Raw genomic sequence first — 288,358 nt, forward strand, 5'->3', positions numbered from 1 at the left:
AAGCAAGGATCAGACAGGGCTCTAGAGGGTTACAAGGTAGCCAGGAAGGAACTGAAGAATGGACTTAGGAGAGCTAGAAGGGGACATGAAAAAGTCTTGGCGGGTAGGATTAAGGAAAATCCCAAGGCATTCTACACTTATGTGAGGAACAAGAGGATGGCCAGAGTGAGGGTAGGGCCGAACAGGGATAGTGGAGGGAACTTGTGCTTGGAGTCGGAGGAGGTAGGGGAGGTCCTAAATGAATACTTTGCTTCAGTATTCACTAGTGAGAGGGACCTGGTCGTTTGTGAGGACAGCGTGGAACAGACTGATATACTTGAACAGGTTGAGGTTAAGAGGGAGGATGTGCTGGAAACTTTGAATGATATGAGAACAGATAAGTCCCCGGAGCCAGACGGGATATACCCAAGGATATTACGGGAAGCTAGGGGAGAGATTGCTGCGCCTTTGCCGATGATCTTTGCATCTTCACTGTCCATTGGAGTAGTACCAGATGATTGGAGGGTGGCAAATGTTGTTCCCTTGTTCAAGAAAGGGAATAGGGATAACCCTGGGAATTATAGACCAGTCAGTCTTACGTCAGTAGTGGGCAAATTATTGGAGAGGATTCTGAGAGACAGGATTTATGATTATTTGGAAAAGCATGGTTTGATTAGAGACAGTCAGCATGGCTTTGTGAGGGGCAGGTCATGCCTCACAAGCCTTATTGAATTCTTTGAAGATGTGACAAAACACATTGATGAAGGAAGAGCAGTGGATGTGGTGTATATGGATTTTAGCAAGGCGTTTGATAAGGTTCCCCATGGTAGGCTCATTCAGAAAGTAAGGAGGCATGGGATTCAGGGAAAGTTCGCTGTCTGGATACAGAATTGGCTGGCCCATCGAAGACAGAGGGTGGTAGTAGATGGAAAGTATTCAGCCTGGAGCTCGGTGACCAGTGGTGTTCCACAAGGATCTGTTCTGGGACCTCTGCTCTTTGTGATTTTTATAAATGACTTGGGTGAGGAAGTGGAAGGCTGGGATAGCAAGTTTGCCGATGACACGAAGGTTGCTGGAGTTGTGGATAGTGTGGAAGACTGTTGTAGGTTGCAACGGGACATTGACAGGATGCAGAGCTGGGCTGAGAAGTGGCAGATGGAGTTCAACCTGGAAAAGTGTGGTGATTCATTTTGGAAGGTCGAATTTGAATGCGGAATACAGGCTTAAAGACAGGATTCTTGGTAGTGTGGAGGAACAGAGGGATCTTGGGGTCCATGTCCATAGATTGCTCAAAGTTGCCACCCAAGTTGATAGGGTTGTTAAGAAGGCATATGGTGTGTTGGCTTTCATTAACAGGGAGATTGAGTTTAAGAGCCGCGAGGTTATGCTCCATCTCTATAAGGCCCTGGTTCGACCACATTTGGAATATTGTGTTCAGTTCTGGTTGCCTCATTATAGGAAGGATGTGGAAGCTTTAGAGAGGGTGCAGAGGAGATTTACCAGGATGCTGCCTGGACTGGAGGGCATGTCCTACGAAGAAAGATTGAGGGAGCTAGGGCTTTTCTCATTGGAGCGAAGAAGGATGAGAGGTGAATTGATAGAGGGGTACAAGATGATGAGAGGCATAGATAGAGTGGATAGCCAGAGACTTTGTCCCAGGGTGGAAAGGGCTATCACCAGGGGGCATAATTTTAAGGTGATTGGAGGAAGGTTTCGGGGAGATGTCAGAGGTAGGTTCTTTACACAGAGGGTGGTGGGTGCGTGGAATGCGCTGCCAGCGGTGGTAGGAGAAGCAGATACATTAGGGGCATTTAAGCGGATAGGTACATGGATGATAGTAGAATGAAGGGTATGTAGTTAGTTTGATCTTAGAGTAGGTTAAAGGTTCGGCACAACATCGTGGGCCGAAGGGCCTGTACTGTTCTATGTTCTATGATTGAGAAGGTTAATAAAGTTGGTCTTAACTCTCACAAAGAAGAGATTATCATCAGCAGCTCTGCAACTCATGGCTGCTGACCTAAAATTCCAGTAAGTTCAGGTAGAGACAATACTGCTAAAAGTAAAGGCTTGTTGCACATTGAAGGTTTAACATGATTTTAAAAAGATGTTGTCGAATGTCATTACTTCAAGATGTTTCGATGTGCTATCATTAATCTTCATCAATTATAGGACAGTAATATTACTGTTGATAATCCTGTGTTCTGGAATACATCCTGAAGTAGTCACATTTCAGCAACATTGAAGAAAATAAAGCTTTGTGGTAAGTAACAGTTGTGAGCTATGTAATATAAATGTAACCACTTATGTTGCATGGTATATCAGAATCAATCCATGCATTGGACCCACTTGTTACCTGTGTAACAATTTCTAATTCTCTGCAAATGATAAAGATCCATGTTGGCAAGTTTTCCAGGAATCTATTCAAACAACATTCTGTCTTTACATCGTGTTTGCATTGGGATCTCTCCAGGGAACCTTTCAATCGTGGGCTGAGTTCAGCCAGAGTCAGGTGTTTATACCGCTGATGGGGCAGTCAGACTTCAATTTAAAATGCAATTTTTGTCAGTTTCATTAACACCTGAATCTGCTTCCGAATTAAAGATAATTCCATTTTATCTGCATCCTGATAGAAAACACAGTCAGTTCTACAGGATTTGAAAGTTTAGCAGTGTTTACAGTTTCACTTCAGAATCTGTTAGAGTGCATGACAAAATGCAAAGGCTATTTTAAAACTCTTGCCTTTTATACGAACGTGGCCCCTGGTGACGGGTTGCGCAGGTGCACTGGAGGCAAGCTACTATATCTTTCTCAATGTGGAATTGTGTGTTGCTGATCAGGCATCACGGCCCATTAGACAGCAGTCAGATAATGTGTTCCAGTAAAAATATCCAAACTCCACGCTTCGAATGTGAAATAATTAAGCTTAATACATATACAGAGACTGGTCAAGGTTTGTATTTTCTGAGAAGTGGTAACCAGTGCCATGCTATATTCAGAGTGAAACATACGGTTTAACTCAATAATAGGGAACTAAAACGTCATCATTTTTATGCTTATACCCTTTATTCAAGAACGTCTCCCAAAATAGAACAGTGTGTGTGCACAGTTTTCTAAATACTTTCTACTGCTGTCTTGGTGAGCTCAATCTGTGCTCCTTCCGAACGTTCCTTGTCAGTAACATGTCTCAGTATTAAGGTATGAGAATTTCATTCTTGCAGATGTGTTTACAAATACAGATGTTTTTAAAGGAAACTTGCTATAGCACTGAATATCTTGCTTGACTGGTACAGAAATACCTCATTTGTTCCATTACACCTGCACTTTCATTTTAATGCCGTAGTTGTTGTGGATTAAAATGTCCACAGGATAACCAAAGTAAACAGACCTGCCCTGCTGAATGCTCACCAGAATGGACCAAGAGTTGGTTATTCCGTCTCTTGTACATCCTGATTTTTATTCTTTCAACAAATATTTTAATGAATAAATAGGCCAGCATTTATTGTCCATCCCTAATTCCGCTTGAGAAGGTGGTGGTGAGCTGCCTTCTTGAACCGCTGCAGTCTTTGGGGTGCGGGTACACCCACAGTGTTAGGAAGGGAATTCCAGGATTTTGACCCAGCGACAGTGAAGGAACAGCGATATAGTTCCAAGTCAGGGTGGTGTGTGGCTTCGAGGGGAATACCCTGAGAAGCTATTTTTGAAGGGCATAAAGAAATGTCAGGATGATACCGCCATTTCAAACCATACTCTAGCCAGCCAAAGGTTGATCTGAGATAACCAGAGCAAATATCCTTCTTAAATGCTTTCTCCTTTTATTCAACAACAGCTATTTCCCATTGGACTGTTAAAGTGATTTCCAAAGATGTGGAGCAGGAGACCAGGCTGCGCTTCACAGATTCCCATCATCAGAAGCTACCAAGTGTTCACTGGCCTGAGACAGACTCTTAAGTAGGTACAAAGCCTGAATCTCATAGGAGTAAAGAATGATACATTAATACATTAAGAATAAGAGGATAACTAAGGAAAGAGTAGGTCCCATAAAAGACCAAAATGTAACCTATGTGTAGAGGCGGAAGATGTGGGTATGATTCTTAATGAGGGGGATGGCGCAGACATTGTAGTTAAGGAGGAGAAGTTTAAAATCTTCTCTTCTTCTTTGGTCTCCTTATCTCGAGAGACAATGGGTAAGTGCCTGGAGGTGGTCAGTGGTTTGTGAAGCAGCGCCTGGAGTGGCTATAAAGGCCAATTCTAGAATGACAGGCTCTTCCACAGGTGCTGCAGATAAAATTGGTTGTCGGGGCTGTTGCACAGTTGGCTCTCCCCTTGCGCTTCTGTCTTTTTTCCTGCCAACTGCTAAGTCTCTTTGACTCGCCACACTTTAGCCCTGCCTTTATGGCTGCCCGCCAGCTCTGGCGAACGCTGGCAACTGACTCCCACGACTTGTGATCAATGTCACAGGACTTCATGACGTCTTTGCAGACGTCTTTAAAGCGGAGACATGGACGGCCGGTGGGTCTGATACCAGTGGCGAGCTCGCTGTACAATGTGTCTTTGGGGATCCTGCCATCTTCCATGCGACTCACATGGCCGAGCCATCTCAAGCACCGCTGACTCAGTAGTGTGTACAAGCTGGGGATGTTGGCCGCCTCGAGGACTTCTGTGTTGGAGATACAGTCCTGCCACCTGATGCCAAGGATTCTCCGGAGGCAGCGAAGATGGAATGAATTGAGACGTCGCTCTTGGCTGACATACGTTGTCCAGGCCTCGTTGCCATAGAGCAAGGTACTGAGGACACAGGCTTGATACACTTGGACTTTTGTGTTCTGTGTCAGTGCGCCATTTTCCCACACTCTCTTGGCCAGTCTGGACATAGCAGTGGAAGCCTTTCCCATACGCTTGTTGATTTCTGCATCGAGAGACAGGTTACTGGTGATAGTTGAGCCTTGGTAGGTGAACTCTTGAACCACTTCCAGAGTGTGGTCACCAATATTGATGGATGGAGCATTTCTGACGTCCTGTCTCATGATGTTCATTTTCTTGAGGCTGATGGTTCGGCCAAATTCGTTGCAGGCAGACGCAATGCTGTTGATGAGTCTCTGCAGACACTCTTCTGTGTGGGATGTTAATGCAGCATCACCAGCAAAGAGGAGTTCCCTGATGAGAACTTTCCGTACTTTGGTCTTCGCTCTTAGACGGGCAAGGTTGAACAACCTGCCACCAGATCTTGTGTGGAGGAAAATTCCTTCTTCTGAAGACTTGAACGCATGTGAAAGCAGCAGGGAGAAGAAAATCCCGAACAGTGTAGGTGCGAAAACACAGCCCTGTTTCACGCCACTCAGGATAGGAAAGGGGTCTGATGATGCGCCGCGATGCTGAATTGTGCCTTTCATATTGTCATGGAATGAGGTGATGATACTTAGTAGCTTTGGTGGACATCCGATCTTTTCTAGTAATCTGAAGAGACCACGTCTGCTGACGAGGTCAAAGGCTTTGGTGAGATCTATGAAAGCAACGTAGAGGGGCATCTGTTGTTCGCAGCATTTCTCCTGTACCTGACGAAGGGAGAACAGCATGTCAATGGTGGATCTCTCTGCTCGAAAGCCACACTGTGCCTCAGGGTAGACACGCTCAGCCAGCTTCTGGAGTCTGTTTAAAACAACTCGAGCGAAGACTTTCCCCACTATGCTGAGCAGGGAGATTCCACGGTAGTTGTTGCAGTCACTGCAGTCACCCTTGTTCTTATAGAGGGTGATGATATTGGCATCGCGCATGTCCTGTGGTACTGCTCCCTCATCCCAGCACAGGCAAAGCAGTTCGTAGAGTGCTGAATGTATAGCAGGCTTGGCACTCTTGATTATTTCAGGGGTAATGCTGTCCTTCCCAGGGGCTTTTCCACTGGCTAGAGAATCAATAGCATCACTGAGTTCCGATTTTGTTGGCTGTACGTCCAGCTCATCCATGACTGGCAGAGACTGGGCTGCATTGAGGGCGGTCTCAGTGACAACATTTTCCCTGGAGTATAGTTCTAGGTAGTGTTCCACCCAGCAGTCCATTTGCTTGCGTTGGTCAGTGATTGTGTCCCCTGATTTAGATTTGAGGGGGGCGATCTTCTTGATGGTTGGCCCAAAAGCTCTCTTAATGCCATCATACATTCCTCTGATGTTTCCGGTGTCTGAGGCCAGCTGAATAGGTGTTGCCAGTAGTCACTTGCGCAGCGCCTGGCTGTTCTTTGTGCAGTGCTTCTGGCTGCTTTTAGTGCCATGGATGTTAACTCACTGGGGGCTTTCTTGTAGTTCAGCAGTGCAATGTGCTTAGCGGCGATGACAGGTTCCAGCAACGTAGAGGGGCATCTGTTGTTCACGGCATTTCTCCTGTAGCTGGTGAAGGGAGAACAGCATGTCAATGGTGGATCTCTCTGCTCAAAAGCCACACTGTGCCTCAGGGTAGACACGCTCAGCCTGGAACCTGTTTAAAGTGACTCGAGCGAAGACTTTCTCCAAATATTGGATGTAATAACTGTAGGGAGAGAGGAATATTAAGGGAATTAGCATCCTTGAAATTGAATCTATCACCAGGGCCAGATGAAATGTACCCCAGGTTATTAAAAGAAGCCAGGGAGTAAATAGCGGAAGGTCTGACCATCATTTTCCAATCCTCACTGGATATAAGTTTGATGCCAGAGGATTGGAGGTCTGCTAATGTTGTACCTTTGTTTAAAAAGGGAGTGAGGGATACACTAAATAATTACAGGCCAGTCAGTCTAACCTTCGTTGTGGGAAAATTATTGGAATCAATTCTGAGAGACATGATGAACTGTCACTTAGAAAGGTATGGATTAATCAAGAATAGTCAGCATGGATTTGTTAAGGGAAGATCATGGCTGACTAACTTGATTGAATTTCTTGAGGAGGTAACAAGGAGGATTGATGGGGATAGTGCATTTGATGTTGTCTACATGGATTTTAGCAAAGGTTTTGACAAGGTCCCACATAGAGTCATTTACAGCACAGAAGGAGGCCATTCAGCCTATCGAGTCCATGCTGGCTCCTCACAGAGCAACCTGTCAGCCCCACTCTCCCGCTTGAACCCCGTAACCCTGCAAGTTTATTTCCTTCAAGTGCCCATCCAGTTTCCTTTTGAAACCATTGATTATCTCTGCTTCCACCACCCTCTTGGGCAGTGAGTTGCAGGTCATTACCATAGTTCAATAAGATTTTTGGACTGGCAGACTGGTTAAAAAAATAAAATCCCATGGGATCCGGGGGAATGTAGCAAGCTGGATTGCTACATTCAAAATTGGCTCAGTGGCAGGAAACAAAAGGTAATGGTTGACGTGTGTTTTTGCAACCGGAGGGCTGTTTCCAGTGGGGTTCCGCACGGCTCAATACTAGGTCCCCTGCTTTTTGTGGTATGTATTAATCATTTGGACTTAAATGCAGGGGGCATAATCAAGAAGTTTGCAGATGACACAAAAATTGGCCACATGGTTGATAGGGAGGAGGGAAGCTGTAGAATGCAGGAAGAGATCAATGAACTGGTCAGGTGGGCAGAAAAGATGGCAAATGGAATTCAATCCAGAGAAGTGTGAGGTGATGCATTTGGGAGGTAAAATAAGGCAAAGGAATACACAATAAATGGGAGGATACTGAGAGGTGTAGAGGAAGTGAAGGATCTTGGAGTGCATGTCCACAGAACCCTGAAGGTAGCAGGACAGGTCGATAAGGTGGTTAAGAAGGCATATAGAATCCTTTCTTTTATTAGTCAAGGCATAGAATATAAGCGCAGGGAGGTTATGCTGGAGCTAGATAAAACACTAGTTAGGCCACAGTTTGAGTACTGTGTGCAGTTCTGGTCACTTCATTACAGAAAGGATGTATTTGCACTGGAGAGAGTACAGAGGACATTTACAAGGAACTGGAAAATTGCAGCTATGAGGAAATGTTGGATAGGCTGGGGTTGTTCTCCTTGGAAGAGAGGAGGCTGAGGGGAGATTTAGTTCAGGTGTACAAGGTTGTGAAGGGCCTGGATAGAGTGGACGTGAAGGGCCTATTTCCCTTAGCAGAGGGGTCAGTGACTAGGGGGCATAGATTTAAAGTGATTGGTAAAAGGATTAGAGGGGAGATGAGGAAAACCTTTTTTCACCCAGATGGTGGTAGGGGTCTGGAACTCATTGCCTGAAAGCGTGGTGGAGGAAGAAACTCTCATTTAATTTAAAAGGTATTTGGATAGGCACGTAAAGTCCCGTAACATCTAGTGTTACAGATCAAGTGTTGGGCAATAGGATCAGGATGAGTGCCTCATTTTTTGACGCAGAAACGATGGGCAGTGTGGCCACCTTCTGTGCTGGAAATTTTGCTACATTTTCTAAATCTTCTAAAGATCTGAAACTGGGGAGCCTGCAGCAATGCGGAGAGGGAGCAGTATCAGTATGAGTATTTCTCCATAGGAAAGCCAGCACATACATGATGGGTCGAATGGCCCTCCTCTATGCTGTAATGATTCCATGATTCTTCTCTTCCCACGACTCGGTCAATGCTTCCAGCAAAGACCTCCCCCCCAACACCCCCCCCTGCGACTGCCGACAACTGAAACTAGTACTCCCCACCCCCCCGCCCCCGCCACACCATGCTGACTCTCTTACTCCCCCTCCCAAATCATGCTGACTCTCTTACTCCCCCCACACCATGCTGACACCCTTACTCCCCCCCCCCCACACCATGCTGACTCTCTTACTCCCCCTCCCACACCATGCTGACTCTCTTACTCCCCCCACACCATGATGACACTCTTACTCACCCCGCCACACCATGCTGACTCTCTTACTCCCCCTCCCACACCATGCTGACTCTCTTGCTCCCCCTCCCACACCTTGCTGACTCTCTTACTCCCCCCACACCATGCTGACTGTCTTACTCCCCCTCCCACACCATGCTGACTCTCTTACTCCCCCCACACCATGATGACACTCTTACTCCCCCCTGCCACACCATGCTGACTCTCTTACTCCCCCTCCCACACCATGCTGACTCTCTTACTCCCCCCACACCATGCTGACTCTCTTACTCCCCCTCCCACACCTTGCTGACTCTCTTACTCCCCCCACACCATGCTGACTCTCTTCCTCCCCACCTCCCCACCATGCTGACTCTCTTACTCCCCCCACACCATGCTGACTCTCTTACTCCCCCCACACCATGCTGACTCTCTTACTCCCCACCTCCCCACCATGCTGACTCTCTTACACCCCACCCCCCACACCATGCTGACTCTCTTACTCCCCACCTCCCCACCATGCTGACTCTCTTACACCCCACCTCCCCACCATGCTGACTCTCTTACACCCCCCACACCATGCTGACTCTCTTACTGCCCACCTCCCCACCATGCTGACTCTCTGACATCCCCCACACATGCTGACTCTCTTACACCCCACCTCCCCACCATGCTGACTCTCTTACACCCCCCACACCATGCTGACTCTCTTACTCCCCACCTCCCCACCATGCTGACTCTCTTACACCCCCCACACCATGCTGACTCTCTTACACCCCACCTCCCCACCATGCTGACTCTCTTACACCCCACCTCCCCACCATGCTGACTCTCTTACAGCCCCCATACCATGCTGACTCTCTTACACCCCACCTCCCCACCATGCTGACTCTCTTACACCTCCCACTCCATGCTGACTCTCTTACTCCCCACCTCCCCACCATGCTGACTCTCTTACACCCCCCACACCATGCTGACTCTCTTACTCCCCACCTCCCCACCATGCTGACTCTCTTACACCTCCCACTCCATGCTGACTCTCTTACTCCCCACCATGCTGACTCTCTTACACCCCCCACACTATGCTGACTCTCTTACTCCCCACCTCCCCACCATGCTGACTCTCTTACACCTCCCACACCATGCTGACTCTCTTACTGCCCACCTCCCCACCATGCTGACTCTCTTACACCCCCCACACCATGCTGACTCTCTTACTCCCCACCTCCCCACCATGCTGACTCTCTTGCACCTCCCACTCCATGCTGACTCTCTTACACCCCACCATGCTGACTCTCTTACACCCCCCACACCATGCTGACTCTCTTACACCCCACCTCCCTACCATGCTGACTCTCTTACACCTCCCACACCATGCTGACTCTCTTACACCCCACCTCCCCACCATGCTGACTCTCTTACACCCCCCACACCATGCTGACTCTCTTACACCCCACCTCCCCACCATGCTGACTCTCTTACACCCCCCACACCATGCTGACTCTCTTACTCCCCACCTCCCCATCATGCTGACTATCTTACACCCCCCACACCATGCTGACTCTCTTACACCCCACCTCCCCACCATGCTGACTCTCTTACAACCCCCACACCATGCTGACTCTCTTACACCCCACCTCCCCACCATGCTGACTCTCTTACACCCCCCATACCATGCTGACTCTCTTACTCCCCACCTCCCCACCATGCTGACTCTCTTACAACTCCCACTCCATGCTGACTCTCTTACTCCCCACCTCCCCACCATGCTGACTCTCTTACACCCCCCACACCATGCTGACTCTCTTACTGCCCACCTCCCCACCATGCTGACTCACTTACACCCCCAACACCATGCTGACTCTCTTACTCCCCACCTCCCCACCATGCTGACTCTCTTACAACTCCCACTCCATGCTGACTCTCTTACTCCCCACCATGCTGACTCTCTTACACCCCCCACACCATGCTGACTCTCTTACACCCCACCTCCCCACCATGCTGACTCTCTTACACCTCCCACACCATGCTGACTCTCTTACACCCCACCTCCCCACCATGCTGACTCTCTTACACCCCCACACCATCCTGACTCTCTTACTCCCCACCTCCCCATCATGCTGACTCTCTTACACCCCCCACACCATGCTGACTCTCTGACACCCCACTTCCCACCATGCTGACTCTCTTACAACCCCCACACCATGCTGACTCTCTTACACCCCACCTCCCCACCATGCTGACTCTCTTACAACCCCCATACCATGCTGACTCTCTTACTCCCCACCTCCCCACCATGCTGACTCTCTTACAACTCCCATACCATGCTGACTCTCTTACTCCCCACCTCCCCACCATGCTGACTCTCTTACACCTCTCACTCCATGCTGACTCTCTTACACCCCCACACCATGCTGACTCTCTTACACCCCCACACCATGCTAACTCTCTTACACCCCACCTCCCCACCATGCTGACTCTCTTACACCCCCACTCCATGCTGGCTCTCTTGCACACCCACAGCATGCTGACTCTCTTACCCCCCACCTCCCCACCATGCTGACTCTCTTACACCTCCCACTCCATGCTGACGCTCTTGCACCCCCACACCATGCTGACTCTCTTACTCCCCACCTCCCCACCATGCTGACTCTCTTACACCCCCACACCATGCTGAATCTCTTACACCCCCACTCCATGTTGACTCTCTTACTCCCCACCTCCCCACCATGCTGACTCTCTTACACCTCCCACTCCATGCTGACGCTCTTGCACCCCCACACCATGCTGACTCTCTTACTCCCCACATCCCCACCATGCTGACTCTCTTACACCTCCCACACCATGCTGACTCTCTTACACCCACACTCCATGCTGACTCTCTTACTCCCCAGCTCCCCACCATGCTGACTCTCTTACTCCCCACCTCCCCACCATGTTGACTCTCTCACACCCCCCACACCATGCTGACTCTCTTACTCCCCACCTCCCCACCATGTTGACTCTCTTACACCCCCCACACCACGCTGACTCTCTTACTCCCCACCTCCCACACCATGCTGACTCTCTTACACCCCCACACCATGCTGACTCTCTTGCACCCCCACAGCATGCTGACTCTCTTACTCCCCGCCTCCCACACCATGCTGACTCTCTTACTCCCCGCCTCCCACACCATGCTGACTCTCTTACACCCCCCACTCCATGCTGACTCTCTTACACCCCACTCCCACTCCATGCTGACTCTCTTACTCCCCGCCTCCCACACCATGCTGACTCTCTTACTCCCCCCCCCCACACTATGCTGACTCTCTTACATGCCCCACACCATGCAGACTCTCTTACACCCCCCACTCCGTGCTGACTATATTACTCCCCGCCTCCCACATCATGCTGACTCTCTTACTCCCCGCCTCCCACACCATGCTGACTCTCTTACTCCTCCCACTCCATGCTGACTCTCTTACACGCCACCTCCCACTCCATGCTGACTCTCTTACTCCCCGCCTCCCGCACCCATGCTGACTCTCTTACTCCCCCCCCACACTATGCTGACTCTCTTACTCCCCCCAGCACCATGCTGCATCTCTTACACCCGCCACTCCATGCTGACTCTCTTACTCCCCGCCTCCCACACCATGCTGACTCTCTTACTCCCCGCCTCCCACACCATGCTGACTCCCTTACTCCCCGCCTCCCACACCATGCTGACTCTCTTACTCCCTGCCTCCCACACCATGCTGACTCTCTTACACCCCCCACTCCATGCTGACTCTCTTACATCTCCCACACCATGCTGACTCTCTTACACCCCCACTCCATGCTGACTCTCTTACTCCCCGCCTCCCACACCATGCTGAGTCTCTTACTCCCCGCCTCCACACCATGCTGACTCTCTGACACCCCCCACTCCATGCTGGCTCTCTTGCACCCCCACTCCATGCTGACTCTCTTACTACCCACCTCCCCACCAAGCTGACTCTCTTACACCTCCCACTCCATGCTGATGCTCTTGCACCCCCACACCATGCTGACTCTCTTTCTCCCCACCTCCCCACCATGCTGACTCTCTTACACCCCCCACACCATGCTGACTCTCTTACACCTCCCACACCATGCTGACTCTCTTACACCCACACTCCATGCTGACTCTCTTACTCCCCAGCTCCCCACCATGCTGACTCTCTTACTCCCCACCTCCCCACCATGTTGACTCTCTTACACCCCCCACACCATGCTGACTCTCTTACTCCCCACCTCCCCACCATGTTGACTCTCTTACACCCCCCACACCATGCTGACTCTCTTACTCCCCACCTCCCACACCATGCTGACTCTCTTACACCCCCACACCATGCTGACTCTCTTGCACCCCCACACCATGCTGACTCTCTTACTCCCCGCCTCCCACAGCATGCTGACTCTCTTACTACCCGCCTCCCACACCTGGCTGACTCTCTTACACCCCCCACTCCATGCTGACTCTCTTGCACCCCACCTCCCACTCCATGCTGACTCTCTTACTCCCCGCCTCCCACACCATGCTGACTCTCTTACTCCCCCCCACACACTATGCTGACTCTCTTACATGCCCCACACCATGCAGACTCTCTTACACCCCCCACTCCGTGCTGACTATATTACTCTCCCCCACCCGCCCACACCATGCTGACTCTCTTACCCCCCCCCCCCCAACAGCACGATGCTGACTCTCTTACACCCCCCACTCCATGCTGACTCTCTTACTTTCCGCCTCCCACACCATGCTGACTCTCTTACTCCCCGCCTCCCACGCCAAGCTGACTCTCTTGCACCCCGCACTCCATGCTGACTCTCTTACATCTCCCACACCATGCTGACTCTCTTACACCCCCACTCCATGCTGACTCTCTTACTCCCCGCCTCCCACACCATGCTGACTCTCTTACTCCCCGCCTCCCACACCATGCTGACTCTCTTATTCCCCCCACTCCATGCTGACTCTCTTACACGCCACCTCCCACTCCATGCTGACTCTCTTACTCCCCGCCTCCCACACAATGCTGACTCTCTTACCGCCCCCCCCACTCTATGCTGACTCTCTTACTCCCCCCAGCACCATGCTGACTCTCTTACATCTCCCACACCATGCTGACTCTCTTACACCCCCACTCCATGCTGACTCTCTTACTCCCCGCCTCCCACACCATGCTGACTCTCTTACACCCCCCCACTCCATGCTGACTCTCTTACACCCCACCTCCCACTCCATGCTGACTGTCTTACTCCCCCCCCCACACTATGCTGACTCTCTTACTCCCCCCACACCATGCTGACTCTCTTACTCCCCCCACACCATGCTGACTCTCTTACTCCCCACCTCCCCACCATGCTGACTCTCTTACTCCCCCCACACCATGCTGACTCTCTTACTCCCCACCTCCCCACCATGCTGACTCTCTTACACCCCACCTCCCCACCATGCTGACTCTCTTTCAACCCCCCACACCATGCTGACTGTCTTACTGCCCAGCTCCCCACCATGCTGACTCTCTTACACCCCCCACACCATGCTGACTCTCTTACACCCCACCTCCCCACCATGCTGACTCTCTTACTCCCCCCACACCATGCTGACTCTCTTACACCCCCACACCATGCTGACTCTCTTACACCCCACCTCCCCACCATGCTGACGCTCTTACACCCCCCACTCCATGCTGGCTCTCTTACACCCCCACACCATGCTGACTCTCTTACTCCCCACCTCCCCACCATGCTGACTCTCTTACACACCCCACACCATGCTGACTCTCTTACTGCCCACCTCCCCACCATGCTGACTCTCTGACATCCCCCACACATGCTGACTCTCTTACACCCCACCTCCCCACCATGCTGACTCTCTTACACCCCCCACACCATGCTGACTCTCTTACTCCCCACCTCCCCACCATGCTGACTCTCTTACACCCCCCACACCATGCTGACTCTCTTACACCCCACCTCCCCACCATGCTGACTCTCTTACACCCCACCTCCCCACCATGCTGACTCTCTTACAGCCCCCATACCATGCTGACTCTCTTACTCCCCACCTCCCCACCATGCTGACTCTCTTACACCTCCCACTCCATGCTGACTCTCTTACTCCCCACCTCCCCACCATGCTGACTCTCTTACACCCCCCACACCATGCTGACTCTCTTACTCCCCACCTCCCCATCATGCTGACTCTCTTACACCCCCCACACCATGCTGACTCTCTGACACCCCACTTCCCACCATGCTGACTCTCTTACAACCCCCACACCATGCTGACTCTCTTACACCCCACCTCCCCACCATGCTGACTCTCTTACAACCCCCATACCATGCTGACTCTCTTACTCCCCACCTCCCCACCATGCTGACTCTCTTACAACTCCCACTCCATGCTGACTCTCTTACTCCCCACCTCCCCACCATGCTGACTCTCTTACACCCCCCACACCATGCTGACTCTCTTACTGCCCACCTCCCCACCATGCTGACTCACTTACACCCCCAACACCATGCTGACTCTCTTACTCCCCACCTCCCCACCATGCTGACTCTCTTACACCTCCCACTCCATGCTGACTCTCTTACTCCCCACCATGCAGACTCTCTTACACCCCCCACACCATGCTGACTCTCTTACACCCCACCTCCCCACCATGCTGACTCTCTTACACCCCTCACACCATGCTGACTCTCTTCCACCCGACCTCCCCACCATGCTGACTCTCTTACACCCCCCATACCATGCTGACTCTCTTACTCCCCACCTCCCCACCATGCTGACTCTCTTACACCTCTCACTCCATGCTGACTCTCTTACACCCCCACACCATGCTGACTCTCTTACACCCCCACACCATGCTAACTCTCTTACACCCCACCTCCCCACCATGCTGACTCTCTTACACCCCCCACTCCATGCTGGCTCTCTTGCACACCCACAGCATGCTGACTCTCTTACCCCCCACCTCCCCACCATGCTGACTCTCTTACACCTCCCACTCCATGCTGACGCTCTTGCACCCCCACACCATGCTGACTCTCTTACTCCCCACCTCCCCACCATGCTGACTCTCTTACACCCCCACACCATGCTGAATCTCTTACACCCCCACTCCATGTTGACTCTCTTACTCCCCACCTCCCCACCATGCTGACTCTCTTACACCTCCCACTCCATGCTGACGCTCTTGCACCCCCACACCATGCTGACTCTCTTACTCCCCACATCCCCACCATGCTGACTCTCTTACACCTCCCACACCATGCTGACTCTCTTACACCCACACTCCATGCTGACTCTCTTACTCCCCAGCTCCCCACCATGCTGACTCTCTTACTCCCCACCTCCCCACCATGTTGACTCTCTCACACCCCCCACACCATGCTGACTCTCTTACTCCCCACCTCCCCACCATGTTGACTCTCTTACACCCCCCACACCACGCTGACTCTCTTACTCCCCACCTCCCACACCATGCTGACTCTCTTACACCCCCACACCATGCTGACTCTCTTGCACCCCCACAGCATGCTGACTCTCTTACTCCCCGCCTCCCACACCATGCTGACTCTCTTACTCCCCGCCTCCCACACCATGCTGACTCTCTTACACCCCCCACTCCATGCTGACTCTCTTACACCCCACCTCCCACTCCATGCTGACTCTCTTACTCCCCGCCTCCCACACCATGCTGACTCTCTTACTCCCCCCCCCCACACTATGCTGACTCTCTTACATGCCCCACACCATGCAGACTCTCTTACACCCCCCACTCCGTGCTGACTATATTACTCCCCGCCTCCCACATCATGCTGACTCTCTTACTCCCCGCCTCCCACACCATGCTGACTCTCTTACTCCTCCCACTCCATGCTGACTCTCTTACACGCCACCTCCCACTCCATGCTGACTCTCTTACTCCCCGCCTCCCGCACCATGCTGACTCTCTTACTCCCCCCCCACACTATGCTGACTCTCTTACTCCCCCCAGCACCATGCTGCATCTCTTACACCCGCCACTCCATGCTGACTCTCTTACTCCCCGCCTCCCACACCATGCTGACTCTCTTACTCCCCGCCTCCCACACCATGCTGACTCCCTTACTCCCCGCCTCCCACACCATGCTGACTCTCTTACTCCCTGCCTCCCACACCATGCTGACTCTCTTACACCCCCCACTCCATGCTGACTCTCTTACATCTCCCACACCATGCTGACTCTCTTACACCCCCACTCCATGCTGACTCTCTTACTCCCCGCCTCCCACACCATGCTGAGTCTCTTACTCCCCGCCTCCCACACCATGCTGACTCTCTGACACCCCCCACTCCATGCTGGCTCTCTTGCACCCCCACTCCATGCTGACTCTCTTACTACCCACCTCCCCACCAAGCTGACTCTCTTACACCTCCCACTCCATGCTGATGCTCTTGCACCCCCACACCATGCTGACTCTCTTTCTCCCCACCTCCCCACCATGCTGACTCTCTTACACCCCCCACACCATGCTGACTCTCTTACACCTCCCACACCATGCTGACTCTCTTACACCCACACTCCATGCTGACTCTCTTACTCCCCAGCTCCCCACCATGCTGACTCTCTTACTCCCCACCTCCCCACCATGTTGACTCTCTTACACCCCCCACACCATGCTGACTCTCTTACTCCCCACCTCCCCACCATGTTGACTCTCTTACACCCCCCACACCATGCTGACTCTCTTACTCCCCACCTCCCACACCATGCTGACTCTCTTACACCCCCACACCATGCTGACTCTCTTGCACCCCCACACCATGCTGACTCTCTTACTCCCCGCCTCCCACAGCATGCTGACTCTCTTACTACCCGCCTCCCACACCTGGCTGACTCTCTTACACCCCCCACTCCATGCTGACTCTCTTGCACCCCACCTCCCACTCCATGCTGACTCTCTTACTCCCCGCCTCCCACACCATGCTGACTCTCTTACTCCCCCCCACACACTATGCTGACTCTCTTACATGCCCCACACCATGCAGACTCTCTTACACCCCCCACTCCGTGCTGACTATATTACTCTCCCCCACCCGCCCACACCATGCTGACTCTCTTACCCCCCCCCCCCCAACAGCACGATGCTGACTCTCTTACACCCCCCACTCCATGCTGACTCTCTTACTTTCCGCCTCCCACACCATGCTGACTCTCTTACTCCCCGCCTCCCACGCCAAGCTGACTCTCTTGCACCCCGCACTCCATGCTGACTCTCTTACATCTCCCACACCATGCTGACTCTCTTACACCCCCACTCCATGCTGACTCTCTTACTCCCCGCCTCCCACACCATGCTGACTCTCTTACTCCCCGCCTCCCACACCATGCTGACTCTCTTATTCCCCCCACTCCATGCTGACTCTCTTACACGCCACCTCCCACTCCATGCTGACTCTCTTACTCCCCGCCTCCCACACAATGCTGACTCTCTTACCGCCCCCCCCACTCTATGCTGACTCTCTTACTCCCCCCAGCACCATGCTGACTCTCTTACATCTCCCACACCATGCTGACTCTCTTACACCCCCACTCCATGCTGACTCTCTTACTCCCCGCCTCCCACACCATGCTGACTCTCTTACACCCCCCCACTCCATGCTGACTCTCTTACACCCCACCTCCCACTCCATGCTGACTGTCTTACTCCCCCCCCCACACTATGCTGACTCTCTTACTCCCCCCACACCATGCTGACTCTCTTACTCCCCCCACACCATGCTGACTCTCTTACTCCCCACCTCCCCACCATGCTGACTCTCTTACTCCCCCCACACCATGCTGACTCTCTTACTCCCCACCTCCCCACCATGCTGACTCTCTTACACCCCACCTCCCCACCATGCTGACTCTCTTTCAACCCCCCACACCATGCTGACTCTCTTACTGCCCAGCTCCCCACCATGCTGACTCTCTTACACCCCCCACACCATGCTGACTCTCTTACACCCCACCTCCCCACCATGCTGACTCTCTTACTCCCCCCACACCATGCTGACTCTCTTACACCCCCACACCATGCTGACTCTCTTACACCCCACCTCCCCACCATGCTGACGCTCTTACACCCCCCACTCCATGCTGGCTCTCTTACACCCCCACACCATGCTGACTCTCTTACTCCCCACCTCCCCACCATGCTGACTCTCTTACACACCCCACACCATGCTGACTCTCTTACTGCCCACCTCCCCACCATGCTGACTCTCTGACATCCCCCACACATGCTGACTCTCTTACACCCCACCTCCCCACCATGCTGACTCTCTTACACCCCCCACACCATGCTGACTCTCTTACTCCCCACCTCCCCACCATGCTGACTCTCTTACACCCCCCACACCATGCTGACTCTCTTACACCCCACCTCCCCACCATGCTGACTCTCTTACACCCCACCTCCCCACCATGCTGACTCTCTTACAGCCCCCATACCATGCTGACTCTCTTACTCCCCACCTCCCCACCATGCTGACTCTCTTACACCTCCCACTCCATGCTGACTCTCTTACTCCCCACCTCCCCACCATGCTGACTCTCTTACACCCCCCACACCATGCTGACTCTCTTACTCCCCACCTCCCCACCATGCTGACTCTCTTACACCTCCCACTCCATGCTGACTCTCTTACTCCCCACCATGCTGACTCTCTTACACCCCCCACACCATGCTGACTCTCTTACTCCCCACCTCCCCACCATGCTGACTCTCTTACACCTCCCACACCATGCAGACTCTCTTACTGCCCACCTCCCCACCATGCTGACTCTCTTACACCCCCCACACCATGCTGACTCTCTTACTCCCCACCTCCCCACCTCCCCACCATGCTGACTCTCTTACACCTCCCACTCCATGCTGACTCTCTTACTACCCACCTCCCCACCAAGCTGACTCTCTTACACCTCCCACTCCATGCTGATGCTCTTGCACCCCCACACCATGCTGACTCTCTTACTCCCCACCTCCCCACCATGCTGACTCTCTTACACCCCCCACACCATGCTGACTCTCTTACACCTCCCACACCATGCTGACTCTCTTACACCCACACTCCATGCTGACTCTCTTACTCCCCAGCTCCCCACCATGCTGACTCTCTTACTCCCCACCTCCCCACCATGTTGACTCTCTTACACCCCCCACACCATGCTGACTCTCTTACTCCCCACCTCCCCACCATGTTGACTCTCTTACACCCCCCACACCATGCTGACTCTCTTACTCCCCACCTCCCACACCATGCTGACTCTCTTACACCCCCACACCATGCTGACTCTCTTGCACCCCCACACCATGCTGACTCTCTTACTCCCCGCCTCCCACAGCATGCTGACTCTCTTACTTCCCGCCTCCCACACCTGGCTGACTCTCTTACACCCCCCACTCCATGCTGACTCTCTTGCACCCCACCTCCCACTCCATGCTGACTCTCTTACTCCCCGCCTCCCACACCATGCTGACTCTCTTACTCCCCCCCACACACTATGCTGACTCTCTTACACGCCCCACACCATGCAGACTCTCTTACACCCCCCACTCCGTGCTGACTATATTACTCTCCCCCACCCGCCCACACCATGCTGACTCTCTTACCCCCCCCCCAACAGCACGATGCTGACTCTCTTACACCCCCCACTCCATGCTGACTCTCTTACTTTCCGCCTCCCACACCATGCTGACTCTCTTACTCCCCGCCTCCCACGCCAAGCTGACTCTCTTGCACCCCGCACTCCATGCTGACTCTCTTACATCTCCCACACCATGCTGACTCTCTTACACCCCCCACTCCATGCTGACTCTCTTACTTTCCGCCTCCCACACCATGCTGACTCTCTTACTCCCCGCCTCCCACACCATGCTGACTCTCTTATTCCCCCCACTCCATGCTGACTCTCTTACACGCCACCTCCCACTCCATGCTGACTCTCTTACTCCCCGCCTCCCACACCATGCTGACTCTCTTACCGCCCCCCCCACTCTATGCTGACTCTCTTACTCCCCCCAGCACCATGCTGACTCTCTTACATCTCCCACACCATGCTGACTCTCTTACACCCCCACTCCATGCTGACTCTCTTACTCCCCGCCTCCCACACCATGCTGACTCTCTTACTCCCCGCCTCCCACACCATGCTGACTCTCTTACACCCCCCCACTCCATGCTGACTCTCTTACACCCCACCTCCCACTCCAAGCTGACTCTCTTACTCCCCACCTCCCACACCATGCTGACTGTCTTACTCCCCCCCCCACACTATGCTGACTCTCTTACTCCCCCCACACCATGCTGACTCTCTTACTCCCCCCACACCATGCTGACTCTCTTACTCCCCACCTCCCCACCATGCTGACTCTCTTACTCCCCCCACACCATGCTGACTCTCTTACTCCCCCCACACCATGCTGACTCTCTTACTCCCCACCTCCCCACCATGCTGACTCTCTTACTCCCCCCACACCATGCTGACTCTCTTACTCCCCACCTCCCCACCATGCTGACTCTCTTACACCCCACCTCCCCACCATGCTGACTCTCTTTCAACCCCCCACACCATGCTGACTCTCTTACTGCCCAGCTCCCCACCATGCTGACTCTCTTACACCCCTCACACCATGCTGACTCTCTTACACCCCACCTCCCCACCATGCTGACTCTCTTACTCCCCCCACACCATGCTGACTCTCTTACACCCCCACACCATGCTGACGCTCTTACACCCCCCACTCCATGCTGGCTCTCTTACACCCCCACACCATGCTGACTCTCTTACTCCCCACCTCCCCACCATGCTGACTCTCTTACACCTCCCACTCCATGCTGACGCCTTGCACCCCCACACCATGCTGACTCTCTTACACACCCCACACCATGCTGACTCTCTTACTGCCCACCTCCCCACCATGCTGACTCTCTGACATCCCCCACACATGCTGACTCTCTTACACCCCACCTCCCCACCATGGTGACTCTCTTACACCCCCCACACCATGCTGACTCTCTTACTCCCCACCTCCCCACCATGCTGACTCTCTTACACCCCCCACACCATGCTGACTCTCTTACACCCCACCTCCCCACCATGCTGACTCTCTTACACCCCACCTCCCCACCATGCTGACTCTCTTACAGCCCCCATACCATGCTGACTCTCTTACTCCCCACCTCCCCACCATGCTGACTCTCTTACACCTCCCACTCCATGCTGACACTCCCCACCTCCCCACCATGCTGACTCTCTTACACCCCCCACACCATGCTGACTCTCTTACTCCCCACCTCCCCACCATGCTGACTCTCTTACACCTCCCACTCCATGCTGACTCTCTTACTCCCCACCATGCTGACTCTCTTACACCCCCCACACCATGCTGACTCTCTTACTCCCCACCTCCCCACCATGCTGACTCTCTTACACCTCCCACACCATGCTGACTCTCTTACTGCCCACCTCCCCACCATGCTGACTCTCTTACACCCCCCACACCATGCTGACTCTCTTACTCCCCACCTCCCCACCATGCTGACTCTCTTACACCTCCCACTCCATGCTGACTCTCTTACACCCCACCATGCTGACTCTCTTACACCCCCCACACCATGCTGACTCTCTTACACCCCACCTCCCCACCATGCTGACTCTCTTACACCTCCCACACCATGCTGACTCTCTTACACCCCACCTCCCCACCATGCTGAGTCTCTTACACCCCCCACACCATGCTGACTCTCTTACACCCCACCTCCCCACCATGCTGACTCTCTTACACCCCCCACACCATGCTGACTCTCTTACTCCCCACCTCCCCATCATGCTGACTCTCTTACACCCCCCACACCATGCTGACTCTCTTACACCCCACCTCCCCACCATGCTGACTCTCTTACAACCCCCACACCATGCTGACTCTCTTACACCCCACCTCCCCACCATGCTGACTCTCTTACACCCCCCATACCATGCTGACTCTCTTACTCCCCACCTCCCCACCATGCTGACTCTCTTACAACTCCCACTCCATGCTGACTCTCTTACTCCCCACCTCCCCACCATGCTGACTCTCTTACACCCCCCACACCATGCTGACTCTCTTACTGCCCACCTCCCCACCATGCTGACTCACTTACACCCCCAACACCATGCTGACTCTCTTACTCCCCACCTCCCCACCATGCTGACTCTCTTACACCTCCCACTCCATGCTGACTCTCTTACTCCCCACCATGCTGACTCTCTTACACCCCTCACACCATGCTGACTCTCTTACACCCCACCTCCCCACCATGCTGACTCTCTTACACCTCCCACACCATGCTGACTCTCTTACACCCCACCTCCCCACCATGCTGACTCTCTTACACCCCCCACACCATGCTGACTCTCTTACTCCCCACCTCCCCATCATGCTGACTCTCTTACACCCCCCACACCATGCTGACTCTCTGACACCCCACTTCCCACCATGCTGACTCTCTTACAACCCCCACACCATGCTGACTCTCTTACACCCCACCTCCCCACCATGCTGACTCTCTTACACCCCCCATACCATGCTGACTCTCTTACTCCCCACCTCCCCACCATGCTGACTCTCTTACAACTCCCACTCCATGCTGACTCTCTTACTCCCCACCTCCCCACCATGCTGACTCTCTTACACCCCCCACACCATGCTGACTCTCTTACTGCCCACCTCCCCACCATGCTGACTCACTTACACCCCCAACACCATGCTGACTCTCTTACTCCCCACCTCCCCACCATGCTGACTCTCTTACACCTCCCACTCCATGCTGACTCTCTTACTCCCCACCATGCAGACTCTCTTACACCCCCCACACCATGCTGACTCTCTTACACCCCACCTCCCCACCATGCTGACTCTCTTACACCCCTCACACCATGCTGACTCTCTTCCACCCGACCTCCCCACCATGCTGACTCTCTTACACCCCCCATACCATGCTGACTCTCTTACTCCCCACCTCCCCACCATGCTGACTCTCTTACACCTCTCACTCCATGCTGACTCTCTTACACCCCCACACCATGCTGACGCTCTTACACCCCCCACTCCATGCTGGCTCTCTTACACCCCCACACCATGCTGACTCTCTTACTCCCCACCTCCCCACCATGCTGACTCTCTTACACCTCCCACTCCATGCTGACGCCTTGCACCCCCACACCATGCTGACTCTCTTACACACCCCACACCATGCTGACTCTCTTACTGCCCAGCTCCCCACCATGCTGACTCTCTTACACCCCCCACACCATGCTGACTCTCTTACACCCCACCTCCCCACCATGCTGACTCTCTTACTCCCCCCACACCATGCTGACTCTCTTACACCCCCACACCATGCTGACGCTCTTACACCCCCCACTCCATGCTGGCTCTCTTACACCCCCACACCATGCTGACTCTCTTACTCCCCACCTCCCCACCATGCTGACTCTCTTACACCTCCCACTCCATGCTGACGCCTTGCACCCCCACACCATGCTGACTCTCTTACACACCCCACACCATGCTGACTCTCTTACTGCCCACCTCCCCACCATGCTGACTCTCTGACATCCCCCACACATGCTGACTCTCTTACACCCCACCTCCCCACCATGGTGACTCTCTTACACCCCACCATGCTGACTCTCTTACACCCCCCACACCATGCTGACTCTCTTACACCCCACCTCCCTACCATGCTGACTCTCTTACACCTCCCACACCATGCTGACTCTCTTACACCCCACCTCCCCACCATGCTGACTCTCTTACACCCCCCACACCATGCTGACTCTCTTACACCCCACCTCCCCACCATGCTGACTCTCTTACACCCCCCACACCATGCTGACTCTCTTACTCCCCACCTCCCCATCATGCTGACTCTCTTACACCCCCCACACCATGCTGACTCTCTTACACCCCACCTCCCCACCATGCTGACTCTCTTACAACCCCCACACCATGCTGACTCTCTTACACCCCACCTCCCCACCATGCTGACTCTCTTACACCCCCCATACCATGCTGACTCTCTTACTCCCCACCTCCCCACCATGCTGACTCTCTTACAACTCCCACTCCATGCTGACTCTCTTACTCCCCACCTCCCCACCATGCTGACTCTCTTACACCCCCCACACCATGCTGACTCTCTTACTGCCCACCTCCCCACCATGCTGACTCACTTACACCCCCAACACCATGCTGACTCTCTTACTCCCCACCTCCCCACCATGCTGACTCTCTTACACCTCCCACTCCATGCTGACTCTCTTACTCCCCACCATGCTGACTCTCTTACACCCCCCACACCAGGCTGACTCTCTTACACCCCACCTCCCCACCATGCTGACTCTCTTACACCTCCCACACCATGCTGACTCTCTTACACCCCACCTCCCCACCATGCTGACTCTCTTACACCCCCCACACCATCCTGACTCTCTTACTCCCCACCTCCCCATCATGCTGACTCTCTTACACCCCCCACACCATGCTGACTCTCTGACACCCCACTTCCCACCATGCTGACTCTCTTACAACCCCCACACCATGCTGACTCTCTTACACCCCACCTCCCCACCATGCTGACTCTCTTACAACCCCCATACCATGCTGACTCTCTTACTCCCCACCTCCCCACCATGCTGACTCTCTTACAACTCCCACTCCATGCTGACTCTCTTACTCCCCACCTCCCCACCATGCTGACTCTCTTACACCCCCCACACCATGCTGACTCTCTTACTGCCCACCTCCCCACCATGCTGACTCACTTACACCCCCAACACCATGCTGACTCTCTTACTCCCCACCTCCCCACCATGCTGACTCTCTTACACCTCCCACTCCATGCTGACTCTCTTACTCCCCACCATGCAGACTCTCTTACACCCCCCACACCATGCTGACTCTCTTACACCCCACCTCCCCACCATGCTGACTCTCTTACACCCCTCACACCATGCTGACTCTCTTCCACCCGACCTCCCCACCATGCTGACTCTCTTACACCCCCCATACCATGCTGACTCTCTTACTCCCCACCTCCCCACCATGCTGACTCTCTTACACCTCTCACTCCATGCTGACTCTCTTACACCCCCACACCATGCTGACTCTCTTACACCCCCACACCATGCTAACTCTCTTACACCCCACCTCCCCACCATGCTGACTCTCTTACACCCCCACTCCATGCTGGCTCTCTTGCACACCCACAGCATGCTGACTCTCTTACCCCCCACCTCCCCACCATGCTGACTCTCTTACACCTCCCACTCCATGCTGACGCTCTTGCACCCCCACACCATGCTGACTCTCTTACTCCCCACCTCCCCACCATGCTGACTCTCTTACACCCCCACACCATGCTGAATCTCTTACACCCCCACTCCATGTTGACTCTCTTACTCCCCACCTCCCCACCATGCTGACTCTCTTACACCTCCCACTCCATGCTGACGCTCTTGCACCCCCACACCATGCTGACTCTCTTACTCCCCACATCCCCACCATGCTGACTCTCTTACACCTCCCACACCATGCTGACTCTCTTACACCCACACTCCATGCTGACTCTCTTACTCCCCAGCTCCCCACCATGCTGACTCTCTTACTCCCCACCTCCCCACCATGTTGACTCTCTCACACCCCCCACACCATGCTGACTCTCTTACTCCCCACCTCCCCACCATGTTGACTCTCTTACACCCCCCACACCACGCTGACTCTCTTACTCCCCACCTCCCACACCATGCTGACTCTCTTACACCCCCACACCATGCTGACTCTCTTGCACCCCCACAGCATGCTGACTCTCTTACTCCCCGCCTCCCACACCATGCTGACTCTCTTACTCCCCGCCTCCCACACCATGCTGACTCTCTTACACCCCCCACTCCATGCTGACTCTCTTACACCCCACCTCCCACTCCATGCTGACTCTCTTACTCCCCGCCTCCCACACCATGCTGACTCTCTTACTCCCCCCCCCCCACACTATGCTGACTCTCTTACATGCCCCACACCATGCAGACTCTCTTACACCCCCCACTCCGTGCTGACTATATTACTCCCCGCCTCCCACATCATGCTGACTCTCTTACTCCCCGCCTCCCACACCATGCTGACTCTCTTACTCCTCCCACTCCATGCTGACTCTCTTACACGCCACCTCCCACTCCATGCTGACTCTCTTACTCCCCGCCTCCCGCACCATGCTGACTCTCTTACTCCCCCCCCACACTATGCTGACTCTCTTACTCCCCCCAGCACCATGCTGCATCTCTTACACCCGCCACTCCATGCTGACTCTCTTACTCCCCGCCTCCCACACCATGCTGACTCTCTTACTCCCCGCCTCCCACACCATGCTGACTCCCTTACTCCCCGCCTCCCACACCATGCTGACTCTCTTACTCCCTGCCTCCCACACCATGCTGACTCTCTTACACCCCCCACTCCATGCTGACTCTCTTACATCTCCCACACCATGCTGACTCTCTTACACCCCCACTCCATGCTGACTCTCTTACTCCCCGCCTCCCACACCATGCTGAGTCTCTTACTCCCCGCCTCCCACACCATGCTGACTCTCTGACACCCCCCACTCCATGCTGGCTCTCTTGCACCCCCACTCCATGCTGACTCTCTTACTACCCACCTCCCCACCAAGCTGACTCTCTTACACCTCCCACTCCATGCTGATGCTCTTGCACCCCCACACCATGCTGACTCTCTTACTCCCCACCTCCCCACCATGCTGACTCTCTTACACCCCCCACACCATGCTGACTCTCTTACACCTCCCACACCATGCTGACTCTCTTACACCCACACTCCATGCTGACTCTCTTACTCCCCAGCTCCCCACCATGCTGACTCTCTTACTCCCCACCTCCCCACCATGTTGACTCTCTTACACCCCCCACACCATGCTGACTCTCTTACTCCCCACCTCCCCACCATGTTGACTCTCTTACACCCCCCACACCATGCTGACTCTCTTACTCCCCACCTCCCACACCATGCTGACTCTCTTACACCCCCACACCATGCTGACTCTCTTGCACCCCCACACCATGCTGACTCTCTTACTCCCCGCCTCCCACAGCATGCTGACTCTCTTACTACCCGCCTCCCACACCTGGCTGACTCTCTTACACCCCCCACTCCATGCTGACTCTCTTGCACCCCACCTCCCACTCCATGCTGACTCTCTTACTCCCCGCCTCCCACACCATGCTGACTCTCTTACTCCCCCCCACACACTATGCTGACTCTCTTACATGCCCCACACCATGCAGACTCTCTTACACCCCCCACTCCGTGCTGACTATATTACTCTCCCCCACCCGCCCACACCATGCTGACTCTCTTACCCCCCCCCCCCCAACAGCACGATGCTGACTCTCTTACACCCCCCACTCCATGCTGACTCTCTTACTTTCCGCCTCCCACACCATGCTGACTCTCTTACTCCCCGCCTCCCACGCCAAGCTGACTCTCTTGCACCCCGCACTCCATGCTGACTCTCTTACATCTCCCACACCATGCTGACTCTCTTACACCCCCACTCCATGCTGACTCTCTTACTCCCCGCCTCCCACACCATGCTGACTCTCTTACTCCCCGCCTCCCACACCATGCTGACTCTCTTATTCCCCCCACTCCATGCTGACTCTCTTACACGCCACCTCCCACTCCATGCTGACTCTCTTACTCCCCGCCTCCCACACAATGCTGACTCTCTTACCGCCCCCCCCACTCTATGCTGACTCTCTTACTCCCCCCAGCACCATGCTGACTCTCTTACATCTCCCACACCATGCTGACTCTCTTACACCCCCACTCCATGCTGACTCTCTTACTCCCCGCCTCCCACACCATGCTGACTCTCTTACAACCCCCCACTCCATGCTGACTCTCTTACACCCCACCTCCCACTCCATGCTGACTCTCTTACTCCCCACCTCCCACACCATGCTGACTGTCTTACTCCCCCCCCCACACTATGCTGACTCTCTTACTCCCCCCACACCATGCTGACTCTCTTACTCCCCCCACACCATGCTGACTCTCTTACTCCCCACCTCCCCACCATGCTGACTCTCTTACTCCCCCCACACCATGCTGACTCTCTTACTCCCCCCACACCATGCTGACTCTCTTACTCCCCACCTCCCCACCATGCTGACTCTCTTACTCCCCCCACACCATGCTGACTCTCTTACTCCCCACCTCCCCACCATGCTGACTCTCTTACACCCCACCTCGCCACCATGCTGACTCTCTTTCAACCCCCCACACCATGCTGACTCTCTTACTGCCCAGCTCCCCACCATGCTGACTCTCTTACACCCCCCACACCATGCTGACTCTCTTACACCCCACCTCCCCACCATGCTGACTCTCTTACTCCCCCCACACCATGCTGACTCTCTTACACCCCCACACCATGCTGACTCTCTTACACCCCACCTCCCCACCATGCTGACGCTCTTACACCCCCCACTCCATGCTGGCTCTCTTACACCCCCACACCATGCTGACTCTCTTACTCCCCACCTCCCCACCATGCTGACTCTCTTACACACCCCACACCATGCTGACTCTCTTACTGCCCACCTCCCCACCATGCTGACTCTCTGACATCCCCCACACATGCTGACTCTCTTACACCCCACCTCCCCACCATGCTGACTCTCTTACACCCCCCACACCATGCTGACTCTCTTACTCCCCACCTCCCCACCATGCTGACTCTCTTACACCCCCCACACCATGCTGACTCTCTTACACCCCACCTCCCCACCATGCTGACTCTCTTACACCCCACCTCCCCACCATGCTGACTCTCTTACAGCCCCCATACCATGCTGACTCTCTTACTCCCCACTTCCCCACCATGCTGACTCTCTTACACCTCCCACTCCATGCTGACTCTCTTACTCCCCACCTCCCCACCATGCTGACTCTCTTACACCCCCCACACCATGCTGACTCTCTTACTCCCCACCTCCCCACCATGCTGACTCTCTTACACCTCCCACTCCATGCTGACTCTCTTACTCCCCACCATGCTGACTCTCTTACACCCCCCACACCATGCTGACTCTCTTACTCCCCACCTCCCCACCATGCTGACTCTCTTACACCTCCCACACCATGCAGACTCTCTTACTGCCCACCTCCCCACCATGCTGACTCTCTTACACCCCCCACACCATGCTGACTCTCTTACTCCCCACCTCCCCACCATGCTGACTCTCTTACACCTCCCACTCCATGCTGACTCTCTTACTACCCACCTCCCCACCAAGCTGACTCTCTTACACCTCCCACTCCATGCTGATGCTCTTGCACCCCCACACCATGCTGACTCTCTTACACCCACACTCCATGCTGACTCTCTTACTCCCCACCTCCCCACCATGTTGACTCTCTTACACCCCCCACACCATGCTGACTCTCTTACTCCCCACCTCCCCACCATGTTGACTCTCTTACACCCCCCACACCATGCTGACTCTCTTACTCCCCACCTCCCACACCATGCTGACTCTCTTACACCCCCACACCATGCTGACTCTCTTGCACCCCCACACCATGCTGACTCTCTTACTCCCCGCCTCCCACAGCATGCTGACTCTCTTACTTCCCGCCTCCCACACCTGGCTGACTCTCTTACACCCCCCACTCCATGCTGACTCTCTTGCACCCCACCTCCCACTCCATGCTGACTCTCTTACTCCCCGCCTCCCACACCATGCTGACTCTCTTACTCCCCCCCACACACTATGCTGACTCTCTTACACGCCCCACACCATGCAGACTCTCTTACACCCCCCACTCCGTGCTGACTATATTACTCTCCCCCACCCGCCCACACCATGCTGACTCTCTTACCCCCCCCCCAACAGCACGATGCTGACTCTCTTACACCCCCCACTCCATGCTGACTCTCTTACTTTCCGCCTCCCACACCATGCTGACTCTCTTACTCCCCGCCTCCCACGCCAAGCTGACTCTCTTGCACCCCGCACTCCATGCTGACTCTCTTACATCTCCCACACCATGCTGACTCTCTTACACCCCCCACTCCATGCTGACTCTCTTACTTTCCGCCTCCCACACCATGCTGACTCTCTTACTCCCCGCCTCCCACACCATGCTGACTCTCTTATTCCCCCCACTCCATGCTGACTCTCTTACACGCCACCTCCCACTCCATGCTGACTCTCTTACTCCCCGCCTCCCACACCATGCTGACTCTCTTACCGCCCCCCCCACTCTATGCTGACTCTCTTACTCCCCCCAGCACCATGCTGACTCTCTTACATCTCCCACACCATGCTGACTCTCTTACACCCCCACTCCATGCTGACTCTCTTACTCCCCGCCTCCCACACCATGCTGACTCTCTTACTCCCCGCCTCCCACACCATGCTGACTCTCTTACACCCCCCCACTCCATGCTGACTCTCTTACACCCCACCTCCCACTCCAAGCTGACTCTCTTACTCCCCACCTCCCACACCATGCTGACTGTCTTACTCCCCCCCCCACACTATGCTGACTCTCTTACTCCCCCCACACCATGCTGACTCTCTTACTCCCCCCACACCATGCTGACTCTCTTACTCCCCACCTCCCCACCATGCTGACTCTCTTACTCCCCCCACACCATGCTGACTCTCTTACTCCCCCCACACCATGCTGACTCTCTTACTCCCCACCTCCCCACCATGCTGACTCTCTTACTCCCCCCACACCATGCTGACTCTCTTACTCCCCACCTCCCCACCATGCTGACTCTCTTACACCCCACCTCCCCACCATGCTGACTCTCTTTCAACCCCCCACACCATGCTGACTCTCTTACTGCCCAGCTCCCCACCATGCTGACTCTCTTACACCCCTCACACCATGCTGACTCTCTTACACCCCACCTCCCCACCATGCTGACTCTCTTACTCCCCCCACACCATGCTGACTCTCTTACACCCCCACACCATGCTGACGCTCTTACACCCCCCACTCCATGCTGGCTCTCTTACACCCCCACACCATGCTGACTCTCTTACTCCCCACCTCCCCACCATGCTGACTCTCTTACACCTCCCACTCCATGCTGACGCCTTGCACCCCCACACCATGCTGACTCTCTTACACACCCCACACCATGCTGACTCTCTTACTGCCCACCTCCCCACCATGCTGACTCTCTGACATCCCCCACACATGCTGACTCTCTTACACCCCACCTCCCCACCATGGTGACTCTCTTACACCCCCCACACCATGCTGACTCTCTTACTCCCCACCTCCCCACCATGCTGACTCTCTTACACCCCCCACACCATGCTGACTCTCTTACACCCCACCTCCCCACCATGCTGACTCTCTTACACCCCACCTCCCCACCATGCTGACTCTCTTACAGCCCCCATACCATGCTGACTCTCTTACTCCCCACCTCCCCACCATGCTGACTCTCTTACACCTCCCACTCCATGCTGACACTCCCCACCTCCCCACCATGCTGACTCTCTTACACCCCCCACACCATGCTGACTCTCTTACTCCCCACCTCCCCACCATGCTGACTCTCTTACACCTCCCACTCCATGCTGACTCTCTTACTCCCCACCATGCTGACTCTCTTACACCCCCCACACCATGCTGACTCTCTTACTCCCCACCTCCCCACCATGCTGACTCTCTTACACCTCCCACACCATGCTGACTCTCTTACTGCCCACCTCCCCACCATGCTGACTCTCTTACACTCCCCACACCATGCTGACTCTCTTACTCCCCACCTCCCCACCATGCTGACTCTCTTACACCTCCCACTCCATGCTGACTCTCTTACACCCCACCATGCTGACTCTCTTACACCCCCCACACCATGCTGACTCTCTTACACCCCACCTCCCCACCATGCTGACTCTCTTACACCTCCCACACCATGCTGACTCTCTTACACCCCACCTCCCCACCATGCTGAGTCTCTTACACCCCCCACACCATGCTGACTCTCTTACACCCCACCTCCCCACCATGCTGACTCTCTTACACCCCCCACACCATGCTGACTCTCTTACTCCCCACCTCCCCATCATGCTGACTCTCTTACACCCCCCACACCATGCTGACTCTCTTACACCCCACCTCCCCACCATGCTGACTCTCTTACAACCCCCACACCATGCTGACTCTCTTACACCCCACCTCCCCACCATGCTGACTCTCTTACACCCCCCATACCATGCTGACTCTCTTACTCCCCACCTCCCCACCATGCTGACTCTCTTACAACTCCCACTCCATGCTGACTCTCTTACTCCCCACCTCCCCACCATGCTGACTCTCTTACACCCCCCACACCATGCTGACTCTCTTACTGCCCACCTCCCCACCATGCTGACTCACTTACACCCCCAACACCATGCTGACTCTCTTACTCCCCACCTCCCCACCATGCTGACTCTCTTACACCTCCCACTCCATGCTGACTCTCTTACTCCCCACCATGCTGACTCTCTTACACCCCCCACACCATGCTGACTCTCTTACACCCCACCTCCCCACCATGCTGACTCTCTTACACCTCCCACACCATGCTGACTCTCTTACACCCCACCTCCCCACCATGCTGACTCTCTTACACCCCCCACACCATGCTGACTCTCTTACTCCCCACCTCCCCATCATGCTGACTCTCTTACACCCCCCACACCATGCTGACTCTCTGACACCCCACTTCCCACCATGCTGACTCTCTTACAACCCCCACACCATGCTGACTCTCTTACACCCCACCTCCCCACCATGCTGACTCTCTTACACCCCCCATACCATGCTGACTCTCTTACTCCCCACCTCCCCACCATGCTGACTCTCTGACACCCCCCACTCCATGCTGGCTCTCTTGCACCCCCACTCCATGCTGACTCTCTTACTACCCACCTCCCCACCAAGCTGACTCTCTTACACCTCCCACTCCATGCTGATGCTCTTGCACCCCCATACCATGCTGACTCTCTTACTCCCCGCCTCCCACAGCATGCTGACTCTCTTACTCCCCGCCTCCCACACCTGGCTGACTCTCTTACACCCCCCACTCCATGCTGACTCTCTTGCACCCCACCTCCCACTCCATGCTGACTCTCTTACTCCCCGCCTCCCGCACCATGCTGACTCTCTTACTCCCCCCCACACACTATGCTGACTCTCTTACACGCCCCACACCATGCAGACTCTCTTACACCCCCCACTCCGTGCTGACTATATTACTCTCCCCCACCCGCCCACACCATGCTGACTCTCTTACCCCCCCCCCCCAACAGCACGATGCTGACTCTCTTACACCCCCCACTCCATGCTGACTCTCTTACTTTCCGCCTCCCACACCATGCTGACTCTCTTACTCCCCGCCTCCCACGCCAAGCTGACTCTCTTACACCCCGCACTCCATGCTGACTCTCTTACATCTCCCACACCATGCTGACTCTCTTACACCCCCACTCCATGCTGACTCTCTTACTCCCCGCCTCCCACACCATGCTGACTCTCTTACTCCCCGCCTCCCACACCATGCTGACTCTCTTACTCCCCCCACTCCATGCTGACTCTCTTACACGCCACCTCCCACTCCATGCTGACTCTCTTACTCCCCGCCTCCCACACCATGCTGACTCTCTTACCGCCCCCCCCACTCTATGCTGACTCTCTTACTCCCCCCAGCACCATGCTGACTCTCTTACATCTCCCACACCATGCTGACTCTCTTACACCCCCACTCCATGCTGACTCTCTTACTCCCCGCCTCCCACACCATGCTGACTCTCTTACTCCCCGCCTCCCACACCATGCTGACTCTCTTACACCCCCCCACTCCATGCTGACTCTCTTACACCCCACCTCCCACTCCATGCTGACTCTCTTACTCCCCACCTCCCACACCATGCTGACTGTCTTACTCCCCCCCCCACACTATGCTGACTCTCTTACTCCCCGCACACCATGCTGACTCTCTTACTCGCCCCACACCATGCTGACTCTCTTACTCCCCACCTCCCCACCATGCTGACTCTCTTACTCCCCCCACACCATGCTGACTCTCTTACTCCCCCCACACCATGCTGACTCTCTTACTCCCCACCTCCCCACCATGCTGACTCTCTTACTCCCCCCACACCATGCTGACTCTCTTACTCCCCACCTCCCCACCATGCTGACTCTCTTACACCCCACCTCCCCACCATGCTGACTCTCTTTCAACCCCCCACACCATGCTGACTCTCTTACTGCCCAGCTCCCCACCATGCTGACTCTCTTACACCCCCCACACCATGCTGACTCTCTTACACCCCACCTCCCCACCATGCTGACTCTCTTACACCTCCCACTCCATGCTGACTCTCTTACACCCCCACACCATGCTGACTCTCTTACACCCCACCTCCCCACCATGCTGACGCTCTTACACCCCCCACTCCATGCTGGCTCTCTTACACCCCCACACCATGCTGACTCTCTTACTCCCCACCTCCCCACCATGCTGACTCTCTTACACCTCCCACTCCATGCTGACGCCTTGCACCCCCACACCATGCTGACTCTCTTACACCCCCACTCCATGCTGACTCTATTACTCCCCACCTCCCCACCATGCTGACTCTCTTACACCTCCCACACCATGCTGACTCTCTTACTCCCCGCCTCCCACACCATGCTGACTCTCTTACTCCCCGCCTCCCACACCATGCTGACTCCCTTACTCCCCGCCTCCCACACCATGCTGACTCTCTTACTCCCCGCCTCCCACACCATGCTGACTCTCTTACACCCCCCACTCCATGCTGACTCTCTTACATCTCCCACACAATGCTGACTCTCTTACACCCCCACTCCATGCTGACTCTCTTACTCCCCGCCTCCCACACCATGCTGACTCTCTTACTCCCCGCCTCCCATACCATGCTGACTCTCTTACACCCCCCCACTCCATGCTGACTCTCTTACACCCCACCTCCCACTCCATGCTGACTCTCTTACTCTCCACCTCCCACACCATGCTGACTCTCTTACTCCCCCCCCCCCACACTATGCTGACTCTCTTACTCCCCACCTCCCCACCATGCTGACTCTCTTACACCCCCACTCCATGCTGACTCTCTTACTCCCCACCTCCCCACCATGCTGACTCTCTTACACCTCCCACTCCTTGCTGACGCCTTGCACCCCCACACCATGCTGACTCTCTTACACACCCCACACCATGCTGACTCTCTTACTGCCCACCTCCCCACCAAGCTGACTCTCTGACATCCCCCACACATGCTGACTCTCTTACACCCCACCTCCCCACCATGCTGACTCTCTTACACCCCCCACACCATGCTGACTCTCTTACTCCCCACCTCCCCACCATGCTGACTCTCTTACACCCCCCACACCATGCTGACTCTCTTACACCCCACCTCCCCACCATGCTGACTCTCTTACACCCCACCTCCCCACCATGCTGACTCTCTTACAGCCCCCATACCATGCTGACTCTCTTACTCCCCACCTCCCCACCATGCTGACTCTCTTACACCTCCCACTCCATGCTGACTCTCTTACTCCCCACCATGCTGACTCTCTTACACCCCCCACACCATGCTGACTCTCTTACTCCCCACCTCCCCACCATGCTGACTCTCTTACACCTCCCACACCATGCTGACTCTCTTACTGCCCACCTCCCCACCATGCTGACTCTCTTACACCCCCCACACCATGCTGACTCTCTTACTCCCCACCTCCCCACCATGCTGACTCTCTTACACCTCCCACTCCATGCTGACTCTCTTACACCCCACCATGCTGACTCTCTTACACCCCCCACACCATGCTGACTCTCTTACACCCCACCTCCCCACCATGCTGACTCTCTTACACCTCCCACACCATGCTGACTCTCTTACACCCCACCTCCCCACCATGCTGACTCTCTTACACCCCCCACACCATGCTGACTCTCTTACACCCCACCTCCCCACCATGCTGACTCTCTTACACCCCCCACACCATGCTGACTCTCTTACTCCCCACCTCCCCATCATGCTGACTCTCTTACACCCCCCACACCATGCTGACTCTCTTACACCCCACCTCCCCACCATGCTGACTCTCTTACAACCCCCACACCATGCTGACTCTCTTACACCCCACCTCCCCACCATGCTGACTCTCTTACACCCCCCATACCATGCTGACTCTCTTACTCCCCACCTCCCCACCATGCTGACTCTCTTACAACTCCCACTCCATGCTGACTCTCTTACTCCCCACCTCCCCACCATGCTGACTCTCTTACACCCCCCACACCATGCTGACTCTCTTACTGCCCACCTCCCCACCATGCTGACTCACTTACACCCCCAACACCATGCTGACTCTCTTACTCCCCACCTCCCCACCATGCTGACTCTCTTACACCTCCCACTCCATGCTGACTCTCTTACTCCCCACCATGCTGACTCTCTTACACCCCCCACACCATGCTGACTCTCTTACACCCCACCTCCCCACCATGCTGACTCTCTTACACCTCCCACACCATGCTGACTCTCTTACACCCCACCTCCCCACCATGCTGACTCTCTTACACCCCCCACACCATGCTGACTCTCTTACTCCCCACCTCCCCATCATGCTGACTCTCTTACACCCCCCACACCATGCTGACTCTCTTACACCCCCCACACCATGCTGACTCTCTTACACCCCACCTCCCCACCATGCTGACTCTCTTACACCTCCCACTCCATGCTGACTCTCTTACACCCCCACACCATGCTGACTCTCTTACACCCCACCTCCCCACCATGCTGACGCTCTTACACCCCCCACTCCATGCTGGCTCTCTTACACCCCCACACCATGCTGACTCTCTTACTCCCCACCTCCCCACCATGCTGACTCTCTTACACCTCCCACTCCATGCTGACGCCTTGCACCCCCACACCATGCTGACTCTCTTACACCCCCACTCCATGCTGACTCTATTACTCCCCACCTCCCCACCATGCTGACTCTCTTACACCTCCCACACCATGCTGACTCTCTTACTCCCCGCCTCCCACACCATGCTGACTCTCTTACTCCCCGCCTCCCACACCATGCTGACTCCCTTACTCCCCGCCTCCCACACCATGCTGACTCTCTTACTCCCCGCCTCCCACACCATGCTGACTCTCTTACACCCCCCACTCCATGCTGACTCTCTTACATCTCCCACACAATGCTGACTCTCTTACACCCCCACTCCATGCTGACTCTCTTACTCCCCGCCTCCCACACCATGCTGACTCTCTTACTCCCCGCCTCCCATACCATGCTGACTCTCTTACACCCCCCCACTCCATGCTGACTCTCTTACACCCCACCTCCCACTCCATGCTGACTCTCTTACTCCCCGCCTCCCACACCATGCTGACTCTCTTACTCCCCCCCACACACTATGCTGACTCTCTTACACGCCCCACACCATGCAGACTCTCTTACACCCCCCACTCCGTGCTGACTATATTACTCTCCCCCACCCGCCCACACCATGCTGACTCTCTTACCCCCCCCCCCAACAGCACGATGCTGACTCTCTTACACCCCCCACTCCATGCTGACTCTCTTACTTTCCGCCTCCCACACCATGCTGACTCTCTTACTCCCCGCCTCCCACGCCAAGCTGACTCTCTTACACCCCGCACTCCATGCTGACTCTCTTACATCTCCCACACCATGCTGACTCTCTTACACCCCCACTCCATGCTGACTCTCTTACTCCCCGCCTCCCACACCATGCTGACTCTCTTACTCCCCGCCTCCCACACCATGCTGACTCTCTTACTCCCCCCACTCCATGCTGACTCTCTTACACGCCACCTCCCACTCCATGCTGACTCTCTTACTCCCCGCCTCCAACACCATGCTGACTCTCTTACCGCCCCCCCCACTCTATGCTGACTCTCTTACTCCCCCCAGCACCATGCTGACTCTCTTACATCTCCCACACCATGCTGACTCTCTTACACCCCCACTCCATGCTGACTCTCTTACTCCCCGCCTCCCACACCATGCTGACTCTCTTACTCCCCGCCTCCCACACCATGCTGACTCTCTTACACCCCCCCACTCCATGCTGACTCTCTTACACCCCACCTCCCACTCCATGCTGACTCTCTTACTCCCCACCTCCCACACCATGCTGACTGTCTTACTCCCCCCCCCACACTATGCTGACTCTCTTACTCCCCCCACACCATGCTGACTCTCTTACTCCCCCCACACCATGCTGACTCTCTTACTCCCCACCTCCCCACCATGCTGACTCTCTTACTCCCCCCACACCATGCTGACTCTCTTACTCCCCCCACACCATGCTGACTCTCTTACTCCCCACCTCCCCACCATGCTGACTCTCTTACTCCCCCCACACCATGCTGACTCTCTTACTCCCCACCTCCCCACCATGCTGACTCTCTTACACCCCACCTCCCCACCATGCTGACTCTCTTTCAACCCCCCACACCATGCTGACTCTCTTACTGCCCAGCTCCCCACCATGCTGACTCTCTTACACCCCCCACACCATGCTGACTCTCTTACACCCCACCTCCCCACCATGCTGACTCTCTTACACCTCCCACTCCATGCTGACTCTCTTACACCCCCACACCATGCTGACTCTCTTACACCCCACCTCCCCACCATGCTGACGCTCTTACACCCCCCACTCCATGCTGGCTCTCTTACACACCCACACCATGCTGACTCTCTTACTCCCCACCTCCCCACCATGCTGACTCTCTTACACCTCCCACTCCATGCTGACGCCTTGCACCCCCACACCATGCTGACTCTCTTACACCCCCACTCCATGCTGACTCTATTACTCCCCACCTCCCCACCATGCTGACTCTCTTACACCTCCCACACCATGCTGACTCTCTTACTCCCCGCCTCCCACACCATGCTGACTCTCTTACTCCCCGCCTCCCACACCATGCTGACTCCCTTACTCCCCGCCTCCCACACCATGCTGACTCTCTTACTCCCCGCCTCCCACACCATGCTGACTCTCTTACACCCCCCACTCCATGCTGACTCTCTTACATCTCCCACACAATGCTGACTCTCTTACACCCCCACTCCATGCTGACTCTCTTACTCCCCGCCTCCCACACCATGCTGACTCTCTTACTCCCCGCCTCCCATACCATGCTGACTCTCTTACACCCCCCCACTCCATGCTGACTCTCTTACACCCCACCTCCCACTCCATGCTGACTCTCTTCCTCCCCACCTCCCACACCATACTGACTCTCTTACTCCCCCCCCCCACACTATGCTGACTCTCTTACTCCCCACCTCCCCACCATGCTGACTCTCTTACACCCCCACTCCATGCTGACTCTCTTACTCCCCACCTCCCCACCATGCTGACTCTCTTACACCTCCCACTCCATGCTGACGCCTTGCACCCCCACACCATGCTGACTCTCTTACACACCCCACACCATGCTGACTCTCTTACTGCCCACCTCCCCACCATGCTGACTCTCTGACATCCCCCACACATGCTGACTCTCTTACACCCCACCTCCCCACCATGCTGACTCTCTTACACCCCCCACACCATGCTGACTCTCTTACTCCCCACCTCCCCACCATGCTGACTCTCTTACACCCCCCACACCATGCTGACTCTCTTACACCCCACCTCCCCACCATGCTGACTCTCTTACACCCCACCTCCCCACCATGCTGACTCTCTTACAGCCCCCATACCATGCTGACTCTCTTACTCCCCACCTCCCCACCATGCTGACTCTCTTACACCTCCCACTCCATGCTGACTCTCTTACTCCCCACCATGCTGACTCTCTTACACCCCCCACACCATGCTGACTCTCTTACTCCCCACCTCCCCACCATGCTGACTCTCTTACACCTCCCACACCATGCTGACTCTCTTACTGCCCACCTCCCCACCATGCTGACTCTCTTACACCCCCCACACCATGCTGACTCTCTTACTCCCCACCTCCCCACCATGCTGACTCTCTTACACCTCCCACTCCATGCTGACTCTCTTACACCCCACCATGCTGACTCTCTTACACCCCCCACACCATGCTGACTCTCTTACACCCCACCTCCCCACCATGCTGACTCTCTTACACCTCCCACACCATGCTGACTCTCTTACACCCCACCTCCCCACCATGCTGACTCTCTTACACCCCCCACACCATGCTGACTCTCTTACACCCCACCTCCCCACCATGCTGACTCTCTTACACCTCCCACTCCATGCTGACTCTCTTACACCCCCACACCATGCTGACTCTCTTACACCCCACCTCCCCACCATGCTGACGCTCTTACACCCCCCACTCCATGCTGGCTCTCTTACACACCCACACCATGCTGACTCTCTTACTCCCCACCTCCCCACCATGCTGACTCTCTTACACCTCCCACTCCATGCTGACGCCTTGCACCCCCACACCATGCTGACTCTCTTACACCCCCACTCCATGCTGACTCTATTACTCCCCACCTCCCCACCATGCTGACTCTCTTACACCTCCCACACCATGCTGACTCTCTTACTCCCCGCCTCCCACACCATGCTGACTCTCTTACTCCCCGCCTCCCACACCATGCTGACTCCCTTACTCCCCGCCTCCCGCACCATGCTGACTCTCTTACTCCCCGCCTCCCACACCATGCTGACTCTCTTACACCCCCCACTCCATGCTGACTCTCTTACATCTCCCACACAATGCTGACTCTCTTACACCCCCACTCCATGCTGACTCTCTTACTCCCCGCCTCCCACACCATGCTGACTCTCTTACTCCCCGCCTCCCATACCATGCTGACTCTCTTACACCCCCCCACTCCATGCTGACTCTCTTACACCCCACCTCCCACTCCATGCTGACTCTCTTACTCCCCACCTCCCACACCATGCTGACTCTCTTACTCCCCCCCCCCACACTATGCTGACTCTCTTACTCCCCACCTCCCCACCATGCTGACTCTCTTACACCCCCACTCCATGCTGACTCTCTTACTCCCCACCTCCCCACCATGCTGACTCTCTTACACCTCCCACTCCATGCTGACGCCTTGCACCCCCACACCATGCTGACTCTCTTACACACCCCACACCATGCTGACTCTCTTACTGCCCACCTCCCCACCATGCTGACTCTCTGACATCCCCCACACATGCTGACTCTCTTACACCCCACCTCCCCACCATGCTGACTCTCTTACACCCCCCACACCATGCTGACTCTCTTACTCCCCACCTCCCCACCATGCTGACTCTCTTACACCCCCCACACCATGCTGACTCTCTTACACCCCACCTCCCCACCATGCTGACTCTCTTACACCCCACCTCCCCACCATGCTGACTCTCTTACAGCCCCCATACCATGCTGACTCTCTTACTCCCCACCTCCCCACCATGCTGACTCTCTTACACCTCCCACTCCATGCTGACTCTCTTACTCCCCACCATGCTGACTCTCTTACACCCCCCACACCATGCTGACTCTCTTACTCCCCACCTCCCCACCATGCTGACTCTCTTACACCTCCCGCACCATGCTGACTCTCTTACTGCCCACCTCCCCACCATGCTGACTCTCTTACACCCCCCACACCATGCTGACTCTCTTACTCCCCACCTCCCCACCATGCTGACTCTCTTACACCTCCCACTCCATGCTGACTCTCTTACACCCCACCATGCTGACTCTCTTACACCCCCCACACCATGCTGACTCTCTTACACCCCACCTCCCCACCATGCTGACTCTCTTACACCTCCCACACCATGCTGACTCTCTTACACCCCACCTCCCCACCATGCTGACTCTCTTACACCCCCCACACCATGCTGACTCTCTTACACCCCACCTCCCCACCATGCTGACTCTCTTACACCCCCCACACCATGCTGACTCTCTTACTCCCCACCTCCCCATCATGCTGACTCTCTTACACCCCCCACACCATGCTGACTCTCTTACACCCCACCTCCCCACCATGCTGACTCTCTTACAACCCCCACACCATGCTGACTCTCTTACACCCCACCTCCCCACCATGCTGACTCTCTTACACCCCCCATACCATGCTGACTCTCTTACTCCCCACCTCCCCACCATGCTGACTCTCTTACAACTCCCACTCCATGCTGACTCTCTTACTCCCCACCTCCCCACCATGCTGACTCTCTTACACCCCCCACACCATGCTGACTCTCTTACTGCCCACCTCCCCACCATGCTGACTCACTTACACCCCCAACACCATGCTGACTCTCTTACTCCCCACCTCCCCACCATGCTGACTCTCTTACACCTCCCACTCCATGCTGACTCTCTTACTCCCCACCATGCTGACTCTCTTACACCCCCCACACCATGCTGACTCTCTTACACCCCACCTCCCCACCATGCTGACTCTCTTACACCTCCCACACCATGCTGACTCTCTTACAGCCCACCTCCCCACCATGCTGACTCTCTTACACCCCCCACACCATGCTGACTCTCTTACTCCCCACCTCCCCATCATGCTGACTCTCTTACACCCCCCACACCATGCTGACTCTCTTACACCCCCCACACCATGCTGACTCTCTTACACCCCACCTCCCCACCATGCTGACTCTCTTACACCTCCCACTCCATGCTGACTCTCTTACACCCCCACACCATGCTGACTCTCTTACACCCCACCTCCCCACCATGCTGACGCTCTTACACCCCCCACTCCATGCTGGCTCTCTTACACCCCCACACCATGCTGACTCTCTTACTCCCCACCTCCCCACCATGCTGACTCTCTTACACCTCCCACTCCATGCTGACGCCTTGCACCCCCACACCATGCTGACTCTCTTACACCCCCACTCCATGCTGACTCTATTACTCCCCACCTCCCCACCATGCTGACTCTCTTACACCTCCCACACCATGCTGACTCTCTTACTCCCCGCCTCCCACACCATGCTGACTCTCTTACTCCCCGCCTCCCACACCATGCTGACTCCCTTACTCCCCGCCTCCCACACCATGCTGACTCTCTTACTCCCCGCCTCCCACACCATGCTGACTCTCTTACACCCCCCACTCCATGCTGACTCTCTTACATCTCCCACACAATGCTGACTCTCTTACACCCCCACTCCATGCTGACTCTCTTACTCCCCGCCTCCCACACCATGCTGACTCTCTTACTCCCCGCCTCCCATACCATGCTGACTCTCTTACACCCCCCCACTCCATGCTGACTCTCTTACACCCCACCTCCCACTCCATGCTGACTCTCTTACTCCCCGCCTCCCACACCATGCTGACTCCCTTACTCCCCCCCACACACTATGCTGACTCTCTTACACGCCCCACACCATGCAGACTCTCTTACACCCCCCACTCCGTGCTGACTATATTACTCTCCCCCACCCGCCCACACCATGCTGACTCTCTTACCCCCCCCCCCAACAGCACGATGCTGACTCTCTTACACCCCCCACTCCATGCTGACTCTCTTACTTTCCGCCTCCCACACCATGCTGACTCTCTTACTCCCCGCCTCCCACGCCAAGCTGACTCTCTTACACCCCGCACTCCATGCTGACTCTCTTACATCTCCCACACCATGCTGACTCTCTTACACCCCCACTCCATGCTGACTCTCTTACTCCCCGCCTCCCACACCATGCTGACTCTCTTACTCCCCGCCTCCCACACCATGCTGACTCTCTTACTCCCCCCACTCCATGCTGACTCTCTTACACGCCACCTCCCACTCCATGCTGACTCTCTTACTCCCCGCCTCCCACACCATGCTGACTCTCTTACCGCCCCCCCCACTCTATGCTGACTCTCTTACTCCCCCCAGCACCATGCTGACTCTCTTACATCTCCCACACCATGCTGACTCTCTTACACCCCCACTCCATGCTGACTCTCTTACTCCCCGCCTCCCACACCATGCTGACTCTCTTACTCCCCGCCTCCCACACCATGCTGACTCTCTTACACCCCCCCACTCCATGCTGACTCTCTTACACCCCACCTCCCACTCCATGCTGACTCTCTTACTCCCCACCTCCCACACCATGCTGACTGTCTTACTCCCCCCCCCACACTATGCTGACTCTCTTACTCCCCCCACACCATGCTGACTCTCTTACTCCCCCCACACCATGCTGACTCTCTTACTCCCCACCTCCCCACCATGCTGACTCTCTTACTCCCCCCACACCATGCTGACTCTCTTACTCCCCCCACACCATGCTGACTCTCTTACTCCCCCCACACCATGCTGACTCTCTTACTCCCCACCTCCCCACCATGCTGACTCTCTTACTCCCCCCACACCATGCTGACTCTCTTACTCCCCACCTCCCCACCATGCTGACTCTCTTACACCCCACCTCCCCACCATGCTGACTCTCTTTCAACCCCCCACACCATGCTGACTCTCTTACTGCCCAGCTCCCCACCATGCTGACTCTCTTACACCCCCCACACCATGCTGACTCTCTTACACCCCACCTCCCCACCATGCTGACTCTCTTACACCTCCCACTCCATGCTGACTCTCTTACACCCCCACACCATGCTGACTCTCTTACACCCCACCTCCCCACCATGCTGACGCTCTTACACCCCCCACTCCATGCTGGCTCTCTTACACACCCACACCATGCTGACTCTCTTACTCCCCACCTCCCCACCATGCTGACTCTCTTACACCTCCCACTCCATGCTGACGCCTTGCACCCCCACACCATGCTGACTCTCTTACACCCCCACTCCATGCTGACTCTATTACTCCCCACCTCCCCACCATGCTGACTCTCTTACACCTCCCACACCATGCTGACTCTCTTACTCCCCGCCTCCCACACCATGCTGACACTCCCCGCCTCCCACACCATGCTGACTCCCTTACTCCCCGCCTCCCACACCATGCTGACTCTCTTACTCCCCGCCTCCCACACCATGCCGACTCTCTTACACCCCCCACTCCATGCTGACTCTCTTACATCTCCCACACAATGCTGACTCTCTTACACCCCCACTCCATGCTGACTCTCTTACTCCCCGCCTCCCACACCATGCTGACTCTCTTACTCCCCGCCTCCCATACCATGCTGACTCTCTTACACCCCCCCACTCCATGCTGACTCTCTTACACCCCACCTCCCACTCCATGCTGACTCTCTTACTCCCCACCTCCCACACCATACTGACTCTCTTACTCCCCCCCCCACACTATGCTGACTCTCTTACTCCCCACCTCCCCACCATGCTGACTCTCTTACACCCCCACTCCATGCTGACTCTCTTACTCCCCACCTCCCCACCATGCTGACTCTCTTACACCTCCCACTCCATGCTGACGCCTTGCACCCCCACACCATGCTGACTCTCTTACACACCCCACACCATGCTGACTCTCTTACTGCCCACCTCCCCACCATGCTGACTCTCTGACATCCCCCACACATGCTGACTCTCTTACACCCCACCTCCCCACCATGCTGACTCTCTTACACCCCCCACACCATGCTGACTCTCTTACTCCCCACCTCCCCACCATGCTGACTCTCTTACACCCCCCACACCATGCTGACTCTCTTACACCCCACCTCCCCACCATGCTGACTCTCTTACACCCCACCTCCCCACCATGCTGACTCTCTTACAGCCCCCATACCATGCTGACTCTCTTACTCCCCACCTCCCCACCATGCTGACTCTCTTACACCTCCCACTCCATGCTGACTCTCTTACTCCCCACCATGCTGACTCTCTTACACCCCCCACACCATGCTGACTCTCTTACTCCCCACCTCCCCACCATGCTGACTCTCTTACACCTCCCACACCATGCTGACTCTCTTACTGCCCACCTCCCCACCATGCTGACTCTCTTACACCCCCCACACCATGCTGACTCTCTTACTCCCCACCTCCCCACCATGCTGACTCTCTTACACCTCCCACTCCATGCTGACTCTCTTACACCCCACCATGCTGACTCTCTTACACCCCCCACACCATGCTGACTCTCTTACACCCCACCTCCCCACCATGCTGACTCTCTTACACCTCCCACACCATGCTGACTCTCTTACACCCCACCTCCCCACCATGCTGACTCTCTTACACCCCCCACACCATGCTGACTCTCTTACACCCCACCTCCCCACCATGCTGACTCTCTTACACCCCCCACACCATGCTGACTCTCTTACTCCCCACCTCCCCATCATGCTGACTCTCTTACACCCCCCACACCATGCTGACTCTCTCACACCCCACCTCCCCACCATGCTGACTCTCTTACAACCCCCACACCATGCTGACTCTCTTACACCCCACCTCCCCACCATGCTGACTCTCTTACACCCCCCATACCATGCTGACTCTCTTACTCCCCACCTCCCCACCATGCTGACTCTCTTACAACTCCCACTCCATGCTGACTCTCTTACTCCCCACCTCCCCACCATGCTGACTCTCTTACACCCCCCACACCATGCTGACTTTCTTACTGCCCACCTCCCCACCATGCTGACTCACTTACACCCCCAACACCATGCTGACTCTCTTACTCCCCACCTCCCCACCATGCTGACTCTCTTACACCTCCCACTCCATGCTGACTCTCTTACTCCCCACCATGCTGACTCTCTTACAACTCCCACTCCATGCTGACTCTCTTACTCCCCACCTCCCCACCATGCTGACTCTCTTACACCCCCCACACCATGCTGACTCTCTTACTGCCCACCTCCCCACCATGCTGACTCACTTACACCCCCAACACCATGCTGACTCTCTTACTCCCCACCTCCCCACCATGCTGACTCTCTTACACCTCCCACTCCATGCTGACTCTCTTACTCCCCACCATGCAGACTCTCTTACACCCCCCACACCATGCTGACTCTCTTACACCCCACCTCCCCACCATGCTGACTCTCTTACACCCCTCACACCATGCTGACTCTCTTCCACCCGACCTCCCCACCATGCTGACTCTCTTACACCCCCCACTCCATGCTGGCTCTCTTGCACACCCACACCATGCTGACTCTCTTCCACCCGACCTCCCCACCATGCTGACTCTCTTACACCTCCCACTCCATGCTGACTCTCTTGCACCCCCACACCATGCTGACTCTCTTACTCCCCACCTCCCCACCATGCTGACTCTCTTACACCCCCACACCATGCTGAATCTCTTACACCCCCACTCCATGCTGACTCTCTTACACCTCCCACTCCATGCTGACGCTCTTGCACCCCCACACCATGCTGACTCTCTTACTCCCCACCTCCCCACCTTGCTGACTCTCTTACACCTCCCACACCATGCTGACTCTCTTACACCCACACTCCATGCTGACTCTCTTACTCCCCAGCTCCCCACCATGCTGACTCTCTTACTCCCCACCTCCCCACCATGTTGACTCTCTCACACCCCCCACACCATGCTGACTCTCTTACTCCCCACCTCCCCACCATGTTGACTCTCTTACACCCCCCACACCACGCTGACTCTCTTACTCCCCACCTCCCACACCATGCTGACTCTCTTACACCCCCACACCATGCTGACTCTCTTGCACCCCCACACCATGCTGACTTTCTTACTCCCCGCCTCCCACACCATGCTGACTCTCTTACTCCCCGCCTCCCACACCATGCTGACTCTCTTACACCCCCCACTCCATGCTGACTCTCTTACACCCCACCTCCCACTCCATGCTGACTCTCTTACTCCCCGCCTCCCACACCATGCTGACTCTCTTACTCCCCCCCCCCCACACTATGCTGACTCTCTTACATGCCCCACACCATGCAGACTCTCTTACACCCCCCACTCCGTGCTGACTATATTACTCTCCCCCACCCGCCCACACCATGCTGACTCTCTTACCCCACCCCCCCTAGCACCATGCTGACTCTCTTACACCCCCCACTCCATGCTGACTCTCTTACTCCCCGCCTCCCACACCATGCTGACTCTCTGACTCCCCGCCTCCCACGCCATGCTGACTCTCTTACACCCCCCACTCCATGCTGACTCTCTTACATCTCCCACACCATGCTGACTCTCTTACACCCCCACTCCATGCTGACTCTCTTACTCCCCGCCTCCCACATCATGCTGACTCTCTTACTCCCCGCCTCCCACACCATGCTGACTCTCTTACTCCTCCCACTCCATGCTGACTCTCTTACTCCCCGCCTCCCGCACCATGCTGACTCTCTTACTCCCCCCCCCACACTATGCTGACTCTCTTACACCCCACCTCCCCACCATGCTGACTCTCTTACACCCCCCATACCATGCTGACTCTCTTACTCCCCACCTCCCCACCATGCTGACTCTCTTACAACTCCCACTCCATGCTGACTCTCTTACTCCCCACCTCCCCACCATGCTGACTCTCTTACACCCCCCACACCATGCTGACTTTCTTACTGCCCACCTCCCCACCATGCTGACTCACTTACACCCCCAACACCATGCTGACTCTCTTACTCCCCACCTCCCCACCATGCTGACTCTCTTACACCTCCCACTCCATGCTGACTCTCTTACTCCCCACCATGCTGACTCTCTTACACCCCCCACACCATGCTGACTCTCTTACACCCCACCTCCCCACCATGCTGACTCTCTTACACCTCCCACACCATGCTGACTCTCTTACACCCCACCTCCCCACCATGCTGACTCTCTTACACCCCCCACACCATGCTGACTCTCTTACTCCCCACCTCCCCATCATGCTGACTCTCTTACACCCCCCACACCATGCTGACTCTCTGACACCCCACTTCCCACCATGCTGACTCTCTTACAACCCCCACACCATGCTGACTCTCTTACACCCCACCTCCCCACCATGCTGACTCTCTTACACCCCCCATACCATGCTGACTCTCTTACTCCCCACCTCCCCACCATGCTGACTCTCTTACAACTCCCACTCCATGCTGACTCTCTTACTCCCCACCTCCCCACCATGCTGACTCTCTTACACCCCCCACACCATGCTGACTCTCTTACTGCCCACCTCCCCACCATGCTGACTCACTTACACCCCCAACACCATGCTGACTCTCTTACTCCCCACCTCCCCACCATGCTGACTCTCTTACACCTCCCACTCCATGCTGACTCTCTTACTCCCCACCATGCAGACTCTCTTACACCCCCCACACCATGCTGACTCTCTTACACCCCACCTCCCCACCATGCTGACTCTCTTACACCCCTCACACCATGCTGACTCTCTTCCACCCGACCTCCCCACCATGCTGACTCTCTTACACCCCCCACTCCATGCTGGCTCTCTTGCACACCCACACCATGCTGACTCTCTTCCACCCGACCTCCCCACCATGCTGACTCTCTTACACCTCCCACTCCATGCTGACTCTCTTGCACCCCCACACCATGCTGACTCTCTTACTCCCCACCTCCCCACCATGCTGACTCTCTTACACCCCCACACCATGCTGAATCTCTTACACCCCCACTCCATGCTGACTCTCTTACACCTCCCACTCCATGCTGACGCTCTTGCACCCCCACACCATGCTGACTCTCTTACTCCCCACCTCCCCACCATGCTGACTCTCTTACACCTCCCACACCATGCTGACTCTCTTACACCCACACTCCATGCTGACTCTCTTACTCCCCAGCTCCCCACCATGCTGACTCTCTTACTCCCCACCTCCCCACCATGTTGACTCTCTCACACCCCCCACACCATGCTGACTCTCTTACTCCCCACCTCCCCACCATGTTGACTCTCTTACACCCCCCACACCACGCTGACTCTCTTACTCCCCACCTCCCACACCATGCTGACTCTCTTACACCCCCACACCATGCTGACTCTCTTGCACCCCCACACCACGCTGACTCTCTTACTCCCCGCCTCCCACACCATGCTGACTCTCTTACACCCCACCTCCCACTCCATGCTGACTCTCTTACTCCCCGCCTCCCACACCATGCTGACTCTCTTAATCCCCCCCCCCCACACTATGCTGACTCTCTTACATGCCCCACACCATGCAGACTCTCTTACACCCCCCACTCCGTGCTGACTATATTACTCTCCCCCACCCGCCCACACCATGCTGACTCTCTTACCCCACCCCCCCTAGCACCATGCTGACTCTCTTACACCCCCCACTCCATGCTGACTCTCTTACTCCCCGCCTCCCACACCATGCTGACTCTCTGACTCCCCGCCTCCCACGCCATGCTGACTCTCTTACACCCCCCACTCCATGCTGACTCTCTTACATCTCCCACACCATGCTGACTCTCTTACACCCCCACTCCATGCTGACTCTCTTACTCCCCGCCTCCCACATCATGCTGACTCTCTTACTCCCCGCCTCCCACACCATGCTGACTCTCTTACTCCTCCCACTCCATGCTGACTCTCTTACTCCCCGCCTCCCGCACCATGCTGACTCTCTTACTCCCCCCCCCACACTATGCTGACTCTCTTACTCCCCCGAGCACCATGCTGACTCTCTTACACCCGCCACTCCATGCTGACTCTCTTACTCCCCGCCTCCCACACCATGCTGACTCTCTTACTCCCCGCCTCCCGCACCATGCTGACTCTCTTACTCCCCCCCCCACACTATGCTGACTCTCTTACTCCCCCCAGCACCATGCTGAATCTCTTACACCCCCACTCCATGCTGACTCTCTTACACCTCCCACTCCATGCTGACTCTCTTGCACCCCCACACCATGCTGACTCTCTTACTCCCCACCTCCCCACCATGCTGACTCTCTGACACCCCCCACTCCATGCTGGCTCTCTTGCACCCCCACTCCATGCTGACTCTCTTACTACCCACCTCCCCACCAAGCTCACTCTCTTACACCTCCCACTCCATGCTGATGCTCTTGCACCCCCACACCATGCTGACTCTCTTACTCCCCGCCTCCCACAGCATGCTGACTCTCTTACTCCCCGCCTCCCACACCTGGCTGACTCTCTTACACCCCCCACTCCATGCTGACTCTCTTGCACCCCACCTCCCACTCCATGCTGACTCTCTTACTCCCCGCCTCCCACACCATGCTGACTCTCTTACTCCCCCCCACACACTATGCTGACTCTCTTACACGCCCCACACCATGCAGACTCTCTTACACCCCCCACTCCGTGCTGACTATATTACTCTCCCCCACCCGCCCACACCATGCTGACTCTCTTACCCCCCCCCCAACAGCACGATGCTGACTCTCTTACACCCCCCACTCCATGCTGACTCTCTTACTTTCCGCCTCCCACACCATGCTGACTCTCTTACTCCCCGCCTCCCACGCCAAGCTGACTCTCTTACACCCCGCACTCCATGCTGACTCTCTTACATCTCCCACACCATGCTGACTCTCTTACACCCCCACTCCATGCTGACTCTCTTACTCCCCGCCTCCCACACCATGCTGACTCTCTTACTCCCCGCCTCCCACACCATGCTGACTCTCTAACTCCCCCCACTCCATGCTGACTCTCTTACACGCCACCTCCCACTCCATGCTGACTCTCTTACTCCCCGCCTCCCACACCATGCTGACTCTCTTACCGCCCCCCCCACTCTATGCTGACTCTCTTACTCCCCCGAGCACCATGCTGACTCTCTTACATCTCCCACACCATGCTGACTCTTACACCCCCACTCCATGCTGACTCTCTTACACCCCACCTCCCACTCCATGCTGACTCTCTTACTCCCCACCTCCCACACCATGCTGACTGTCTTACTCCCCCCCCCACACTATGCTGACTCTCTTACTCCCCCCACACCATGCTGACTCTCTTACTCCCCCCACACCATGCTGACTCTCTTACTCCCCACCTCCCCACCATGCTGACTCTCTTACTCCCCCCACACCATGCTGACTCTCTTACTCCCCCCACACCATGCTGACTCTCTTACTCCCCACCTCCCCACCATGCTGACTCTCTTACTTCCCCCACACCATGCTGACTCCCTTACTCCCCACCTCCCCACCATGCTGACTCTCTTACACCCCACCTCCCCACCATGCTGACTCTCTTTCAACCCCCCACAGCATGCTGACTCTCTTACACCCCACCTCCCCACCATGCTGACTCTCTTTCAACCCGCCACACCATGCTGACTCTCTTACTGCCCAGCTCCCCACCATGCTGACTCTCTTACACCCCCCACACCATGCTGACTCTCTTACACCCCACCTCCCCACCATGCTGACTCTCTTACACCTCCCACTCCATGCTGAATCTCTTACACCCCCACACCATGCTGACTCTCTTACACCCCACCTCCCCACCATGCTGACGCTCTTACACCCCCCACTCCATGCTGGCTCTCTTACACCCCCACACCATGCTGACTCTCTTACTCCTCACCTCCCCACCATGCTGACTCTCTTACACCTCCCACTCCATGCTGACGCCTTGCAACCCCACACCATGCTGACTCTCTTACACCCCCACTCCATGCTGACTCTCTTACTCCCCACCTCCCCACCATGCTGACTCTCTTACACCTCCCACACCATGCTGACTCTCTTACACCCCCACTCCATGCTGACTCTCTTACTCCCCACCTCCCCACCATGCTGACTCTCTTACTAGCCACCTCCCCACCATGTAGACTCTCTTACACCCCTGACACCATGCTGACTCCCTTACACCTCACCTCCCCACCATGCTGACTCTCTTACACCCCCCATACCATGCTGACTCTCTTACTCCCCACTTCCCCACCATGCTGACTCTCTTACACCTCCCACTCAATGCTGACTCTCTTACTCCCCACCTCCCCACCATGCTGACTCTCTTACACCTCCCACACCATGCTGACTCTCTTACTGCCCACCTCCCCACCATGCTGACTCTCTTACACCCCCCACACCATGCTGACTCTCTTACTCCCCACCTCCCCACCATGCTGACTCTCTTACACCTCCCACTCCATGCTGACTCTCTTACACCCCCCATACCATGCTGACTCTCTTACACCTCTCACTCCATGCTGACTCTCTTACACCCCCACACCATGCTGACTCTCTTACACCCCACCTCCCCACCATGCTGAGTCTCTTACACCCCCCACTCCATGCTGGCTCTCTTGCACACCCACACCATGCTGACTCTCTTACTCCCCACCTCCCCACCATGCTGACTCTCTTACACCTCCCACTCCATGCTGACGCACTTGCACCCCCACACCATGCTGACTCTCTTACTCCCCACCTCCCCACCATGCTGACTCTCTTACACCCCCCACACCATGCTGACTCTCTTACACCCCCACTCCATGCTGACTCTCTTCCTCCCCACCTCCCCACCATGCTGACTCTCTTACACCTCCCACTCCATGCTGACGCTCTTGCACCCCCACACCATGCTGACTCTCTTACTCCCCACCTCCCCACCATGCTGACTCTCTTACACCCCTCACACCATGCTGACTCTCTTCCACCCGACCTCCCCACCATGCTGACTCTCTTACACCCCCCATACCATGCTGACTCTCTTACTCCCCACCTCCCCACCATGCTGACTCTCTTACACCTCTCACTCCATGCTGACTCTCTTACACCCCCACACCATGCTGACTCTCTTACACCCCCACACCATGCTAACTCTCTTACACCCCACCTCCCCACCATGCTGACTCTCTTACACCCCCCACTCCATGCTGGCTCTCTTGCACCCCCACACCATGCTGACTCTCTTACTCCCCACCTCCCCACCATGCTGACTCTCTTACACCCCCACACCATGCTGAATCTCTTACACCCCCACTCCATGCTGACTCTCTTACTCCCCACCTCCCCACCATGCTGACTCTCTTACACCTCCCACTCCATGCTGACGCTCTTGCACCCCCACACCATGCTGACTCTCTTACTCCCCACCTCCCCACCATGCTGACTCTCTTACACCTCCCACACCATACTGACTCTCTTACACCCACACTCCATGCTGACTCTCTTCCTCCCCAGTTCCCCACCATGCTGACTCTCTTACTCCCCACCTCCCCACCATGTTGACTCTCTCACACCCCCCACACCATGCTGACTCTCTTACTCCCCACCTCCCCACCATGTTGACTCTCTTACACCCCCCACACCACGCTGACTCTCTTACTCCCCACCTCCCACACCATGCTGACTCTCTTACACCCCCACACCATGCTGACTCTCTTGCACCCCCACACCATGCTGACTCTCTTACTCCCCGCCTCCCACACCATGCTGACTCTCTTACTCCCCGCCTCCCACACCATGCTGACTCTCTTACACCCCCCACTCCATGCTGACTCTCTTACACCCCACCTCCCACTCCATGCTGACTCTCTTACTCCCCGCCTCCCACACCATGCTGACTCTCTTACTCCCCCCCCCCCACACTATGCTGACTCTCTTACATGCCCCACACCATGCAGACTCTCTTACACCCCCCACTCCGTGCTGACTATATTACTCTCCCCCACCCGCCCACACCATGCTGACTCTCTTACCCCACCCCCCCTAGCACCATGCTGACTCTCTTACACCCCCCACTCCATGCTGACTCTCTTACTCCCCGCCTCCCACACCATGCTGACTCCCTTACTCCCCACCTCCCCACCATGCTGACTCTCTTACACCCCACCTCCCCACCATGCTGACTCTCTTTCAACCCCCCACAGCATGCTGACTCTCTTACACCCCACCTCCCCACCATGCTGACTCTCTTTCAACCCCCCACACCATGCTGACTCTCTTACTGCCCAGCTCCCCACCATGCTGACTCTCTTACACCCCCCACACCATGCTGACTCTCTTACACCCCACCTCCCCACCATGCTGACTCTCTTACACCTCCCACTCCATGCTGAATCTCTTACACCCCCACACCATGCTGACTCTCTTACACCCCACCTCCCCACCATGCTGACGCTCTTACACCCCCCACTCCATGCTGGCTCTCTTACACCCCCACACCATGCTGACTCTCTTACTCCCCACCTCCCCACCATGCTGACTCTCTTACACCTCCCACTCCATGCTGACGCCTTGCAACCCCACACCATGCTGACTCTCTTACACCCCCACTCCATGCTGACTCTCTTACTCCCCACCTCCCCACCATGCTGACTCTCTTACACCTCCCACACCATGCTGACTCTCTTACACCCCCACTCCATGCTGACTCTCTTACTCCCCACCTCCCCACCATGCTGACTCTCTTACTAGCCACCTCCCCACCATGTAGACTCTCTTACACCCCCGACACCATGCTGACTCCCTTACACCTCACCTCCCCACCATGCTGACTCTCTTACACCCCCCATACCATGCTGACTCTCTTACTCCCCACTTCCCCACCATGCCGACTCTCTTACACCTCCCACTCAATGCTGACTCTCTTACTCCCCACCTCCCCACCATGCTGACTCTCTTACACCTCCCACACCATGCTGACTCTCTTACTGCCCACCTCCCCACCATGCTGACTCTCTTACACCCCCCACACCATGCTGACTCTCTTACTCCCCACCTCCCCACCATGCTGACTCTCTTACACCTCCCACTCCATGCTGACTCTCTTACTCCCCACCATGCTGACTCTCTTACACCCCCCACACCATGCTGACTCTCTTACTCCCCACCTCCCCACCATGCTGACTCTCTTACTAGCCACCTCCCCACCATGTAGACTCTCTTACACCCCCGACACCATGCTGACTCCCTTACACCTCACCTCCCCACCATGCTGACTCTCTTACACCCCCCATACCATGCTGACTCTCTTACTCCCCACTTCCCCACCATGCTGACTCTCTTACACCTCCCACTCAATGCTGACTCTCTTACTGCCCACCTCCCCACCATGCTGACTCTCTTACACCCCCCACACCATGCTGACTCTCTTACTCCCCACCTCCCCACCATGCTGACTCTCTTACACCCCTCACACCATGCTGACTCTCTTCCGCCCCACCTCCCCACCATGCTGACTCTCTTACACCCCCCATACCATGCTGACTCTCTTACACCTCTCACTCCATGCTGACTCTCTTACACCCCCACACCATGCTGACTCTCTTACACCCCACCTCCCCACCATGCTGACTCTCTTACACCCCCCACTCCATGCTGGCTCTCTTGCACACCCACACCATGCTGACTCTCTTACTCCCCACCTCCCCACCATGCTGACTCTCTTACACCTCCCACTCCATGCTGACGCACTTGCACCCCCACACCATGCTGACTCTCTTACTCCCCACCTCCCCACCATGCTGACTCTCTTACACCCCCCACACCATGCTGACTCTCTTACACCCCCACTCCATGCTGACTCTCTTCCTCCCCACCTCCCCACCATGCTGACTCTCTTACACCTCCCACTCCATGCCTTCGCTCTTGCACCCCCACACCATGCTGACTCTCTTACTCCCCACCTCCCCACCATGCTGACTCTCTTACACCCCTCACACCATGCTGACTCTCTTCCACCCGACCTCCCCACCATGCTGACTCTCTTACACCCCCCATACCATGCTGACTCTCTTACTCCCCACCTCCCCACCATGCTGACTCTCTTACACCTCTCACTCCATGCTGACTCTCTTGCACCCCCACACCATGCTGACTCTCTTACACCCCCACACCATGCTAACTCTCTTACACCCCACCTCCCCACCATGCTGACTCTCTTACACCCCCCACTCCATGCTGGCTCTCTTGCACCCCCACACCATGCTGACTCTCTTACTCCCCACCTCCCCACCATGCTGACTCTCTTACACCCCCACACCATGCTGAATCTCTTACACCCCCACTCCATGCTGACTCTCTTACTCCCCACCTCCCCACCATGCTGACTCTCTTACACCTCCCACTCCATGCTGACGCTCTTGCACCCCCACACCTTGCTGACTCTCTTACTCCCCACCTCCCCACCATGCTGACTCTCTTACACCTCCCACACCATACTGACTCTCTTACACCCACACTCCATGCTGACTCTCTTCCTCCCCAGTTCCCCACCATGCTGACTCTCTTACTCCCCACCTCCCCACCATGTTGACTCTCTCACACCCCCCACACCATGCTGACTCTCTTACTCCCCACCTCCCCACCATGTTGACTCTCTTACACCCCCCACACCACGCTGACTCTCTTACTTCCCACCTCCCACACCATGCTGACTCTCTTACACCCCCACACCATGCTGACTCTCTTGCACCCCCACACCATGCTGACTCTCTTACTCCCCGCCTCCCACACCATGCTGACTCTCTTACTCCCCGCCTCCCACACCATGCTGACTCTCTTACACCCCCCACTCCATGCTGACTCTCTTACACCCCACCTCCCACTCCATGCTGACTCTCTTACTCCCCGCCTCCCACACCATGCTGACTCTCTTACTCCCCCCCCCCCCCCACACTATGCTGACTCTCTTACATGCCCCACACCATGCAGACTCTCTTACACCCCCCACTCCGTGCTGACTATATTACTCTCCCCCACCCGCCCACACCATGCTGACTCTCTTACCCCACCCCCCCTAGCACCATGCTGACTCTCTTACACCCCCCACTCCATGCTGACTCTCTTACTCCCCGCCTCCCACACCATGCTGACTCTCTGACTCCCCGCCTCCCACGCCATGCTGACTCTCTTACACCCCCCACTCCATGCTGACTCTCTTACACCTCCCACTCCATGCTGACGCCTTGCAACCCCACACCATGCTGACTCTCTTACTCCCCACCTCCCCACCATGCTGACTCTCTTACACCTCCCACACCATGCTGACTCTCTTACACCCCCACTCCATGCTGACTCTCTTACTCCCCACCTCCCCACCATGCTGACTCTCTTACACCTCCCACACCATGCTGACTCTCTTACACCCCCACTCCATGCTGACTCTCTTACTCCCCACCTCCCCACCATGCTGACTCTCTTACTAGCCACCTCCCCACCATGTAGACTCTCTTACACCCCCGACACCATGCTGACTCCCTTACACCTCACCTCCCCACCATGCTGACTCTCTTACACCCCCCATACCATGCTGACTCTCTTACTCCCCACTTCCCCACCATGCTGACTCTCTTACACCTCCCACTCAATGCTGACTCTCTTACTCCCCACCTCCCCACCATGCTGACTCTCTTACACCTCCCACACCATGCTGACTCTCTTACTGCCCACCTCCCCACCATGCTGACTCTCTTACACCCCCCACACCATGCTGACTCTCTTACTCCCCACCTCCCCACCATGCTGACTCTCTTACTAGCCACCTCCCCACCATGTAGACTCTCTTACACCCCCGACACCATTCTGACTCCCTTACACCTCACCTCCCCACCATGCTGACTCTCTTACACCCCCCATACCATGCTGACTCTCTTACTCCCCACTTCCCCACCATGCTGACTCTCTTACACCTCCCACTCAATGCTGACTCTCTTACTGCCCACCTCCCCACCATGCTGACTCTCTTACACCCCCCACACCATGCTGACTCTCTTACTCCCCACCTCCCCACCATGCTGACTCTCTTACACCCCTCACACCATGCTGACTCTCTTCCGCCCCACCTCCCCACCATGCTGACTCTCTTACACCCCCACACCATGCTGACTCTCTTACACCCCACCTCCCCACCATGCTGACTCTCTTACACCCCCCACTCCATGCTGGCTCTCTTGCACACCCACACCATGCTGACTCTCTTACTCCCCACCTCCCCACCATGCTGACTCTCCTACACCCCCCACACCATGCTGACTCTCTTACACCCCCACTCCATGCTGACTCTCTTCCTCCCCACCTCCCCACCATGCTGACTCTCTTACACCTCCCACTCCATGCTGACGCTCTTGCACCCCCACACCATGCTGACTCTCTTACTCCCCACCTCCCCACCATGCTGACTCTCTTACTCCCCACCTCCCCACCATGCTGACTCTCCTACACCCCCCACACCATGCTGACTCTCTTACACCCCCACTCCATGCTGACTCTTCCACCCGACCTCCCCACCATGCTGACTCTCTTACACCCCCCATACCATGCTGACTCTCTTACTCCCCACCTCCCCACCATGCTGACTCTCTTACACCTCTCACTCCATGCTGACTCTCTTACACCCCCACACCATGCTGACTCTCTTACACCCCCACACCATGCTAACTCTCTTACACCCCACCTCCCCACCATGCTGACTCTCTTACACCCCCCACTCCATGCTGGCTCTCTTGCACACCCACAGCATGCTGACTCTCTTACCCCCCACCTCCCCACCATGCTGACTCTCTTACACCTCCCACTCCATGCTGACGCTCTTGCACCCCCACACCATGCTGACTCTCTTACTCCCCACCTCCCCACCATGCTGACTCTCTTACACCCCCACACCATGCTGAATCTCTTACACCCCCACTCCATGCTGACTCTCTTACTCCCCACCTCCCCACCATGCTGACTCTCTTACACCTCCCACTCCATGCTGACGCTCTTGCACCCCCACACCATGCTGACTCTCTTACTCCCCACCTCCCCACCATGCTGACTCTCTTACACCTCCCACACCATGCTGACTCTCTTACACCCACACTCCATGCTGACTCTCTTACTCCCCAGTTCCCCACCATGCTGACTCTCTTACTCCCCACCTCCCCACCATGTTGACTCTCTCACACCCCCCACACCATGCTGACTCTCTTACTCCCCACCTCCCCACCATGTTGACTCTCTTACACCCCCCACACCACGCTGACTCTCTTACTCCCCACCTCCCACACCATGCTGACTCTCTTACACCCCCACACCATGCTGACTCTCTTACACCCCCACACCATGCTGACTCTCTTACACCCCCACTCCATGCTGACTCTCTTACTCCCCGCCTCCCACACCATGCTGACTCTCTTACACCCCCACACCATGCTGACTCTCTTACACCCCCACACCATGCTGACTCTCTTACCCCACCCCCCCTAGCACCATGCTGACTCTCTTACACCCCCACTCCATGCTGACTCTCTTACTCCCCGCCTCCCACACCATGCTGACTCTCTTACTCCCCGCCTCCCACACCATGCTGACTCTCTTACACCCCCCACTCCATGCTGACTCTCTTACACCCCACCTCTCACTCCATGCTGACTCTCTTACTCCCCGCCTCCCACACCATGCTGACTCTCTTACTCCCCCCCCCCCCACACTATGCTGACTCTCTAACATGCCCCACACCTTGCAGACTCTCTTACTCCCCCCACTCCGTGCTGACTATATTACTCTCCCCCACCCGCCCACACCATGCTGACTCTCTTACCCCACCCCCCCTAGCACCATGCTGACTCTCTTACACCCCCCACTCCATGCTGACTCTCTTACTCCCCGCCTCCCACACCATGCTGACTCTCTGACTCCCCGCCTCCCACGCCATGCTGACTCTCTTACACCCCCCACTCCATGCTGACTCTCTTACATCTCCCACACCATGCTGACTCTCTTACACCCCCACTCCATGCTGACTCTCTTACTCCCCGCCTCCCACATCATGCTGACTCTCTTACTCCCCGCCTCCCACACCATGCTGACTCTCTTACTCCTCCCACTCCATGCTCACTCTCTTACACGCCACCTCCCACTCCATGCTGACTCTCTTACTCCCCGCCTCCCGCACCATGCTGACTCTCTTACTCCCCCCCCACACTATGCTGACTCTCTTACTCCCCCCAGCACCATGCTGACTCTCTTACACCCGCCACTCCATGCTGACTCTCTTACTCCCCGCCTCCCACACCATGCTGACTCTCTTACTCCCCGCCTCCCACACCATGCTGACTCCCTTACTCCCCGCCTCCCACACCATGCTGACTCTCTTACTCCCCGCCTCCCACACCATGCTGACTCTCTTGCACCCCCCACTCCATGCTGACTCTCTTACATCTCCCACACCATGCTGACTCTCTTACACCCCCACTCCATGCTGACTCTCTTACTCCCCGCCTCCCACACCATGCTGAGTCTCTTACTCCCCGCCTCCCACACCATGCTGACTCTCTTACAACCCCCCACTCCATGCTGACTCTCTTACACCCCACCTCCCACTCCATGCTGACTCTCTTACTCCCCGCCTCCCACACCATGCTGACTCTCTTACACCCCACCTCCCCACCATGCTGACTCTCTGACACCCCCCACTCCATGCTGGCTCTCTTGCACCCCCACTCCATGCTGACTGTATTACTACCCACCTCCCCACCAAGCTGACTCTCTTACACCTCCCACTCCATGCTGATGCTCTTGCACCCCCACACCATGCTGACTCTCTTACTCCCCACCTCCCCACCATGCTGACTCTCTTACACCCCCCACACCATGCTGACTCTCTTAAACCTCCCACACCATGCTGACTCTCTTACACCCACACTCCATGCTGACTCTCTTACTCCCCAGCTCCCCACCATGCTGACTCTCTTACTCCCCACCTACCCACCATGTTGACTCTCTTACACCCCCCACACCATGCTGACTCTCTTACTCCCCACCTCCCCACCATGTTGACTCTCTTACACCCCCCACACCATGCTGACTCTCTTACTCCCCACCTCCCACACCATGCTGACTCTCTTACACCCCCACACCATGCTGACTCTCTTGCACCCCCACACCATGCTGACTCTCTTACTCCCCGCCTCCCACAGCATGCTGACTCTCTTACTCCCCGCCTCCCACACCTGGCTGACTCTGTTACACCCCCCACTCCATGCTGACTCTCTTGCACCCCACCTCCCACTCCATGCTGACTCTCTTACTCCCCGCCTCCCACACCATGCTGACTCTCTTACTCCCCCCCACACACTATGCTGACTCTCTTACACGCCCCACACCATGCAGACTCTCTTACACCCCCCACTCCGTGCTGACTATATTACTCTCCCCCACCCGCCCACACCATGCTGACTCTCTTACCCCCCCCCCAACAGCACGATGCTGACTCTCTTACACCTCCCACACCATGCTGACTCTCTTACTCCCCGCCTCCCACGCCAAGCTGACTCTCTTACACCCCGCACTCCATGCTGACTCTCTTACATCTCCCACACCATGCTGACTCTCTTACACCCCCACTCCATGCTGACTCTCTTACTCCCCGCCTCCCACACCATGCTGACTCTCTTACTCCCCGCCTCCCACACCATGCTGACTCTCTTACTCCCCCCACTCCATGCTGACTCTCTTACACGCCACCTCCCACTCCATGCTGACTCTCTTACTCCCCGCCTCCCACACCATGCTGACTCTCTTACCGCCCCCCCCCACTCTATGCTGACTCTCTTACTCCCCCCAGCACCATGCTGATTCTCTTACATCTCCCACACCATGCTGACTCTCTTACACCCCCACTCCATGCTGACTCTCTTACTCCCCGCCTCCCACACCATGCTGACTCTCTTACTCCCCGCCTCCCACACCATGCTGACTCTCTTACACCCCCCCACTCCATGCTGACTCTCTTACACCCCACCTCCCACTCCATGCTGACTCTCTTACTCCCCACCTCCCACACCATGCTGACTGTCTTACTCCCCCCCCCCACACTATGCTGACTCTCTTACTCCCCCCACACCATGCTGACTCTCTTACTCCCCCCACTCCATGCTGACTCTCTTACTACCCACCTCCCCACCAAGCTGACTCTCTTACACCTCCCACTCCATGCTGATGCTCTTGCACCCCCACACCATGCTGACTCTCTTACTCCCCGCCTCCCACAGCATGCTGACTCTCTTACTCCCCGCCTCCCACACCTGGCTGACTCTCTTACACCCCCCACTCCATGCTGACTCTCTTGCACCCCACCTCCCACTCCATGCTGACTCTCTTACTCCCCGCCTCCCACACCATGCTGACTCTCTTACTCCCCCCCACACACAATGCTGACTCTCTTACACGCCCCACACCATGCAGACTCTCTTACACCCCCCACTCCGTGCTGACTATATTACTCTCCCCCACCCGCCCACACCATGCTGACTCTCTTACCCCCCCCCCCCAACAGCACGATGCTGACTCTCTTACACCCCCCACTCCATGCTGACTCTCTTACTTTCCGCCTCCCACACCATGCTGACTCTCTTACTCCCCGCCTCCCATGCCAAGCTGACTCTCTTACACCCCGCACTCCATGCTGACTCTCTTACATCTCCCACACCATGCTGACTCTCTTACACCCCCACTCCATGCTGACTCTCTTACTCCCCGCCTCCCACACCATGCTGACTCTCTTACTCCCCGCCTCCCACACCATGCTGACTCTCTTACTCCCCCCACTCCATGCTGACTCTCTTACACGCCACCTCCCACTCCATGCTGACTCTCTTACTCCCCGCCTCCCACACCATGCTGACTCTCTTACCGCACCCCCCCACTCTATGCTGACTCTCTTACTCCCCCCAGCACCATGCTGACACTCTTACATCTCCCACACCATGCTGACTCTCTTACACCCCCACTCCATGCTGACTCTCTTACTCCCCGCCTCCCACACCATGCTGACTCTCTTACTCCCCGCCTCCCACACCATGCTGACTCTCTTACACCCCCCCACTCCATGCTGACTCTCTTACACCCCACCTCCCACTCCATGCTGACTCTCTTACTCCCCACCTCCCACACCATGCTGACTGTCTTACTCCCCCCCCACACTATGCTGACTCTCTTACTCCCCCCACACCATGCTGACTCTCTTACTCCCCCCACACCATGCTGACTCTCTTACTCCCCACCTCCCCACCATGCTGACTCTCTTACTCCCCCCACACCATGCTGACTCTCTTACTCCCCCCACACCATGCTGACTCTCTTACTCCCCACCTCCCCACCATGCTGACTCTCTTACTCCCCCCACACCATGCTGACTCTCTTACTCCCCACCTCCCCACCATGCTGACTCTCCTACACCCCACCTCCCCACCATGCTGACTCTCTTTCAACCCCCCACACCATGCTGACTCTCTTACTGCCCAGCTCCCCACCATGCTGACTCTCTTACACCCCCCACACCATGCTGACTCTCTTACACCCCACCTCCCCACCATGCTGACTCTCTTACACCTCCCACTCCATGCTGACTCTCTTACACCCCCACACCATGCTGACTCTCTTACACCCCACCTCCCCACCATGCTGACGCTCTTACACCCCCCACTCCATGCTGGCTCTCTTACACCCCCACACCATGCTGACTCTCTTACTCCCCACCTCCCCACCATGCTGACTCTCTTACACCTCCCACTCCATGCTGACGCCTTGCACCCCCACACCATGCTGACTCTCTTACACCCCCACTCCATGCTGACTCTATTACTCCCCACCTCCCCACCATGCTGACTCTCTTACACCTCCCACACCATGCTGACTCTCTTACTCCCCGCCTCCCACACCATGCTGACTCTCTTACTCCCCGCCTCCCACACCATGCTGACTCCCTTACTCCCCGCCTCCCACACCATGCTGACTCTCTTACTCCCCGCCTCCCACACCATGCTGACTCTCTTACACCCCCCACTCCATGCTGACTCTCTTACATCTCCCACACAATGCTGACTCTCTTACACCCCCACTCCATGCTGACTCTCTTACTCCCCGCCTCCCACACCACGCTGACTCTCTTACTCCCCACCTCCCCACCATGTTGACTCTCTTACACCCCCCACACCACGCTGACTCTCTTACTCCCCGCCTCCCACATCATGCTGACTCTCTTACTCCCCGCCTCCCACACCATGCTGACTCTCTTACACCCCCCACTCCATGCTGACTCTCTTACACCCCACCTCCCACTCCATGCTGACTCTCTTACTCCCCGCCTCCCACACCATGCTGACTCTCTTACTCCCCCCCCCCCCACACTATGCTGACTCTCTTACATGCCCCACACCATGCAGACTCTCTTACACCCCCCACTCAGTGCTGACTATATTACTCTCCCCCACCCGCCCACACCATGCTGACTCTCTTACCCCACCCCCCCTAGCACCATGCTGACTCTCTTACACCCCCCACTCCATGCTGACTCTCTTACTCCCCGCCTCCCACACCATGCTGACTCTCTGACTCCCCGCCTCCCACGCCATGCTGACTCTCTTACACCCCCCACTCCATGCTGACTCTCTTACATCTCCCACACCATGCTGACTCTCTTACACCCCCACTCCATGCTGACTCTCTTACTCCCCGCCTCCCACATCATGCTGACTCTCTCACTCCCCGCCTCCCACACCATGCTGACTCTCTTACTCCTCCCACTCCATGCTGACTCTCTTACACGCCACCTCCCACTCCATGCTGACTCTCTTACTCCCCGCCTCCCGCACCATGCTGACTCTCTTACTCCCCCCCCACACTATGCTGACTCTCTTACTCCCCCCAGCACCATGCTGACTCTCTTACACCCGCCACTCCATGCTGACTCTCTTACTCCCCGCCTCCCACACCATGCTGACTCTCTTACTCCCCGCCTCCCACACCATGCTGACTCCCTTACTCCCCGCCTCCCACACCATGCTGACTCTCTTACTCCCCGCCTCCCACACCATGCTGACTCTCTTCCACCCCCCACTCCATGCTGACTCTCTTACATCTCCCACACCATGCTGACTCTCTTACACCCCCACTCCATGCTGACTCTCTTACTCCCCGCCTCCCACACCATGCTGAGTCTCTTACTCCCCGCCTCCCACACCATGCTGACTCTCTTACAACCCCCCACTCCATGCTGACTCTCTTACACCCCACCTCCCACTCCATGCTGACTCTCTTACTCCCCGCCTCCCACACCATGCTGACTCTCTTACACCCCACCTCCCCACCATGCTGACTCTCTGACACCCCCCACTCCATGCTGGCTCTCTTGCACCCCCACTCCATGCTGACTCTCTTACTACCCACCTCCCCACCAAGCTGACTCTCTTACACCTCCCACTCCATGCTGATGCTCTTGCACCCCCACACCATGCTGACTCTCTTACTCCCCACCTCCCCACCATGCTGACTCTCTTACACCCCCCACACCATGCTGACTCTCTTACACCTCCCACACCATGCTGACTCTCTTACACCCACACTCCATGCTGACTCTCTTACTCCCCAGCTCCCCACCATGCTGACTCTCTTACTCCCCACCTCCCCACCATGTTGACTCTCTTACACCCCCCACACCATGCTGACTCTCTTACTCCCCACCTCCCCACCATGTTGACTCTCTTACACCCCCCACACCATGCTGACTCTCTTACTCCCCACCTCCCACACCATGCTGACTCTCTTACACCCCCACACCATGCTGACTCTCTTGCACCCCCACACCATGCTGACTCTCTTACACCCCCACTCCATGCTGACTCTCTTACACCCCCACACCATGCTGACTCTCTTGCACCCCCACACCATGCTGACTCTCTTACTCCCCGCCTCCCACAGCATGCTGACTCTCTTACTCCCCGCCTCCCACACCTGGCTGACTCTCTTACACCCCCCACTCCATGCTGACTCTCTTGCACCCCACCTCCCACTCCATGCTGACTCTCTTACTCCCCGCCTCCCACACCATGCTGACTCTCTTACTCCCCCCCACACACTATGCTGACTCTCTTACACGCCCCACACCATGCAGACTCTCTTACACCCCCCACTCCGTGCTGACTATATTACTCTCCCCCACCCGCCCACACCATGCTGACTCTCTTACCCCCCCCCCAACAGCACGATGCTGACTCTCTTACACCCCCCACTCCATGCTGACTCTCTTACTTTCCGCCTCCCACACCATGCTGACTCTCTTACTCCCCGCCTCCCACGCCAAGCTGACTCTCTTACACCCCGCACTCCATGCTGACTCTCTTACATCTCCCACACCATGCTGACTCTCTTACACCCCCACTCCATGCTGACTCTCTTACTCCCCGCCTCCCACACCATGCTGACTCTCTTACTCCCCGCCTCCCACACCATGCTGACTCTCTTACTCCCCCCACTCCATGCTGACTCTCTTACACGCCACCTCCCACTCCATGCTGACTCTCTTACTCCCCGCCTCCCACACCATGCTGACTCTCTTACCGCCCCCCCCACTCTATGCTGACTCTCTTACTCCCCCCAGCACCATGCAGACTCTCTTACATCTCCCACACCATGCTGACTCTCTTACACCCCCACTCCATGCTGACTCTCTTACTCCCCGTCTCCCACACCATGCTGACTCTCTTACTCCCCGCCTCCCACACCATGCTGACTCTCTTACACCCCCCCACTCCATGCTGACTCTCTTACACCCCACCTCCCACTCCATGCTGACTCTCTTACTCCCCACCTCCCACACCATGCTGACTGTCTTACTCCCCCCCCCACACTATGCTGACTCTCTTACTCCCCCCACACCATGCTGACTCTCTTACTCCCCCCACACCATGCTGACTCTCTTACTCCCCACCTCCCAACCTTGCTGACTCTCTTACTCCCCCCACACCATGCTGACTCTCTTACTCCCCACCTCCCCACCATGCTGACTCTCTTACTCCCCCCACACCATGCTGACTCTCTTACTCCCCACCTCCCCACCATGCTCACTCTCTTACACCCCACCTCCCCACCATGCTGACTCTCTTTCAACCCCCCACACCATGCTGACTCTCTTACTGCCCAGCTCCCCACCATGCTGACTCTCTTACACCCCCCACACCATGCTGACTCTCTTACACCCCACCTCCCCACCATGCTGACTCTCTTACACCTCCCACTCCATGCTGACTCTCTTACACCCCCACACCATGCTGACTCTCTTACCCCCCACCTCCCCACCAGGCTGACTCTCTTACACCTCCCACTCCATGCTGACGCCTTGCACCCCCACACCATGCTGACTCTCTTACACCCCCACTCCATGCTGACTCTATTACTCCCCACCTCCCCACCATGCTGACTCTCTTACACCTCCCACACCATGCTGACTCTCTTACTCCCCGCCTCCCACACCATGCTGACTCTCTTACTCCCCGCCTCCCACACTATGCTGACTCCCTTACTCCCCGCCTCCCACACCATGCTGACTCTCTTACTCCCCGCCTCCCACACCATGCTGACTCTCTTACACCCCCCACTCCATGCTGACTCTCTTACATCTCCCACACAATGCTGACTCTCTTACACCCCCACTCCATGCTGACTCTCTTACTCCCCGCCTCCCACACCATGCTGACTCTCTTACTCCCCGCCTCCCATACCATGCTGACTCTCTTACACCCCCCCACTCCATGCTGACTCTCTTACACCCCACCTCCCACTCCATGCTGACTCTCTTACTCCCCCCCCCCACACTATGCTGACTCTCTTACTCCCCACCTCCCCACCATGCTGACTCTCTTACTCCCCCCACACCATGCTGACTCTCTTACTCCCCCCACACCATGCTGACTCTCTTACTCCCCACCTCCCCACCATGCTGACTCTCTTACACCCCACCTCCCCACCATGCTGACTCTCTTTCAACCCCCCACACCATGCTGACTCTCTTACTGCCCAGCTCCCCACCATGCTGACTCTCTTACACCCCCCACACCATGCTGACTCTCTTACACCCCACCTCCCCACCATGCTGACTCTCTTACACCTCGCACTCCGTGCTGAATCTCTTACACCCCCACACCATGCTGACTCTCTTACACCCCACCTCCCCACCATGCTGACGCTCTTACACCCCCCACTCCATGCTGGCTCTCTTACACCCCCACACCATGCTGACTCTCTTACTCCCCACCTCCCCACCATGCTGACTCTCTTCCACCTCCCACTCCATGCTGACGCCTTGCAACCCCACACCATGCTGACTCTCTTACACCCCCACTCCATGCTGACTCTCTTACTCCCCACCTCCCCACCATGCTGACTCTCTTACACCTCCCACAGCATGCTGACTCTCTTACACCCCCACTCCATGCTGACTCTCTTACTCCCCACCTCCCCACCATGCTGACTCTCTTACTAGCCACCTCCCCACCATGTAGACTCTCTTACACCCCCGACACCATGCTGACTCCCTTACACCTCACCTCCCCACCATGCTGACTCTCTTACACCCCCCATACCATGCTGACTCTCTTACTCCCCACTTCCCCACCATGCTGACTCTCTTACACCTCCCACTCAATGCTGACTCTCTTACTCCCCACCTCCCCACCATGCTGACTCTCTTACACCTCCCACACCATGCTGACTCTCTTACTGCCCACCTCCCCACCATGCTGACTCTCTTACACCCCCCACACCATGCTGACTCTCTTACTCCCCACCTCCCCACCATGCTGACTCTCTTACACCTCCCACTCCATGCTGACTCTCTTACTCCCCACCATGCTGACTCTCTTACACCCCCCACACCATGCTGACTCTCTTACACCCCACCTCCCCACCATGCTGACTCTCTTACACCCCTCACACCATGCTGACTCTCTTCCGCCCCACCTCCCCACCATGCTGACTCTCTTACACCCCCCATACCATGCTGACTCTCTTACACCTCTCACTCCATGCTGACTCTCTTACACCCCCACACCATGCTGACTCTCTTACACCCCACCTCCCCACCATGCTGACTCTCTTACACCCCCCACTCCATGCTGGCTCTCTTGCACACCCACACCATGCTGACTCTCTTACTCCCCACCTCCCCACCATGCTGACTCTCTTACACCTCCCACTCCATGCTGACGCACTTGCACCCCCACACCATGCTGACTCTCTTACTCCCCACCTCCCCACCATGCTGACTCTCTTACACCCCCCACACCATGCTGACTCTCTTACACCCCCACTCCATGCTGACTCTCTTCCTCCCCACCTCCCCACCATGCTGACTCTCTTACACCTCCCACTCCATGCTGACGCTCTTGCACCCCCACACCATGCTGACTCTCTTACTCCCCACCTCCCCACCATGCTGACTCTCTTACACCCCCACACCATGCTGACTCTCTTACACCCACACTCCATGCTGACTCTCTTACTCCCCAGCTCCCCACCATGCTGACTCTCTTACTCCCCTCCTCCCCACCATGTTGACTCTCTTACACCCCCCACACCATGCTGACTCTCTTACTCCCCACCTCCCACACCATGCTGACTCTCTTACACCCCCACACCATGCTGACTCTCTTCCAGCCCCAGTCCATGCTGACTCTCTTACTCCCCGCCTCCCACACCATGCTGACTCTCTTACTCCCCGCCTCCCACACCATGCTGACTCTCTTACACCCCCCACTCCATGCTGACTCTCTTACACCCCACCACCCACTCCATGCTGACTCTCTTACTCCCTGCCTCCCACACCATGCTGACTCTCTTACTCCCCTCCCCCACACACTATGCTGACTCTCTTACACGCCCCACACCATGCAGACTCTCTTACACCCCCACTCCGTGCTGACTATATTACTCTCCCCCACCCCCCCACACCATGCTGACTCTCTTACCCCCCCCCCACCAGCACCATGCTGACTCTCTTACACCCCCCACTCCATGCTGACTCTCTGACATCTCCCACACCATGCTGACTCTCTTACACCCCCACTCCATGCTGACTCTCTTACTCCCCGCCTCCCACACCATGCTGACTCTCTTACACGCCCCACACCATGCAGACTCTCTTACACCCCCCACTCCGTGCTGACTATATTACTCTCCCACACCCCCCCACACCATGCTGACTCACTTACCCCACCCCCCCCCCAGCACCATGCCGACTCTCTTACACCCCCCACTCCATGCTGACTCTCTTACTCCCCGCCTCCCACACCATACTGACTCTCTTACTCCCCGCCTCCCACGCCATGCTGACTCTCTTACACCCCCCACTCCATGCTGACTCTCCTTCATCTCCCACACCATGCTGACTCTCTTACAACCCCACTCCATGCTGACTCTCTTACTCCCCGCCTCCCACACCATGCTGACTCTCTTACTCCCCGCCTCCCACACCATGCTGACACTCTTACACCCCCCACTCCATGCTGACTCTCTTACACGCCACCTCCCACTCCATGCTGACTCTCTTACTCCCCGCCTCCCACACCATGCTGACTCTCTTACTCCCCCCCCCCCACACTATGCTGACTCTCTTACTCCCCCCAGCACCATGCTGACTCTCTTACACCCCCCACTCCATGCTGACTCTCTTACTCCCCGCCTCCCACACCATGCTGACTCTCTTACTCCCCGCCTCCCACACCATGCTGACTCCCTTACTCCCCGCCTCCCACACCATGCTGACTCTCTTACTCCCCGCCTCCCACACCATGCTGACTCTCTTACTCCCCACCTCCCCACCATGCTGACTCTCTTACACCTCCCACTCCATGCTGACTCTCTTACTCCCCACCATGCTGACTCTCTTACACCCCCCACACCATGCTGACTCTCTTACACCCCACCTCCCCACCATGCTGACTCTCTTACACCCCCCACTCCATGCTGGCTCTCTTGCACACCCACACCATGCTGACTCTCTTACTCCCCACCTCCCCACCATGCTGACTCTCTTACACCTCCCACTCCATGCTGACGCTCTTGCACCCCCACATCATGCTGACTCTCTTACTCCCCACCTCCCCACCATGCTGACTCTCTTACACCCCCACTCCATGCTGACTCTCTTACACCCGACCTCCCACTCCATGCTGACTCTGTTACTCCCTGCCTCCCACACCATGCTGACTCTCTTACTCCCCCCCCACACTCTGCTGACTCTCTTACACGCCCCACACCATGCAGACTCTCTTACACCCCCCACTCCGTGCTGACTATATTACTCTCCCCCACCCCCCCACACCATGCAGACTCTCTTACCCCTATCCCCAGCACCATGCTGACTCTCTTACAACCCCCACTCCATGCTGACTCTCTTACTCCCCCACTCCATGCTGACTCTCTTACTCCCCGCCTCCCACACCATGCTGACTCTCTTACTCCCCGCCTCCCACACCATGCTGACTCTCTTACTCCCCCCACTCCATGCTGACTCTCTTACACGCCACCTCCCACTCCATGCTGACTCTCTTACTCCCCGCCTCCCACACCATGCTGACTCTCTTACTCCCCCCCCTACACTATGCTGACTCTCTTACTCCCCCCAGCACCATGCTGACTCTCTTACACCCCCCACTCCATGCTGACTCTCTTACTCCCCGCCTCCCACACCATGCTGACTCTCTTGCTCCCCGCCTCCCACACCATGCTGACTCTCTTACTCCCCACCTCCCCACCATGCTGACTCTCTTACACCTCCCACTCCATGCTGACTCTCTTGCTCCCCACCATGCTGACTCTCTTATACCCCCCACACCATGCTGACTCTCTTACACCCCACCTCCCCACCATGCTGACTCTCTTACACCCCCCACTCCATGCTGGCTCTCTTGCACACCCACACCATGCTGACTCTCTTACTCCCCACCTCCCCACCATGCTGACTCTCTTACACCTCCCACTCCATGCTGACGCTCTTGCACCCCCACACCATGCTGACTCTCTTACTCCCCACCATGCTGACTCTCTTACACCCCCCACACCATGCTGACTCTCTTACACCCCCACTCCATGCTGACTCTCTTACTCCCCACCTCCCCACCATGCTGACTCTCTTACACCTCCCACTCCATGCTGACGCTCTTGCACCCCCACACCATGCTGACTCTCTTACTCCCCACCTCCCCACCATGCTGACTCTCTTACACCCCCACACCATGCTGACTCTCTTAGCCCACACTCCATGCTGACTCTCTTACTCCCCAGCTCCCCACCATGCTGACTCTCTTACTCCCCACCTCCCCACCATGTTGACTCTCTTACACCCCCCACACCATGCTGACTCTCTTACTCCCCACCTCCCCACCATGTTGACTCTCTTACACCCCCCACACCATGCTGACTCTCTTACTCCCCACCTCCCACACCATGCTGACTCTCTTACACCCCCACACCATGCTGACTCTCTTACAGCCCCAGTCCATGCTAACTCTCTTACTTCCCGCCTCCCACACCATGCTGACTCTCTTACTCCCCGCCTCCCACACCATGCTGACTCTCTTACACCCCCCACTCCATGCTGACTCTCTTGCACCCCACCTCCCACTCCATGCTGACTCTCTTACTCCCTGCCTCCCACACCATGCTGACTCTCTTACTCCCCCCCACACACTATGCTGACTCTCTTACACGCCCCACACCATGCAGACTCTCTTACACCCCCCACTCCGTGCTGACTATATTACTCTCCCACACCCCCCCACACCATGCTGACTCACTTACCCCACCCCCCCCCCAGCACCATGCCGACTCTCTTACACCCCCCACTCCATGCTGACTCTCTTACTCCCCGCCTCCCACACCATGCTGACTCTCTTACTCCCCGCCTCCCACGCCATGCTGACTCTCTTACACCCCCCACTCCATGCTGACTCTCCTTCATCTCCCACACCATGCTGACTCTCTTACAACCCCACTCCATGCTGACTCTCTTACACCCCCACTCCATGCTGACTCTATTACTCCCCACCTCCCCACCATGCTGACTCTCTTACACCTCCCACACCATGCTGACTCTCTTACTCCCCGCCTCCCACACCATGCTGACTCTCTTACTCCCCGCCTCCCACACCATGCTGACTCCCTTACTCCCCGCCTCCCACACCATGCTGACTCTCTTACTCCCCGCCTCCCACACCATGCTGACTCTCTTACACCCCCCACTCCATGCTGACTCTCTTACATCTCCCACACAATGCTGACTCTCTTACACCCCCACTCCATGCTGACTCTCTTACTCCCCGCCTCCCACACCATGCTGACTCTCTTACTCCCCGCCTCCCATACCATGCTGACTCTCTTACACCCCCCCACTCCATGCTGACTCTCTTACACCCCACCTCCCACTCCATGCTGACTCTCTTACTCCCCCCCCCCACACTATGCTGACTCTCTTACTCCCCACCTCCCCACCATGCTGACTCTCTTACTCCCCCCACACCATGCTGACTCTCTTACTCCCCCCACACCATGCTGACTCTCTTACTCCCCACCTCCCCACCATGCTGACTCTCTTACACCCCACCTCCCCACCATGCTGACTCTCTTTCAACCCCCCACACCATGCTGACTCTCTTACTGCCCAGCTCCCCACCATGCTGACTCTCTTACACCCCCCACACCATGCTGACTCTCTTACACCCCACCTCCCCACCATGCTGACTCTCTTACACCTCGCACTCCGTGCTGAATCTCTTACACCCCCACACCATGCTGACTCTCTTACACCCCACCTCCCCACCATGCTGACGCTCTTACACCCCCCACTCCATGCTGGCTCTCTTACACCCCCACACCATGCTGACTCTCTTACTCCCCACCTCCCCACCATGCTGACTCTCTTCCACCTCCCACTCCATGCTGACGCCTTGCAACCCCACACCATGCTGACTCTCTTACACCCCCACTCCATGCTGACTCTCTTACTCCCCACCTCCCCACCATGCTGACTCTCTTACACCTCCCACAGCATGCTGACTCTCTTACACCCCCACTCCATGCTGACTCTCTTACTCCCCACCTCCCCACCATGCTGACTCTCTTACTAGCCACCTCCCCACCATGTAGACTCTCTTACACCCCCGACACCATGCTGACTCCCTTACACCTCACCTCCCCACCATGCTGACTCTCTTACACCCCCCATACCATGCTGACTCTCTTACTCCCCACTTCCCCACCATGCTGACTCTCTTACACCTCCCACTCAATGCTGACTCTCTTACTCCCCACCTCCCCACCATGCTGACTCTCTTACACCTCCCACACCATGCTGACTCTCTTACTGCCCACCTCCCCACCATGCTGACTCTCTTACACCCCCCACACCATGCTGACTCTCTTACTCCCCACCTCCCCACCATGCTGACTCTCTTACACCTCCCACTCCATGCTGACTCTCTTACTCCCCACCATGCTGACTCTCTTACACCCCCCACACCATGCTGACTCTCTTACACCCCACCTCCCCACCATGCTGACTCTCTTACACCCCTCACACCATGCTGACTCTCTTCCGCCCCACCTCCCCACCATGCTGACTCTCTTACACCCCCCATACCATGCTGACTCTCTTACACCTCTCACTCCATGCTGACTCTCTTACACCCCCACACCATGCTGACTCTCTTACACCCCACCTCCCCACCATGCTGACTCTCTTACACCCCCCACTCCATGCTGGCTCTCTTGCACACCCACACCATGCTGACTCTCTTACTCCCCACCTCCCCACCATGCTGACTCTCTTACACCTCTCACTCCATGCTGACGCACTTGCACCCCCACACCATGCTGACTATCTTACTCCCCACCTCCCCACCATGCTGACTCTCTTACACCCCCCACACCATGCTGACTCTCTTACACCCCCACTCCATGCTGACTCTCTTCCTCCCCACCTCCCCACCATGCTGACTCTCTTACACCTCCCACTCCATGCTGACGCTCTTGCACCCCCACACCATGCTGACTCTCTTACTCCCCACCTCCCCACCATGCTGACTCTCTTACACCCCCACACCATGCTGACTCTCTTACACCCACACTCCATGCTGACTCTCTTACTCCCCAGCTCCCCACCATGCTGACTCTCTTACTCCCCTCCTCCCCACCATGTTGACTCTCTTACACCCCCCACACCATGCTGACTCTCTTACTCCCCACCTCCCACACCATGCTGACTCTCTTACACCCCCACACCATGCTGACTCTCTTCCAGCCCCAGTCCATGCTGACTCTCTTACTCCCCGCCTCCCACACCATGCTGACTCTCTTACTCCCCGCCTCCCACACCATGCTGACTCTCTTACACCCCCCACTCCATGCTGACTCTCTTACACCCCACCACCCACTCCATGCTGACTCTCTTACTCCCTGCCTCCCACACCATGCTGACTCTCTTACTCCCCTCCCCCACACACTATGCTGACTCTCTTACACGCCCCACACCATGCAGACTCTCTTACACCCCCACTCCGTGCTGACTATATTACTCTCCCCCACCCCCCCACACCATGCTGACTCTCTTACCCCCCCCCCACCAGCACCATGCTGACTCTCTTACACCCCCCACTCCATGCTGACTCTCTGACATCTCCCACACCATGCTGACTCTCTTACACCCCCACTCCATGCTGACTCTCTTACTCCCCGCCTCCCACACCATGCTGACTCTCTTACACGCCCCACACCATGCAGACTCTCTTACACCCCCCACTCCGTGCTGACTATATTACTCTCCCACACCCCCCCACACCATGCTGACTCACTTACCCCACCCCCCCCCAGCACCATGCCGACTCTCTTACACCCCCCACTCCATGCTGACTCTCTTACTCCCCGCCTCCCACACCATACTGACTCTCTTACTCCCCGCCTCCCACGCCATGCTGACTCTCTTACACCCCCCACTCCATGCTGACTCTCCTTCATCTCCCACACCATGCTGACTCTCTTACAACCCCACTCCATGCTGACTCTCTTACTCCCCGCCTCCCACACCATGCTGACTCTCTTACTCCCCGCCTCCCACACCATGCTGACACTCTTACACCCCCCACTCCATGCTGACTCTCTTACACGCCACCTCCCACTCCATGCTGACTCTCTTACTCCCCGCCTCCCACACCATGCTGACTCTCTTACTCCCCCCCCCCACACTATGCTGACTCTCTTACTCCCCCCAGCACCATGCTGACTCTCTTACACCCCCCACTCCATGCTGACTCTCTTACTCCCCGCCTCCCACACCATGCTGACTCTCTTACTCCCCGCCTCCCACACCATGCTGACTCCCTTACTCCCCGCCTCCCACACCATGCTGACTCTCTTACTCCCCGCCTCCCACACCATGCTGACTCTCTTACTCCCCACCTCCCCACCATGCTGACTCTCTTACACCTCCCACTCCATGCTGACTCTCTTACTCCCCACCATGCTGACTCTCTTACACCCCCCACACCATGCTGACTCTCTTACACCCCACCTCCCCACCATGCTGACTCTCTTACACCCCCCACTCCATGCTGGCTCTCTTGCACACCCACACCATGCTGACTCTCTTACTCCCCACCTCCCCACCATGCTGACTCTCTTACACCTCCCACTCCATGCTGACGCTCTTGCACCCCCACATCATGCTGACTCTCTTACTCCCCACCTCCCCACCATGCTGATTCTCTTACACCCCCACTCCATGCTGACTCTCTTACACCCGACCTCCCACTCCATGCTGACTCTGTTACTCCCTGCCTCCCACACCATGCTGACTCTCTTACTCCCCCCCCACACTATGCTGACTCTCTTACACGGCCCACACCATGCAGACTCTCTTACACCCCCCACTCCGTGCTGACTATATTACTCTCCCCCACCCCCCCACACCATGCTGACTCTCTTACCCCTATCCCCAGCACCATGCTGACTCTCTTACAACCCCCACTCCATGCTGACTCTCTTACTCCCCCACTCCATGCTGACTCTCTTACTCCCCGCCTCCCACACCATGCTGACTCTCTTACTCCCCGCCTCCCACACCATGCTGACTCTCTTACTCCCCCCACTCCATGCTGACTCTCTTACACGCCACCTCCCACTCCATGCTGACTCTCTTACTCCCCGCCTCCCACACCATGCTGACTCTCTTACTCCCCCCCCTACACTATGCTGACTCTCTTACTCCCCCCAGCACCATGCTGACTCTCTTACACCCCCCACTCCATGCTGACTCTCTTACTCCCCGCCTCCCACACCATGCTGACTCTCTTGCTCCCCGCCTCCCACACCATGCTGACTCTCTTACTCCCCACCTCCCCACCATGCTGACTCTCTTACACCTCCCACTCCATGCTGACTCTCTTGCTCCCCACCATGCTGACTCTCTTATACCCCCCACACCATGCTGACTCTCTTACACCCCACCTCCCCACCATGCTGACTCTCTTACACCCCCCACTCCATGCTGGCTCTCTTGCACACCCACACCATGCTGACTCTCTTACTCCCCACCTCCCCACCATGCTGACTCTCTTACACCTCCCACTCCATGCTGACGCTCTTGCACCCCCACACCATGCTGACTCTCTTACTCCCCACCATGCTGACTCTCTTACACCCCCCACACCATGCTGACTCTCTTACACCCCCACTCCATGCTGACTCTCTTACTCCCCACCTCCCCACCATGCTGACTCTCTTACACCTCCCACTCCATGCTGACGCTCTTGCACCCCCACACCATGCTGACTCTCTTACTCCCCACCTCCCCACCATGCTGACTCTCTTACACCCCCACACCATGCTGACTCTCTTAGCCCACACTCCATGCTGACTCTCTTACTCCCCAGCTCCCCACCATGCTGACTCTCTTACTCCCCACCTCCCCACCATGTTGACTCTCTTACACCCCCCACACCATGCTGACTCTCTTACTCCCCACCTCCCCACCATGTTGACTCTCTTACACCCCCCACACCATGCTGACTCTCTTACTCCCCACCTCCCACACCATGCTGACTCTCTTACACCCCCACACCATGCTGACTCTCTTACAGCCCCAGTCCATGCTAACTCTCTTACTTCCCGCCTCCCACACCATGCTGACTCTCTTACTCCCCGCCTCCCACACCATGCTGACTCTCTTACACCCCCCACTCCATGCTGACTCTCTTGCACCCCACCTCCCACTCCATGCTGACTCTCTTACTCCCTGCCTCCCACACCATGCTGACTCTCTTACTCCCCCCCACACACTATGCTGACTCTCTTACACGCCCCACACCATGCAGACTCTCTTACACCCCCCACTCCGTGCTGACTATATTACTCTCCCACACCCCCCCACACCATGCTGACTCACTTACCCCACCCCCCCCCAGCACCATGCCGACTCTCTTACACCCCCCACTCCATGCTGACTCTCTTACTCCCCGCCTCCCACACCATGCTGACTCTCTTACTCCCCGCCTCCCACGCCATGCTGACTCTCTTACACCCCCCACTCCATGCTGACTCTCCTTCATCTCCCACACCATGCTGACTCTCTTACAACCCCACTCCATGCTGACTCTCTTAGCCCACACTCCATGCTGACTCTCTTACTCCCCACCTCCCCACCATGCTGACTCTCTTACTTCCCACCTCCCACACCATGCCGACTCTCTTACACCCCCACACCATGCTCACTCTCTCACAGCCCCAGTCCATGCTGACTCTCTTACTCCCCGCCTCCCACACCATGCTGACTCTCTTCCTCCCCGCCTCCCACACCATGCTGACTCTCTTACACCCCCCACTCCATGCTGACTCTCTTACACCCGACCTCCCACTCCATGCTGACTCTGTTACTCCCTGCCTCCCACACCATGCTGACTCTCTTACTCCCCCCCCACACTATGCTGACTCTCTTACACGCCCCACACCATGCAGACTCTCTTACACCCCCCACTCCGTGCTGACTATATTACTCTCCCCCACCCCCCCACACCATGCTGACTCTCTTACCCCTATCCCCAGCACCATGCTGACTCTCTTACAACCCCCACTCCATGCTGACTCTCTTACTCCCCCACTCCATGCTGACTCTCTTACTCCCCGCCTCCCACACCATGCTGACTCTCTTACTCCCCGCCTCCCACACCATGCTGACTCTCTTACTCCCCCCACTCCATGCTGACTCTCTTACACGCCACCTCCCACTCCATGCTGACTCTCTTACTCCCCGCCTCCCACACCATGCTGACTCTCTTACTCCCCCCCCTACACTATGCTGACTCTCTTACTCCCCCCAGCACCATGCTGACTCTCTTACACCCCCCACTCCATGCTGACTCTCTTACTCCCCGCCTCCCACACCATGCTGACTCTCTTGCTCCCCGCCTCCCACACCATGCTGACTCTCTTACTCCCCACCTCCCCACCATGCTGACTCTCTTACACCTCCCACTCCATGCTGACTCTCTTGCTCCCCACCATGCTGACTCTCTTATACCCCCCACACCATGCTGACTCTCTTACACCCCACCTCCCCACCATGCTGACTCTCTTACACCCCCCACTCCATGCTGGCTCTCTTGCACACCAACACCATGCTGACTCTCTTACTCCCCACCTCCCCACCATGCTGACTCTCTTACACCTCCCACTCCATGCTGACGCTCTTGCACCCCCACACCATGCTGACTCTCTTACTCCCCACCATGCTGACTCTCTTACACCCCCCACACCATGCTGACTCTCTTACACCCCCACTCCATGCTGACTCTCTTACTCCCCACCTCCCCACCATGCTGACTCTCTTACACCTCCCACTCCATGCTGACGCTCTTGCACCCCCACACCATGCTGACTCTCTTACTCCCCACCTCCCCACCATGCTGACTCTCTTACACCCCCACACCATGCTGACTCTCTTAGCCCACACTCCATGCTGACTCTCTTACTCCCCAGCTCCCCACCATGCTGACTCTCTTACTCCCCACCTCCCCACCATGTTGACTCTCTTACACCCCCCACACCATGCTGACTCTCTTACTCCCCACCTCCCCACCATGTTGACTCTCTTACACCCCCCACACCATGCTGACTCTCTTACTCCCCACCTCCCACACCATGCTGACTCTCTTACACCCCCACACCATGCTGACTCTCTTACAGCCCCAGTCCATGCTAACTCTCTTACTTCCCGCCTCCCACACCATGCTGACTCTCTTACTCCCCGCCTCCCACACCATGCTGACTCTCTTACACCCCCCACTCCATGCTGACTCTCTTGCACCCCACCTCCCACTCCATGCTGACTCTCTTACTCCCTGCCTCCCACACCATGCTGACTCTCTTACTCCCCCCCACACACTATGCTGACTCTCTTACACGCCCCACACCATGCAGACTCTCTTACACCCCCCACTCCGTGCTGACTATATTACTCTCCCACACCCCCCCACACCATGCTGACTCACTTACCCCACCCCCCCCCCCAGCACCATGCCGACTCTCTTACACCCCCCACTCCATGCTGACTCTCTTACTCCCCGCCTCCCACACCATACTGACTCTCTTACTCCCCGCCTCCCACGCCATGCTGACTCTCTTACACCCCCCACTCCATGCTGACTCTCCTTCATCTCCCACACCATGCTGACTCTCTTACAACCCCACTCCATGCTGACTCTCTTACTCCCCGCCTCCCACACCATGCTGACTCTCTTACTCCCCGCCTCCCACACCATGCTGACACTCTTACACCCCCCACTCCATGCTGACTCTCTTACACGCCACCTCCCACTCCATGCTGACTCTCTTACTCCCCGCCTCCCACACCATGCTGACTCTCTTACTCCCCCCCCCCCCACACTATGCTGACTCTCTTACTCCCCCCAGCACCATGCTGACTCTCTTACACCCCCCACTCCATGCTGACTCTCTTACTCCCCGCCTCCCACACCATGCTGACTCTCTTACTCCCCGCCTCCCACACCATGCTGACTCCCTTACTCCCCGCCTCCCACACCATGCTGACTCTCTTACTCCCCGCCTCCCACACCATGCTGACTCTCTTACTCCCCACCTCCCCACCATGCTGACTCTCTTACACCTCCCACTCCATGCTGACTCTCTTACTCCCCACCATGCTGACTCTCTTACACCCCCCACACCATGCTGACTCTCTTACACCCCACCTCCCCACCATGCTGACTCTCTTACACCCCCCACTCCATGCTGGCTCTCTTGCACACCCACACCATGCTGACTCTCTTACTCCCCACCTCCCCACCATGCTGACTCTCTTACACCTCCCACTCCATGCTGACGCTCTTGCACCCCCACACCATGCTGACTCTCTTACTCCCCACCATGCTGACTCTCTTACACCCCCCACACCATGCTGACTCTCTTACACCCCCACTCCATGCTGACTCTCTTACTCCCCACCTCCCCACCATGCTGACTCTCTTACACCTCCCACTCCATGCTGACGCTCTTGCACCCCCACACCATGCTGACTCTCTTACTCCCCACCTCCCCACCATGCTGACTCTCTTACACCCCCACACCATGCTGACTCTCTTACTCCCCACCTCCCCACCATGCTGACTCTCTTACTCCCCACCTCCCCACCATGTTGACTCTCTTACACCCCCCACACCATGCTGACTCTCTTACTCCCCACCATCCCACCATGTTGACTCTCTTGCACCCCCCACACCATGCTGACTCTCTTGCAGCCCCAGTCCATGCTAACTCTCTTACTTCCCGCCTCCCACACCATGCTGACTCTCTTACTCCCCGCCTCCCACACCATGCTGACTCTCTTACACCCCCCACTCCATGCTGACTCTCTTGCACCCCACCTCCCACTCCATGCTGACTCTCTTACTCCCTGCCTCCCACACCATGCTGACTCTCTTACTCCCCCCCACACACTATGCTGACTCTCTTACACGCCCCACACCATGCAGACTCTCTTACACCCCCCACTCCGTGCTGACTATATTACTCTCCCACACCCCCCCACACCATGCTGACTCTCTTACCCCCCCCCCCCCCAGCACCATGCTGACTCTCTTACACCCCCCACTCCATGCTGACTCTCTTACTCCCCGCCTCCCACACCATGCTGACTCTCTTACTCCCCGCCTCCCACGCCATGCTGACTCTCTTACACCCCCCACTCCATGCTGACTCTCCTACATCTCCCACACCATGCTGTCTCTCTTACACCCCCACTCCATGCTGACTATATTACTCCCCCACACCCCCCCACACCATGCTGACTCTCTTACCCCCCCCCCAGCACCATGCTGACTCTCTTACACCCCCCACTCCATGCTGACTCTCTTACTCCCCGCCTCCCACACCATGCTGACTCTCTTACTCCCCGCCTCCCACACCATGCTGACTCTCTTACTCCCCCCACTCCATGCTGACTCTCTTACACGCCACCTCCCACTCCATGCTGACTCTCTTACTCCCCGCCTCCCACACCATGCTGACTCTCTTACTCCCCCCCCCACACTATGCTGACTCTCTTACTCCCCCCAGCACCATGCTGACTCTCTTACACCCCCCACACCATGCTGACTCTCTTACTCCCCGCCTCCCACACCATGCTGACTCTCTTACTCCCCACCTCCCACACCATGCTGACTCCCTTACTCCCCGCCTCCCACACCATGCTGACTCTCTTACTCCCCGTCTCCCACACCATGCTGACTCTCTTACTCCCCACCTCCCCACCATGCTGACTCTCTTCCACCTCCCACTCCATGCTGACTCTCTTACTCCCCACCATGCTGACTCTCTTACACCCCCCACACCATGCTGACTCTCTTACACCCCCCACTCCATGCTGGCTCTCTTGCACACCCACACCATGCTGACTCTCTTACTCCCCACCTCCCCACCATGCTGACTCTCTTACACCTCCCACTCCATGCTGACGCTCTTGCACCCCCACACCATGCTGACTCTCTTACTCCCCACCATGCTGACTCTCTCACACCCCCCACACCATGCTGACTCTCTTACACCCCCACTCCATGCTGACTCTCTTACTCCCCACCTCCCCACCATGCTGACTCTCTTACCCCTCCCACTCCATGCTGACGCTCTTGCACCCCCACACCATGCTGACTCTCTTACTCCCCACCCCCCACACCATGCTGACTCTCTTACTCCCACACTCCATGCTGACTCTCTTACTCCCCAGCTCCCCACCATGCTGACTCTCTTACTCCCCACCTCCCCACCATGTTGACTCTCTTACACCCCCCACACCATGCTGACTCTCTTACTCCCCACCTCCCCACCATGTTGACTCTCTTACACCCCCCACACCATGCTGACTCTCTTACTCCCCACCTCCCACACCATGCTGACTCTCTTACACACCCACACCATGCTGACTCTCTTACAGCCCCAGTCCATGCTAACTCTCTTACTCCCCGCCTCCCACACCATGCTGACTCTCTTACTCCCCGCCTCCCACAACATGCTGACTCTCTTACACCCCCCACTCCATGCTGACTCTCTTACACCCCACCTCCCACTCCATGCTGACTCTCTTACTCCCTGCCTCCCACACCATGCTGACTCTCTTACTCCCCCCCCCCACACTATGCTGACTCTCTTACACGCCCCACACCATGCAGACTCTCTTACACCCCCCACTCCGTGCTGACTATCTTACTCTCCCCCACCCCCCCACACCATGCTGACTCTCTTACCCCCCACCCCCCCAGCACCATGCTGACTCTCTTACACCCCCAACTCCCTGCTGACTCTCCTACATCTCGCACACCATGCTGACTCTCTTCCACCCCCACTCCTTGCTGACTCACTTACACACCACCTCCCACTCCATGCTGACTCTCTTACTCCCCGCCTCCCACACCATGCTGACTCTCTTACTCCCCCCCCACACTATGCTGACTCTCTTACTCCCCCCAGCACCATGCTGACTCTCTTACACCCCCCACTCCATGCTGACTGTCTTACTCCCCGCCTCCCACACCATGCTGACTCTCTTACTCCCCGCCTCCCACACCATGCTGACTCCCTTACTCCCTGCCTCCCACACGATGCTGACTCTCTTACTCCCCGCCTCCCACACCATGCTGACTCTCTTACACTCCCCACTCCATGCTGACTCTCTTACATCTCCCACACCATGCTGACTCTCTTGCACCCCCACTCCATGCTGACTCTCTTACTCCCCGCCTCCCACACCATGCTGCCTCTCTTACTCCCCGCCTCCCACACCATGCTGACTCTCTTACACCCCCCCCACTCCATGCTGACTCTCTTACACCCCACCTCCCACTCCATGCTGACTCTCTTACACCCCCCACACCATACTGACTCTCTTACTCCCCACCTCCCCACCATGCTGACTCTCTTACACCCCCCACACCATGCTGACTCTCTTACTCCCCACCTCCCACACCATGCTAACTCTCTTACACCCCCTCACCATGCTGACTCTCTTACACCCCCAGTCCATGCTGACTCTCTTACTCCCCGCCTCCCACAACCATGCTGACTCTCTTACTCCCCGCCTCCCACACCATGCTGACTCTCTTACACCCCCACTCCATACTGACTCTCTTACTCCCCGCCTCCCACACCATGCTGACTCTCTTACTCCCCACCTCCCCACCATGCTGACTCTCTTACTCCCCCCACACCATGCTCACTCTCTTACTCACTCCCCCAACACCATGCTGACTCTTTTACTCCCCCTCCCCAACATGCTGGCTCTCTTACACCTCCCACTCCATGCTGACGCTCGCACCCCCACACCATGCTGACTCTCTTACTCCCCCCACACCATGCTGACTCTCTTACACCCCCACTCCATGCTGACTCTCTTACTCCCCACCTCCCCACCATGCTGACTCTCTTACACCTCCCACTCCATGCTGACGCTCTTGTACCCCCACACCATGCTGACTCTCTTACTCCCCACCATGCTGACTCTCTTACACCCACACTCCATGCTGACTCTCTTACTCCCCAGCTCCCCACCATGCTGACTCTCTTACTCCCCACCTCCCCACCATGTTGACTCACTTACACCCCCCACACCATGCTGACTCTCTTTCTCCCCACCTCCCACACCATGCTGACTCTCTTACAGCCCCAGTCCATGCTGACTCTCTTACTCCCCGCCTCCCACACCATGCTGACTCTCTTACTCCCCGCCTCCCACACCATGCTGACTCTCTTACACCCCCCCCTCCATGCTGACTCTCTTACACCCCACCTCCCACTCCATGCTGACTCTCTTACTCCCTGCCTCCCACACCATGCTGACTCTCTTACTCCCCCCACACCATGCTGACATTCTTACTCCCCCCACACCATGCTGGCTCTCTTACTCCCCCCCCCCTCCCCCACACCATGCTGACTCTCTTACTTCCCCCACACCATGCTGACTCTCTTACTCCCCCCCCCCACCATGCTCACTCTCTTACTCCCCCCACACCATGCTGACATTCTTACTCCCCCCACACCATGCTGACTCTCTTACTCCCCCCCCCACACGATGCTGACTCTCTTACACGCCCCACACCATGCAGACTCTCTTACACCCCCCACTCCGTGCTGACTATATTACTCTCCCCCACCCCCCCACACCATGCTGACTCTCTTACCCCCCAACCCCCCAGCACCATGCTGACTCTCTTACACCCCCCACTCCATGCTGACTCTCTTACTCCCCGCCTCCCACACCATGCTGACTCTCTTACTCCCCGCCTCCCACGCCATGCTGACTCTCTTACACCCCCCACTCCATGCTGACTCTCCTACATCTCGCACACCATGCTGACTCTCTTCCACCCCCACTCCATGCTGACTCTCTTACACACCACCTCCCACTCCATGCTGACTCTCTTACTCCCCGCCTCCCACACCATGCTGACTCTCTTACTCCCCCCCCCACACTATGCTGACTCTCTTACTCCCCCCAGCACCATGCTGACTCTCTTACACCCCCCACTCCATGCTGACTGTCTTACTCCCCGCCTCCCACACCATGCTGACTCTCTTACTCCCCGCCTCCCACACCATGCTGACTCCCTTACTCCCTGCCTCCCACACCATGCTGACTCTCTTACTCCCCGCCTCCCACACCATGCTGACTCTCTTACACTCCCCACTCCATGCTGACTCTCTTACACCCCCACTCCATGCTGACTCTCTTACTCCCCGCCTCCCACACCATGCTGCCTCTCTTACTCCCCGCCTCCCACACCATGCTGACTCTCTTACACCCCCCCCCACTCCATGCTGACTCTCTTACACCCCACCTCCCACTCCATGCTGACTCTCTTACACCCCCCACACCATACTGACTCTCTTACTCCCCACCTCCCCACCATGCTGACTCTCTTACACCCCCCACACCATGCTGACTCTCTTACTCCCCACCTCCCACACCATGCTAACTCTCTTACACCCCCTCACCATGCTGACTCTCTTACACCCCCAGTCCATGCTGACTCTCTTACTCCCCGCCTCCCACACCATGCTGACTCTCTTAGTCCCCGCCTCCCACACCATGCTGACTCTCTTACACCCCCACTCCATACTGACTCTCTTACTCCCCGCCTCCCACACCATGCTGACTCTCTTACTCCCCACCTCCCCACCATGCTGACTCTCTTACTCCCCCCACACCATGCTCACTCTCTTACTCACTCCCCCAACACCATGCTGACTCTTTTACTCCCCCTCCCCACCATGCTGGCTCTCTTACACCTCCCACTCCATGCTGACGCTCTTGCACCCCCACACCATGCTGACTCTCTTACTCCCCACCTCCCCACCATGCTGACTCTCTTACACCCCCCACACCATGCTGACTCTCTTACACCCCCACTCCATGCTGACTCTCTTACTCCCCACCTCCCCACCATGCTGACTCTCTTACACCTCCCACTCCATGCTGACGCTCTTGTACCCCCACACCATGCTGACTCTCTTACTCCCCACCATGCTGACTCTCTTACACCCACACTCCATGCTGACTCTCTTACTCCCCAGCTCCCCACCATGCTGACTCTCTTACTCCCCACCTCCCCACCATGTTGACTCTCTTACACCCCCCACACCATGCTGACTCTCTTACTCCCCACCTCCCCACCATGTTGACTCACTTACACCCCCCACACCATGCTGACTCTCTTACTCCCCACCTCCCACACCATGCTGACTCTCTTACTCCCCCACACCATGCTGACTCTCTTACAGCCCCAGTCCATGCTGACTCTCTTACTCCCCGCCTCCCACACCATGCTGACTCTCTTACTCCCCGCCTCCCACACCATGCTGACTCTCTTACACCCCCCCCTCCATGCTGACTCTCTTACACCCCACCTCCCACTCCATGCTGACTCTCTTACTCCCTGCCTCCCACACCATGCTGACTCTCTTACTCCCCCCACACCATGCTGACATTCTTACTCCCCCCACACCATGCTGGCTCTCTTACTCCCCCCCCCTCCCCCACACCATGCTGACTCTCTTACTTCCCCCACACCATGCTGACTCTCTTACTCCCCCCCCACCATGCTCACTCTCTTACTCCCCCCACACCATGCTGACATTCTTACTCCCCCCACACCATGCTGACTCTCTTACTCCCCCTCCCCACACCATGCTGACTCTCTTACTCCCCCTCCCCACCATGCTGACACTCTTACTCCCCCCACACCATGCTGACTCTCTTACTCCCCCTCCCCACCATGCTGACATTCTTACTCCCCCCACACCATGCTGACACTCTTACTCCCCCTCCCCACCATGCTGACACTCTTACTCCCCCCACACCATGCTGACTCTCTTACTCCCCCTCCCCACCATGCTGACACTCTTACTCCCCCCACACCATGCTGACTCTCTTACGCCCCCCACCCCACCATGCTGACACTCTTACTCCCCCTCCCCACCATGCTGACTCTCTTACTCCCCCTACACCATGCTGAAACTCTTACACCCCCCACACCATGCTGACACTCTTCCTCCCCCCACACCATGCTGACTCACTTACACCCCCCCCAACACCATGCTGACACTCTTACTCCCCCCCACCATGCTGACACTCTTACTGCACCCCCCCACACCATGCTGACTCACTTACTCCCCCCCAACACCATGCTGACTCACTTACTCCCCCCAACACAATGCTGACTCTCTTACTCCCCCCGCACACCATGCTGACTCACTTACTCCCCCCCAACACCATGCTGACACTCTTACTCCCCCTCCTCGCCATGCTGACACTCTTACACCCCCCACACAATGCTGACACTCGTACACCTCCCACACCATGCTGACTCTCTTACTCCCCCTCCTCACCATGCTGACACTCTTGCACCCCCCACATCATGCTGACACTCTTACACCCCCCACACCATGCTGACTCTCTTACTCCCCCTTCCCACCATGCTGACACTCTTACACCCCCCACACCATGCTGACTCTCTTACTCCCCCTCCCCACCATGCTGACACTCTTACACCCCCCACACCATGCTGACACTCTTACTCCCCCCACACCATGCTGACTCACTTACACCCCCCCCCAACACCATGCTGACTCACTTACTCCCCCCCAACACCATGCTGAATCTATCACAACACCCCCACCCCAACACACCATGCTGACTCACTTACACCCCCCCCAACACCATGCTGACTCACTTACTCCCCCCCAGCACCATGCTGACTCACTTACTCCCCCCCAACACCATGCTGACCCTCTTACTCCCCCCCACGATGCCTACTCTCTTACTCCCCCCCACCATGCTGACACTCTTACTCCCCCCCAACACCATGCTGACACTCTTACTCCCCCCCACGATGCCTACTCTCTTACTCCCCCCCCCAACCGTGCTGACACTCGTACTCCCCCCCCCTCCACACCATGCTGACTCTCTTACTCCCCCCCACCATGCTGACACTCGTACTGCCCCCCCCAACACCATGCTGACTCTATTACAACCCCCCCAACATGCTGACACTCTTACTCCCCCCCACCATACTGACACTCTTACTCCCCCCCCACACCATGCTGACTTACTACCCCCCCCCACACCATGCTGACTCTCTTACTCCACCCCCCCCACGCCATGCTGACTCTCTTACTCCCCCCACACCATGCTGACTCTCTTACTCCCCCTCCCCCCCACACCATGCTGACTCTCTTACTCCCCCCCCCCACGCCATGCTGACTCTCACTCCCCCCACACCATGCTGACTCTCTTACTCCCCCTCCCCACCATTCTGAAACTCTTACTCCCCCCCCCCAACACCATGCTGACACTCTTACTCCCTCTCCCCACACCATGCTGACACTCTTACTCCCCCCACACCATGCTGACTCTCTTACTCCCCCTCCCCACCATGCTGACACTCTTACACCCCCCCACACCATGCTGACACTCTTACTCCCCCTCCCCACCATGCTGCCACTCTTACTTCCCCTCCCCACCATGCTGCCACTCTTACGCCCCCTCCCCACCATGCTGACACTCTTACTCCCCCCCCCCCACACCATGCTGACACTCTTACTCCCCCTCCCCACCATGCTTACACTCTTACTCCCCCCCCACACCATGCTGCCACTCTTACTCCCCCTCCCCACCATGCTGACACTCTTACTCCCCCTCCCCACCATGCTGACACTCTTACTCCCCCTCCCCACCATGCTGCCACTCTTACTTCCCCTCCCCACCATGCTGCCACTCTTACGCCCCCTCCCCACCATGCTGACACTCTTACTCCCCCCCCCCCACACCATGCTGACACTCTTACTCCCCCTCCCCACCATGCTTACACTCTTACTCCCCCTCCCCACCATGCTGACACTCTTACTCCCCCCCCACACCATGCTGCCACTCTTACTCCCCCCCCCACACCATGCTGACACTCTTACTCCCCCCCTCAATGCTGACTCTCTTACTCCCCCCCCCTCCATGCTGACTCTCTTACTCCCCCCCACACCATGCTGACTTTTTTACTCCCCCCCCCCACACCATGCTGACTTTCTTACTCCCCCCCCACACCATGCTGACTTTCTTACTCCCCCCCCAACACCATGCTGACTCTCTTACTCCCCTCCCACACCATGCTAACTCTCTTACTCCCCCACCCCCACACCATGCTGACTCTCTTACTCCCCCCCCCACACCATGCTAACTCTCTTACTCCACCCCCCCCGACACCATGCTGACACTCTTACTCCCCCTCCCCACCATGCTGACTCTCTTACTCCCCCCCACACCATGCTGACTCTCTTACTCCACCCCCCCCCACACCATGCTGACACTCTTACTCCCCCTCCCCACCATGCTGACTCTCTTACTCCCCCCCACACCATGCTGACTCTCTTACTCCCCCCCCCACACCATGCTGACTCTCTTACTCCCCCCCCCACACCATGCTGACTCTCTTACTCTCCCCCCCACACCATGCTGATTCTATCACACCCCCCCCCACACCATGCTGACTCTCTTACTCCCCCCCACACCATTCTGACTCTCTTACTCTCCCCCCCCACACCATGCTGATTCTATCACCCCCCCCCCCACACCATGCTGACTCCCTTACTCCCCCCCCACACCATGCTGACACTCTTACTCCACCCCCACACCATGCTGACACTCTTACTCCACCCCCCACGCCATGCTGACTCTCTTCCTCTCCCCCCCCACACCATGCTGACTCTCTTACTCCCCCCCACCACACCATGCTGACTCTCTTACTCCCCCACTCCCCACCATGCTGACTCTCTTACTCCCCCCCCCCCACACCATGCTGACTCTCTTTTCCCCCCCCCACCATGCTGACTCTCTTACACCCACTCCCCACACCATGCTGACTCTCTTACACCCACCGCCCAGACCATGATGACTCTCCTACGTCCCCCCCACTCCACGCTGACTCTCTCCACCCCCACCAACAGCATGCTGACTCTATTACCCACAGCACCCACCCCCCCCCCTCCACTTCCCCACACACACACCATGGGCTGGATCTTGTGCTGTGGTTGCAGAAAATTGCAGCCATCACGCATGGGCCCTGCACCACCACGATCTTGTGTCTGGCGGGCACTTTTCACATGCACGGTGGCCACCTGGAACAGTTCCTGCAGATTGGAGGATAGGTAATATAACCCCACTATTTAAAAAGGGAGGTCGAGAGAAAGCAGGGAATTATAGACCAGTTAGCCTGACGTCGGTACTGGGGAAAAGTCTGGAGTCCATTATCAAAGATTTATAGCAGAGCACTTGGAGAACAGTGGTAGAATCGGGCAGAGTCAGCATGGATTTACGAAAGGGAAATCATGCTTAACAAATCTACTAGAATTCTTCGAGGATGTAACTAGTAGAGTTGATGAGGGGGATCCAGTGGATGTGGTTTATTTGGACTTTCAGAAGGCTTTCGACTAAGTCCCACATAAGAGATTAGCGTGTAAAATTAAAGTGCATGGGATTGGGGGTAGTGTATTGCGATGGATAAAAAAATTGGTTGGCGGACAGGAAACAAAGTGTCGGGATAAATGGGTCTTTTTCCGAATGGCAGGCAGTGACTAGTGGGGTACTGCAGGGATCGGTGCTAAGACCCCAGCTATTCACAATATACATTAATGATTTAGATGAGGGAACCAAATGTAATATCTCCAAATTTGCAGATGACACAAAACTGGGTGGGAGGGTGAGTTGTGACGAGGATTCAGCGAGGCTTCAGGATGATTTGGACAAGTTGAGTGAGTTGGGCTAATGCATGGCAGATGCAGTATAATGTGGATAAATATGAGGTTATCCACTTTGGTAGCAAAAACAGGAAGGCAGATTATTATCTGAACGGCTATAAACTGAGAGAGGGAAAATGCAGCGAGACCTGGGTGTTCTCGTACACCAGTCGCTGAAGGTAAGCATGCAGGTGCAACAGGCGGTAAAAAAGGCAAATGGTATGTTGGCCTTCATAGCGAGAGGATTTGAGTATAGAAGCAGGGATGTCTTGCTGCAATTAAACAGGACTTTGGTGAGGCCACACCTGGAATATTGTGTGCAATTTTGGTCTCCTTATCTGAGGAAGGATGTTCTTGCTATAGAGGGAGTGCAGCGAAGGTTTACCAGACTGATTCCTGGGATGGTGGGACTGATGTATGAGGAGAGATTGAGTCAGTTAGGATTATATTCGCTGGAGTTCAGAAGAGTGAGGGGGGATCTCATAGAAACCGATAAAATTTTAACAGGACTTGACAGGGTAGATGCAGGCAGGTTGTTCCCGATGGTGAGGGAGTCCAGAACCAGGGGTCATAGTCTAAGGATATGGGGTAAATCTTTCAGGACTGAGATGAGGAGAAATTTCTTCATCCAGAGAGTGGTGAGCCTGTGGAATTCGCTACCACAGAAAGCAGCTGAGGCCAAAACATTGAATGTTTTCAAGAAGGAGCTAGATATAGCTCTTGGGTCTAAAGAATTCAAAGGGTATGGGGCGAAAACGGGAACAGACTACTGAGTTGGATGATCAGCCATGATCATAATGAATGTCGGAGCAGGCTCGAAGGGCCAAATGGCCTACTCCTGCTCCTATTTTCGATGTTTCTATGTTTCCCCAATCATGTGGCGGGAAGGGAGGAGGCAGATCCCACAAGTTATTCATGAAACAACAAACTTTTACAACCTGAACTCTGAACATCTCTTACCCTGTACTTTCCGATCTATCTTCTCTTGAGAGTGCATGTGAGAGTGAATGTGTGCATGAGTGGCATTGCAACCATTTTCGGGGAATGAGTATTGTTTAATAAATATTGAATCTGCTGTTTCAAACCCACAAGGAAACCTGTAACTGTCTGTTTATTTGGCAAATAAAACACAAGGGGTTAAAACACTAGTAACAAACTTGCTGTGGTCATTTGGGAGGTGAACAGTGGAAATCATCCAGGCCATCACCCACCTGGTCATAACAGTTAGAAAAGGCTAATGTGTTGACTAGACACCCAAAATGAAGAATGTTAACGTGAAAGATTGATAGTTGGTGGGAATGTGTGAGCCTTTTGATTTGTCTTATCTGAAATTGTTTTCTACTGCCGTTGTGGGGGATGTAACTGGTCATCCAACTGGTGAGCTGCATGGGATATAGAAGCCCACAATTGCCCTCCAATGGCTATAGGAGTTTCCAAGCTGCCACAAATTATCTACTTGGACTACTTACCGTTAGCAAACACTTGAGCAAGGATCTTAAAAAGGACAGACCAGCTTACCTTAGCAGGTGAACATTGTAATGATGCTTCAAACTGCTCATGAGCAATGCCATGGGATCAGCTAGTTTCTATCATGACTGTCACATTTCTTCCCTCTCTCTTCAGATTAGCCCTGTGCTCCTACTTTGCAATAATATTTGTGCTTTCCTACCGGCTGTTTTTTAAGTCATGCAACTTCTTCCATGACTCCTGCCAGGTCCTCTATCTATCAACGCACAATTCATAAGGTTTGGGAGAAGTTGTCACCTGCCTTTTCTCCGACCATGCTTGTGGGCCACTTTACCTGCCAACGGAAGTCACTACTTCTCTCTTACAGGGAAATTAAGGACCTGCAACCCTCAGAAAATTAACTGGGTTTTAAGAAACTGGAACTGAACCACTGCACAACACATTCTAATATGCTTTGCAGAGAGAGAAGTAAAGACTGATTAAAAAAAAAAGGAACAGAGGTAAAGATAAGATGGGAGGATTAAAAAAGACTGAAAGCCTAGTTAAAAACATTGATTTTGAAAAGGTTTTTTGGAGAGTGAAGGCTTTGCGGCAGTGGTGGTGGGGTTGTGGTGGATGGGGTGGGGGTAGTTCCAATTGGCACTGTACAGATTGACTTGCAAGACATTTTAACATTTACACAGGTTAAGAATTGCTAAAGGGTCATTATTTTTACAGGTGATTAATGAGTGATGAGTTTTCTGTTGATCCTACCAATATAATCATGTTGGATTTTATCACCTCCTGCCATTTTGTTCCTGGATAGTCCCGATTCATAGAATCCTAGAATGATACAGCGCTGTAGGAGGCCATTCAGCACATCATGCTTGTGCCGACTCTTTGGTAGAGCTATCATTCCTAACCAGCGAGAGATTGGTTGAAATTGGCCATTTATCCCATATTTCCAGGCGTTCAGTGATCTCCTGCTGAGGTTATGGTAACAACTGTAGAACAAAGTCAAGCTCTTTATCAAAAACAAAGGAAATGTAATCATTTATATTAAGCTGCTACAATGGGCAATTTTGATTTATCTCTATGTTTTGTGCAAGGCTGTTTTAAATTTTAAAAAAAGGAAATACTTGGAATGCCTTCAAAGAACTTCTGTTTAATTGCCATTTTTTAAAAGCAGCTTATGCCAGAGATCAGGATACTGACATGTTGTGCAACTTGTACAGCATTATCTGCAGAATTCGAATTGTTGCTAGTTTCAAAGACCTTTTGGCTCATAATCAGAATCATCAAGTGCTACATGGGCTATTCTTGCAAATGATATGACAGGAATGTACTTTCCAGAATGAGAGTTCAAATGTAGAACTGCCAAACTGAAACAGTGTTGTTATGGGGATGGAGGGTGGGGTGTGGGGGAGACTATCTTTCAGCTGTAGTGAACAAAGAAATCTTAGAAAAAGACTACACAAACCATTGATAATGGTGCAAAATAATTCCAGAACAGATTTATTTAGCTTGTGGATGGCAGTTTACTAGTTCATGTTCATGATTATAGAATCCATTTCATCCAGCTGTTTTAATGACCCAGCTGTTATGTGCTAGAATGCTTAATATTATAGAGTCCAATTTGGCCTAACCATCAGCTTCAAGAAAACGAACATCATGGGACAGGACGTCAAAAATGCTCCATCCATCAATATGAAGTGGTTCAAGAGTTCACCTACCTAGGCTCAACTATCACCAGTAACCTGCCCCTCGATGCAGAAATCAACAAGTGCATGGGAAAGGCGTCCGCTGTTATGTCCAGACTGGCCAAGAGAGTGTGGGAAAATGACGCACTGACACGGAACACAAAAGTCCAAGTGTATCAGGCCTGTGTCCTCAGTACCTTGCTCTATGGCAGCGAGGCCTGGACAACGTATGTCAGCCAAGAGCGACGTCTCAATTCATTCCATCTTCACTGCCTCCGGAGAATACTTGGCATCAGGTGGCAGGACCGTATCTCCAACACAGAAGTCCTCGAGGCAGCCAACATCCCCAGCTTATACACATGACTGAGTCAGCGGCGCTTGAGATGGCTTGGCCATGTGAGCCGCATGGAAGATGGCAGGATCCCCAAAGACACATTGTACAGCGAGCTCGCCACTGGTATCAGACCCACCGGCCGTCCATGTCTCCGCTTTAAAGACATCTGCAAACGCGACATAAAGTCCTGTGACATTGATCACAAGTTGTGGGAGTCAGTTGCCAGCGTTCGCCAGAGCTGGCGGGCAGCCATAAAGGCGGGGCTGAAGTGTGGCGAGTCGAAGGGACTTAGCAGTTGGCAGGAAAAAAGACAGAAGCGCAAGGGGAGAGCCAAATGTGTAACAGCCCCGACAAACAAATATTTCTGCAGCACCTGTGGAAAAGTCTGTCACTCTAGAATTGGCCTTTATAGCCACTCCAGGTGCTGCTCCACACACCACTGACCATCTCCAGGCGCTTACCCATTGTCTCTCGAGATAAGGAGGCCAAAGAAGATAGAGTCATAGAGTCATACAGCACAGAAACAGGCCTTTCAGCATATCGTGTCTGTGCCGGCCATCAAACACTTAACTCTTCTTGTGCCATTTTCCAGCACTTGGCCCGTAGCCTTGTATGCTATGACGTTTCAAGTGCTCATTTAAATACTTCTTTAATGTTGTGAGGGTTCCTGCCTCTACCACCCCTTCAGGCAGCACGTTCCAGATTCCAACCACCCTCTGGGTGAATTTAGTTTTCCTCAAATCCCCTCTAAACCTCCTTCCCCTTACCTTAAATCTATGCCCCCTGGTTATTGACCCCTCCGCTAAGAGAAAAAGTCTCTTCCTATCTAACCTATCTATGCCCCCCATAATTTTGTATACGTCAATCATGTCCCCCCTCAGCCTTCTCTGTTCTAAGGAAAACAACCCTAGCCTTTTCAGTCTCTCTTTCTAGCTGAAATGCTCCAGCCCAGGCAACATCCTGGTGAATCACCTCTGCACTCTCTCCAGTGCAAACACATCCTTCCTATGGTGTGGTGCCCAGAACTGTACACAGTACTCCAGTTGTGGCCTAACTAGCTCCATCATAACCTCACTGCTCTTATATTTTATGCCTCGGCTAATAAAGGCAAGTATCCCATATGCCTTCCTAACCACCTTATCTACCTGTGCTGCTGCCTTCAGTGATCTATGGACAAGTACACCAAGGTCCCTCTGACACTCATAATTCGTAGGGTTCTACCATCCATTGTATATTCCCTTGCCTTGTTAGTCCCCCCAAAATGCATCACCTCACACTTCTCAGGATTAAATTCCATTTGCCACTGCCCCACCCATTTTACCAGCCCATCTATATCATCCGGTAATCTAAGGCTTTCCTCCTCATTATTTACGACACCACTAATTTTTGTGTCATCTGCGAACTTACTTATCATACCTCCTATATTCATGTCTAAATCAATAATGTACACTACAAACAGCAAGGGTCCCAGCACCGATCCCTGTGGTACATCACTGGTCACAGGCTTCCACTTGCAAAACAACCATTATCCTCTGTTTCCTGCCACCAAGCCAATTTTGGATTAAATTTGCCAAATTGCCCTGGATCCCATGGGCTCTTATGGGCAGATGAAAAGAAACCATTTAAAACCTCACCGATATCCTCCGGCTCCACACACACATTGCCACTTTGGTTCCTAATGGGCCCCATTCTTTCCCTGCTTATCCTCTTGTCCTTAATATACTTATAAAATGCCTTAGGATTTTCCTTTATATTGACTGCCAATGTTTATTCGTGTCCCCTCTTCACTCTCCTAATTACTTTTTTAAGTCCCCCCCTACACTTTCTCTCCTCCTCTAATGCCTCCACTGTTTTCATTGTAAAATCAATGTCATGACATGTAAGTGACTATGTTAAAATAATCTGCAGTGAATCTGACATTATTTTAGTATTTCTTCCGGAACTGCAATATAGGTCAGCTTTTATGGTATTATAATTATGAAGTGAATGGAATTAACTGACAAATCCTTCAACCCAGTTTCATCATCGAACATCGCAACACATCAAAATTCTTCGGCCCTGCATGACCATGCAATTCTTAATCATATAACTGAATTAATCAGCATGAAATAAATCCATCCTTCCCTGTATGACTCCATCCTCTATGAATAATATAGCACAACGTGAGTGCACATTCTCCTTTAACGCAAGGAAGTTCAAAGTGAACACAACAATGCTCACACCATGCTTCCCCTAAGTGGCTTCACATGCCTTTCTTGTTCCTATTCTAATGTTTCTCCTCTGTGCAACCTGAGGGCTGGTATTATAGGAGGTGGCTGGCTGCACCTGTGGTACCTAAAGGATTAAAGGGCTGAGATTGCAGTTCATCCTGGTGTGTGTGTGTGTGGGTGGTGGGGTGCTGGGGGGAATGCTGGATGCCTCTCTGGAGCATCTTCCTGCGGTAGCCTAGTGTTGCCTCCTACATGCCACTGATGTGGCGCTCTGATTGGTTGTAAAGCACTTTAGGATGTCCTGAGGTCATGGAAGGCACTATATAAATGCAAGACTTACTTTTATATTTGATAGTCACTCTGTGTCAAGTTAGCTGATATCAGCCAGGGTGGTGGAATTTGTTTAAATTTGCGTCCAAAATATTTTTACAAAATTGTGAATAGCGCAGTCTGGATAAAAGACCCATAATAAAGTAGCATTTTCATGAATTTTAAACTTTTTATTCAGCAGGTAAACCTCATTGTTGGATATGAAGGTATCGAAAGCTGTCATTGCCTTCCAATCTCCTGTCGATACCAATTTTGTACAGTATTACAGTCACAGTACTCGGTGACAGAACTCCCTCATACTATAAACTGGTGTAATTGCCATTCATGATAGAAAATTACAATGACTTCAGGTCCCCAAAAATAGAGTTTAAAGTATGGGTCGGTTAGTTAAAAGTCACAAAATATTAACAATTGCTTTGAACTTTTAGATGTAGGCTATCTATGTCAACCTGAATTAACCTATCTGGGCTGGTGAGTACAAGTGATAGTGTTCATAATATAGGAGGCTAATTTTGTTGTGAACCTTTGGAATTCTGTATCCCAGAGGGCTACAGGTGCTCAGTCATAGAGTCATTTACGGCATAGAAGGAGGCCATTCGGCACATCAAGTCCATGCCGGCTCCCTGTGGAGCAATCCTATCAGCCCCACTCCCCTGCTCAATCCCCATAACCCTGCAATTTCCTTTTGAAATCATGACTGCTTCCACTTCCATCACCCTTGTGGGCAATGAGTTCCAGGTCATTACCACAAGTTCAATAAGATTTTTGGACTCTAAGGAAATCAAGGGCTATGGGGAGACGGCAGGAAAGTGGAGTTAAGGTTAGGAATCAGCCATGATCTTATTAAATGGTGCAGCAGCTCGAGGGGCCATATAGCCTACTCCTCCTCCTATTTTTTATGTTCTTATAAGTTTTGTAAAAGAATCAGTGCTGCAGCTCTTACTGTAATACTTGGGCACTATTCGTCCGAACACCGTGGCCTGAAATTTCAATGGATTGTTAGGCTGTAAACTTGGCAGATCCAATAATGGATTTGGAATTTGGCAGGAGAGAGGATCCACCAGTTTTGTGCCCCATTTAAGTTGCACCCTAAGCTCCATCAGCAGTGAGTAAAGCCGTAAGATGCACCCATGCTGGCAAATGATGGGTTTAGTCCAGGATGATGTCCATCATTCCTGCTCTACGATACATCAATTCAAGATATACCACAATGACAAGAGGAAAGTAGAACAGCAACTAAAGAAGACTCAGACTGGATTCTTAATGGTGAATTGCTCTTTTCCGTTGTGGTGTTATAACCAATCATTAGATTGGAGTTGTGCCTTTAAACGAGGGAGTCCCCCCCCAACCCCCGCCTCACGCCCCGGAGCCGGGAAGCAGCCCGCACGGTTTATCATGCTGTGCTTCCCGTGTGGCGACAGAGCCACCTGCTGCACAGTTAATTGTGGCTGTGGCCTTCCCATCCTGGACTAAATTTTGGCAGAGGTGGAATGGTGGCAGGAACCACCCCCACCATCATCCCACCTGATTTTATGCTATCCCTGCCTTCAAACCCACCACGGGGAGATGATAAAATTCTGGCCTTTCTGTCCGTCTTCACAGTAGAAGACACAAATTACATACCAGAAACAGAGGGTAACCAAGGGGCTAATAAGAATGAGGAAATTAAAGCAAGTAATATCAGCAAAGAAAAAGTCATAGAGTCATTTACGGTGCAGAAGGAAGCCATTCGGCCTATCGAGTCCATGCCGTCTTTTTTAGCATTAAATAAACTAAAGGGACTAAAAGCTGACAAATCTTTTGGACTTAATGGCCTATATTCTATGGTTCTAAAAGAGGTAGCTGCTGAGATAGTGAATGCATTGGTTATGATTTTCCAAAATTCCCTAGACTCTAAAAGGTCCCAGAAGATTGGAAGTTAGCAGATATAATACCGCTATTCAAGAAAATAGGGAACTCGAGGCCAGTTAGCCTGCCATCAGTTGCTGGGAGAATGCTGGAATTTATTATTATGGAAGTCTTAACAATGCTCTTAGAAGATCGTAGTATAAGAGTCAACATGTTTTTACAACAGGAAATGTGTTCGAATTTTTTGAGGATGTAATCTAGAACATGGAGCACAGCGTCGGGATAAGGGGCCGATCAATTAGAACTGAGATGAAGAGAAATTTCTTCACTCAGAGGTTATGAATCTTTGGAATTGTTTATTCCAGAGGGTTGTACATGCTCCGTTGTTGAACATATTTAAGACTGAGGTAGACAGATCTCTGGGAATCAAGGGATATGGAGAGTGGGTGGGAAAATGGTGTTAAGGCAGAAGATCAGCCATGATCATATTGAATGGCAGAGCAGGTTCAAGGGGCTGTATGGTCTACTCCTGCTCCTATTTCTTATGTCCTTTGTCTTCCTCGAGACTATTTCTTGTTTGTGGAAGGAGAAGATAGCAAACTGTTTTTTTGCCATGGGAACTCTTTGTATGATTTACTTGTTGGAGAAAAATGAGGGGAAACAGCAGGCAACTAGGAAGCCAAACTCATAAGGCTGTGATTCTCTGCAAGCATGTCTTTTCATGGCAGCACTCCTGAGCTCATAGCTTGGATGCTCAACATATTCAGGGTCAGATATTCAGGGTACGCTTCCATTCAGGTATATCATCCTCGGGCTTCCTTGTGAGTTGTGAATCACCGTGGTAAATTCTTTAACGAGGCAATCTATATCACCCTCAGTTAATCTACCTAGGCTGGTGAGTACAAGTGATTAAGTGGGCTAATTTTGTTGGCAGTGCCAGATGTTGAAAGTTCTGGCATTGGTTCCTTCTCTTTCTCTGCACAATTTTTCTTGCTTCGAGCTTCTGTGGACAAAAGCAGAACGAGAAATGTAATGAGCTTTTCATTGTTCACTTTTTGCTTCCTGTTAAACCATCTTGATGTTTGACCATAACACACAGTCAGCACAAACCATCTATGGTTGCAAAGCCTTCCATGTCTGCATTTCCTACAGCATTAGCTGAATGAGTTCCCAGGCTTTGCATTGCCTCCTGCTCCTGAGGTCTATCTTCAGGAATTCTGTGCAATTTTTTTCCTGCAAATAGTATATTTGGATTTTCAGAAGGCATTCATTAAGGTGTCACACAAGAGGTTATTACACAAAATTAGTTCATGTGATTGTGGTAATATATTTGCATAGATTGAGAATTGGTTAACAGCCAGGAAACAGAGTAGGAATAAACGGGTCATTATTGGTATGGCAGGGTGTAACTAGTGGAGTGCCGCAAAGATCAGTGCTTGGGTTTCAGCTATTTACAATCTATATCAATGACTTAGATGAGGGAATTGAGTGTAATGTAACCAAGTTTGCTGATGATACAAAGCTAAGAAGAAAAGTAAGCTGTGAGGATGCCGTGCAGTGCAATACAGACTGGTGACATGTTTGGGTAAGAAGATGGCAGATGGAGAATAATGTGGAGAAGTCTGAAATTATCAACATTGGTAGAAAAAATTGAAAAGCAGAATATTTTTTAAGAGGTGAGAGCCTAGTAAATGTCAGAATTCAGAGGGATTTGGATGTCCTTGTACACAAATCACAGGAAGTTTAATGTGCAGATACAGCAAACAATTAGAGAAGTAAATAGCATGTTAGCCTTTATTGCAAGGGGGTTTGGAGCATAAGAGTATGGAAGTCTTGTTGCAATTACATAGGGCTTTGATGAGACCTGGAGTATTGTGTCCAGTTTTTGTCTTCTTACCTAAGGAAGGTTATACTTGCCTTGGAGGGGGTGCAACGAAGCTTCACTAGATTAATTCCCAGGATGAGAGGGCTATCCTATGAAGAAAGATTAAGTAGAATGGGCCTATATTCTCTGGAGTTTAGAAGATTGAGAGTTGATGTAATTGAAACCTATAAAATTCTTAGAGTTGTTACGACCAGGTGAGAAGGGGTCCCCTCTCAGCCTTTGGCTGGTAATTTTAAAACACCGTGCTTTTAGCTCCCCCTCAGTGAATCTTTGTTCACTGCTCCAATTGTAAGGCAAAGAAATCAGACAGGTTTCCTTAGATTTAAACAAGAAAGGTGGAAGTTTATTAATCTTAAACTCTAATCTGGTTAACGACTACGAATATGCAACACAACCACGCTAGCATGCAAACACGATAAACACACACGCAGATAGAGACAGAAAAGTAGAAAAGAATAAAAGAGAAAAGTTTGAGGCAATATCAGGATTATGATTACAGTCCTTTGAGTTCAATTTGGAGTCTTTGGTTGCCGGTAAGTCCTGCCGTTCGTTTCAACTTGTTTCGATGTCGGAGTCTTTTCTCTCTTGAGGTTTATGTGTCTTCCGTGGGTCTGGTGGCTTGGGAGAAAGTGATAGAGAGACAGCCAGGAGAGAAGCATCCTTGTTCCAACTTCAGTTGTAAAACTCCCGTCTCAATTCAAACTGTCCTGTGACTCATTCAAAAACCTGGATTGGCTGGTTAGTCATGTGACTAGCTGGTTTAACCAGTACTATCTTTGTGGATTGTATCATCTTAGCAGTCCCTGGAATGTGCTTCTGTACACCTTCAATGTCAGATGATCAAAATCCATCTGGATTCATTGGCCCAGGGAGTAGTTCTTTGTCTCCACAAGCACTGTCTTTTAGTATACAAATGTCCTCCAGTCAAAGGTCTGGTGATCTCTTTAACAACTAATTTCTTCACTCCAGCAACAGCTTAAAATCAATGTTCATATGACAAAATTAATATGCCTCATTCTTGGCAGGTGGGGGTCTGTATGACAGAATGCTTGACTGGGTGGATGCTGAGAGGCTGTTTCCCCTGTCTGGAGAGTCTAGAACATAGGGGGCATAGTGTCAGGACAAGGGGTCAGCCATTTAGGAATGAGATGAGGAAAAATTTCTTTACCCAGAGGGTTCAAAATTTTCAGAATTCTCTACCCCAGAGGGCTGTGGATGCTCAATCAATGAGTATATTCAAGGTTGAGATCAATATATATTTGGTCACTAAGGGAATCAAGGGATATGGGGATAGGGTGGCAAGGTGGAGTTGATGTAGAAGTTCATCCATGATTTATTTTATTTTATTTTGAGATACAGATTTATTGAATGGTGGAGCAGGCTTGAGGGGCCATATGGCCTAGTCTGTTCCTATTTCTTATGTCCTTATGACAAAAGACATCTTGGCATTTCCAGTCAGACTGTTTAATTTTGCCAACTATTTGAGAATCCTCATCACTTCTTATGGGATTGTCGCAAAAGTAGTGAGGCTTCAACGGGCATACATGTATTGCAAGATGCTGTATTCATTTAACTGAGGTCTTCCATGTAGATATCACTGCAGACTGTTCAATGCACATGGTAATACCCTTAGACTTGTGCATGCATTTTTATGATATATTTTAGGTTTACTGTCTGAAATACACAAAATATACATTGACACCAGCTTGCACCTTTGATGATTTTGTGCAGTTATTAAACCTCATCTGATACTTTCATTTGTACACCCAGCTCTACCTCGCAACCCCCCCGCCCCACCTCTCTTAACCCCTCCACTATTGCTAAATTATCAGACTGCTCATCCAACATCCAGTACTGGAGGAGCAGAAATTTCCTCCAATTAAATATTAGGAAGACTGAAACCATTGTTTTTGGTCCTGCTCCAAACTCTTCCTATTTATCGACTCCATCCCTCTCCCTGGCAACAGTCTGAGATTAAGCCAGTCTGTTTGAACTTTGGCGTTACATTTGACCCCAAAATGAGCTTCCTACCTCATATTCATGCTATCACTCAGACTGCCAATTTGCACCTCCAAAACATTGCCCGACCTTGCCCAGTCTAAGCTCATCTGCTGCTGAAGCCTCATCTAGACTTGACTATTCCAATGGCTGGTCTCCCACACTCTACCCCCATAAACTGCTGTCCGGTTCTTAACTCGCACCAAGTCATGTTTACCTATCACCCCTGTGCTCACTGACCTATATTGGCTCCCAGTCAAGCAACATCTTGATTTTAAAATTCTCATCTTTGTTTTCAAATCCCTCCATGGCCTCACTCCTCCCTATCTCTGTAATCTCTTCCAGCTCCACAACCCTCCAAGATATCTGCACTCCTCTAATTCTGGCCCCTTGAGAATCCTTGATTTTAATCAATCTACCATTGGTGGCCGCGCCTTCAGTTGCTGAGGCCCGAAACTCTGGAATGCCTTCCCTACACCTCTCCGCCTCTCTACCTCACTTTCCTCCTTTAAGACACTCCCGAAAACATACCTCTTTGACCAACCTTTGAGCCATATTTTGTTTTATAATGCTCCTATGAAGTGCCTTTGGGACATTTTACTCCGTTAAAGGTGCTATATAAATATAAGTTGTTATCGTTGTTGATATTGAAAAGGGGTCCTAGGAATGGGGAGTTGTCACTGCCTATGCCACTTTCTGCCACATGGTCCTGGCTGCTGCATTGGCAGGCCTCTTACCACCCATTCCCACAATTCCACCTTCCCCCACCATGCTTTGAGAAGCTGGAGGATCTCTTCTTCTTGGTATGTTTGTGATCCATGGTTTAAAATTGTTGCATATTGGTTCTGCTGCAAAGAAGTCCAGGTTTAATTCCTGAAGCATGCTATGCCATTAAGCGCCACCTCCATCCCCTCTTCCCCAATATTTTCTGGGCTTCCTGGCTGAACTACCTGATTGCTGGTGGGATTCATGCCTTTCACTTGAGTTTGGGGCCATAGGGTGGGTGGAATTCCTGCTCCAGCATACTTCCAGCAACAGATTGCAGGATTTTCAGATTCTAGCTCTATCTCTTTTAACTAGAATTTTATAATGGGAAATGTTTGGCATTAAACCAATAATTGTTGTACAAATCCAGATTTTATTTTCTGTAACAGGCTCTATATGGCTTCTTGTTTCTAATTTTGTTTTCTTACATGACCATTTCCTCTTTAAAATACATCTGGATTTCAAGAAGTTGTTTAGTTATTGGCACAATGATGCATGACACTCCCCATCTGTTGATGAAATTAATTTCTATTTCAGTATTTCTTTGTAATAAATTCTGGAACAGACATCACTAAGTGTAACAGTTGTGATCCTTATAAACACCCTATTTAATGGCTCTGGTGATAGAGGTCTTTTTATTTGAACTAGCTTATCACAGCAGGGGCCTTCCTTGGTTAAACACTTTGCCTATTCACTTGAGAAGGCTCTGCAGATGGTGTGAGCTCATTCTTTTTCACGCTAAGGTCCTGCCCTGTTTCCACAGGATATAGAGTATGAGCTGATGTGAAGAAACAAGTGTAAATTAAGCTATTGCCTAATTACGAACCACCAAATAGAATACTTCATGCTGCCAATTCGTAGAACCGGTTTGGATTCTGAACATATACAAGCATCAAATTCACCCGATAAATCCACATACAAGCCATAATTTAGGAAGCATTTATTCAGTTCTTTCAGCATTAGCAACCCTGTTATCAACATTTCCTTATTCATTTGTTTTAAAACACTAATAGCATCCTTCTAGTCAACTATTATATAGTTCTTAGTATCTAAATTCTGGTTGTCCCCTTGACACTTTTTAAAACAGTAGCCCAATAATTTCAAGTCTTTCTCAATTTTTATCTAATACAGTTTTTTTTACAATGAACAAAACTGCTTGTTATAGCTTTATCATAAAAACTAAATATATAACTGTCCTTTCATTTTGGTTCCTAACAGTGCACCAATTTTCTGGTCACTAAGAAACAGGTTTTGCATATTATGGAAAAAGAACACCTTTGTAAGTTCATATAAATCATGGAATCATTGAAATTTACAACACGGAATGAGGCCATTTGGCCCATCATGTCCACGCTAGCCGACAAATATCCATCCAACCTAATCCCACTTTTCAGCTATAATAAAAACAGAAAGTGTGAGAAATACTCAGCAGGTCTGGCAGCATCTGTGGAGAGAGAAACAGAGTTAACATTTCAGGTCAGTGACTTTTCATCAAAACTGGCATTAACAAAAAACTTTTTTTCTTCCTTTCAGGTGTTAAGGAACACAAGCTCCAGCAGCTGATGGGGCCTAATTCTCCTCCAGATCTTTCTTCCCCTTCGCTCCCCTCTGACCCCATCCCTTCCAATCTGACCCCTTGCCGTGTATTCACTATACCCTCTGACCTTCCCTTCTCTGATGCTTTCTGTTTTTATTTCAGATTTCCAGCATCCAAAGTGTTTTGCTCCCACTTTTCAGCTCTGGGTCTGTAGTCTTACGGAATTTCAAATGCATCTCTAAGTACTTTTTAAATGGTATGAGGGTTTCTGCCTCTACCATCCTTTCAGGCAGTGAGTTCCAGATCCCCAACATCCTCTGGGTGAAAAGATTTCCTCTAAACCTCCTACCTCTTACCCTAAGTCTATGCCCCTTAGTTATGGACTCCTCAACCAACTGGAATAGGGCCTTCCTATCCACTCTATCTAGACCCCTCATAATATTATACATTTTAATTAGGTCTCCTCTCATCCTCTGTTTCAAAGAAAACAACCCTAGCCTATCCAATCTTTCCTCCTAACTAAAATTCTGCAGTCCAGACAACATTCTTGTAAATCTCCTCTGTACCCTCTACTGGAATCACAGCTTTCCTTTAGTGTGGTGACCAGAACTGCATGCAGTACTCCAGGTGTGGCCTAACTAGTGTTACGACCAGGTGAGAAAGGTGTCTAGGGGTCCCTCTCAGCCTTCACCTGGTCTTACCATAACAGGGTTTAATTTTTAAAACACCGTGTTTTAGCTCCCGTTTTCCAATTATAAGGCAAAGAAACCAGCACAAACAGGTTTTATTAGGCTTAAAGAAGAAAGGTTGAAATTTATTAAACTTGAACTTAAACTCTAATTTGGTTGATGCCTACAGGACGCGCCCAGGCTAGCACGCATATGTGATACACACATGCAAATAGAGACAGAAAAGAGCAGAAGAAAAATAAATTGGAAATGTTTGAGGCAATATCTGAAGAGTTTTTTTTATGGTTCTTCGAGCTCAACGTAGAGTCCTTGATTGTAGGTAGATCTTGCTTTTCTTTGGGGCCCAGCATTCTTCTTAAACCTTGTTCGCTGAAGGAGACTTTTCTCGCTTGGGGTTCATGTGTCTTCAATGGATTCCGAGGCTTGTGAGAAAGAGATGGGAGCAGACAGGAAAGATCTTCTCAGTCCAGGAGCAAACAGTCTTTCTCAGTTAAAACTGTTTGTACAATTCAGAAAAACTAGGTTGCCAAGCAGGCTAGTCACATGACCAGCTGGTCTGACCACATCTGTTTGTGATTCGACTATCCCAGCAGTCATTCTGAAATTGGAGCTCCCTCACTTTTTTTTTAAGAGATACAACACTGAAACAGGCCCTTCGGCCCACCGAGTCTGTGCCGACTATCAACCACCCATTTATACTAATCTTACACTAATTCCATATTCCTACCACATCTCCACCTGTCCCTATATTTTCCCTACCACCTACCTACACTAGGGGCAATTTCTAATGGCCAATTTACCTAATAACCTGCAAGTCTTTGGCATGTGGGAGGAAACCGGAGCACCCGGAGGAAACTCACGCAGACACAGGGAGAACTTGCAAACTCCACACAGGCAGTACCCGGAATTGAACCCGGGTCGCTGGAGCTGTGAGGCTGCAGTGCTAACCACTGCGCCGCCACAATGTCTGGTGCTCAAGGTCCATTGTGGGTGAAATTGGATAAGGGAAGTAACCTCTCTTGTCCCTATTGGTATGCAAATGTCCTCCATCCAAGTCTGGCAGCCCATGTAACAGGCAGAAAGAAGAAATTTAATGTTCATATGGCGAAATTAATATGCCTCATTCTTGGCAGGTGGGGGCCCAGCATGACACTAGTGTTTTATACACTTCCAGCATAACCTCCAAGCTCTTATATTCTATGCCTCGGCTAATAAAGGCACGTATCCCACATGCCTTCTTGACCACCTTATTAACCTGTCTGACCAGCTTCAGGGATCTATGGATATGCACTTCAAGGTCTCCCTGTTCCTCTACACTTCTCAGAATCCTACCAGTTATTGTGTATTTCCTTGCCTTGTTAACCTTCCCTAAATGAATTATCACACACTTTTCCGGATTGAATTCTATCTGCCACTGTTCCACCCATCGGACGAGCCCATTGATATCTTCCTGCAGTGTACAGCTTTCTTCTTCATTATCAACACACAGCCAACTTTTGCATTGTTTGCAAACTTCTTAATTATACCTCTGCATTCAAGTCCAAAACATTGATCTATACCACAAAAAGGAAGAGACCTGGTATTGAGCCCTGCGGAATCCCATTGGAAACTGCCTTCCAAACACCCATTGCTTCCTGCCTCTGAACAAATTTTGAATCCAACTTACCAGTTTGCCTTGGATCCCCTGGGGTTTTACTTTCACGACCAGTCTGCCATGTGGGACCCAGTCTGCCATGTGGAACCTAGTCTGCCATGTGGAACCTTACCTAAAGCCTTGCTAAAATCCATATAAACTATAACAAATGCATTACCCTCATTGACCCTCCTTGTTACCTCCTCAAAAAGTTTAATCATGTTAATCAGACACAACTTTACCTTAACAAATCAGTGCAGACTATCTTTGATATTCCGGATCTTTCTAAATGAAAATTTATCCTGTCCCTTAGAATTTTATCCCGCAATTTTCCCACCATCGAGGTTAGGCTGACTGACCTGTAATTACTCGGCCTATCACTTTCACCCTTTTTAAACAATGGTACAACATGAGCTGTCCTCCAGTCCTCTGGCACCTGTCGCCAGACGATTGGAAAATGATGGTCAGAGCCTCCACTATTTCTTCTCTTGCTTCCTGCAACAGCCTAGGATACATTTAGTCCAGGCCTGGGAATTTATCCACTTTCAAAGAAGTTAAAATCCTTAATACTTCCTCTCTCACTATGTTAATTTCACCTAGTTGCAGTTTAACCTTGCATTTCAAATCCAGTTCACAAAATCATTTGTACAGTGTTCTCTCAAATTGATATGACCTGAACATTCATTAAAATTATAGCTTCAATGCTTACTTCCAATCATTTATTATTCTTTTTACAAGCCTCACTAGTCATATATTTGCTGAAAAAAGGTGAAAGCTATTTTGAACATTCAGGCAGATTAAAATTAATTAAGACCTGAATTGTTTATGTGCCAATTAGATTTTTTTTCTGAGAAAGGATACCTTCTCTTAACTCATCATCCTTGCCTTCAATGTAGATGCTTCTCACCTGATGGAGTCGTTAGTCATAGAAACTCAGATCTCTCACTCTATTTTGTATGATTTAAGAAAATGGTGCTAGCCAGCCACATCTCTGGGAAGTGTGCAAGAAGCTGCCATTATTCTGCAGTAAAGGTGGTATTGAAATGATCAGTGCTAACAGCTGGCTGAATTCAATCAAACCTAGTCATCATATTCATGGAGAAATAACTGTCCCAAGTGGGGTTATTTCCTTCAATGCATATAAAAAGACGAGTTTATATAGTGCTTTTCATGACCACTGGATGTCCCAAAGTGTGTTAAAGCCAATGAAGTACTTTTGAAATGTAGCCACTGCTGTAATGTAGGAAATGCGGCAGCCAGTATGCACACAGTGTCACGCCAACTTGCTTTGTGAATGATAATTTTCTTTAATCCACTGACTGGAGATTTGAATTTATATTTTTTTTTAAAGAACTTTAAAAAGAACAGATAAAAGATGACTTGGCTACTAGCTTAAGATGGCCACCTAATTTGCAATACTGTATCCTACATTGCAAAACCTGTGAGGAGGGAGACAAAATGTCTGCCCATCTCAGCAAGAACCAAGACCCAGGAAGTTTATGGGAAGTGCTTGTTCTTTTTCTTTTAGCAAGAATAAATACTGCTAACTACTATTTTTGAATCACTGAGTGACTGTCATATGACAAGCCCTCCCCATCTGTGGTTTTAAGCTTGTGGTTCTCTGCAGCAGCAAGGAGAAGCATCTGGACTCTGACATGTGCAGACCCAAGTGGGGGTCCCTGTCTCTCTCTCTCTTTCTCTCCATTCCAATTTGCAACTTCAAATCCTGCCTGTTGACTGACCACCTTTGCATACTCCAGCTACAATCAGAAACCCCTTTGGAAGAAATTATCCACATCGCTGTCTCCAAGAGACCCACCGAACCAGTCATCTACCTCTTCAAACTAAAAGCCTCAGGATCATCAAATTCACCTAGAAGACAACCAAATCACCAAACCCCACAGACTGTATAACCCTTTTTTTCCTATGGACTCTAACTCAACCAATATACCTTTCCCCACTCTAACGTATTTGTGTGTAAACCTCTAGTGTGTGTGTGTGTGTGAGTGAAAGTTGGCACGTAGTTTATTATTTTCATTAGTTCGGTTTAGGTACAATAAAGTTAACCTCTTTCTTCATTAAACTCAAGAAAACCTGTCTGACTACTTACTTGCTATGATCATAATTGGCTGAATTGGCCAGTACAACCATTTCAAGAAAGACTTAAACCTGTTGTGGTCAAACAAGGAGAGGGAAAAGAAGGAAGCCCTTCAACCCCTCCTCACCTGCCCATAACAGAAATTTGGGGGCTCACATCTGGGATCAAACCCAGAGACAATGGGAAATTCGAAGCAGGAAACCAAATTGATCCCTCGCAATAATTTAAAAACTTCAGTACAGGTTTTCTTGTGGTTTTCAGTGCTAGAGTACTAAAATGTTTACATTCAAGGCCACTGCCTTCCTAGAACAGAGTGAAGTTACTTGGGCCAGATTAAAAGCCCTATCTGTTGAAGAGTTGAGGAATGTAGCTGGACAGTTAGAGATTGATATCCATCCAAAAGCTAGGAAACCCGAAATCCTAAAACTTGTGGCCAACCATTTTAAAATTGACACTGAAGAACCAGAGACAGGCATAGAATCTGAAACAGACAGAGTAACATTAGCTAAGATACAGCTAGAACAGAGGAGGTTAGAATTAGAATTCCAGGAAAGGGAGAAAGAAAGAATTCCAAGAATTGAAGGGAAGGAATTCAAGTTAAGGCAGCTTCAACTGAATAGGGGAAGACCCAATGTACCCAGTGAAGGCACCGCTAGTGAAGGAACTGCCCGCAGGACTGAGTGCTGATCTCTAAAAGTTCTCCCAATTTTTAGCAAAGTTTAATGAGGGAGATATGGAAGCATTTTTCACCTCTTGAAAAGCTTGCAAAACAGTTGAAGTGGTCAGTAGACAGCTGAATTGCAGAGCAAACTACTTGGAAAATTCCATTCACTGTTTATTCACTGTTGCCCGATGAGAGTTCATCAGATTATGAGATGATTAAAAATGCTATCCTGAGTGCATACGAGCTAGTACCTGAGGCATACCACCAAAAATTCCAAACTCTCCGAAAGCATCCGGAACAAACTTACATCGAGTTCAAAAGGGTTAAGCAACTCACTTTCGACCGATGGATACAGACACTCAGGATAGAGTTCACGTATGAAAAGCTTAGAGGTGATCCTCCTCGAAGAGTTCAAAAACTTGCCTCCCCTTTGCAAAAGAAACCATGTGCTGGAAGGAAAGGTTCCAAGAGCCAGGCAAGCAGCAATCCTGGCTGATGATTATGCACTTATTCACAAGCCCTTTCCCCAAGGGAAACCCTTCCCTAGTCACCTCCAAAAATCTGAAAAGGGATAGAAGGTGGGAGGGTGATAGAAGGATGTATAACCATGGGCGAGAAGGATGAACTGGAAACACAGGGGGCCCTCCTTAGGCCAAAAAGTAAGATGCTGAGAACAGGAGTCACACCCAAAAGCCTGTGGGCTGAATTTTACGCCGCCCCAGCGGGTCAGATGGTGGCGTAAAATTCAGTGGGAGGCTCCAGGAGGCCTACCCGCACCACTCCCGCCTCCGTTTAACTTTATGGTGGTCGGGCCGGGGGGGAGGGAACGGCCTATCAAGGTCCTTAAGTGGCCACTTAACAGCCACTTAAGGGCCCTCGCCCACCTCCATGGGTATTTTACCCGTAGCAAGCGAGTGTGCTGGGGGCGTGATAGCTGCCAGCCTTTCCGTGCGCCGGGGGGGCGTGGCAGTCGGGCACAGGGTGCCTGATTGAGGGCTGCCCCCGCCTCCCAACCCACCCCCGGGATCCAAGACGCCCCCTCCCCCCAAATGACTACTCCAGCCTCACCGGGGAAGGACCGATGTCCCTGGTGAGGCATGCCCAACTTACCTCGTCTCCTGGCTCCATCTGGTCGGCTGGGCTGCAGTCCCAGCAGCGGCCACCGCTCCCAGTGGTGCTGCTGGGACTAGGAACTGTCAGCCCGCTGATTGGCTGGCAGCTGAATGAGACAGGAACTTCTTCCCTCAAGCAGGTGGCAGGCTCACCTCGGGACAATTAAAGCCCGGGGACCTGTAAAATGTGGGATGGATCCCCAGGCTAGGCGGAAGCGGATTCGCCACAGACTTTTACGAATTCCCGTCCGCCTAAGGTAAAATCCAGCCTTGTATGTTTCCATCATAACAAGACAGGTCACCTTCGCGCTGACTGCTGGAAGTTATGGCGAACACCCATGCGTTCAGTCAGGGTACACCAGACTAGTGCAGGAAAAGGGGCCCTGATGGAAAGCACAGAACGGGCTGTGGCTTTAACTGCAGTAGTAAAATGCAGTAAATCATTGACAGTACAGGAAAACTTAAAATTCCTTACAGTTACTAGGATTTTGTGTCCAGAGGAAAGGTGACCCATACCCCTCGAGTAAAGCAAGCAAGCCCATAGTCATATTTAGGGATACAGGGGCCACCCAATCCCTTTTGCTGGGAAAAGGCATGACCTTTCTCCCAGAGAATGCATTGAATGCTAGAGTGTTATCAAATGGTATCGGGGAAGATATATGCCCATACCTTTATACCAGGTGCACCTGGAGCGCGACCTTGTTGCAGGACCAGTAACCATGGGGATTGTCCCTAGTTTACCTGTTCACAGGGTCGACCTGCTCCAGGGTAATAATCTGGCCGGGGCAAAGCTGGTAGCTTCCCCAGTGGTTTTAGAGACCGAAAGAGGTCTGGGAGACAGAGCAGTTCCAGGAAAAGGTCCCTGGCATTTTTCTTGACTGTGTGGTGACCTGGTCCATGGCCAAACAAGCTCCATTGGAGGAGGCTGAACTGGCACTGCAAACAGATGACTAATGTCTGATTACCTGAAACCTTCTTTGGGAAGTGGAGGACACAAAGGATGGGTTAAACTGGTCTTCCTTGGTCGAGGCTCAGCAAGCCAACCCAGGGTTAAAAAAGTTAGCACAGACTGCCCAAACTGAAGCTGAAGCAGAGGGAGTTCCAGAGTGCTACTATTTAAAGAATGAAGTGATGAGGAAATGAAGACCTGCTCACAGACCTGCAGATGAAGAGTTGTCATTGGTTCACCAGGTCGTGATGCCGCCGAGGTACCGTAGGGAAATATTGAGATAGCCCACGAGATTCCAATAGCTGTGCCTTAAGGCATCTTTGGAATTAGCCTCTAAATCCCTCCTTTTCTCCTTTAAAACCCATATTTTTGACCACTCCTTTGGATTAGCCTCCATATTTGTTTGACAATGCCCCATTGAAACATCTTAGAATATCTTTTTTAAATTAAAATTTCCATATAAATGCAAGCTGTTTATATTGTCCAACTCTGGCTATTGTATTCCTTTTAACATCTTCTTGTTTGTCCTTGTTTCTGCATATTACACATCTGTAAATAAATATGACCAAGTAGCTTCAGCAAATGCTTAATGGTCTGGTGATGAGTGTTTCTTTTCCCCTTCAAAGAAAAGAGAACATGGTGGACATCCAACATACACTCCAGTAGGTTTTTCTCAAACCTAAGCAATCTAAAAAAATACTAAATAACACATTGCTAAATAATGTCCCAGGTTTCAGTTCGTAGTGGCCTCAGTATGTTTATGGAAACTGAAGTCTAATATGAGTGCAAGCGTGGAGGGATAAAACCAAACAGTACCAGTCACTTCTGCTTACTCAGACCCTAATTGTACTGGAAAATAAAAACAGAAAATGCTCGAAAGACCCAGATCTGGCAACATTTGTGGAAAGAAAAAGAGCTAATGTTTCAGGTCTGTGACCTTTTATCAGAACTGGGAAAGGTTAGAAATGTAATAGGTTTTGAGCAAGTGAAATGGGGGAGGGTGGGAGGAAGAACAAAAGAGAAGGTCTGTGATAGGATGGAGGGCAGGAAAGATTAAATGACAAAAGGTTTCAAGCTGCAAGGCCAAAGGAAGTGGTAATGGGACAAGTAAATAAACAAAAGATGTGCCATCTGTACACAAGGGAGACAGAGTAACAGGGGGAAAAAGAACTAAACCAGCAAAGAAACACAAAACAAAATGGGTTAGAGGTTATGATCTAAAATTAAACTCAATGTTGAGTCCGGAAGGCTATAAATTGTCCAGTCAAATGATGAGGTGATGCTCATCAAACTTGCATTGAGCTTCACTGAAGCACTGTAATAGGCCAAGCGCAGAAAGGTCAGAGTGGGAGCAAGGTGGAGAATTAAAATGGCAGGCAAATGGAAGCTCAGGGTCACGCTTGCAGACTGAATGAAAGTGTTCTGCAAAGTGGTCACTCAGTCTGCGTTTGTTCCCCCAATATAGAGGGGAGCACATCATGAGCAGCGAATGCAGTATACTAAATTGAAAGTACAAGTAAATTACTGTTTCACTTGGAAGGAGTGTTTGGGACATTGGACAGCGAGAATGGAGGAGGTAAAAGGGCAGGTATTGTTTCTCCTGTGCTTGCATGGAAAGCTGCTGTAGGGAAGAGAGGGTGTATTGGGGATGACTGAGGAGTAAACCAGGGTGTCACTGAGGGAATGATCCCTTCGGATTGCTGAAAGGGGAGGGGAAGATGTATTTGGTAGTGGCATCACAGTGGAAGTGGCGGAAATGGTGCAGGATGATCCATTGAATACACAGGCTGGTGGGGTGGAAGGGGACAAGGGAAAAGCTATTGTGGTTCTGGGAGGGAGGGGAAGGGGAGAGTAGAAGTGGGTGAAATAGAACAGACATGGTAGACAGCCCTGTCAACCACAGTGGGGGGGGGGGGGTGGAATCCTCCCTTGAAGAAAAAGGAAGACATATAAAAAGTGCTAGCATGGAAGGTTGCATCATTCAAACAGATGTAACGGAGACAAAGAAACTGGGAGGATGGAATAGAGTCCTGACAGGAAGCAGACTTTTGTATTACTGATGGTAAGTACATTTAGAACATAGAACATTACAGTGCAGTACAGGCCCTTCGGCCCTCGATGTTGCGCCGACCTGTGAAACCATCTGACCTACACTATTATAGAACAATTTGGGCTGTTACAGGTGGATTCATGCTTTCAGGAATCAACAAATGGAGGATCTGCTAAAGGAGGCCACCCCACTACATGGCTTGGTTGGTATATCTGGCCCATCAGCAGTAACCCACCACCACTATGACTCCCTGATTAGAAAATGGAGTGGTATTACAACCAAAACACGTCAACCACCAAAACAGCCAGCTTCCACTCAGCAGTAAGCTGGCAGTCACATTGCTACTCATCTGTGAATTTCTTTGCCTCCATTCTTTTCAAATAACTTACGACACGAAGAGCTGTGCATTGAGGACTTCCTATATCCATTCATGCCAAGCAAAGAATGTAAACTGCTTGCTGAGAGATGTAATATGCTCAATATTATTGTAATATGCAAAATATTATTTATAGACATTTGCTTATACTGTAAGCACAAGGTAAAAAAAAATTGTCTCTGCACAGAGAAACTAGTCGTGTTCAGAAAAACTTTAATTTTATAGGTTATAATTACATAAAATCACAAACATTTACAATACACGATTAAAAATAGTAAAAACTTAGTGCATGCATAACTCAACTCACAAACTAATGCATCCTTGTGAGATTTATATTCTTGAAAGACACAGGTGGAATTAATAGTTCTTCCATGCAGTACATTAAAGCACACCTTCAAAGCAATAAACCAGTCACCTTTTTTTTGGAAGATGGGGGGGACCAGACAGTATTTCGGAGAACAAAGCAGATAGTTGAACAATCCGGTTCCTCTGTAGGTGCAAGCTAACTTCCATTCAGGATGCCCAAGTTAAACTCTTCGAGGAGAAATTCATTTATGTAGTGCCGCTGCAGACTTGCATCGATTCAGTTAGCAGCCCGCGACACTGTCTGTGTCCAGGTAATTGACGCAAGTCTGCATAGCACTACTTGAAATGGCGTTACACAACTAATTTTCCCCCTTTCTCCTTTAATAGTTAACTGTACAGCATCTAGGATGCAAAAGCAACTTTTACACTGAAAAACAAATTAATATCTGTTCTCCCTCAAGCAAGAAAAATGCCAAAGAGATTTCATTAAGGATTTGTCCCTTGAGGCAAAAAGGATTGGAGGACAGCAAATGTGGTACCATTATTCAAGAAGGGTAGCAGGGATAAACCAGATAATTACAGACTAATTACAGACTAACCAGTGGTAGGGAAATTATTGGAAAAAATTCTGAAACAGGATTAATCTCCACTTGGAGAGGCAGGGATTAATCATGCACAGTCAGCATGGATTTGTCAGGGGGAGATCGTGTCTAACAAATTTGACTGAATTTTTCGAGGTGGTGACGAGAGGTGTAGATGAAGGTAAAGCAGTTGATGTAGTCTACATGGACTTCAGTAAGGCTTTTGATAAGGTCCCGCATGGGAGATTGGTTGAGAAAGTAAAAGCCCATGGGATCCAGGGTAATTTGGCAAATTGGATTCAAAATTGGCTTTGTGGAAGGAGGCAGGGGGTGATGGTAGAGGGTTGTGTTTGTGAATGGAGGCCTGTAACCAGTGGGGTACCGCAGGGATCGGTGCTGGAACCCTTACTGTTTGTAGTGTACATTAATGATTTAGACGAGAATATAGGAGGCATGATCAGTAAGTTCGCAGACGACACGAAAATTGGTGGTGTTGTAAATAGTGAGGAGGAAAGCCTTAGACTACAGGATGATATAGATGGGTTGGTAAGATGGGCAAATGGAATTTAATCCTGAGAAGTGTGAGGTGATGCACTTTGGGAGGTCTAACAAGGCAATGGAATATACAATGAATGGTAGGCCCTAGGAAGTACAGAGGGTCAGAGGGACCTTGGGGTGCTTGTCCATAGATCACTGAAGGCTGCAGCACATGTAGATAGGGGTGGTTAGGAAGGCATACGGGATACTTGCCTTTATTAGCCGAAGCATAGAATATAAGAGCAGGGAGGTTATGATAAAGCTGTATAAAACGCTAGTTAGGACACAGCTGGAGTAATGTGTACAGTTCTGGGCACCACACTACAGGAAGGATGTGATTGCAATGGAGAGGGTGCAGAGGAGATTCACCAGGATGCTGCCTGGGCTGGAGCATTTCAGTTATGAAGACAGAGTGGTTAGGCTGGGATTGTTTTCCTTGGAATGGAGAAGGCTGAGGGGGGACCTGATTGAGGTATACAAAATTATAAGGGGCATTGATAGGATAGATAGGAAGAAACATTTTCCCTTAGCGGAGAGGTCAATAACTAGGGGACATAGATTTAAGGTAAGGGGTGGGAGATTTAGAGGGGAGTTGAGGAGGAATTGTTTTCACCCACAGGATGGTTGGAATCTGGAACACACTGCCTGAAGGGGTGGTAGAGGCAGGAACACTCACGACATTCAAGATTTAGATGAGCACGTGAAACGCCATAACATACAAGGCTACGGGCCAAGTGCGGGGAAATGGGATTTGTTAAGATGGGTGCTTGATTGGGCCGAAGGGCCTGTTTCTGTGAACAAAGAACAAAGAACAGTACAGCACAGGAACAGGCCCTTCGGCCCTCCAAGCCTGCGCCGATCTTGATGCCTGCCTAAACTAAAACCTTCTGCACTTCCGGGGTCCGTATCCCTCTATTCCCATCCTATTCATGTATTTGTCAGGATGCCTCTTAAATGTCTCTATGGTAACTGCTTCCACCACCTCCCCCGGCAACAAATTCCAGGCACTCACCACCCTCTGTGTAAAGAACTTGCCTCGCACATCCCCTCTAAACTTTGCCCCTCTCACCTTAAACCTATGTCGCCTAGTAACTGACTCTTCCACCCTGGGAAAAAGCTTCTGACTATCCACTCTGTCCATGCCGCTTATAACTTTGTAAACCTCTATCATGTCGCCCCTCCACCTCCATCGTTCCAGTGAAAACAATCCGAGTTTATGACTCTATGATATCATTGCTTGAATGCAGCGCAATATTTAACTTTCCAGAAATATTTGTATACTCTGACTTGCAAAAGTATATTGAAAGCTTTAACCTTTCTAAACCTGTTAAAACAGTGCTTGTAATACACCTAAATGTTATAATTGTCTCAAACATTATGTACTGATAGTCATTCATCTGTGAGTAACTAGATAGGACTATTTATAACTTGTTACCTTTACTTGGGTTTAATCATTACCCAGGAAATTAAAAAGGATATAAAGAGCCAATTCCAACTATATTTAGTAACTTGTATAAGTTTGCAGCAGTTCTGTTCATATATGGCAGGTAATTAAAAGGTAGGTATAGCTGTGCATATACAAGCTCAGCTCTAAGGCATGGTTATACACAAACTACAGAAGCTGCAAGCAGAAACCTCTTTTTTTTTCTTGGAAACACCACATCAATCAGCAAAGTTAACAGTATATGGAGGAACTCCAAATCCCATAGAGGGAGGTGATCAGGCATCAGCACATCAGCAGCCAAAAGGAGGTGACAAACTGATGAGTTTTAAGGAAAAGATTGTTAGTGACAGGAGCACTTGATAAATGATGGTTGTGTTCCCTAAGCCAGTACCTATAGTGAGCAGCCATCGCTCATCTCTTCTGGGCTGGCTGCCTGGCAGGTGCTGGGTGGGGTGAACACAGATGGATCACTGATCCCTAGCTGTAGATCAAAAAAGCGTGTGGAGGTCGTTACGTTATAGCTTTTGGTGTATGTTTCTTGCACTGGATAGCAATCCTTAACTGTGTAAACGCCAACCCATGTTTCAACTGTGGAAAAAGCAGAAAGAGAAATATAAAAATAAAAATTTATTCCCAGGATCTGTAAAGGCTACTCAATTTACCCATCAAAAATGAAACTGGAGCTAAGACAGCAATCTACTATGAAATTATAAATACGATTAAAATACTGGATCCAATTTACCACGACTTCAGTAATGCCAGTTTGGAACTCCAGCAATGTGCTGGTATTCAGTCTGCTCAGCTGGCAGAAGTACATAGGTGAAGTGCTGAAAGGAGAAAGTGCCAAAGGAGTCAAGGGAGAGAAAGCACATTGAGATTTGGTGATAAAGACCAGTTTGAGACTGGTGGATTGGGGCTGGTAGTACCAGCCATGGAAGGAGACTCAGTAAGGGGCATGGTGTCATCATCTATGATCCAATGTTCCATCAAGGCCATACAATCCTCCACAATCGGTCACGATGATAAATGCCTTGTTCATCAGTAAACCGACATTCTGCAGAAAGATGTGGAGAGGGACACTGATTGGTGATATACTGGCAGAGTCCAAGGAGTGAGCAGTGGGAAAGGTGAGCAGGACAAGGAGGAGGAGGTTGGTGAGATTAGGATGCAGCAGGCATGCTAGGTTGGAAGGGGCTGCTGCTGCTAAGAAGTCAGTGATGAGTGCCTCGACAGACTCTTTCGGAGAATGTTGAGAATCTCAGAAATTTACAGTGTGGAAGGAGGCCACTCGGTCCATCATGGCTGCGCGGGCCGACAAGTAGCCATCCAGCCTAATCCCACTTTCCAGCTCTTGGCCTGTAGCCTTTTAGGTTACCACACTTCAAGCGCATATCCAAGTGCATTTTAAACGTGAGGGTTTCTGTCTCTACCACCCTTTCAGGAAGTGAGTCCCACATCTCCATCACCCTTTAATTTCCCCTCGAATGCCCTCTAAACCTCCTACATCTTACCATAAATCTATGCCCCCTGGTCATAAACCAGACCCCCCCCCCCGCTCCACAACCAAGGGGAACAGGGTCTTCCTATCCATTGTATCGGGACCCCTCGTAATTTTATATACTTCAATTAGGTCTCTCCTCAGCATCCTCTGTCCCAAAGAAAAACAACCCTAGCCTATCCAATCTTTCCTCATAACCAAAATTCTCCAGTCCAGGCAACATCCTTGTAAATCTCGTCTGTACCCTCGCAAGTGCAAATCACATTTTCCGTAGTGTGGTGACCAGAACTGCATGAGGTACTCCAGCTGTGGCTTAACAAGTGTTTTGATACAGTTCCAAACGTAACCTCACAGCTCTTATATTCTATGCCTCGACTAATAAAGACAACTGTCCCATATGCCTTCTTAGTTAATCACTTTATCTACCTGTCCAGCCACCTTCAGGGATCAGTGGTTATGCACTCCAAGGTTTCTCTGTTCCTCTACACTTCTCAGTATCCTACCATTTATTGTGTATTCTCTTGCCTTGTTAGCCTTCCCCAAATCCATTACCTCACACTTCTCCGGATTAAACTCCATTTGCCACTGTTCTTTTCACCTGACTAGTCCATTGATATCTTCCTACATCCTACAGCTTTCTTCTTCATCATCAACTACACGGCCAATTTTTGTATCACCAGCAACTTCTCAAACATACCCCCTACATTCAAGTCTAAATATTTGAGATATACCACCAGCAGCAAGAAACCAAGCACCGAGCCCTGCAGAACTCCACTGGAAAGTCTTCCAGTCACAAAAATACCCAAACATTACCCTTTGCTTCCTGCCCCTGACCCAATTTTGGATCCCACTTGCCACTTTGCCTTGGATCCAAACAGGTGGATGAGGGTAAAGCAGTGGATATGGTGTATATGGATTTCAGTAAGGCGTTTGATAAGGTTCCCCATGGTAGGCTATTGCAGAAAATACGGAAGTATGGGGTTGAAGGTGATTTAGAGCTTTGGATCAGAAATTGGCTAGCTGAAAGAAGACAGAGGGTGGTGGTTGATGGCAAATGTTCATCCTGGAGTTTAGTTACTAGTGGTGTACCGCAAGGATCTGTTTTGGGGCCACTGCTGTTTGTCATTTTTATAAATGACCTGGAAGAGGGTGTAGAAGGGTGGGTTAGTAAATTTGCGGATGACACTAAGGTCGGTGGAGTTGTGGATAGTGCCGAAGGATGTTGTAGGGTACAGAGGGACATAGATAGGCTGCAGAGCTGGGCTGAGAGATGGCAAATGGAGTTTAATGCAGAAAAGTGCGAGGTGATTCACTTTGGAAGGAGTAACAGGAATGCAGAGTACTGGGCTAATGGGAAGATTCTTGGTAGTGTAGATGAACAGAGAGATCTTGGTGTCCAGGTGCATAAATCCCTGAAGGTTGCTACCCAGGTTAATAGGGCTGTTAAGAAGGCATATGGTGTGTTAGCTTTTATTAGTAGGGGGATCGAGTTTCGGAGCCACGAGGTCATGCTGCAGCTGTACAAAACTCTGGTGAGACCGCACCTGGAGTATTGCGTGCAGTTCTGGTCACCACATTATAGGAAGGATGTGGAAGCTATGGAAAGGGTGCAGAGGAGATTTACTAGGATGTTGCCTGGTATGGAGGGAAGGTCTTACGAGGAAAGGCTGAGGGACTTGAGGTTGTTTTCATTGGAGAGAAGGAGGAGGAGAGGTGACTTAATAGAGACATATAAGATAATCAGAGGGTTAGACAGGGTGGATAGTGAGTCTTTTTCCTCGGATGGTGATGGCAAACACGAGGGGACATAGCTTTAAGTTGAGGGGTGATAGATATAGGACAGATGTCAGAGGTAGTTTCTTTAATCAGAGAGTAGTAGGGGCGTGGAACGCCCTGCCTGCAACAGTAGTAGACTCGCCAACTTTAAGGGCATTTAAGTGGTCATTGGATAGACATATGGATGAAAATGGAATAGTGTAGGTCAGATGGTTTCACAGGTCGGCGCAACATCGAGGGCCGAAGGGCCTGTACTGTGCTGTAATGTTCTAATTCTAATCCCATGGGCTTTTACATTTGTGACCAGTCTGCCAGGTGGGCCTAAAGCCTTACTAAAATCCATATAGACTATATCAAATGCAAGAGCCTCATCGACCCGCCTTGTTAACTCCTCAAAAAATTCAATGCTAGTCAAATACAATCTTCCTTTAACAAATCAGTGCTGACTGTCTTTGATTAATCTGTGTCTTTCTAAATTAAGATTTATCCTGTCCCTCAGAATTTTTCCCACCACTGAGGTTAGGCTGACTGGCATGTAATTACTTGGTCTAACCTTTTCTCCTTTTTTAAACAATGGTACAATGTTAGCTGTCCTCCAGTCCGCTGGAACCACGTCTATAGCCAGAGAGGATTTGAAAAAGAAAGTCAGAGCCTCTGCTATTTATTCTATTGCCTCCCTTAACAGCCTAGGGTCTATTTCACCCAAGCCTAGAGATTTATCCACTTTCAAAGATGTTAAAACACTTAATACTTCCTCTCTCACTATGTTAATTTCATCCAATATTTCATACTCCTACCTGATTGCAATGTCTGTATCATCCCTCTCTTTTGTTAAAACAGATACAAAGTATTCATTAAAAACCATACCAACATCCTCCATACACCTTATGGTCCCTAATAGACCCTACTCTTCAGGTATCCTTGAGCTCCTTATGCTGTTACGACCAGGTAAGAAAGAGGTCTAGGGTTGCCTTTCAGCCTTCACCTGGTCTTACTGTAACAGGGTTTAATTTTAAACACACAGTGTTTTTAGCTCCTCGTTGGTGAATCCTTGTTCACCACTTTCCAATTATAAGGCAAAGAAACCAACACAAACGGGATTTCTTAGGTTTAAAGAGAAAAGTTGAAATGTATTACACTTAAACTCTAATTTGGTTGATGCCTATGGATACATGATGCACCCACGCTAGCGTGCTTACGCGATAAACACATGCAAATAGAGACAGAAAAGAGAAGAAAAATAATGTGGAAAAGTTTGAGGCAATATCTGAAGTGTTATTACGGTTCTTTGAGCTCACTGTAGAGTCCTTGATTGTAGGTAGATCTTGCTTTTCATTGGGGCCCATTATTATTCTTAAACCTTGTTTGCTGTTGGAGACTTCTCTCTTTGGGTTCATGTGTCTTCATTGGATTCAGAGGCTCGTGAGAAAGAGATGGGAGCAGACAGGAGAGAGATCTCAGTCCAGGAGCAAACAGACACTCTGCCTTCAAACTCTGTGGCCAGTTCAAAAGGAAACCCTGGAACAGCCAGGTAGTCATGTGACCAGCTGGTCTAACCAGTGGATTGTATCCTCCTCAGCAGGCCCTGGAATGCACTCTCTCACCTTCGACGTCTGTTACTACGTAAATGTTTTTTTCCAGCCATGGCCGATCTATTTAACAAGTCAGTTCCTCGCTCCAACAGTTAAAAATCAATATCCATGACAAAATTGATGTGCCTTATTCTTGGCAGGTGGGGGACTAGCATGACAATTTATATATTTTTTTTAAAACCCTTGGGTTTTCCTTGATTTTACTTGCCAATATTTTTTCCATGCCCTCTCTTTGCCTTCCTAATTTCCTTTATAATTTCACTCCTACACTTTTCATACTTCTTTAGATTTTCTATAGAACTGAGCCCTTAGTATCTACCATAAGCTTTCCTTTTTTTCACTATCCTCTTCTTTAAGCTCCTTGATATCCAAGGGGCTCTGATTTGTTTGACCCACCCTTTTTCTTTAAGGAAACATACTTGGTCTGAACCCTCACTATCTCTTCCTTGAAGACCTCCCACTGATCTCCACTTAAACCACATCTCAGCTTAGTAAGATTAGCTTTACCCCAACTGAAAACGGTTATTCATGGTCTATCTTTGTCCTTCACCATAATTACCCTAAATTTAACTGAATTATGATCACTTCCACCAAAGTGCGCCGCCCCAACTGATACCCCTTCCACCTGTCCAGCTTCATTCTTTAGAACTAGTCCAGACTGCCCCCTCTTTTGTTGAGTGTGTTATGTACTAGCTAAAAAAGTTCTCCTGAATGCATTTTAAGAATTCTGCTCCCTCTGCGCCTTTCACACTAATGCAATCCCAGTCAATCTTGGGGTAGTTGAAGTCCCCCACTATTACTGCCCTATTGTTTTTGCACTTAGAATCATAGAATGATTACAGCACAGGAGGCAGTCATTCGGTCCATTGTGTGTGCTGGCTCTCTAAGAGCAACTCACCTCGACCCACTCCCTGCCTTTTCCCCACAGCCCTGCAAATTTTCTCTCTTCATTTTTGCTCTTCTATCTCCTGTTTGGGAATCTACAGAACACTCCAGTGACAGGCAATAATGATCACCAGTATGACAGATATAAAAGCAAAATACTGCGGATGCTGGAAATCTGAAACAAAAACAAGAAATGCTGGAATCACTCAGCAGGTCTGGCAGCATCTGTGGAAAGAGAAGCAGAGGTAACGTTTCGGGTCAGTGACCCTTCTTCGGAACTTCCGAAGTTCCGAAGAAGGGTCACTGACCCGAAACGTTAACTCTGCTTCTCTTTCCACAGATGCTGCCAGACCTGCTGAGTGATTCCAGCTTTTCTTGTTTTTGTACCAGTATGACAGAACCTGATCGATGGCATTACAATGGCCAGATCCCCCACCATCAACGTCCTAGGGGTCACAATGGACCAGCAGCTCAACTGGATCAGTCACACAAATGCCGTGGCTGCTAGAGGTCAGAGGCAGGATATTCTGTAGCAAATACCTCACTTCCTAACTGCCCACCACCCAAAAGGTACGAATCAGTTGAGTATAAGGCAATATTTTTCACCTGCCTGAATAGGTGCAGCTGCAACAGCCAAGAAGTTTGACAACATCCAGGACAAAGCAGCCTGCTTGATTAGGCTAGTCAGTGAGGTGCCTAAACATTTATCCTTTATATGCACAGGATGCGCAGCAGAAACTCACCATGGCTTCTATACGAGTAGCTTCGCAAACCCACAACCCTCACCACCCAGAAGGTGAAGGGCAGGTGCATGGGAACCTGCCAAAGTGAACAATTTGGACATTTGTTGCCGTTGCTTAAGTGTTCAAACATTCACTAGACCTTGACCTCAATTTAAAATATTCAGACAGCACAGATTCTTCTCATTCTAAAGTTTTAAATTTCTAAATGTTTGGAGCATCATGTGTGCATGCACATGATCAGCCAAGCAGTGGCCAACTACCCGACGAACTCCTCAAAGTACTCATTAAAGCTAGTTCAGTTAAATTCACTGATATATTACAGATTTTGCACTGATGTGACACGTTTACGTCAAATCAAATGCAAACAACCTATATACTTGTTCTGGAATAGATGTGCAATTTTCCCGCCGGAGGCTGATGGATGTTTCCAATATGTATACATGCTAGCTGTCACAGAACACTTGCTTCAATCCTACTGATCAATTTGGTGATGTAATATTCAAACAGTGCCACCTTCAGGATTAATACTGTCAGAACCATGAGATCACAGCATTTTTAATGCATCAGAAAGTATAAGGCACATAGACGAAGCCCAGCTTTCTTGCACAGCCAGAAAAAGTAAAGCCGTTTTAAATTCAGATTACACATTCATGTGCCAATGCCTGATATCTACGCTACAAAATCTAGCTCCCTTTACCTGGCAACTGTCTTATCAAACCCACAAAAGCTTGGGTCTACAAATCTGCTACCAAGAACAGGAGCAGGTATTTAGCTGCATGAATACACGGAACCAATCTCCTACAGTCCAAATTAAAACAGCAAGAAAATAAAAATACTGGTTGCATTTGCTAAGCCCAGCAGCAATTTCTTTTAAAATGGGTCTTCCCAAGAGTTGACCAGAGGGAATTGGGCAAGCTTACATTGGTGTCATTTGCCAGATGCATGAGGTTGAGAAAATGTAAAATTGTTCACTTTGACAGGAAGAATAAAAAAGCTATCTAAATGGTGAAAAATTGCAGAGCTCTGAGATGCAGAGGGATCTGGCTGTCCTAGTACATGAATTGCAAAAGGTTAGTATGCAGGTACAGCAAGTAATAAGGAAAGCTAATAGAATGTTATTGCTCATTGCGAGGGGAATTGAATACAAAAGTAGGAAGGTTATGCGACAGTTATACAGGGCATTGGTGAGACCATATCTGGAATACTGTGTTGGTCTCCTTATTTAAGGAAGGATGTAAACGCGTTGGAAGCAGTTCAGAGAAGGTTTACTAGACTAATACCTGGAATGGGCGGATTGTCTTATGAAGAAAGGTTGGACAGACTAGGCTTGTATCTGCTGGAGTTTAGAAGAGTAAGAAGCGACTTGACTGAAACATACAAGATCCTGAGGGGTCTTGAGAAGATGGATAAGGAAAGGATGTTTTCTCTTGGGGAAGGATCTAGAACCAGGGGTTAAAAATAAGGGTCGCCTATTTAAGACACAGATGAGGAGAATTTTTTCTCAGAGGGTCATGAGTCTTTGTAACTCTCTTCCTCAAACGGTGGTGGAAGCAGAGTCCTTGAAAATTTTTAAGGTAGAGGTAGACAGATCCTGGATAAGCAAGCGGGCGAAAGGTTATCGGGGGTAGGTGGGATTGTGAATTTGAGATTACAATCAGATCAGCCATGATCTTGTTGAATGGCGGAGCAGGCTAGAGGCCGAGTGGCCTACTCCTGCTCCTAATACATTTGGATCAGTGCTATTTCAGCACATGTGTAAAGCAATCCAAATATTTCTTCTTTTGTCAGCTGTGGCTCAGTAGCACCCTTCTGAGTCAAAAGGTTGTGAATCATGGCCCACTCCAGAGACTTGAGCACACCAATCTCGGCTGACATTTCAGTGCAGTACTGAGGGAGTGCTGCATTATCAGATGAGAAGTTAAACCGAGACTTTGTCTGCCCTCTCAGGTGAATATAAAAGATCCCATGGCACTATTTCAAAGAGGAGCTTCCTGGCCAATATTTATTCCTGAATAAATATCAAAAACAGATCTAGACATTTATCACATTTTTGTTTGCAGGGGTTTGCTGTGTGCGAATTAGCTGCCGCATTTCCTACATTATAACAGTGGCCACACTTCAAAAGTACTAAATTGATTGTAAAGTGCTTTGGGACATTCAGTGGATGTGAAAGGTACTATATAAATGCAAGTCTTTCTTTGCTTCTAATAATACAGCATTTCCACTAAACAACTTCCATGCTGACTACATGTGTTAATTCCAGGTATTTCAGGGTCTTGATAATGATGCTTATAGGCTGCAAGGTGAATAAATGTTGCATTCCTGCATGTTTAATGCAGGACATGGGACAAGTAGCCTCTTTCTGTGCCATAAACTTACTATGATTCTATGATATTTTAAGCATTTAGCATGCACCCTACTGCTACAATACCATGAATTGTATAGGAACAGATGAAATGTAAACAATGCCGAGATTCAGACCATTAATTTGACTTATTCTGTTAAGGGCACAAAGCCACAATTCATTTTCAGACTTTGACCAAGCACCCAAAACATTTAGAACTTGTATGGTCATGACTTATCACATGGCCTCTTGTCTGTGCATTGGAGCACTTTTGAAAACTAGGTCAAAGTGATGGAACGAGCTGAGCAGGATGTTTTACTTATCTTTAGAAAAAGTTAGTTTAAAAAGAAAGTAATCTGTATGTTCTTACATATGCACACTCAACAAACATTAGCACCAAACTATTGAAATATGTCAGTTTAAAGCTGCAAAAAAAATACATCAGAATGATAGGATACATCATAGTGCATACATACTGCAGCCTTTTGCATATGGTTCCCTTCTACATTATAATTAGATGCAATGACATTGGAATATCGAACTACTGCGTGTAAACTTACTCTACTTATTAACGAGGCGCAGCATGGTTTTGTGAAGGGGAGGTCGTGTCTCACTAACTTGATTGAGTTTTTTTGAGGAAGTTGGGATTAGGATTATTTTCATTAGAAAGACGGAGGTTGAGGGGGGACCTGATTGAGGTGTACAAAGTCATGAGAGGTATAGACAGGGTGGATAGCAAAAAGCTTTTTCCCCAGAGTGGGGGATTCAATTACAAGGGGACACGAGTTCAAAGTGAAAGGGGAAAGGTTTAGGGGGGATATGCGTGGAAAATTCTTTATGCAGAGGGTGGTGGGTGCATGGAACACATTGCCAGCGGAGGTGGTAGACGCAGGCACGATAGCGTCTTTTAAGATGTATCTAGACAGATACATGAATGGGCAGGAAGTAAAGAGATACAGACCCTTAGAAAATAGGCGACAGGTTTAGATAGAGGATTTGGATCGGCGTAGGCTTGGAGGGCCGAAGGGCCTGTTCCTGTGCTGTAATTTTCTTTGTTCTTTAAGTGACGATGATGATTGATGAAGGGCGGGCAGTGGATGTTATCTATATGGACTTCAGTAAAGCCTTTGACAAGGTCCCTCATGGCAGACTGGTACAAAAGGTGAAGTCACACGGGATCAGAGGTGAGCTGGCAAGATGGATACAGAACTGGCTCTGTCATAGAAGACAGAGGGTAGCAGTGGAAGGGTGCTTTTCTGAACGGAGGGCAGTGACTAGTGGTGTTCCGCAGGGATCAGGGCTGGGACCTTTGCTCTTTGTAGTATATATAAATGAAAAATGTAGCTGGTCTGATTAGTAAGTTTGCGGATGACACAAAGGTTGGTGGAGTTGCGGATAGTGATGAGGATTGTCAGAGGATACAGCAGGATATAGATCGGTTGGAGGCTTGGGCGGAGAAATGGCAGATGAAGTTTAATCCGGACAAATGTGAGGTAATGCATTTTGGAAGATCTAATGCAGGTGGGAAGTATACAGTAAATGGCAGAACCCTTAGGAGTATTGACAGGCAGAGAGATCTGGGCGTACAGGTCCACAGGTCACTGAAAGTGGCAACACAGGTGGATAAGGTAGTCAAGAAGGCATACGGCATGCTTGCCTTCATCGGTCGGGGCATAGAGTATAAAAATTGGCAAGTAATGCTGCAGCTGTACAGAACTTTAGTTAGGCCACACTTAGAATATTGCGTGCAATTCTGGTTGCCACACAACCAGAAGGACGTGGAGGCTTTGGAGAGGGTACAGAAGAGGTTTACCAGGATGTTGCCTGGTCTGGATGGCATTAGCTATGAGGAGAGGCTGGATAAACTCGGATTGTTTTCACTGGAACTACGGAGGTGGAGGGGCGACATGATAGAGGTTTACAAAGTTATGAATGGCATGGAGAGAGTGGATAGTCAGAAGCTTTTTGCCAGGGTGGAAGAGTCAGTTACTAGGGGACATAGGTTTAAGGTGCGAGGGGCAAAGTTTAGAGGGGATGTGCGAGGCAGAGAAGGTGGTGAGTGCCTGGAACTTGCTGCCGGGGAAGGTGGTGAAAGCAGGTATGATAGAAACGTTTAAGAGGCATCTTGAAGTGCAGAAGGTTTTAGTTTAGAAAGGCATCAAGATCGGCGCAGGCTTGGAGGGCCGAATGGCCTGTTCCTGTGCTGTACTGTTCTTTGTACTTGTAATTAAGTTTCAGGCTAACCAGTCTCTGGAAACTGGGATATGGAAAAATTAACTCGGTCGCTGTGGTACAGCATCTAATCTCCAATTTCTAAGCAACTGGTATATTATATTGCTACAAGGGTGTGCTACCCAGCTAAGTAGGTTTTCTGCCAGTATTCACATGCCAATAGTCCTCCTGACTATTAACCCTAATACTGCTTCGTTCCCCTTTACTTCAATACTGGAATTACTTCATATTTGTATAACAGATTATACAGCATGAAGTATAATCTGTTATTCTCAAAAAGCTTCCAAGTTTACCAGAAATTTAGTAAGACACTATAACTGGCAAGATTCAGTGCTTTTAATTCAAGTACAATTTTTCACACATGCAAGGGTAAACAAAAGATAATTTTATTTTTACATTATTCCCAAAATGGTTGCAACTGCACTCATGCTTGCATTCACTCACACACAAGAGATAGAGGGGAAAAGGGTAAGTGGTTTGAATTGAGGTAGGTGTTCAGGGTTCACTATAAACGTGTTGAAACTTAAGGACAGTTTCTTTTAAAGCTGCAGGTCTGGACGTTTGTAGTTTTCTGGTGGTTAAGACTTCTGACTGGAGGCAGTGATCACTTTCAGTTCTCTGCTACACCAGGTTAAAGTGAAGTGTAGCATTTGCAGCAGTGCTCCCCTTCTTTGTTTTTTGCTGGACTTTTCACAGCCCTTGGCTGGACTGCATATATATGACGTTCTCATGATTTTTCTTCCCTCTCTCTCTCCCGTGAGCTACCTTTTAAAAGTAAAAATCTCTCACATTAGCCTGTTAGGGGACACATGGCCCTCTCCCCTGCCGTGACCACACAATATACAAGGATGTGGCTATTTCACACCTTCTTTGTTTCAGGATGGGTGTAATTGACACCTCTTAGCCTAGAACGTATCCATTTGGCTTTAACAGACAGTGAGACAGTTTGAATATACAGGTCAAGTAGGCCTGACCTTCAGCGGCCATTTTGCAGAACATTTCCTTTAAAAAGTGGACAAAGTCAATTTTTACAATTTCCAGTTTGGTTTTGTATTTTCATCGTTGCACTTCTCATGAGCATGACACCTCCCCCAAAAGGGAAAAAACTGAAATTGTTCGGATTTAATTTTTTTTTCTATGTTGCTTTTTTTTTGGAAAGTAAGTTGGTATAGGGTCACACCACTATGCATATTTTGCACTCTTGACACACACACTTCAATCTTACAACTGCTACAGCTGGCATTGCCTGTAACAGCCCTTTCTTGTTCAAGTTTGAGTTTATTATTATTTTCCCACTTTTAAATTCCAGTTATGTGGTGTTGAATGGGGTTGGGTTTTGCTACCATGTTTGCAGTACTTTGGGAGACTGCTGGAGAGACATCTTTTCTGATCCAAAGCTTGTATTATGCAAATTTCCATTACTGCTGCTTCCACAATACATGGATTTAATAATTCAGGTTTTGACACATTGCTAATTCTTATCACTTGGGCGACAGTGAGTGATAAAAAACATTTTTAGCCCATGGGGCGCCTGGGTTCGCCTCCTGGACTTTGTCTTTAGTGGGCTCTGAACCAGATTTGCTGGGTTCGGTTAGCTTTGGATTTAGAACCTGACCATTTGATTCTTCAGTGGGCAAATCCACACTGACCCCACTTTCATTTTTCTTGTGGCTTTCACAAGTGTTTCTTACTTTGGGGCATATTACCTTCCCTTTTCCCTTTACTTCAGGAATGTTTTTTGCCCCAGTCTGCTCCATGTCCTCTGGGACACTACTGCTCACAAGTAGCTGTCCTGCTTCCACTGCACTCCCCTGTGGCACTTCAGCTAGATGAGGCATCTCCCTCACTGTTGGCATGCCTGTTTGGGGACTTCCCTTGTCTCTAAATTGTTAAAGGAGGATTCTGCTATCCATGCCTCTGGTGCACTGCCTTCAACCTCTGCTGCAATTATCTCAGCTCCTTCACTTTCCTCTGGCTCGGTCTTGGCCTCTTTAAATTCGACTGGCTCCATCTTGACCTCTTTACAGTCTACTGGCTTTCCTTTAGCCTCTTCAATCGTTACTGGCCCCATTACCCTCTATGGGATTTTTGGGACTTCCCCAGCCCCCTGCAGCTGTGCAGAATTTTGATTGTTCCCCTCAGTTTTCCTCATCTCTGGACTACTCTGGACCCTCTGGTGCTTCCTACCAGCAACAGATGGACCCTGCGTCGGTAAGCTTGGAATGACTCTGACTGTCACTTTTCTGGTGACCTTACTCTGTAGGTAAACTTTAACTAAGGGAACCTTCAAGCATTTACCAGTAAGCCCTTTTACCAATACCGTGGTATTTGTTCTGCTTTCAGCTGGCATCTCTGTAATCTTTGCTATAAGTAGTATTTGAAAACAACCAGTATCCCTGGGGCTAGTTATCTCTTTGCCTTGTGCCTGGGGTACAAAAGGAATCATTTTCCCTTTTTACAAAAAAGTTTTTTTTTTTTTTTAGGTATTCTGATCCTGGGTTAGATTGGAGCACATGCTCACCACCTTCATAGCTGCAGACACTGTCTTGACTGCAGCACCCCCTGTTGGATTTTTGGAATACCAACAATCTGCTATGATATGCCCAGATTTTCCACACTTTTTGAAAACACATCGGCCGTGCCCCTACTGGTTTACCATCTTGGTTCCTTCTTTTAAAAGTTAATGACTGATCTATTTTTTCTTGAGCCCATTTCATCGACCTCCATTTTACCTCTTCCTAGCCTGTAAGAGTTACTATTTCCAAGTTTATTCTGAGTTAGAAGTCTGTGTGTTCATTCATAGTTGTCAGCTATTACTGCTGCTTCTCTCACCCTTATAATTCTTTGCTCCTCAATATGAGTTCTTATATTAACTGAGATGCTATTTTTAAATTCTTCTAATAGAATTACACCTCTCAGATTTTTATAGGAGGGTTTGAGCTTGAGAGCTTAGATCCAACAATCGAAAGTCATGTTTTAAATTCGTTCAAATGCAATACAGTTTTGGGCAGGTCTCTTCCTCGTGTTTCTGAACTTCTGCTGATAGGTTTTGGGTACTAACTCATATGCATTTAGAATTGCTGTTTTAGTCTATTTGTAATGAAGGGAGTTTCTTTCTGATAACAGGGAATAATCAACACAGGCTTTCCCTGTTAACTTACCCCGGCATCAGGAAAGTCTAAATTTCTTCAGGCCACTTTAACCGGTTAGTGAGCTTCTCAAATGACACAATGCTTCAACATCCTCCACATTAACCTCGGTATGAAGTGCGAGTACTTTAAGAGCTCAAATTTCTGTCCTGAGTTAGGATCATTTGCCTCACCAGTGATGGTTCGACTGGGTACAGCCAACCTTCCCAACTCAACCCACTCCTCTCTTTTCAACTGAAATTCTCTTTCCTCTTTTTCGTTCTGAAGCTAAAACTCTTGCTCACTTCCTTTGCCGTCTGAAGCTGAAACTCTCTCTCTTCCTTTCCTTTTTTTAATTGCATTTCCTCTCTTCTTATTTGCATCTCTTCCCTTTGCAATTGAATTCCAGCTAGGATTATTTCCTCAGATTCAGGTTCCATGCTTTCTACTTCGGGCTCGGAGGCAAGTTTAAAATGGTTAGCTAAATTCCTCACTATTGCAGGTTTATTTGTTTTTAGTTTGAAAATCACTCCCATCTGGACAGCTAAGCTTTTTATATCTTCAATACTTAATTTATTTAACCTGGCATGGGCTATGTCTCCCTGCTCTACAAACACTTCAGCATTAAATGTGGCCATCTCTTCTGTTTTTTCTCTACAGTGTTAGAAACAAAATACAAGAAAACCTTTGTTTACTTCTCCACAATTTTAGAGGTCAATTTTCCTCCTGTTTTCAAATCTCTCGTTTAATCTGATGGTTCAGATGCCAGCTTCTAGCCCCCATTTATGGCCAGGTGCTAATGGGTGTGGATGGTTCTCACTGTTCACATCGCAACTGACCGCAATTGTGTTTTGTTTAAAAACAATGAGTTAGCTCCAGTGTTTTACTTGCCAAATAAACAAACAGTGACAGGTTTTCTCATAGGTTAAACAAAAGATAACTTTATCTTTACACGATTCCTGAAATGGCCACAACAGCACACAATCAAGGAGAGGAAAAGGGGAAGTTATTTGAAGTGAGGTAGGTGTTTGGGGTTCATCGTAAACCTGTTGAAACTTCTTGGAGAACACTTTCTTTCAAAGTTGCAAGTCTGGGTGTTTGTAGTTTTATGAGGATTAAGACTGCAGAATGAAGGCGGTGGTCACTTTCAGTTCTCTGATGCACCAAGTTGAAGCGTAGAACAGTGGTATACAATTGGGGGGAGGGGGAATTGCCTTGGGAGTCCTCAACATCAAATCCGGACCACATGAAGTCTCAAGGCAACAGGTTAAACATGGGAAAGGAAACCTCCTGATTACCACCTGCCGCGATCTCGCACCTGATGAATCAGTACTCCTCCAAGTTGATCTTGAAGAAAGCATTGAGGGTGGCAAAGGTGCAGAACGTACTCTGGGTGGGGGATTTCAATGTTCATCAACAGTGGCTCGGTAGCACCACTACTGACCGAGCTGGCCAAATCCTAAAGGACAAAGCGACTTGGCTGGGTCTGCTGGGTGGTGAGGGAACCAAGAGGGAAAAACATACTTGACCTCGTCCTCACCAATCTGCCTGCCGCAAGTGCATCTGACAGTATTGGTAGGAGTGACCACCGCACAGTCCTTGTGGAGACGAAGTCCCGCCTTCACATTGAGGATACCCTCCATCGTGCTAAATGGGATAGATTTCAAACAGATCTAGCAATGCAAAACTGGGCATCCATGAGGCGCTGTGGGCCATCAGCAGCAGCAGAATTGTACTCAACCACAATCTGTAACCTCATGGCCCAGCATATCCCCCACTCTACCATTACCATTAAGCCGGGGACCAACCGTGGTTCAATGAAGAATGCAGGAGGGCATGCCAAGAGCAACACAAGGCATACCTCAAAATGAGGTAGCTTCACCAGGCTGATACAACACAGGACTACTTGCATGCCAAACAGCATAAGCAGCATGCGATAGACAGAGCTAAGCGATCCCATAACCAATGGATCAGATCTAAGCTCTGCAGTCCTGCCACATCCAGCCATGAATGGTGGTGGACAATTACACAACTAACTGGAGAAGGTGGCTCCACAAATATCCCCATCCTCAAGGATGGGGGGGGCCCAGCACATCAGTGCGAAAGACAAGGCTGAAGCATTTGCAACAATCTTCAGCCAGAAGAGCCGAGTTGATGATCCATCTCTGCCTCCTCCCGAAGTCCCCAGCATCACAGATGCCAGACTTCAGCCAATTCGATTCACTCTGTGATATCAAGAAATGACTGAAGGCACTGGATACTGCAAAGGCTATGGGCCCTGACAATATTCCAGCAATAGTACTGAAGACCTGTGCTCCAGAACTTGCCGCGTCACAGGACAAGCTGTTCCAGTACAGCTACAACACTGGCATCTACCTGGCAATGTGGAAAATTGCCCAGGATGTCCCGTACACAAAAAGCAGGACGAGTCCAACCTGGCCAATTACTGCCCCATCAGTCTACTCTCAATCAGTAAAGTGATGGAAGGTGTCATCGACAGTGCTATCAAGCGGCACTTGCTTAGCAATAACCTGCTCAGTGACACTTGGTTTGGGTTCTGCCAGGGCCACTCAGCTCCTGACCTCATTACAGCCTTGGTTCAAACATGGAAAAAGCGCTGACCTCAAGAGGTGAGGTCAGTGTTAATGCCCTTGACATCAAGGCAGCATTTGACCGTGTATGGCATCAAGGAGCCCTAGCAAAACTGAAGTCAATGGGAATCAGGGGGAAAACTCTCTGCTGTTTGGAGTCATAGCTAGCACAAAGGAAGATGGCTGTGGCTGGTGGAGGTCAATCACCTGAGCTCCAGGACATCACTGCAGGAGTTCCTCAGGGTAGTGTCCTAGGCCTAACCATCTTCAGCTGCTTCCTCAATGACCTTCCTTCAATCATAAGGTCAAAAGTGGGGATGTTCGCTGATGATTGCACAATGTTCAGCACCATTCGCAACTCCTCAAATACTGAAGCAGTCCATGTAGAAATGTACAAGACCTGGACAATATCCAGGCTTGGGCTAATAAGTGGCAAGTAACATTCATGCCACACAAGTGCCAGGCAATGACCATCTCCAACAAGAGAGAATCTAACCATCTCCCCATGACATTCAATGGCATTACCATCGCTGAATCGCCCACTTTCAACTTCCTAGGGGCTACCATTGACCAGAAACTGAACTGGGAGTAGCCATATAAATACCGTGGCTACAAGAGCAGGTCAGAGGCTAGGAATCCTGCAGCGAGTAACTCATCTCCTGACTCCCTCATAGCCTGTCCGCTATTTACAAGGCACAAGTCAGGAGTGTGATGGAATGCTCTCCATTTGCCTGGATGGGTGCAGCTCCAACAACACTCAAGAAGCTCTACACCATCCAGGACAAAGCAGCCCACCTGATTGGCACCCCATCCACAAACATTCACTCCCTCCATCACCGACACACAGTGGCAGCCATGTGTACCATCCACAAGATGCACTGCAGCAATGCACCAAGGCTCCTTCGACAGCACCTTCCAAACCTGCAAACTCTACCAACTATAAGGACAAGGGCAGCAAATGCATGGGAACACCACCTGCAAGTTCCCCTCCAAGTCACACACCATCCTGACTTGGAACTATATCGCCATTCCTTCCCTGTCACAGGGTCAAAATCCTGGAACTCCCTTCCCAGTGGGTGTCCCTATTTCACATGGACTGCAGCAGTTCAAGAAGGCAGCTCACCACCTCCTTGGGAGCAGCTACTGGTAGAAAAGTCTACTTCAGACCAGTGAGAGTGATTCAAAAAGGAAATAGTGAGAGTTCAGGGCCAACATCTTCCCATAAAAGTTGAAGGGCAGGACCAATAAGTGCAGGAAACACTGGATATAGAGGATTGGATAAGGAAAAAAAAAAGGCTTATGGCAGATTCAGAGGGCTGTAAACAGGGGAAGCCCTAGAGCAGTATAGAAAGTGTAGGGGGGTACTTAAAGTAATTAGGAGGGTGAAGAGGGGGCATGAAAAAAACACTGGCGGGCAAGATAAACGAAAATCCCAAGGCGTTTTATAAGTATATTAAGGGAAAGAGGATAACCAGGGAAAGAGTCGGGCCCATTAAGGACCAAAGTGGCAACCTGTGTGTGGAGCCGGAGGACGTAGATGAGGTTTTAAATGAATACTTTCCATCTGTGTTCACTATGGAGAAGGACAATTGTGATATAATTGAACAAATTAGCATTGAAAGGGAGGAGGTATAAGTGGTTTCAGCGGGCTTAAAAGTGGATAAATCCCCAGGCCCAGATGAGATGTATCCCACGCTGCTATGTGAGACAAGGGAGCAGATTGCAAGCACTCTGACACAAATTTTCAAATCCACTCTGGCCACAGAAGTGCCAGAGGACTGGAGGACAGCGAAAGTGGTACTATTATTCAAGAAGGGCAGTAGGAATAAACGAGAGAATTACAGGCCAGTGAGTCTAACATCAGTAGTAGGGAAACTATTAGAAAAAATTCTGAGGGACAGGATTAATCTCCACTTGGAGAGGCAGGGATTCTTCAAGGATAATCAGCATGGCTTTGTCAGGGGGAGATCATGTCTAACCAATTTGATTGAATTTTTCGAGGAGGTGACTAGATGTGTAGATGAGGGTAAAGCAGTTGATGTAGTCTACATGGACTTTCGTAAGGCTTTTGATAAGGTCCCACATTGGAGATTGAGCAAGAAAGTAAGAGCCCACGGGATCCAGGGCAATTTGGCAAATTGGATCCAAAATTGGCTTAGTGGCAGGAGGCAGAGGGTGATGGTCAAGGGTTGTTTTTGCAATTGGAAGCCTGCGACCACTGGTGTACCACAGGGATCGGTGCTGGGACCCTTGCTGTTTGTAGTGTGCATTAATGATTTAGACGAGAATATAGGAGGTATGATCAGTAAGTTTGCAGAGGACACGAGGAGGAAAATCTTAGATTACAGGATGATATAGATGGAAAGGTAAGATGGGCGGAGCAGTGGCAAATGGAATTTAATCCTGACAAGTGTGAGGTGTTGCATTCTGGAAGGACTAACAAGTCAAGGGAATATACAATGGATGGTTGGACCATAGGACGTACAGAGGGACCTTGGTGTACTTGTCCATAGATCACTGAAGGCAGCTGCACAGGTAGATAAGGTGGTTAGGAAGTCATATGGGATACTTGCCTTTATTAGCCGAGGCATAGAATATAAGAGCAGGGAGGTTATGATGGAGCTGTACAAAACGCTAGTTAGGCCACAGTTGGAGTACTGTGTACAGTTCTGGTTGCCACACTATAGGAAGGATGCAATTGCACTGGAGAGGGTGCAGAGGAGATTCACCAGGATGTTGCCTGGGCTGGAGCATTTCAGCTATGACGAGAGACTGGATAAGCTAGGGTTATTTTCCTTACAGCAGAGAAGGCTGAGGGGGGGGGGAACCTGATTGAGGTATACAAAATGAGGGGCACAGATAGGGTAGATCGGAAGAAATTTTTTCCCTTAGCAGAGGTGTCAATAACTCGGGGGCATAGATTTAAGGTAAGGGTCAGGAGGTGTAGAGGAGATGGAAGGAAAACATTTTCCACCCAGAGGGTGGTTGGAATCTGGAATGCACTGCCTGAAGGGGTGGTAGAGGCAGGTACTCTCAACATTTAAAAAGTATTTAGATGAGCACTTTAAACACCATAGCATACAAGGCTACGGGCCAAGTGCTCGAAAATGGGATTAGAATAGATAGGCTTGACGGCCAGTATGGACACGGTGGGTTGAAGGGCCTGTTTCTGTGCTGTATAACTTTATGACCTCGTCAAGGGCAATTAGGGATGGGCAATAAATTCTGGCCTAGCCAGTGACGCCCATATCCCATGAATGAATAAAAAGATATGCAGCAGAGCTCCTTCTTTGTTTTTTGCTGGACTTTTCACAGCCAGAATCACAGAATAATCCAGTGCAGAAGAGGCCCTTCGGCCCATCGAGTCTGCACCGATGCATTAAAGACACCCGACCTGTCTACCTAATCCCATTTGCCAGCACTTGGTCCATAGCGTTGAATGTTATGACGTGCCAAGTGCTCATCCAGGTACTTTTTAAAAGGATGTGAAGCAACCCGCCTCCACCATCCTCCCAGGCAGTGCATTCCAGACCGTCACCACCCTCTGGGTAAAAAAGTTCTTCCTCAAATCCCCCTTAAACCTCCTGCCCCTCACCTTAAACTCGTGCCCCCTTGTAACTGACCCTTCAATTAAGGGAAACATCTGCTCCCTCTCCACCCTGTCCATGCCCCTCATAATCTTGTACACCTCGATCAGGTCAGTCTTCTCTGCTCCAGCGAAAACAAGCCAAACCTATCCAACCTCTCTTCATAGCTTAAAATGTTCCATACCAGGCAACATCCTGGTGAACCGCCTCTGCACTCCCTCCAGCGCAATCACATCCTTCCTATAATGTGGCGACCAGAATTGCACACAGTACTCCAGCTGTGGCCTTACCAAAGTTCTGTACAACTCCAACATGACCTCCCTGCTTTTGTAATCTATGCCTCGATTGATAAAGGCAAGTGTCCCATATGCCTTTTTCACCACCCTATTAACCTGCCCTTCTGCCTTCAGAGATCTATGGACAAACATGCCAAGGTCCCTTTGTTCCTCGGAATTTCCCAGTGTCAGGCCATTCATTGAATACTTCCGTGACACATTACTCCTTCCAAAGTGTATCACCTCTCACTTTTCAGCATTAAATTCCATCTGCCACCTTTCTGCCCATTTGACCATCCCGTCTATATCTTCCTATAACCCAAGACACTCAACTTCACTGTTAACCACTCAGCCAATCTTTGTGTCATCTGTGAACTTACTGATCCTACCCCCCACAAAGTCATCCATGTCGTTTATATAAATGACTAACAATAGGGGACCCAGCACAGATCCCTGTGGTACGCCACTGGACACTGGCTTCCAGTCACTAAAACAGCCGTCTCTCCGTCTCCTACAGCTAAGCCAATTTTAAATCCACCTTATCAAGTTACCCTGTATCCCATGTGCATTTGCTTTCTTGATTAGTCTCCCATGTGGGACCTTGTCAAAGGCTTTGCTGAAATCCATGTAAACTACATCAACTGCACTACCCTCATCTACACACCTGGTCACATGCTCAAAAAGTTCAATCAAATTAATTAGGCATGACATCCCTCTGACAAAGCCATGCTGACTATTCCTAATCAAATTTTGCCTCTCCAAGTGGAGATAGATTCTCTCCTTCAGAATTTTCTCCAATAGTTTCACTACCACTGACGTGAGACTCACTGGTCTGTAGTTCCCTGGTTTATCTCTGCAACCTTTCTTAAATAGTGGGACCACATTAGCTGTTCTCTAGTCCTCTGGCACCTCCCCCGTGGCCAGAGAGGAATTAAAAATTTGGGTCAGAGCCCCTGCAATCTCCACCCTCGCCTCCCACAGCATCCTGGGACACAAATCGTCCAGACCTGGAGATTTGTCCACTTTTAAGCCTGCCAAAACCTCCAATACCTTGTCACTCCCTATGACAATTTGCTCAAGAACCTCACAGTCTCTGAGTTCCATATCTACATCCTCATTCTCTTGGGTGAAGACAGATGTGAAGTATTCATTCAACACCCTACCAATGTCCTCTGGCTCCACCCACAGATTTCCTCCTTGGTCCCTCATGGGTCCTAATGTTTCCCTGGTTATCCTCTTCCCATTGATATACTTATAGAATATCTTGGTATTTTCCCTACTTTTACCAGCCAGAGCTTTCTCATATCACCTCTTTGCTCTTCTAATTGCTTTCTTAAGCTTCATCCTACACTTTCTGTACTCTGCCAATGCTTCAGTTGATTTGCTCTCCTTGTATTTACTAAAAGCCTCTCTTTTCCTTCTCATCGTACCCTGAATGTTTCTGGTCATCCATGGCTCTCTGGGCTTGTTGCTCCTACCTTTTACCTTAGAGGGAACATGTTGGGCCTGTACCCTCCCCATTTCATTTTTTGAATGCCCCCCACTGCTCTTCTGTAGATTTCCTGACAAGTAACTCTTTCCAGTCTACCTTGGCCAGATCCTGCCTTATTTTACTAAAATTCGCTCTCCCCCAATCCAAAACCGTTTTTTGCAACTTGTCTATTTCTTTCTCCATAACCAGCTTAAATTGTACCATATTGTGGTCGCTATCACCAAAATGCTCCCCCACCAACACATCAACCACCTGTCCGGCTTCATTCACCAGAATTAGGTCCACCACTGCACCCTCCCTTGTCGGATCCTCTACATATTGAGCTAAAAGGTTCTCCTGTATACATTAAGAACTCCACTCCATCTAAGCCCTTAACATGATGACTATCCCAATTAATGTTGGGAAAGTTGAAATCACCTAATATAATTACCCTATTATTTTTACACACCTCTGCGAATTGCGCACATATTTGCTCCTCAATTTCCCGCTGACTATCTGGGGGTCTATAATAAACACCTAGCAATGTGGCTGTCCCTTTTTTATTCCTAAACTCTACCCATAAAGCTTCATTTGATGCCCCCTCTAAGATATCATCTCTCCTTACTGCAGCAACTGACTCCTAGCCCTTGGCTAGACTGCTTACATGATGTTCTCTTGATATCTTGCCCCTCTCTCTCTCTCTCCAGATAGCTTTTTTTTTTAAAAAGGTAAAAATCTCTCACATTAGCCTCTCTTAGGAGACACATGGCCCCCCTCCCCCACTGTGACCACATAATGGACCAAGATGTGGCTACTTCACGCCTTATTTGTTTCAGAAGAATCCATTCAATTCAAGAATGGGACTCTTGATGGTTTTGGGATGGGTGTAATTGACACCTCAGCCTAGAATGCATCCTTTTGTCCTTGACAGTGGGACAGTTTGAATATATAGGCCAAGTCAGCCTGCTCTTCGGTGGCCATTTTGCAGCACACTGTCCACTTTTTAAAGGAAAAGTCAACTTTTTATAACTCTCCAGTTTGGTTCTGTATTTTCATTGCTGCACTTCTCGTGAGCGTGACATCTGGAACCATTCTCGTGAATCTTTTCTGCACCCTCCCTAAGGCCTTCACTTCTGAAAGGGTGGTGCGTGGAACTGGACAAAATACTCCAGTTGAGGCCAATCCATTGTTTCATATGGGTTGATCATAGTTTCCTTGCTCAGAGAAGGTTCACTCGGCTGATTCCTGGGATGAAGAGTTTACCTCAAGAGAAAAGGAGTTTAGAAGAGCGAGAGATGATCTTATTGAAAGATCCTGGGGGGGCTTGACAGGGTAGATGCTGAGAGGATGTTTCCCCTCCTGGGGGAATCTAGAATTAGGGGGCCACAGTTTCAAATTAAGGGGGTCTCCCATTTAAGGCATACATGAGGAGGAATTGCTTCTCTCAAAAGGTCATTAGCATTGGAGCTCTCTTCCCAGCAAGCAGCAGAGACTGGATCACTAAATATATTCAAGGCTGTGTTAGATTTTTGAATGACAAGAGAGTCGAGGGTTATGGGTGGCAGGCCAGAAAGTGGAGTTAAAGTGACAACCAGATCAGCCATGATCTTACTGAATGGCTGAGCAGCCTTGAGGAGCCAAATAAAAACACAGAAACAGAAAAAGAGGAGTAGGCCATTCGGCCCTTCGAGCCTGTACCGCCATTCAACACGATCATGGCTGTTCATCCAAACTCAGTACCCTGTTCCCGCTTTCTCCCTGTATCCCTTGATTCCTTGACTCTTTCTTGAATATATTTAATGTTTTGGCCTCAACTGCTTTCCATGGTTGAGAATTCCACAGGTTCACCACTTTCTGGGTGAAGAAAACCCTCTTCATCTCAGTCCTAAATGGCTTACCCATTATCCTTAGACTGTGACCCCTGGTCCCGGACTCTCCAGCCATCAGGAACATCCTTTCTGCATCTCGTCTGTCCAGTCCTGTTAGAATTTTGTAGGTTTCTGAGAACCCCTCTAATTCTTCTAAACGCTAGCGAATGCAAGCCTAATTGACTCAATCTCTCTTCATACGTCAGTCCTGCCATCCCAGGAATCAGTCTGGTGAACCATCGCTGCACTCCATCCATCGCAAGAACATCCTGCCTCAGATAAGGAGACCAAAACTGCACACAATATTCCAGATGTGGCGTCACCAAGGCCTTGTATAATTGCAGCAAGACATCCTTGCTCCTGTACTCAAACCCTCTCACTATGAAGGCCAACATACCATTTGCCTTCTTAACCGCCTGCTGCACTTGCATACTTACTTTCAGCAACTGGTGCACAAGGACACCCAGGTCTCGCTGCACCTCCCCCTTTCCCAATCTAATTGCCATGAAGATAATAATCTGCCTTTCTGTTTTTGCCACCAAAGTGGATAACCTCACATTTATCCACATTATACTGCATCTGCCAAATATTTGCCCACTCACTCAACCTGCCCAAATCACACTGGAGCTTCTCTGCATCCTCCTCACACTCCCACCCAGCTTTGTGTCATCTGCAAACTTGGATATATTACATTTAATTCCCTCATCTATATCATTAATATATATTGTGAATAGCTGGCGTCCTAGTACGGATCCCTACGGTACCCCACTAGTCACTGCCTGCCACTCGGAAAAAGACCCGTTTATTCCTACTCTGTTTCCTGTCTGCCAACCAGTTCTCTATCCATGTCAGTACCTTACCCCCAATCCCATGTGCTTTAATTTTGCATGCTAATCTCTTATGTGGGACCTTATCGAAAGCCTTTTGAAAGTCCAAATACACCACATCCACTGGTTCTCCCTTATCTATTCTGCTAGTTAAATCCTCAAAAAATTCCAGTAGATTTGTCAAGCACGAGTTCCCTTTCATAAATCCATGTTGACTTTGTCCAATCCTGTTATTGTTTTCCAAGTGCTCTGCTCTTACATCTTTTATAATGGACTATAGCATTTTCCCCACTACTGATGTCAGGCTAACCAGTCTATAATTCCCCGTTTTCTCTGTACCTCCTTTTTTAAATAGTGGGATTACATTAGCTACCCTCCAATCTGTTGGAACTGTTCCAGAGTCTATAGAATTTTGAAAAATGACCAGCAATGCATCTACTATTTCTGGAGCCACTTCCTTAAGTACCCTGGGATATAGATTATCAGGCCCTGGGGATTTATCAGCCTTCAATCCCAATTTCCCCAACACCATTTCCCTACTAATACTGATTTCATACAGTTCCTCCTTCTCACTAGACCCTATGTTCCCCAACATTTCTGGGAGGTAAAATGTGTCCTTTGTGAAGACAGAACCAAAGTATGTATTTAACTGGTCTGCCATTTCTTTGTCCATTATAAATTCCCGTTTCTGACTGAGGGACCCACATTTGTCTTCACTAATCTTTTTATGTTCACATATCTATAGCAGCTTTTACAGTCAGTTTTTACGTTCTCTGCAAGCTTACTCTCATACGCTATTTTTCCCTCCTTAAATCAATCTTTTTGTCCTCCTTTGCTGAATTCTAAACAGTTCCCAATCTTTAAGTTTGCTGCTTGTTCTGGCCATTTTATATTTCGCCTCCTTGGATCTAATACTATCTTTAATTTCTTTTGTAAGCCATGGTTGAGCCACCCTTCCAGTTTTATTTTTGCGCTAGACAAGGATGAACAATTGTTGTAATTCATCCATGTGCACTTTAAATGCTAGCCATTGCCTATCCACTGTCAACCCTTTAAGTAACGTTCCCCAATCTATCATAGCCAACTCGTACCTCATACCTTCATAGTTTCCTTTATTTAGATTCAGGACCCTAGTCTCAGAAACAAATCTCTCACTCTCCATCTTAATGAAGAATCCTATCATGTTATGGTCACTCTTTCCCAAGGGACCTCGCACAATATTGTTAGCTAATCCTCTCTCATTACACAATACCCAAGTCTAGGATGGCCTGTTCTCTAGTTGGTAATTGGTAAATGGCCTTAGCCTGCTCCTATTTCTTATTTTCTTTGCACTCTATGCCCTTACTTATGTAAAAAAAAAAAAAACAGGATCCCACATGCTTTATTAACTGCTTTCTCAACCTGCCCTGCAACCTCCCTCTGCTCCTGCACCCCCTTTCGAACTGTATCCTATTAATTAATATTACCTCTCCTTATTCTTCCTACCAAAATGCATCAGTTCACACTTTTCGGCATTAAGTTTCACCCACCATTTGTTTCCCTCCCGATTCCACCAGCCTGTCTTTAGGTTTATCACTATCCTCTTCACAGTTCACAATACTTCAAGTTTTGCGTCATCCCCAAATTCTGAAATCGTGCCCTGTACATCCAAGTCTAGGTTATTAGTATATATCAAGAAAGGCAGGGGTCTCAACATGACTTGCAGAGAATCCCACTATATATCTCCTACAGTCCGAAAAACAACTGTTTAAAAGCATAAGTTCTGAAAGGTCATATAAATCTGTAGATATGAAAGAGACAGTGACTGAAGCAAACCATCTGCATTTATACTGATCATTTTGGTTAAATTGGAAAGCTTTAGCTTGTATTTTTTTTTTTAAGTTCTATTTTTTCCACTGACAGAGTCATCACTCAGACTCTGCACCCATTTTTGGCACAAGTCGAGTTTCTCGGCCCACATGAATGTTAAGAACATAAATAGGAGGAGCAGGCCATACAGCCCCTCAAGCCTGCTCTGCCATTCAATAAGATCATGGTTGATCTTATCTCTGCCTCAACTCCACTTTCCAGCCTGTTCCCCATAGCCCTCAACTCTCCTATAGTTCAAGAATCGATCACAGCCTTGAATATATTCAATGACTCTGCCTCCACGTCTCTCCATGGTAGACAATTCCAAAGATTCACAACCCAAGATACTCCCAGGCATTGCTTTTAATTTGTCATCCCTTTTACAGGTCCTGTGATGTAGAATGTTGAATAATCATCAACCTTAATGGCAGACATAAAATTTTGAAAGATAAACAATCTTTTGCAAAATTATACAATGTAAAACAAGCAATGTCTGTGAGCATGTCCAAGTCTGTAAAACATATGGTTTGATTGTGTTAATGCACACTCCCAGCTATTTATTAATCTCTATTGAATGTGCAAGAGATAGCCCCCTAAGTAAATTTAATAGGCTACATATTAGATAATTTACACACACAGTGCAACAGTAAGTTACAACTATAGTTAATTGTGAAAATCTTAGTTAAATTTAACTCTTATTTTGGACATGAATCATTTTACATTGAAGGAAGACATTTTTGGGCTTCTAATTCAGTCCAAAAACCAAAATAAGGTGATTGCAATTCAAAGTGAATTACATTAGTTATTTAAAACATTCTGTTTCTGTTGCATGTACACCAGATAGTATAAATTTAATTCAATATGACTGCTACACCTGATATTTACATAATACATTATATTTTTTGGTGGCTTGAATATATGTGGTGTAAAAACAAAGCTTCATTTTAAGTCATTACCATAGTCAAAATTTCTAATATTTAATGGTTAAGGGAGATATGATTGCAGCTGTCAATAACCCAGTGGAAACAAACAGGTTATTGACAAGTCTTTAAGATATCAATGTTCACCCTCAATAGAAAGTTTCAGACTATAACCATCCATGCCTTTGCTCTCTATGTGTTGATGTACTTATTAGAATTGTTGATGCATGCTTACTTTCAAAAAATTCTTTGAAATCAATGGGATATGTATATTGTCTTGACATTTTTAGAATTTTCTAAATGCAATGAGGAGACTGATGACAGCATCCCCATGGGGGTTGCATCAGACAATGATATTGTCTTAAGCCAATTCAATCTGCGCCAACTAGGTGATACAAGATTGCATTGCGACTCACTGCAAGGAATCCAGAACGCAACAACTTTTATTTTTTCTTAAAAGTCTCATTCACGGGATGTGTGCATCGCTGGTGAGCTAGCATTTGTTGCCCATCCTTAACTGCCCTCGAAAAGATGGCAGTGAGCCATCGTCTGGAAGACAACTAAGTGGCTTGCTCGGCCATTTCAGAGGGCAGTTAAGAGTCAACCATATGCCTGTGGATCTGGAGTCACTTAAATACCAGACTGGACAAGGATAGCAGATTTCCTTCCCTAAAAGGACATTAATGAACCAGATGGGTTTTTAATGACAATCCAGTAGTTATATGGTCATCATTATTGATTTGTGCTTTTTATTCCAGATTTAGTTAATTAACAGAATTTAAATTCCCCGCCATGGTGGGATTTGAATTCATGTCTCCGGATCATTAGTTCAGGCCTCTACATTACAACTATGCTACCATACACATATCGTGCCCCTTATACTTCTGCCATGTCTCAAACAGATTAAGTCAGAACATTTTATTTCAACGGTACAAATAGTATGCTACTTACATTTACGAGCAGGTTTTCTGTCTGACCACTCTTGGACCTTAATCTGGTCTCCTGGCCCACCGATGTTGTATTGATCTTCATATGTGGAATTGTCAGGGATATCATATGGGTCCCATGGCTGAGTAAGAGGTAGTTTGGAGCACTGCTTTGTCACTTGCTCAATCTTAAAAAGGACTGGATTTTTAAACAGATAAATGTATTCATAAAATCTAGAAGGAATAAAAAAGAGTGGAACATATTATCACCAGACCTTTGTAAATAAGATCTTGCATATAAAAAATTGTATATGTGGCAATTATACGATTCTACTCTGATGACACCTCTTGACCCCTCCATTGCCTCTGTTTTCAGCTTGTCTGTCCAATATCTAGCCCTGGTGAGTTGTAATTTCCTCCAATTAAATATTAGGAAGACCAAAGCCATTGTCGTTAGTCACAGCCACAATGGCAGTTCCCTCCATAACAATTCCATCCCACACTCAGCCACTCTCAGGCTGAACCAGACTCTCTATGATCTCGGCATCTTATTTGAGCCTGAACTGAGCTTCCATCTCTTAATCCTTCAGTCACAGTTCCGACTGAGTTGGAGGAGTGCACTGTCTTTTCTAGTTCCACTTCTCCACAGGTCATAATATATATTTAAATGTTTACCCAGTTACCGATGCAGTCAATCATATAGTCTCCTCTTTATCCCAGAATAAAATACACCAACCAGGTTTCTTTCATAAATGTCAGGCAAACCCCCCACCTGCCAAGATTGAGACACACATGATTTTGCCAGATGAACATTAAAACTTAAAATTGCAAGCCCCTGACTGGAAAGACATTTGCATAGTAACTAGCGGAGTTAGAACAAGGGACAAAAGACCATGCCCTGATCCATTCAACCAACAATGGACTTTTGATTACCAGACGTTGAAGGTGGGGGGAGCTAGCATTCCAGGATGACTGTTAAGATAGCATAATCCACAAACACAGGAAGTGGTCAGACCAGTTTTAGCCATATGACTAGCTGGCTGTTGAGATTTGAACACAGAAAGTTCCTGGCGCCTGGTTTTGAGAAGACCTCTCTGTCGCCTGCTCATCTCTTAGGGAATTGAATCTTGTGAAAACACGTGAACCTCAGAGAGAAAAGTCTCCTACGTGAACAAGGTTTAAGAATACCGGGCCCCAATCAGAAGCAAGACTGCCTACAATCAAGTGAGCTCGAAGCACAGTAAACAAAAACACAGATCAAAATATGAAAGTTCCCTTTTTAAATCTCCCCCCCCACCCCACACAAAAAAAACAGAAATTCTCTCTGAAGAGGTATGTTACAAAAAAAAAAGACAAAAGCCAAACACTTGCTAATTCTTGAAGAAAAAAAAAGATATGGAAGGAGGTCAGTTGTCCCTTTTGGTCTGGCGTCCAGGTATATGATGATGGGTCACTGGAATCTGTTCTAAAGCAGTTCTTATAAGGCAGCGTTGTGCATTAATCTGGCAGGTTTGTCCAGCTTCTCAGGAGCAATGCAGCACCAGGCACTTTAGCTCTCCCACACGGGATCTTTGCAGGGTTTCTTCAAAGAGGTAGAGAAAGAGGCGAGTTGGGTGGTTTCTCTTTCCTTGGCAGGCAGAACACCAACTGTCCTCAAAACAGCTCACAGCCCAACAGAAAGTCAATCTCCTGACCTCCATAAACCTCGACATGCAGCTTTTGTGTAGACATCTTGCCCAGGTCACCAAGGTTTCTGTTGTTTATTGAGCTTAAGGCACATGATTTCCAGCGCAGATTATTTTCAAACAACATCTCAAGTGTCCTTTCAGTGAACTTGGTTAAAACAAAAAAAACACATCCATGGAATCTTTTCAGTTTTAACACAAGTCTTCAAAACATAAATTAAAAAATGGAAGCACTTTCATAACACCTCCATCCTTGGAGGAATGAAATGCCATTTTTAAACACGTTTCATTACAAGGTGAAAAAAGATGAATATTATTAAAACATTTACACAGATTTTCATTCACTATCTGTAGCCAATACAGTTTGGCTTTGTAATATCATTGTACTCATAAATCAATGTTAGATTCTAGACAAAGCATCCACAATTACATTATTTTTCTCGCAATGTGGATAAGCTTTGAGTGATTAGGTTGCAATAGTAGACTTCATCGGAATAGTCTGGCATTCTGTTTTTAAAAGTTTTCCACAAAGGCTAGCAGGTTATGAACGGTATATACCAGTGTCTCTCTGTAGTTGTGGCAGACACAGGCTTCAAAATGCTTAAGAGCTCGCAATAAGCCAGGGGTTTCTTTATTCACTGTTGAATATCTTTTTTGGTATTGATTTAACTTTTTGGAAAAGTATCCTACTGGCCTTTCTATGCCTGACTCATCGTCCTGTAACAGGACTGCACTGACCCGCAAGTCACTAGCATCAATTGCTACCTTGAAGGGCTTAGTGAAATTTGGAGCAGCCAACATTGGTTCATCGATCAAAATGGCTTTCAGCCTCTCAAAAGATGCTTGGCATCCCCCTGACCACACCACTTTGGCTTTTTTTTTTGTACAAATCAATCAGTGGACCATTTACAGTACTAAAATTTGGTACAAACACATCCCCAAGAACCTCATGATTTCTCAGTCTCAGGGGTCGGGAACTCCACTATTGCTTGTACTTTTACTGTTCTAGGCAACACTTGTCCTTGCCCTACTGTATGGCCAAGGTAGGTTACTCTCACTTTTGCAAATTCATTTTTGGCAAGGTTCATCGCTAAATCAGATGATTGTAATTTTCTAAGCAGAGCTTCTAGCTGTCCCAAGTGGTCCTTCCAAGTGTCACTGTATACCAGCATGCCATCAAGATAAACCACGCAGTTAGGAACACTGCTACCACGTGGTTCATTCATCTCTGAAAAGCGGCTGGGGCATTTTTTAGCCCTATTGGCATCACTCAGCACTGGAAATGTATGTCTGGTGTGGCAAAGGCCGATATTTCTTTAGCTTGGGTGCTAAAGGAACCTACCAGTATCCCTTTAACAAATCTATCTTTGTAAGAAACTTGGCACTGCCACTCTGTCAACACAGTCTTCCAAGTCAGGAACCAGGTAGGCATCTGCCTTTGTAACTGAATTAACCTTTCTGTCGTCTACACAGGATTCAGCTGAACCATCAGGTTTAGGCTCTCACATCACTGGGGAACACCAGCTGCTTTGACTGGGTTCAATTAGGTGCTTTTCCAGCATGTATTGGATTTCTGCTTTTACCTGGGCCTGTTTTTCTGGACTGAAGTGATAGGATGCTGCTTTATAGGAAAGGGTTCCCCTACATCCACATCACATGTGGCAAAGATTGTACATCGTGTTTGGTCCCTACAGACTCCATTAAATGTGGTGAGTAGCCTTGTTAGGTCTTCTCATTGTTCTGCACCTAAATATGAAAGCATCGTGTCCAATCCCCCTCACAATTCAGTATTAGCTAACTGGATAGTAGGAAGTTTAATTTGAGAATGGTCTAGGTCTCTTTCTGCCTCATCCTCATTATCCCTTTCATCCTTCACTGTCCCTACTACCTGACATACCTGTGCTTCCTTATCCTCCTCCCAACGATGATACGGTTTCAACATATTGATATGAGACAGCCGTTTCTTTTTCTGGCGATCTGGGGTGTCAATCAAATGATTTACTTGACCAATTCTTCTCACCAATTTAAATGGACCACTGAACCATGCAGTTCACCCTGTAAAGGCAATAATACCAATACCTCACCCCCTGGTTGAAATGTTCAGGTCTTGGCATGCTTGCCCGCCCCTATCTTCATGGTTGTCTGGGAAGCTTTCAGGTGTTCCGAGCCACTTTGCAGGCCCTCGTGAGCCGCTCCTGGAACATGGATACATAATCTAGCACAGAAGATTCGTCCATCTGTTCTAAAATTTTTTCTTTAATTAGTTTTAGAGGACCTCTTATCTCATGTCCACAAACTAATTCAAAAGGACTAAAACCAGTAGACTCATTAGCTGAATCCCCAGGGGTAAAAAAAAAATTCGAGCCCTTTATCCCAATCATGGGGATATTCATGACAGTATGCCCTGATCATCGTTTTGAGGGTCTGATGGTTACCATTCTAAAGCCCCTTGTGTCGGTGGGTGGTATGCTGAAGACTTCAACTGTGTTATACCCAAATTATTCATAACTTCCTGGAAATTTGACATAAAATTGGAACCTTGGTCCAACTGAAACTCAATCGGTAATCCATATCTAGTGAAGAACTGGGTTAGCGTCTCTACCACTACCTTAGCAGAAACTGTTCTCGAAAGAATGGCCTCTGGGAACCAAGTAGCCATATCCATGACAGTAAGTATATATTGGTGGCCCACTTTTGTTTTCAGTAAAGGTCCTACATAGTCTACCAACACCTTACTAAATGGTTCCCCAAAAACTGGTATGGGAATTAAAGGTTTTACGGCAAGTTGCAGTTTTCCCACAAACTAGCACATATGGCACGTTTTACAAAACTGCATCATGTCCTTGGAAAGACCGGGCTAGTAAAAATCTCGACCTATACGCGATTGGGTCTTCTGGATCCCCAAATGTCCCGCTATAGGAATTTCATGGGCTATCTTAATATTTCATAGCGATACCACTATCTGATGAATTACCACCCATTCTTCATCCGCAGGTCTGTGAAGAGATCATTTCCTCATCAAAATCCCATTTTTAATAGAGTAGCCTTCCGGAACTCCCTTTGCCTCAGCTTCAGTTAGAGCCGATTGTGCCACTTTATCTAACTCTGGATCAACTTGCTGAGCCTTGATCAGAGAAGAGTTATTAAACATGTCCTTTGGTTTTTCCAAGACCCCAAAGAGAGTTTCAGACATTCGGCTATCTGTCTGTGGTGTCAATCTGACCTCCGACAATGGAATTTGTTTAGCCATTGCTCGGGTAACTACACATGAAGGAAAGATTCCTGGAACCTTTTCTTACAACTGTTCTGTCTCTTTAACTTCACTTGGTTTTTCCGTGACTACTGGAGAAGCTACGACCTTCGTTCCGGCCAAATCATTCCCCAGGAGTATGTCAACTCCGTTTACAGGCAAACTATGGACATCTCCCAGGGACCATTCCAGACATTAGGTCACACTCTAGGTGCACCCGATACAATGGTACGTGTATATACTCCCAGCCAATAGCATTCACTAAAACCGAGGCGTTTGATAAGGTTCCCCAAGGTTCCCCACGGTAGGCTATTGCAGAAAATACGGAAGTATGGGGTTGAAGGTGATTTAGAGCTTTGGATCAGAAATTGGCTAGCTGAAAGAAGACAGAGGGTGGTGGTTGATGGCAAATGTTCATCCTGGAGTTTAGCTACTAGTGGTGTACCGCAAGGATCTGTTTTGGGGCCACTGCTGTTTGTCATTTTTATAAATGACCTGGAAGAGGGTGTAGAAGGGTGGGTTAGTAAATTTGCGGATGACACTAAGGTCGGTGGAGTTGTGGATAGTGCCGAAGGATGTTGTAGGGTACAGAGGGACATAGATAAGCTGCAGAGCTGGGCTGAGAGATGGCAAATGGAGTTTAATGCGGAAAAGTGCGAGGTGATTCACTTTGGAAGGAGTAACAGGAATGCAGAGTACTGGGCTAATGGGAAGATTCTTGGTAGTGTAGATGAACAGAGAGATCTTGGTGTCCAGGTGCATAAATCCCTAAAGGTTGCTACCCAGGTTAATAGGGCTGTTAAGAAGGCATATGGTGTGTTAGCTTTTATTAGTAGGGGGATCGAGTTTCGGAGCCACGAGGTCATGCTGCAGCTGTACAAAACTCTGGTGAGACCGCACCTGGAGTATTGAGTGCAGTTCTGGTCACCACATTATAGGAAGGATGTGGAAGCTTTGGAAAGGGTGCAAAGGAGATTTACGAGGATGTTGCCTGGTATGGAGGGAAGGTCTTACGAGGAAAGGCTGAGGGACTTGGGGTTGTTTTCGTTAGAGAGAAGGAGGAGGAGAGGTGACTTAATAGAGACATACAAGATAATCAGAGGGTTAGATAGGGTGGATAGTGAGAGTCTTTTTCCTCGGATGGTGATGGCAAACACGAGGGGACATAGCTTTAAGTTGAGGGGTGATAGATATAGGACAGATGTCAGAGGTAGTTTCTTTACTCAGAGAATAGTAGGGGCGTGAAACGCCCTGCCTGCAGCTGTAGTAGACTCGCCAACTTTAAGGGCATTTAAGCGGTCATTGGATAGACATATGGATGAAAATGGAATAGTGTAGGTCAGATGGTTTCACAGGTCGGCGCAACATCGTGGGTCGAAGGGCCTGTACTGCGCTGTAATGTTCTAATTCTAGGCCCTCAATGTGGTCTTGTGGAAAATTCATGCCTTTCCCCAGCAAGAGAGTTTGGGTTGCTCCTATATCCCCAAGTACAACTATAGGTTTACCTGCCTCACTTGAGGGATAAGCAGCTACTTTTCCTTTTGACAAAAATTCCCTATAACTCTCAAGTACCTTGTTCACATCCCCTCATACTCACAGCAGTTTTTGTACTTGGCCTTACAGCTGCAGTCAGTGCTACAGCCTAATCTGTCATAGAACATAGAACAGTGGAGCACAGTACAGGCCCTTCGGCCCACGATGTTGTGCCGAACCTTTAACCTACTCTGAGATCAAACTACCTACATACCCTTCATTCTACTATCATCCATGTACCTATCCAAGAGTCGCTTAAATGTCCCTAATGTATATGCTTCTACTACCACCGCTGGCAGTGCATTCCACGCACCCACCACTCTCTGTGTAAAGAAACTACCTCTGACATTACCCCGAAACCTTCCTCCAATCACCTTAAAATTATGCCCCCTGGTGATAGCCCTTTCCGCCCTGGGAAAAAGTCTCTGGCTATCCACTCTATCTATGCCTCTCATCATCTTGTACACCTCTATCAAGTCACCTCTCATCCTTCTTCGCTCCAATGAGAAAAGCCCTAGCACCCTCAACCTTTCTTCGTAAGACATGTCCTCCAGTCCAGGCAGCATCCTGGTAAATCTCCTCTGCACCCTCTCTAAAGCTTCCACATCCTTCCTAGAATGAGGCGACCAGAACTGAACACAATATTCCAAGTGTGGTCTAACCAGGGCTTTATAGAGCTGCAGCATAACCTCACGGCTCTTAAACTCAATCTCCCTGTTAATGAAAGCCAACACACCATACGCCTTCTTAACAACCCTATCAACTTTGAGGGATCTATGGACATGGACCCCAAGATCCCTCTGTTCCTCCACACTGCCAAGAATCCTGTCTTTAAGCCTGTATTCTGCATTCAAATTCGACCTTCCAAAATGAATCACTTCACACTTTTCCAGGTTGAACTCCATCTGCCACTTCTCAGCCCAGCTCTGCATCCTGTCAATGTCCCGTTGCAACCTACAACAGCCTTCCACACTATCCACAACTCCAGCAACCTTCGTGTCATCGGCAGACTTGCTAACTCAGCCTTCCACTTTCTCATCCAAGTCATTTATAAAAATCACAAAGAGCAAAGGTCCCAGAACAGATCCCTGCGGAACACCACTGGTCACCGAGCTCCAGGCTCAATACTTTCCATCTACTACCACCCTCTGTCTTCTATGGGCCAGCCAATTCTGTATCCAGACAGCCAACTTTCCCTGTACCCCATGCCTCCTTACTTTCTGAATGAGCCTACCATGGAGAACCTTATCAAACGCCTTGCTAAAATCCATATACACCACATCCACTGCTCTTCCTTCATCAATGTGTTTTGCCACATCTTCAAAGAATTCAATAAGGCTTGTGAGGCATGACCTGCCCCTCACAAAGCCATGCTGACTGTCTCTAATCAAACCATGCTTTTCCAAATAATCATAAATCCTGTCTCTCAGAATCCTCTCCAATAATTTGCCCACTACAGACGTAAGACTGACTGGTCTATAATTCCCACGGTTATCCCTATTCCCTTTCTTGAACAAGGGAATAACATTTGCCACCCTCCAATCATCTGGTACTACTCCATTGGACAGTGAGGATGCAAAGATCATCGCCAAAGGCGCGGCAATCTCTTCCCTCGCTTCCCTTAATATCCTTGGATATATCCCGTCTGGCCCTGGGGACTTATCTGTCCTCATGTCTTTCAAAATTTCCAGCACATCCTCCCTCTTAACATCAACCTGTTCGAGCATATCAGCCTGTTTCACGCTGTCCTCACAAACTACCAGGTCCCTCTCACTAGTGAATACTGAAGCAAAGTATTCATTTAGGGCCTCCCCTACCTCCTCCGACTCCAGGCACAAGTTCCCTCCACTATACCTGATCGGCCCTACCCTCACTCTGGCCATCCTCTTGTTCCTCACATAAGTGTAGAATGCCTTGGGATTTTCCTTAATCCATCCCGCCAAGACTTTTTCATGTCCCCTTCTAGCTCTAAGTCCATTCTTCAGTTCCTTCCTGGCTACCTTGTAACCCTCTAGAGCACTGTCTGATCCTTGTTTCCTCAACATTAAGTAAGCTTCCTTCTTCGTCTTGACTAGCTGCTCCACATCTCTTGTCATCCAAATTTCCTTCACCCAAACATCCCTTCCTTGCCTCATCGGGACAAACCTATCCAGCAGTCGCAGCAAGTGCTCCCTAAACAACCTCCACATTTCTGTCGTGCATTTCCCGGAGAACATCCGTTCCCAATTTATGCTCCCCAGTTCCTGCCTAATAGCATTGTAATTCCCCTCCCCCAATTAAATATTTTCCCATCCCGTCTGCTCCTGTCCCTCTCCATGACTATAGTAAAGGTCAGGGAGTTGTGATCACTATCACCGAAATGCTCTCCCACTGAGAGATCTGCCACCTGGCCTGGTTCGTTGCCAAGCACCAAATCCAACATAGCCTCCCCTCTAGTCGGCCTATCTACATATTGAGTCAGGAAACCTTCCTGGACACAACTGACAAAAACTGCTCCATCCAAACTATTTGCACTACGGAGGTTCCAATCAATATTAGGGAAGTTGAAGTCACCCATGACAACAACCCTGTTACTTCTGCACCTTTCCAAATTCTGCCTCCCAATCTGTTCCTCCATGTCTCTGTTGCTATTGGGGGGTCTATAGAAAACTCCCAATAAAGTGACTGCTCCTTTCCTGTTTCTGACTTCCACCCATAATGACTCAGTAGACAAACCCTCCTCGACAACCTCCCTTTCTGCAGCTGTGATACTATCCCTGATTAGCAATGCCACTCCCCCACCTCTTTTACCTCCCTCCCTATTCCTTTTGAAACATCTAAACCCCGGAACATCCAACATCCATTCCTGCCCCTGTGATATCCAAGTCTCCGTAATGGCCACAACATCGTAGCTCCAAGTACTGATCCATGCTCGAAGTTAATCACCCTTATTCCTGACACTTCTTGCGTTAAAATACTCTCGGTCAGGCTCCCTTTCTTGGCATTGGCCTTGTGTACCCCAATAAGTCCCATCAGTTTACCCAGCAACTGCTAGCATTTTGCACGAAGGTGTCCCACCTTGTGACAATAGTACCCCTTAGGCTTGCAGACCTCACTTCCACCCTCAGCCTCTTCCTTTCTGGCCTGAGAAAGAGATCCTGGGCCATTCCCAGCTGTCCCTTCTTGTCCCAGCTACATACCTTCCTTTCACCCTCCCACCTTCTATCCTTCTTGGTTTTGTGGGGGTGACAGACAAAGGGTTTGGGCTTATAACAATGATCAGCAATTTCCACTGCCCATCTGGCTGCTGAAACCTTCTGGTTCTCTACATGGGTTGTTACTAACAGAGGGAATGAATTTTTAAATTCTTCTCGGAGAATTAGTTCCCTACGTTTTGCACACGTGGCCTCCATCTTTAGTGCCCGCATCCAATGATCAAAATTAATTTGCTTTACCCTCTCAAATTCTATACAAATCTGTCTAGGCTGTCTCCGGAGGTTCCAAAATTTCTGCCGATATGCTTCAGGGACCAACTCATAAGCAACAAGAATAGCTTTTGCCATCTCAATCTGCAAAAGCCTCCTCAGAAAGCATGGCATAAAGCTCTGCCCATCAACCTGCTTTGCATAAACAGTGCCCAGCTTTCCTTCAGCCACTTCATCTGTCTGGCTAGCTTTTCAAAAGAAATAAAAAATGCCTCTACATCCCTTTCCTCAAACTTCAGGAGGGCTCGTACAAATTTAAACAGCTCTCCACTGGGTCCTGGGCTGGAGTCAGATCTTTCCCCACCAAAGCTTTCACTGGAGTCAAGGCCACCCCTTTGTCTTCGTTTCATCTTTTTAAATTCAAATTCCCTTCCGTCTTTCACTTCCTCTTTGAAATTCGAGTTCAAGTTTTTTCATTGCCAATTCTCTTTTACGTTCAAGCTTAATTTTTTCCAATTCTATTTTTTTTTCTTTGTCAAGTTCAAGCTGCCTCATCTGCAACTGAATTTTAACAAACTGAACTGCACTACCATCTGGTTTCCCTTTTTCTTCTCCCAATTTCACATGGTGTGCTATTACCTCAATTATATCTGCTTTCTTATCTCCTGATTTTAACTCTAACACCACCTTTTCTGCCAATTCCTTTAGTCTAACATTGATTACGCTTCTCAAATCACTCAGGAATACATCATCCTTCCCCAGAAAGGTTGCAGCAGTTAACAAAGATATTCTGATAGTGTAAATTTTACTTTCATGCACAAGAAACTTTTACTTTTCCTCTTTTAAATTAATACCCCACTTACAACTGCACGTCAGAGTCAGGTTATCCCGCTTAGAGCCCCCAATTATATATTATGACTGAGGTGGGAGGAGTGCACGGCCTTTTCTAGCTCCATTTCTCCACAGGTCACAATATATATTTAAATGTTTACCCAGTTACTGATGCGGTCAATCATATATTCTACTCTTTATCGCAGAATAAAATACATCAACCAGGTTTAATAAACAAAACTATCAGTTTATCAAACAAAACTTATCCAGTAACGAAACAAAGCATTAACACAGATTGTCTTATGACCAGATGAGGAAGGGGTCTCAGGCTCCCCTTTTGCCCCTTCTCTGGTTTGATCACAACAAGGTTTATCTTTTTAACAGTGATTTAACTTACCACCTCGGTGAGCACTTGCTCCTGCTCCTCCAAGATATATATGTAATTACAAACGAAATTGTAGTCTTGAAGTCCTCGCTGGGCTACACATGGTTCAAGTTTGCTTCTCAGGTTTCAGAAGGCAGATAAGAGGCTTTATCTGTGTCCTCGGTAACTGGCTGTAGGTTTGCAGCCGAGGCTTCTCGGAGTCTTTGTTGGAGAAAGAGAGAGAGAGAGAGAGCGCAAGAGATTGCAGCGCTCTTGCTGGCTTACAGGTACAGTTTCCTGAGGCACAATTGTTACAAATAACTTTTTTCAAAATAACAGAACAGAGCAGCTAAGATGGCCAGCACAATGTGCATATGAGAAGCCAAGGCCGGCTGGAGACAGAGGTCTAGCCAGAACAATGGGTGTGCTCTCTGATTAAATTACCTAGAGAGTTACACAAGCAGTCATGTGATGTGACCACCTGTGTTTTTGAACCAGCATCTTCTGGAATGATCTTTGAAATTCATGGCCGTTCAGACATACAAGGTGGGGGCGGGGGGGGTTGGCTCTTTCAAAGTCAATGGGTGCCGATGGACTTGGACAATCAATATTGACAAAACCATTCTAGGTAATTTAATCTCCAGCCAGCCTTGGCTTCTCATACGCAAATTGTGCTGGCCATCTTAGCTGCTCTTTTTAAATGTTATTTGTAACAATTTCAGTAAGAGTCTCAGGCAAAGTCCCACATGATGAAACTAATATTTTCCATTTGGCATGTGGGTTTCCGTTACAACTGAAATATGAAAGTACCCTTTTTAAATTCCCCACACACTCAGACTGAAAAAAAATATTGAAACGCTCTCTCTGCAGAGGTAGGTTACAAAAAAAACACTTTGGCTAAATACTTGGGAAAAAAAAAGATGTGGAAGGAACTCACTTGCTCCTTTTGCTCTTGCGCCGGGTATACAGTGATGAGTCACCGGGATTTGTTCTAAAGCAGTTCTTTTCAGGCGGCGTTGAGCATTAATCTGGCAGGTTTTTTCAGCATCTCGGGAGAAATGCAGCACCAGGGATTTTAGTTCTCCCACACTGAACCTTTGCAGGGTTTCTTCAAAGAAGTAGAGAAAGAGCCGAGCTGGGAGGTTTCTTTTTCCTTGGCTGACAAAACATCAACTGTCCTCAAAACAGCTCACAGCCCAACAGAAAGACAACCTCTTAACCTCCATTAACACTGACATGTGGCTTCTCTGTAAACATCTTCCCCGGGTCACCAAGGTTTCTGTTGTTTATTGAGCTTAAAGCACATGGTTTCCAGCACAGGTTGTTTTCAAATATCAAGCGTTCTTTCAGGGAACATGGTTAAAAAAAAACAGATCCATGGAATCTTTTCAGTTTTAACACAAGTCCTCAAAAAATAAATTTTCAAAATGGAAGCACTTTTGTAACACAAAGATCGCCAACCTCTGCCTCTGTAACATTGCCTTTACCCTGACTCAGCCCATCCACTGCTGAAACCTTCATCTATATGTTTGTAAAAAAGGCAAATGGTATGTTGGTCTTCATAGCGAGAGGATGCGAGTACAGGAGCAGGGATGTCTTGCTGCAATTATACAGGGCCTTGGTGAGGCCACACCTGGAATATTGTGTGCCGTTTTGGTCTCCTTATCTGAGGAAGGATATTCTTGCGATAGAGGGAGTGCAGCAAAGGTTTACCAGACTGATTCCTGGGATGAAGGAACTGACGTATGAGGAGAGATTCAGTCGGTTAGGATTATATTCGCTGGAGTTCAGAAGAGTGGGGGGGCGGATCTCATAGAAACCTATAAATTTCTAACAGGACTTGACAGGGTAGATGCAGGAAGGATGTTTCCGATGGTGGGGGAGTCCAGAACCATAGAGTTATACAGCACAGAAACAGGCCCTTCAGCCCATCGTGTCCGTGCCGGCCATCAAGCACCTATTTATTCTAATCCCATTTTCCAGCAGATGGCCCGGAACCTTGTATGCTATGGCGTTTCAAATCCTCATCTAAATACTTAAATGTTGAGGGTTCCTGCCTCTACCACCTCTTCAGGCAGTGCGTTCCAGATTCCAACCACCCTCTGGTGAAAACATTTTTCCTCAAATCTCCTCTAAACCTCCTTCCCTTTACCTTAAATCTATGCCCCCTGGTTATTGACCCTTCCGCTAAGGGAAAAAGTCTCTTCCTATCTAACCTATCAATGCCCCTCATAATTTTGTATACCTCAATCATATCTCCCTCAGCCTTCTCTGCTCTAAGGAAAATAACCCTAGCCTTTTCAGTCTCTCTTCATAGCTGAAATGCTCCAGCCCAGGCAACATCCTGGTGAATCTCCTCTGCACCCTCTCCAGTGCGATCACATCCTTCCTATAGTGTGGTGCCCAGAACTGTACACAGTACTCCAGCTGTGACCTAACTAGCGTTTTATACATCGCCATCATAACCTCCCTGCTCTTATATTCTATTCCTCGGCTCATAAAGGGTCCTACCATCCATTGTATATTCCCTTGCCTTGTTAGTCCTCCCAAAATGCATCACCTCACACTTCTCAGGATTAAATTCCATTTGCCACTGCCCCACCCATCTTACCAGCCCATCTATATCATCCTGTAATCTAAGGCTTTCCTCCTCACTATTTACGACACCAATTTTCGTGTCATTTGCGAACTTACTGATCATACCTGCTATATTCAGGGGTCATAGTCTAAGGATACGGGGTAAACCTTTCAGGACTGAGATGAGGAGAACTTTCTTCACCCAGAGAGTGGTGAGCCTGTGAAATTTGCTACCACAAAAAGCAGTTGAGGCCAAAACATTGTATGTTTTCAAGAAGGAGTTAGATATAGCTCTTGGGTCTAAAGGGATCAAAGGGTGTGCAGAGAAAGCAGGAACAGGTTACTGAGTTGGATGATCAGCCATGATCATAATGAAAGGCGGAGCAGGCTCGAAGCGGCCGAATGGCCTACTCCTGCTCCTATTTTCTATGTTTCTATGTTTACTTCCAGACTCGACTAGTCTAATGCTCTCCTGGCCAGTCTCCTTTTCTCACCTTCCATAAACTTGATCTCATTCAAAATTCTGCTACCTGCATTCCAACCCACAGCAAGTCCCATTCACCCATCACCCCTGAGCTACCACTGGTTTCTAGCTTACCAATGGCAACAATTTAAAATTCTTATCCTCGAGTTCAAATACCTCTGTGGTCCAACCTCTATCAGTATATCCTTCTCCAGCCCTACAATCCTTCAAGAACTCCTCTTAGATCAGACAGTCAACATGGTTTTACAAAAGGGCAACCATATTTCAGAAATTTTAGTTTTTTGAAGATGTAACTAGTTGGGTATATAAAGGGGAGCCAGTAGATGTCATTTTCCTGGATTTTCAAAAGGCATTCAATAAGGTGCAAACAAAAGGTAGAGCTCATGGAGTTGGGGGTAATACATTAGCATGGATGGAGCACTAGTTAATGGACAGGAAGTATAGAGTAGGGATAATGGGACATTTTCAAGTTGGCAGGCTGTAACTAGTGGAGTGCCGCAAGGATCAGAGTTGGGGCCTCAGCTATTGACAATCTATATTAATGACTCAAACGCAGAGACCGAGAGCAATGTATCCAAGTTTCCTGATGATACAAAGTTAGGTGGGAATGCAAGCTGTGAGGAGGGCATAAAGAGGCTGCAAAAAGATATAGACAGGTTAAGAGAGTGAACAAGGTGGCAGTTGGAATATGTGTCGAAGTGTGAGTTCATTCACTTTGGTAGTAAGAATAGAAAACATTTTTCAAAAGGTGTGAAACTTCTAAATAGTGATGTTCAGAGACACTTGGATGTACTCACCTGAGGGACACAGTCAGCATGCAGGTAAGACAAGCAATTAGGAAGGCAATTGTCACGTTGGCCTTTATTGGAAGGGGATTAGCGTACAAGAATAAGGAAGTCTTGCTACAATTGTATACGGCTTTGGTGAATTGGAGTACTGTGCTCAGTTTCGGTCTCCATATCTAAAGAAGGATATACTTACCTCGGAGGCGGTACAGCCAAAGTTCACGAGATTGGTTCTTGGGATGAGCGGATTTTGTCCTATGATGGGAGGCTGAGTAGATCGGGTTTGTTCTCTCTGGAGTTTAAAAAATATATGTTTCAATGAGATCATCTCTCAAGCTTCTGAAGGGGCTTGACAGGGTAGACACTGAAAGGTTGTTTCCCCTGGCTGGGAAATCTAGACCACGAGGGCATAGTCTCGATAAAGGGTCGATCATTTAGGACTGAGATGAAAAGGAATTTCTTCACCCAGGGTTGTGAATCTTTGGAATTGTCGACCCTATTAGTTTGTGGATAGTCTATCATTGAGTATATTTAAGGCTAAGATAGACAGATTTTTGGTCTCAGGAATCAAGGGATAAGGAGAACAGGTGGGGAAAGTGGAGTTGACGCTTGAGGTCAGATGATTGTATCGAATGGCAGAGCAGGCTCGAGGTGCCATTTTGTTTACTTCTGCTCTTTTTTTTTTTAATACATCACTTACTCCCTTCGCCCTGTCATTGGCATCCATCCTGTCAGCCGCCTAGGCCCCAAGTTATGCATTCCTCCCGAAACCTCTGTTTTTCCTGTCTCCTTTAAGGTCTTCCTTAAAACATAAAACCAAGCTTTTAGTCAACACTGTTAATAGCTTCTTCTTTAATTCGGTCCATAAATAAGTCCATTTTTGCCCGAATATGCTCCTGTGAAGCTCCTTGGGATATTTTCCCGTAATAAAATGTGCTAAATAAATCAAATTGTTGTTTGATACAGAACTTCCAGGAAAATCACTCACTCTACCCAGACTAGATATTTTCAACTATTAGATACAAAAGTCTCTAGGAAAAAGACGTTGCTACAATCACGTAGACATCAAAACTGCCACGGGCAGTTGCCTGTCTTTTTTTGTCAAATAGGCTTTCAGCAATGCTCTGTGACTGACATGGACAATGATTTTTTTTAATCTCTTCTTTCAAGGACAAGAAGTTACAAAACAGTATCAAGAAGGGCATGACTGAAAATAATATTGGTACAAAAATATAACATTGTCACTGTTCAAAGTTTTCCATTGCAAAGGAAAAAGGTCACTGCATTTTTAGATTACCCCATGCTGCTAAAAACCAGACAAAAATAGGTGTAATGTTTGTCTTTGATGTGACTCAGTCCAGGGTCTTTAACCAACAGGTGAAAGGGCGGTGAAAGCAGATTCAATAGTAACTTTCAAAAGGGAACGCATAAATACTTGAAGGGGAAAAAAAAAAAATCACAGGACTGTGGGACTAATTGGATAACTCTTTCAAAGAGCCAGCACAGGCACAACAGGCTGAATGGCCTCCTTCTGTATTGGATCATTCAGATTCTAGATCACTTTGGAATCATTTAGAATAGGAAAAAAACTGCTAAGAATTGAGGTATTCGCAAAAAATACAGCATATGAAGTGACCTTCTTGGAACAGGGTACCTAAGGGAATCTGTGAAAGGCAGAGAAGACACTCCAATCTACACCTCCTTTGTTATCTCTTGCCCCACCCCCACCTCACTTGCTTATAACCTGTGACTTTTCTAATATTTGTCAGTTCCGAAGAAGCGTCACTAACCCGAAACGTTAACTCTGCTTCTCTTTTCACAGATGCTGCCAGACCTGCTGAGTGGTTCCAGCATTTCTCGTTTTTATTTTTAATCAATACCCTTCCGTAAATGGCCTCCCCGACTCAAAATAATCTGGAATAGCTTTTAATGCTGACTATTCAATAACATAGTAAAAAAAAAATGCAAATTCAAAACAATGATAAACTTTGGTGTCTACAATGTATAAATCTTGGTTATGCAATTTGTGCTTTCTCCCTGTGGTAGGTAATTCAATTTAGAATCATTTGCAACCATGATCAAAAGAATTAAGTCAGAATCATCCTAAAAAGCATATATTGCTGCATCGAAGTTAGTGCCTCCAAATCATATAATAGTTACAACACAGAGGAGGAGGCCACTCAGCCCACTGCGTCCATGCCGGCTCTCTGTAAGAGCAACTCACTCCTCCATCTTTTTCCCAAAGCGCTGCAAATTTTCTTCTGTTCACATAATTGCCCAATTCCCTTTTGAAAACCACGATTGAATCTGCCTCCAACACACCCTCAGGCAGTGCATTTCAGATCCTATTTCAGATATTCGTCATTTAGGAAGGATAGGCAGAGGGGAAAAGGAGGTGGGGTAGTGCTGTTAATAAAGGACGAGGTCAGTACATTCTTAGAGTCACTTTGGGTACAGCTAAGAAACAGCAAGGGGCAGCAGACTTTGGTGGGAACTGTTTATAGGCCAAACAGTAGTGGTAATGTTAGGCAAGGTATAAATCATGAAATTAGAGCTGCGTGTAGCATGAACGATATAATAATAGTGGACGACTTCAATTTAAGTAGACTGGGTAAACCTAATTAGCACTAATGCAGCGGAGGATGAATTCCTGGAGTGTGTATGAGATGGGTTTCTGGAGCAGTATGTTGAGGAACTACCTAGGGATCAGGTTATTTTAGATTTAGTATTAGGTAACGAGAAAGGGCTAATTAATAACCTTGCTGTAAAGGAGCTATTAAGAAATAGTGACCACAATATGATAGAATTTTACATTAAGTTTGAAAGGGATATAGTTCATTCTGAAACTAGGATCTTGGGTATGAGGGGCTGTGGTGGATTGGGAAAATACATTAAAAGATTAGATGGTAGATAGGCAATGGATAGTACTTAAAGTAGAATTACACAGTTTACAACAAATTACATTCCTCTAAGACACAAAAGCCCAACAGAAAAGGTGAATCAACTATGGCTAACAAAAGAAGTTAAAGATTGCATTAAAGGTAGCCAGAAAAAGTGGTAAGCCCAAGGATTGGGAGCAATTTAGATAACCAAGAAACTGATAAAGAAAGGGAAAAGAAATTATGAATGCAAGCTAGCTAGAAATATAAAGGCAGACTGCAAAAGCTTCTGTAGGTACATGAAAAGAAAAAGATCAGCAAAGACAAATGTGAGTCCATTACAGGTGGAGACAAGAGAATTTGTGGTGGAGAATGGGGAAATGGCAGAGACTAAACAATTACTTTGTGTCTGTCTTCATGGAGGAAGGTACAGAAAATGTCCCAGAAATATTAAGGAACCAAGGGGTTTGAAAAAATGAGGAACTGAGAGAAATTAGTATTGATAAAGAGGCAGTACTCAAATAATTAACTGGATTGAAAGTTGATAAATCCCCTGCAACAGATGAGCTACATGCCAGAATATTGAAGGAGGTGGCTATAGAGATAGTGGATGCATTGGTGGTTATCTTTCAAAATTCTATAGATTTTGGAAGGATTCTTGCAGACTGGAAAGTAGCAAATATAACCCCACTATTTAAGAAGGGAGTGAGAGAAAACAGAGAACTACAGACCTGTTAGTTTGATGTCAGCAGTAGGTAAAATGTTAGAATCTATGATAAAAGGATGTAATTACTGGACACTTGGAAAATAATGATACGATTGGGTAGAGTCAACATGGATTTATCAAAGTGAAAACATGTTTGACTAACCTGTTGCAGTATTTTTCAGGATGCTACTTGGAGCACAGATAAAGAACCACCAGTGGATGTGGGGTATTTGGATTTTCAGAAGGCTTTTGATAAGGTCCCACACAGGAGGTTAGTGAACAAAATTAGAGCACATGGGATTGGGGGCAATATAAAAACCACAAAAACAGGAGCACGCTAATGATAGAGCAGCACAAATCACACAGCAATTTGTGGAGATTCACAACTAGCGGCGTATCTCCATCACCACAAATTGCTGCTTTTCTTCATACTTTCATAAGGGGCATCGTGAACTTGCTGTTATTTTTACAGAAATTTCCAGGCCATTATCTTCTAATTTTTTTTCTTGAGTTTCATTGCATAAAGGGATATAAATCTGGTGGCCTATGAATATTTGCTCTGCCCAAGTGTTCAGTTTCATTCAGATCAATAGCACAAGTGATTGCTCAAAAGACAGACAGTGCACTTTAAACTAATAAGATTCACTTTTGCTATAGGAAGAATTACCATAAAACCTAAATTAATTTTATTTGATTCTATTTTCTGTCAAGAATATTCAGACATTGTTAGTTGTAGGGTTACAGAAGGCAGTGCTGAACTGTCGGAAGGAGATGGAGGTACGAAACAGATGGGCAAGAGAATTCTAAATATGAAAGACACAGACTAAACAAAGACTAATGGAAAAACAGGTGGATAAGATTAATGAGTGAAACCGGAGTTGATAGTTGAACTGACCACAGGCTACAAGACAATCATGTAGTGCTTTATTTAAGTGTAGGGGCATGGGTTCATAAACAGAAGGGCATGTAGAAGCATTTTGTACTTCCCCCACTGCCAATTAATTGCAACTGACATTACTTCCATATTTTAGATAGTAAATTTGTATTTATAATTTAGATATAGTAAACATGCAGATTTTGAAAATGAACTAGCACCTGATTAACTTGAGGCATTTTCTCCAGCTTCAGGATACTATGAAGTATTAAGGCCCATACTTTCTTTCGAAGGATGAACTATGTTATTTTTACAAATTTAATAGGTTAACCATTCTTAATTTTTATGGGGGTTTGAAAAATTTAAACTTAGATTTTTAATGCGTAGAAAATTCTATTAAATTTCATTCTCTAAACCCTAGCATAATACTGTCATTTTCAATTCAGTCATGGTACATAAATGATTGAAACCAGCTTCACACACAGAAGTCATGTAACTACTTAATTTGACACAATTATTTCAACAATTATTGGACATGTCTGAGACCTGTAATACCTGACTGGCAACAATTTGCATTGGACCTTCTGAAATGGGCATCAGTAAATTGAATTTTTTGTATTTTATTTTTATGCCCCATTAACTTTTTTTCCCAGGTGAGTATTTCAATTTAGATATGACAAGTGGTGTTCCACAGCAGGCCTGTGTTTGCACTTCTCTTATTTGCTACATAGATGAATAGTCTGGATTTAGAAATTGCTGCCACCATCAAATTAGGAGTATGGGAAATTATGAAGATGGATAAAAATGTCAGACATAGCTAGGCTAACATTATACTAAAATGCAAGTGATATTGAATAGGGACGATGTATGATACTGAAATGACTAGAACACTGAATACTTTGCCTTTACACCCAAAGAGGCTAATAAAATGGAAATGATAACAGTAGAAGTTAAGGAAGGTATTGCACAGATAAAAAGATACCAGACAAACTAGCCAAACTTTAGGTCAAGAGCCCAGGTCCAGATGGATTGCAGTGACAGATATTCAAAAGAAACTAAGGAGGCGATAGCAGGAGCACTATTATCCTGTATAAAAATTCAATAGTAATAGTGCCAGACGATTGGCAAACAGTAATTCCTATCTTCATAAAAAGGAGATACACATAAAGGACCAGTTAGCTTAACCTCAGTGGTGGGAAATAATATAACAAAAATAGTCAGCATGAATTGTGATAGGAAGTTGTGTTTAACCAAACTTATTGAATTCTTTGGAAGAAGTCCTAAAGAGTAGACAAAGGCAATGCTGTGGTTGCAGTATGCATGGACTTTCAGAAGGCCTTCAATAAAACGTGCCACATGAGAGATCCAAGGAGACGGTTAGGGTGTGCAGAGTCAGAGGCCAGATAGTGGAATGGATTGAAAGATAGCTATGAAGCAGAAAATAGGAGTTGACAAAAGTTTCTCAACAGGCAGAAAGTAGAAAGTGGTGTCTGCAGGGATTCGTGCTGGCACCAATGTTGTTCACCATGTACATAAATGACTTGGAATAAGGAATCAGACAGATGGTGTTGAAATTTCCAGATGACACCAAATCTGCGGAGTTGCTAATATTAAAGGACTACACCAAAATACAGGAAAATGTAAACTGGCTTGCAGCTAAATAGCAACTAAGCTTCAATATAACCAAGCATGAGATGGTTCATTTCTGGTAGGAAAAATAAAGTCATTTATGCCTTGGGATTTTAAGAAACTAAACGAAGTTGTGCAGCAGAGGTCTAGGAATACAGATACATACATCACAAAAAGTTTCCCCTCTATTTCCATATTCAGCAAATTGTAATTCTTTTATTTTATTCTCCTCCCAGAGTGTTCCCATCATTGTATAGATCCTCAAGATTTTAGCCCACATACTTCAAACTTATATGGCAACTTCATTGATAGACCAGAAACTGAACTGGACCAGCCACATAAATGCTGTAGCTACAAGAGCAGGTCAGAGGCTGGGAATTCTGCAGCGAGTATCTCACCTCCTGACTCCCCAAAGCCTGTCCACCATGTACAAGGCACAAGTCAGAAGTGTGATGGAATGCTCTCCACCTGCCTGGATGGGGCAGCAACAATACTCAAGAAGCTCAACACCATCCAGGACAAAGCAGCGTGCTTGATTGGCACCCAATCCACCACCAACACACAGTGGCAACAGTGTGTACCATTTACAAGATGCAGTGCAGCAACTTACCAAGGCTCCTTTGACAACACCTTCCAAACCCATGACCTCTACCAACTGGAAGGACAAGGGCAGCAGATGCATGGGAACACCACCACCTGCAAGTTCCCCTCCAAGCTACACACCATCCTGATTTAGTACTATATCGCCATTCCTTCACTGTCACAGGGTCAAAATCCTGGAACTCCCTTTTTAACAGCACTGTTGGTGTATCAACACCCCAAGGACTGCAGCGGTTCAAGAAGGCAGCTCACCATCACCTTCTCAAGGGCAATTAGGGATGGGCAACAAATTCTGGCTTAGCAAGCTATGCCCACATCCCCCAAACAAATTTAAATTTTTTTTGTTAATTGTACTAAATTAATTGGGAAGTCCATCTTAAAATCTGAATAGCCTTTTAGCTTGAGGAATGCATACTCAATAGATAAACTTCACTGGTGGAAATCCTGTTGCTAGAATGAAAGGCCATTCAACCTGGAAGCATGCACTTCAACATTGTCTGGCAGCAACCCGAAGCATTAGCCAGATGTTCTCAAGTCATTATTGTGTAGAGCTGATAATCGAGGCGGAGATACTGTTTGATAGGTTAATAGTGAATCCAGAATTTCTGCTTTCTCACAAAAGTACATCATCATGCTACAACTTTGGTAGCTCCCAGCATTGCATTGAGGAATGCAACATGGAGGAAGAAAGTACTTACTGTATGCAGTTTTCTTCATTCACCAAAGAAATACCTTCTTAACACCATGTGCCCGTCAGGACAGCCCTCGGGTCTTGTAAGGGAGAGCCATTTTTGCTTTCATGTCTCTTCTATGTTAAAATAAACTAGTGCACAGAGAAGGTCACACACTTTATTCCATGCAATGAGTTGTGAGGGAAGACAGAAGATTGGTTTTTGAGGCTAAAGAGGTTTCCTTGAGGAACTTAGAGGCAAACAAGAGTGTTAAGGGAATGGATATAGTAAATCCAGAATATTACTTTAAACTGTGAGGCCAAGAGGACACAGGTTCATGGCAGCAGTGTGTACCATCTACAAGAGCACTGTAGCAATGCACCAAGGCTCCTTAGACAGCACCTTCCAAACCCGCGACCTCTACCAACTAGAAGGACAAGGGCAGCACATACATGGGAACACCACCACCTGCAAGTTCCCCTCCAAGTCACACACCATCCTGACTTGGAACAATATCGCCGTTCCTTCACTGTCGCTGGGTCAAAATCCTACAACTACCTTCTTAACAGCACTGTGGGTGTACCTACCCCACATGGACTGCAGCGGTTCAAGAAGGCAGCTCAGCACCACCTTCTCAAGGGCAATTAGGGATGGGCAATAAATGCTGGCCTGGCCAGCGAAGCCGACATCCCATGAAAGAATTTTTTAAAAAATCATAGAACAATACAGCACATAAGGAAGCCATTTGGCCATCAGATCTGCACTGGTTCTTTCAAAGAGCAAACCAGTTAGTCCCACTCCCTCACTCTTTCTCCAGATCCCTGCAATTTCTATCTCTTTCAAGTATTTATCCAATTTACTTTTAAAGGCCACTATTGAATTTGTTTCCACAGGCAGTACATTCCAAAATATAACCATGCATTGCGTAAAAAAGTTCACGTTGACTCTGGCTCTTTTGCCAATCACCTTAAATCTGTGCCCTTTGGTTTTTGACTCTTCAGCCATTGTAAACAGTTTCTCTTTATTTACTCTATCTAAACCCTTCATGATTTTAAACATTGTCACACGTACTCAGCCTTCTCTGCTCCAAGGAGAAGATGACCAGCTTCTCCAGTCTCTCCACACAACTGTAATCCCTCAACACTGGAATCATCATAGTAAATCTCTTCCATACCCTCTTAAAAGCCTTCACATCCTTCCTAAATTGGAATTGGATGTAATACAGCAGCTGAAGTTGAATTGGTATTTTATTTGTTTAATATACTTTCCTAGCTTTTGTACTCTATGCCTCTATTTTATAAAGCCCAGGATTCTATATGTTTTGTTAACTGCTTTGTTAACTTGTCCTGCCACCTTCAAACACCCCCAGGTCTGTCTCTCCTTGCACCCCTTGAAAACTATCATTTTGCATGTATTTTCTCTCCTCATTCTTTCATTCATTCATTTTATGCCTGATTTATTTATTTAGAGATACAGCACTGAAACAGGCCCTTCGGCCCACCGAGTCTGTGCCGACCAAGAACCACCCATTTTTACTAACCCTACAGTAATCCCATATTCCCTACCACCTACCTACACTAGGGGCAATTTACAATGGCCAATTTACCTTTCACCTGCAAGGCTCTGACAGTCTATTAACATAAGAACTAGGAGCAGGAGTAGGCAATTCAGCCCCTCGAGCCTGCTCCGCTATTCAATACAATCATGGCTGATCTCATCGCGGCCTCAACTCCACTTTCTTGCCCGTTCTCCATAACCCTTCAACCCATTACTAATTAAAAATCTGTCTTCTCCTCCTTAAATTTACTCAGTGTCCCGGCATCCACCGCACTCTGGGGTAGTGAATTCCACTGACTCATGACCCTTTGAGAGAAGTAATTTCTCCTCATCTCGGTTTTAAATCTGCTACCCCTTATCCTAAAACTATGACCTCTCATTCTAGATTGCCCCACAAGAGGAAACATCCTCTCTGCGTCTACTTTGTCAATCCTCTGAATCATCTTATATACCTCAATTAGATCTCCTCTCATTCTTCTAAACTCGAGAGAGTGAAGACTTAAACTGCTCAATCTCCCTCTAAGGCCAATATATCCTTCCTCAGGTGTGGTGTCCAGAAGTTCTCACGGTACTCCAAATGGGGTCTAACTCGGGCTTTGTAAAGCTGTAGCATAACAGTGATCAGAACTGTAAGCAGTACTCCAGCTGTGACTAACTAGTGTTTGATACAGTTTCAGCATAACCTCCCATATCTTAAATTCTATGCCTCAGCTAAAACTTCAACCCCTTGAATTCTAGCCTTCTAGATATTAAGGCCCTGCATTTCATTTGCCTTTTTCATTATTTTCCTATACCTGCTCATGACATTTTAATGATCTTTGTACCTGAACCCCCCCCTCCCCCTCCCCCTCCTAAGTTTCTGTAGATTTCCACTATTTCTAGTTTTTCACCATTTTGAAAGTACCATCCTTTTTGGTCCAAAGTGAATGACCTCACATTTGCTTACATTGAAATCCATTTGCCAGTTTTACCCATTCACTTAATCAATTAATAGAATGCCTGTAATGTCATGCTTCCATCTACACTACTTACAATGTCACCTACTTCTGTATCATCAGTAAATTTGGATATGTGGCTCTCTATCCCATCATCCAAGTCATTAATACAGGGAATAGTTGAAACTAAATGGAGTTGAGGATGAGTTAAGATAACTTTCCCAGTTTGTAATATCATGGTGTGTGTTGGGGGGGGCAGGGGGTAAAGAGATTTGTAGGAAATCCAATAGGAAATTCAGGAAAAATTCCTTCACCCAGGGAGTGGTGAGAATCAGGAACTCGCTGCCACAAGGAATGGCAAAGGCATGCACATGTGGGAGAAACGAATAGAAGAATATGTTGATGGGGTGAGATGAAGTAGGCTGAGAGGAGGCTCGTGTGGAGCACGGAGCAGATGGGCCGGTTTCTGTACAAGATGAGACGGCCCTTTACCCGGAGGCGGCGGCCTCGGCCCGACACCTATCCTGTACTTACGGAGGCTCCTGGGCATGGTGGACTGGTTTAGGGATCGGGTGGGGGGGGTACATCGGGAGGGAGGAATAAAAGCATGAGGAGGCGGCGTGCCTACGAACCGCAATAACCGTGCGGCGAGGGAGCGAGCACCTACTTTTTGCAGGGGATGTGGCCTTTCCTTTCCTCCAGCACCCGGACGCGCTGGTTCTTCCCATCGTACGAAATGAGCACCCTGCTATTCCTGCCCGTGTTGTGGTCGTACTCGACGGCCCTGCCCTCCCACTGCACGGGAGCCTGACACGGCTTGGGCTGGAGGGAGAGCTCGGGGCCCCGAGCGGGTCGTGGCATGCAGAATACGGTGGCGAGGCAGCACCAGAGCAGCGGCAGGAGCCGGGACAGAACAGGGAGGAAGCCCACGCGCGCCATCAGCCGACCGTTACTCTCGAATATTCTGAATATAACGGCCGCACCCCGCGTGACCCGCACGTGACGCCGCGCCAGGTGGGGGGAGTTCACCTCCCGCACACCTGGACAACGGTGGGACTTATCTGGCGGCGAAGGAGATTCATCCAACCAACCACTAAATGCTGGTCGCCTGTATGTAGAGGGATTTTCAGTCTTAAATGTATGTTGAACCACTTTCAACTAATCGGCCCCTTTTCTTCCTCTGACCTTTAATTCAAAGTAATATTTTGCTTTTACTTTTTGTCGATGAGACTCTGCAGGCATTCTTCAGTGTGAGATGTTAAAGCAGCATCGTCAGCAAAGAGGAGTTCTCTGATGAGGACTTTCCGTACTTTGGACTTCGCTCTTAGACGGGCAAGGTTGAACAACCTGCCCCCTGATCTTGTGTGGAGGAAAATTCCTTCTTCAGAGGACTTGAACGCATGTGAAAGCAGCAGGGAGAAGAAAATCCCAAAAAGTGTGGGTGCGAGAACACAGCCCTGTTTCACACCACTCAGGATAGGAAAGGGCTCTGATGAGGAGCCACCATGTTGAATTGTGCCTTTCATATTGTCATGGAATGAGGTGATGATACTTAGTAGCTTTGGTGGACATCCGATCTTTTCTAGTAGTCTGAAGAGACCACGTCTGCTGACGAGGTCAAAGGCTTTGGTGAGATCAATGAAAGCAATGTAGAGGGGCATCTGTTGTTCACGGCATTTCTCCTGTATCTGACGAAGGGAGAACAGCATGTCAATAGTCGACAGGTTTGCGTCTGCCTGCAATGAATTTGGCCTAACCATCAGCCTCAAGAAAACGAACATCATGGGGCAGGATGTCAGAAATGCTCCATCCATCAATATTGGCGACCACGCTCTGGAAGTGGTTCAAGAGTTCACCTACCTAGGCTCAACTATCACCAGTAACCTGTCTCTAGATGCAGAAATCAACAAGCGCATGGGTAAGGCTTCCACTGCTATGTTCAGACTGGCCAAGAGAGTGTGGGAAAATGGCGCACTGACACGGAACACAAAAGTCCGAGTGTATCAGGCCTGTGTCCTCAGTACCTTGCTCTACGGCAGCGAGGCCTGGACAACGTATGCCAGCCAAGAGCGACGTCTCAATTCATTCCATCTTCGCTGCCTTCGGAGAATACTTGGCATCAGGTGGCAGGACTATATCTCCAACACAGAAGTCCTTGAAGCGGCCAACATCCCCAGCTTATACACACTACTGAGTCAGCGGCGCTTGAGATGGCTTGGCCATGTGAGCCGCATGGAAGATGGCAGGATCCCCAAAGACACATTGTACAGCGAGCTCGCCACTGGTATCAGACCCACCGGCCGTCCATGTCTCCGTTATAAAGACGTCTGCAAACGCGACATGAAATCGTGTGACATTGATCACAAGTCGTGGGAGTCAGTTGCCAGCATTCGCCAGAGCTGGCGGGCAGCCATAAAGACAGGGCTAAATTGTGGCGAGTCGAAGAGACTTAGTAGTTGGCAGGAAAAAAGACAGAGGCGCAAGGGGAGAGCCAACTGTGCAACAGCCCCAACAAACAAATTTCTCTGCAGCACCTGTGGAAGAGCCTGTCACTCCAGAATTGGCCTTTATAGCCACTCCAGGCGCTGCTTCACAAATCACTGACCACCTCCAGGCGCGTATCCATTGTCTCTCGAGATAAGGAGGCCCAAAAGAAACTTTTTCCCCCCCCCATTCCGTTAACAATCGTATATAACGCTTCTTCTTTATTCATTCTCCGGATCTGGGTGTCCCTGACAACAGTGGCATTTATTACCCATGCCCCTGAGAAAGTGGTGAAGAAAGTGAGCTCCCTTCTTGAACCTGTGCAGTCATGTGAAGATACTGCGGGTATATGATAAAAATCGGGCTAACAATCTGCATAATATATTAAAAGTCTGTTAGGTAGGGAGTTCCAGGATTTTGACCCAATGACGAAGAAGGGATGGCGATATATGCCCAAGTTGAGACGGCGTGTAACGTGGAGATGGTGCTGTTCCCATGCACCTGTTGCCCTTGCCCTTCTAGGTGGTGGAAATTGTTGGTTTGGGAGGTGCTGCCAAAGAAGCCTCAGCAGGTAGTACACTTTGCATTGAAGGGGGTGGATGTTTAGGCTAATAGGAAAAGTGCCGATCATGCTGACCACTTTGTCTTGGATGGTGTCAGGCTTCATGAGTGTTGTTGGAGCTGCACCCATCCAGGCAAGTAGAGGGTATTCCATCACACCCCTGACGTGCCTTGTAGTGTTAGTGGAGAGGCTTTGAGGAGTCAAGAGGTGAGTCACTCATTGCAGAACATCCAGTCTCTGACCTTCTGTAAAAGCCACAGTATTTATGTGGCTGGTCCCATTTTGTTTCACTTCTATAAAATCACCACTCAGACACTTCATTTGCAGGCTCAAATTTTTCTAATCCTCGTTATTCACATTTTTGAATAAAGGACCACAAAGTATCTGCCTCAGTGCTCTTTTCTGCACTCTCCATTCTTTCCCAGCAACCTGAACTGAAATATAAATGTGTACAACACAGAATGAGGTGATCATGGCTGTGCACTCTTTGCTAGAGCAATCCAAAATTAATCCCACTGTTCCACTCCCCACAACCTTGTATCTTTCTCTGCTTCAAATATTTATCCAATTTTCCTTTAAAAGATGCAATGGTTTTTGCCTCAACTACTTCTGTTACAACACATTCTGTGCTTCAGTAACCCTCTGTGTGAAGAAAAGTCTCCTAGTCTCTTTTCTCATTCTCTTAGAATTTAAATTTATGGCTTCTCAATTCTGACTTCCCAACTTTATTTATTTATTTAGAGATACAGCACTGAAACAGGCCCTTCGGCCCACCGAGTCTGTGCCGACCATCAACCACCCATTTATACTAACCCTACACTAATCCCATATTCCTACCACATCCCCACCTTCCCTATATCCCCCTACCACCTACCTATACTAGGGGCAATGTGTAATGGCCAATTTACCTATCAACCTGCAAGTCTTTGGCTGTGGGAGGAAACTGGAGCACCCAGCGAAAACCCACGCGGTTCACAGGCAGAACTTGCAAACTTCGCACAGGCAGTACCCAGAATTGAACCCGGGTCGCTGGAGCAGTGAGGCTGCGGTGCTAACTTGAGGAAATAGTTTTTTCCTATTTACTTTATCAAAACTCTTCCATAATTTAAAAACCCTCTATTTACATCTCTTCTTAGCCTCCTCCGGTCCAGTGGAAATAGTCCCAGTATTTTAAGTAAATAAAAACAGAAAGTGCTGGAAAAACTCAGCAGGTCTGGCAGCATCTGCGGAGAGAGAAGCAGAGTTAGTGTTTCAGGTCAGTGACCCTTCTTCAGAGCTGGCAGATATAAGAAATGTAAAGGATTTTAAGCAAGTAAAGTGGGGGTGGGGCAAGAGATAACAAAAGGTGTGCTGAAAGACAAAGCATTAGTACAGATAGGGTGTTAATGGGCTGAAAACTGAATAGCCACAAGCACAAACATGAAAAAACAGTGGGTAGGCACAGTAGAAACAAACTAAAATAAAATGAACACAAAAAAAAAGAAAAATTAACTAAAGATAAAAGTAAAACGGGGGCCCGTCATGCTCTCAAATTATTGAACTCAATGTTCAGTCTGGCAGGCTGTAGCATGCCTAATCGGTAAATGAGATACTGTTCCTCGAGCTTGAGTTCATGTTCATTGGAACACTGCAGCAATCCCAGGACAGAGATGTGAGCATGAGAGCAGGGGTGTGTGTTGAAATGGCCAGTGGAGGTGTTCTGCAAAGCGGTCACCCAGTTTCCGTTTGGTCTCCCCAATGTAGAGGAGACCACATGTAGAGGATGTGGTCTTCTCTACATTAGGGAGACCAAACGGAGACTGGGTGACCGCTTTGCGGAACACCTCTGCTCAGTCTGAAAGCATGACCCTGAGCTACCGGTTGCCGAACTGAACATTAAGTTCAATAATTTCAGAGCATGACGGGCCCCATTTTACTTTTATCATTAGTTATTTTTTCTTTTGTGAGTTCATTTTCTTTTAGTTTGTTTCTACTGTGCCTACCCATAGTTTTTTTCATGTTTGTGCTTGTGGCTGTTCAGTTTTCAGCCCATTAACACCCTATCTGTACTAATGCTTTGTCTTTAAGCACATCATAAACATATTGTTTGCCTTTGCTCCATGACCTTCTGGTCAGCTATTATGTGACCATGTCCTATCAATACCTTCTCTTTTGTTACCTCTTGCCCCAACCCACTTTACTTGCTTAAAATCTTTTACATTTCTTATATCTGCCAGTTCTGAAGAAGGGTCACTGACCTGAAACATTAACTCTGCTTCTCTCTCCGCAGATGCTGCCAAACCTGCTGAGTTTTTCCAGCACTTTCTGTTTTTATTTCAGATTTCCAGCATCCGCGGTGTTTTGCTTTTATCCCAGTATTTTAAGTCTCTCCTCATAACTTTAGTTCCCCATCCGTGGCATCATCCTGGTGAATCTATGCTGAATGTGTTTTATGGTTTAATAACCTTTCTATAATGACATACCAAAAACTATACACGGTACTCAAAGGTGGCCTAATCAATGCTTTGGGCTCGATATTCAAAAGTGTGCATCAAAGAATTAACATTTCATGAATCAGTAAAGAGATTTAAACTGAAGTATCAATGCAGATTTATGATTTAAAATAGGGCTAATATGCTAAAAAGTTTCTGCATGAAGTTACTTCATAAAGTTGTGGCAAAAGAACGTGAACATAGATAAATGGTTACATCGGAGAAGGCAGCCATTTGGCCTATGGTGCCTTGCCGGCTCTCTGCAAGAATAACTCAGCTAGTCCCACTTTCCCGGTAACCCTGCAATTTTTTCTGTCTTCATATTCCCTTTTGAAAGCCATGATTGAACCAGCCTCCAGCACACTCTCAGGCAGTGCATTCCAGATCCTAACCACACGCTGCGTAAAAAAGTTATTCCTCATGTCACCATTGCTTCTTTTGCCAATCACCTTAAATCTGTGTTCTCTGGTTCTTGATCCTGCCGCTAATGGGAACAGTTTCTCCCTATCTACTCTGTCTGGAGCCCTCATGTGTAAAGAAGAGGGACAAATGTTGCTGTTGCTTACAGGTGCTGTCAGCCTTTCTGTGTTTGGTTAGGACACTGCTCCCGCAATTTGGGCTGGGATCTATGGTAGGCTTTGTAGGCAGCCAGGAGATCTGCTCCACTACACTTCTGCTGAGTGGTTTTCCCCAAATTACTTAGCCCATTGTTTTCTTGGAATAAATTGAGAGAGGCATGATTGACTTTAGTGCTCCTGAGACGGAGCTTCCCTTGCAAATTTGGGATCCCGCCTGATTCAAAGACTCACTGTATTGCATATATTGAAATGAATGGATGCACTTTTCTCTGCAGCACCTGTGGAAGAGCCTGTCACTCCAGAATTGGCCTTTATAGCCACTCCAGGCGCTGCTTCACAAACCACTGACCACCTCCAGGCGCGTATCCATTGTCTCTCGAGATCAGGAGGCCCAAAAGAAGAAGAAAGAACTTTGGTAAGAAATATAGGATTTTTACATAGGACTACATGTATCTATGTAATCCTTTTTAATAAAATAACATTTATAAACAAGAAGATAAATCATTTGAATGATTTTGGCAAATTTCTGCATTTGGACGATGCAATAAACTTTACAACGCAGTCCACGTAGCACGGATGGAACGAGAACGGGCCACTCAATCAATCCTTCAGGCCGGTCTCTCCATCACTATAATTATATCCGTTTAGCAGGTCATCTGTCAGGGAAACGATATTTTCCCGGTAAGAGGTATCCATAAATAGTTGTTCCTTGGACGCTCTGTTCTCACTCTAGCACTCCTTCAACATGTTTCCTTATAAAACATAAATATAGCATTCCTCAAACTCAAAAACAGTCCGATTATTATCAATACCCCGCCTTTACACAGAAATGTTATCTCAGTACAAATGCTCTGAATCCAAGTTTCTGCTTTGACACGGAGGTGAAATTTGTGCATTTAGTTCAATCCTTGAATAGTGTTTCTTTGAATCTGTTGACTGGCACATTCATCGAACTAATGCTAAGCGTTAATTTCAAATCATAAGAGCTGAATGACCAGAATTTACCAGTAGGCAATTTTTAAAAATCAGAGTGGCGGTTTTGCTTGTTGCCTGCAGCAGGTGAGACTGAGAGAAGCAGAGTAAAGGCCGCCGAACGTGCTATGCGCGTTGCAACCACGGTTCCCCAAATATAACACAACAGAAAGGTATCGATGGTTCAAAGCATACCTGTAGCATACTGCTTACAGCCTTCTAATGGAGCATTGTGAACTGTAAGGTAACTAATACAGCAAGATATTGCCCTTGGAGTAATTGTTCTGGAAAACTTGATTTTTTTTTCTCTCGCTAACATTTAATATCTTGGCATAGCATTCTGTATGTATTTCAAGAAATGTGGCGGTATATATTAAATGCTATATTTTTAAAATCATGCTGCAGAATAATTGCACGTCATTCCGAGTAACTTTCGTCCGTGCAAAATACAAATTGAATCAGAGATTGAAGTTAGAATATTCGTGCAATTCCGCTAAGGCATTTTAACCAAACTTCGTTCTCATTGAGCAATGACGCTCAATTCCTCTCTGCCTGCCCGGTTCTATTCACATTTGCTGCTGATTCTCTTCCTGGGTCCAAAACTCTTTTTGTCATTTCATGTTTATTGCCCGGTGTTCCTCCCCGGGTTTGATCAGCGCTGAAGCCTCTGCCTCGATGACTTGTCATTCTTTCGGCTCGTCCCACCCTATCCAACATTCTCCAGGTCTAAGCGGTAGACTAAGAATCACATAGTAACACTTTATCAGCCATTAATTTAAGTAGTCGCTCAGAAGAATCACTGCAGCTAAGCCGCTGCATCAATACGGGTTCTATTTCACACTTCATTGTTCAAATCCCATTCCAGGGCTTGAGCACAAAAATTAAAGCTGAAACTGCAGTGCAGTACTCAGGGAGATAATCAGGGAGATAAAACTGAAATAGAAAAAGAAATTGCTGGAAATACTCAGCATCTGTGGAGAGAGAAGCAGAGATAACGTTCCGGGTCGCTGACCTGATTTCCAGCATCCGCAGTATTTCGCTTTTGTATTTGGTACTCAGGGAGTGCTACACTACCGGAGGCGCCGTCTTTTGTATGAGACGTTAAACCGAGGCCCCATCTGCCTGCTCGGGTGGGTGTAAAACTGTAATAGATCCCATGCACTATTTCAAAGAAGAGCAGTGTCCTGGCAATAATGATCCTTCAATAAACATCACAAAAACAAATATTTATAATACTGCTGTTTGTGGGAGCTTGCTGGGAGCAATTTAGCTGCCACATTTCCTACTTTACAACAATGACTACACTTGAAAAATGTATTTCATTGGCTGTAAAGCCCTCCAAGATGTCCGGTGGTCGTGAGAAGTGCTGTGTAAATGCAAGTCTCTTTTTTGCATTGTAATATTTAAGATCTGCACTGCAGGGAAAATGTAATAAGTAGACATTTTCCTCTTGGAGATTATATACAAACACCGAGCACTTTAAATCATGGATTTGAAAAGTTAAGTGCTGCGGAGGGAACAAGAAACAGATGGTGATGATGTCACTGTAAGTGGAAAAAGGGATGAAAGATATCAGCAAGAGAAAGAAGTGGAAAGAGAACACGTCATTTATGTTATTCATTGCACGCTCGATGCCGTCCCATCATTTCCATGGCCGCTGTTGCTGTGTCAATCTACTGGTAGCTCCCGATTGTCGAAATCCCACAGGAGTACCTCCTTTCACTTATCAATTTATCGCCAGCCCTTAATTGGTCGCTTGGCTTAAATGCAAGCAACGGAATTATCATCCCCACCCATCTGACCCGGTGATTTGATTTTTTTTAACTGTTATATGAAGAGGTATATATACTGCGGTAGAGCTGGTGAATTGGTCCGTACTTGGCAAGATGTTGCCAATGATTGCTGCTGTCTGCTTATGGCTCGGTCCAGCAGTCTTAGTGCAGGGAGCACCCTGCGAGCGTGTCAGGATCCCGATGTGCAAGACAATGCCCTGGAATATCACTAGGATGCCCAACCATCTTCATCACAGCACCCAGGAGAATGCTATTCTCGCCATAGAGCAGTACCAAGAATTGGTGGACACCAACTGCAGTCCAGTGCTGCGCTTCTTCCTCTGCGCAATGTACGCACCCATCTGTACCCTCGAGTTCCTTCACGACCCCATTAAACCGTGTAAGTCAGTTTGCCAGAAGGCAAGGGATGGTTGCGAGCCTATTATGAAGAGGTACAACCACAGCTGGCCGGAGAGCCTTGCATGCAACGATTTACCTGTCTACGACCGGGGAGTTTGCATCGCCCCCGAAGCAATTGTCACCGATGTACCTGCAGGTGAGCTGACTCTCAGTGAAGTGCTTTGTAAATTTACAAAACATCAATAGCTCATCAAAAGTAGAATAATAAGTATCATCAATATATGATTTCACTTTTTATAATGGAAGGAATTTTCTCCTCAAACGAATTTCAAGTAAAATGATAAACTGAATGTTTTCAATTTCAGTCATATGGAATCATGTGGTAACACTTTATTGGACGTTATTAGTTGAAAGCACCACCTGCGTGCCCCAAAGGGTTTATCGGAATTTACTATTTACTTACTAATATATATAGAGAAGGCAGTTTGTGAAATTAACTCAACCAGAAATGTCCATATATTTTTGTTTCACACTTCCAGATGCCAAGTGGATGGACTTCACCAGAGATATGGTAGTACATAAGCTTTCTGACTGCAAGAGCTGGAACTCAGGTGAGTGAAAAGAGCGATGAACTTTTAAAGATACGCTATATTCCTATGGCTTCCATCAGAATGAATACAAATGTCAAATGCGCGAAGTGCTAGTGAAGGGCTACATAGTTACCGCTTCTCTAGTAAACATCTAAAAGTTTTTTTAAAAGGCATCTATTCTCCCTGCCGAGTCCCTTAGCAGAAGCCCACTGCAAAATGTTAGACTCCACGAACAACAATTGCGAAACTCCGTTACATAAACCGCAGACATCATTGTCGGTGATAATCAGGCAGATAAAACTGAAATAGAAAAAGAAATTGCTGGAAATGCTCAGCATCTGTGGAGAGAGAAACAGAGATAACGTTCCGGGTCGCTGACCTGATTTCCAGCATCCGCAATATTTCGCTTTTGTATTTGGAATAAAACTGAGTCACGAATTATAGCAAAAGCAGGTAGATTACTACCTTATGCCTTGAATAGGGCACAGGAGGTGTAAACTTCAACAGATATGCACAGCTGCTCACCGCTCCGGCTGCTCCCGCACAGACCCAGGGGCAGCGCTTTACGTGCACTTTCACAGTTGATGTAGGTCTGTCTGTTCAGAAAGGAGTCCTTAGGGAATCCTCAGTTTTACATCGTTATTCTTAACTCAGTTGAGCACTTTGATAGTGTCAACTATCATTTATACTGTAATTCGAAAAGCAATGTGTTTCTGGGATTTGGAAAAGATACTTTTTGGTTGACAATTGGCTGTTCATAATTTATTACCGTCGATCTGGCGCTGTAAAATACACTTGGGCAATTATTGCCATCTATCCCCTTAAAGCAAACTACCCAGATCGCTGCTGTAAAGCACATTTGCTCAAGGGTCTTTTCTCTGTATAGATGCTGACAGACCAGCTGTGTATTGCCAGCAGTATGCGTCTTTATTTCAAATCTCCAGTATTTGCATTTCTATTTACTTAAAATTGTTTGCACTTTATTATTTTTCGGCAGATCGTTGCAAATGTAGAAAAATTAAACCAACGCTAAAAACATACTTGGAAAAGAATTATAACTATGGTAAGTGACAGCAGGTGCCGTTTTAAAAACATCCATGATAGCAGAATGCACACTAATAACGTTTCATTTTAAAACAGCTCCACGCTTCACATAAAACTGCAGACTATATACAAAAATTGGCAGTTGGGGGTGGGACGACGATCTGTTGCCTGTTTGATTACAATGATGTCTCAGATCGTTTTATAATCCCAGAAACTGTAAATTGAAGACATTTCACAAACTTTCAAACACTTCTCTCATCTAACAGATAAACATCCTTCCATCCTCCAACCTGGTTTGCTACACTTTTACATGAATTTATTATAAATTCATTAGCATTATACAGACTATAGCTTGGATTTTTTTTTTTACCTCAGCAGGCAGTATACTTTCCATTGGCCTGTGAAATCTTTCACTGAACATTTATGTAACTTGCTGCAAGATGTTAATTAGAAGGGATGTTTAAAATTGCCTTTCAATCACCCTTGATTTCTCTACAGGGATGTAATATATTTTTGTCTGAAGGATGAAGGTCACTTTATTGAATGCTTTCTCCTAATGACAGTGTAAAGCAAACAAAAATTGTAATATTACACCTGAACTAGTCTGGGAGAGGGGTTCGTATGATCAGTTGAAAAAAATGCACCTGCAATTTGCTTTGTAATACTATCCTTGATTGTACCTTTTTGAGTATGGAAGTCCATTACCAAGATGAAAATAAAAAATTTTCACATTCGTCAATCAAGTGTCAGCATTACACGCATCCAGTTATAACATGGGCTAAGTGTAAATCAGAGCTCACTTTACTCTGCCCAATGTTGTACCTTAATCATAACAGCAGGAAACATCCACTATTGCACAAATTTAACACTTCCATTTCCCACATTATTTATTCTTATGCTTTTTCAAAGTGAAATTTCCAATTAGTGCCAAATTTGAGCTGAGAACTTTAACCCATAAAGGATTTGTTTGACCAAATTCATTTCAAGTAAGATCCTTATCGGCGAGAAGAGGAAAAAGAGAGATAGCTATCACTATATCATTCTGGGCTAGTTTCAAACCCAGGTAAAAAGGAGATTGTTCTATCAGAATCCGTTAGTCCCCAGCCACATACATTTTTAAACAAAGTACTACAAGAACATATAATGTAAGAAAGTAAGAAATAGGAGCAGGCATAGACCATTCAGCTCCTCAAGCCTGCTCTGGCATTCAATACATTCTTGGCTGATCTTCTACCTCAATTCCACTTTCTTGCCCACTCCCCATATCCCTTAATTCCCTGAGATATCAAAAATCTATTCATCTCAGTCCTGAATATATTCAACGATGGAAATAAAGCTCAACATAAGTAGATTATTGTGAAATCAGAATGTAACAGTGATGTATTGAATTTTTTAGCCTCACAATTAAAGCTAACTTGCAGTTTATTATTGTGACAACTATTGAAATATTATCAAAACACTTTGGGATAAATTACCCACATTGAAAGTGTTGGCAGATTAAACAAATATAAAAGCTAACTGATAAGTTTAGTACAAGATATTAACTAATACTCAATGATGCCAGCTACAGGTAACATTGGGTAAAGTACATGTTCAAATATTAATTGTCAAGTATTGAGTCAAATTACCTGAACAGAACGTTTAGGTGGTTTAGTGACATGAACTCTTTATTTGCCCTTGAGAATCACTGAGATTTGCCTTTGAGATTTCACTGTGTCCCTTTATTTTTGCTACAGTTATCCGAGCCAAAGTAAAAGACGTGAGCAGAAGTGGCTGTAATGAAATCACCACAGTGGTGGAAGTTATAGAAACACTCAAATCATTGGCACCTATCCAGCAGCCTCACATAACCCTCCTCACCAATTCTTCATGCTCATGTCCTCAGCTGCCAACTAACCAAAACTTGCTCATCATGTGCTATGTGTTGCACTCACGGTAAGTGTCATTGTTCTTCAATCAAACTTCATACACATGAACAGAGGCTTGATAGCCAGGCCAGATGCAAATTCACCTTTGATACCAGATAGTCTTTATCAATAGGTGGTTTCATGCTTCAACCACAAGCCAGAGTCAGTTCCCAGGACTATGATGTGATCATTATATGCCCTGTAATGTCTGACAAACCCTCTGATATTTTCAGACTGTACATTCCATAGATTTACATTATATAGAACCATAGAAAAATTACTGCACATAAGGAGGCCATTCAGCCCATCGTGTCCACACTGGCTGAAAAAACTAGCCCCCAATCTAATCCCACCTTCCAGCACCTGGTCCATTGCCTTGCAGGTTACCGCACTGCAGGTGCATGTCCAGGTACCTTTTAAAAGAATTGAGGGTTTCTGCCTCCACCACCATTCCTGGCAGTGAATTCCAGACACCTACCACCCTCCGGGTGAAAAGGTTTTTCCTCATGTGCCCTCTAATCCTTCTATTAATCACCTTAAATCTGTGCCTCCTGTAGTTAAATAAGAAATCAGACTGAATGATACCACCAAAGGAATAAACACCTTTTGAGTTGTTTATTTTGCTCATGCACTAAATCCATTCTCTGGGGGAAAGCACTTTTAATTTAAATTACTCATCCATTCAGGCCATGTCACCTTAAGATTTTTCATTTTTGGAATTTACGAAATGTTATTATTAATCTGTAAGATTTATCCCCAAATCTTGCATATTTTGTGAGTCTCATGTGATTTGCTTTTTGCCAGTGTTGAAAGATCTTAATCACAGAAACAAAGGAGTGAACGGAAACACAATAAAAATACATGTGAAACTAAGGCTGTGACCAGGGACTAATCTAAATCATATTTGTTCCTAATAACCAGTTCTGCCATGTCGTAGATTTGGAACAAAAATATTTTTATAATATTGGAATAATATAGGAATTTAATAACAACCTGCTTATATCAGGAATCTAGGAACATGGGAACAGGAGTAAGCCATTCAGCCCTTTGAGCATGTTCTGCTATTCAATTAAATCATTGTTGATCTCCAACCTAACTCCATATACCTACCTTTGCCCTATATCCCTTAATACCTTTGGATAACAAAAATCTATCAGCAACCGCAGGCGACACAGCTTTTCAGGCCCCACCCGCCTTCAGGGTTGGATTCTTGGCGACAAGGGCTAGCCATTGAAGACATGGCTAGTGACGCCTGTAAGGACCCCTGGCAGTGCAGCAGAGGAGAGGTACAACACCTACCAAAGATCCACCCGAGCGACCATCGAGCAGGCCATTGGGCTGTTGAAGATGAGATTCCGGTGCCTGGATCAACAGGTGGAGCTCTGCAGTATGCCCCAGTGAGGGCCTCACATATCGCGGTGGTCTGCTGTGCACTGCAGAATCTAGCATTACAGAGGTGGAGACCTTGCATCAAGAGGACATGATTGAACGCCATTCCTCACCCAACAAGGGATTGAGGAGGAGAATACCACGCAGGCAGCATGTGATGAGGAAGCCCTTGTACTGGAGGCAAGGGTCATAAGAACATAAAATTATCAGAACTAGGAGCAGGAGTAGACCATATGGCTCGTTGAGCCTGCTCCATCATTCAATATGTTGACGGCTGATTCCCACCTGCTCTCCATATCCTTTGATTCCCTGAGTGTCCAAAAATCTGTCGATCTTAGCTTTAAATGTATTCAAGGATGGAGCACCCACAACTCTCTGGACTAGAGAATTCCAAAGAGTCACAACCCTTTGAGTGAGAGGCACACAAGGGAGGCTCAGAACAATCTCATAAATACCGATTTCTGCCACCATGATGCCAGTTCCAAGAAACTGAATGAAGACTTATCTCATTATTCTGTGTGTTGCTCTTTCCTACCGCAATTCCACACCTTGCACCCAGGCTCACCAGGCGCACTCACAAACCTGAGAAGATACCCATACGCAGCCTGCCCCTGTACTGGCAGCACAATAAGTAAGAAAGTGTGACCATGGCATCTGAAAGGGCAGCAGGGAGAGCATGAGAGATTCTCAACAATGACAGTGACTTCCAGTTATTTAAACATTCACAGTACCCAATAATAAGACCAAGTTGCACACACCCATGGAACCCCAAGTGCATCTAGATGTCTTCATGGGCTTCCGTGAGCTTTTATGAAGTGCTCCCCCTGCACTGGCAGTTGATCTGAAGGCAGACTGCTGAGTGCACTGCCCCCTGGCCTGGGATGTCTCTGGCGGGTATCCTCTGGCTGCCTGAGGCCTGGAGGACCTTGGCTGGCTGAGGGGTTCCCGCGCAGGTGCAGGACCCTCCTCAGTCATTGCAGCTGGGGTAACTGGCTGAGGGGCTGAGGAGCCACTGTCCACATTTGGAGCACCCTGAGGGGAGCCCCCAGTTCTTCAGATCAGTTTCTCCTCCTCCAATGCTCACTTGAACCTCTTAACTGACCATAGAAGGACAAAGACCTGGAGAAGACACCGACCACCTTGTCCTTGCCACTGCTGCATTGAGCTCATGGCCAAGTTGGTGGTATGCAGGTCTGTGTGCATCTCTGGGGCATGGCACCATTCATGTCATGGATGGACTCCTCTATCGTCCGCGCATGACTGTTCATTGCCTCTGGCAGCTCCACCAGATGTTCCTTTATGTCTCTCTGCAACTCCAGCATGTTCTGTGGTATTGACACTAGAGGGCTCATCAGCTGCAGGCTCAGCATGGTCCGGACCTCCCACAGTCCTCTGACTGTCAGTTGCCTCACCTTTTTTTTTATTTCCAAAATATACTTTATTCATAAAAATCTTTAAAAATTACATTGCCAAACAGTTTCCAAACAGCACCAAAAAATACAAACATTGCAAGGGGGATCAGTTTCCTTCAATACTGTCATGAGTTTCTTCCCAACCCTTCCGTTTCACAATTGTCATGTCAATTACAGTTTTACATTTACAGCAATTGAGAATATTAACGATATAGTTCGAGGGGTTTCCCATGGATCCAGCCCCTCAGTCCAGCTTGGTGGGGGAACCTTACACTGTGGTCTTTCCCCATTGAGCCTTTGCTGTGGCAGCCCCAAGCTTTAGTGCGTCCCTCAAAACGTAGTCCTGGACCTTGGAATGTGCCAGTCTGCAACATTCGGTGGTGGACAACTCTTTGCGCTGGAAGACCAGCAAGTTTCGGGCAGACCAAAGGGCGTCTTTCACCGAATTGATAGTCCTCCAGCAGCAGTTGATGTTTGTCTCGGTGTGCGTCCCTGGGAACAGCCCGTAGAGCACAGACTCCTGTGTTACAGAGCTGCTTGGGATGAACCTTGACAAAACCCACTGCATCTCTTTCCACACCTGCTTTGCAAAGGCACATTCCAGGAGGAGGTGGGCGACCGTCTCTTCCCCACCACAGCCAACGCGGGGGCACTGTGCGGAGGGGGCGAGACTTCGGATGTGCATGAAGGATCTGACGGGGAGGGCCCTTCTCACCACCAGCCAAGCTACGTCTTGGTGCTTGTTTGAAAGTTCTGGTGATGAGGCATTCCGCCAAATGACTTTGACGGTCTGCTCGGGGAACCATCCGACAGGATCCACCGTTTCCTTTTCCCGTAGGGCCTTGAGGACATTCCGTGCAGACCACTGCCTGATGGACCGGTGGTCAAAGGTGTTTTCCCGCAGAAACTGCTCCACGAAGGATAGGTGGTACGGCACCGCCCAACTGCATGGAGCGTTCCGCGGCAATGTGACCAGGCCCATCCTTCGCAAAACCGGGGACAGATAGAACCTCAGCACGTAGTGACACTTGGAGTTTGCGTACTGGGGATCTACACACAGCTTGATGCAGCCGCACACGAAGGTGGTCATCAGGATGAGGGCCACGTTGGGTACATTTTTCCCGCCCTTGTCCAGAGATTTGAACATCGTGTCCCTCCGGACCCAGTCCATTTTAGATCCCCAGACGAAGCGGAAAATGGCTCGGGTGACTGCCACGGCGCAGGAGTGGGGTATGGGCCAGACCTACGCCACGTACAGCAACAACGTGAGCGCCTCGCACCTGATGACCAGGTTCTTACCCACAATGGAGAGAGATCGCTGCCCCCACATGCCCAACTTTTGTCATACCTTGGCTACTTGCTCCTCCCATGTTTTGGTGCACGCCCCGGCTCTTCCGAACCATATCCCCAGCACCTTCAGGTAATCTGACCTGATGGTGAAGGGGACAAAGGATCGGTCAGCCCAGTTGCCAAAGAACATGGCCTCGCTCTTGCCGTGGTTAACTTTGGCTCCCGAGGCCAGTTCGAACTGGTCGCAGATGCTCATCAGTCTGCGCACGGACAGCGGATCCGAGCAGAAAACGGCGACGTCATCCATGTACAGGGAGGTTTTGACCTGAGTGCCTCCGCTGCCTGGGATTGTCACCCCTCTTATGCTCGCATCCTTCCTAATAGACTCAGCAAAGGGTTCAATACAGCAAACAAACAAGACCGGGGAGAGAGGACAGCCCTGTCTGACTCCAGATTTGATCGGGAAACTTTCAGATTCCCACCCGTTGATTGAGACTGCGCTACTGATGTTTGTGTAGAGCAGTTGATGTCAGTGGCCTCACCTGTCGCGGCCTCTGTCAGCTGCTCGGATGCATGTGTGGTGCTCTCACCAGCTTGTGACCCTGCATCTAAGCCCGAGTGCATGCCCACCAAGGTGACGGTATCTGCCTTGGTGGAGGGTGTAGGAGAACGGTGTGACAGTGCACCTTCTGAGGATTCTTCCTCCTCATCCTCAAAGGACGATGGGATTCCAGCGGCACCTGCAGATGATCTTCCCTCTGAGGTGCCATGACCTGCATGAGAAAACACAAACATTTAGGGGTTCTGCTGCATGGAAAGTGCCCATGCCAACCATGCATTATGTGGCTCTCTAGAAGGTTGGTGGTGGCCACATGAACACAATTCCTCCTTAGTCTCTTAAATGGACACTGCAATCTCTGTCTGCTATGGAACAGCCGCCCAGGGACCCTGTTAGTTCCAGGGCTTCCTCCTCTGCTGGGGTCTGTTCTTGGATTTCCAGGATCCCACTTTCAGTCTTTGCCCTTTCCCTAGTGTTGTGGGCCTTTTTCATCTGGAGAAAGAGGGACTCTGCTAGACTTCCCATGGAGACTAGCAGGACTCTTGTTCTGGCAGCAGCACTTTGGTCCCTGGTGGGCATTGCTGAATGCCTCCTCCTCAAATCTGTTCTCAAAGGGACTTGCAGGGGAAAGTTAGGACAGAAGGCCGGCTGTCTTGGAGATGCAGCCATGCATCTGACATGATCTGCTGTAGCCTCAGCCCCTCGCCACCTGCTTTGCAGCCAGTCCCTGACCATGTCACGCTCCATCCTGCGTGACCACTGTTCTGATAGTGCAAGTAAGTGAAGCTATTTGAATACATTTTTATGCATATGTATGCACCACAACTAGAAGTGATGTAATCACACAAGTGGTGCCGCCATGATGTCTTTCTATGAGCACATGTAAGAACAGTCTCTCAATACAACACCAAGTATGATGTCTATGTTGACTCTTTGACTGAGTTTGTATTGATCTAATACAATATGGCGGCAGTGGTGGTGGATTAGCATCTTAACAAGAAAAACACAAAAAAATTGGAGCAGAAGTAGACCATATGGCCCATCGAGCCTGCTCCACAATTCAGTATGATCATGGCTGATCTTGGGCTTCAATTCCACTTTCCTGACCACTCCCCATATCCCTTGATTCCATGCGAAACCAAAAAGCTAACTCTCCTAGCCTTAAATGTATTCAATGATGGAGGATCCACAACCCTCTAAGGTAGAGAATTCCAAAGATTCACAACCCTTTGAGTGTAGTAATTTCTCCTCATCTCAGTCCTGAATGATTGGCCCCTTATCCTGAGACTCTGTCCCCGTATTCTAGATTCCCTGACCAGTAGGAACAATCTCTCAGCTTCTACCCCATCAAGCCCTTTCAGAATCTTGTATGTCTCAATTTCATTGCCTCTCATCCTTCTAAACTCCAGAGAATATAGACCCCATTTACTCAGCCTATCATTATGGGACAACCCCCTCAACCCAGGAACTAATTTAGTAAATCTTCGCTGCACTGCCTCCAGTACAAGTATATCCTTTCTTAAATGTGGAGAGCAAAACTGCATACAGTATTCCAGGTGCGGTCTCATCAAAGTCCTGTACAATTTTAGTAAGACTTCTTTATTTCTGTACTTCAATCCCCTTGCAATAAAGGCCAACATGCCATTTGCCTTCCTAATAGCTGCTGCAGCTGCATGTTAACTTTGTGCGTTCCTTGTACGAGTACCCCCAAGTCTCTCTCAACATCAACACTTACCAGTTTCACACCTTTTAAAAAATATTCTGCTTTTCTATTTTTATGACCAAAGTGAATGACTTCGCACTTCCCCACATTATACTCCATTTGCCATCTTGTTGCCCACTCATTTTAATTGTCTATATCTCTTTGCAGCCTCTTTACATCCTCCCCGCAGCTTACCTTTCCACTGACCTTTGTATCATCAGCAAACTTAGATACATTACTCTCTGTCTCTTCATCCAAGTCATTAATGGAGTGTACATAGCTGAGGCCCCAGCACTGATCCTTGCGGCACCCCACTATTCACTGCCTGCCAACTTGAAAATGCCCTATTTATGCCCACTCTCTGCTTCCGGTCTGTTAACCAATCCTCTATCCACGCTGATATATTACCCCCAACACCATGAACCCTTATCTTGCCTATTAATCTTTTACGTGGCACCTTATCTTTTGAATTTTAAATGCCGTTTGAAAATCCAGGTATACTACATACACTGGTTCCCCTTTATCTACCCTTTAGTTACACCCGCTAAAAACTCAGGATCTCCCTTTGGTAAAACCATACTGACTTGTTCTAATCATACTATGCTTTTCCAAGTGCAATGTTAAGGCTTCTGGAGTAATAGTTTCTAGCATCTTCCCAATGACTGATGTTAGGCTAACTGGCCTGTAATTCCCTGTTTTCTCTCTACCTCCTTTCTTGAAAAGCGGCGTAACATTTGCCAACTTCCAATCTGACAGGACCATTCTTGAATCTAAGGCATTCTGGAAAATCATAGCTAGTGCATCAACCATCTCTGCAGCTTTTAGAACCCTAGGATGTAGGCCATCTGGTCCCGGAGACATGTTAGGTTTTAGTCCCTCAAGTTTCTCCAATACTTTTTCTCGACTGATATCAATATCCTTAATTTCCTCACTCTTTTTAGCCCCTAGGTTACTGTCTATTTCTGGTATGGAACTTGTGTCTTTAACTGTGAATTCAGAAACAAAGTACTTATTCAATGCCTCTGCCATTTCTTCATTCCCCATGATGATTTCTCCTGCCTCTACCTGTAAGGGACTAATGTCTACTTTATGTACTTATAAAAGCTCTTACAATCTGTTTTTATACTGATGGCTAGTTTATTCTCATATTCTATTTTTTCCCTTTTTATCAACTTTTTGGTGGCCCTTTGCTGGTTTCTAACCACCTCCCCTTCTGCCCCCCCCCCCCCATCCTCAGACATGCTACTATTTTTTGCAACATTGTAAGCCTCTTCTTTTAGTCTAATACTCTCCTTAGCTTCCTGAGTGAGCCACAGATAGGTCTTTCTAGACAAGTTTTTGTTTTTGAACAGTATGTACTTTTGTTGAATCCTTTGAATTGTGCTTTAAATGTTTCCCACTGCTCATTACCGCCATATCTTCCAGTCTATTTACCCAATTGACCTTAGCCAGTTCTCCCCTCATACCTTCGTAATTGGCTTTATTTAAGTTTAAGATTCTTGTTTGTGATTGAAATATGTCACTTTCAAACTTAACATGAAATTCAATGGTATTATGATCATTGTTTCCCACTGGATCTTTTATTATGACTTACTTATTAACCCTGTTTCATTGCACAATACGAGATCTAAGATCGCTTTATCCTGAGTCGGTTCTACAACGTATTGCTTCAAGAAACTGTCTCGAACTCATTCTACAAATTCATCTTCTAGACCACTGTTGCCAATTTAATTGTCCCAGTTTATATGCAGATTAAAGCCCCCCACAATTAATACCTTACCTTTTTTACATGCTCCAATAATTTCCCATTTAATGTTCTGTCCAATAATATAACTACTGTTAGGGGGCCTTTAAACTACTCCCACCAGTGTTTTCTGACTCCTGCTATTCCTAATTTCCACCCAAACTTATCCTATATCATGATCTTCTGAGGCCAGATCCCTTCTTATTAATGTCCTTATGCCATCCTTTACTATCATTCTGTCTGTATCTCCGAAATATTGTGTACCCTGGAATATTCATTTCCCAACCTTGATCTCCTTGTAACTATGTCTCGGTAAATGTCTGGATCATTTACCTCTCTTGGTGCAACTAGTTAATCTATCTTATTACAGATGCTTCATGCATTCAGATAAAGGAACTTTAATTTCATTTTTTTGGCTCTAGTCCCTGCAATGACCTTATTTGCCAATGTACATTTTTTGTTAAACTCTCTGTCCCTTCCTGTCCCATTCTGTTGGGAGTTACCCACATCACTATCCTGCTCCAATACCCTGACCTCTCTCTTTGGATTTCTGAATTTCCCTTTAATCAAAGCTCTCTCCACAGCTCTAGTTATGCAATTGGCCAGGACACTGGTTCCAGCCCCGTTCTGGTGAAGCCCATCCCAATGGAATAGCTCCCTCTTCCCTGAGTACTGATGCCAGTGCCCCAAGAATCAAAACCCCTTCTTCCCACGCCACTCTCTGAGCCACGCATTTTGTTCTCTAATCTGCTTGACCCTGTGTCAATTTGCGCGTGGCTCAGGTAACAATCCGGAGATGGTTACCTTTGATGTTCTGTGTTTTAGTTTGGACCTTAACTCCTCAAATTCTCTAAACAGAACATCATTTCTGGTTCCACCTATGTCATTGGTTCCCACATGGACCACGACAACTGGATCCTTCCCCTCCCACTCCAGGCTCCTCTCCAGAAGCGGGAAGTAAGCTGCGCGATCTGATCATAGTTCTCCTGACGTGAGTAACTAAAGAATTAGAAAAGGCTGAATGCACTCTGGCTCTTTGCTCTGACTATACAGCAACATTAGCCAGTGAGATAAGTACAGCAGTAGTGTATTCTGGCATCGATTTTTACCTACGCTGTCACCACACCTGTGCATCAGTAACTGACCCTGCTGCCAAAGGCCCCCTTGTCTCAGTAACCTTGAGGCTTGCACTGCAGCTGTACAGCTCAAGGCGCGACTTCCGGACAGCCCCGTGGCCATTGCGATCAGCTACCATTTTGCTGTCGAGACTTGTTCTGTTGGGCGAGCAGCGGCAGCAGACAGAAATCATGGTGACCAGATACCCAGAAATAAATTGGAAGGTCTCCGATATCCCAGGTGAGTTTCAGCTGTTCAGACAAAGAATGGAGTTATGTCTTCTAGATTAATGAGATTGCAGATGCAAAAAGCAAGTAATCAAAATTAAAATTGCAAAAGGCAATAAAGGGCTTCATAGGATAAACACCTCCGGTCTATCCGAAACCCATCTGAAAGATCTTGCAAAGCTGTCATCAATGCTGGAAGACCAGCTTAAAGTGAAGGTAAACTTCAGAATCCATCATTCTGAGCTTATGAGGTATAAGCAGCAAATGAACAAAAGCATCAGTGAGTTTGTCAGTAGGTGCAGAGGCAAAGAAAAGGAATGCAACTTCACAGATGCAGAGCTCTCTGAACGTATCATAGAATTAGTCATCATCCCCATACCAATAGAAGCATTCCAGAAGGATTAGGGAAGGCGGTGGCGTAGTGGTATTGTCACTGGACTAGTAACCCAGAGACCCAGGGTATTGGGTCATGGGGTCATGGGTTCAAATCCCACCACAGCAGAAGGTGGAATTTGAATTCAATTAATTTAAAAAAAAAATCTGGAATTAAAAAGCTAGTCTAATGATGGCGATGAAACCATTGTCGATTGTTGTAAAAACCCATCTGGTTCACTGATGTCCTTTAGGGAAGGAAATCTGCTGTCCTTACCTGGTCTGGCCTACATGTGACTCTTACATGCCCTCTGAAATGGCCTAGCAAGCCACTCAGTTGTATCTAACTGCTACGAAGTCCAAATGGACTGCAGCGGTTCAAGGGCAATTAGGGATGGGCAATAAATGCTGGCTCAGCCAGCGATGCCCACATCCAATGAATAAAAAAAAAATTCCTCAACAAGCCAAAGGGACCTGGCATAGATAATGTGCTACAAGATGGATGAATGTATGAAGCTATCGTAGCAGAGAGACAATGCTTACAAGCTCTGGAATTGGAACAGCCGTTTGTGCGATGTTGAGAGCACCTAAGCAGAAGTTAGACATGTGGCAATTGTGGGCTCGCCCATCCTCCATGTAAGTGCCCAGCTTATAGAGATATGTGTAAGGCCTGTGATTCAAAGGGCACTGGACTAAGTTATGCAGCAAGTACTGTACTCCAGTAGCGAGGACAAAGGGAGAAGCTAAAGCAGACAGCACTTCAGCCGTAGACGCGTGCCTCCTGGAGACAAAGGCAGACGAGATTCATCCTGGCACCGCCAGAAATATCAGCCCATCAATGAAATGAGTGAACTCCAGACCAGAGGAGAAGAGACAGATGACCACATAAAAGGCTGGTTTACAAAATTGAGGCTCATGGAATAGGAGGGTCAGTTTCCAACTGAATAAAAAATTGGCTTAAGGACAGAAAACAGTGAGTAAATGTAAAAGCAAAATACTGCCGATGCTGGAAATCTGAAATAATAGCAAACAGTGGAAATACTCAGCAGGTCTGGCAGCATCTGTAGAGAGAGAAGCAAAGTTAATGTTTCAGATCAGTGACCTTTCATCAGAACTGGCAAAGGTTAGAAACATAATGGGTTTTAAGCAACTTAAGTGGGGGTGGGGCAAAAGAGAACAAATGGGAAGGTGTTGATAGGACAGACCTATATAGTTGTAGTAAATGGTTGCTTTTCAGACTGGAGGATGGTAGACAGTGGTGTTTCCCAAGGGTCAGTGGGATCATTGCTTTTTTTGCTGTATATAAATGACTTGGATCTTGGAATACAGAGTAGAATCACAAAATTTGCCAATGACACCAAACTTGGAGGATGGTGTGAACCACCTGCACCAGGATATAGATAAACCAACAGTATGGACAGACAAGTGGCAGGTGGAATTTAATACTGACTAATGTGTGGTGATGCATTTTGGCAGAAGGAGAAGGGAGAGGCAATATATTTTCAATGGCACAGTTCTAAAGAGTGTGCAGGAACAGTGGGACCTGAGGGTGCAATCTTTGAAGGTGGAAGGACATAGTGAGAGGGTGGTTAGTAAAGCATATGGGATCTTGGACTTCATAAATAGAGCCATTGAGTACAAAAGCTCTGGTTAGGCCATAATTGGCATATTGTGTCCAGTTCTGGTCACCACATTTTAAGAAAGTCCTTGAGAGGGTGCAGACGAGATTTACCAGAATGATTCCAGGGACGGGGGATTTTATTTACAAAGTTAGTTTGGAAAAACTGGGGTTGTTCTCCTTAGAACAAAGGAGATTGAGGTGAGATTTAATAGAGGTGTACAAGGTTATGACAGGCTTAGGTAAGTTAGACAAGGAAAACCTGTTCCCATTAACTGATGGTGTAAGGACTAGGACTCACAGAGTGAAGGTTTTGGGCATTAGATGCAGAGGAAATATGAGGAAGAACCTTTTTACACAGTGGATGGTAATGACCTGGAACTCGCTGCCCACAAGGGTGGTGAAAACAGAGACAATCAATGACTTCAAAAGGAAGGATGGCCACTTGAAGGAAATAGACTTGCAGGACTCTGGGGATCGAGCGGGAGAGTGGGACTGACTTAATAGCTCTGTGGATAGCCAGCTTAATGGATAGCTCGATGGGCTGAATGGCCTCCTTCTGTGCCTTAAATGACTCTATGATATAACATTTACAATTGATGTAGCATCAATTGCTGTTTGTGGAAGAGAGTGCCAAAATTCTACCAGCCTTTGTGTGTACAAGCATTTCCTAATTTCGCTCCTGTAAGGCCAGCTCTAATTTTTTGACTATACCCCCTAGTCCTAAACTCCCCAAACAATGGAAATAGTTTCTTTCAATCTACCCTATTTGTTCCCCTTAATATCCAGAAAACTTCTATCAGTTCAACATATAACCTTCCAAATTCCAGGGAACCCAACCCTAGTTTGTGTAATCTCTACTCATAATTTAACTTTTGGAGTCCAGGAATCTGGCAAATCTATGCTTCATGCTCTCCAAGGACAATATATCCTTCCTGAGGTATGATGCCCAGAACTGTTCACAGTACTCCAGAGGTGGTCTAACCAGGGCTTTGTACAGCTGACTTCTACCCTCTTGTACTCTTAACAGCTAACCAAATGAAAGTAAATATTATGAATTCAGCACATCATCAGAAACAGATTATTGAGTTTTCTTTTATCTTTGTTAACAACTAAATGTTTCATTATTTAAGTTAAGACAAAATATAAAACAATCCTTAAAATGTTGTACTGCTTCATAGTAAATGCAGAAGTGCATTTTGCCTTTCAAGTCATGCAAAATGTAAACGGTAGTCATGAAAATAAGAAGCAACTAGAAATTCAGTCATATCTACCAATATACTATTCATCATTGAATGATCATTCAAACCTCTTTGAGGATAATTCAGCACAATGATTACCTCATACAACTCTGGGACATACCACAAAATGAACCAACAAAAACATCTCATATTTGGCCTTGATTGTTGCCCAAAAAGGTGAGAAGCAGTCACAGCCTGTGATTTTCCCTAATGTCAGCTGCTAATTGGCTGAAGGTTTGGTTTGGTGGCCAATTAGTGGCAGCAGGTGTGGCATGGAGATGGGACTTGTAAAGTGCGGGCCCAATTTAAAGGCATGATGGCAGCCATTACTATGACAGCCATTTTCATTTGCCATTGAAGCCCAAGCTCACTAGGAGAAGAGGCAGCAGCCTGGCACCGCGGATGGGCACTGCTCCGTGCTTCACAAAGTCAGCCCACGAGTTCTATTGGCGGCATTAAGAGAGAGACGAGAGGTCTTGTTTTCACAGGGTGGCAGGAGTAGGCCACCCAGCCAAACAAAGCAGGCCTGCTTGGAGGTTGCAGAAATTGTCAGCAGCAAAAGTGTCATCTGGAGGAACTGGTTAAAGTGCCATAAGAGGTTTAATGACTTTCTTCACTATGGCAAGGTGAGTGCAACGTGAGAACCAGATGACAGGCCTCCAGATCTGCAGCCACCAGCAGACACACACCAGTTGAGCAGCCTGAGGGTGTATGGTGCTCCTGGACATGGAAGAAATGTGTGCACAGGGTAATTACTGACCTGTCAGCAATGCACAGAGACCTAGCACTGTTGAGGACTTGGCAGCACTGATACATGCAGCTTCTTATTCAGATGAGTCATTGGCATTGGCGAGAGAGGCCAACATTGCCTATTCTCTCTCTATTGTCCTTGCAGGAGAAGCAGGCACATAATTCATGGGGGAGGGCATGCACAGGAGGTAGAGTGCCCCAGCTCACCATTCCCATAGCCATGGATGAGGCAGCACTGGAAATCGCCAGGGTGGCCCCGCATGACGAAGTGGGCTATGGAGAGATGAGAATACCTGGAGGAGAGGGTGGAAAGATATTGAATTCTGTAGATGAAGGGGATAGAGTGCACTCCTCCCCGTCCAACAACATGGCAAAGGCTCAGTTGCATTGGAAGCCTCAGTTCTGCAGGAGTATATTACAGGGCGCCTCCCAACTGGCCAAGGCACCAGAAGCGCATCTTCAGAAGCCTGATGACCTGCTGAAAGGTGGTCCCTGTTTTCAAATGGCTTCGATTATAGCACCTCTATGCCCCATCGGGGTCACATAAAGGTGTAAGTAACCATCTCTTTAAGGGATATCCCTTGTCCCCTAGAATCCATCCACGGAGTTTGGGTGGTGACATGAAGAGCTGCGGAATACTGGACTGCTGAAGGATGAAGGCATCGTGGCAGCTGCCAGGATAGCAAGCGCACACATGCATAAAGCTCTTGTTGTGGTCGCAGAGCAGCTGGATGTTGAGCGAGTGGAAGCCCTTCCTATTGATGAATATCACTGACCGCTCACTCGGCGCCTTGATGGCTAAAAGGGTGCAATCGATGATGTCCTGCACCTGTGGGAATCCAGTGTTGTAGGTGAATCCCACTGTCATTTGTGCCTGTGAGGCCCCATCTATTTGAAATAGAACGTACTGCCAAGCTGTCACAAATAGGGGCAAAATACTGCAGATGCTGTAACTCTGAAATGAGAACAGAAAGTGCTGGAAATACTCAGCAGGTCTGGCAGAATCTGTGCAGAGAGAAACAAAGTTCACCTTTCAGGTCTGTGACCTTATTTCAGAAATGGAAAAAGTTTAGAATTGTAACAGTCTTCGAGCAAGTGAAAGGGGCGAAAGGGAAGAACAAAAGGGAAGGTCTGTGATAGGACAGAGGGGGGAGAGATTAAATGACAGAAATGTCATGGAACAGAATGCAAATGGAGTGCTCAATAGTTGTCGTGAAAGACAAAGCATGATCCAGAGAGAGTGGTAATGGCAGAATAATGAACACTCTGTCCGAAAGCAAAAGCATGAAAAACAAGTTTAAGACTAGTACATGGTTAACAAATAATTCATTTAAAAAAAGAGAAAATATATAAAAATAAATAAGTAACCTCCCTACTTTTGTATTCAATTCTCCTTGCGACAACCGATAACATTCTATTAGCTTTCCTAATTACGTGCAGTACCTGCATGCTAACCTTTTGCCGTTCATGTACTAGGACACTCAGATCCCTCTGCATTTCAGAGCTTTGTAATCTCTCACCATTTAGATAATATGCTTCTTTTTTATTCTTCCTGTCAAAGTGGACAATTTCCCACTTTCCCACATTGTACTTCATTTACCAGGTCTTTGGCCACTCGCGTAACCTATCTATATCCCTTTGTAGCCTCCTTATGTCCTCTTCATAAGTTATTTTCCTACCTATCTTTGTGTCATCAGCAAATTTAGCAACCATACCTTCGGTCCCTTCATCTAAGTCATTTATATAAATTGTAAAAAGTTGAGGGCCCAGGACAGATCCCTGTGGCACATCACTCGTTCCATCTTGCCAACCAGAAAATGACCCATTTATGCCTACTCTCTGTTTACTATTAGCTAGCCAATCTTCTCTCCATGCCAATATGTTACCCACTACACCATGAACCTTTATTTTCTGCAATAACCTTTGATGTGGCACCTTATCAAATGCCTTCTGGAAATCTAAGTACAATAAGCACTGATTCCCCTTCATCCACAGCACATGTAACTCCTTCAAAGAACTCCAATAAATTGGCTAAACATGAATTCCCTTTCACAAAACCACGTTGACTCTGCCTGATTACCTTGTATTTTTCTAAATGCCCTGCTATAACGTCTTTAATAACAGCTTCTAACATTTTCCCTAAGACAGATGTTAAGCTCACTGGCCTGTAGTTTCCTGCTTTCTGTCTCCCTCCCTTTTTGAATGGCTTGTGTAATGTTTTTCAATGCTGCACAGCATCAATGCCCACCCCATTCAATTTTAACATTTGCTGATTGTTTACAAGAGCAATTGTCACTTTTTGGCAAGTTTATTTTTTTCATTTTCTTTTATTACCTTGTTCTACATTTCCTCAATGCCACACACCATATCTAAAGCAAGCAGATGACTTGCTTCCAACCTCTGTCAGTACCACTTGCTTTCTGGCTGTTACAAATATTAATGAGTTGGCTAGTAACTCAGACTATGGTTTCTTTTTTCCTGTGGGGAAGTACCCAGTTTCCACTTACCATCTCTCCACATGGCACAACTCAGTTCAGGAACCCATCATGAGAAGAATTGTGCTACAAACCCACATTATGAACTGCATATCACAGTTCTTTACAACTGCACTATCTGATGTCACACTATAAAGCACAATGATTATTGAAAGGCACCCTAAGTTCTTTCATAAATTGTTTAATTAAGAAGTAAGCAACAGAGCACTGTCAATTCTTTGGTATATCTTTTAATTCTGGTTAAATCTGTCTTTATTCACTGCTCTTGTCTGTTCCTTGCAACAGTCCACCTAAAAGCTAATAATTTCCACTTCAACTGAAACTTCTACACAACTCAGTATTTTAGATCAGGTGTTCAAAAAATGCCTGAAAAATACCAATGGTAGAATATGAAGCCACCTTTCATTTTCAAAAAAAGCTAATAATCTTTGCTTTATTTTAAGCACTCACATTTTTAAACAATTCTCTTTTTGTTTTAATCAATGCAGTCTGATTCCTTGGTTCCTAAATTACTACAATCCTTTTTAGATTAGTGGTATAACAGTAAGTGGATACAGAAATGTATATCAATAGCTGTGAAACAAATGCAAAACTCCATCTTTTTACACACAACTTAGAAACTTGATATAAGCAAAATAAATACTGGTCAAAAGAGAGATACAGATGAAACAGAGCCCATTCATTCAGATTTTTAAAAAATGCACACCCCCATCCTGTCATTGAACCAAAACTGGAAAATTGCTTTGTATTTTGAAAAAGGCCATGCAGAAGGTGGAGGGATGCAGAGGAGAGAATGGAGACTAATCCTCGTTGTGAGAGGAATGCAGTGAGCATTGAGCTGGTCCTTAGTGATAGAGGGATGTGGAGAGTGTTGAGGCAGGTCATGGTGTCTGAGGCTTGTGGAGAATGTTGAGGCACATCATTGGTGTCAGGGGTTGTGGAGAGTGTTGAGGTTCGTCCTTGTTGTCTGAGGCTTGTGGAGAGTGCTGAGGCTGGTCCTTGGTGTCCGAGGGTTGTGGAGTGTGCTGAGGCTGGTCTTTGGTGTCCGAGGGTTGTGGAGAGGGTTGAGGTTCGTCTTTGGTGTCTGAGGGATGTGAAGAGTGTCGAGGCAGGTCCTTGGTGTCTGAGGGTGGTGGAAAGTGTTGAGGCAGGTCCTTGATGTCTGAGCATAGTGGAGAGTGTCGAGGCAGGCCCTTTGGGTCCAAGGGTCGTGGAGAATGTTGAGGCAGATCATTGATGTCAGTGGGTTTTGGAGCGTGTTGAGGCTGGTCCTTGGTGTCAAAGGGATGCGAAGAGTGTTGAGGCAGGTCCTTCATGTCTGAAGGTTGTGGAGAGTGCCAAAGCTGGTCCTTCGTGTCTGAGGGCTGTGGAGAGTGTTGAGGCAGGTCCTTGATGTTAGAGGGATGCGGGGAGTGTTGAAGCCGGTCATAGTGTCAGGGTTGTGGAGAGTATCGAGGCTGGTCCTTGGTGCTTGAGGGCTGTGAAGAGTGTCAAGGCTGATCCTTGGTTTCAGTGGGTTGTGGAGAGCGTTGAGGTCTGTCCTTGGTGTCTGAGGCTTGTGGAAAGTGCTGAGGCTGGTCCTTGGTGTCCGAGGGTTGTGGAGCGGGTTGAGGTTCGTCCTTGGTGTCTCAGGGTTGCGGAGAGCGTCAAAGCTGGTCCTTGGTTTTCGAGGGTTGTGGAGAATGTTGAGGCAGGTCCTTAGTCACCGAGTGTTGTGGTGAGTGTTGAGGCTAGTCCTTGGTATCAGAGGGATGCGAAGAGTGTTGAGGCAGGTTGTTGGTGTTAGAGGGATGTGGGGAGTGTTGCATCAGGTCATGGTGTCAGGGTTGTGGAGAGTGTCAAGGTTGGTCTTTGGTGTAGAGGTTTGTGGAGAGAGTTGAGGTAGGTCCTTGGTGTTACAGGGATGTGGAGAGTGTTGAGGCTTGTCCTTAGTTTCAGACGGATGCACGATGAGGACTGACACAGTAAGTTAGATCGCTTCAGCCTTCAGAAGAGACATCTAACAGGGGACCTTATACAGGCATAGAATGCACTTCATGCAAAACATGTTGAAGAGTTGAGGTACTGAGAGTTCTGCTGATTAAATCTTAGAGTAGAGTTAGTTTCTTCTGAAGCTGGAATTGCTGATGCTTAGAAGTGGAATATACTGAAGATGGACATAGGGTTTTGTTATTGATGAGTATTGGAAGAATATATTTTGGTTTTCTATGTTTACTGTTACGACCAGGTAAAAAAAGTGTCTAGGGGTCTTTTACTGTCTTCACCTGGTCTTATTGTAACAGGGTTTAATTTTTAAACACATTGTGTTTTGAGCTCCCCCTTTGGTGAATCCTTGTTCACAGCTTTTCAATTATAAGGCAAAGAAATGAGCACAAAGAGGCTTTCTTAGATTTGAAGAAGGAAAGTGAAATTTATTAAACCTTAAACTTAAACTCTAATATGGTTAACACCTACGGATATACGATGCGCCAATGTTAGCATGCACACGCGATACACACATGCAAATAGGTACAGAAAGGAGCAAAATAAAAATAAAATGGAGAGGTTTGAGGCAATCTCTGAAGAGTTTCTTGTTTACTATGCTTTGAGCTCACTGTAGTCCTTTTGTAAGTAGTCTTGCTTTTAATTGGGGCCCAGTATTCTTCTTAAACCTTGTTCACTGTAGGAGACTTTTCTCTCTTGGGGTTCATGTGTCTTCAATGGTTTCCAAAGCTGGTGAGAGCGAGATGAGAGCAGACTGGAGAGAGGTATTTTCCAGTCCAGGAACAAACAGCTTTTTGTGTTCAAATTCCCTGTTGGAAGTTCCAATTCAAAAAACTCCAACAGTCACTTAGTTGTGTGACTGGTCACTGACTCAAAATGTTAACTCTGCTTCTCTCTCCACAGATGCTGCCAGACCTGCTGAGTATTTCTAACATTTCTTGTTTGAGTCTTGTGACTAAACTGGCCTGACCAAGTCTGTTTGTGTATTCGACCACCTTAGCAGTTAACCTGGAATGCTTCAACATCTGGTAATCAAAAGTCCATTGTGGATTAAATTGGAGCATGGAATAGCCCCTTTGTCCTTTGAAGTACCGTCTGTTGATATGCTAATATCTCTCTCCAGCCAAAGTCTCCAATTGTTTTTTTAAAGCAAATTCTTTCTTCACCAACAACAGTCCAAAATCAATGTTCATGTGGCAAAATTAATTTTCCTCATTCTTGGCAGGTGGGGGGCTTGCCTAACATTACACGAGGGGACATAGCTTTAAGTTGAGGGGTGATAGATATAGGACAGATGTCAGAGGTAGTTTCTTTACTCAGAGAGTAGTAGGGGCGTGGAACGCCCTGCAACAGTAGTAGACTCGCCAACTTTAAGGGCATTCAAGTGGTCATTGGATAGACATATGGATGAAAATGGAATAGTGTAGGTCAGATGGTTTCACAGGTCGGCGCAACATCGAGGGCCGAAGGGCCTGTACTGCGCTGTAATGTTCTAATTCTAATTCACTAATGGGTAGGTATTTCTAAATTCATCTGTGCTCTCTAAATCTTAGAAAAAAACAGGTGGAAGCTTAGTTTACTTAGTGACAGCAAATTAAAATTGGTGGTACTTTAATTTTGGGCGCATTCATTTTTAGGAGTGGCTAAAAGCACTTCTCCATTGATTCAAGCTATTTACAGAGAATTTAGAGTTCCTTTTTTTTCCTTTAAGGTGTGCATTGAAGTGTCAAATTTTGTTTGGAAATCACTTCTGTGAAGTGCTTTGGAATATTTTTCTGTTAAAGGCACTATATAAATGCAAGTTGTTGTGTGCCTACAGCACAATATAGCAGAATATATTGTAGAAATGTCAATGTCTAATATGTCCAGGACAATAGAAAGCAAAGATGTAAATGCATTGCATTTTGTGGCAGTGTTTTAATATTGTACACAACAGCTTCAAGTTATACTTTAAAAGGGGTAGAAATTGGTATGTGTTATACGTGTTTAATGCTCAAAATCTGACCAATTTAGCAGTGGGGCAGCACAGGCATTAGACCCACTGCTAAATCTGCGAGGACCATATTTTAGGGTGCCCTGGGCCTAAATCTGACTGAAGGAACTCCCGACAAAATGAGTTCCTGATGAACAGGACATGCATTGAGCCTGCTGCTTGATCCAACCACCCTCCCAGAATTTACCTGAAGACTGCCTGGATAAAAGTAAATCTATGTCTTTCTTTGAAACATTTCAACAGTTGACATAATTTCAATGATTAATGTCTTGTGATATGTCACTGATCTAGCAGCTTGCCCTGAAGATGTAAATGAGGCCCAAGTCCCAATTTCAGGATGGCCTCTGTCCTCTCTGTTTGGGCATGTACCTACTCTCAATCATCAGTAAAGTGGTGAAAGGTGATATCAACAGTGCCATCAAGCGGCACTTGCTTAGCAATAACCTGCTCAGTGACGCTCAGTTTGGTTCTGCTAGGGCCACTCAGCTCCTGACCTCATTACAGCCTTGGTTCAAACATGGACAAAAGAACTGACTCAAAAGGTGAGGTGAGAGTGACTGTCCTAGACATCAAGGCAGCATTTGACCGAGTACGGCATCAAGGAGCCCTAGCAAAACTGAAGTCAATGGGAATCGGGGAAAACTCTCCGCTGGTTGGAATCATACCTAGCGCAAAGGAAGTTGGTTGTGGTTGTTGGAGGTCAATCATCTGAGCTCCAGAACTTCACTGCAGGAGTTCCTCAGGGTAGTGTCTTAGGCCCAACCATCTTCAGCTGCTTCATCAACGACCTTCCTTCAATCATAATGTCAGAAGGCGGAATGTTCGCTGATGATTGCACAATGTTCAGCACCATTCGCAACTCCTCAGATACAGAAGCAGTCCATGTAGAAATGCAACATGACTTGGACAATATCCAGGCTTGGGCTGATAAGTGGCAAGTAACATTCGTGCCACACAAGTGCCAGACAATGACCATCTCCAACAAGAGAGAATCTAACCATCTCCCCTTGACATTCAATGGCATTACGATCGCTGAATCCCCCACTATCAACATCCTAGGGGCTCCCATTGACCAGAAACTGAACTGGAGTAGCCATATAAATACCGTGGCTCCAAGAGCAGGTCAGAGGCTAGGAATCCTGCAGTGAGTAACTCATCTCCTGACTCCCCAAAGCCTGTCCACCATCTACAAGGCACAAGTCAGGAGTGTGATGGAATACTCTCCACTTGCCTGGATGGGTGCAGCTCCAACAACACTCAAGAGGCTCGACAACATCCAAGACAAAGCAACCCGCTTGATTGGCACCTCATCTACAAACATTCACTCCCTTCACCACCGATGCACAGTGGCAGCAGTGTGTACCATCTACAAGATGCACTGCAGTAAAGCACCAAGGCTCCTTAGACAGCACCTTCCAAACCCGCGACCTCTACCAACTGGAAGGACAAGGGCAGCAAATGCAGGGGAACACCGCCACTTTCTAGTTCCCCTCCAAGTCACACACCATCCTGACCTGGAACTATATCGCCGTTCCTTCACTGTCGCTGGGTCAAAAACCTGGAACTCCCTTCCCAATAGTACTGTGGGTGTACCTACCCCACATGGACTGCAGCGGTTCAAGAAGGCTGCTCACGGCCACCTTTCAAGGGCAATTAGGGATGGGCAATAAATGCTGGCCTAGCCAGCGATGCCCACATCCCATGAATGAATTAAAGAAAGTCTGGGCCCGAAAAAAAGCTGAGACTAGTTTCTACCCTAAAGATTTCACTTGGAATCACGTGACATTAATCATCGAAATTATGTCAAATGTTGAAATGTACCAAAGAAAGACATAGATTTACTTTTCTCCATATCAGCAGCAACTTGCCATCAGAGTTTGCCAACTCGACAGTGAAGTTTGAAATATATATTTTCTGTGCATCATATGGTGTTTGGTGATTCATCACTCATTGCTTCCAAATAAAGTGAGGTGAAAATATATATGCCAAATGGATTCTGGGTTAAATTGCCAGAAGAGGTGAATTCAAATCCCCAGAAGTCATGGCAAAGCTGCACAGAGCCCTGGTCAGGCTGGAGTGCTAAGCACAGTGCCCTCACTCGACACAGAGCTGTCACTCAGTGCAGTGCCCTGGTCAGAACTCTTGCTGAGCACAAAGCCCTGGTCAGGCTTCCGCCAGAACGCTGGATACAGTTCTGGTCAACATGACACAAAGTGGTAATCAGACCTGAAAGGGGGAGTAGAGGAGAACAATGAGGCTGATCCTTGGGGTCCAGATGGGTGTAATTAAACCCAACTGAAGAGAGGGGAATGTGGGCCAGGCATGAGGCCTGGATCCTGGGAAACTGGAACCTTTTAATCTTTTTAATCTTGATTTGCTCCTTACAGTGAAAGACAAGGGAGACATGACTTGGGTTTAGGTGCTGCTTGGGTATCCATATCTTAATGGCAGGCAGAAGCGCTGATGGTGGAGTGTGTGCCCACTTGCAACGTGCAAGTTCCCTCCTACTGAACTTCATTAGGGTCACCAATGGAGGACACTGCCCATGTGATCCTGTCATAACTGCTGAGATCGCAACCCCATAATTTCTAGGGTTATGTTGTCAACACATGTAAAAGAAAGGATTGATCGAATAATGCTATCTAATTTACAAATGCACTGACGCCTAGTGCGGCTTGAAAATGTAAGTGAAGTTGTGGATTCGGATTACAGTTTATGGTATAAAGCTATAGTGTTACGCTGGATTTAAAGGGTGACAGCTTCATACCATGTTTGCATTTCGATTAGCAAGGTTAATGATTCAATCCCTGTGGGCACTGAACAACAACAGGCGTTCAAGGGAAGGCTACAAACTGCTTGACCTTCACTCTGATTGATTATAGTGACATTTTTTCCCCTCAATCAGGCAGCTGCCTGATAATCACTCCCACCTCTTCAATATGAATAGTGATCTGCATTTTTTTGCAAAAGATCTTGTAACCATTTTGTTTGTCACTGCAATCCTAGTGGATTTTGCAAAATTTCATTGGACACATATTAGTATTTCAAAATCATAATTTTTAAAGACATTCAATAATGAGTATTTATGAAGATTACCATTGAAGCTGCTATTTTATATGACAACTTAGAAACAATAATCAAATCCTCTTACATACACACTAATAAATTCTAAATGCAACAAATTATTGCTGAGTCCTCATTTGCTGCTGATTAAGATAGTGCTCATAAAGTTTTTCTTGATCTGTTAAAATAAGTTTTTTTTATATTTTTCCAAAAATGGCAACATTTTTCCACAGAAATTCTGTGAATGACCATTTGTGAGAAAAAGGCCACATCTGAGGAGATCATCAAAAACTTTGTGACTAGGAATTTAGTCAAAGTGGCTAATTCAGCTGTGGTACTGGAAAGCGGTTGTCTCATGGGGTGATACACACCATGAGACATGACTTTAGTAGAGGAGAAAAGAAAACTGTTTGTCCTCAAAAAAACCTGTTTGTCTTTGTTATAATGCAACTGATCAATCATATAATAAATCAAATTGTATAACAAATCAAATTACAGAATTCCTCAGCAGAATCAGAAAGGATTGTTACATTAGTGGATTTTCATTGTCGACTCCTAACCAAGGGAAGGAAATAGAAAAGGAAATCTGTATACAAATCAGATAAATGAGTAGGAATGGCAAAATTATTGTTGTTGGAAATTTTAATTATTTATTCAGTGATTTGAAGAAGAGGGTGAAACAGGAATAGAATTCCTAAAGTATGTGCAATATTCCTTTCTCAAGTACTATGTTCATATTTTCACAAAGGAAAAGGTGTTGTTCGTTGCATTATGAGCATAAATACCTAGATGAAGAGAAAATAATTAGATGCAGTCAATATGGATTTCAGAAAGAAAGATCATGCTTCACAAAAGTGATTTATTTCTTTGAGGAGGTGACAGGTATGGTGGATGGGCGGAAAGGCACTGGATGTGATATACAGGAACTTTCATAGCGCCTTTGAAAAGTACCACACAGGAGATTATTGCAGGAGATTAAAGGATATGGAATTGGATAAGGGTAGTAAATTGGATTAAAAGTTGGCTAGACGAGAGGAAATTGAGAGTAGTGCTATGATCAGGTGAGGAGCAGTCACAAGGCTCCCCTCTTGTCCCCCTCCTTGTTTGACTACTTCAGGTTTATTCTTTCTTAAAACAGTGAATGTACTTACCACTTCAGTGAGTGTTTTACCTTTTTCCTTTGTTGTGATCGTAAAAGAACCAATCGGACAGGTTTTCTTCAGTTTAAACAAGAAAGAGGTGAGTTTATTGTCCTTAAAAAAAACTAAACCTGATCAAGATAAAATAATAAAATTACACTATACTTTCACTCACACGTGCACATGAGTCACACAAATAGAGTACATAGTGATAAGAAATAGTTTGGTTTGGGTTAGAGTCCAGAACAAGAAAAAATTAATACACAGTTTGTGGAGTTGGCTAATTTTGTTGTCTTCCGGCTGAAGTTGTGATCTTGAAGTCTTTGGCTGATAGAAGTGCACTTTGTGGCTGGCCCACCTGGCTCAGGGTTTTCTTAGAGATAGAATTGCAGGTGGCTTTTTTCCCCTGAGATCTCTGTCTGTAGCAATCTGTAGGCTTGGATGGTCCATAGTCACAGATGGATTTCAAACTGGCGATGTTATCTGGAGAGAGAGACACACACACACAGCCCACTGGGGTTCTGCTTGGTTAGCATATGAAGCCTGCCTGCTTCAAAGTCTCAGGAGCTTGTCTGCTGTGTGTAACAAAACTCCCAGTTTTACACAGCCTGGGGAGACTATCACATGGTTCTCTCTATCCCTTTTGTTTTTAATGAAGTCCAAAGTCTAAAACTCAAACCTCTCTCAGGTGGTATTGTCAGTGTTTACCTCCTGGAGGGACGTTTCCACTCATGAATGCCTCAAGTTGGCTTTGAATGTCCTGCTAATGAGGGTGATATGGATAATCTACTCAGTTAGCCAAAGCATTGTCCTAGATGGGATTCTTGTTAGACATATGTCTCCAATTCGATGTCCTGGAATGTGAGGTATTTTAGAAGCAAATTTTAGTCACCATCTTGGCTGCCAGTTTTTAAAAAGTTAATTGCAGGATCCCAGCTCTTTTTTTAAAAAAGTTTTGATGTCGGTTTCCAACCCATGAATTAAAAATCCTCATTTGGTATAGCATGTTTTCTTGAAATAGGAATTAAGGGCAGTTTCTTAGAGTGGGTGGAAGTGGGGGAGGCAGTGGCATAGTAGTAATGTCACTGGATTAATAATCCAGGGCCCAGGCTAATGCACTGGGGACATGGGTTCGAATCCCACCACAGCAGATGTTGAAATTTGAATTCAATTAATATAATTTGGAATAAAAAGCTAGTCTAATAGACCATGAAACCATTGTTGATTGTTGTAAAAACCCATCTGGTTCACTAATTCCCTTTAGGGAAGGAAATCTGTTAGTCTGGCCTACATGTGACCTCCAGACCCACAGCAATGTGGTTGACTCTTAAATGGCCTAGCAAGCCACTCAGTTGTATCAAAATGCTATGTAAGAAAAGGAATGAAACTGGATGGGCCACCTGGCATTGATCTATGCACTGGAAATGACAACAACAAACCCAGCCCTTTTGACCCTGCAAAGTCCTCCCTTCTAACATTTGGGGGCTTGTGCCAAACTTGGGAGCGCTGCCTCACAGACTATTCAAGCAACAGTCTGAAATAGTCATTGTCATGGAATCATACCTTACAGACAAGGTCCCAGACACCACCATTACCATCCCTGGGTATGTCCTGTCCCCTTGGCAGGACAGACCCACCAGAGGTGTTGGCACAGTGGTATATAGTTGGGAAGGAATTGCCCTGACTCTGGACCCCATGAAGATTCATGGCATCAGGTCAAACATCACAAGGAAACCTCCTGCTGATTGCCACCCCCTGCCGCCACCCCTCCCCCCTTTCCACTGATGAATCAGTGCTTCTCCATGTTGAACACCACTTGGAAGATGCACTGAGGGTAGCAAGGGCACAGCATGTACTCTGGGTGGGGGGACTTCAATGTCCATCACCAAGAGTGGCTAGGTAGGGGCACTACTGGCTGAGTACTAAAGGACATAGCTGCTAGACTGGGTCTGTGGCAGGAGGTGAGGGAACCAACAAGAGCAAAAAACCTACTTGACCTCATCCACACCAATCTACCAGTCCATGACAGTATTGGTAGGAGTGACCACTGCACAGTCCTTATGGAGACGAAGTCTCGTCTTTCCGTTGAGAATACCCACCATCGTGTTGTGTGGCACTACCACCATGCTAAATGGGATAGATTTTGAACAGATCTAACAACTCAAAACTGGGCATTCATGAGGCGTTGTGGGCCATCATCATCATCATTAGCAGCAGAATTGTATTCAACCACAATCTGTAACCTCATGGCCCGGCATATCCCCCATCTACCATTACCATCAAGCTAGGGACCAACCCTGGTTCAATGTAGAGTGCAGGAGGGCAGGCCACGAGCAGCACCAGGCATACCTAAAAATGAGGTGTCAGCCTAGTGAAGCTACAACCCATGACTACTTACATGCCAAACAGCGGAAGCAGCATGTGACAGACAAGGCTAAGCAATCCCACAACCAGTGGATTAGATCTAAGCTCTGCATTCCTGCCACATTCCATCCATGAATGGTGGGGGACAATTAAACAACTAATAGGAGGAGGATACTCCACAAATATCCCCATCCTCAATGACGTGGGAGTCAAGCACATCAGTGCAAAAGACAAGGTTGAAGCACTTGCATCCATCTTCAGCCAGAAGTGCTGAGTGGATGATCCATCTTGGCCTCCTCCTGAAGTCCCCGGCATCACAGCTGCCGGTCATCATGCCAATCTGATTCACTCCACAGTTATGAAGGTGCTTCTATAATTTTTGTTAAGTTTTTTTTTTGAGGGCTCATATTTAAATTGTGGAGATGGATTCATTGGAAGGCTGAAGATTTTATAAATTCTGGACTTTGTTTTGTTATTGACAGTTCACTGAAAGGACACTGAGATGTTGTTTGAAAACAACCTTTGCTGGAAATCATGTGCTTTAAGGTCAATAAACAACAGAAACCTTGGTGACCTGGGAAAGATGTTTACAGAGAAGCCACACAGTGGCGCAGTGGTTAGCACTGCAGCCTCACAGCTCCAGTGACCCGGGCCCAATTCTGGGTACTGCCTGTGCGGAGTTTGCAAGTTCTCCATGTGACTGCTTAGGTTTTCACCGGGTGATCCAGTTTCCTCCTACAGCCAAAGACTTGCATGTTGATAAGTAAATTGGCCATTATAAATTGCCCCTAGGATAGGTAGGTAGTAGGGGAATTGAGGGAAGGTGGAGATGTGGTAGGAATATGGGGTTAATGTATAAATGGGTGGTTGTTGTTCGGCACAGACTCGGTGGGCCGAAGGGCCTGTTTCAGTGCTGTATCTCTAAATAAATAATAAATAAATAGTGGGATTTGAACTCTTGTCCCCAGGGCATTAGCCTGCACCTCTGGATTACTAACTCAGTGACATTGCCACTATACCATTGTCTCCCCTGCTGTGGTATATTAGTGTGGCAATGGTACCTGCTGCGGTATATTACAAGTGAGGATCGTACCTGCTGTGGTATATTATGCTGGGGATGCTTCCTGCTGTGATATATAGTGGTGACAATACCTGCCTTCGTACACAATGGCAGGGACGGTATATGCTGTGGTATAATATGCCAGGGACGCTTCCTGCTGTGACGGTACCTACCTTCATACATAATTGTGGGGACAATTCCTGCTGTGGTATATTATTGTGGGGATGGTACCTGCTGTGATAAATGCTGGTGACGATACCTGCCTTCATACACAATGGCGGGGACGGTATATGCTGTGGTATAATATGCCAGGGATGCCTCCTGCTGAGACGGTACTTGCCTTCATACATAATGGTGGGGACAGTACCTGCTGTGGTATATTATTATGGGGATGGTACCTGCTGTGGTATATTACGGCAGGAATGGTACCTGTTGTGGTATATCATGGCAGAAACTGTGCCTGCTATGGAGGATGGTAACTGCTTTGGCATATTATGGTGGGGACGGAACCTGTTGGAGTATATTGATGTGGGGACGATACCTGTTGGGGTATATAATTGCTGGACGGTACATGTTGGTGTATATTACAGTGGAAACAGTACCTGCTGGAGTATATTATTGCGGGGACAGTACCTGCTGGGGTATATTATGGAGGGGACGGTACCTGTTGGGGTATATTGATGCGGTGACGGTACATGTGGGGTATATTATTGCAGGGTCGGTACCTGTTGGGGTATATTAACGCGGAAACAATACTTGTGGGGTATATTAATGCGTGGTTGGTACCTGTCAGGTTTATTGATGTGGGAGCGGTACTTGTGGGGTATATTAATGAGGGCATGGTACCTGTAAGTATATTAATGTGGCAACGGTAACTTTTGGGGTATATTAATGCGGAAATAGTAGGTGTGCTGTACATTAATGGAGGGACGGTATCTGTGAGGTATATTAATGCGGGAAAGGTACCTGTGGGGGATATTAAAGCAGGGACAGTACCTGTTGGAATATATTAATGCGGGGACTGTACCTGTTGGGGTATGTAATGTGAGAGGGTGCCTGTTGGGGCATAGTAATGTGACGACAGTACCTGTGCAGTATATTTATGGGGGGACAACTTGTGGGGTATATTAATGTGGGAATGGTACCTGTGGAGTATATTAATGCCGGGATGGCACCTGTGGGGTATATTACTGGAGGAACAGTACCTGTTGGGATATATTAAGGCAGGAACATTAACTATTGGGGTATATAAATGTGGGAACGGTATCTGTGGGGTATATTGATGCGGGGCCGGTACCAGTCGGAACATTAAAGTGGGGAAGTTACTTGTTGAGGCATATTAATATGGGGATGGTACCTGTTGGGGTATATTAATGTGTGGATAGTACCTGTGGGGTATTTAAGGTGGGAACAGTACCTGTTGTGGTATTATTAATGCTGGGACGGTACCTATTGTTAAACTCCAGAAAGCTTGTTACTGAAGGATAATGCTGGAGCCTAGATTTACTCAGTTTCACATTTATTGTGCAGATTAAAATGATTACAAACAGGTAGCTCCTTATTCAAAACCCTCCCCCAGTCTCAGTGAGTGTCTGCTTCTAAGTGCTCAACTAAGACCCCAATTAACACCCTTCATCTGCATACAATCAAACCATGGATACACAATTAACAGATTAATACCTGTTGAGATATATTAATGCAGGAACTGTATCTCTGAGGTATATTAATGCAGGAACGGTACCTGTGGAGTATATTAATACCGGGATGGCACCTGTGGGGTATATTATCGGAGGAACAGTACCTGTTGGGACATATTAAGGCAGGAACATTAACTGTTGGGGTATATAAATGTGGGAACGGTATCTGTGGGGTATATTGATGCCGGGATGGCACCTGTGGGGTATATTATCGGAGGAACAGTACCTGTTGGGACATATTAAGGCAGGAACATTAACTGTTGGGGTATATAAATGTGGGAACAGTATCTGTGGGGTATATTGATGCCGGGATGGTACCTGTTGGGGTATATTAATGTGTGGATAGTACCTGTGGGGTATTTAAGGTGGGAACAGTACCTGTTATGGTATTATTAATGCTGGGACAGTACCTGTTGTTAAACTCCAGAAAGCTTGTTATGGAAGGATAATGCTGGAGCCTATATTTACTCAGTTTCACATTTATTGTGCAGATTAAAATGATTACAAACAGGTAGCTCCTTATTCAAAACCCTCCCCCAGTCTCAGTGAGTGTCTGCTTCTAAGTGCTCAACTAAGACCCCAATTAACACACTTCATCTGCATATAATCAAACCATTGATACACAATTAACAGATTAATATCTGTTGGGATATCTTAATGCAGGAACTGCATCTCTGAGGTATATTAATGCCGGAACGGTACCTATTCGGGTATATCGATAGCAGGACAGTGCCTGTGGCATATATTAATGCGCGGATGGTACCTGTGAGATATATTAATGCGGGAATGGTATCTGTGCTGTGTATTAATGCGGGGAACGGTACTTGTTGGGGTATATTAAGGCAGGAACATTAACTGTTGGGGTATATAAATGTGGGAACGGTATCTGTGGGGTATATTGATACCAGGACAGTGCTTGTGGGGGATATTAATGTGGGAATGGTACCTGTGGAGTATATTAACACCGGGATGGCACCTGTGGGGTATATTATCGGAGGAACAGTACCTGTTGGGACATATTAAGGCAGGAACATTAACTATTGGGGTATATAAATGTGGGAACGGTATCTGTGGGGTATATTGATGCCGGGATGGCACCTGTGGGGTATATTAATGCAGGAATGGTACCTGTTCAGATATATTGATGCCAAGACAGTACCTGTGGCATATATTGATGTGGGGATGGTACCTGTGGGGTATATTGATGTGGGGACAATACCTGTGGGGTATATCAATGCCAGAATGTTTCCTGTGCTGCATATTAATGTTGTAACGGTACCTGTTGGGGTATTTTAATGCACGGATGGTACCTGTGAGGTATATTGATGTGGGGACGGTACCTGTTGGGTATATCAATGCAGGGACGGTACCTGTCAGGTATATCAGTGCAGGGATGGTACCGGCAGGGTGTATTAATGCAGAAACGGTGCTGTTGGTGTATCTTAATGCAGAGACAGTAGCTATGAGCTATATTGATGCGGGGATGCTACCTGTGGGGTATATCAATGCAGGGACGGTATTGGTGGCGTATATTAATGTGGGACAGTACCAGTTCTGTATATTAATGTGTAGATGGTACCTGTGGCATATATTAATGTGGGGCAGCACCTGTGAGGGTATAATGTTGTTGAGTCACGACCTGTTGGGGAATATCAATGTGGGGTTGGTACCTGTTGGGATATATAAATGCAGGGATGGTAACTGTGGGGTATACTAATGTGGGGTGGTACCTTTTGGGGTATTATTAATGCGTGGACAGTAACTGTGAGGTATATTGATGTGGGGACAGTACCTGTGGGGTATATTAGTGCAGTGTCGATACCTGTTGGGCTATATTAATACGGTGTCGATACCTGTTGGGCTATATTAATGCAGTGTTGATACCTGTTGGGGTATATTAATGTGGCATCGATATCTGTTGGGCTATATTAATGCGGCGTCGATACCTGTTGAGCTATATTAATGCGGCGTGGATACCTGTTGGGCTGTATTAATGTGGCGTGGATACCTGTTGGGCTGTATTAATGCGGTGTGGATACCGGTTGGGGTATATTAATGTGGTGTCGATACCTGTTGGGCTATATTAATGTGATGTCGATACCTGTTGGGGTATATTAGTGCGGCATCGATACCTGTTGGGCTATACTAATGCGGTGTCGATACCTGTTGGGCTAAATCAATGCAGTGTCGATACATGTTGGGCTATATTAATGCGGTGTCCATACCTATTGGGCTATTTTAATGCGGTGTGGATACCTGTTGGGCTATATCAGTGCGGTGTCGATACCTGTTGGGCTATATCAGTGCGGTGTCGATACCTGTTGGGCTGTATCAGTGCGGTGTCGATACCTGTTGGGCTGTATCAGTGCGGTGTCGATACCTGTTGGGCTATATCACAGACTTGGTGGGCCAAAGGGCCTGTTTCAGTGCTGTATCTCTAAATAAATGTCAAGGTTTATGGAGGTCAGGATGTTGACTTTCTGGTTTGTGCTTTTGCTTCTGAGAGGTTGTTTTGGTTCAGTTGGGGTGTAAACTGTTATGAAGACAGTAGGTGTTTTGCTTGCCAAGGAAAAAGAAACCCAAGCTCATTTTGCCTGCACCTCTCTAAGACACCCAGAGAAGGCCAGTGTATCAGCTCCTCTTTCCTCCTGTCTTTGGAAATCTTTGTGATTCAAGTGTGTGTTGGCTGAAACTCCTGATGCCACATGTCTCCTGGAAAGCCTACCAGAAGATTTCTTGACATCACCAGAGCGAATTGCTTCTGAAAAGATCCCAGTGACCAGTCTCTGTATAACCAGATGCCAGACAAAAAGGGACAACTGACTTCCTTCTGTATATTGGGGAGGTGGTGGCATAGTGGTATTGTCACTGGACTAGTAACCTAAAGACCCAGGGTATTGCTCTGGGGACATGGGTTCAAATCCCACCACAGCAGAAGGTGGAATTTGAATTCAATTAATAAATATGGAATTAAAAAGCTAGCTTAATGATGGCCATGAAACCATTGTCGATTGTTGTCAAAACCCATCTGGTTCACTAATGTCCTTTAGGGAAGGAAATCTGCTGTCCTGGCCTACATGTGACTCCAGACCCAGAGCAATGTGGTTGACTCTTACAAGGCCTAGCAAGCCACTCAGTTGTATCTAACCTCTATGAAGTCAATAAAAAGGAATGAAACCGAACGGACCACCTGGCATCGACCTAGGCACTGGAAACGACAACGGCAAACCCAGCCCTGTCGACCCTGCAAAGTCCTCCTTACTAACATCTGGGGGCTTGTGCAAAAGTTGGGAGAGCTGTCCCACAGACTAGTCAAGCAACAGCCTGACATAGTCATACTCATGGAAGCATACCTGACAGACAATGCCCCAATCACTGCCATCACCATCCCCGGGTATGTCCTATCCCACCGGCAGGACAGACCCAGCGGAGGTGGCGGCACAGTCATATACAGTAGGGAGGCAGTTGCCCTGGGAGTCCTCAAGATTGACTTTGGACCCATGAGGTCACATGGCATCAGGTCAAACATGGACAAGGAAACCTCCTGCCGATTACCACCTACAGCCCTCCCTCAGCTGATGAGTCAGTACTCATCCATGTTGAACAGCATTTGGAGGAAGCACTGAAGGTGGCAAGGGCACAGAATGTACTCTGGGTGAGGGACTTCAATGTCCATCACCAAGAGTGGCTTGGTAGCACCACTACTGACCAAGCTGGCCGAGTCCTAAAGGACATATCTGCTAGACTGGATATGCAGCAGGTGGTGAGGGAACCAACAAGAGGGGAAAACATACTTGACATCATCCTCACAAATCTGCCTGCTGCGGATGCATCTGTCCATGACAGTATTGGTAGGAGTGACCACCGCACAGTCATTGTGGAGACAAAGTCCCGCCTTCACATTGAGGATACCCTCCATCGTGTTGTGTGGCACTACCACCATGCTAAATGGGATAGATTTCAAACTGATCTAGCAATGCAAAACTGGGCATCCATGAGGCGCTGTGGGCCATCATCAGCAGCAGAATTGTACTCAACCGCAATCTGTAACCTCATGGCCCAGCATATCCTCCACTCTACCATTACCATCAAGCCAGGAGACCAATCCTGGTTCAATGAAGAGTGCAGGAGAGCATGCCAGGAGCAGCATGAGGCATACCTCAAAATGAGGTGTCAACCTGGTGAAGCTACAACACAGGACTATCTGCGTACTAAACTGCGCAAGCAGCATGCGATAGACAGAGTTGTGATCCCATAACCAATGGATCAGATCTAAGCTCTGCAGTCCTGCCACCCTAGTCGTGAATAGTGGTGGACAATTAAACAACTAACTGGAGGAGGTGGCTCCACAAATATCCCTATCCTCAATGATGGGGGAGCCCAACACATCAGTGCGAAAGATAAGGCTGAAGCATTTGCAACTATCTTCAGCCAGAAGTGCCGAGTTGATGATTTGTCTCGGCCTCCTCCTGAAGTCCCCAGCATCACAGATGCCAGACTTCAGCCAATTTGATTCACTCTGCGTGATATCAAGAAACGACTGAAGGCACTGGATACTGCAAAGCTATGGGCCCAGACAATATTCTGGCAATAGCACTGAAGACCTGTGCTCCAGAACTTGCCGTGCCCCAAGCCAAGCTATTCCAGTACAGCTACAACACTGGCATCTACCCTGCAATGTGGAAAATTGCCCAGTTATGTCCTGTACACAAAAAGCAGGACAAGTCCAACCCGGCCAATTACCGCCCATCAGCCTACTCTCAATCATCAGTAAAGTGATGGAAGGTGTCATCAACAGTGCCATCAAGCGGCACTTGCTTCGCAATAACCTGCTCAGTGACGCTCAGTTTGGGTTCCGCCAGAGCCACTCAGCTCCTGACCTCATTACAGCCTTGGTTCAAACATGGACAAAAGAGCTGAACTCAAGAGGTGAGGTGAGAGTGACTGCCCTTGACATCAAGGCGGCATTTGACCGAGTACGGCATCAAGGAGCCCTAGCAAAACTGAAATCAATGGGAATCAGGGGAAAATCCTCTGCTGGTTGGAGTCATACCTAGCACAAAGGAAGATGGTTGTGGTTGTTGGAGGTCAATCATCTGACTCCAGGACATCACTGCAGGAGTTCCTCAGGGTAGTATCCTAGGCCCAACCATTTTCAGCTGCTTCACCAATGACCTTTCTTCAATCATAAGGTCAGAAGTGGGGATGTTCGCTGATGATTACACAATGTTCAGCACCATTCTTGACTCCTCAGATACTGAAGCAGTCCTTGTAGAAATGCAGCATGACTTGGACAATATCCAGGCTTGGGCTGATAAGTGGCAAGTATCATTTGCACCACACAAGTGCCGGGCAATGACCATCTCCAACAAGAGAGAATCTAACCATCTCCCCTTGACATTCAATGGCATTACCATTGCTGAATCCCCCACTATCAACATCCTAGGGGCTACCATTGACCAGAAACTGAACTGGAGTAGCCATATAAATACCATGGCTACAACAGCAGGTTAGAGGCTTGTAATCCTGCGGTGAGTAACTCATCTCCTGACTCCCCAAAGCCTGTCCACCATCTACAAGGCACAAGTCAGGAGTGTGATGGAATACTCTCCACTTGCCTGGAGGGGTGCAGCTCCAACAACACCCAAGAAGCTCAACACCATCCAGGACAAAGCAGCCCTCTTGATTGGCACCCTATCTACAAACATTCACTCCCTCCACCACCGATGCACAGTGGCAGCAGTGTGTACCATCTGCAAGATGCACTGCAGCAACGCACCAAGGCTCCTTTGACAGCACCTTCCAAACCCGCGACCTCTACCAACTAGAAGGACAAGGGCAGCAAATGCATGGGAACACGACCACCTGCAAGTTCCTCTCCAAGTCACACACCATCCTGACCTGGGACTATATCGCCGTTCCTTCACTGTCACTGGGTCAAAATCCTGGAACTCCCTTCCTAACAGCACAGTGGGTGTACCTACTCCACATGGACTGCAGCGGTTCAAGAAGGCAGCTCACCACCACCTTCTCAAGGGCAATTAGGGATGGGCAATAAATGCTGGCCTAGCCAGCGACGCCCACATCCCATGAATGAATAAAAAAAAATTCCCTTTTTCTCTTCAAAAATTAGCAAGTATTTGGCCAAATTATTCTTTTTTGTCCTTTTTTGTGTGTGTGTGTGTGTGTGTGTGTGTGTGTGTGTGTGTGTGTGTGTGTGTGTGTGTGTGTGAGTGTATGTGGGAAATTTAAAATGGGAACTTTCATATTTCAGCCTGTGTGTTAATGCTTTGCTTCATTACTGGATAAGCCTTGTTAGATAATAAACTGATAATTTTGTTGTTTATTAAAGAAGCCTGGTTGGTTGATTTTATTCTGGGATAAAGAGTAGAGTATATGATTGACTGAATCAGTAACTGGGTAAAAATTTTAAAAATATATGTTGTGACCTGCGGGGATGTGAGACTGGAAAAGGCAGTGCACTCCTCCCACCTCAGTTGTAACATATAATTGGGGGCTCTGTGCAGGATAGCCCAAGCCAATTACACGTAAATTGTAAGTGGGTTAATAATAATTGAAAAGAGGAAAAGGAAAAATCAGATTTCTTGTGCATGAGAGTAAAGTTTACACTACCGGAATGGATTTGTCAGTTGCTACCGCTTTTCTGGGGAAGGAGGATTTATCCCTGAGTGATTTGAAAAACTTAACCAAGTTTCGGCTGAAGGATTTGGCAGAACTTTTGGCATTGGAGTAAAAACCTGGAGCTAAGAAAGCAGACATAATTAAAGTCATAGCACATTTGAAATTGGGAGAAGATAAAGGCAATCCAGATAGTAGTTCAGTTGAATTAGCTAAAATTCAGTTGCAACTGAAGTTGCTTGAACTTGAAAGGAAAAAAGAGAATTGGAAATTTTAAAAAACTTGAAAGAGAGGAAAGGGAAAAAGAGAGAGCATTTCAAAGAGAAAGAGAAAGAGAGGAAGGGAATTTGAATTAAAAATGCTGGAATTAAGACAAAGGGGTGGCCTTGACTCCAAGGAAAATGCTGGTGAGGAAAGATCTGACTCCAGCCCAGGACCCAGTAGAGAGCTGTTTAAATTTGTGCAAGCCCTCCCGAAGTCTGAGGAAAAGGTCGTTGAGGCATTTTTCAATTCTTTTGAAAAGCTAGCCAGACAGATGAAGTGGCTGAAGGAAACCTGGACACTGCTTATGCAAAGCAGGTTGATGGGCAGAGCTCGTGAAGTTTATGTAATGCCGACTGAAGAGGCTTCTGCAGATTATGAGGTGGCAAAAAAATCTCTTCTAACTGCTTATGAGTTTGTCCCTGAAGCATACAGGCAGAAATTTCAGAACCTCTAGAGATAGCTTTTGCAGTTTATATAGAATTTCAGAAGGTAAAACAAATTAATTTCGATCATTGGATGCGGGTAGTAAAGGTAGAGGCCACGTATGAAAACCTTAGGGAACTATTTCTCCTGGAAGAATTTAAAAATTCACGCCCTCCATTAGAAAGAACCCATGTAGAGAACCAGAAGGTTTCAACAGCCAGACAGGCACTCCTCCCACCTCGGTCATAACACCACGTGATATCAAGAAACAGCTGAAGGCATTGGATACTGCAAAGGCTATGGGCCTTAACAGCATTCCAGGAATAGTACTGAAGACCAGAACTAGCCACACCCCTAGCCAAGCTGGTGTAGTACAGCTACAACACTGGCATCTGCCGGGCAATGCAGAAAATTGCCCAGATATGTACTGAACACAAAAAGCAGGACAAATGCAACCCATCCAATTATTGCCCCATCAGTCTACTCTCAATCATCAGTAAAGTGACAGAAGTGGTCGTCGACAGTGCTATCAAGTAACACTTGCTCAGCTATAACTTGCTCACTGACACTCAGTTTGGGTTCCGCCAGGGTCACTCAGCTCCTGACCTCATTACAGCCTTGGTCCAAACATGGACAAAAGAGCTGAACTCCAGAAGTGAGGTGACAGTGACTGAACCTGACATCAAGGCAGCATTTGACTGAGTATGGCATCAAGGATCCCTAGCAAAAGTGGAGTCAGTGGGAATCAGGGGGAATACTATCCGCCGGTTGGAGTCACACCAACAATAATGGAAGATGGCTATGGTTGTTGGAGGTCAATCATCTCAGCTCCAAGACATCACTGCAGGAGTTCCTCAGGGCCCAACCATCTTCAGCTGCTTCATCAATGACCATCCCTTCATCATAAGGTCAGAAGTGGGGATGTTTGCTGATGATTGCACAATGTTTAGCACCATTCGCAACTCCTGATTTGCTGATGCAGCCCGTGTCCAGATGCAGCAAGACCTGGACAACATCCAGGTTTGGGCTGATAAGTGGCAAGTAACATTCGTGCCACAGAAGTGCCAGGCAGTGACCATCTCCAATGAGAAAGAATCTAACCAACTCCCCTTGACATTCAATGGCATTACCATCGCTGAATCCCCCACTATCAACATCCTGGGGGTTACCATTGACCAGAAACTGAATTGGAGCAGCCATATAAATACTGTGGCTACAAGAGCAGGTCAGAGACTGGGAATTCTGCAATGACTCCCCAAAGCCTGTCCACCATCTACAGGGCACAAGTCAGGAGTGTGATGGAATACTCTCCACTTGCCTGGATGGGTGCAGCTCCAACAATGCCCAAGAAGCACAACACCATCCAGGGCAAAGCAACTTGCTTAATTGGCACCCCATCCAGAACCTTCAACATTTACACCCTTCACTGCCAGCCCACAGTGGCAGCAGTGTGTACCATCTACAAGATACACTGCAGCAACTCACCAAGGCTCCTTCAACAGCACCTTCCAAACCCACAGCCTCTACGACTTAGAAGGACAAGGGCAGCAGATGCATGGGAACTCCACTACCTGCAAGTTCCCCTCCAAGCCACCCACCATCCTGACCTGGAATTATATTGCTGTTCCTTCACTGTCGCTGGGTCAAAATCCAGGAATTCCCTTCCTAACAGCACTGTGGGTGTACCTGCACTCCAAGAACTGCAGTGGTTCAAGAAGGCAGCTCACCACCACCTTCTCAAGGGCAATTAGGGATGGGCAATAAATGCTCGCCCAGCCAGCGGCGCCCACATCCCATGAACGAATAAAAAAAAAGAGTCCTGAGGCCCTTTCTGTTCATTGTGCACATCAATATTTGTTATATAGGGCCAGAGGGAGGGTCATTGAAATTTGCAGATGAAACCAAAATAGAAAGCATAATAATTAATTCTGAGGGCCAAAAAAAAAAGACTTCTGATTATCATGAAGATGTTTGAGTCATCCTGCACTTCTCGTTTTCTTCTTTCCTCATCTCTGCCCCGCTCCTGAATCACTGGAAAATTCTAAGTTCAGTGCACAAAGACCAATAATCGATTTAAATATTTGATAAAATTTTCATTACACATAGCCTAAAAAGTATCTCTTACTTTTGTAAATAATAAATCAGGCCCAAACCTGTGAGCCTCGGGAATATTTATTTTGGGCCGTCTGTTTTGTTAGGTTCAGTCTGATGCCTCCTTTCTGATTTTTCACAGATTGATGCTCTTTAATGGATGTTTAGCTGAAAAATGGAGAGATCAATGGACTAACCGTTTCAAGGTAAGGTACATCGAGAACAAGAGTTTGAGTGCTTATTTTAAAAAGGCTGCATGGATGTTTGTTGCCAACTTAATACACTGAAAGTGAAAATGGATGGAAAGTAGTTTAATGTAATGCTTATTCCCAGCAGTGTGCTCACTTATAATGTGCCAAGCATGACAAATCACTTTGGACACGTGAGGCTTTCTAATGTTAGAGAGGTTTCCAATTGAATTTTTCCACATATCTTATTTTTTGAAGTTAAGTTCAATGGCTCAGAGAACCAAACCAAAGGTTCAAAAAGTGGAAACTCATTTACTAAAGGAAGCTTACCAGTCTGTGGAGTTGTTGGATAATTTCACTGGGTAAAATTCAGCATGCAAAATGAATGTTAATGATAGGTCACAGCAAAAACACAAATTATTTCAAGAGACAGATTATATCGAGAGGAGCACTATACTGTGCATTTGAGGCATTGACACTTTCGGCAGAACAAGACCGAGGATTATCTCATGACAGTTCTACTTTTATTTGTCACACTTCTTTCAATGCTAATCCAATTTTACCAATGTTTTGTGGCACCCTCTCCGTTACTTTCATATTACTGGATATTATTAAATCAAATTACAGAGCACTACGGTAAACAATGATTACACACGCATTTACTGTTGTCATTATTTATCTCAGACTATAAATAGTATTTACAGCACGGAAACAGGCCTTTCAGCCAAGCAGGTCCATGTGGGCGTGTATCTTCCACATGAACCATACAAACTATACATTATCTGTACAGTTATTTTGAGTTCAACATATGTTTACTATTGCTGTATTCTATCTTGGATGTTCAACCCCCTGACAGTAATGTTATATTTAATTCATAAATGTGAAAGAGAGCTCAATCAGCTGAATTAATTATGATTTACACTACTGGGTTATGAATTCAAATCCCATTCCAGAACTTCTGCCTGTGATCTAGGCTGACCCTTAGTGCAGTACAGTAACAATAGAGGTGCTGTTTTTCAGATAAGTTGGTAAACTGAGGTCTTGTCTGCCTGTTCAGGTAAATGCACAAATCCCATGGCACTATTCAAAGAAAATCAACTGGTTCTCCTGAACTTCTGGCCAACATTTATCCCTTTACCAATACCACCAAATGCAGATGAACTAATTACTTATCTCATTACTATTTGTGGGACCTTGCTGTGTGCAGATTGACTGCTGCATTTCCCTACATAATAACAATCAATTACTACACTTTAAAAGTAATTCCTTAGCTATGAAGCTTTTTTGGGATGTCCTAAAGTCATGAATGAGGGTGTATGCAAGCAAGTCTTCCTTGATAAGTTAAAGTGTTACTGGCCCCAAAATTCCTCAGGTTATCTGCTTTGGTGCAAGTGCAGCAGAACAAGATCCCACTTTGTCACTGACCTCCAATTCAATATCCAGGGTCAAGGCAGGATCATTTGATTTAAATATTTTTCACAGGTGTCCTTGCCAGTATGCAGAGAAATTGCTGTGGCTCCTGCCATAGTCTGGAGTGACCACTACTGCCAGAAGAACTTAAACATTTTAAACCTATGAATTTGTTTGGCGCAATTGATCGCTCTGAAATTGGCTTTCCCCACCCAGGGCCCCATAGTAACCCGGCCACTAGGAACAAATGGCATTCCCAGTGCCCATTCATCACATTATTTACAGAATCACAGAATTGTTACAGCACAGAAGGAGGCCATTCAGCCCATCATGTCTACGCCAGCTCTCCGAAAGAGCAGTTTACCTTGTGCCACTTCCTGACCTTCTCCCTATAGCCCTACACGTTCTTCATTTCAGATAAGAATCAAATTCCCTCTTGGATGCCTCAATTGAACCTGCCTCCACCATACTCTCAGGCAGTGCATTCCAGATCCTAACTACTCGCTGCATGAAAAAAATTTTCCTCATGTTGCTATTGCTTCTTTTGCCAATTACCTTAAATCTGTGCCTCTTGTTCTTGAATCCTCTACCAATGGGAACAGTTTTCCCTATTTACGCTGTCCCGACCCCTCATGCTTCTGAATACCTCTTTCAAATCTCTTCTGAACCTTCTCTTCAAAGAAAACAGTTCCAGCTTCTCCAATCTATCCACTTAACTGAAGTTCCTCATCCCTGGAACCATTCTTGTGAACCTTTTCTGCACTCTCTCCAATGCCCTCACATCTTTCCTGAAGTGTGGTGCCCAGAACTGGACACAATGCTGGATTACATTCTGTTCCTACTTTCCAACCTGCACTTTGATGGAGTGAAAGCTTTTTCAATGCATGTGTAAAAACATAGAATGTAAAAAATAGGAGCAGGAGTAAGCTATATGGTCCCTCAAGCCTGCTTTGTCATTCAATAAGATAATAGTTGTTCTTTCATCTCAATGCCACTTTCCCACCCAATCCCCATATCCCTTGACTTCCTTAGAGTCCAAAAATCTAACTGTCTCAGCTTGAATATATTCAATGGCCAAACATCCACAGCCCTCTGGGGTAGAGATCTACAAAGATTCACAACCCTCTGAGTGAAGAAATGGCTGACTCCATATCCTGAGACTATGCCCCCTAGTTCTAGACTCTCCAGCCAGGGGAAACAACCTCTTTATCCTGTATCAATCTACCCTGTCAAACCCTGTCAAAATCTTATTTATTTCAATGACATTATCCCTCATTTTTCTAAACTCCAGAGAGTTTAGGCGCATTCTATTCAATCTTTTTGGAGTCATAGAATCACTTACAGCACAGAAGCAGGCCATTCCTCTTATCACAGGACAATCCTCTCATCCCAGGAATCAACCTAGTCAACCTGCACTGCACTGCCTCTAAGGCAAGTATTTCCTTCCTGAGATAAGGAGATCAAAACTTTACACAGTATTCCAGGTGTGGTCTCACCAAAGCCCTGTACAGTTGTAACAAGACTTCCTTATTCTTGTACTCCAATCCCTGTGTAATAAAGGCCAACATGCCATTTGCCTTCCTAATTGCCTGCTGTACCTGTTAGCTAATTTTCTGTGCTTCTTGTACAAAGTCACCTAAATTTCTCTGAATATCAACATTTAAAAGTTTCTCACCATTTAAAAAATATTCTGCTTTTCTATTCCTCCTATCAAAGTGAATAACCTCACACTTCCCCACATTATACTCCATCTGCCACGTTTGCCCACTCACTTAACCCATCTATATCTCTTTGCAGCCTCTTTTTCTCCTCCTCACAGCTTGCATTCCCGTTTAGCTTTCTATCGTCAGTAAATTTGGATATGCTACTCTTTTCTTCTACGTCATCAATATAGATTGTAAATAGCTGATACCCCAGCACTGATCCTTGCGGTACTCCAGTTAGTTACAGCCTGCCAACTTGAAAATTCCCCATTTATCCCTACTCTCTGCTTTCCGACTATTAGCCAATTCTCTCTTCATACTATTATATTACCCCCAACCCCATGGGCCCTTATCCTGTGTAATAACTTTTTTGTGGCACCTTATTGAATGTCTTTTGGAAATCCAAATATACTACATCTACTGGTTCCCCTTTATATATCCTGTTAGTTACAACCTCAAAATGCTCTATTAAATTTGTCAAATACGATTTCCTTACATAAAACCACGTTGATTCTGCCTAATAGAGTAATTTACGGCCTTTCAGCTTCTCGAGTCCACGCCAACTCTTTTGGGAGCTATTCACTCAGTCCTAAAGGCCTGCTCAGGTCGGGAAAAGAACCCAACCCAAACCCGACCGATCCACAGCGGACCTGAACCTGATCCGGCCCGAGTCCCTCCAATTTTGTCCCGAGCCCAACCCCGACCATAATCAACCCGACCCGACTATCCCTTCACTTACGTACCAACTGGGAAGCTCCACGAAGCTGCAGTGCATGCGTGATGACATCATAGTGACGTCACTCGCTCACTGCGCAGACTCAGTTTTGTCCCGGACTCCCAGCTCAGGTAAGTTTTTTATTTTTAATACTTACCAGCAGAGCACTTGCCATGTGTGTCCGGCCTGACCCAACCCGAGCACAACCTGGACTTGACCTGACCCAACCCGACCCGAGCCTGAAAGCCGGACCCGGAAGATGGGCCCGACCCAACCTAACCCGACACATGTCGTCGGGTCCCATTGGGTTCCGGTCGGGTAGCAGGCCTTTAGTCAGTCCCACTCCCCCACTTGATCCCAGTAGCCCTGCAAGTCTATTTCCTTCAAGTGCCCATCCAATTTCCTTTTAAAGTCATTGATTTTCTCCACTTCCACCACCCTTGTGGGCAGTGAGTGCCAGGTCATTATTCCCCACTCCATAAAAAAGTTCTTCCTCATATTCCTTCTGCATCTCTTGCTCAAAATCTTCAATCTTTTTCCTCAATCCCTGTACCATTAGTTAATCGGAACAGTTTTGCCTTGTTTAACTTGTCTGAGCCATCATAATCTTGCACACCTCTATTAAATCTCCCCTCAATCTCCTTTGTTCTAAGTTTTTCCAACCTAACCTTGTAACTAAAAACCTCGTCCCTGGAATCATTCTGGTAAATCTCCTCTGTGCCCTCTCAAAGACCCTCACATCCTTCCTAAAGTGTCCAGAACTGGACGCAGTACTCCAGTGGGGCATAACTAGAGCCGTATCAAGGTTCAGCATAACTTCCCTGAATTTGTACTCAATGCCTCTGTTTATGAAGCCCATGTTCCCAAATTCTTTACTAACCACTCTCTCAATATGTCCTTCCACCTTCAAAGATCTATGCATATGCACCTCCAGGTGCCTCTGGTCCTGCACACTCTTTAGAACTGTGCCATTCAGCATATTTTCCCTCTCCATAATGCATCACCTCACACGTCAGTATTAAATTCCATCTGACACCTCTCTGCCCATTCTGCGAACCTATCCATGTCCTGTTGCAGGCGGTTCATATTATCTTCACTGTTTGCCACACCTCCAAGTTTGGAGTCATCGGCAAATTTTGAGATTCTACCCTGTATTCCAAGATGCAATTCATTTATATATAGCAAAAAAAGCAGTGGTCTTAGCACTGACCTTGGGGAACACCACTGTCTACCATCCTCCAGTCTGAAAAACAACCATTTACTATGACCCGTTGTGTTCTGTTATTAAACCAATCTTTTTATCCAATTGGACATTGCCCCTCCTATTCCTTGAGCCTCAATTTTGTTTACCAGCCTTTTATGTGGTACCTTATCAAATCCTTTCTTAAAATCCAAACAGACAACATCCACTGCATTCCCTTCTTCAACCTTCTCTGTTACTTCATCAAAAATCTTAATTAGATTAGTCAATCATGATCTGCCTTTTACAAATCCATGCTGGCTAGCCTTAATTAACTCAAACCTCTCTAAGTGTGTGTTGATGTTTTCCATGATTATTATTTCTAAAACCTTACCCACCACATTGCTAGGACTATCCTTACACCCTTTCTTAAATGAGGGTGTCACATTTGCCACTGTCTAATCCTCTGGCACCTCCCCCTTATCCAGGGAAGATTGGAAGATTATGGAAAGCCTTTCCGCTATCTCCATCCCCACTTCCTTTAGAAACCTGAGATGCAAGCCATCTGGACCAGGTGACTCAACTACCCTTAGCATAGCCAACCTTTTTAGTACCTCTCCCTCTCAATTTTTACCCATTCCATTGCCTCTACCCTCTCCGCTTCGACCAATATTTTGTCAGATTCCACTTCCCTGTCGAATACTGAAACGAAGTACTCATTAAGTATATTAGCCTTGCCCTGCGCCTCTAAGCATATATTACTCTCTTTGTCCCTAATAGGCCCCACACCGCCTCTACTGCCCACTTACTATTTACATGCTGGTAGATGTTTTTTGGGTTCCCTTTTATGTTGACAGCCATTCTATTCTCATATTCTTTCTTTGCCTGTCTAATTTTCCTCTTCACCTCCCCTCTCAACTTGTTGTATATGGCCTTGTTCTCACTTGAAAAATTCATCTGACATACATCATACACCCTCTTTTATCGTTTCATCATAATCTCCCTTGTCATCCTAGGAACCCTGTTATTGGTTCCTCTACCTTTTGCCCTCGCTGGAATGTACCTAGCCTGTACCTTAAAAATCCAATACTGCTCTTCCTGTCTGTCTTTGGTTCCATTCTACCCTGGCTGGATCCCTTCATATCGCATTGAAATTAGCCCTCTTCCAATCTAGATGTTCTACCTTATTTTGTTCCCTGCTTTTCTGCATTTCGAGTCTAAACCTTATGATATTATGGTTATTCTTACCCAAGTACTCCCCCAAAGATACTTGGTTCACTTGGCCCACCTCATTTCTCAACACCAGTTCTAGCAATGCCTTTCTAGTTGGGCTGAGAACATACTGATCTAGGAAGTTCTCCTGAATGCATTGGAAAAGTTCCTGCCCCTCCTTACCCTTTAGTCTAGAATTATCCCAATCGCTATTTGGGTAATTAAAGTCCCCCAATATCATCACTCGATAGTTCTTGCACATCTCTGTGATTTCCCTGCAGATTTTCCTCTGTGTCCCTCTTACTATTTGGAGGCCTATAGAATATCCCTCATAACGTGATCATACCCGTTTTGCTTCTCAACTCTAACCAAATGGATTCTGTCCTTGCCCCTGTCTCAAGCCCTAGTTATTTGATTCACCAGGACAGTGACCCCAGCCTGGTTTACGTGGAGCCCATGCCAACTGAACAGTTAAATTCCGAAATAGTAGGGTATTGGTAAGGTATTAGGTGGGGTCAGAGTAAGAAGGAATGCAATAAAGTCTAAAATAGTTTTACAGTGCATGTGTGTAAATGCATGAAGCAAGGTAAATAAGGTTGTTGAATGCAGGTGCAGATAGCCTCAAGGGAATATGATGTCATGGGGATAACGGAGACCTGTCTCAAAAAAGGGCAGGACAAGGTACTAAATATTCCCAGTACAAGGTGTTCAGTAAAGATAAGGAAGGAGAGAAAGGAGGAGGGGTGGCAGTATTGATTAAGGAGAATATTACAGTGTTGGAGAGGGAAGATGTCCTAGAGGGGTCAATGACAGAATCTATTTGGTTAGAGTTCAGAAATAGTAGAGGTATCATTACACTACTGGGTGTATTCTATAGGCTACCAACTAGTGGGAAAGTTAGAAGAGCAAATTTGCAGGAAAATTACAGATATGTGCAAAAACTATAGCGTAATGATACTGGGGGACTTTATCCTAAGAAAGACTGGGATAGTGATAGTGTAATGGGCAGAGAGGGGAAAGTTTTGGAAGTATGTTCATGAGAATTTTCGAGATCAGTATGTCTCTGGCCCAACAAGGTAGGATCTGTTGTTGGATATGGTTCTGGGGAATGATGTGGGTCAAGTGCATCAAGTGTCAGTCGGGGAACAGTGATCATAATATCATAAGATTCAGGTTAGCTATGGAAAAGGGCGAGGATCAATCCAGAGTAAAAATACTTAATCAGAGGAGGGCCAATTTAAGTGGGGTGAGAACAGATCTGACCCAAGTAAATTGAAATAAAGATTGACAAGCAAAACTGTAACAGAACAATGGGCTGCCCTTAAAGAGAAGATAGTTCAGATACAGTCGAAGTACATTCCCACAGCAGGAAAGGCAGAGCAACCAAAGCCAGAGCTCCCTGGATGATGAAAGAGATAGAGAGTAAGATGAAGCAGAAAAGGGTGTGAATGATAGATGTCAGATTGATAATTCAAGTGAGAACCAGATAGAATATCGAAAGTTCAGAGGGGAAATGAAAAATGAAATAAGAGAGGCAAAAAGAGAACTTAAGAAGAGACTGGCATCTAACATAAAGGGAAATCCAGAAGTCTTCTTTAGGCAGATAAATAGTAAAAAGGTAGTAAGAGAAGAGGTAAGGCCAATTAAGGACCAAAAAGGGGATTTATGCATGGAGGCAGAGGGCATGGCTGAGGTACTAAATGAATACCTGGTCATGCCTGCAAAGAACAGTATCTTTTCCTCTAACTATGCCATCCCCTACCACATTCCCTGCCCCCCCCCCACTTGAAAGTGCCCCATATCATGATGCTATGGCCAGTTTGCCCATCCTCCCTGCAGTCCTTGTTCTCATTCATACAGGTAGCAAGTACCTTGTACCTGTTGTTCAAGATCATGGACAGAGCTAAGAGATCCCACAGTCAACGGATCAGATTAAAGTCTGTGGTCCTGCCATATCCAGTCATGAATGGTGCTGGAGAAAGAAACACGTAATGAGAGGAGAAGGCTCCAAAAACATCCTCATCCTCAACGTTGTATTATCTCTTTCTAGATTAATACAAATGAAGCTGAAGGGCAGGCATAGAGGTTGAACACAGCTTTAAAGGAGACTTGTTGCTTCAGCTTACACATGTTAACTGTGCAAAAAGAACCGAATTTGTGATATTGCATCAATTCCTGTGATGACAAACACATTAGCATAAACATATATTTAAATGATTATATTTAACATAATAACAAATACACTATCACAACATCCCCCTTTCCTTATATGACAACCCCATGTGGTATAACATTAATATGTATATGAATAATCAACCTTTTGAGATGTAAGAAATTTGACAACTATAACACTATTTACATAAAACATTCAACTGTAACAAGAACATTTGGAACACTCCCCTCCAAGGTGTTGGCTACGTTTGGGACAATACCGTGTGCAGTTCTGGTCGCCGCACTACAGGAAAGATGTGATTAAGCTAGAGAGGGTGCAGAAAAGATTCACAAGGATGTTGCCTGGTTTGGAGGCCTTGAGTTATAAAGAGAGATTGGATAGGCTGGGTCTGTTTTCCCTGGAGCGAAGGAGGCTGAGAGGGGACATGATGGAAATATATAAAATTATGAGAGGCATAGATAAGGTAGATAGCCAGAGTCTGTTTCCCATGGTAGGGGTGACTAAAACTAGAGGGCATAGATTTAAGGTGAGAGGGAGGAGATTTAAAGGGAATCAAAGGGGTAAATTTTTCACACAAAGAATAATGGGTATCTGGAATGAGCTGCCTGAGGAGGTGGTGGAGGCAGGAACAGTAGCAACATTTAAGAGGCATCTGGACAGGTACTTGAATGAGCAAGGCATAGAGGGATATGGAATTAATGCAGGCAGGTGGGATTAGTATAGATAGGCATTATGGTTGGCATGGACGCGGTGGGCCGGAGGGCCTGTTTCTATGCTGTATGACTCTATGACTCTATGTGTGTCCGTGTGACAACATGTCGGTGTGTTCTCGAACTGTCCGTCCTCTCCTTCTGAAGATTGTGCTTGGGAGGATTGTCTTCAGTTGTCGGTGTGTTGCTTATTTGACTGTAAAACATACGTGGGTGCGCATAGGTGATGCTGGTTGGTCACCTTGTGCATGGCTAGCAGAGGGTCCCTGAGCTGAGATCGATTCCTTCGCCGTACCTCACTATTTGGTGTTGTCACCTCATACGAACCTGGTTCTTTGCACAAATTGGACTCTTCTGCTGGGCTCCATGTCTGTTCCTGAGAGTTAAGGACCCCCCCCCCACCTTTCGACCAATGTATAATGGCGGTAATACTGCACCTGCATGCACATCAAGTGCGTCCTTTACTTTGTCTTGTTTCTGACGTAATTGGTCTGTGATCAAGGACGATTTGGTGAGACGATAGCTGGTCGTGTGGTTCTCACCAGTCAACCAAACAGAATCTCAGCAGGTGATGGCAATTCAGAGTTTAATGGCATTACGTGAAAATGCAATAACGCAACTTGGTTATCTTAGAGTCATTTAGGCACAGAAGGAGGCCATTCGGCCATTCGAGTCCATACCACCTCTTCACGAAGCTATTCAATCAGTCCCACTCACCCGCTCATTCCCCGTAGCCCTGTAAGTCTATTTCCTTCAAGTGGCCATCCTATTTCCTTTTGAAGTTATAGATTGTCTCCGCTTCCACCACCCTTGTGGGCAGCGAGTTCCAGATCATTACTACCCGCTGTGTAAAAAAGTTCTTCCACATATTCCCCTTGCACCTCTTGCCCAGAACCTTTAATCTGTGTCCCCTAGTCCTTGTACCATTAGTTAATGGGAACAGTTTTTCCTTGTCTAATTTATCTAAGCTTGTCATAAATGATTGCTTTACAGACTGGAGGATGGTAGACAGTGGTGTTCTCCAAGGGTCGGTGCTGGGACCACTGCTTTTTTAAATATATATAAATGAGTTGGATCTTGGAATACAGAGCAGAATCTCAAAATTTGCTGACGACATCAAACTTGGAGGTGCGACAAACAGGGAGGATGATATAAACTGCCTGCAACAGGACATAGATAGGATAGTAGAATGGGTAGAGAGGTGGCAGTTGGTATTTAATACTGTCAAGTGTGAGGTGATGCATTTTGGCAGAAGGAATAGGGAGAGGCAATATAGACTAAATGACACAGTTCTAAAGAGTGTTCAGGAACAGAGGCACCTGGGGGTGCATGTGCATAGATTTTTGAAGGTGGAAGGACATATTGAGACTAAAGCATATGGGATCTTGGGCTTCATACATAGAGGCATTGAGTACAAAAGCAGGGAAGTTATGCTGAACCTAGTTAGGCCCTAATTGGAGTATTGTGTCCAGTTCATGTCACCACACTTTAGGAAGGATGTGAGGGTCCTTGAGAGGGTGCAGAGGAGATTTATCAGAATGGTTCCAGGAATGGTGGATTTTAGTGACAAGGTTAGTTTGGAAAAGCTTGTTTGTTCTCCTTAGAACAAAGGAGGTTGAGGGGAGATTTAATAGAAGTGTACAAGATTATGATAGGCTTAGATAAGTTAGGCAAGGAAAAGCTGTTCCCATTAACAAATAGTACTAGTCCTAGGGGACACAGATGGAAAGGTTTGGGAAAAGATGCAGGGGAAATATGAGAAAGCACTTTTTTACATGGCAGATGGTAATGACCTGGAACACACTGCCCAGAAGTGTTTTGGAAGCAGAGGCGATCAATGACTTCAAGAGGAAGTTGCATGGCCACCTGAGAGAAATAGACTTGCAGGGCTATGGGGATCGAGCCGGGAAGTGTGATTGACTGCAGAGCTCTGTGGAGAGCCAACATGGACTCGTTGGGCTGAATGGCCTCCTTCTGTGCTGTAAATAAATCATTGTCTATGAACTCCTGAGATCCCCAGATGCCAGTCTTCAGCCAATTCAATTCACTCCATGTGATATCAAGAAATGACTGTACAGTGTACAGCAACAGCTATGGACCATGACAACTTCCCGGCTGTAATACCGAAGACCTGTGCTCAGAACTAGCTGTGCCACTAGTCAAGCTGTTCCAGGACAACTGCAACACTGGCATCCACCCAACAATGTGGAAAATTGCCCAGGTATGTCCTGTCCACAGAAAGCATGACAAATCCAGTCAGGCCAATTACCGCCCCATCAGTCTACTCTCAATCATCAGCAAAGTGATGGAAGGTGTCATTGACATTGTTATCAAGCGCTACCTACTCAGCAATAACCTGCTCACCAATGCTCAGTTTGAGTTCTGTCAGGGCCATTCAGCTCCAGACATCCTTACAGCCTTGGTTTCAACATGGATGGAAGAGCTGAATTCTGGAGGTGGAGTGAATGTGACTGTTCTTGCCATCAAGGCAGCACTTGACTGAAGATGGCATCAAGGAGCTTTGGTAAAATTGAAGATAATAGGAAGCAAGGGGAAAACTCTCTGCTAGTTGGAGTCATATCTCACAGAAAGAAAGATGGTTGTGGTTGTTGGAGGCCAATCATCTCAGCCCCAGGACATCGCTGCAGGAGTTCCACACAATTGCTTTATCAATGACCTTCCCTCCATCATAAGGTCAGAAGTGGAGATGTTCACTGATGATTGCACAATGTTCAATTGAGGTTGGAGAAACTGGGACTGTTCTTTTTCGAGAAGAGAAGATTAAGAGGAGATTTGATAGAGGTGTTCAAAATCATGAGGGGTCTGGAGAGAGTAGATACGGAGAAACTGTTTCCATTGGAGGAATTAGAGGACGTTGATTTTTGGTGATTTAAAAAAGAAGCAACGTGACATGAGAAAAAACGTTTTTAGGTAGCAAATCTGGTTAGAATCTGGAATGCATTTCCTGAGAGTGTGGTGGAGGCAGATTCAATCGAGGACTTCAAAAGAGAATTGGATAATTATCGGAAGAGAAAAAAAATTCAGGGCTATGGGGAAAAGGCAGGGGGTTGAGACTAGGTGAGTTGTTCTTGTAGAGAGCTGGCATGGACATGACGGGCCAAATGGCCTCCTTCTGTGCTGTAACCGTTCTACGATTCTTCTTTGATTCACAACTGCTCTGATAATGAAGCAGTCTGTGCCCACATGCAGCAAGACCAGGGCAACATTCAGGCTTGGGCTGATAAATAGCAAGTAATATTTGCACCAACAAGAGATTCAATGGCATTATCATCATTGGATACCTCACTACCAACATCGTGAGGGTCACCATTGACCAGAAACTTAACTGGATCAGCCACATAAATACTGTGGCTACAAGAGCAAGTCAGAGGCTGGGAATTCTGTGGCGAGTGACTCACCTCCTGACTCCCCAAAGCTTGTCCACCATCTACAAGTCAAAGTCAGGAGTGTGATGGAATACTCTCCACCTGCCTGGATGGGTGAAGCTCCAACAACACTCATGAAGCTCAACACCATCCAGAACCAAGCAGCCCGCTTGATTGGCACCCCATCCGCCATCTTAAACATTCACTCCCTCCACCACTGGTGCGCAGTGGCATCAGTGTGTACCACATACAAGATGCACTGCAGCAACTCACCAAGGCTCCTTCAACAGCGCCTTCCAAATCCGTGGCCTCTACCACCTAGAAGGGCAAGGGCAGCAGACGCATGGGAACACCACCACCTACAAGCTCCCCTACATGTCATACACCATCCTGACTTGAAATTACATTGCCTTTCCTTCACTGTCACTGGGTCAAAATCCTGGAACTCCCTCCCTAACAGCACTGTGGGTGTACTTGCACTATATGGACTTCAACGCTTCAAGAAGGTGGCTCACCACCCACCTTCTCAAGGGCAATTAGGGATGGACAACAAATGCTGGTCTTGCCGGTGATGCCCACATCCCATGAACCAAAAAAAATTGCTGAGGTTCCTCCATCATTACATACTGACTCGCAGTCACATCATCCTGTCCTTGACCTCTAAATAACTGTAAAGTACTAACTAATCTCAGGGTACGACTGCCACCTGGAACAAAGTGTCCAAGTAACTCTGTCCTTCCCGTCCCTCATGCCCCAAAGTGCCTGCAGCTCAGACTCCAGCAGAAGAACTCTGAGCCAAAGTTCTTTGAGTTGTATTTACCGCAGATGTAGTCGCTACGGATCTCGTTAGTATTCATAAGCTCCCACATGATAGAGTTAGGGTACAGCACCTGTACTGTGATCTCTAACCATGTTTATTTATTTAATTCGTTAAGATTTTCATTAAACAGATTATTTTAGTTTTATTAATGAGTAGTTTATTTTGTTTCAATTATTCATTTAATAAAGTAATATTCTCAACTCGGAATGTAACCACTTCCCTAACTCAGAGAGCAAAAAACCTGTAATACTCAACAACCAGTCACCTACTTGCTATCTGTAGTGTTCTCCTTAATTTTTTTTGTTGTTTCTAAATTTGCTGAATAAATAACTAAACATATACTCCACCCATGACCCCATTCTCCCGTAATCCCCTCTTCCCACTCCCCCACCTCCCTCCTCCTACTCTCCCCTCCTCCGGTATTCCTTCTTTCCTACACCACCTCCCACTAGCCCCCCTCCTCCTGCACCCCCTCCTCCCACTACCCGCTCCTCCTACTCCTCTTGCTCCCTCTCCTTCCGCTCCCCACACCTTCCGCAACCCCTCCTTTTGCTCCACCTCCTCCATCAACTCCCTTGTCCCACGACCTCCCATCTCCCACTACTCCCACCACCCACTCCTCCCACCTCCCCACCTCCCACTCTCCCCTCCCCCTACTCTCCCCTCCTCCGGCTACCTCTCCAAATGCTCTTCTTGCTCCCCTCTCCTCCCGCTCCTCACACCTCATACAGCCCCCTCCTCCAGTCCTCCTCCACCTGCACCTCCTCCTATTGCTCCTCCCCCACTCCTCCCATTCCTGCTTCCCACTCCTGCTCCACCTCCTGCCATCACTCTTCCTCCTCCTGCCATCACTATTCCTCCTCCTGCCATCACTCCTCCTCCTGCCATCACTATTCCTCCTCCTGCCATCACTCCTCCTCCTGCCATCACTATTCCTCCTCCTGCCATCACTATTCCTCCTCCTGCCATCACCCCTCCTCCTGCCATCACTATTCCTCCTCCTGCCATCACTCCTCCTCCTGCCATCACTATTCCTCCTCCTGCCATCACTCCTCCTCCTGCCATCACTATTCCTCCTCCTGCCATCACTCCTCCTCCTGCCATCACTATTCCTCCTCCTGCCATCACTATTCCTCCTCCTGCCATCACTCCTCCTCCTGCCATCACTATTCCTCCTCCTGCCATCACTATTCCTCCTCCTGCCATCACTCCTCCTCCTGCCATCACTATTCCTCCTCCTGCCATCACTCCTCCTCCTGCCATCACTATTCCTCCTCCTGCCATCACTATTCCTCCTCCTGCCATCACTCCTCCTCCTGCCAACACTATTCCTCCTCCTGCCATCATTATTCCTCCTCCTGCCATCACTATTCCTCCTCCTGCCATCGCTCCTCCTCCTGCTATCATGATTTCTCCTGCCATCACTCCTCCTCCTCCTCCTGCCATCACTCCTCCTCCTCCTACCATCACTCCTCCTCCTGCCATCACTCCTCCTCCTACCATCACTCCTCCTCTTCCTGCCATCACTATTCCTCCTCCTGCCATTGCTCCACCTCCTGCCATCACTCCTTCTGTCCCACTCTTCCTCCTGCCATCGCTGCTCCTTCTGTTGCTGCTCAGGTCTACACTGTCAATGCTGTGATTCCCCATTAGCAAAAACCCTGCCAACATCCACTGTCAGGCCTCATCAATTCATACAGCAGAACCAGGCAAGCTGGAGAAACATGCTCTCAGTACCAAGCAGGAGCTATCAAAAGATTGTGGAAAAGGGGAGAAAATAACTCAAAGTGATTGATCACCAAAGTTCTGTAAGGTTTTCTTAAATCAGCACAACCTTCATTGCTTAGAAGACAGAGCTAAGAGACCCAAATGTGGTTTTCATTATGATAATGTCACATGTTACTCATAAAATAGTGTGATGTAATGGCATGTCTTGAGCTAAGTGCATTGTTGCCTTGCTACTTTCGCCAGTGGCAGACAAAAAAAACATTTTGCCATACATTTGATAAGAAAGATGGTGCCCCTTTAATGCTAACTTTTCCATGCTGTTTCCTTTCACTGGTGTCTTGTTATTTTGTATTCATTAGCGCTGGGAACAAAGACTAGACCAGCAACAGCAGATGCGTGTCATACAAGAAAGAAACCAAAATGCAGGACGGAGTGAACGCAGTGGTAGTCCAAAACCAAACTCAAAGAATGCAAATCAAGCTCCTGGTAACCCCAGAAAGATCAATAAAAATAAAAGAAAGAAGGAAGCCAAGAAAGTATGAACTGGGAAATTTCTGCAACTACAATCGTCTTGTACTCTGCTGGTTGTATCTTGGCTCAATGGCATTCTACAATCTGCAGATTATTTCTATGCATATGCAGCCTGGTAATTATTACACTACTGCATTTCTAAATGACTGTGTAGCATCATCAACTTTACATTTTCCTCTGCAGGCACTGGTTTGCACTTCAAAATGGTGGGCATCTTTGTATGCCTTCATCTTTCTAACTTGTAATATTTCAAAGTAGAGATATATGTGATATCAGTCTCTCCTGTCCAGCTAATGCTCCTATGTATTTGGACACCTGTGCTACTGACATAGTTGTTTTGCTGTACTGTGTGTGTTGACAAAGTGCTCTCTGCTAGTTAACATCTACATCTGAGATATGCCTTCTCATATCATAGACTGTGCTACTGCAATGCAAGATACTTTGCTTTGCTCATTTAAAATATTATTCTTCCAACATACCAGTTTAATATAGAGAAATTGTAGATTTTCAGACTGGACTCTGTCTTCATTTTTTTAATTATTAGCTTTACAAAGTTTTGAAAAGTTCACGCCATTCACAATAATTTTTATTTCTCCAGGAAGGCATGTTAATGAACATCTATTACACATATTTACTTCCTATAAGTTGTATAAAACAATGATATTGGTGTTTCAGACAATGTTAAAACTAGATGTCACTCTTATAAATAAAAGGATTTTGTCCAAGTTTCTAAGGCTGAGATGTAAACTACACATGCAAAAAAAATGAAGTGATCCTGAAGAGATTAAATTTTGATTGTGTTGGTTTTATTGGCAACAATGAAGTTTTGTTTGGTAGAAGTGCCAGACCAGATCTTTAGAAGTCATGTAGAATATCTGCTTGTGATCAATCACAACTGCAATGAACAGATTATAACAACATTTTTACATAAATGGCAGAAATGTTTGTACTGAAAGATTTTTAGAGTTTTGTCTGTTCCACATAAGGGCAGCATTCCTTCATCGTTTAAATTCCTAAAACTCAACATTCCTTTTTGACAGAAATATGAAATAAACTTTTATGACAGATTTATCCCTTTGCATTCCTTTTGTGTTTTATTTTTAGGTAACATAATAACTACCAGCAAAATAATATATCTTCAGATTATATAACAATTGTTCTGCTTTTAATAGTGTACAACTAATAAATGCAGATTTGTTCTTTGAATTGCGAGAAAATAGTTTTACAGGATAATTAAAAAAGGAATTTTGTGAGGGTCTCCACTTAGAGAAACTATCAGCAGCTAACTTGGAATATATAGTAAATATATGCAACCATCTGTACACAACATATACTTATATTTATCCTTTCCAAATAAAGTTAAACATTTAGTTACTTGCACTTGGAGGGCAGCAGTGGCATTTCTGTCCCAAAGTTATTGATAGTAGAAAAGGGATGTAAAGCTAAGTCCATAATCAAAGGAAGCAAGTAACTGTAATAATTAGATTAATGGTCTAGCAAAGCCCCAAAATTCCTGAGGCTGGGGAGTGTATAAGTCACAGTTACACTGAGTACAAGGATGCTGGAATATGAGCTGGATTCTGAATGTTGGGGTACTACCTCACTTGGATCAGACATTTGGGTACATCTCTACCCCGGCACCATCTCCCCCCACCCAGCCCCATGTTAATGGGGTACTTCAGGGGAAATATTGAGTTTCTCTGGGAAATTATGCACTTGAAAGGTCTCGGCAGAGCTCCCATCATTTGTGAGTGTCTTTGAGGCCTTCTAAGAGCTCAAACCTTTACTGGAGTAAATAATCCGTCCCATAGGGGACCATTATCTTTTCTAGTTGGAAATAGAAAGAAAATAGTGGAAAACACTCAGCAGAACAGGCAGCATCTTTGGAGAAAGAAACAGAATTAACATTCCAGATTGATTACCTTCCATCAGAACTGAAAGATGTTAGAACTGTTAATCTCTAACATCATTCAGTTCTAATAAATGATCAATGACCTGAAACATTAACTCTGTTTCTTTCTCCACAGATGCTACCAGACCTGCTGAGTACTTCCAGCATTTTCTGTTTTTATTTCAGATTTCCAGCAGTATTTTTCAGAGTGTCTGTAGTGGAAATTTAAAAAAATTCTCTGACCCCTTTAGAGCACTCCACCCCACCTCACCAAGAGCTGGACTGGGACAGCTGCTGCTGTTGTGCCACCCCTAGAATTTGGAATGTGGTCTGGGATGTGGGTGAGAGTAAGTGGAGGTCCTGGGCCCAAGAATTTGTTGTTTGTGTATGCTGATTGTTTGTTCAATGTTCCTTCTGGCAGCATGGCTCTTGCAGACATGCTCTGAAGCTGTGTGCGGGTTCCTGACTCGAGTTGTGAGCCATATCTGGAGGTGATAACCATGTCACAAATAACCAGCCAGTAACTTACTGTCCTGGTTGTGATAAAGGCTGCACAGAGAACTAGTGAAAAATGAAAGAGTTATGACTGCTGCAGGGATAGCAGTCACAGACATGTGGTCAATGTTACAAAATGGTGCAAGTTAAATTATTTTCTACTTCCTGGCACAGGCAGAATGGGCAGAAAGGCCTCCTGTATCATTCTGTGATTCATTTAGAAAGTCAAAACGCAATCCATCAGAGTCAGCATGGTTTTATGTTATGAAGGGTAAATCGTATTTGACTAATTTGCTAGAGTTCTTCGAAGATGAAACAAGTAAAGTGGATAATAGGGATCCTGTAGATTTAGTATATTTGGACTTCCAGAAGGCATTTGATAAGGTGCCGCACAAAAGGTTAATACACAAGGTAGGATCACATGGGGTTAGGGGCAATTTATTAGCTTGGATTGAGGATTGGCTAACCAACAGAAAACGGAGAGTAGGGATAAATGGGTCCTTTTCTGGTTGGCAAGATGTAACTAATGGGGTGCCACAGGGTTCGGTCCTTGGGCCCCAACTATTTACAATCTATATTAATAACTTGGATGCAGGGATAGAAGTTACCATAACCAAATTTGCAGATGACACTAAAATAGGTGGGATAGTAAGTTGCAGTAGAGAAGTAAGAAATTTACAAATGGATATGGATAGGTTAGCTGAATGGGCCAAAATTTGGCAGATGGACTTTAACATGGATAAGTGTGAGGTTGTCCATTTTGGTCAGAAGAATAGAAAGGCAAATTATTATCTAAATGGAGAGAAACTTCAGAGTGCTTTGGTGCAGAGTGGTCTGGGTGTCCTCGTGCATGAATCGCAGAAAACTAGTATGCAGGTACAGCAGGTAAGAAGGAAGATAAATGGAATTTTGGCATTTATTGCTAAACGAATAGCAATTGTACAAGGCATTAGTGAGACCGCACCTGAAGTATTACATACAGTTTTGGTCCCTTTAATTGAGGAGGGATGTAGTTGCATTGGAGGCAGTTCAGAGGAGGTTCAGTAGATTGATTCCAGGGATGAGGGGTTTGTCTTACGAAGAGAGATTGAGCAGTTTCGGCCTTTACTCTCTAGAGTTTAGAAGAATGAGAGATCTAATTGAGGTATATAAGATAATTAATGGGATTGACAAAGTAGACGCAGAGAGGATGTTTCCTCTTGTGGGGCAATCTAGAACGAGAGGTCATAGTTTTAGGATAAGGGGTAGCAGATTTAAAACAGAGATGAGGAGAAATTACCTCTCTCAAAGGGTCGTGAGTCTGTGGAATTCACTACCCCAGAGTGCTGTGGATGCTGGGACATTGAGTAAATTTAAGGAGGAGATAGACAGATTTTTAATTAGTAATGGGTTGAATGGTTATGGAGAATGGGCAGGGAAGTGGAGTTGAGGCCGAGATGAGATCAGCCATTATCGTATTGAATGGCGGAGCAGGTTCGAGGGGCTGAATTGCCTACTCCTGCTCCTAGTTCTTATGTTTTCTGAGTTGAATTTAAATGCCAATCATACAGGCATCATTAGCCTGACAATAATATTCTGGTATGTGATAAATCTGAGTGAAATGTGCACTGTAACCATATGCCTGAAATTACCTTTATCTATTGTGCCAATTGTGTGAGCAGCTGCACCGTCAGGAACCTTTAGGCTACAGTGTAGGAAGTGGGGCAAATCACACATCTACAAGAATACTGAATTCAAAGATCTTAAGTGATCATATCACTGTGAACAGGGTGTCAGCCATAGCTCAGTTGGTAGCACTCTGAATCACGAGGTTTTGGGTTCAAGTCCCACTCCAGGGCTTGAGCACAAAAATCAAAGCTGACATGCCAATGAGCACTCGAAGTGCTGTGCTATCTTTTGGATGACATGTTAAATGAGACTCCAACCGCCTGCTTGGGTGGATGCAAAAGATGCCATAGTACTATTTCAAAGAACAGGGGAGTTATCCCTGGTGGCCTGGCCAATATTTATCCCTCAACTAATATCACAAAAACAGATTACATGGTCATTATCACATTGCTGTTTGTGAGAGTTTGCTGTGTGCAAATTAGCTGCTGTGTTTCCTACATTATAACAGTAACTACACTTCAAAAGTACTTCATTGGCTGTAAAGCGCTTTGAGATGTCCGATGGTCATGAAACATGCTGTATAAATGCAGGTTTTTTTTTTATTTATCTTGCTGGATACTGGGGCCTGGTATGCGGGGAATAAATGAATAAAAATGTGCTTGGCTTTTCTTTTGGGAAGGGTAGCCCCCATCAGATTACTCTCAATCATCAGTGAAGTGATGGACAGGGTGATTGTAGTGCTATGAAGCAGCACTTACCAACAATCTGCTCACTGATGCTCAGTTTGGGTTCTGCTATGACCTCTTGGCATTAGATCTCATTACAGCCTTTGTCCAAATATTGGACAAAAGAGCTAAATTCCAGATACGAGGTGAGTGACTGCTCTTGACATCAAGGCAGAATTTGACTGGGTGTGGCATCAAGAAGCCCTAGTAAAATTGAAGTCAACGGGAATTGGGGAAAACTCTATACTGGCTGGAGTCATACCGTGCACAAAGTAAGATGGTTGTGATTGTTGAAGGCCAATCATCTTAGCCCCAGGGTATTGCTGCAGGAGTACCTCAGGGTCATGTCCCGGGCCCAAACACCTTCAGCTGCTTTATCAATGACCTTCCCTCCATTATAAGGTCATAAGTGGGGATATTTGCTGATGATTGCACAGTGTTCGGTTCCATTTGCAACTGCTCAGATAATGAAGTAGTTTGTGCCTGCATGCAGCAAGACTTGGACAACATTCAAGCTTAGACTGACAAGTAATATTTATGCCACAAAGTGCCAAGCAATGATCATTCCCAACAAGAGAAAGTCTAACCACCTCCTCTTGGCATTCAGTGGCATTACCGTCATTGAATGCCCTATCATCAACATCTGGAGGCGGGGGGCAGTCACCATTGACCAGAAACTTAACTGGACCACCACATAAATACCGTGGCTACAAGAGCTGGCTATTCTGTGGGCAGTGACTCACCCCCTGACTCCCCAGTGCCTTTCCACCATCTACAAGACACAAGTCAGGAGTGCGATGGAATACTCTCCACTTGTCTGGATGACTGCAGCTCCAACAATACTCAAAAAGTTCGACACCATCCAGGACAAAGCAGCCTGCTTGGCTGGCCCCCATCCACCACCTTAAACATTCACTCCCTCCACCACTGGTGTGGTGCGGCTGCAGTATGTAACATCTACAAGATGCAACTTGCCAAGGCTTCATCAACAGCACCTGACGAAACCCGCAACCTCTACTTGCCTGAAAGAACAAGGGCAGCAGGCGCATGGACACACAACCACCACCTCTTCCCTTCCAAATAACAAAGCATCCTGACTTGGGAAAATATTGCAGTTCCATCAGCATCAGTGGGTCAAAATCCTGGAATTCCCTCCCGAACAAAACTGTGGGAGTACCTACACCACATGGACTGGCAGCGGATTGAGAAGGTGGCTCACCACCACCTTCTCAAGGACAATTAGGGATGGGCAATAAATGCTGGTCTTGCTAGTAACACCCATCTCTCATGAATGAATTTTTAAAAAGTAATTTTTTTTGTTATCACTAACCTTGTCCACGATCTTCATGGGCTCTGCACTAACTGTGACTGAAACAATAAGTCTTTTTCCGTGTTCCACCAATGGCACTTTGAATTAACCACCGGAAAATGTGCACGTGTGATCCAATGAGACTCTGCCTGCCATTTTTCCTCCCACATGGAATATTTATTGAATGTTTACTTGACTCCAAATGATCAAGATCTTTGACAAATGTAACAACAAAAATACAATACACAAAATTACATACTATTAGATGTTATTGACAATTTGGTGTCTTATTCTGAGAGTTCTAATATTCCAGAGAAGTACAGATGTGGTACTAAGAATCACAATTATTTATTTGGTTTGGGTAATTTCTTTGCAGGACCATAGATTCATAACACATGACAAGTTTACTTTAATAGCTAGTGGCAGGATTGTCACTATCTTTATTTAATTCTAGTTCAACAGTTTGTTGCCTTACATTTGCTTTTTTTCTTTCTAGAACCTCATAGAGAATGCAATGCTCAGGAACCAGGATGTAAGTTTCATGTCTCAGGGACAATACTGTGATCTCACTTGATACGTCAAAGTTGGGATTAATGATAAAATCTATCACCCAGGTGGCAGGACCTCTAAACAAGGCTGCTGTGCCTGAGAGCTAGACATGACAGAAATTATATTCAGAGTCAGGATCAGGATGAAAGATAAAGGAAAATACTGCGATGCTGGAAATCTGAAATAAAAACAGAAAATGCTGGAAATACTCAGCAGATCTGTCAGCATCTATGGAGAGCGAAGCAGAAAGATGAAAGGTCACTGACCTGAAACGTTAACTCTGCTTCTCTCTCCACAGATGTTGCTAGACCTGCTGAGTATTTCAAGCATTTTCTGTTTTTATTTCAGGATGAAAGATGGTAACAAATATGTTAATTGAAAGCTAGATTCTGAGCCATCAGCTACAGCATGTGCACCTCGGTCATTGGCGTCAATTACAGTGGGCTCATCTGGAGAGCCAGCATCAGATATCTTGACAAGAACAGGTACTTTTGGGATACTATCATTAAGGGGCTTCAGTGGGAGCAGATACATCTTTTGTTCCGGCAGCAGGGTCTTCACCAAGAGCAGACACAGCTTCGTTGCCAGCATCAGTGGTTTCAGTAGGAGCAGATACATAATCGGTGCTGACATCAGGGGCTTCAGTGCGAGCAGATACATGTTCGTTGCCAGCATCAGGGGTTTCAGTGCGAGCAGATACATCTTCATTGCCGACATCAGGGGCTTCAATGGGAACAGATACATGTTCGGTGCTGACATCAGGGGCTTCAATGGGAGCAGATACATGTTCGTTGCCAGCATCAGGGGTTTCAGTGCGAGCAGATACATCTTCATTGCCGACATCAGGGGCTTCAATGGGAGCAGATACATCTTGGGTGCCGGCATCAGGCACTTCACTAGGAGCAGATACTTCTTCAGTTCCAGCATCAGGCTCTTCAGCAGGAGGAGGTACATCTTGAGAACTAGTATCAGAGGATTTACTAGAAGCGGATATATCTGCAATATCGGTTTCAGGGACTTCAGGAGGGGCAGATACATCTTTGGTGCCGGCATCAGGAGCTTCACCAGGAGCAGATATTTCTTCGGTGCCAACTTCAGGGGCTTCATCAGGAGCAGATATTTCTTCAGTGCCAGCTTCAGGGGCTTCACCAGGAGCAGATATTTCTTCGGTGCCAACTTCAGGGGCTTCACCAGGAGCAGATATTTCTTCGGCGCCAGCTTCAGGGGCTTCAACAGGAGCAGATATTTCTTCGGTGCCAGCTTCAGGGGCTTCACCAGGAGCAGATATTTCTTCGGTGCCAACTTCAGGGGCTTCACCAGGAGCAGATATTTCTTCAGTGCCAGCTTCAGGGGCTTCACCAGGAGCAGATATTTCTTCGGTGCCAGCTTCAGGGGCTTCATCGGGAGCAGATATTTCTTCGGTGCCAGCTTCAGGGGCTTCAACAGGAGCAGATATTTCTTCGGTGCCAGCTTCAGGGGCTTCAACAGGAGCAGATATTTCTTCGGTGCCGGCTTCAGGGGCTTCAACAGGAGCAGATATTTCTTCGATGCCTGCTTCAGGGGCTTCAACAGGAGCAGATATTTCTTCGGTGCCAGCTTCAGGGGCTTCAACGGGAGCAGATATTTCTTCGGTGCCAGCTGCAGGGGCTTCAACAGGAGCAGATATTTCTTCGGTGCCAGCTACAGGGGCTCCATCAGGAGCAGATATTTCTCCAGTGCCAGCATCAGGAGCTTCACCAGGAGAAGTTACATCTTTGGTGCTGGCATTAGGGGTTTCACCGGGAACAGATATATCTTGGGTACCAACATCAGCGGCTTCACCAGAAGCAGGTATTTCTTCCCTGTCGGCATCAGGGGCTTCACCAGGAGCAGGTATGTCTTCAGTGCCAGCATCAGGGGCTTCAGTGGGAGCAGATATTTCCTCGGGTCCGGCATCAATAGCTTCACCAGTAGCAGATATTTCTTCAGTGCCACCATCAGGGGCTTCAGTGGGAGCAGATATTTCCTCGGGTCTGTTATCAGGAGCTTCACCAGGAGCACGAATTTCTCCGGTGCCAGCATCAGGGGCTTCAGTGGGAGCAGATACATCTTGGGACTCAGGTGCAAGCATAGCCTCAGAAGTAGTTACTTCTTGCTCATCTATGGGAGCGTCTACATCCACTAAGTCAGAAGGTTCGATAGCAGTGGTACTAGGCTCAGCGGATGGAGATTTTGATTGTAAATCTGTAGTGGAAATAGATAGTTCTTCATCTGTAAATGTAAGTAAGGAAATTAGTAATTACATTTGGAAGTAAAAAATATTAATGTTTTGATGTATTTGGTACAATTCATTGAATGATAGGTTGACTTAATTACCATGGAGTAGCTTTTTTGAGCTGTATGCTTCACTTTTACATACCTGAATACCTGTCTTAATTGCTTCAGTTAAGGATGAGTGGACACTGTTTTGTATCTTTAACTTAAAAAAAATTATTAAATCACAGAGTTCAAGAAAATCCAGCACCACATAAGGACAGTCATTTGTAATTAAGGAAATAGTAACAAGGTGCAAAATTTCAATATGGGGATTTAACCATTGCAGAAAACATTACACAAAAGGAATGAATGTTCTCAACGTTTTCAGTGCATTAGTGATGCACAAATACAGGAAATGTTATAAGCCAAGAAAATTGTGTAGGAACCATTTTATCCATTATGTGCCTTTAAACACTTCCAAGTTTCCTTATGCTTTTTACCGCTTCCCACAATCTGCTTGCTAATCCTTCACTGTCCTCCTTTGCACATGTCAGAATACGGTGTAACAGCTGTGTGTTTCTTTGGTTTGCACTGCTAATGCATTCAGGGTAAGTGAGGAGATTGTCAAGCTGAAGCATTTAAACACTTTCTACAGGTGTTTCTGGGGGGGTGGGGGGGACAGGGATTTAGCACTATAAATACCTTCACTTTCTTCCGGTTGTTTCTCACAGGGTCAGTCCACTAGAATATTTTCAGAATCTACCCAATGCCCAACGCACAAACCCTTCCCACCCCCCTCCCCCAGCACTCCACCACTGCAGTCAGGGCTTCTCAGGAATAAGTAAGCAATTAACATGGAGGAGGAGGAACAGTTCAGGATGGAGTTAAGGAGAGGCAGGCATCATTTAAGGAGGATATTATCCCACCCACAGAACATACAGGCTGTGCAGGTCTTAAGAGGAGAGTTCCTAAAAGTAGAGTTCTGCATAAGAAGAGGTCGCCTCACCAAAGAGGCAGTCGAGCATCTCTTTGACCTACTGCATGAAGACCTGCAGCCTTGCACATCTGTATAGAATAGAATGGCAATTAACATAAAAGGGACCCCAAAAATTTCTACTGGCAAGTAAATGGTAAACGAGTAGTAAGAGGTGAGGTGTGCCCTATTAGGAGGGTGAAATATGCTTAGAGGTGCAAGGCAAGGCTAGAATACTTAATGAGTACTTTGTATTGGTGTCTACTAAGGAAAAGGATTCTGTAAAAATATCAGTACAAGTGGAGATGGTAAAGCTAATTGATGAGGTGAAAATTGATAGGAAGGATATATTGGAAAGGCTGGCGATGCTTAGAGTGGACAAGTCACCTCATCCAGATGGCTTGCATCCCAGGTTGCCAAAGGAAGTGGGAATGGAGAATAGTGGAGGAGCTTGCCATAATCTCCCAATCTTCCCTAGATACGGGGGAGGTGCCAGAGGATTGGAGAGTGGCAAACGCGACACGCTTATTCAAGAAAAGATTAAAGCAATGGATTTTGTCTAGATGGGTTTTAAGAAAGCGTTTAACAAAGTACCACATAAAAGGCTGGTTAACAAAATTGAGGCTCATGGAATAGGAGGATCAGTGTCAGCTTGGACAAAAAATGGATTAAGGACAGAAAACAGTGAGCAATGGTAAATGGTTGTTTTTTCAGACTGGAGGATGGTAGACAGTGGTATTTTCCAGGGGTCAGTGCTAGGACCACTGCTTTTTTGATATATATAAATGATTTGGATATTGGAATACAGAGTAAAATTTTGAAATTTGCCGACGATACGTAACTTGGAGGTATGGCAGATGTGAGGATGATACCAATCAACTGCAAACAGCATAAATAGGCTAACAGAATGGGCAGAGAGGTGGCAGATGGAATTTAATACTGATAAGTGTGAGGTGATGCATTTTGGCAGAAGGGATAGGGAGGGGTAATATAGACTAAATGGCACAATTCTAAAGAGTGTGCAGGAACAGAGGGACCAGGGGGGTTCATGTGCACAGATCTTTGAAGGTGGCAGGACATATTGTGAGAGTAGTTTGCAAAGCATATCAGATTTTGGGCTTCATAAATTGAGGTATTATTGAGTACAAATGCAGGGCAGTTGAACCGTTATAAAGCTCTGCTTAGGCCACAACTAGAACATTGCCTCCAATTCTGGTCACCACACTTTAGGAAGGATGTGAGTGTTCTTAAGAGGGTGCAGAGGAGATTTATCAGAATGATTCCAGGGATAGGGGATTTTAGCTACATATTTAGGTTGAAGAAGCTGCTAATTTCTCCTTGGAGCAAAGGAGATTGAGGGGAGATTTGATAGAGGTGTCAAAGGTGATGAATTGGCCTGCTCTTATGTAAAGGGTATCAGTGACCTGACAAATGCGTGCCTGTACTGCACCCATAAGGTTTCTGCTTAACTGCCTGAAATGATTGTGAGCCGCAGAAGTTAAAGTACAGTGGTCACCACTGACACAGTGGTGCAGGCAGATGTCACAGAGTCATTATGGCACAGAAGGGGGCCATTCGGCCCATAGAGTCCACACCAGCTCCCTGTAGAGCAATCCAATCAGTCCCATTTCCCTCACACCAAGGAGAGCAAAGAATTATGACCATACAGACAGCTTCCCTAAGATCCAAGATAACTTGCACAATGTGCACAGATCAACTAGCCAGCTACATCACTATGAAGGGATTTCAATCCCTCAATGTGCAGTTATATAGGAAGTGGTCATGAAGCCTTCATCCTTTGAATTGTCTCTCATTGACCTCTTCAGGGAGGGAAGTCAAATCAACGATGCCTTCTGGGTGACAAAGGCTACCTCCCATGACCAATGATTCCAGAGTACTCCAAACAGCAATTGAGGAGTGCTACAACCAGATACATCCTCTACTAGGCTTGCGACCAAGAGGACCACTTTGGTGTTTAAAGCATGCTTTCAATGCTTGGATAATTTGGGAGGGGATTTAAGTATGCTCCAGATTGGTGTCCACATTAGCTATAGCCTACTGTGTGCCCTCCACAACTTTCCACTTCAGGAGGGGCTGCACTTTGACATAACTGAGGAGGCATTAAATCGAGCAGATCATCAAGATGACCTGCACTGAAAGGAGTCATCAATAACTGCTGCAAGTAACTTCAAAGGATAGATCATATCTGAAGTCTTCCCTTCATTGTAATAGCTATCTTTGAAGCACAGCCTGACCAACTTGCAAATTAAATCAATTCAGTACCCATCCTACTAAATGACAACACATTAGCTTATAATACTGTACCAGTAATTATCACCTAAGTGGGCGGCACAGTGGCGCAGTGGTTAGCACTGCAGCCTCACAGCTCCAGGGACCCGGGTTCGATTCCGGGTACTGCCTGTGTGGAGTTTGCAAGTTCTCCCTGTGTCTGCGTGGGTTTTCTCCGGGTGCTCCGGTTTCCTCCCACAGTCCAAAAGACTTGCAGGTTGATAGGTAAATTGGCCATTATAAATTGTCACTAGTGTAGGTAGGTGGTAGGGAAGTGTAGGGACAGGTGGGGATGTTTGGTAGGAATATGGGATTAGTGTAGGATTAGTATAGATGGGTGGTTGATGTTCGGCACAGACTCGGTGGGCCGAAGGGCCTGTTTCAGTGCTGTATCTCTAATCTAATCTAAAATCTAAGTGAATAAGTCAACACAAAATAACTGCACAATTTTCTATCCAACAGGAACCTCCATGAATAACAAAGTGTCATGGCAACACACCATCTACATCAATAAATAATAGCGAAGTGGACACAATCACCCTACCCTTTCCTAACACTGTGCTTCCCCTGGGTATCTTCACATGCCTTTCTATCATCTATTCTAGTTCTCCCTCTAAGTGTGGAATGTGAGACGTGGTTGGCTGCACATGCTTTACGGAAGTGCTTTGGGACTGAGGTGGTTCTTGGATCATGGCAGATTGCTCCTGGCAGGGAGCGATGTTGACTGCATCCCTGGAGGCTCTGGACAGTATGCTGTTGCTTCCCACCTTCCAATGGTGTGGTGATCTGAGGAAGAAGACCCTGGTATGTTCTGCTGTCTTGTATCAGGCAGGTGGATCCCAGTCTCACCTTTCTATTTATCCAGGGTGTGCAGCCCCACTCATGAGCAGACAACTACTCATTTACTTTGTCTTCTTGCAGGACAAATTGGTGTACAATGTTTGCCAAAGGTAGGACATTGGAGAGGCAGTCACACCTTTAAATAAGGGTGTGAAAAGTTTAGTTGGGGAATGTGTGCCATGTGGCACAGGAGAGCTGGAGTAGGAGTTGAAGCAGATGATGACTTCTTCTTCTTTGGCCTCCTTGTCTCAAGAGACAATGCGTAAGCGCCTAGAGGTGGTCAGTGGTTTGTGGAGCAGCGCCTGGAGTGGCTATAAAAGCCAATTCTAGAGTGACAGACTCTTCCACAGGTGCTGCAGATAAAATTGGTCAGTTACACAGTTGGCTCTCTCCTTGCGCGTCTGCCTTTTTTCCTGCCAACTGCTAAGTCTCTTCGACTCGCCACTCTTTAGCCCCGCCTTTATGGCTGTCCGCCAGCTCTGGCAATCACTGGCAACTGACCCCCATGACTTGTGGTCGATGACACAGGACTTCATGTCGCATTTGCAGATGTCTTTAAAGCGGAGACATGGACGGCCAGTGGGTCTGATACTAGTGACGAGCTCGCTGTACAATGGGTCCTTGGGGATCCTGCCATCTTCCATGCGGCTCACATGGCCAAGCCATCTCAAGCCCCGCTGGCTCAGTAGGGTGTATATGCTGAGGATGTTGGCCGCCTCGAGGACTTCTGCATTGGAGATACAGTCCTGCCACCTGATACTAAGGATTCTTCGGAGGCAGCGCAGATGGAATGAGTTGAGACGTCGCTCTTGGCTGACATATGTTGTCCACGCCTTGCTGCCATAGAGCAAGGTCCTGAGGACACAGGGGGAGGGGGAGGGGGGAAGGTGGTCCGAGGACGGCCTCCTTGATGTCGGCATCCTCCAGGCCCTCCAGGCTGACGCTGCGCCCGTGGTCACCATCCAGAGATTTAGGGCCTAGGAAATGCAGTCCTGCCAGTGTCGGGATCCTGGCTCACAATCCGCCACCTGGCGAGAAAAGCCGGTCCCTTGCCATCCTGCAGGTCCATCCGATAATCCACAGGGAAATGTCGCCTGGCTGCGAGGGTCCCTTATTCTCAGCAGCTTCTCACATTCTGGCCTCTCTCAGTTTAGCCGCTTTGTTGGGTGCTCGGGAGGGAGAAAAAAAATGATGACTACTACAGACAGATAAAGATGAGCAGGGGATTGGGCTCATGACTGCCAAAAGGTGCTGTGCTATACACATGGGCATAGCGAATACTGAAAATGCCTTCAGGGAAAAGTATGAAAGTTGGTGGACAGAAAGAGATCTGGACATTCTACAGCATAGATCTCTGAAGGTTCATGAACAATGCTGTAAATCAATAACTAGGGTGAATATGATGTCAGGGTATATTTACAGGTCTATTCACTTTAAGATAAAATAAACTATTTTGCCTTGGAAAAGGCATGGGTTAGGCCTTAGGTAGAATGCTGGATGCAAATTTATTTGTGTAGCACCACTAGGCACAGGCAGAGTTGGAGTGGGAGCAGTGTCGCTGGCCACTTACAGCGCAGCTCATGCAACATGAGGGAACTGGAGTGGCGCATGTTGGTTCATCTCCTTTGAGTGCTGGAAGTTGCTGAATGTGCACAATCATATCACTGATGTCAATGGGCTGATGCAATGCAAGAATACTAAAATTGACCAATAAATGTGCAGGCAATGCCTTCCTTATTCACTCCCAAAACAAATAGTAGGAAGCATAATGGGCCCTGTTCTGGGGCTATTAAAAGGGCTACTCGACAACTTACAGCTTTTGACTTACTTGTGCTCAGGTAAAGCACTGTATTGAGTTATTGGAGGAGTTTGGTGGTTTCTGCTGACTACAGAAAGGAAGAAAATAACAGTGCCTTGTATAGGTATGGGGCAGTAGTAACAGTACCGCTTTCTCTGCAACATGAGCAGGACAAGCAGAGGTGGAGACAGAGCGGAAACCTCTGTGAGGAAGGAGGAGAAGGAGGGCTCTCCTTAAAAGGCCCTAACACGAGAGGGTCTTCTGGGAGCACCAGTCCCATATTGTGATGAGCCAGGAGCAGTGCCTCAGGTAGCTTTGTTGCACTAGGAGGTAGTGATGGAATTGTGTCACCTCATTCATAACTACTTGGAGCCTCAAACCAGGGCAAGGACGGTCCTTTCAGTGGCTGTAAAGATCACAGTCACCCTTTGTTTCTACACACCTTCCAGGTGACAGCTAGTGATATCAGCAATGTGTCGCAATTTACAGTCCACAGAAGCATCCGGGAGGTGACAGAGGTAATCTCCCTGAGGAAAAAATACTAGGATGAAAGGGCACGTGTTCACCTGGATAATAGACTTCCCAATGGTGCAGGGCGCCATCAAGTGGACAGACGTGGCTCTGTGGGCTCTCCATATCAACAGTGAGAGAAACTGCAATTTCACTCATTAAATGTGCAGTTACCTCATGCTGCACGAGCTGCGCTGTATGTGCCAGCGACACCTCCCCTGCTACAACTCTACAGGTAGGCCTGCGTCTAGCAGTGCTACACAAATTAAGTTTACACCGGTATTTTATCAAAGGCCTAACCAAGGTCTTTTCTTGGGCAAAATAGTATGTTTTATCTTAAAGTGAATTGTCCTGTAAATACATGCCGACACCCTATTCACCCTAGCTATTGTTTCATAGCATTGTTCATGAAAGAAAGTAATTAGGAAAGCTAATAGAATGTTATCGTTTATTGTGAGGGGAATTGAGTACAAAAGTAGGGAGGTTATGCTTCAGTGAGACAGGACATTGGTGATGCCACATCTGGAGTACTGTGTACAGTATTGGTTTCCTTATTTAAGAAGGATATAAATATGTTAGAAGCAGTTCTGAAAAGGTTTACTAGACTAATACCTGGAATGGGCGGGCTGCCTTAGGAGGAAAGCCAGGCTTGGCTTGTATCCACTGGAGTTTAGAAGAGGTGACTTATTTGAAATATGTAAGATCCTGAGGGGTCTTGACAGTGGATGTGGAAAGAATGTTTCCCCTTGTGGGAGAACCTGGAACTAGGGGTCAATGTTCAAAAATAAGGGGCCACCCATTTAAGACAGAGATGAGGAGAAATGTTTTCCGTCAGAGGGTTGTGAGTCTTTGGAACTCGCTTCCTCAAAAGGCAGTGGAAGCAGAGTCTTTGAATATTTTTAAGGCAGAGGTAGATAGATTCTTGATAAGCAAGGGGGTGAAAGGTTATTGGGGGTAGGTGGGAATCTGGAGGTTACAATCAGATCAGCCATGGTCTTGTTGAATAGCAGAGCAGGCTCAAGGAGCAGAGTGGCCTACTCCTGCTCCTAATTAATATGTTCATATGTATGTACATATAAATGCTTCGACCACACCAAGAAATTGACCTTGGTGAATGCCTATTATCCTGACAACACCACAATACTTTTATTCTGTGACAGTCAGCAATTCCCATTGTCTTTGGGCCTCCAAGACAGACCACAGGATGGCTGCTCAGCAACAAGGGATATCCCCTCCACATATAGCTCATGATCCCCATCCCACCATGCAAGGTCAGAGGGTCTTCAATGAAATCCATGCAACACCGTGGAGTAAGCCATTGGGCTCCTTCAGCAGAGATTTCCCTGATTAGATCACTCCAGGGGATCTCTGCAGTATACACCTGAGAGAGTCTCCATGTTTGTGGTGGTGTTCTGCATCCTGACAAGCTCGCAATTATGACAGCTCAGCCAATAACACCTGGGATCTGGAGGTCACCTTGGGAGGAGGAGGAGGAAGAAGGGAAGAGTGCAATGGATGGAGTGAGAGGAACCGCATTGTGAGGCTTTCCTTTAGTTAAACGAAAGTTCCCCATCCCCTACCCCAACATGGGCACACCATTCCCTTACAGTACATCCATTACAGACCCTCCATGACAAAGTTCTCTTGGCTTACATCACTCAATAAAGTCCAGCAGTAACAACATTATCCAGAAATACATCAAAAATACAAAAAAAAACTAATCACCCTTTGTGTCCTCATTGCCGAACTTACATATGCCCTTGCCTGACCTAGTGCTCCGACACAGTGTTACCCCAGGGGTTAGAGCATGGCTGGTGGAAGGCTGCTGACTTTCACTAGTGGAGACTGCCAATGGCCTTGGAGGATGCCCTCAAGCAGCTCTGGGCCTTGAGGGCCTGGTTTTGGACTATCACCTCAGCATCAAATTGGCAAAGGTATCCTGGAGAGTGAGTTCATAGAGTGTATTAGGGACAGTTTATTCGAACAATATGTTCTGGAACCAACCTGGGAGCAGGGTATTTTAGACCTAGTAATGTGTAATGAGATATGATTAATAAATGATCTCATAGTAAAGGATCTTCTCAGCAAGAGTGATCATAACATGATGAATTTCATTAAGTTTGAGGGTGAGAAGTTTGGGTCTCAAACTAACGTCTTAAACTTAAATAAAGGCAATTACAAGGATATGAAGACAGAGTTGGCTAAAGTGGACTGGGGAAGTAAGTTAAAAGGTAAAGCAGTAGAAAAGCAGTGGCAGACATTTAAGGAGCTATTTCATAACTCTCAACAAAGATATATTCCATTGAGAAGAAAGACTCCATGGCCGGAATATTTTATTGGGCGTAAGGGGCACGTCCAACGGCCGAAAAGCCTGTCGCAAGCCCACCTCCACTGGGCTTGGGGAGCCAGACCGGATTTTACAATCCCCATGCCCTTAATTGGTCTTGGGCGGGACTTCCACCTCATTGAGGTAGGAGGTCCTGCCTAATAGAGCTGCCAGGCAATCAGCAGGCCGGCAGTTCTTAGTCCCAGCAGTGGCCATTGGGAACGGTGGCTACTGCTGGGACTACACCCAGCCGTCTGAAGAAGATGAAGGACGGCCCCAGAAAAAAGGTAACTTTTTAGGACCTCGCCGGGGACAATCAGTTGGGCCCCAGCGAGGCAAGGGGGGTTGGTTAGGGGAGCTTGGGTAGTATTATGTATTGGAGGTGGTTGGATTTTCAGGGGCGGCCCTCCATGGGGCACAGGATGCCTGATCAAGAGGGTCTCCCCCCAAACCTGCAAGAAGGCCACCTAGTTTAATCAGGTGGGCTTTTTGAGGCCTCAGCCGCCCACCAGCTAAGGGCAAAATACCTGTGGCTGTAGGCGGAGGCCCTTAAGTGCCAGTTAGTTGGCTGCTTCCTGCCGCCCCCGCCGCCCCACATAAATTGGAAATGGGGGGGGGGTGGCATTAGGAATGGCCCCCCCCCCCACTGTCTGCCACTCAATTTTATGCCACCCCCAAACCCCACCACCAGCCCTTTCATTTGGGGGTGTAAAACTCCAGCCTATGAGAAGGATGCACCATCTGTGGCTAACTAAGGAAGTTAAGGATGGTATCAAATTGAAAGAAAAGGCATACAATGCTGCAAAGAATAGTTGTAGGCCAGAAGATTGGGAAAATTTTAGAAACCAGCAGAAGATGATGAAAAAAAAGGAGATATTAGTGTATTTGAGTAAACTAGCAAAACCTATAAAAACAGACAGTAAAAGCTTCTACAAATATATAAATAGGAAGAGAGTAGCTAAAGTAAGTGTTGATTCCTGAGAGAATGAGACTGGGGAATTAATAATGGGAAACAAGGAAATGGCAGAGACTTTAAACAAGTATTTTCTATCTGTCTTCAGAGTAGAAGAGACAAAAAGTATCCCAAGAATATTAGAAAATCAAGAGGCAAAAGGGCGAAGGAACTTAGCACGATCACTAGAGAAAATGTACCAGGAAAACTAATGGAACTAAAGGCTGACAAGTCCCCTGACATAATGGCATGCATCCTCAGGCCTTAAATAAAGTGCCTGCAGAGATATTGGATGCATTGGTTGTAATTATCCAAGTGTCCCTAGATGCTGGAAAGGTCCCAGCAGATTGGAAAACTGCAAACGTAACACCCCTATTCAAGAAAGAAGGGAGATAGAAAACAGGAAACTATAGGTCAGTTAATCTAACATCTGTCATTGGGAAGATGCGAGAATTCATTATTAAGGAAGTAGCAGCAGGACATTTAGAAAATCAAAATACAATCAAGCTGAGTCAACATGGTTTTGTGAAAGAAAAATAATGTTTGACAAATTTATTATTAGAGTTCTTGGAGGATGTAATAAGCAGGGTGGATAAAGAGGAAACAGTAAAAGTAAGGGCAAATGCAAAGGGCATTCAATAAGGTGCCACATAAAAGATAACTTTGGGGGCAATATATTACCAAGAATAGAGGATTGGCTAACAGGAAACAGAGTCAGGATAAAGGGGACATTTTCAGGCTGGCAAACTGTAACTAGTGGAGCGCCACAGGGATCAGTGCTGGAGCTTCAACTATTTATGATCTATATTAATGACTTGGATCAAGGGACCGAGTGCATTGGAGCCAAACTTATAGATATACAAAGGTAGGCAGGAAAGCAAGTTGTGGGGATGACAAAAAAGTGTCTGAAAAGAGATATAGATAGGTTAAGTGTGAGGGCAAAAATTTGGCAGATGGGGTATAATGTGGGAAATTATGAGGTTGTCTGCTTTGGGGGGAATAGAAAAGCTGAATATTATTTACATGAGAGAGAGAGACTCAGAATGCTGCAGCACAGAAGGATCTTGATGCCCTTGGACATGAATCACAAAAATTTAGAATGCAGGTACAGCAAGTAATTAGAATGTTGACATTTATTGCAAGGGGGATGGAGTATAAAAGTAGGGAAGTCTTGCTACAACTGTACAGGTCATTGATGAGACCATACCTAGAATACTGTGTATAGTTTTGGTTTCCTTATTTAAGGAGGGATATATTTGCATTGGAAGCAATTCAGAGAAGGTTCACTAGGCTAATTCCTGGGATGAAGCATTTGTTTTATGGGGGAGGGTTGAACAGGTTGGGCCTATACTCATTAGAATTTAGAAAAATGAGAGGTGATCTCATTGAAACATATTAGATTCTGAGGGGACTCGACAGAGTAGATGCTGAGAGGATGTTTCCCCTCATGGGATAATCTAGAACGAGAGGGCAGTTTCAAAATGAGGGGTCTCTCATTTAAGATGGAGATGAAGAGGAATTTCTTCTCTCAGAGGGTCGTTAATCTTTGGAATTCTTTTCCCCAAAGAGCAATGGAGGCTGTGTCATTGAATATACTCAAGGCTGAGTTAGAAGATTTTTGATCTACAAGGGAGTCAAGGGTTATGGGAACAGGCAGGAAAGTGGAGTTAAGGCTGCAATCAGATCAGCCATGATCTTATTGAATGGCGGAGCAGGTACGAGGGGCGGCATAGCCTACTCCTGCTCCTATTTTTTATGATCTTATGAGCATGGGTCCAGCCTGGGCTGGCTGGCTGAGAGGCAACAGCAAGGGTACTGGGTGCTGTGGCAGTGGTGGGGTCATGAATACTGTCATTCTGAACAGGACAGCAGATTCATGCTTGATGGTGCCACTGCCATGCCAAAAGGGCAGAATCTCAGCATTCCTTGTAATCTGCTGGGGCATAGATTACTGTACTGCTGCAAGAGCCTGCATGCCCCATTGAGCGCTGAGATCCGCATCCACGATGGCAGCTGTCTGTGCCTAATTGGTAGTAGTCTGAGCCTGCATACTAGCAGCCTGGGATCTCATGACCTTTGTCTGAGATTCCGCTGCAGCACAGATGAGTCAGCAGGCCTCTGCTTGTGCTGCAGTGGAAACTGAGACAGCAGTCAGCAGACGTTTCATCATGGCTCAATCTGGCAGTGCTGCCATTGAAGTGCCAACTACTTCCAAGGTGGAAAGGATGGGCTCCAAGCTCTGCGCAATTCCCTCTGCCACAGTGGAGCCAGACTCTTCCATGTTCCTAGTCTATGACTGTAGGCTATCTGGCAGCCTGACAATGGACCAAACATCTTGGTGTGCATATTCATCAGTGTTTTTTTATAGTCTGTTCCAATGAGTCCTCACTCTCCAGGGGTGATCAGACCCATCATGTGCAGATCCTTTAATGTTTGCGCACTGCCAGTATCTGAGCTGGTGGCTGTATGGTCGAGTGAAGATGCTTCTTCCTCAGAACTCACTTCCTCCTCTCACCCTTCTGCACAAGGCTGCAGGGGCTCAGCAGCTGGTAGTTCTTGACTATCTGAAAGCACAAAAGCATAAGGGGAGGATAGGAAGGGAAGGGGGATGGGGAGGAAAGCAGAAGGTCCATGATCAGTTCATGTGCAGTTTCCATTTCATGGCACCTTTCAGGATGAGGGTGAGGAGTGATTGGAGAAGGTGCATAAGGCAGCAATTTACCACCGTTCAGGATTTCCTCAGTAGCAATGGGTCCTCCACCAGTCATTTGCCTATCCTGCCTGTTGTGGGTGATCTTCTCCTGCAAGAGGGCAGGCAGAATGTCAGTGGAGGCAGTGACTGGTGGGTGTGAGGCTGGCAGCATTGGTTGGTGTGTGAGGGTGAGCGATAGGGGGGTGGTGCATTGAGCAGTATGAGAGGTGTATGATGTGATAGGTGAGAGATGTGAGGGGCACATGCATTCGCTCACCTTGACTGCCCAAGTGAGGTCATGAAACGTTTTGCGACACTGCTGCCTGGGGCATGGAGCTACGCTTTGGTCATTGACCACCCTCGCCATCTGCTCCCACTCCCTTTGGAGGATTGGTCTTAAGGACTTGCTGACACCATCCCCCCTCCCCCCCTCTACCAGAAACACAGCCTCCATCCTGGCCTCAAATTCCTTTCTGGCCTTGACTCTTGACACAGTGTGTCCAGAGTGGCATCACTAAATCAGGGATGTTATGGACAGGTGTTAAGGGGTGTGGCTGGTTCCCACTGTTCACCTCCAAACTGACCGCAATCATGTTTTGTTGAAAATGATGAGTTAGCCCCTGAGTGTTTTACTTGCCAAATAAATAGACAATGATAGGTTTTCATGTAGGTTTAAAACAGAAGTGTAACTATTTATTGAACAATATTCATTCCCCAAAATCTTCACATGCATGCATTCACTCTGACATGCACTCTCAAAAGAAGATAAATAGAACGTAAAGGGTAAGAGTTCAAGGTGTGTTAGTTTTTTTATTCATTCCTGGGATGTGGGTATCACTGGTTGGGCCAGCATTTATTGCCCATCCCTAATTGCCCTTGAGAAAGTGGTGGTGAGCTGATTTCTTGAACCACTGCAGTCCATGTGGGGTAGGTACACCTACAGTGCTGTTAAGAAGGGAGATCCAGGATTTTGACCCAGTGACAGTGAAGGAACAGCAATATAGTTCCAAGTCAGGATGGTGTGTGCTTTGGAGGGGAATTTGCAGGTGTTGCTGATCCCATGCATCTGCTGCCTTTGTTCTCCTAGGTGGTAGAGGTTGCGGGTTTGGAAGGTGCTGTCTCAGGAACCTTGCTGCATTGCTGCAGTGCATCTTGTAGATGGCTCACACTGCTGCTACTGTGCTTCAGTGGTGGAGGGTGTGAATGTTTGTAGATGGGGTGCCAATCCAGCAGGCTTCTTTGTCCTGGAAGGTGTTGAGCTTCTTGAGTGTTGTTGCAGCTGCACCCATCCAGGCAAGTGGAGAGCATTCCAAAACACTCCTAACTTGTGCCTTGTAGATGGTGGACAGGCTTTGGGGAGTCAGGAGGTGAGTTACTCGCCGCAGGATTCCTAGCCTCTGACCTACTCTTGTAGCCACAGTATTTATATGGCTACTCCAGTTCAGTTTCTGGTCAATGGTAACACCCCAGGATGTTAATAGTGGGGTATTCAGTGATTGTAGTGCTTTATTCTGGGGACAAATAAAGTATCTAATTAACTGCTTTGGTAAGTGGGAAGATGTATTGATATACAGCAACCTGTGGAGAAGTGGGCCTGAATTAACAGTGAACTCCTCCTGCCCCGGTCCTAACATATTAATTGGGGGCTCTTGTCAGGATTAAACCCAATGCTGACAATGTTCACTTGTAAGTGGGGTAATAATAATTGCAAAAGGAAAATAAAAGAACCAGGTTTCTTGTGTAATAGGGTAAAGTCTACACCACCGGTTGCTGAAACTTTTCTGGGGAAGGAGGATGTATCCCTCAGTGACTTGTGAAGCTTAACCAAGATTAAACTAATGGCATTGGCAGCATAATTGGGGTTAGAATTGAAATCTGGTGCTAAAAAAGCAGAGATAATTGAAGTTATAGCCCAACATTTGAAATTGGAAGAAGAAGAAAGTAAATCAGAGGGTAGTGCAGTTGAATAATCTAAAATTCAGTTACAAATTAAATAAAAAATGAGCAGGAGAAAGAATTGGAAAAACTTAAGCTTCACCAGGAAACAGAAAAATAAATAGCAATAAGAAAACTTGAACGGGAAAAAGAAATCGAAAAACTTAATTTTGAGTTTGAAGAAGAAGTGACAATCAAAAAGCTTGAGTTTGAGGACCAGGAGAAGGAAAGAGCAATAGTAAGAGAGAGAATGGAATTCAAATTAAGAAACATGGAACTAAGACAACATAGTGGTCTTGATGCCAGTGGAGATTCGGGTGAGGAAGAACCTGACTCCAGCCCAGTGGAAAGCTATTTAAATTTATACAAGCTCTCCCTAAGTTTGAGGAAAGGGACGTAGAAGCATTTTTCATTTCTTTTGAAAAGATAACCAAACAAATGAAATGACCAAAGGAAAGCTGGACACTGCTTATGTAAAGCAGGTTGATGGGCAGAGATCATGAAGTTTATGCCATGCTTTCTGAGGAAGCTTCTACAGATTATGAGATGGCAAAAAAAGGCGCTATTCTTGCAGCATATGAGTTAGTCCCTGAAGCTTACTGACAGAAGTTTCGGAACCTTTTGGAGATTGGCTGGGCAGACTTATACAGAATTTCAGAGGGTAAAGCAAAATAATTTGATCATTGGATATGGACACTAAAGATGGAAGCCACATATGAGAATCTTAGGGAATTAATTCTCCTGGAAGAATTTAAAAATTCACTTCCTCCAGTAGCGTGAATTCATGTACAGAACCAGAAGGTTTCAAGCGCCAGACAAGCAGCGGAAATTACTGATGATTTTGAGTTTGTGTATTAGCCCAAACCCTTTGTCCATCACTCCCACAAACCCCAGAAGGATAGAAGGTGGGAGAGTGAAAGGAAGGCAAGTAGCCGGGGACAAGAAGGGACAGTTGAGAATGACCCAGGATCCCCTCCTCAGGCCAGAAAAGAGGGTGCTGAGGGTGGAAATGAGATCCACAAGTGTTACCCTTGTCACCAGGTTGGATATCTTCGTTCAGAATGTTGGAAGTTGTGAGGTAAACCCATGGGACTTGTTGGGGTACACAAAGCTAATACAGAGAAAGGGGCTCTGACTGAGAGTACAGCAGATCAGACTGTAGCTCTAACGGCAGCTGTGAAGCCAAATATAAAAACCAATGTGAGTGCAGGGGTTGAGAATAAGATACCTAAAAGTTATAGGGAATTCTTGTCAAAAGGAAAAGAAATTCCTAATCCCTCAAGTGAGGCAGGCAAACCCATAGTTATACTTAGGGATAGATACAGGAGCAACCCAAACTCCTTTGCTGGGGTAAGGTATAACATTTCCACCAGAGAATGCACTGAAATCTAAAGTTTTAATGAATGGTACTGACGGGGAAGTATATACCTGTACCTTTGTATCGAGTGCACCTAGAGTGTGACCTAATGTCTGGGACAGTAACTGTAGGAATTGTCCATAGTTTGCCAGTAGATGGAATTGACCTACTCTTGGGGAATGATTTGGCTGCAGCAAAAGTATTAGTTTCTCCCGTCATAGAGAAACCAAGTGAAGTTAATGAGACAGAACAGTTACAGGAAAGGTTCCAGGAATTTTTCCTTCATGTGTAGTAACCCAAGCAATGGTTCACCAAGTTCCATTGTTGAGGTAAAATTGGCACCACAGATAGATCGTCGAATATCTGAAACTTTCTTTGGGGATTTAGATAATCCAAATGAAATGTTTAATAAATCATCTCTCATCACAGCTCAGCAAGCTGATCCAGAGTTAAATAAAGTGACACAATCAACTCGAACAGAAGCTGAGGCAAAAGGAATTCCAGAAAGCTATTATGTTAAAGATGGGACAAAAACAAGAAATGCTGGAATCACTCAGCAGGTCTGGCAGCATCTGTGAAAAGAGAAGCAGAGTTAACGTTTCGGGTCAGTGACCCTTCTTCGGAACTGACAAATATTAGAAAAGTCACAGATTATAAACAAGTGAGGTGGGGGTTGGGCAAGAGATAACAAAGGAGAAGGTGCAGATTGGACCAGGCCACATAGCTGACCAAAAGGTCACGGAGCAAAGGCAAACAATATGTTAATGGTGTGTTGAAAGACAAAGCATGAGTACAGATTAGGTGTAAATATACTGAATATTGAACAGCAGCAAGTGCAAACCTGAAGAAAAACAACCTGAAAAAAACAGTGGGTAAGCAAACTGAACAAACTAAGATGAAATGAAATAAATGCAAAAAAAGATTGTAAAAAATGTAAAAAGGAATGTAAAAAAAAAAGGGAAGAAAAAATAACTAAAAATGACTAAAAATGAAAGTAAAGTGGGGGGCTGTCATGCTCTGAAATTATTGAACTCAATGTTCAGTCCGGCAGGCTGTAGTGTGCCTAATCGGTAGATGAGATGCTGTTCCTCGAGCTTGCGTTGATGTTCACTGGAACACTGCAGCAATCCCAGGACAGAGATGTGAGCATGAGAGCATGGGGGAGTGTTGAAATGGCAAGCAACCGGAAGCTCAGGGTCCTGCTTGCGGACTGAGCGGAGATGTTCCGCAAAGCGGTCACCCAGTCTGCGCTTGGTCTCCCCAATGTAGAGGAGACCACACTGTGAGCAGCGAATACAGTATACTACATTGAAAGAAGTACAAGTAAATCGCTGCTTCACCTGAAAGGAGTGTTTGGGGCCTGGGATAGTGAGGAGAGAGGAGGTAAATGGGCAGGTATTACACCTCCTGCGATTGCAAGGGAAGGTGCCCTGGGACGGGGACGAGGTGGTGGGGTAATGGAGGAGTGGACCAGGGTGTCGCGGAGGGAACGATCCCTTCGGAATGCTGACAGGGGAAGGGAGGGGAAGATGCGACTGGTAGTGGCATCACGCTGGAGGTGGCGAAAATGGCGGAGGATGATCCTTTGGATATGGATGCTGGTGGGATGAAAAGTGAGGACAAGGGGAACCCTGTCACGGTTCTGGGAGGGAGGGGAAGGGGTGAGGGTAGAGGTGCGGGGAATGGGTCGGACACGGTTGAGGGCCCTGTCAACCACAGTGGGGGGAAATCCTCGGTTGAGGAAAAAGGAGGTCATATCAGAAGCACCGTCATGGAAGGTAGCATCATCAGAGCAGATGCGTCGGAGACGGAGAAACTGGGAGAATGGAATGGAGTCCTTACAGGAGGTAGGGTGTGAAGAAGTGTAGTCGAGGTAGCTGTGGGAGTCGGTGGGCTTATAATGGATATTGGTAGACAACCTATCCCCAGAGATGGAGACAGAGAAGTCGAGGAAGGGAAGGGAAGTGTCAGAGATGGACCATGTAAAGGTGAGAGAAGGGTGGAAATTGGAAGCAAAGTTGATAAAGTTTTCTAGTTCGGGGCGGGAGCAGGAAACGGCACCGATACAGTCATCAATGTACCGGAAAAAGAGTTGGGGAAGGGGGCCTGAGTAGGACTGGAACAAAGAATGCTCGACATATCCCACAAAAAGACAGGCATAACTAGGACCCATGCGGGTACCCATAGCGACACCTTTTACTTGAAGGAAATGCATGGAGTTGAAGGAGAAGTTGTTCAATGTGAGAACAAGTTCAGCCAGGCGGAGGAGGGTGTTGGTGGATGGGGACTGGTTGGGCCTCTGTTCCAGGAAGAAGCGGAGAGCCCTCAAACCATCCTGGTGGGGGATGGAGGTGTAGAGCGATTAGACGTCCATAGTGAAGAGGAGGTGGTTGGGACCAGGAAACTGGAAATTGTCAAAATGACGTAGGGCGTCAGAAGAGTCACGGATGTAGGTGGGAAGAGACTGGACCAGCGGAGAAAAGATAGAGTCTAGATAGGAAGAAATAAGTTCAGTGGGGCAGGAGCAGGCTGACACAATGGGTCTGCCGGGACAGTCCCGTTTGTGGATTTTGGGAAGGAGGTAGAAGCGGGCTGTCCGGGGTTGCGGGACTATGAGGTTGGAAGCTGTAGAGGGAAGATCTCCAGAGGAGATGAGGTCAGTGACAGTCCTTTAGACGGTGGCTTGATGTTCGGTGGTGGGGTCATGGTCCAGAGGGAGGTAGGAAGAGGTGTCTGTGAGTTGGCGTTGAGCTTCTGCAAGGTAGAGGTCGGTACGCCATACAACAACAGCACCACCCTTGTCTGCAGGTTTGATGACCATGTCGGGGTTAGATCTGAGAGAACGGAGTGCCTCAAGTTCAGAGGGGGACAGGTTAGAGTGAGTGAGGGGGGCAGAGAAATTGAGACGACCAATGTCTCGATGGGGTTCTGATGAGGAAGTGGAGACCGTCTCACAGATTTGCAGAAGAATAATGGATGGTTGTCCGACAAATAGTGGTATTGCCCAGATATTGCTGGGAATTATTAAGGTTAGCACATGAAATTCCTATAGCAGCACATATGGGGATCCAGTAGACCAAATCACGTATAAGTCAACATTATTACTGGCCAGGTCTTTCCAAGGATGTGGTGCAGTTTTGTAAAACATGCCATATGTGCCAGATTGTGGGAAAACCTCAACCTGGCATAAAGCCAGCACTTCTAATTGGGCGGCACAGTGGCGCAATGGTTAGCACCGCAGCCTCACAGCTCCAGAGACCCAGGTTCAATTCTGGGTACTGCCTGTGTGGAGTCTGCAAGTTCTCCCTGTGTCTGCGTGGGTTTCCTCCGGGTGCTCCGGTTTCCTCCCACATGCCAAAGACTTGCAGGTTGATAGGTTAATTGGCCATTATAAATTGCCCCTAATATAGGTAGGTGGTAGGGAAATATAGGGACAGGTGGGGATGTGGTAGGAATATGGAATTAGTGTAGGATTAGTATAAATGGGTGGTTGATGGTCGGCACAGACTCGGTGGACCGAAAGGCCTGTTTCAGTGCTGTGTCTCTAAAACTAAAACTAAAACTAATTCCCATACCAGTTACTGGGCTACCATTTAGTAGGGTATTGGTAGACTGCATAGGACTCTTGCTGAAAACAAAAGCAGGACACCAATATATACTCATTATCATGGATATGGCTACTTGATTCCCAGAGGGCATTCCCTTGAGAACAATTAATGCTAAGGTAGCGGTAGAGAAGTTAACCCAATTCTTTACTGGATATGGATTACCAATTGAAATTCAGTCAGATCAAGGTTCCAATTTTATGGCTAAAATATTTCAAAAAGTTATGGGTAATTTGGGTATAACACAGTTAAAATCTTCAACATACCACCCACAGATACAAGGAGCTTTAGAAAGGTATTATCAAACCCTCAAAATAATGATTGGGGCATACAATCATGAATATCCCCATGATTGGGATAAAGGATAAAGATAAAACTTTATTTTATTTGCGACTAGAGATTCACCGAATGAGTCTACAGGTTTTAGTCCTTTTGAATTAGTTTAAGGAAATAAGAAAGAGGTCCTCTAAAACTAATCAAAGAAAGGTTTTTAGAACAGAGGGATGAATCTTCTATCCTAGATTATGTATCCGTGTTCCAGGAACGGCTCATGAGAGCTTGCAATGTGGCTCAGGACACATTAAAACATCTGAAATCACTATGAAAACGGGATGACAAGCATGCAAAGGCCTTAACATTTCAACCAGGGGATGAAGTGTTAGTATTATTCCCTTTACAGGGTGAACCATTAAAAGCACAGTTCAGTGGTCCGTATAAAGTGGTCAAAAGAATTGGTTGAAGTAATTTATTTGATTGACACCCCAGATCACCGGAAAAAGAGTGGACTGTATCACATCAATATGTGAAAACAATATTATCACAGGGAGGAGGATAAGCAAGCATATGTATGTCAGGTAGTAGGGACAGTTAAGAATGAAAGGGATAGTGAGGATGAGGCAGAAGGAGGCCTAGACAATTCTCAAATTGAACCTTCTGCTTTCTGGATATCTAATACTGATTTTCTAGGAAGTTTGGGCACAATGCTTTCATATTTAGATGCAGAACAATGAGAAGACCTAATAAGGCTACTCACAGCATTTAAAATACTCTGTAGGGATAAGCCAGGATGTACAACTTGAGCTGCACATGATGTGGATGTAGGGGAATCCATTCCTATAAAACAGCATCCTTACTGCTTAAGTCCAGACAAACAGGCACAAGTAAAAGCAGAAATCCAATACATGCTGGAAAACCACTTAATTGAAACCAGTCAAAGCAGCTGGAGTTCCACAGTGGTGTTAGTGCCTAAATCTGACAGTTCAACCAAACTTTGCACAGACTCCAGAAGAGTTAATAAAGTAACAAAGGCAGACTCCTACCCAATTTCTCGCTTGGAAGACTGTATTGATAGAGTGGGAAGTGCCATGTTTCTTACAAAGATAAATTTGTTCAAGAGATACTGGCAAATTCCTTTAACACCCCGAGGTAAAGAAATATCAGCTTTTGTCACACGAGACAGTCTTTACCAGTGCCGAGTGATGCCATTTGGGCCAAAAAAATGCCCTGGCAACATTTCAGAGATGAATGAATCAAGTGGTAGCCAGTGTTCCTAACCGTATAGTTTATCTTGTAGATGTGCTGGTATACAGGAACACTTGGAAGGAACACTTGAAACAGCTAGAAACTTTGGTTAAAAAATTACAAGCAGCTGATTTAATGGTAAACCCAGCCAAAAGCGAATTTGCAAAAGCAAGAGTGACCTACCTCGGGCATATAGTAGGGCAAGGACAAGTGTTGCCAAGAACATCATAAGTACAAGCCTTGGTGGGGTTCTTTATCCCTAAGACTAAGTAAGAAATAATGAGGTTTTTGGGGATCTGTGGTTTCTACCAAAGGTTTATACCAAATTTCAGCACTGTAGCTGCTCCACTAACAGATTTCCTACAGAAAAAGAAAACCAAAGTAGTGTGGTCAGGGGAGTGCCAGGCATCTTTTGAAAAGCTGAAGGCCATTTTGACTAATGAACCAGCGTCAGCTGCTCCTAATTTCACTAAGCCCTTCAAGGTAGCGATTGATGCTAATGACCTGGGGGTTGGTGCAGTCTTGTTACAAGATGATGAATCAGGCATAAAAAGACCAGTGGAATACTTCTCAAAAAAACTAAATAGACACCAAGAAAGATATTCCACTGTGGAAAAAGAAACATTAGGACTATTATTGGCAACTTAAACATTTTGAAGTCTATGTCTGCCATGACTACAGAGAAACGCTGATATATACTGATCATAACCCATTAACCTTTGTGGAAAAATTTAAAACCCAGAATGCTAGAATATTCCAATGAAGTTTACTTGGCAGCCTTATCACTTAAAGATTGTCCACAATTCAGGAAAAAATAATGTTATTGCAGATGCTTTGTCACAAATCTAACTTTGTTTGAGTTATATGAGTAAAGCTGGTACAAAGCAAAATTTTATTAACCACAAGTAAAGAATGAATGGGGGCATGAGTGTGAGAATGCGTTTACAATGTTTTCAACTTCTGTGTTTTATACATTGTAAAGAAATGCATTCAAAAATGGCATTTCATTTCACCATGGGCGGAGGTGTTACAAGGTTTCCACATTTTTAGCTAAAATTTGAGAATCTATATTTTTTAAAACCGAAAAGGATTTCATGGACATTGAATCATATGGACATTGTTGAATTTTGTGGGTTCCTTTTTAAAAAGGAAGGTCAACAAAAAGGTTGGCCAGTAAATAAGTACTGGAAAACATGTGATTTCAAGTAAACACAACAGGCGTTCTAACCTGAAGGGACAGATGTTTACAAGGAAATGACAGACCACGCTTTATGGTTGTCACAGGATTGTTACTGAACTGTTTTTGGTTTAAATTTGAACTGTCAAAAACCAGCTGTTTTTTGGACTAAAAGAGGCAGTTGGAGATCTGCATATTGATCTGCCAGGATCAGAAGAAAATCCAGACAACTGTTACCTCTCTCCGAAGAATCCCTGCTCTTGAAAAGAAAAATCCTGTATCAAGTTGTACTGTTGCCTCCTGTATTTTGAAAAGATCCAGAATGTTTGCAGAAATCTTGCATCTTTCAAAAGACCTGTGCATCGAATGTGAGAGAACTGAAACCTTTATTGCTGCACACCTGCTGTAAGACCTATATGAAGCCTTCTGTAGTTGAATTGCTTTGAATGCCTACCCTACCTATTTATCAACATCGCCTGGAAAGATTCCTAGTGGAAGCCACCTATTCTTCTTTGGGACACGTCACCTGAACAAAGGACTTCCATCTCTTCTGTTCCGTATAAGTTTTTTTTAATTCCTTCTATTTCTTTGTAACAGCTGTAAACAAAAAAATCCCTTTTTTCCCAGTTCACCGGTTATATATGTGAGTGTGTGTGTGAGGGCTAGGATAAAAATAAGGGTTTTTAATAATTCAATTCATGTATATTTACTTCATTAGTGGTTAAGTCTTGGTTTATAATAAATGGATAATTTTGTTGTTTATTAAAGAAACCTGGTTGGTATGCTTTATTCTGGGGACAAATGAAGTATCTAATTGACTGTTTTGGCAAGTGGGAACATTTATTGATATGTTGTGACCTGTGGCGAAGTGGGAGTGAATTAACAGTGCACTCCTTCGGCCTCGGACATAACAGAAGTGAAAGACCCAAGCACTGTTCCTTTTTTACCTGGGTGTTCCCCTGTCTGCTGCTGAAGAGTTTCCATGCAGTTCAACCACTTACACCCATTTAGTTTGAGCTTCATCTCTTTCCAGCCATGCTGCAAAGTTGAACTATGTAAATGATGCACTGGTGTGGAAAAGAGATCTGTCCTCTTTTTAACTAGCTAATAAACACCATATAAAAGCAAAATACTGTGGATACTGGAAATCTGAAATATAAACATAAAATGCTGGAAATACTCAGCAGGTCAGACAAGATCAGTGGAGAGAGAAACAGAGTTAATGTTTCAGGTTGATGAAAAGAACTTAAAGTGCTGCTTAGCATGTTTTACACTGGAGGAAGCATGAAGTCCATTCTTTAAAATACTTGTGTCGCACTGAGCTCAAAGGGAATTTGGAAAAGATGTCTTTGCCAACTCAAGGTCTGTAGATCCCGTCAATTCTCTCCAGTGGCTATCAGCATTCTTCTTGGTAACCTTGGTGATCTTTAGTTCTGATGGAAAGGTCATCGATACATTAACTCTGTTTCTCTCTCCACAGATGCTGCCTGACCTACAGTGTACAGCATTGTCGAGTTACATAATGCAACACCATCCCCACTTCAGTCGGTATCATATGGAATTACATGCAGCATGCTCCATCACATGCCTGCAGACATGTGACTGCACAGAGGGTTCCAATTTTTTTTACCTTTGTCTGTCATTTCTTACCCTGCTCCACCCCTTCAGCCTAGGCAAAGGCTCCTAAAGGGTTGAAATGTCTTCTGAACGTTTCCAAATATTGCAAGAAATTTTAACCCCTTTTTCTGCCATTTGCCTTAAATTATCTGCATCCCTTTAAATTTCACCTGCACACTGTTTTCGGTTCCCACTGGTTTAAATTGGGGGTTACTGCTTGGTCCCACCACCAGGCTGCCCACTTGTACCTGTCCAAACATGCAATTGGAGCTGTGAATGACCCCAGAAATTGAGTGTAGTAGTGCATTCTGGTGATAGTTGCAGTCATTCTTCCATTTAGAACTGACATATATGAAAATTGGCTTCCACAGGTTAGCAAATGTTTGCAACAAATTAAATCTTGCATTAGGGTTTGGAAAATGTACGACGTATTGTTTCTGAGTTGAACTAAAAATGCAAACACTAAATCTGACTTGGAAATTGGAACAATAATGGAATTACCTAGCTGAACGCCAAATGATTCCAGGAGTGTATCCCCAAAAAATGATTGAATGTACTGCTTAGCATGTTTTACAGTGGAGGAACCATGAAGTCCATTCTGTAAAATACTTGTGTCAAACTGAGCTCGAAGGGAATTTGGAAAAGAAGTCTTTGCCAACTCAATGTCTGCAGGTCCCATCAATTCCCTCCAGTCCCGAACTGCATTTTCCTTGGTAAGAATCATCATCACTGTAGGACCCCTGAAACAACAGAAGGAAAACTGCTAAGAATCTGAAATACGCCAACTGATAAGCAAAAGTGTTACATTATCTGCTTTCGGTATGACTTGATTGAATATGTGTAATTTAGCTTCCATGTACAAATATGTAATTGTCTTTTAATTGGGTAAAAAGGGACACTGCCTCAGCATCACATGATGCTCCTAATCCTACCTGATTATTGGTACAAAATTGTACAAAAGTTGTGTAGAAAATGAGACGATGCCCTCTGACCTAATCTTGAGGTAAGCTTAGAAGACAACAGGCTTAGAAAACAAAGCGTGTGCTTTATTAATTTGTGTGCCCAGTGAAGAGTTTTGCACTCCAAGGGCTGGATTAAGTGAGCCTACCGTGGGTCCCGCAGTGGACCCAGAAATGGGCGCTGTTCTCGTTTGGCACAAGGGCAACTGCCCCACTGCAATCACGTGGCAGGCGGCCATTTAACATAATGGAGGTATGATGAGTACCTAATCACGCAGAAGGGGTGGGATGCGAGATGCCAAATACGGCATCAGATGACTCCGGAACAGAAGGGGTATCAAATTTAAAGGCCTGTTTGCATTGCTTCCTTGCACTCATTTGCTGATAGCTGCTCAAAACTGAAACCCGTTTTGCTATGAATTGGCCTCCCCACCCCCAAACCCCTGAGGCAGACCCCACAGGATGGGAAAGGCGAAACACAGGGTGGCCTCATGGTTTAGTGATGTCTCCCTTCAGATTCTCCTCCAGGCTGCAAGGGAAAGGCGGGAGGTCCTTTTCCCCAGTGATGGCAAGAAGAAGCCCTCCTACCTGACCAAGCAAACTAGGATGGAGATAGCTGAGGAGGTCAGCAGCCATGGGGTTTTTTTTATTCATTCATGGGATGTAGGCATCACTGGCCAGGCCAGCATTTATTGCCCATCCCTAATTGCCCTTGAGAAGGTGGTGGTGAGCTGCCTTCTTGAACTGCTGCAGTCCATTTGGGCTAGGTATACCCACAGTGCTGTTAGGATGGGAGTTCCAGGATTTTGACCCAGCGACAGTGAAGGAACGGCGATATAGTTCCAAGTCAGGCTGGTGTGTGACTTGGAGGGAAACTTACAGGTGGTGGTGCTCCCATGCATTTTCTGCCCTTGTCCTTCGAGTTGGTAGAGGTCGCGGGTTTGGAAGGTGCTGTCTAAGGAGCCTTGGTGCATTGCTGCAGTGCATCTTGTAGATGGTACACACTGCTGCCACTGTGCGTCGGTGGTGGAGGGAGTGAATGCTTGTAAATGGGGTGCCAATCAAGCGGGCTGCTTTGTCCTGGATGCTGTCGAGCTTCTTGAGTGTTGTTGCAGCTGCACCCATCCAGGCAAGTGGAGAGTATTCCATCACACTCCTGACCTGTGCCTTGTAGATTGTGGAAAGGCTTTGGGGAATCAGGAGGTGAGTTACTCGCCTCAAGATTCCGAGCCTCTGACATGCTCTTGTAGCCACGGTATTTATATGGCTACTCCAGTTCAGTTTCTGGTCAATGGTAGCCCCTAGGATGTTGATAGTGGGGCATTCAGCGATGGTAATGCCGTTGAATGTCAAGGGGAGATGGTTAGATTCCCTCTTGTTGGAGATGGTCATTGTCTGGCACTTGTGTGGCACGAATGTTACTTGCCACTTATCAGCCCAAGCCTGGATATTGTCCAGGTCTTACTGCATTTCTACACGGACTGCTTCAGTATCTGAGGAGTCATGAATGGTGCTGGACATTGTGCAATCATCAGCGAACATCCCCACTTCTGACCTTATGATTGAAGGAAGGTCATTGATGAAGCAGCTGAAGATGGTTGGGCCTAGGACACCACTGCAGGAGTTCCTCAGGGTAATGTCCTGGAGCTCAGATGATTGACCTCCAACAACCACAACCATCTTCCTTTGGGCTAGGTATAACTCCAGCCAGCGGAGGGTTTTCCCCCGGATTCCCATTGACCTCAGTTTTGCTGGGGCTCCTTGATGCCATACTCGGTCAAATGCTGCATTGATGTCAAGGGCAGTCAGTCTCACCTCACCTCTTGAGTTCAGCTTTTTTGTCCATGTTTGAACCAAGGCTGTAATGAGGTCAGGAGCTGAGTGGCCCTGGCGGAACCCAAACTCAGCATCACACACCAGGTTATTGCTAAGCAAGTGCCGCTTGATGGCACTGTTGATGACACCTTCCATCACTTTATTGATGATTGAGAGTAGGCTGATGGGGCGGTAATTGGCCGGGTTGGACTTGTCCTGCTTTTTGTGTATAGGACATACCTGGGCAATTTTCCACATTGCAGGGTAGATGCCAGTGTTGTAGCTGTACTGGAACAGCTTGGCTAGGGGCGTGGCAAGTTCTGGAGCACAGGTCTTCAGTACTATTGCCGGAATATTGTCAGGGCCCATAGCTTTTGCAGTATCCAGTGCCTTCAGTCGTTTCTTGATATCATGCAGAGTGAATCGAATTGGCTGATGCCTGGCATCTGTGATGCTGGGGACTTCAGGAGGAGGCCGAGATGGATCATCGACTCGGCATTTCTGGCTGAAGATAGTTGCAAATGCTTCAGCCTTATCTTTCGCTCTGATGTGCTGGGCTCCCCCATCATTGAGGATGGGGATATTTGTGGAGCCACCTCCTCCACTTAGTTGTTTAATTGTCCACCACCATTCACGGCTGGAAGTGGCAGGACTGCAGAGCTTAGATCTGATCCATTGGCTATGGGATCGCTTAGCTCTGTCTATTGCATGCTGCTTACGCAGTTTGGCATGCAAGTAGTCCTGGGTTGTAGTTTCACCAGGTTGTTACCTCATTTTGAGGTATGTCTGGTGCTGCTCCTGGTATACCCTCCTGCACTCTTCATTGACCCAGGGTTGGTCTCCTGGCTTGATGGTAATGGTAGAGTGGAGGATATGCCGGGCCATGAGGTTACAGATTGTGGTTGAGTACAATTCTGCTGCTGCTGATGGCCCACAGCGCCTCATGGATGCCCAGTTTTGCATTGCTAGATCTGTTCAAAATCTATCCCATTTAGCACGGTGATAGTGCCACACAACACGAAGGACGGTATCCTCAATGTGAAGGCGGGACTTCGTCTCCACAAGGACTGTGCGGTGGTCACTCCTACCAGTACTGTCATGGACAGAAGCATCTGTGGCAGGCAGACTGGTGAGGACGAGGTCAGGTATGTTTTTCCCTTGTGTTGGTTCCCCCACCACCTGCCGCAGGCCCAGTCTAGCAGCTATGTCCTTTAGGACTCGGCCAGCTCGGTCAGTAGTGGTGCTACCGAGCCACTCTTGGTGATGAACATTGAAGTCCCCCACCCAGAGTACATTTTGTGCCCTTGCCACCCTCAGTGATACCTCCAAGTGGTGTTCAACATGGAGGAGAACTGACTCATCAGCTGAGGGAGGGCGGTAGGTGGTAATCAATAGGAGGTTACCTTGCCCATGTTTGCCCTGATGCCATGAGACTTCATGGGGTCTGGAGACGATGTTGAGGACTCCCAGGGCAACTCCCTCCCTACTGAAGAGCACTGTGCCACCACCTCTGGTGTGTCTGTCCTGCCGGTGGGACATGTCATACCCCGGGATGTGATGGCAGTGTCTGGGACATTGTCTGTAAGGTATGATTTCGTGAGTATGACTATGTCAGGCTGTTGCTTGACTAGTCTGTGGGACAGCTCTCCCAACTTTGGCACAAGCCCCCAGATGTTAGTAAGGAGGACTTTGCAGGGTCACCAGGGCTGGGTTTGCCGTTGTCGTTTCCGGTGCCTAGGTCAATGCCGGGTGGTCCGTCCGGTTTCATTTCTTTTTATTGACTTCGTAGCGGTTAGGTACAACTGAGTGGCTTGCTAGGCCATCTCAGAGGGCATGTAAGAGTTAACCACATTGCTGTGGGTCTGGAGTCACATGTAGGCCAGACCAGGTAAGGACAGCAGATTTCCTTCCCTAAAGGACATTAGTGAACCAGATGGGTTTTTACAACAATCGACAATGGTTTCATGGCCATCATTAGACTAGCTTTTAATTCCAGATTTATTAATTAAATTCAAATTCCACCTTCTGCTGTGGTGGGATTTGAACTCATGTCTCCAGAGAAATACCCTGAGTCTCTGGGTTACTAGTCCAGTGATAATACCAATACGTCACCCACAAGACCTGGGAACAATGGTGCAAGAGGATCAATGACCTGTTTTGTTCTGCCGAGGTAAGTGCTCCTCACCTCTCTCCTTTTTAGTGATTGCAAGTGGCTACACAGGAGGAAGTGGGACATGGGGAGGGAGGCACTACAATGGTGCTGGCAGAGGGGGCCAGGCAGCACCTCATCCTGACAGATACATGGCTGCCTTTTGGCCTCAGGCCACCTTTCACAGCTCAGCCCCATTAGCTCCTCAGAGAGAAGACAGCAGCATGAGCTATATACGAAAGCCCAGTAGGGAACGAGGCGCTGACACTAGCAAAACTGTCATTTTGATCTCTCTGTGAAGTATGACTATCTCCCTTTTTCCTCTTGCAGGACGAGAAGGCCCATAGCCCACAACAGGAGGGAACAGCCTGAACTGGCAGAGGCATACCAGATCTTCAGCCTCTCGTCACAGACGAGAAAAAGGCATTGGAATTGGCAGGGACACAGGGTGCCTGCACCATATCAGATGAACAGACTGGAGTCTCCATGCAAGACAGTGAGGATTGGCTTCCATCGACATAGAGTTCACTTTTGGAAATCCACATCACATTTTATTAGCATGACCAGATCTATGCAGGCTAACCCACAGATTTTTGTGTTCTCTCATAAAGGTTGGTGTCCATAGGAAACTCAACAGAAGAGGGCCAGATCTCTGAGGAGGAGGAGCACTCAGAGGATGCTCTGCCCCATGACTTTCCTGCACCTTCCACCAGCACAGATAGTTTCACCTTGGTGCGTTTCCGCTCAGATTTAGAATCAGGGTCACAGGTTGGCGAGAGCACCACACATGCGCCTGAGCAGCTGGCTGAGGCTGGGACAGCCAAGGCCTCTGACAATCGGAGCACTGTGCTTGGCCAGGCCCATGCTGAGCCCTAGGCTGATGATGGGTCTCTGGGGTTGACAGTACAGGGCATGCTGGCGTTGCAGAAAGAGGTAAGACAAAATCTGGCAGAAATGCCTGAGGCCATGCGTAGCAATGAGCAGACGATGGAGGCGTCCATCCATGCCATGAATGCAGCCATATCTCAGGCATGCGAGTGCATGGCTTCCTCCATGAAGAGGTTGGTGACCCTCATGGAGAGCCAAATCCCATAGATGTGTGCAGACCTGCCTTGGCTATGAGCTCAATGCAGCAGTGGCAAGGTGAGCAAAGGACGAGACACCTGAAGTATTCTTCAGCTCCTCATCCTTCTCTGGTGAGCAGGGAGATTCAAGTGAGCCTTGAAAGAGAGAAGGAGAGGCTGCCCTGCACAGCTGGAGGCTCCCCTTAGGGTACTCCGATTGTGGACACTCGCTCTTCAGCCACTCTGCCAGTGAGCCCAGCTCCAGCAGCCACGACACCTGAGGAGAATCCTGCTCTAGTGCAGGAAACCATCAGGCAGCTGGAGCCTTCCAGGCCTCAGACAGCCAGAGGATGGCTGCCGAAGTCATCCCAGGTCAAGGGGCAGCCTGATCAGCAGCCTTCCTCCAGCTCAGCTGCTAGTGATGGGTTCACACCTTGTACAAGCACTTGCAAATGTATAAAGAAGAGCACCTAGACACACTAGAGGGTTCACGGGTGTTTGATATCTGACGTGTGATGCTTCATATATAGCTCTTTTGTTCATTGTATAAAGGTGATTATTCTACCAGTCCTTAATTGTGAGGTGCTGAATTCACCCTTTCTCCTGAGTGGAATACCAATTTAAGTACAGCCCTCATTTGAATATGATCTTCAATGGGCACTAGCGCGTGGTTCAGCTGGGTGCTAACAATGGAACACAAATAGAAAGGAGGCGACAGACTACACGCATTGAGGTGAGTCTATTGGTTTCACTGTGAGTGAACATCAGGGTGGCTGGAAGTGTATAATTATGAGATTATCTCTTGCCTCCTTGGCATGTCGTTCAATCTGCCTGGCCTCTGATGCAAGGGCTTCAAAATCCAATGCTGTTTGCTCATCTCCCTCCTCCGCATACTAGTCGTTGTTGGAGGAGTGTTGCTCAGCCATCAGGCAAGGCCTCCCCCCTCTGTAGTGATAAATTGTGGAGTGCACAGCAGACCACAATGAAACTCTCACAGGAGTATAGTGCAGGGCTGCACTGGATCAATCCAGGCAACAGAATCTCATTTTCAACAGCCCAATGGCCTGCTCGATTGTCGCTCGGGTGGAGCTGTGGCAAGTGTTGTACCTCTCCTCCACTGCATTGCGAGGGTTCGTCACAGGTACCCTTTGTCCCCCAAGAATCCATCCCTGAATGTGAGTAGGGTGCCTGAAAAACTGTGTCGCCTGGGACTGTTGAAGTATGTAGGCTTCGTGGCTGCTTCCTGGGAAGTGGCACACACCTGAAGGAAATGCTTTTGGTGTTCATAAGCTAGTTGAACGTTGATGAAATGAAAGCCCTTCCTGTTGATGAAGGCGACTGGCTGGTTCATCGAAGCCTTGATGGCCACATGCGTGCAATCTGTCACACCTTGCACCTGAGGAAATCCAGCGATGGCCCCGAATCCGATGGCCCTCTCTGCCTGACTGTCAGGGTCGGTTCAATAGCGCATGTTGTCGCCGGCCCTCTTGAACAAGGCATTGGTTACCTCCTTGATGCAGGGTTGGGCTGCTGCCTGGGAGACCTCACACATGTCCCCGGTGGATACTTGGAATGTTCCAGTTGTGTAAATATTTAATGCCACTGTGATATTCAGGGCCACTGGCATAGGGTGACCCTCAAATTCCACAGGTTGCAACTTGTCCTGCAGCAGCGTGAATAAGTCAGTGAAGGTCTCCCTGGAGAGATTTAGTCTTGCTGACAATGCTGCTTGGACATTTGGAGGTAACTGATTCGAGTCCGGTATCCTCTCTGGCACAGGCGGGCCCTTCTTGGCATGGCTGGCTGCTGCTGCTCTCATTGTGGAGCTTCATGGGCAGGCACAGCTGCCTCCTGGCCTTCGTTCTGTCAGACGTACCGCATCACACCACAGGGGTCCAAAAAGATAAGGTGTATGAGATCCATGTCAGGTGACCAGTGGGCCTCCAGATGGCTGTTGATGCAGAGACAGCCCGGCCTTGGTAACTGTACCTTTGCTACTTCTTCTGGAAGACTCCCTGATGGCCCTCAGTGCGCACTCTTGCTGATGGCCAACCCTCTCACACAGCAGTATGGGCAACCAAACACCTCACTGAACAGTTTGGTCACCTGATGCAGCCACCCAAACCCAAGCCCCCACCTCGCATATCCCCTGAGACCCTGAACAACCTGCAGAGCCCCCAAGAGCCCAACTGCACAATGCACAGCACTGGAGCCCAAAAATGGCCTCTGCACACCCTCCTTTTCCCCAATGTAGTGCTGTTCATGGCTGCCTACCTGTCACGACACTGAAGCCTCCCTCGATGCCACCAGCTTTTAACGGTCAGTTATCTGAAGACACGTGACAGCCGCCTGCCGTCCACTTAATTCCAAGCCCCCCACTGAGTTATAATGAATTAGATGCAAATACATTAAAATTAATTGTTCAGCAATTTAAAATACATTCCCATCACGTCGGGGTGGCAAATCCGCCTTGATTCTTTCCCGCCACTGACTAAATCCGGAATCGACGTCACAACGCCAGATTTCCAGGCGTACCCGTCTCCGTTCCCCCACGCCACCATTCCCACTTCAAACACACAAAATTCTGCCCCAAGAGTACATAGTGGAAATTTAGGCATGGAGGTGAGTAGGCCCAACTCCTTTGTTTAACAAAGTCTCATTCTGTCATGGGTAGGCGGGAAACTAATTGAAACCAGTGGCTTCCTGGCAGAAACTGCTCGCAGTTAAAGCTCCCCCCAATGTTATGAAGGCATGTGTAAGCACTATATTAAAATTATATGACCTACGGTCATAGAGCTAAAGACAAGTTCAAAGTGGTAAGTGAAGCCAAAATAAATTCACTTGATTTTCATCATTCATCCCTCATTTTTGTGGCCTAGATCCTATTTAGTTGGTTCAGATAGGGAGTATTCTTTTTAATGACTTAAATACATGTGATATATTTATTACTAAGCTGGATGAGTTATGAATGAAGAATATCATATTTTCTGGTACAATGCTCGAGTAATAATGAAACATTCTTTGACCTCGGCTCCGCCCTGCTCCCAAGTTTATAAGTTTCGTATTTCTATTACCTACAATTTTCCTATGACAAAGACTATTAATTTACGAATAGTCTTACCAAACCTACTTCATGTAGAACCCTTACACTTAGCAGAGATAACCCAATACAATTTCCAAGAGGTGAGGCAGAGGGTTGGGGGTTGTTTCTCCGATCTCATTATATAGCTATGGAGGAAACACTGGAGAAGAGACAAGAATGTTGGTTTACGCTCTTTTTCTGGACTTTCTGCCAACGTTGTACTGAAGATAAGGCAGGAGATTAGAAATTCCCGTGAAGATATTTTCATTCCATTGGCCTACGCTGCATTCCAATTCAGTCCCAGTATTGAAAGGACCAAGGCTAACCCATTCTTTATCTAATTCTTTGATACTGCATTTATCATACATGTACTGGGAAATCTGGGGACTGTTAAAGAGTTGTGCATGGTTTCTATGGCATCTGGGTTCTTTACTGCATACGGGGAGTGGGTCAACACAGCTCCAACAGGCAAGGACTATTTGCTTTATCAGTCACTTACTGAGACATGTTTTCTATCAGTTGGTTGAAGAATTGCTCTTCTTCATAATCTTTGTAGAACTCTGCTGCTGTCTCTTGGGACATCTCAACTGGTTTAATTGCAGAGATTGTAAATTTTGCTTCTCGGATCCTGACTGTAATAGCATCTAGGGTCAAAAAAAAGGCAATTTGATTGTTACTTTTATGCTGTTCCTAATAAGTGCAATATATACCTTAAGGCTGCATTTGCTGACAAAGCAAGCACTAGATGGCGCAGTACTGGCACATACGCAAATACAGCCTCATCCACTGAAACGTCACTATCTGCGAAATCTCAGGCAGCTGTCAGTAATAAAGATGGCGCCGCTCAATTTGTCGCAAAAAGCAAATGCAGCCTTAAACCCAAATCCCCTCAGTGGCTGCGATCACCACCTCCATCCCACCCCCAACAGTACCCCACTCCCTCCTGCCATTGCGCTTCTCTTTGCCACTCCCTCCCGTGCCCGTCTGTTTGCTGCTCACTCCCCGCTTTGCCGCTTCGGCTGTTCGTTCCCTGCTTCCCCCGACCCTGGCCGCTCGCTCCAGGCCTTGCCACTTCCCTCTTCTTGGCCACTTGCTCCTGTGCCGCCCCGTCATCCCTTCACTGCTCACTCCCTGCCTTGCCGCTTTGGCAGCTCATTCCCTGCCCCCGCCTCTTCTTTGGGTGGCACAGCAAGGAATGATCGGCCAAAGGTGGAAACAATGATGCCAGGAACAAGCAGCCGAGGAGGAAAGGGCGAGGGCGGGAGTGAGTGGATGAGGGGGAAGCGGAGAGACGGGGAGCAAGTGATTGAGGGTGGGCAGAACGAAGATGTCGGAAGCAAATGGCCAAGGGGGGAAGCTGTGAGGGCGGGAGCGAGTGGCTGAGGGAAGGCAGCAACGAGGTGGAATGCAGCGAGAAATTGAAAGCAGCGTTTGAAGCAGGGATGGCAGGAGGGAGCGGGCTACCGTTCAGAGGAATGGAGCCGGCGATTGCAGCAATTGAGGGGTGAGGACGTCATTGCGTGATAAGCCCCCATCTCCAGAACTGCCAGTCAATCAGAAGGCCAGCTACTTGCAGTTCCCACAGCACCACTGGTACAGTGGCCACTGCCAGTCCTACAGGAGGTCCTGCAGTACTGAAGAGAGGAGAAGAGTGATGAAGACTTGGAGAGAGTTAAATGGGGTCAGGTTCACTGGGGCTATTCAGGCAGGCCCTGTCAATGGGGTGAGGGGTTGGTGAGGGTGGGTCCTCCCGGGGGGTAGAGATCACTGCTGGAGTGGGCCCCTCCGAGGGCCTTGGATTGCCCGCAAAGGAGGGACTCCCCTGACCCCGCTGGGTGGCTGCCAGGTTTTACCTGGTGGCATCTCCCCACAGCGGCGCCCCCTCTGCTTTCAGCAAAATTGAGGTGGAGGCAGGAAGAGGCCTTTGGCCACTTAAGGGCTTCCATTGGCCTGCGGCAGGAAAGCCGTCCTTGGCCTTCCCCACCCTGCACAAAATGACAGGGGGCCCCGTTCCTGATGTTGCCCAGGCCCCCTGTCATTTTGTTTTCCCACCCTCTACCTCTGTGCCCACCTCCAAGGGCAGGACAAAATTGAGTCCATCATTTTTCTTGAATTCCCATTCTTTCCCATCAAGCGCTTGAATAACTATCAATACAGGGTCTCGGGTCTCATTTAAACAATACTCGTGAGCTGCGGACACTTGTTGGGTGTTCCCTGGTGATGAGGCTTTGAATTTTGGGTGGCGGAGTTGATGGCAGCAGTCCTTAGTTAGATCCTTAAAGGGGAAGGGAATGCGATCGGGCGGGCAGGAGAGGGGGAGGGGCAATCAGGAGGAGAGTAACCAGGAAAGCTGGGAGTGAGCTGGGAGAAGATCAATCAGGTGAGTGAGACATTGGTCAACTAAGCAGGGATGAGAGATGGCCAGCAGCAACCTACAGCGGTCTCAAAATCAAGTCTTGAAGTCTCATGGCATCAGGTCAAACATGGGCAAGAAAATTTCCTGCTGATTACCACCTACCGACGCACCCCCCCTCCCCTCAGCTGATGAATCAGTACTCCTCCATGTTGAACAGCACTTGGAGGAAGCACTGAGGGTGGCAAGGGCGCAGAATGTACTCTGGGTGGGGGACTTCAATGTCCATCAATAAGAGTGGCTTGCTAGCACCACTACTGACCAAGCTGGCCGAGTCCTAAAGGACATATCTGCTAGACTGGATATGCAGCAGGTGGTGAGGGAACCAACAAGAGGGGAAAATATACTTGACCTCGTCCTCACCAATCTGCCTGCCGCAGATGCATCTGTCCATGACAATATTGGTAGGAGTGACCACCGCACAGTCCTCGTGGAGACAAACTCCTGCCTTCACATTGAGGATACCCTCCATTGTGTTGTGTGGCACTACCAGTGTGCTAAATGGGATAGATTTTGAACATATCTAGCAATGCAAAACTGGGCATCCATGAGGCGCTGTGGGCCATCAGCAGCAGCAGAATTGTACTCAATCTGTAACCTCATGGCCCGGCATATCCCCCACTCTACCATTACCATCAAGCCGGGGCACCGACCCTAGTTCAATGAAGAGTGCAAGAGGGCATGCCAGGAGCAGCACCAGGCTTTACTCAAAATGAGGTGTCAACCTGGTGCAGCTAAAACCCAGGACTACTTGCATGCCAAACGGCATAATCAGCATGTGATAGACAGAGCTAAGAGATCCCATAACCAACAGATCAGATCTAAGCTCTGCAGTCCTGCCACATCCAGTCGTGAATGTTGGTGGACAATTAAACAACTAACTGGAGGAGGTGGCTCCACAATCATCCCCATCCTCAATGATGTTGGAGTCCAGCAAATCAGTGCGAAAGATAAGGCTGAAGCATTTGCAACAATTTTCAGCCAGAAGTGCTGAGTGGATGATCCATCTCTGCCTCCTCCTGAAGTTCCCAGCATCATAGATGCGAGTCTTCAGCCAATTCGATTTACTCCATGTGATATCAAGAAACGACTGAAGGCACTGGATACTGCAAAGGCTCTGGGCCCTGACAACATTCTGGCAATAGTACTGAAGACCTGTGGTCCAGAATTGACTGTGCCCCTAGCCAAGCTGTTCCAGTACAGCTACAATACTGACATCTACCCGGCAATGTGGAGAATTGCCCACGTATGTCCTGTACACAAAAAGCAGGACAAGTCCAACCGGCCAATTACCGTCCCATCAGTCTACTCTCAATCATCAGTAAGGTGATGGAAGATGTCAGCAACAGTGCGACACTTGCTTAGCAATAACCTGCTCACTGACGCTCAGTTTGGATTCTGCCCGGGCCACTCAGCTCCTGACCTCATTACAGCCTTAGTTCAAACATGGACAAAAGAGCTGAACTCAAGAGGTGAGGTGAGAGTGACTACCCTTAACATCAAGGCATCATTGAACTGAATATGGCATCAAGGAGCCCTAGCAAAACTGGAGTCAATGGGAATCAGGGGGAAAATACTCCGTTGGTTGGAGTCGTACTTAGCGCAAAGGAAGATGGTTTTGGTCGTTGGAAGTCAATCATCAGAGCTCCAGAGCATCACTGCAGGAGTTCCTCAGGGTAGTGTCCTAGGCCCAACCATCTTCAGCTGCTTCATCAATGACCTTCCTTCAATCATAAGGTCAGAGGTGGGGATGTTTGCTGATTATTGTGCAATGTTCAGCACCATTTGCAACTATTCAGTTGCTGAAGCAGTCTGTGTAGAAATGCACCAATACCTAGACAATATCCAGGCTTGGGCTGATAGGTGGCAAGTAACATGCGCGCCATACAAATGCCAGGCAATGACCATCTCCAACAAGAGAGAATCTAATCATCTCCCCTTGACATTCAATGGCATTACCAACGCTGAATCCCCCACTATCAACATCCTGGGAGTTACCACTGACCAGAAACTGAACTGGAGTAGCCGTATAAATACCATGGCTACAAGTGCAGGTCAGAGGCTAGGAATCCTACGGGGAGTAACTCATCTCCTGACTCCCCAAAGCCTGTCCACCATCTACAAGGCACAAGTCAGGAGTGTGATGGAATACTCTCCATTTGCCTGGATCGGTGCAGCTCCAAAAACACTCAAGAAATTCGACATCATCCAGGACAAAGTAGTCCACTTGATTGGTACCCCATTTACAAACATTCACTTCCTACACCACCGACGCACAGTGGCAGCAGTGTGCACCATCTACAAGATGCACTGCAGCAAAGCACCAAGGCTCCATGGACAGCACATTCCAAACCCGCGACCTCTACCACCTAGAAGGACAAGGGCAGCAGATGCCTGGGAACACCACCACCTGCAGGTTCCCCTCCTAGCCACACTCCATCCTGACTTGGAACTATATCGCTGTTCCTTCATCATTGCTGGGTCAAAATCCTGGAACTCCCTTCCTAACAGCACTATAGGTGTACCTACCTGACATGGACTGCAGCGGTTCAAGAAGGCAGCTCACCACCACCTTCTCAAGGGCAATTAGGGATGGGCAATAAACGCTGGCCTGGCCAGTGACTCCCACATCCCAGGAATGAATAAAAAGAAGTTTTAATGTGAGGTCCTCTCGACTCCAGATTCAGGTTAGAATGCTTTTTAAACTTACCTCTTCGGTGACAGTCTGCAGTGGTCCCTTTATGGGGTACTGGTTAGGTCACATGTAGTCTTGGTTTTCATGAATGCAACCAACCTGGCACCTAGCTGTATTCAGGGCAACTTAATTTTGCAAAAGGGCCTCAAACAGGCATTAAGCACTTACTTACAAAGGATCTGTGTTTCAGGTGCAGTTCCTGGACATTTATTTTGATGCCTACACCAACATGGAATGTGGCACACTCCCAGCTCGTAATCAGCGCACCACTTATGCCCGTCAGAGTAGAGACTTAGGTGTCCATTTAAACAAAGAAAAATGTATTTGTCGTAGTTGAGACACTTCAAACTGCTCAAAATTAACCATTTAGCATTTCCTGGTTGTATCAATACGTTAGCTACATAAAATTACATTGTATTTACAGCACAGAAACAGGTCATTTGACCCAACTGGTCCATGCTGGTGTTTATGTTCCACACGAACCTCTCCCCGCCCTTCTTCATTTAACCCTCTTAGCATTTTCTTCTATTTCATGTGCTGATCCAGCTTCCTTTCTGTGATTTTAAGCAAATACTGTCTTTTACCTCTGCTATCAGTTTTCTATGCTACTTATTGCCTACCTTTGTATTCTCGTACAGCAACCGGTTTAATTGCGACCAATGTGTGTTCAACAGGAAAGAAATATTGCAACTCCTTCTTTGCAATTTCATCATCATGACTCCCATGTAGCTGGTTAAATGGAACATCCTCGAATGAAAACCTTGCACGTAAGCTAAGAAAGAACAAGGGGTACATATGTAAATATCTTGGCCCAGAATTTAAGCAAACAGTGTGACTGGCATGTAATTCCAATATTTGCTGCTCCCCTGGAATCCACAAGGAAAGTTTTTAAACACCATGGGATGAATTTTGTTGAGCTCCCAATGTCAGGCTCCATGGCGGAGGGGGGGGAATGTGGGCTGGAAGATTGCAGTGGTAGCAACCCACAATGGAATCCATGTTGGGATTGCCGGGCCCAATCCTCCTGGTGGCAGCGAGGCTCCATGGCGGCCCCCCCCCCACCCCACCCCACCCCACCGCTGCTTGGCGATGGGGACCTACTTTAAATGTTGAAATAAAAGATATTGATAAATTATCATACCATTCCCCGCGATCTACCGTGCGACGGCCGGCACTCACACACCTTTACTTTCTTGTCCAGGGAAAGCTGGGAGAGGTGGGAAAGGGGGAATCTTAGGATTTTTAGTATAGTGGGGGGAGGGGGGAAACAGAGTCAACTTGGCATTTCTAGTGTGGGGTGGGGGGGAATGGAGTGACCTCTGCAGTTTGTGCATTTGGTGGGGGAGAGGTCAACTATTCGATGTCAGTGTTTTGGGGAGGGGGCGCAAAATGAGGCTACCATTTATTTTCTGTGTTTTGCGGGGGAGAAGAACGGGTCACACATTTATGTACAGTGTAGTGGGGTGGGGTGAGGTGGG

The 288,358-nt window shown here is 48.1% G+C and overlaps 3 protein-coding genes across 5 annotated transcripts; 2 read left to right on the plus strand and 1 right to left on the minus strand.

The window, feature by feature from the left end:
* The first annotated feature begins 3,058 nt into the window (after positions 1-3,058).
* LOC137370244 (uncharacterized) lies at positions 3,059-170,833 on the plus strand. Of its 3 annotated transcripts, XM_068032618.1 has the most exons (4): positions 3,059-3,174; positions 3,806-3,927; positions 167,089-167,177; positions 169,646-170,833. In XM_068032618.1, exons 2-4 carry the CDS (start codon positions 3,842-3,844, stop codon positions 170,143-170,145), a joined length of 675 nt encoding a protein of 224 aa, XP_067888719.1. In that variant the 5' UTR covers positions 3,059-3,174; positions 3,806-3,841; the 3' UTR covers positions 170,146-170,833. The 3 variants fall into 3 exon arrangements, 1 of the variants encoding a protein (XP_067888719.1); XR_010975121.1 differs by lacking the exon at positions 167,089-167,177; XR_010975122.1 differs by lacking the exons at positions 167,089-167,177; positions 169,646-170,833 and adding an exon at positions 116,786-117,438.
* On the minus strand, positions 117,226-174,329 carry epdr1 (ependymin related 1). Its single transcript, XM_068032617.1, has 3 exons — positions 173,840-174,329; positions 148,434-148,642; positions 117,226-120,485 (listed from the first exon to the last, which is right to left on the minus strand). The coding sequence occupies exons 1-3, from the start codon at positions 174,109-174,111 to the stop codon at positions 120,289-120,291; spliced, it is 678 nt and encodes a 225-aa protein (XP_067888718.1). The 5' UTR covers positions 174,112-174,329; the 3' UTR covers positions 117,226-120,288.
* Positions 174,330-182,125: 7,796 nt separating this feature from the next.
* LOC137370242 (secreted frizzled-related protein 4-like) lies at positions 182,126-241,359 on the plus strand. Its single transcript, XM_068032616.1, has 6 exons — positions 182,126-182,567; positions 182,911-182,982; positions 183,959-184,024; positions 185,742-185,940; positions 224,686-224,749; positions 240,128-241,359. Exons 1-6 carry the CDS (start codon positions 182,126-182,128, stop codon positions 240,308-240,310), a joined length of 1,026 nt encoding a protein of 341 aa, XP_067888717.1. The 3' UTR covers positions 240,311-241,359.
* The last annotated feature ends 46,999 nt before the right edge of the window (positions 241,360-288,358 follow it).

Source organism: Heterodontus francisci, chromosome 5 (genome assembly GCF_036365525.1).
Source record: "Heterodontus francisci isolate sHetFra1 chromosome 5, sHetFra1.hap1, whole genome shotgun sequence".
NCBI lineage: Eukaryota > Metazoa > Chordata > Chondrichthyes > Heterodontiformes > Heterodontidae > Heterodontus > Heterodontus francisci.

Coding starts and splice junctions, on each gene's coding strand:
- LOC137370244 (XM_068032618.1), top strand. CDS start 3,842: ATGTGGAGCAGGAGACCAGGCTGCGCTTCACAGATTCCCATCATCAGA. Junction 3,928..167,088: donor GGCCTGAGACAGACTCTTAA/GTAGGTACAAAG, acceptor AGTATTTTTCAG/GATGCTACTTGGAGCACAGA. Junction 167,178..169,645: donor GATAAGGTCCCACACAGGAG/GTTAGTGAACAA, acceptor TTCTCCTCCCAG/AGTGTTCCCATCATTGTATA.
- epdr1 (XM_068032617.1), bottom strand. CDS start 174,111: ATGGCGCGCGTGGGCTTCCTCCCTGTTCTGTCCCGGCTCCTGCCGCTG. Junction 148,643..173,839: donor GGCCACATCCCCTGCAAAAA/GTAGGTGCTCGC, acceptor TATTCCTTCTAG/ATTTTATGAATACATTTATC. Junction 120,486..148,433: donor CAGAAAACCTGCTCGTAAAT/GTAAGTAGCATA, acceptor CTTTTTCCACAG/TTGAAACATGGGTTGGCGTT.
- LOC137370242 (XM_068032616.1), top strand. CDS start 182,126: ATGTTGCCAATGATTGCTGCTGTCTGCTTATGGCTCGGTCCAGCAGTC. Junction 182,983..183,958: donor CTGCAAGAGCTGGAACTCAG/GTGAGTGAAAAG, acceptor ATTTTTCGGCAG/ATCGTTGCAAATGTAGAAAA. Junction 184,025..185,741: donor GGAAAAGAATTATAACTATG/GTAAGTGACAGC, acceptor TTTTTGCTACAG/TTATCCGAGCCAAAGTAAAA.